The sequence below is a fragment of the Lampris incognitus genome, chromosome 14 (assembly GCF_029633865.1).
Source record: "Lampris incognitus isolate fLamInc1 chromosome 14, fLamInc1.hap2, whole genome shotgun sequence".
NCBI lineage: Eukaryota > Metazoa > Chordata > Actinopteri > Lampriformes > Lampridae > Lampris > Lampris incognitus.
In genome coordinates, this window is record NC_079224.1 from 5,509,950 (window position 1) to 5,798,307 (window position 288,358).

Here is a 288,358-nt window from a genome sequence, read left to right on the forward strand (position 1 = left end):
TTCCTTTATGCTTCCCATCACTTGGGTTTACGGGGGGGGGGGGGGGGGGAGGAGCGGCGTGGCCCCTCCCTCCCGATAAGATCATATTGATAAATGGATATTGGGGAGAGCCTGAGTGTGATAAAGGCGTGGGGGTTAAGAGCTTCTTGGATAGTTTAACCTTGATAAAACAGTTGTTTCAGCGGGGCTGATTTTGCTCCATCCGTCTTCATCCGTCAGGGCCCCACTGAAGTATGCAAATGAGGCGGCGGAGGGGCGCGCCGCGCGTGGTTAAATGGAGCGTTGCGAATGTGCGGTGTACCGCGCCGACGGGGTGATACTACTTACTGTCCAAATTTAGTGCGTCTCTTCTGCACCCCCCCCCTCCACCACCCCCCCCCCACCCCCGCTGCCTTTTTGTCTGCGTTTCCAGAATATTTGCGGCGCTGCGCGGAGCTGCGGCCCGTCGTAAAACGACGCCTGCCGCGGCAGTTTACACTTCCTGCGCGACATGCCGCGCCAGGACGCGTTGTAACGCTTCTCTGCAGAACTCAGATTGAGTGGCTCCGCTGCTGCCGCGTGTGTATGTGCGCGCGTGCACAGTATGTGTGCTTGTGCGTTATTTATATGGGGGGGCATTTATTTGCACGCGCACGTGCATGTTGTGGCGGGTTTTATTGCATGCTTTGGCCGTCCATTGCAGAGCACGACTGTTTATGGAGCTAATTGGTGAATGTGTGGGGGGGGGGTGCCAGCACAACAAGCTTTACGGTAATAACTGTTTACGCCTCAACACAGGTTTAACGCTGGTCCTGGTCGCCCCACGTGCCGGATTAGTTGTCCATGTGCTCAACAGCGTGTTTTTGTCCGTGCGTTCGATTCTCTCGTCTGTCTCGTGTGTCGGCATATTGATTGATCCCCTCGCTTACTGGTTTTAGTTTCTTCTTCGCGGCTCGTTTTGGGAAAGGGAGCCAAGGCTTCAGGCCCGGAGCAGAAAACCACATCTCCTCTCCGCTGTCCGACTTACCGTCACACACATAAAGCTGTCAATCAACAGCCGTGCTGCCTGCCCTTTGTTGTGGAACGCCGGCTCAGTGGGCGGGGCCTGTGGGTGATGGATGGCTCTGAGAGCCTATCGCCATGCAAGGAACATCCATCTCTGTCTGGGGCCTGTTAAACAAGCTTGGGAAAGCAGCCATGTAGTCCTAACCACCGCTGGCCCCCACTAAAAAAGCCCATTAACATTAATGAAGGATAGCTTTAAAAGTTCTCCAGTAATAGGCTGGAATTGAATTTATGAGTCCGATAGTTTGGCAGAGAGTACGTCATGAAAAGTGTCACTGGCGGGTAAATGGAAATGAGCATTTGAAAGGTCTGGCGGCGGTGTTTCAGAAAAGCGGTTTTGATTGTCACTTTGGCTCGGAAATGGACTTTCTTCTCCGCAGCTTGTCTCTCAGACAACGGCCTTCCGTTGCAGCGGAGCCGCGGAGGGAAGTGCGGTGCTTGGCGCGTTTAGGGGCTGCAGCGGTGACGCCGCCTGTCTTGCTGAGGTGCGCGGCTGAGGTGCGCGGCAGATGTGCGCGGCAGAGGTGCGCGGCTGAGGTGCGCGGCAGATGTATGCGGCAGATGTGCGCGGCTGAGGTGCGCGGCTGAGGTGCGCGGCAGATGTGCGCGGCTGAGGTGCGCGGCTGAGGTGCGCGGCTGAGGTGCGCGGCAGATGTGCGCGGCTGAGGTGCGCGGCAGATGTGCGCGGCTGAGGTGCGCGGCAGAGGTGCGCGGCGCTGCTGCTTCTGGAGCGACTCCCCCGGCAGGTGCTGCTCTTATGAAAAAGCATCTGTTCATACTTTCTGCAAAGGCACTTGCTCATGATTGCGGCGGCCATTTCAGGACGTCGCTGCCACTTAACCCGTCTGACAGGTGCTCACAGGTGGGTGACGTGACGCTGCCGCGAGCCTGCCGCCTTCTGGGTCAAAGGTCGCTGCCGGTTATCGGTCGTCAACTTGGTTTCAGGGAGTCTGGCTGCAGCCGTGCAACAGGGAACACGGCAGAACGAGGCTGGGTCATCAGCGTACATCAGCCGTCAGAAGGAGGACAGCCGTCCTCCTGACAGCCTCCTCCTGCACGTGCGGATCGGAGGAGCTGATAGCACGCGCGTTGGCCCAAGCAGCAAAACGAGGCTCTAAAGGTCTTCATCAGTCAAAGCAGCTTTTTATCTCGGGGCGCTTCATTTTAGAGGCTTCTCACTTTGTTACTTTGGACAGTGAGATATTCTGTCTATTCCTCCTTCCATCTACCCTCCTCTCTCTCCTCCCGGTGGATTTCCTCCCTCGTCTCCCCCTCTCTCCCCCTCTCTCTTTTTTACTTTCCTCTCTTCCCCTCCGTCTTAACCTCTGGTGTCATTAGCTTTGAAGGAGAGTGGGGGTTCTACGCTTGATCAAATCCACAGCGTCTTCCCATTCCCCCACCTCGTTAACCCTGCCCCCCCTGCCCCCCCATCTGCCCCCCCCACGCTCAAGGTGTCAAATTAGAGCGGCTGGAGAAGAGCAGCTCCGGGGAAGGTAAAGCTCACCTCACCTCATCCCGCTCGCTTCCGGTCCAACCGGCCTCTGCGGAAGCGTCGGGTAGGCCTTCCTGACGGGGGGGGGTCGCCTTCCTGACGGGGGAGGGGTGTCGCCTTCCTGACGGGGGGGGGTGTCGCTTGATCCCCCGGTGTCGGGACACTAATTGCCTCCTAATGAGTGGTTATGGCACGGCGGCGTGTGTCGGGTTTGGCCAAGCTGAGTTGTTGTTTGTCTCCTTCGATCGAGCCGTGATGGCTGCCGGTCCTGACTCCGCCGGTCCTGACTCCGCCGGTCCTGACTCCGCCGGTCCTGACTCCGCCGGTCCTGACTCCGCCAGCCCGCCGCCGCCGCCGTCGCCGTGCTTACTCACTCCGCAGCCCGGTCTACTTTTCCTTGGCAGACCCAGGCCACAGCTCATTAGACTAAGAGAATGTGCCTGCCTTAATTAATGATATGTAAATATCCTTGAATTGGCCACATTTGCATATTAAGAGAGATTTGTGGAATCTGTGGAGTAATATATTTTAATTAGGGATTAATTAAAAATAATGGGAATTTCATTTCGCCTGGCAGGTTGTGTTTGGTGTGAAGCGCGCGCCTGGCCCCAGTCGGAGCGAACCGAGGCTGCGACCGCCGCGTGCAGGAAGCGCTGCTCCTCCGCTCCCCGAGTCTGCCGTAGCCACGCATGTGCTGCGCGCGCGCACGCACGCACGCACACGCGCGTTAGTAAACGCTGGCGTCACGGGGGGGGGGGAGACGCTTCCGCCCTCCTCCCCGGGGTCTTCACAGCAGCCTTCTGGCTGTATCAGGGGGCTCCGGGGGTTTTGGTGTGACCCCCCCCCCACAGCTTGTTTTTGGGACGATCCCAGTTTGGCGTCATTTCCCGTTCTGTCTTCTCCTCGTGGACGGGGAGCGGCTCCCGGACACGGAACACTAGTTATGTCGGCGGTTCTGTTAACGGGACGCCACCAGGCCGTGATTCGGGATGAGTGGTCGGGGAGAGCGGGCCACACTTCCAGAGAGCCGAGTCAACGCAGACGCTGTGCCCCGCTCTCATCCGCTTCCGGGACAGTATTTGCCTCAGCACTTCCGGCCTGTGCGGAGTGAATCGGGCTATTTATCACCAACTCACCGCGGCCATTCAGCACGAGCGGGACGACCACCAGGCTGGCCGCCGGGTCAGGGGTCACGCCCGCCATACCGGGCGTGACGATGGGCCTGATACACGTCTTTCTGTTGACAGCTCTGAAAACCAGACTGAAGGGAGACCCCATCTGTCATCCCTGTCACTCATTATACTGATGACATGGCCGCTATCGGGGCATCGTCGTCTAGGTGGAAATGATCGCTGTTGCTGAGCACGAGGGCCGCTTCCCGCTTCCTGCTTCCCGCCTCCTGCTTCCCGCTTCCCGCCTCCTGCTTCCCGCTTCATGCTTCCCGCCGCCGCTCGGCTACAGATAGGCAACAGCAAACACACACAAACACACAACAGACGTCACCGCTGGACGGAGCCCGCGGTGACGTGCTGCCCGCCGTGTCGTGTCTGACCACTGCTCTTCCATATGGGCCACGCGTTATGGAGCGTTATGGAGCGTTATGGAGCGTTGTGGAGACCTGCACCACGGCCAGGCTCTGCTGCACTCAGAGCTGCTGTGGCATTTGTGATGTGTCGTGAGCGCACTGATGTTATTGATCCAGGACCTTCCGAATTCATTAGGACATCCAACCCAACGGCACCGCATCTTTATTTATGCTGCTGCCGCCTCTCAGGCCTCTCTCTCTCTCTCTCCCCCCTCTCTCTCTCTCGTTCCCTCGCTCTCTCCCCCCCCTCTCTCTCCCTCCCACCCCTCTCTCTCGCTCCCCCCTCTCTCTCGTTCTCTCTCCCCCCCTCTCTCGTTCTCTCGCTCTCCCCCCTCTCTCTCTCCCCCCCTCTCCCCCCCCCTCTCTCGCTCCCCCCTCTCTCTCGTTCTCTCGCTCCCCCCCCTCTCTCTCTCTCTCGCTCCCTTCCCCCCTCTCTCTCTCTCTCCCTCCCCCCTCTCTCTCGTTCTCTCCCTCCCCCCTCTCTCTCGTTCTCTCTCTCTCCTGCCCTCTCTGTCTCTCTCTCGCTTGCTCTCTCTCTCCCTCCCCCCTCTCTCGTTCTCTCTCTCTCTCTCTTGCCCTCTCCCCCCTCTCTGTCTCTCTCGCTTGCTCTCTCTCTCTCCCTCCCCCCTCTCTCTCGTTCTCTCTCTCTCTTTCCCCCCCCCTCTCTGTCTCTCTGTCTCTCTCTCGCTTGCTCTCTCTCTCTCCCTCCCCCCTCTCTCTCGTTCTCTCTCTCCCTCCCCCTCCCTCTCGTTCTCTCTCTCTCCCTCCCCCCCTCTCTCGTTCTCTCTCTCTCTTGCCCTCTCTCTCCCCCCCTCCCCCCCTCTGTCTCTCTCGGTCTCTGTCTCTCTCTCGCTTGCTCTCTCTCTCCCTCCCCCCCTCGCGTTCTCTCCCTCTCTCCGCGCTCCTCTTTCATCCTCCATGCATTATTCTATTATTATTCTTTTACAGCTGCCTTATCGGCTGCAGTTTGGCATGGATAAGACCTGTCATCTTCGGGTCTTGTCTGGGGAGTTGATGGGAGACTTCAAGAGGCGAGGGGAAGGTGGGAGGGAGGGAGGAGGGAGGGAGGGTGTGTGCACACAACGCCTGCTGCCCCCATGCTCCCTTTTTTTTTATCCGCCTCTGAAATGGACCACTTTTTTCTTTACCTCGCTCTCTCTCTTGCCTCCTCCTCCTCCTCCCCCCCCCGTCTCTCTCTCTTTGTCTCTTCCTCTGTCGCCGTGTAATGAGAATCCTTGTCTAATTGAGGGCGCCGCAGTGAGCTGGCCGAGGGCGGCGGGGTGACGCGGTGGTGCTGGCTACGTGACCGTTATGCTGATGGAGGGGCCAGATCAATAATTTAGGCCGTGACCTTAATGGCGGCGTTAAAACGCTCATTCCTCCGGAGTCTGGAGGCCTTAAAGGTGCAGCGCTGGATAAAGCCGCGCGGCTGTGGAGGTGGAGTGGGGGGGGGGGTGGAGAAACAGATAAGCGGAGAGGAGAGGTAAAGAGAGGGAGAGAGGGGGAGAGAGGGGGAGAACCTGCAGCGCGCATGAATGATGTTTCCCTGCGTGCACCTCCCATTGTCAGCAGCCTTCATCCTCTTAGCGGCTGCAGGGACGCCGTAAGCTCTTCCTTGCCTGTGTGCGATATCTGCTTGTAATCCGTTTTAATGAGAAATCCTCCGCCCATCGCCGCTGATGCACAGAATGCATCATGGGTAGTGGCCCAGACACCAGCGGTGAACAAAGGCCGCGGTAACGAGTGGGTTTAATCTGGTTCTGAGCTTGTTTTCCACTCCTAGCTTAAGGCCATGCGCACTGAGGATTCGGACGGCCATCGATTTGATTCGGAGGGACATTAATGTCAAGGCCTCATGAATCTCCCCGAATCCCGGCGAGCCCGGCTCCCTGATGGCAGGATGCGACCATCTCGGCTCCCTCCCCCTGCCCCTCCCCCCCACACACCCACCCTTAGGGGATGATATATTAGATATAACCAATTCAATTTTATGCAGCCAGGACAGACGCCCTGGGGACATAAACACACACATTTTAATACACTGCTCACCGGAAGCCCGTGGCTCACCGGAAGCCCGTGGTGGCTCCGGGTCTCCTCTCACGCTCCATCATTAATGCAGCGGCCACAGCGGCTTAATTGAATAATAAAGACGAGCTCTCTGCAAAGGAACGGGGCGAGCACTAGCCAGGAGGCGATACGGCTCCGCCCCACGTGTGATTCTGCCGGCTGAGGAGGCCGTGCTGCAGGCGCCTCCTTCCGCGCCGCTTCCTCCATGGCCGAGGGTGCAGTGACGTGACGCGACACCTCCTGCTGAGGTCACCTGCTTCATGCTTTCTGCATGTTTTATGCTCACATGCTTTATGATATTCTATTAGCTAAGAGGTCGCGAGCCTGGAGTGACTTCCTGGATTTGGGGGAGGGGGGGGGACCCGCTGCGTGTGAAACACCCCCCTCTCGAGGAGGTCCTCCAGGAGGTCTTTATGTACAAGGGGTCAGTTAAGGGGACGGCGGTGACTCTTCGGCTGCAGGTCCCGGATCTGCTCATAAATCACACGTCTGGGGAGTCCGGCACACGGGGGGCGGGGGGGGGGTCAGGGAAAGAAGGACTTCCTCGGATTAAGGATCCTGCCACCTCCGGGCCCTGCCAGAGGAGGCGCTGCTCCTCCCGCCGCCTGATGCAGCGCTGCGTGATCTTCCTGTTTCAGCGCATCCGCTGGAGATCGAACACACGCGCCCCAAGCTCGGGACCGTCCCGCGCCCCAAGCGCAGGACCGTCCCGCGCCCCAAGCTCAGGACCGTCCCGCGCCCCAAGCTCAGGACCGTCCCGCGCCCCAAGCTCAGGACCGTCCCGCGCGCTGCGGCGGGGGATCCTCGGGCTCGAGGGCAGATGTGTGTTTGTGCTGCCGTCCCGAGCTCCTTCCTGGAGTTGCTGCGTGTTTTCACGTGGGATTAATTATTCAGATTGGTTTTGGAATTAATTATTCAGATTGGTTTGACACGCGCTGCACGTTCCGAGTGGCTCGTTCAAAGGCGAAAGCAGTTTTGCCGCTAATGGCGCGCGGGCCCGCCATTAGCTTGAAAAATATGGCCGTTGAGCGCGTGGACTTGGTGGCGCGCTGCCTTGAAGGATGGCGGCAAACTGGAGTTTAGACCGCGAGCTGAAAGGAATGGCCTCCCGAGCCGGGCCCGCGCTGCGGGTTTACCCACGCGACGCTGAGCGGACGGGAGGGAACCATGTGGGTTTACACACACGACGCTCAGCGGACTGGACGGAACCATGTGGGTTTATACACACGACGCTGAACGGACAGGACGGAACCATGTGGGTTTATACACACGACGCTCAGCGCACAGGACGGAACCATGTGGGTTTATACACAAGACGCTGAACGGACAGGACGGAACCATGTGGGTTTACACACACGACGCTGAGCGGACTGGACGGAACCATGTGGGTTTACACACACGACGCTGAGCGCACAGGACGGAACCACGTGGGTTCATACACACGACGCTCGGCGCACAGGACGGAACCATGTGGGTTTGGCCAAAGTAAAGCCTCAGATTTTAGGAAGGAGTACAATAAACAACACGTACCGCGAGGAGGTGTGAGAAGTTCTCCGCATGTTTTGTTTTTCCTCTCGAGCGCTAGTCCCGCCTGACGTGTTCATACGGGGCTTTATGGTGTTTTCTTGTTTTGTGTTCTCTTGTTTTTATTGTGTTCTCTTATTTTATTTGTGTTCTCTGGTTTTGTGTTCTCTTGTTTTTATTGTGTTCTCTTATTTTATTTGTGTTCTCTGGTTTTGTGTTCTCTTGTTTTTATTGTGTTCTCTTGTTTTTATGTGTGTTGTGTTCTCTTGTTTTTATTTGTGTTCTCTTGTTTTGTGTTCTCGTTTCATTTGTGTTCTCTTGTTTTATTTGTATTCTCTTGTTTTTATTTGTTTTCTCTTGTTTTGTGTTCTCTTGTTTTTATTGTGTTCTCTTGTTTTTATTTGTGTTCTCTTGTTTTATTTGTATTCTCTTGTTTTTATTTGTTTTCTCTTGTTTTGTGTTCTCTTGTTTTTATTGTGTTCTCTTGTTTTTATTTGTGTTCTCTTGTTTTGTATTCTCTTGTTTGTATTGTGTTCTCTTGTTTTTATTTGTGGTGTGTTCTCTTGTTTTTATTGTGCTCTTTTGTTTTTATTTGTGTTCTCTTGTTTTGTGTTCTCTTGTTTTATTTTTGTTCTCTTGTTTTTATTCGTGTTCTCTTGTTTTGTGTTCTCTTGTTTTATTTGTGTTCTCTTGTTTTTATTTGTGTTCTCTTGTTTTGTCTTCTCTTGTTTTTATTTGTGTTCTCTTGTTTTGTGTTCTCGTTTTATTTGTGTTCTCTTGTTTTTATTGTGTTCTCTTGTTTTTATTGTGTTCTCTTGATTTTTGTGTTCTCTTGTTTTTATCTTGTTCTCTTGTTTTTATTGTGTTCTCTTGTTTTATTTGTGTTATCTTGTTTTTATTTGTCTTCTCTTGTTTTGTCTTTTGTTTTTATTTGTGTTCTCTTGTTTTTATTGTGTTCTCTTTTTTTTATTTGTGTTCTCTTGTTTTTATTGTGTTCTCTTGATTTTTGTGTTCTCTTGTTTTTATTGTGTTCTCTTGTTTTTATTGTGTTCTTGTTTTGTGTTCTCTTGTTTTTATTGTGTTCTCTTGTTTTTATTTGTGCTATCTTGTTTTTATTTGTGTTCTCTTGTTTTTATTTGTGCTATCTTGTTTTATTTGTGTTCTCTTGTTTTTATTGTGTTCTCTTGTTTTATTTGTGTTCTCTTGTTTTGTCTTCTCTTGTTTTTATTTGTGTTCTCTTGTTTTTATTGTGTTCTCTTGTTTTTATTTGTGTTCTCTTGTTTTTATTGTTCTCTTAATTTTTGTGTTGTCTTGTTTTTATTGTGTTCTCTTGTTCTGTGTTCTCTTGTTTTTATTGTGTTCTCTTGTTTTTATTTGTGTTCTTTTTGTGTTCTCTTGTCTTATTTGTGTTCTCTTGTTTTTATTGTGTTCTCTTGTTTTTATTTGTGTTCTCTTGTTTTTATTGTGTTCTCTTGTTTTTATTTGTGTTCTCTTGTTTTATTTGTGTTCTCTTGTTTTATTTGTGCTATCTTTTTTTATTTGTGTTCTCTTGTTTTTATTTGTGTTCTCTTGCTTTTATTGTGTTCCCTTGTTTTATTTGTGCTATCTTGTTTTATTTGTGTTCTCTTGCTTTTATTGTGTTCTCTTGTTTTTATTTGTGCTCTCTTGTTTCATTTGTGTTCTCTTTTATTTGTGTTCTCTTGTTGTTATTGTATTCTCTTGTTTTCTTTGTGTTCTCTTGTTTTTATTTGTGTTCTCTTGTTGTTATTGTATTCTCTTGTTTTCTTTGTGTTCTCTTGTTTTTATTTGTGTTCTCTTGTTTTGTGTTCTCTTGTTTCGTTTGTGTTCTCTTGTTTTGTGTTCTTTTGTTTTATTTGTGTTCTCTTGTTTTTATTGTGTTCTCTTGTTTTTATTTGTGTTTTCTTGTTTTGTGTTCTCTTGTTTTTATTGTGTTCTCTTGATTCATTTGTGTTCTCTTGTTTTGTGATCTTTTGTTTTATTTGTGTTCTCTTGTTTTTATTGTGTTCTCTTGTTTTTATTTGTGTTTTCTTGTTTTGTGTTCTCTTGTTTTTATTGTGTTCTCTTGATTCATTTGTGTTCTCTTGTTTTGTGATCTTTTGTTTTATTTGTGTTCTCTTGTTTTTATTGTGTTCTCTTGTTTTTATTTGTGTTTTCTTGTTTTGTGCTCTCTTGTTTTTATTGTGTTCTCTTGTTTTTATTGTGTCCTCTTGTTTTGTTTCAGCTCTTTTCCCCCCTGAGTTTCAGCGTAGGGTGGTTTCGCGTGTGTCATGCTGCGCTGCATACTTAATGCGCATGCCTGCCGGGACTGCGGCGCTGCAGACACAGCGAGACGCCTGCAGGGGTCAGAAGTCACGTCTGTCTGCTCACATCACGCACGCGGCCTCTTGTTTTTAGTGGTTTAATGCAGGAAGTCTTTCTTCTCTATGGCTGCCAAGTGCTCACGAGGACTGTTGACATGTGTGAAATGTGGCGGTTGTTGCTCACGTGGCGGGGCGGTGCCCGGCGCGAGCGTGAGCTGTCGCTGTCAGTAGAAACCCGATGTTTCTGTTGCTGGAGAGAGTGAGGCCGGCCGGCCCGGGCCGGGTTAAGTGAGGTCGGCCGGCCCGGGCCGGGTTAAGTGAGGCCAGGCGGCCAGGCCGGGTGTAGGAGGAGGCTCTTTCTGCCCCTCTCTTCTTCCGGCAGGATCTACTGCTGGTATTTGTGGTCCTCAGCATGTGCTCTGCTGCCCCAGGCTCGGTGGAGTGGCTCTGTAGAATAGAAACATTATGGACTGTTACTGTGCAAGTGTTAAATGTGATGTATAGAGCCCGGCCTTTCTGAGGGAGGAGGGCGGAGGTGTGTGTGTGTGTGTGGGTGGGGGGGGGGGATAAGGAGGTGAGCACTGCCAGCCATGACTGGAGCAAGGTGCTCATGGGAGAGAGGAGCCATCCACCATGTGAGGGATGGCTGGGTAATGTGGCGGGAGGTAATGGCTTTTCTCGGCCCACCGAAACAGAGGGGAGATCATTATGGGGGCTGCCCGTTCTACCCCGTCCCTGGCTGAGTCTCCTGGCGGGGCGGGGAGGGCGGGGTGGGGGGACACGTTGTGTTTGTGTAGGAGCTGGCATGGCAGCGTGGGCGACAGTGATGCTCTGGGATTTGGGAGCGCTCCAGCAGCGACACGGGAAGACCGCAGATTCCAGACACCAGAACGACCGAATGTCACTCTACCCTAAACGACCGTGGGCGGTCAAAATGACCTCCGGGTTTTAAACTCTATATTGTGTCAAGATAAATATCCAGTTGAGATATTAATGCATTACATATGTTAGTATGTCTGTTAAGAAACTAACTGACACCAAAATTAACATTTTAACAACTTTAATACTATTTTTAAACAATTTAAAATGGCCGCTGTCCAACGCCTGTAAATCCTGCAGCGCCTCGGTGGTGGTCATGGTGCGTCTGTAACCAGACATGTTGGACATCATCACACATCAAGTTCAGACTATTTCTCTCCACTGGGGGGCGCTAGTGTGTTTCTAGGACAGAGCAACGAACTTCATGAAGGAAATGACGCCACCAACACACGTCATCAATACTGACATGACGCGCGCGATCACGCACAAATTACGTGCGGTCATTTTGACCGCTCATGGTCGTTTTAGGTAGATCTCACCGTAACTTTTTTTGTGTGAAATTGATCTAAAACTCATTTTAATGCAAATACATGCGATTTTAGGAGCATTCAGGGAGCGGCGGGTCTGTATCTCTTTTCTTTTACCTTATAAAGTTGTTAAACTTTGAAAATCCACAACCGTCATAATGACCGCCTTGGTCGTTCTCTTACCACTCGTCCGTGGCTTCCTCCACCCGCTCACGGGGCGTCGGTGAAGCTCGGCTGGAGCAGTCTGGACATGCAGATGAGAAAGAAGCGGGAGAAACACAAACTATGCGGTCTGGTCCCGCAGTCTCTGAACCGGATTTCTGCCTTGCTGGATTTGATGGTCTACGTGAATGGTCCAAATTCCCCCAGCGTTGCTGATGACGGTCCGTTTTGTGATTTAAAGAAAAACAATATTTTATGACGACGTTATGATTTTGATGCGAGACGTGAACTTTGTTAGCCCGGCTACGTCACGCAACGGCCTTGATGGTGCACGCGGATGACGTGGCAAGCTGAAGAGAGGCTGGCGGGGCATCGCGCCCCCTGCTGAGGCTGCAGCTGGGGTGAATGTTAAAAATGCCCCCCCCAGTTGTGCCACGTGACAACACAAGACGAACCTGAAACCATCAATGGGGGTGAAGAGCGACGGCGGGCTTTTTGCGACCTACCGTAAAGATAAAGGTGCGCCGTGTGCACCTTGTGCACCGTGCAGGAGTCCTGCAGACCGCTTTGCAGCACTTCGAGCTGTCGGTCGATTTTTGCCCCGGTGAGCCTCCAGCCCCGCGTGACAGAAGATTGGACGTCATTAAGGCCTTTATACTTCCCTCTGCTGTGTGTGTGTGTGTGTGTGTGTGTGTGTGTGTGTGTGTGTGTGTGTGTGTGTGTGTGTGTGTGTGTGTGTGAGTGGGGGGGGGGTTGAAATGGGCTCTGCTGCTGCCAAAAACACTGGCTGTGGTTGTATGTCTCCATTGTTCCCCTGGAGTCTCCACACAAAGCAGCCAGCACCACAGACACACACAGCACCACAGACACACACAGACACACACAGCACCACAGACACACACAGCACCACGTTGTCATATGACCACCAGCCTCACAACACGTCTTTCACCGGTGTTGCATCGTTTAACACGTCAGTCAGCCCACCCACCTGCTACCTGATTCACTCACTCGCCAATTAACATTTACTCTCATGTGTCACTGTACACCTATGTAGATTTGGGGGGTGGGGGTGGGGGTGGGGGGGGGTTCCACCCCTCCAAAAAAATTTGGAGTGAGTTCATCTAAAAATATATGCTGGAGATGTTAAAGTTTCTGGGTTTTTTTATTTTTTATTTTTTTATTTTGTGGCTGTCGTGATGCATGCTCGATAATCCAGGTAAGGTGGATCAGTTCATCTGGACACCACGTTTAGTGGGAGGAGCCATCATCACCTAGGAGACCTCTTCAGTCTCACCTGACTGCAGGTACCCCCACCCTTGTAAACAATACAGTGACTGCAGGTACCCCCACCCTTGTAAACAATACAGTGACTGCAGGTACCCCCACCCTTATAAACAATAGTGACTGCAGGTGTCCCCACCCTTATAAACAACACAGTGACTGCAGGTACCCCCACCCTTATAAACAATACAGTGACTGCAGGTATCCCCACCCTTATAAACAATACAGTGACTGCAGGTACCCCACCCTTATAAACAATACAGTGACTGCAGGTGTCCCCACCCTTATAAACAATACAGTGACTGCAGGTGTCCCCACCCTTATAAACAATACAGTGACTGCAGGTACCCCACCCTTATAAACAATACAGTGACTGCAGGTACCCCCACCCTTATAAACAGTACAGTGGCATAACGACCAAACCAACGACCAGTTTCAGGAATCAGGAACACTTTATTTGTCAAAACGATTGTGCAACACAAAGACAAAAACACATATACAAAAACTAAAAGACCTTAAAGAACACACATACTAACTAACACACACATGGATCCAAACTAAAATAAATAAATAAATAAATCACTGTCCAGGAGAAGGAACGCCAGCCTGGATGACTGCCGGAACTGCCGGTCTGCATGAGCTAGCAGTTAGCTTAGCCTGCCCCGCTTCCGCGTCCTGTCAGACCGCCCGCGGTGTTTCCTTTTCGGGCGCAGCTCCAGGCAGGACCGTGGTCCCTGGGCCCACAGGACGCAGCAGACCAAGCTCTCCCCTCCCAGCCATCAAACGAAGGCAAAACCTAAACGCAGACGTGGACAAAGACACTGCATGGACGGTGCTGGGTGAGGCCGCCGGAAACGTGAATTAGCGCCGCCATGCTCCCACACCGGAAGCGGAAATGAATTAATTACATTTTATATGCAAATTACCGTGACCATTACATATTTAAAACTGGTCGATGGTTTGGGTCGTCACTGCAGTCACTGTATTGTTTATAAGGGTGGGGGTACCTGCAGTCACTGTATTGTTTATAAGGGTGGGGACACCTGCAGTCACTGTATTGTTTATAAGGGTGAAGGTACCTGCAGTCACTGTATGGTTTAAGGGTGGGGTACCTGCAGTCACTGTATGGTTTATAAGGGTGGGGGTGTCGCTAGGGGGAACCAGTGTAGGGAAGTGGGAGTGAACTTTCCAAGACGAGCAGGGAAGGGGAGGGAATGACGGACACACAACAGGCGCCGCTCGTACAGAAGCGAGAAGAGCAACACGGCCTCTTGTTCTGCAGCGGCGGAACCCCGGAGGCTCGGGGCTGCTAGCTAACAAGCTAACGCTAGCTAACAAGCTAACGCTAGCTAGCTTCTTGTGGACAGTGAGCGTGCCGGTCAGGCGCGAGGGGTGACCCGACCTAACGTGTCCTCCGCCCTCGTGGTCTGGGGTGTTAAAGCCGCCAGTGTGACTCGGAAGTCGTCCTCGGAGCCGAACCGTGGAAGTCTCGGCCGCCGCCGAACCACTTGTAGCTCCGGCACGTGGCTTCGAGGGGGGGCTTTTCGGGTCCCCCCCCCCCCGTTAATCAGAAAGTGAACCGGACGGCAGCGGCCATGGAGCCGAGTCCCCCGGAGGCCTGGAGGCATCGGCGGAGGGAGGGGTTTGCCCCCCCCCCAAGATAAGTGCCCGTCCTTGTCTATGGCTGATCTGGCGGGAGAATGGCATGGCTAGCCCGGAACCCTCGGTTGTAGCTGGACCCGGTGGCTGAATTGTGTCTTGTTTCCGTCTTCCTCCGCCCACCGCCTGGATAACGCCGGGGAGACCCGTCCCCGAACCGGGCCCACAGCGTAGCCTACGGCCCAGTCAACAGAGCGCGCCGCGGGGAGTCGGAGGGACCTCGTCGCGCGGGGAACCAAGCGAAACGTTCATTGGAGCTAAGCTGGCGCCCAGTAGCCTGCTGGATAGGGAGCCTCTGCCCGCAGAGCTCGGTGGTGGAGGGGTGGGCGCTGCAGCCGTCCAAGTACCCTAATGCAGTGATTCTCAACCGGGGGTCCGCGGACCCCTAGTGGTCCGTGGTGTAACTGCAAGGGGTCCGTGAAAATAAAATATCTTTAAAAAAAAGATCCTATGACATTTATAGAAATAGGATTATTTTACTCAGATGTGACTGAGACCTTTATCTACCTAAACTATAAAGGGTAACAGGACTTTTTTCTCTAATTACATCTGTTTCACAAGTGTAATTTATTGTATTTTAATAAGAGATCTCGCTCCCGTTTGCATTGTTAAAAGTTACTGCATAAAAATTCTGTTGTTACATATATCTGAAAGTTACTGAATACATATTCTGTTTTGTTACATATATCTGAAAGTTACTGAATACATATTCTGTTTTGTTACATATATCTGAAAGTTACTGAATACATATTCTGTTTTGTTACATATATCTGAAAGTTACTGCATAAGAATTCTGTTTTGTTATATATATCTGAAAGTTACTGAATACATATTCTGTTTTGTTACATATATCTGAAAGTTACTGAATACATATTCTGTTTTGTTACATATATCTGAAAGTTACTGAATACATATTCTGTTTTGTTACATATATCTGAAAGTTACTGAATACATATTCTGTTTTGTTACATATATCTGAAAGTTACTGAATACATATTCTGTTTTGTTACATATATCTGAAAGTTACTGAATACATATTCTGTTTTGTTACATATATCTGAAAGTTACTGAATACATATTCTGTTTTGTTACATATATCTGAAAGTTACTGCATAAGAATTCTGTTTTGTTATATATATCTGAAAGTTACTGAATACATATTCTGTTTTGTTACATATATCTGAAAGTTACTGAATACATATTCTGTTTTGTTACATATATCTGAAAGTTACTGAATACATATTCTGTTTTGTTACATATATCTGAAAGTTACTGAATACATATTCTGTTTTGTTACATATATCTGAAAGTTACTGAATACATATTCTGTTTTGTTACATATATCTGAAAGTTACTGAATACATATTCTGTTTTGTTACATATATCTGAAAGTTACTGAATACATATTCTGTTTTGTTACATATATCTGAAAGTTACTGCATAAGAATTCTGTGTTGTTACATATATCTGAAAGTTACTGAATACATATTCTGTTTTGTTACATATATCTGAAAGTTACTGCATAAGAATTCTGTTTTGTTACATATATCTGAAAGTTACTGAATACATATTCTGTTTTGTTACATATATATCTGAAAGTTACTGAATACATATTCTGTTTTGTTACATATATCTGAAAGTTACTGAATACATATTCTGTTTTGTTACATATATCTGAAAGTTACTGAATACATATTCTGTTTTGTTACATATATCTGAAAGTTACTGCATAAGAATTCTGTGTTGTTAACTATATCTGGAAGTTACTGAATACATATTCTGTTTTGTTACATATATCTGAAAGTTACTGAATAAGAATTCTGTGTTGTTACATATATCTGAAAGTTACTGAATACATATTCTGTTTTGTTACATATATCTGAAAGTTACTGAATACATATTCTGTTTCGTTACATATATCTGAAAGTTACTGAATAAGAATTCTGTGTTGTTACATATATCTGAAAGTTACTGAATACATATTCTGTTTCGTTACATATATCTGAAAGTTACTGAATAAGAATTCTGTTTTGTTACATATATCTGAAAGTTACTGAATACATATTCTGTGTTGTTACATATATCTGAAAGTTACTGCATAAGAAGTCTGTTTTGTTAACTATATCTAAGTTACAACTGAAAGCTCTTATTTTTGCCCCAAAGAGTGAATAAATGCTATAATGCAATTTAAAATGCAGTTTCTACTGTTTCTACCAAATTGCAACCCCCCTCCCCCAAGATCAGGTGGAGGGGTCCTCAGGGTAGATCAGAAAATACGCAGGGGGTCCAGGACCCCAAAAAGGCTGAGAACCACTGCGGCCTAGTGCACTAGGCTTCATTGTGGGCTTATGCGAGTGCTCCCTGCGTCGGAGGTGACTAGAGGGGAGTGTCCCCTGGTTAGAGGGGGAGCTAGTTGACCGGTTGGTTTCCTGACTCGACTTTATACCTGGATGTTCTTGGGGTGTGGGGTCCGGGCAGTGGGTGGGCTCATTAGGGCTGACGAGTAGGCAGCAGGGAGCTAATTAGCTAGGGGTGCGGGAAGGGCTTCCTTACACTGCTGTGTTATACACGTGTCAGATGGAGCCTTCTGAAGTAGTGTTTTATGAATTGTTAAAGGTATGAAAGGAAATATTGTGGCTAAAGTTAGTGCTGTTATACCTACCTGTTCTGTGTGTGTGTGTGTGTGTGTGTGTGTGTGTGTGTGTGTGTGTGTGTGTGTGTGTATTTTGGGGATGCTGTGAACCGTGTCACCGGGTTGATAAATAGGCCGGAACCATCACTAGTGGTGACAGGGGTACCTGCAGTCACTCTATTGTTTATAAGGGTGGGGGTACCTGGAGTCACTCTATTGTTTATAAGGGTGGGGGTACCTGCAGCCACTCTATTGTTTATAAGGGTGGGGGTACCTGCAGTCACTGTATTGTTTATAAGGGTGGGGGTACCTGGAGTCACTCTATTGTTTATAAGGGTGGGGGTACCTGCAGCCACTCTATTGTTTATAAGGGTGGGGGTACCTGGAGTCACTCTATTGTTTATAAGGGTGGGGGTACCTGCAGCCACTCTATTGTTTATAAGGGTGGGGGTACCTGCAGGCACTGTGTTGTTTATAAGGGTGGGGGTACCTGCAGTCACTCTATTGTTTATAAGGGTGGGGGTACCTGCAGCCACTGTATTGTTTATAAGGGTGGGGGTACCTGCAACCACTGTATTGTTTATAAGGGTGGGGGTACCTGCAGCCACTGTATTGTTTATAAGGGTTGGGGTACCTGCAGCCACTGTATTGTTTATAAGGGTGGGGGTACCTGCAGCCACTGTATTGTTTATAAGGGTGGGGGTACCTGCAGCCACTCTGTTGTTTATAAGGGTGGGGGTACCTGCAGCCACTCTATTGTTTATAAGGGTGGGGGTACCTGCAGCCACTGTATTGTTTATAAGGGTGGGGGTACCTGCAGCCACTCTGTTGTTTATAAGGGTGGGGGTACCTGCAGTCACTGTATTGTTTATAAGGGTGGGGTACCTGCAGCCACTCTATTGTTTATAAGGGTGGGGGTACCTGCAGCCACTCTATTGTTTATAAGGGTGGGGGTACCTGCAGCCACTCTATTGTTTATAAGGGTGGGGGTACCTGCAGGCACTGTGTTGTTTATAAGGGTGGGGGTACCTGCAGCCACTGTATCGTTTATAAGGGTGGGGGTACCTGCAGCCACTGTATCGTTTATAAGGGTGGGGGGCGCCTGTGGTCAGGTGAGACTGAAGAGGTCACTTAGATGATGATGAGACGTTTCTTGCCATAAACGTTGTGTCCAGATGAACTGGTTCAAGTTTCTGTGACGTCATCACCCGGATCATTGATTTTTGAACATTGTTACCATTCTCTATTAGTCTCCCTCGCATGCTGTCCCTCGGTGTTATCCATACGGTTTCATCCCGGGTAGGATTTCACAGAAACACCATCGACAGACATACACAAGTCAGATGTCCCCGTCACCTTTAACCTGCTCAAACCAGTCCCTCTTGTCGTGAAAGCTTTGCCTTGTTGGGTTGTCTGTTAGCTAGACTTGCGTTAGCTCCGCTGAGCTGGTGCAAAGGCCTCCGTCTCACAGTGGTGATGTTGAAGCGGCGACCTGAGAAGTTTCCACTCTGTCCTTCGGATCACTGGTTTTCAACCTGGGGGCCGGCACCCCCCCCCCCCCAGGGGGGTCGCCAGATAATGTCCCAGGGTTGCCGGATGGCTGTGGAGAAGAAAATAAGATACCATACTCTACACTGGGAGATAGTGTCTACATGACCCGTACCAGTGGTAGAATTTGCCTTAGAATGGGTTTTATTGTGTTTGTGAGTCAAAGCGTGTGTGTGTGCACGAGGTGCCGTTACGTCAATAAACCTAAAAACATTAATTAAACCCAAAATCAGATGAGTCGTCGCTCAGTCTGTGGGCAAAGCAGCGGTCGTCCTGTGTGAGTTTGGCAGGTTTCCTCTGTTGCATAATCCCCGAGAGGTCTCGGCCAGACGGTTTAGGGGCCCCCTGTGTGTTGGCGTGGGGGTCTTGTGTGTTAAGTGCTTTGGGAGGGTCGCGTACACCACCCTGATTCTTCTGGGGGAGGGGGGGGTCACAACTCCAAAAGTTTAAGAACCCCTGGTTACCATCTCTTGCTAGTCGGCTGTCTTTGATGCGTCTCTTTGGTGGCTCACCAGAGAGGAAGTTCAGCCTTGTCTTCTCTGGTGGACCAACCACGGCTGGCGGAGGTAGAACGCGTCACTTCCTGTCATGGTTCACACGCACAGCTTGACATTTTTTTGCACAGAAAATGCAAATACTATTAGAAACAAAAGCTTTGATGAACTGAGAGTCAGCTGGATCTGCTTCTTCCTCCTCCTCTTTTTACCTTTGTCGGTGATAATAACGAAACGGACATGGTTGGCATGACGAAGTTTGAAATAAGCAGCGTAAGGGTCCAGTCAGGACATGATGTAGATCAGTGGTTCTCCACCTTTTTGGGGTCCTGGACCCCCTGCGTATTTTCTGATCTACCCTGAGGACCCCTCCACCTGATCTTGGGGAAGGGGGGTTGCAATTTGATAGAAACAGTAGAAACTGCATTTTAAATTGCATTATAGCATTTATTCACTCTTTGGGGCAAAAATAAGAGCTTTCAGTTGTAACTTAGATATAGTTAACAAAACAGAATTCTTATGCAGTAACTTTCAGATATATGTAACAACACAGAATATGTATTCAGTAACTTTCAGATATATGTAACAAAACAGAATTCTTATGCAGTAACTTTCAGATATATGTAACAAAACAGAATATGTATTCAGTAACTTTCAGATATATGTAACAAAACAGAATATGTATTCAGTAACTTTCAGATATATGTAACAAAACAGAATATGTATTCAGTAACTTTCTGATATATGTAACAAAACAGAATATGTATTCAGTAACTTTCAGATATATGTAACAACACAGAATATGTATTCAGTAACTTTCAGATATATGTAACAACACAGAATATGTATTCAGTAACTTTCAGATATATGTAACAAAACAGAGTTCTTATGTAGTAACTTTCAGATATATGTAACAAAACAGAATTCTTATGTAGTAACTTTCAGATATATGTAACAACACAGAATATGTATTCAGTAACTTTCAGATATATGTAACAAAACAGAATATGTATTCAGTAACTTTCAGATATATGTAACAAAACAGAATATGTATTCAGTAACTTTCAGATATATGTAACAACACAGAATATGTATTCAGTAACTTTCAGATATATGTAACAACACAGAATATGTATTCAGTAACTTTCAGATATATGTAACAACACAGAATATGTATTCAGTAACTTTCAGATATATGTAACAACACGGAATATGTATTCAGTAACTTTCAGATATATGTAACAAGACAGAATATGTATTCAGTAACTTTCAGATATATGTAACAAAACAGAATATGTATTCAGTAACTTTCAGATATATGTAACAACACGGAATATGTATTCAGTAACTTTCAGATATATGTAACAAAACAGAATATGTATTCAGTAACTTTCAGATATATGTAACAACACAGAATATGTATTCAGTAACTTTCAGATATATGTAACAACACAGAATATGTATTCAGTAACTTTCAGATATATGTAACAACACAGAATATGTATTCAGTAACTTTCAGATATATGTAACAACACAGAATATGTATTCAGTAACTTTCAGATATATGTAACAAAACAGAATATGTATTCAGTAACTTTCAGATATATGTAACAACACAGAATATGTATTCAGTAACTTTCAGATATATGTAACAACACAGAATATGTATTCAGTAACTTTCAGATATATGTAACAACACAGAATATGTATTCAGTAACTTTCAGATATATGTAACAAAACAGAATATGTATTCAGTAACTTTCAGATATATGTAACAACACAGAATATGTATTCAGTAACTTTCAGATATATGTAACAACACAGAATATGTATTCAGTAACTTTCAGATATATGTAACAACACAGAATATGTATTCAGTAACTTTCAGATATATGTAACAAAACAGAATATGTATTCAGTAACTTTCAGATATATGTAACAACACAGAATATGTATTCAGTAACTTTCAGATATATGTAACAAAACAGAATATGTATTCAGTAACTTTCAGATATATGTAACAAAACAGAATATGTATTCAGTAACTTTCAGATATATGTAACAACACAGAATATGTATTCAGTAACTTTCAGATATATGTAACAAAACAGAATATGTATTCAGTAACTTTCAGATATATATGTAACAACACAGAATATGTATTCAGTAACTTTCAGATATATATGTAACAAAACAGAATATGTATTCAGTAACTTTCAGATATATGTAACAAAACAGAATATGTATTCAGTAACTTTCAGATATATGTAACAAAACAGAATATGTATTCAGTAACTTTCAGATATATGTAACAAAACAGAATATGTATTCAGTAACTTTCAGATATATATGTAACAACACAGAATATGTATTCAGTAACTTTCAGATATATATGTAACAAAACAGAATATGTATTCAGTAACTTTCAGATATATGTAACAAAACAGAATATGTATTCAGTAACTTTCAGATATATATGTAACAACACAGAATATGTATTCAGTAACTTTCAGATATATATGTAACAAAACAGAATATGTATTCAGTAACTTTCAGATATATGTAACAAAACAGAATATATATTCAGTAACTTTCAGATATATATGTAACAACACAGAATATGTATTCAGTAACTTTCAGATATATATGTAACAAAACAGAATATGTATTCAGTAACTTTCAGATATATGTAACAAAACAGAATATGTATTCAGTAACTTTCAGATATATATGTAACAACACAGAATATGTATTCAGTAACTTTCAGATATATATGTAACAAAACAGAATATGTATTCAGTAACTTTCAGATATATGTAACAAAACAGAATATGTATTCAGTAACTTTCAGATATATATGTAACAACACAGAATATGTATTCAGTAACTTTCAGATATATATGTAACAAAACAGAATATGTATTCAGTAACTTTCAGATATATGTAACAAAACAGAATATGTATTCAGTAACTTTCAGATATATGTAACAAAACAGAATATGTATTCAGTAACTTTCAGATATATGTAACAAAACAGAATATGTATTCAGTAACTTTCAGATATATGTAACAACACAGAATATGTATTCAGTAACTTTCAGATATATGTAACAAAACAGAATATGTATTCAGTAACTTTCAGATATATATGTAACAACACAGAATATGTATTCAGTAACTTTCAGATATATATGTAACAAAACAGAATATGTATTCAGTAACTTTCAGATATATGTAACAAAACAGAATATGTATTCAGTAACTTTCAGATATATGTAACAAAACAGAATATGTATTCAGTAACTTTCAGATATATGTAACTAAACAGAATATGTATTCAGTAACTTTCAGATATATGTAACAACACAGAATATGTATTCAGTAACTTTCAGATATATGTAACAACAGAATTTTTATGCAGTAACTTTTAACAATGCAAACGGGAGCGAGATCTCTTATTAAAATACAATAAATTACACTTGTGAAACAGATGTAATGAGAGAAAAAAGTCCTGTTACCCTTTATAGTTTAGGTAGATAACGGTCTCAGTCACATTTGAGTAAAATAATCCTATTTCTATAAATGTCATAGGATCTTTTTTTTAAAGATATTTTATTTTCACGGACCTCTTGCAATTACACCACGGACCACTAGGGGTCCGCGGACCCCCGGTTGAGAAACGCTGGTGTGGATGATCTGTTAGCTAATCAGTTTAAAACCTGCAGCCAGTACAAGACCTACTCCCGGTGGCAGACTAAAGACAAGGAGCCGGCGTCGTGCTGCTCTCACCAGTCACACAGCAGTCGTCCCTTGCAGCCGTCCCCCTGCTCCCCCCCTCCCCCCCCCCAACATGGAACGGGTTCCCTTCCGGTTCACACGTGTAACTTTAGGCCGTTCGGACCAGAAAGAACTTGGCACGGAACCTGAAAATGTGGTTCCCCAGCTGGAACCAACAAAATAGTAGGGCCCGAACTGGGAGCCGTGATTTAATTGTGTTGTCCTCTTTCAGTGTTGTGTTGTGTAAGTTGTGTAAACACAACATCATGTGTCGTTGTGCGTCTTGGGAGAGAGACCCTCCTCTGGTGCTCTCCCTGAGGTGTCCTCCCGGTTTTCCTCCCTGTTAAAGGGTTTTTAGGGAGGTGTTCCTGATCCGACGAGAGGGTCTAAGGACGGGATGTTGTGTTGCTGTAAAGACCACTGAGGCTAATTTGTGATATTGGGCGACACAAATAAAATGGACTCGACTTCCGCCACGACGGGGTCCCGAGTCAGCAGCTGGATTCTTCTGTTCGGTAGTTCCCCGGTGGAGTTACCAGGCTCCACCTGGTCCGCCCAGTCCCTCCCCGTCCCTCAGAAGACGCTGGAGACGCCGGTAGGCGCGTCATGTCCCAGGCTGGAAAGAGAGGTGGAGAAGGCAACAATGGAGGAGAAGTCAAGTGAGGAGAAATCATGGGGTGGGGGGGGGTGGGGGTCCTGCAGTTGTCCTCCGACCAAAGCCCCTGTGTGTGTGTGCCGGTGGGGGTCTGCTGTGTTGTCAAAGGGGCGAGTTTGTCGAGGCTCGGCAGAGGAGTCATGTGTTTGGCCGGGGTGAAGAGTCTCCTTGTGTCCCCGTGAGGAAGACGACGCCCCTATAAAGCCCACCAATTATTCCCCGTCGGCAGCCGTCAAATCCCCTTTTATTGGACCGTTCAGCCAAATAAAACTTTATTGTAAGACTGGGTGGGGACGCCGTTATTTTTGCATAGCTTTCCCAGGCCCCGGGTTTATGTGATCCCCGTTATGACACCTCTGCCACATTTTAAACTTTATTGGACCAGACTCCGAAATGTGCAGGCAGTATATAAAGACGGGGGACGCCTTTCTGTCAGGCGGCGGTGCAGGACCAGGCGGTGGTGGGGACTAGGCGGCGGTGCAGGACCAGGCGGTGGTGGGGACTAGGCGGCGGTGCAGGACCAGGCGGTGGTGGGGACTAGGCAGCGGTGCAGGACCAGGCGGGGGTGGGGACTAGGCGGCGGTGCAGGACCAGGCGGTGGTGGGGACTAGGCAACGGTGCAGGACCAGGCGGTGGTGGGGACTAGGCGGCGGTGCAGGACCAGGCGGTGGTGGGGACTAGGCAGCGGTGCAGGACCAGGCGGGGGTGGGGACTAGGCAGCGGTGCAGACCAGGCGGTGGTGGGGACTAGGCAGCGGTGCAGGACCAGGCGGGGGTGGGGACTAGGCAGCGGTGCAGGACCAGGCGGTGGTGGGGACTAGGCAGCGGTGCAGACCAGGCGGCGGTGCAGGACCAGGCGGTGGTGGGGACTAGGCAGCGGTGCAGGACCAGGCGGTGGTGGGGACTAGGCAGCGGTGCAGGACCAGGCGGTGGTGGGGACTAGGCAGCGGTGCAGACCAGGCGGCGGTGCAGGACCAGGCGGTGGTGGGGACTAGGCAGCGGTGCAGGACCAGGCAGTGGTGGGGACTAGGCCGCGGTGCAGGACCAGGCGGGGGTGGGGACTAGGCAGCGGTGCAGACCAGGCCGCGGTGTGGACCAGGCCGCGGTGCAGGACCAGGCAGTGGTGCAGGACCAGGCGGTGGTGGGGACTAGGCAGCGGTGCAGACCAGGCGGTGGTGGGGACTAGGCAGCGGTCCAGGACCAGGCGGTGGTGGGGACTAGGCAGCGGTCCAGGACCAGGCGGTGGTGGGGACTAGGCAGCGGTGCAGGACCAGGCGGTGGTGGGGACCAGGCTGCGGTGCAGGACCAGGCGGTGGTGGGGACTAGGCAGCGGTGCAGACCAGGCTGCGGTGCAGGACCAGGTCGCGGTGCAGGACCAGGTCGCGGTGCGGACCAGGCTGTGGTGCGGACCAGGCCGCGGTGCGGACCAGGCCGTGGTTGCGGACCAGGCTGTGGTGCGGACCAGGCTGTGGTGCGGACCAGGCCGCGGTGCGGACCAGGCTGTGGTGCGGACCAGGCCGCGGTGCGGACCAGGCCGCGGTGCGGACCAGGCCGTGGTGCAGGACCAGGCCGTGGTGCAGACCAGGCCGTGGTGCAGGACCAGGTCGCGGTGCGGACCAGGCCGTGGTGCAGACCAGGCCGTGGTGCAGGACCAGGTCGCGGTGCGGACCAGGCCGCGGTGCGGACCAGGCCGTGGTGCAGACCAGGCCGTGGTGCAGGACCAGGCCGCGGTGCAGGACCAGGCCGTGGTGCAGACCAGGCGGCGGTGCAGGACCAGGCCGTGGTGCGGACCAGGCCGTGGTGCAGGACCAGGTCGCGGTGCGGACCAGGCCGCGGTGCGGACCAGGCCGTGGTGCAGGACCAGGTCGCGGTGCGGACCAGGCCGCGGTGCGGACCAGGCCGTGGTGCAGACCAGGCCGTGGTGCAGGACCAGGCCGCGGTGCAGGACCAGGCCGTGGTGCAGACCAGGCGGCGGTGCAGGACCAGGCCGTGGTGCAGACCAGGCCGTGGTGCAGACCAGGCCGTGGTGCAGGACCAGGCCGTGGTGCAGACCAGGCCGCGGTGCAGGACCAGGCGGCGGTGCGGACCAGGCTGCAGCAGACTGGCGTCGTTTTGCAGGTCTGCCGTGAGAGCGGATCGTTTGTTCTGGAAGGCCTGGTCCTGACCCACCACTCTCTCTTTCATCCCGTCCCTCTCGCGTGTTAAATCCTCACCTGAGGTTTTATCTCCCGGCGTGCAGAATTCCCAGTCCCACCAGGCCACTTGGTGCTATGACGCAATAGCAGTAAACCATATCTGATGTATGGACGAGCTCGCGCCTAAAAACATGAATAGATAAATAAATAATCTCCTTGACGGGGGGGGGGGGGGACGGGGGGGGAGGGAGTAAAAGAAAGAGGGACCGGCGGAGGGAGAGGCAGTGGAGGGGAGATAGAACGAAGAAAAAAGGAGGTCCTGAACCCCTTCCCTGTGTAATTAAACCGGGGTGTGTGTGTGTGTGTGTGTGTGTGTGTGTGTGTGTGTGTGTGTGTGTGTGTGTGTGTGTCGGGGGCAGCTGCTGCTTTGTGGTGCCCCATATGTTCCGGTGCTGATACAGGGGGGATTATTCTGTTTGGGAGGCTGATAACAGCCTGTTTAGAACCCTGGCACAGGCCACCGCCTAATCTGGCAGCAGCACCACCCCCCCCCACCACCACCCCCCCAAAACTCTCCCAGAAAACCACCTTGGCCATGTTGTCACAACTGGGGTAACAGTCAGTACCCCCCCCCCCAACACACACACAGGGGCTGCAGGTCCTCTCTGGTCGGTGAGCTGCATCCTGTCTGCTGGGTCAAATGTTAACCACCCTCGTTTTTGGGGGAAAATGAAACGGGACAACAGGTTTCCCCCGTGAAGGCCGCCATGCTGGTTTCTGTCTCTCGCTTCTCCGGCTCTTGAACCTTGTCTACCTTCGTGGTCTTGCAGACCGCACAGCAGACTCTTTGCTCCCTTCCGGGGTTTTCGTTTTGCTGCTGAACGCCGGGCTGCTTGTGCACGTCCCCTTTCTCTCGCAGTTCTTCGATTCTTCTTCCTTTTTTATGTGTTTTAAATAAATCAGGCTTCTGTCCTCGTGCTGTCAGACCTTCTCTCCCGTGACTGATTGTGCGACGACGCTACTCGCGGCCTGCCCTGTGACTCTAAGTCCTTTGTGTTTTCCCAACTAACAGCTCTAAATCTATTTATTTCCTCTGAATCTCCATTCCTCTCTGCGTCTAATTGATGCATGGCTGATTTTTACAAGTAACTGGACAACGCAGAAGGCCGGTCACGACAGCGGGTCCGCACGGGTCGAGTCACTTTCTGGAGACGAGAGACAGGCCGCTGATAAAAGCTGCAGACGTTGGACATGTCGAGTAGGGCTTTTGTAAAAACAGCTTTGTCCACTGACTTCCGGTTTCTACCGCAGCGGTCAATCCGGCTTCCTGTTTGTTGGCGCACGCTATTGGCAGTGGCATACTTTTGGCGACGCCTGCAGGATTTACCATGGATAAATGTCCCCCACATGCACACACCTGTCCACACACTCTCACCTGCACCTACCAGCAAACTCTCACCTGCACCTACCAGCACACTTTCACCTGCACCTACCAGCAAACTCTCACCTGCACCTGCCAGCACACTCTCACCTGCACCTACCAGCACACTTTCCCCTGCACCTACCAGCACACTCTCACCTGCACCTACCAGCACACTCTCACCTGCACCTACCAGCACACTCTCACCTGCACCTACCAGCAAACTCTCACCTGCACCTACCAGCACACTCTCACCTGCACCTACCAGCACACTCTCACCTGCACCTGCCAGCACACTTTCACCTGCACCTACCAGCACACTCTCACCTGCACCTACCAGCACACTTTCCCCTGCACCTACCAGCAAACTCTCACCTGCACCTACCAGCACACTGTCCCCTGCACCTACCAGCACACTTTCCCCTGCACCTACCAGCAAACTCTCACCTGCACCTACCAGCACACTTTCACCTGCACCTACCAGCACACTGTCCCCTGCACCTACCAGCACACTTTCCCCTGCACCTACCAGCAAACTCTCACCTGCACCTACCAGCACACTGTCCCCTGCACCTACCAGCACACTTTCCCCTGCACCTACCAGCACACTCTCACCTGCACCTACCAGCACACTGTCCCCTGCACCTACCAGCACACTTTCCCCTGCACGTACCAGCAAACTTTCCCCTGCACCTACCAGCACACTTTCACCTGCACCTACCAGCACACTCTCACCCGCACCTACCAGCACACTCTCACCCGCACCTACCAGCACACTTTCACCTGCACCTACCAGCACACTCTCACCTGCACCTACCAGCACACTCTCACCCGCACCTACCAGCACACTTTCGACTGCACCTACCAGCACACTCTCACCTGCACCTACCAGCACACTCTCACCTGCACCTACCAGCAAACTCTCACCTTCACCTACCAGCACACTCTCACCTGCACCTACCAGCACACTTTCACCTGCACCTACCAGCACACTCTCACCTGCACCTACCAGCACACTTTCACCTGCACCTACCAGCACACTCTCACCTGCACCTACCAGCACACTTTCACCTGCACCTACCAGCACACTCTCACCTGCACCTACCAGCACACTCTCACCTGCACCTACCAGCACACTCTCACCTGCACCTACCAGCAAACTCTCACCTGCACCTACCAGCACACTCTCACCTGCACCTACCAGCACACTCTCACCTGCACCTACCAGCACACTTTCACCTGCACCTACCAGCACACTCTCACCTGCACCTACCAGCACACTCTCACCTGCACCTACCAGCACACTCTCACCTGCACCTACCAGCAAACTCTCACCTGCACCTACCAGCACACTTTCACCTGCACCTACCAGCACACTTTCACCTGCACCTACCAGCACACTCTCACCTGCACCTACCAGCACACTCTCACCTGCACCTACCAGCACACTCTCACCTGCACCTACCAGCACACTTTCACCTGCACCTACCAGCACACTCTCACCTGCACCTACCAGCACACTTTCACCTGCACCTACCAGCACACTTTCACCTGCACCTACCAGCACACTCTCACCTGCACCTACCAGCACACTTTCCCCTGCACCTACCAGCACACTGTCCCCTGCACCTACCAGCACACTGTCCCCTGCACCTACCAGCACACTCTCACCTGCACCTACCAGCACACTTTCACCTGCACCTACCAGCACACTCTCACCTGCACCTACCAGCACACGGGTGGAAAGGTTCAAGTCGAACAAATCAAGTTACGTCCACAATTCTTGCCGTCCGTCCGTCCGCTCGTCCTCATAACTGTGGACGTAACTTGATATGTACGACTGGAAACCTTCCACCCGTGTGCTGGCAGGTGCAGGGGAAAGTGTGCTGGTAGGTGCAGGTGAGAGTGTGTGGCCAGTTGTGTGCATGTGGGGGACATTTATCCACGGTAAATCCTGCAGGCGTCGCCAAAAGTATGCCATTGCCAATAGCGCGCGCCAACAAACAGGAAACCGGATTGACCGCTGCGGTAGAAACCGGAAGTCAGGGCACTACAGTCATGCACGAAGCCGATTCTGACGCCGCTGAAAAGTCACCTCGACCCCGGTGTGTTCAGCACATTCAGAGAGGGCCTCTGATCAATAGGTTGAATGGGAAAAATCGTCCCACGTGCTCATCAATACGTCGCCATGAGAGGAGTCTCCTCCTCCTCCTCCTCCTCCTCCTCCTCCTCCTGCTGATGTCGGGTGTAAATCAGCGGGCTGATGGTTTCCGGTGCGTCTGGATAACGACGAGCCTCGGTAAGGCGCGCCGCAGCCTCTAAGCAGCGCGCGGGGAGGAGGGGGAGGGAGCACCCGGAGTGGCAGGAGAAGAGAACTGTCAAGCTGTCACATTTCTCTCCCCCTCTCCCCCTCCCCTCCCCCCTGATAAATTAAAGTTACACAGTGTGCGTGTTGTAGCAGCGGAAGGCTGCAGAGCAGCAAGCCCGGCTCCTCGGGTCTCAGGAGACAGCAGGCAACTAGGTCAGACTGATAATGTAATCCGCTGACTGGATCCTCAACCCACTGCATCCGGAGAGAACAGCATGACAGGGGGGGGAAAGACCCCGAAACCTGGGAGGAAAATGGGAACTTTCATGTTTTGTCGCACGTATTTAACAGCATTAACGCTGCTGGTTGCAGTTATTGGAACGCGCAGTAAGGTGGAGGTTATCCTCTGTTCAGCTAATTATTAGCATGCGGCTAACGCGCTGGTGTGCCCACTAATTATGCCCCCCTTCCGCCACGTGGGACCGGCTCGACTCGACCCCACTCGACTCGACTCGGTGTCGTTTTCCATTACAGTAACAGTACCCTCTCGGTGTAGCTGGTCGTCATAGCGACGCTTGGTTACACTGCTGTGACGTCATCTTCAACGCGACCATCCTAGTGTAAGCGGTTATTTTGTTGCCCGGTGCGGGATTCGATACGGGGTGTTCTGCACCACAAGGCGACGTCACTAACCGCTCGGCTAAAGGGTCAGACCCGTTAGCTAGCTAGGGGCTAACGTGTCTTATTGGTAGTTTACACTAGGAACAAACAAGAACAAGGGGCGTCCGGGTGGCGTAGCGGTCTGTTGCGTTGCCTACCGGCACGGCATCGCCGGGTCGAATCCCCGTGTTACCTCCGGCCTGGGCAGGCGTCCCCACAGACACACCTGGCCGTGTCTGTGTGTGGGAAGCCGGGTGTGGGTAAGAATGGAGGAATTGAACCAAGTAAATTGGGGAGAAAAATAGAGAAAAAGCCAAAAAACAAACAAACAAGAACAATGGCGGACGTCCGTACCTCCTCGACAGGTGTGGATTTTCGGCTCGTCGTCATTTTTTTCCTCACTTTCAAAATGTGCTTTTAAGATAACTCCGCTTCGGCCGCTTCGGTATTAAAAATGCCGGGTGACGTCCCGTGCGCGCATTGATGACGCAGTGACGCAAAATGACGCGGTGACGCGTTTTCCTGACCGTTCGGGGGTTCGCGTTGATGTTGGAACCTCGACAAAGGTGGTAGTACCAGAAAAGCGGTAACACAGTTACCAAAAATGCCGGAACTTTCCAGTAATGGACACCGAGGAAAGGGCGAGCCGAGTGGAGCCGAGTGGAGTCGGGTGGAGCCGAGTGGAGCCGAGTGGAGCCGGGTGGAGCCGGCACCGTGTAGTGGCAAAGGGGGATAAGTGTGTGTTGGCACGCGTGCGATCATTCGAAAACGCATAATCCGCGTCATTCCACCTCACACTCGTCACGGGGAGGGGGAGAGGGGGAGGAGGGGGGTTATTTTCCTCCTTTTATGTCTTATCTCCCCAACCCATGCTGCGGCTCTGCATCCTCGACTAAACAGCATCGGCCCAGTTTGCTGGGAGAGAGTGACGAGAACAAGTTCCTGCATCAGCAAAGTGCGTTTTCCTTCCCGTGCAGGATTCCAGAGTACCGAGGGCCCACTGTGACAACCCGGACCCCCTGCAGGTGTGCAAATCAAACGGGGCCTATAAATAGACCCAGCAGCTGGGAGCATGCACTGTAGAGCAAGGGGGAGGGAGGGGAGGAGGGTGGTGTGTGTGTGTGTGTGTGTGTGTGTGTGTGTGGTTGGGTGAGGGGTCCAGCTGGGGAGGCAGGTGTGAAGAAGCTGACCAATGGAACAGGACTGCTGTCTCTCCCGGAGGGGAGGGCGTGTCTGTGGAGCGAGTGTGAACAGTGTTGAGATGCAGCAGCAGTGCCCCCCCCCTCCCCCCCCCAAACAACTCTTCCAAATGCAAATCCACTACTGATAAATGCTAATAATACATCTGCTGCATAGAGTTTTGGTCCTTTTGCATTTTTTATTCTATTCTATTTCAACAACTAAAGAATTTAGTAGTTTAAAACCGGTCAGAGGACCGTCACTCGCTGGTGCTTCGTCATAGCTAGTTAGCTTAGCGGGGCAGGCTAAGCTAACTGCTAGCCCATGCAGACCGGCAGTTCCGATAAGGCGGCGGCCTCGCCTGGCCTTGACTGTATTTTTGGTGTCGTGGTGCGGGGAGGTGTGTGTCGAAGGTGTCTGGCTGGGAGAGCTGGCGTTGGGTCGGCTGGGGAAGCCTGGTCTGCTATGTCCTGTGGGCCCAGGGGCCACCGCCCTGCCTGGAGCTGCACCTGAAGAGGAAACACCGAGGACGGTCTGACAGGATGTGGAAGCGGGGCAGGCTAAGCTAACTGCTAGCCCATGCAGGCCGGCAGTTCCAACAATCATCCTGGCATTCACTCTCTTGGACAGTGAATGTGTGTGTGTGTGTGTGTGTGTGTGTGTGTTGGACATAGTATGTGTTCTTGTAGTTTGGATGCGTGGCTTCGTGTTGCACTGCTGTGGGCTGGGGGAAACGACATTTTGTTTCGTTTCTCGTACGCAAGTGCATGAAATGAAACGACTAATAAGTGTTGCTGGTTCCTGATCCTGAAGCAGCCTCGTTGAGCCGTGGCTCGACTGATCAGCAGGGAGCAGCCTACAGCAGCCTGCCTCCTGGTGCATCGTGAAAGGAGCGGGAACAGGAACCAGCTCCAGGGAATTAAGAGTCTGTGACCAAACCTGGCTTCAGATCATCCTTTAGCGACCGACAACGAAGGCTGCGTCCTGCAGGACGTGTGCCGGTTCAGATCAGTGATCTGACTCAGCCGTGCGGCGTACTCGCCGCTCGGCGTACCGGAGAACCCGGTTCGAGTTTGCCTCGGTTGGAAGAGTTAGCGCGGGGTCTCTGACACCACATGAAGCCCGGCTGTTGGGTTGAGAGATGACGGGTCCCTCGGGTATCACTGCCGTGTGCTGCCGACGCCCCACGGGCCATCTGCGCCTGCTGGACCGCGGCGCTCCCGCTCACGTCGGGGTTTTCACCTTCCCCTTTGTAAAGACCGCCTCGGATTTGAGTGCAGAAAATGTTGCCTGCGTCCCCGGCGGAGGAGCTGAAAGGCCTTCAATGCAAATGATGTGCAGCACTTACCCTGCTGCCTGCACCAGGAGGAGAGTGCTGTGTGCTCTTTACTGCCACGGGCAGAATGGCATATTCTCATTCGAGACACACACATGCTCCCTTTACACCCATCCCACACACACACACACACACACACACACACACACACACACACACACACACACACACGGTATCACTGCTGATTGACAGCAGGCGCTACCTCTGACCCAGTATTTTGCCACAGTGGGACATCCCCGAGGCCTGTGATTAATGACGGGACTTTATCCGTCGGTCGTGTCGTAGGCTTTCCAGTCAGGCCACTTAGGCTGCCTGTGCCACTTTCTCCACTGTGAAATGTAGTGCCCTCCCCCCTCCATCGCTCTCTCCCTCTCCCTCTCCCTCCCCCCCCCCCCCCCCTCTCTCTCTCTCTCTCTCTCTCTCTCTCTCTCTCTCTCTCTCTCTCCCCCTCCCCCCCTCTCTCATCATATTCATTTCTCTACCTTTATCCTGAGTTGACCTCCCCCCTTTCCCCTCAACACACACACATGCATGCATGCATCGGCGCATGCATGCATGCATGCACACACACACACGCACACATCATGTATGGATCCCTGCAGCTAATTAGTGTCATTAGGGTGATTGCTAATCCACTGGAAGGCAGCGGTCACGCAGATGAAACTGGGGGAACTGTTCAGAGAAGAACCAGCGTGGATCTCCCAGCAGCTGCAGCATCCTTCTAACATGTCTCCCAGCAGCTGCAGCGTCCTTCTAACATGTCTCCCAGCAGCTGCAGCGTCCTTCTAACATGTCTCACAGCAGCTGCAGCATCCTTCTAACATGTCTCCCAGCAGCTGCAGCATCCTTCTAACATGTCTCCCAGCAGCTGCAGCGTCTTTCTAACATGTCTCACAGCGTCCTTCTAACATGTCTCCCAGCAGCTGCAGCATCCTTCTAACATGTCTCCCAGCAGCTGCAGCGTCCTTCTAACATGTCTCACAGCAGCTGCAGCATCCTTCTAACATGTCTCCCAGCAGCTGCAGCATCTTTCTAACATGTCTCACAGCAGCTGCAGCGTCCTTCTAACATGTCTCACAGCAGCTGCAGCATCCTTCTAACATGTCTCCCAGCAGCTGCAGCGTCCTTCTAACATGTCTCCCAGCAGCTGCAGCATCTTTCTAACATGTCTCACAGCAGCTGCAGCATCCTTCTAACATATCTCCCAGCAGCTGCAGCATCCTTCTAACATGTCTCCCAGCAGCTGAGCGTCCTTCTAACATGTCTCCCAGCAGCTGCAGGATCCTTCTAACATGTCTCCCAGCAGCTGCAGCATCCTTCTAACATGTCTCCCAGTAGCTGCAGCATCCTTCTAACATGTCTCCCAGCAGCTGCAGCATCTTTCTAACATGTCTCCCAGCAGCTGCAGGATCCTTCTAACATGTCTCCCAGCAGCTGCAGCATCCTTCTAACATGTCTCCCAGCAGCTGCAGCGTCCTTCTAACATGTCTCCCAGCAGCTGCAGCATCCTTCTAACATGTCTCCCAGCAGCTGCAGCATCCTTCTAACATGTCTCCCAGCAGCTGCAGCGTCTTTCTAACATGTCTCCCAGCAGCTGAGCATCCTTCTAACATATCTCCCAGCAGCTGCAGCATCATTCTAACATCTCTCACAGCAGCTGCAGCATCCTTCTAACATGTCTCCCAGCAGCTGCAGCGTCCTTCTAACATGTCTCCCAGCAGCTGCAGCATCCTTCTAACATGTCTCCCAGCAGCTGCAGCATCATTCTAACATGTCTCCCAGCAGCTGCAGCGTCCTTCTAACATGTCTCCCAGCAGCTGCAGCGTCCTTCTAACATGTCTCCCAGCAGCTGCAGCGTCCTTCTAACATGTCTCCCAGCATCCTTCTAACATGTCTCCCAGCAGCTGCAGCGTCCTTCTAACATGTCTCCCAGCAGCTGAGCATCCTTCTAACATGTCTCCCAGCAGCTGCAGCGTCTTTCTAACATGTCTCCCAGCAGCTGCAGCGTCTTTCTACCATGTCTCCCAGCAGCTGCAGCATCTTTCTAACATGTCTCCCAGCATCCTTCTAACATGTCTCCCAGCAGCTGCAGCGTCCTTCTAACATGTCTCCCAGCAGCTGAGCATCCTTCTAACATGTCTCCCAGCAGCTGCAGCGTCTTTCTAACATGTCTCCCAGCAGCTGCAGCGTCTTTCTACCATGTCTCCCAGCAGCTGCAGCATCCTTCTAACATGTCTCCCAGCAGCTGCAGCGTCCTTCTAACATGTCTCACAGCAGCTGAGCATCCTTCTAACATGTCTCCCAGCAGCTGCAGCGTCTTTCTAACATGTCTCCCAGCAGCTGCAGCATCCTTCTAACATGTCTCCCAGCAGCTGCAGCGTCCTTCTAACATGTCTCCCAGCAGCTGCAGCATCCTTCTAACATGTCTCCCAGCAGCTGCAGCGTCCTTCTAACATGTCTCCCAGCAGCTGCAGCGTCCTTCTAACATGTCTCACAGCAGCTGAGCATCCTTCTAACATGTCTCCCAGCAGCTGCAGCGTCTTTCTAACATGTCCAAAGTGTGGGTTGTTGTCCACCATTTCACATTTTCTTACCGGAAATCTTAAAGATATATGAATGTTGAAGTGAAGATGAAGCCAGAACGGTGCACAGTGAATTGCGCTTTTAGGTGTTTTGAGTTTGCTCTCAGCTGAGCCGCTTCTCTGAGCGCGCCTGCTTCAAACAGACTTCGTGCTGGATCAGCCCGCCGTCACAGGAGCGTCTTATGGGCTGACTTTGTACTGACTTTGTATCGTCTAAACTTGATGGCTGTCATGAGTTTATCCTCTATAAACCTCATGCATCCCATAATACCATATGCACTCCGTAGATCGGCTTCTTGGAGCAGATGAAAATACAAATGTGGTGAATTATTTGCAAGTATTGTTTAACTCCACTGTCTCTGCACATGTGAACCGGAGCTCAGCTGGCCTTTCTGCTCTTTCTGCCGTAGTTCCTCCTACCGGCAGTTCCTCCTCCATTAGTAGTTTTACACCTGGCCTGACAAAAACAATTCTTACAATGATTCTCATGCTTGTGACAGCTGCACAGGCTGCAAAAAGAAGCCTGTTTAGCCTCCACTAAGGACGCGGACCTCTGTCCTGAATGGAGAGCTAAGAAGAATTGTAACCGGGTATTTTCTTGCCCGGTGCGGGATTCGGTACGGTGTGTACTGCACCACAAGGCGACGTCACTAACCGCTCGGCTAAAGGGTCAGACCCGTTAGCTTGGGGCTAACGGGTCTTATTAGTAGTTTACAGTCGTCACCCTCCCCGGAAGCGCGCCCTCGCGCTTTGTTCTTCCCGCGCTCCGAAGAGACTTCTGAGGATCTGCACACTTCCGGATCCCACCGCTGCCACCAATGTAACCGGTTATTTTCTTGCCCGGTGCGGGATTCGATACGAGGTGTACTGCCCCACAAGGCGACATCACTAACCGCTCGACTAAAGGGTCAGAACGGTTAGCTAAGGGCTAACGGGTCTTATTAGTAGTTTACAGTACTGTAAAAACTACTAATAAGACACGTTAGCTAGGGGCTAACGTGTCTTATTAGTAGTTTTATAAGACACGTTAGCTAGGGGGCTAACGTGTCTTATTAGTAGTTTTATAAGACCCGTTAGCTAGGGGGCTAACGTGTCTTATTAGTAGTTTTATAAGACACGTTAGCTAGGGGCTAACGTGTCTTATTAGTAGTTTTATAAGACACGTTAGTCCCTAGCTAACGGGTCTGACCCTTTAGCCGAGCGGTTAGTGACATCGCCTTGTGGTGCAGTACACCCCGTATCGAATCCCGCACCGGGCAAGAAAATACCCGGTTACAGAATCAATGCAAAGAGAGAAAATAGTTCCTGCTGCAGCCACGCTCACCTGTCGCACTATTAATGTCAGCTCGCAGCCATAGAAAACATTTGGACTGCGTCCGTCAACCTGTCAGATACCGCACCGCAGGCCTGGGTTGAGTACGCAGGACATTTGACTATAGCTCGATGACCGGGGGAGGTCTTTTCTTCAGTCACAGACATTACAAAGTCCTGCAGCCTTTGGATTTTCAAAGTTTAACAACTTTGTGGGGAAAGAAAGATACGGACCTCCCTGAATTCTCCTAAAATTGCATATATTTGAATTTAAAATGAGTTTTAGATCAATTGCGCACGAAAAGAGTTACGATAAGATCTACCTAAAACGACCATGAGCGGTCAAAATGACCGTCTCGTACTTTGCAGGTGATCGTGCGCGTCATGTCAGTATTGATGACGCGTGTTGGTGGCGTCATTTCCTTCGTAAAGTCCGTTGCTCTGTCCTAGAAACACACTAGTGCCCTCCAGTGGAGAGAAATAGTCTGAACTTGATGTGTGATTACGTCCAACATGTCTGGTTACAGACGCACCATGACTACCACCGAGGCGCTGCAGGATTTACAGGCGTTGGACAGCGGCCATTTTGAATTGTTTAAAAATAGTATTAAAGTTGTTAAAATGTTAATTTTGGTGTCAGTTAGTTTCATAACAGACATACTGACATATGTAACGCGTTAATATCTCAACTGGGCATTTATCTTGACAGAATATAGAGTTTAAAAACCGTGGCGGTCATTTTGACCGCCCATGGTCATTGTAGTAGTTTTTAAGTTGCGGTCGTTGTTTGGGACTGTTTCAGTATTTATTTTCAGTTCTTGTTTTACATGTCAGGTTTTATAGGCCTTGTTGTGTTTGTTAGATTAGCGATATGTGTTTTCCATTTTTTTTTTCGGGTCACATTTTCACTTTTTCAATTTTGCTATTCAAGTTCGACCATGTCTCTCTGAAGTTTAAGTTGTTTAAAAATAGTATTAAAGTTTTGGTAATTTTGGTGTCAGTAGTTTCCTAACAGACGTACTAACATATGTAATGCATTAATATCTCAGCTGGGTATTTATCTTGACAGAATATGGAGTTTAAAAACCGGCGGTCAATTTGACCGCCCGTGGTCGTTTTAGGTAGGACTTAAATCCCGGTGGTTCTGATCTTGGGATATTTTCCGTTATATTGAGAATATATTGATAGCTTTGTCTTTGTCATGGCAATCTGCCCCAGCAACCAACATGTCTGAAAACACTGTGAATGTGGGGCCTTACTGTGAATGTAGGGTGTTACTGTGGATGTAGGGCCTTACTGTGAATGTAGGGTGTTACTGTGGATGTAGGGCCTTACTGTGAATGTAGGGTCTTACTGTAATGTAGGGTGTTACTGTGGATGTAGGGTGTTACTGTGGATGTAGGGCCTTACTGTGAATGTAGGGTCTTACTGTAATGTAGGGTCTTACTGTGAATGTAGGGTGTTACTGTGGATGTAGGGCCTTACTGTGAATGTAGGGTCTTACTGTAATGTAGGGTCTTATTGTGAATGTAGGGTGTTACTGTGAATGTAGGGTGTTACTGTGGATGTAGGGTGTTACTGTGAATGTGGGGCCTTACTGTGAATGTAGGGTGTTACTCTGAATGTAGGGTGTTACTGTGAATGTAGGGCCTTACTGTGAATGTAGGGCCTTACTGTGGATGTAGGGCCTTACTGTGAATGTAGGGTGTTACTGTGAATGTAGGGTGTTACTGTGAATGTAGGGTGTTACTGTGAATGTAGGGTGTTACTGTGAATGTAGGGTCTTACTGTGAATGTAGGGTGTTACTGTGAATGTAGGGTCTTACTGTGAATGTAGGGTGTTACTGTGGATGTAGGGCCTTACTGTGAATGTAGGGTGTTACTGTGAATGTAGGGCCTTACTGTGAATGTAGGGTCTTATTGTGAATGTAGGGTTTTACTGTGAATGTAGGGTGTTACTGTGGATGTAGGGCCTTACTGTGAATGTAGGGTTTTACTGTGAATGTAGGGTGTTACTGTGAATGTAGGGTGTTACTGTGAATGTAGGGTGTTACTGTGAATGTAGGGTCTTATTGTGAATGTAGGGTGTTACTGTGGATGTAGGGTGTTACTGTGGATGTAGGGTCTTATTGTGAATGTAGGGTGTTACTGTGGATGTAGGGTGTTACTGTGGATGTAGGGTGTTACTGTGGATGTAGGGCTTTACTGTGCAGATAGACATGGTAGGAGGCTTTGGGGCTTCTGCTGTATGACAGCTGAGCATTAGATGGAGCTGGAGAGATTGCGAGTGGAGTGATCCAGCTGGTAAAAGTGTCCAGTTCTCCAAGAAACGTTGTAAATAGAGGACATATAGCCTACAGCAGCACGACTCTGAGAGTCGAACCGCTCAGCCATCAGACTCCTGAGCTTTGGAGGAGAGGATAAGATTGGTACTCCTCACTGCTAACATAGTCTGTCATTTCCTCTGAGTCCCGTATTTGCCCGTACACAGTATCTGTTGGAACTAGCCCCTGTTATTGGATTTCTGCCTTTGGTGGAATTGGCTTTTTTAATACCATTTCAGAGGCACTTTTCGAGCTCCTGTCTAGTTTTAGAGAAGGCATTGGCATATGGATGACATCACCATCACGCCATTCGAAGCTCTGGGTGACCACTTGTGCCTCATGGATAGAAATATTCCCCATTGGGACGGGATTTACCATTAGATGATGGTGCTGCTCACTCAGCAGTGTTGTTCTGTACAAGTGATTATAGTTTCCTCTGTATCTGTTCATCGTTGTAAAGGATCATCATTTGAACTTACATCGAGCTGTTCTTCCAGAGAATAAAACTGTGAGAAAACGTGTCAGTCAAGTGACATCCTGCCACATGCCCTGATGACGTGTTGTGCAGCGAGGCAGAGCACCACGAAGCTGTATTAGTTATGTTGAGGAATGGCCATATGGCGGGTGTCCTTGCCGAGAGACTCCCCCCCCCCCTTTAGATGGTTCAAGTTTTTGTTTTGTGTTTCAGAAACAAACCTCTTTCCTCAGCCTTAGCGTACCTGTTGAGACCGTCCCGTCACCTAAAAGTCCACCTCATTAAGGCGTCACACGGAGTCCAGCAGATGTCCGGTGATGGGGAAACAAGGCGTCCCAGGCAGACCCAACCAGTCCCTGCCAGAGAGGCCCAGTAGCTCAGTCTTGTCAAAAACGCCATACCCACTTTTCTAGCCTTGTTCCCTGCCCCCCAGATGTGGCTTAATTTACTGCGACTCTGCTAATTGCTGTAATTAAGGATTAATTGCTGTTAATTACCTTCGCATAAACTCGTCACCAGTCAGAGAGCGGAGCCTTATGAAATGTGCCATGCACAGGAACACACACCGCGGGGAGCGCAGAAGGAGTGTGTTGTCGAGCCTCCGGTGTCGTGTCTTGGCCTGACACACCGGGGGCGGCTTGTAAGGGCAACAGTCGGGGCAGGTCGCTAACTCTCGTGGACCGTCTCCCCCTGCCTCCAAATGCTCCACACCCAAACCCAACAGCTGCTGCCCGGGACGGAGTTCCCTGCGCTGACGTTTGAGTGAAAGGCTGCAGGAGGAGGACGGGACCTCTGCATGCCCCCGCTGCTCTCGCGGGAGCTTGTCCAACAGTCCGCTGGGATTTCCAGCACCCTTCTCCCCCCAATTAATAGGCCCGTACTTCCAAAGCAGTCCGCCGCGTGCAGACCATGATTGAGGCTTGGTGGAGCCTCTGCTGAAGGGTTACTAACGGCCGCGTCTTACAGGGGCTGTAATGACCCCCACCCCCCTGTTCCCTCTCCCCCGCATCAAATGACTGATTAAGGTGCGAGCAACCCAATTTCTTGGGTCATTCACCATCACAGACCCGTAGAAACGGTCAGCCACGGCGGCGGCGGCGGCGGCGGCATAACAGTTTTGGCAGGGTTCAGTGTGTATGAACATGATGCTCATAGGAATTCGCTTCTAGAACAGCGTACAAGTATGACGCGCGCGCTGTTTCCGTTGGCAACCCGGGCGCCATCCACCAGCAGCTGCTGGCAGTGGCTCCTCTGCGAGGCTGGATGCTCCGCCGACAGCGAGCCTTGGGGTGCTCTCCACAGAGGCCTCTTTGTTCCCGCGCGGGCGCGCTGCCCGCGCCGCTCCCTGCCCCGCCAGCTCGTGACTTCTGCGCAGATAAGCGGCGCTGCGCCGCGCGGCACCGCCCGCAGCCGCCGGGACGGCAGGGGCCGGGCGTGGGTTGCGTTCCATCAAGAAGATCTATGTATATATATGTATATATTTGAAGACACCTTAAGAGAGGCTGGAGTGCCGGGGGCCGGAGGGGGGGGTGGGGGTGTGTGGGGGGGTGGGCGGGACCTGATGTATTGCCTATTTTGAATAATGAATTATTTTAATGAAGGCTTTTAAATGGGGGGGGGGGTGTAGCGGTGCGTTGGTGGCGGGGCCAGTGCTCGGGATGGTCCTGTCCTCTGGCGCTGGCTGCCTCATTATCAGGCCGGCCCCTCGGGCCTCAGCCTGGCCTGCTTAAGCCTCGGATGAGGACGATAATTACCGTTATTAGGAGTAGCTGCAGGGGCGACTTGTTCCGAAAAACACCAAGCTGAGTGCTGCCGCCGCCGCCACCCCTGCCGCCCCTGCCGCATGAGGAACTACCGGCCGCCAGAGGAGGAAGCAAGCGAGAGAGGGGAGCGAGCGAGGGAGAGACGGAGGTGGGGCGTGGGGAAGGGGGGGGGAGTGAAAGGAGCGGCCACCAAATCCGCCTTATGCGACGCCTGTCAGCTCGTCTCCCACCAGCTGTCACCTCCCAAATGCACTGGGGTTCATTTTTTTAATTGACACCTCGCTTTCCTATTCCATTTCTATTTTTCGCCTCTCGTTCTCCCATCCATCGCTCCCTCTCCCTCCCCCTCTCTCGCTCCCTCTCCCTCTCCTCGCTCCCTCTCCCTCTCCCTCTCCTCTGCTCTCTCTCTCCTGCCAGCCACAGCTCCCCGTCCCTCCCTGCCCCTCCAGTCCTCTGGTATTCCTTTAGTCTTCTTCCTTGTCCTTGTTATCCCCACCCCCACCCACTATCAGACGGAGCACTCCAGCGCAGTAACCAGCCCACCCCTGCACCCCCACCCTGCACATGATCCTCGCGACGGCTGATAAAACATAAAGCTGTGTGGAGGTGCTTTATGGCTGTGCCCTTGTGTGCGGAGTCTGTACGGGTGCTCGTGTTCCGCTGCTGGGGCAAACGTGGCGAGGCTGAGAAAGTTCCTCCCAAGCTCCCCACAACATCTCAGATCCAGTGTTTGTTATGGCCCCCTGAGACTTCCTCCACCAAAAAAAGGTCGTTTGCACAACCAGCTTATTACGACCTATAGTTACGTTTTAAATTTAGGCGACCTCTAGCGGTTGTGCTGGCAATAGCAATCCTAGTTACGACACTAAACGGCGAAACAACACAGAAACACACTGACCTCATACTCTGTTGTTCTCAAATCAGTATTTACTGACGACTCACCTTCATCAGCCTGTCTGTGGGGCGTGGTAAAAAGGATGTCAACGAGCAGATAAAAACCCACAACGCACAGAGGCGAAAAGTATCTGTGGCCTATTTCCTGCCGCCGGTAGGGGGCGCTAATTTAGGAAGCGCTCCTGTGGGTCGTATACGAGCTATGTGGTCGTATGGGTTGGAGGACTTGATGCTGGATGAACTGATAATACAAAAAACCCAAATAACTTGCATTGCGTAGATCTTGTACGTATGCTAATGATGGTTTCTCTCGCACTGGTTGTGCTTTCTGTGTCGTTCCGTGGCTTCACCCCATCAAGGCAGCAGGGGGCGCAGAACATGCTTACTAACAACGGTAATGTTGCACTGTTTGGATCTAATTTGTGTGAAAAAGGGACAAAATTCAGAATATTGTGTCTTGTGAGGACTGTGTGATTGTGCTTCTGCCTCATGCAGATGAGCACATAGTCCTGCCAGGGTGTCCTACCAGGAGCACATAGTCCTGCCAGGGTGTCCTACCAGGAACACATAGTCCTGCCAGGGTGTACTACCAGGAACACATAGTCCTGCCAGGGTGTCCTACCAGGAGCACATCGTCCTGCCAGTGTGTCCCACCAGGAGCACATAGTCCTGCAAGGGTGTACTACCAGGAACACATTGCCCTGCCAGGGTGTCCTACCAGGAACACATAGTCCTGCCAGGGTGTCCTACCAGGGGCACATAGTCCTGCCAGGGTGTCCTACCAGGAGCACATAGTCCTGCCAGGGTGTACTACCAGGAGCACATAGTCCTGCCAGGGTGTCCTACCAGGAGCACATCGTCCTACCAGTGTGTCCTACCAGGAGCACATAGTCCTGCAAGGGTGTACTACCAGGAGCACATCGTCCTGCCAGGGTGTCCTACCAGGAACACATAGTCCTGCCAGGGTGTCCTACCAGGGGCACATAGTCCTGCCAGGGTGTCCTACCAGGAGCACATAGTCCTGCCAGGGTGTCCTACCAAGAGCACGTAGTCCTGCCAGGAATGTCCTACCAGGAGCACGTAGTCCTGCCAGGATGTCCTACCAGGAACACATAGTCCTGCAAGGGTGTCCTACCAGGAACACAGAGTCCCGCCAGGATGTCCTACCAGGAACACATAGTCCTGCAAGGGTGTCCTACCAGGAACACATAGTCCTGCCAGGGTGTCCTAGTAGGAGCACATAGTCCTGCCAAGGTGTCCTAGCAGGAGCACATAGTCCTGCCAGGGTGTCCTAGCAGGAGCACATAGTCCCGCCAGGATGTCCTACCAGGAGCACATAGTCCTGCCAGGGTGTCCTACCAGGAACACATAGTCCTGCCAGGGTGTCCTACCAGGAGTTGGGAGGGGAGGGTTTGTATTAGTGGTACTTGTCATGTCTGCTGTAAATCACACGGCCTTTTTTCCAGGTTTCCTGGGTTGTTGTTGTTGTTGTTGTTGTTGTTTTGTCCCAGAATGCCGTGTGGCAGGGATGAATGGTGGTGATGTTACATTATCATGTGGCTGTCGTTTTCACTCCCGCTGACTGGTCTTTGACAAGCCCACACACGCACACACACACACACACGCGCGGAGGCTGTGTGAGTCGGGCGCAGGTCTGATTTATTAACTGCTGAAATCCTAAATGACGCGTGCCCACATAATCAATAGAGAGCACAGCCATTGCCTGGCCCCGTCTGCACCACGTGACGTGGACAAGGGCTTGGGAAGGAAACACAAACGCACACACACACACACACACACACACACACACACACACACACACAGAATGGCAGAGTGTATCGCATTGCTGTATTGACGGGAAATGGATGGAGTCCAGTGTTGGCTGCCAGTCAGGGAGGAGGAGGGTGAACCTTCATCATGGCTGTGAGGGACATCACCGCCGCCTTGTTTGACTGCACATCTTCCTAATTGTGACGGAATCCTTCAAAATCATTCATTAAACATGCTTTCGTTTAAAAAGACAGTCGCCCGGCCAGGCTGGGTGGTCTGGACAGCCAGCCAGTACACACAGTTGTGTATTTTTCCTGTTGTGCATGTGTATAGGCGTGTGTGTGCAGCGTGTTTTTGTTTGCCCATTTTAACGTTCATGTTTGTTTGTTGTCTGCAAACTGGCAGCAGGGCAGTGAGGTTATGAGCCGGCTCTCAGGTGTTGTGAAACAGCAAAGTTCATTGTGTCAACAACAGAAACACAGACTACCGCACTCCTTCGGCGCTGGCTCAGTCCCCCGTACACTTCAACTGGCTGCTGTCACCCCCCACCCTCAAAAAAACCCGGACTCAACCCTGGTATCATGAGGAACTTGTGGCCCATCTCCAGTCTCCCCTTCCTGACATGACTACTGGAACGTGTTGTCACCTCCCCGCTCACAGCTCACCTCATCACCGACAACCTGCTCGAACCGTTTCAGTCCGGTTTCCGCTAACAGCACAGAACAGCCCTCCTTAAAGCCACCAATGACCTTCCCCTCTCCTAAGACTCTGGCCACCTCAGCATTCTCATCCTCCTTGACCTCACTGCAGCTTTCGACATCATCAGCCATACTATTCTTGAATCCTCCCTCAGCATCGCCGGTACTGCCCTCTCCTGGCTAAAGTCATATCTCACAAACACACAACAGTTCATCAGCATCAACAACCGCACCTCCTTCACCGCTCCCACTCCGTCCTTCACCGCTTCCCAAGGCGTCCCCCAGGGTTGTGTGCTTGGTCCTCTCCTGTTTCATCTGCTTCCCCCTTGGTAACGCCATACATCTTCATGGTCTCCACTTGCACTGCTACGCCGATAACATCCAGCTCTACATCTCCACCACAACTTACTCCAGTCTGACCAACTGTCTCACTGAAACTGAATCATGGATGCATGCCAACTTCCTTAAACTAAATTGTGATGAATCTGACGTGATCATCATCGGTCCCAAAGCCCTTACCAAAACCCCTCACAACTTCTGCCTCGCCACTGATAACTCCACTCTATGTCCCTCCCCACGCATCTCGGAATTCTTTTCAACAGCAACCTCTCTTTTGAGCACCATGTCAGTCAACTCACCACAACTGCCTTTCCCCCCCCCTAAAAAACACAGCTCGTCACCTCCCATCACTCTCCTTCTCTTCTAAGGAAGCTTTGAGCCATGTCTTCATCACATCCACAATTGACTACTGCAACAGCATTCTCTACGGCTCATCAAGTCCTAAACAAATTCCAGTACATCCAGAACTCTGCTGCTCACCTGCTCAGCCACCCCTGCTCCTGTGACCACATCACCCCTGTCTTCCAGAACCTCCACTGGCTCCCTGTCCCACAACGGATCCAATTCCAAATCCTTCCCCTCACAAAGCCCTCCATAACCAGGCCCCCTCCTACTTCACCGACCTCCTCCACTACCATACTCCTTCCTGCAGCCTTCGCTCCTCCGATTCCAACCTCCTGTCTCCACCACACAGGGCCAAGCACCGGACCTCCTGTCTCCACCACACAGGGCCAAGCACCGGACCTCCTGTCTCCACCACACAGGACCAATCACCGGACCTCCTGTCTCCACCACACAGGACCAAGCACGGGACCTCTTGTCTCCACCACACAGGACCAAGCACCGGACCTCCTGTCTCCACCACGTAGGACCAAGCACCGGACCTCCTGTCTCCACCACACAGGACCAAGCACCGGACCTCCTGTCTCCACCACACAGGACCAAGCACGGGACCTCTTGTCTCCACCACACAGGACCAAGCACCGGACCTCCTGTCTCCACCACACAGGACCAAGCACGGGACCTGCTGTCTCCACCACACAGGACCAAGCACCAGACCTCCTGTCTCCACCTCCTGTCTCCACCAACATTAATCACATGTGTGATTAATGTTGTGTGTCATATGTTTTTGGTGTGTTGGTTTTATGTTTATTTTATTTTATGTCAATTATCTTTGTGTACCTTGAAAAGCACTACACAAAGAAAATCTCTCTCATCTTCAGCCGCTTTTGCGGGGTCCCATTGCGGTGACAAAGAAAACGTATTATATTATTATTGTTGTTGTTGTTGTTGTTGTTGTTGTAGGTTTCCATTCATTTCTCAAGAAATGGTTTAAATCATATCTTAAGATGTGTGTTTTTCTTTTGTGTTTTTGGGGCTTGGTGCCCCATAATACTTCCGAGGGGTTGTAGTTGAATTGTATACGAGAACATGAACAAAGGGAGAGAGAGAGACGGGAGGGAGGGAGGGAGGGAGGGGGGAGGTAAGGGAGAGGGGAATTGTGTCCTCTCATTGTTCAATTAAGTCTGTCTGTAATGATCAGGATGAGATGGTGGATGAGATGGTGGATGAGGTGGTGGATGAGGTGGTGCAGGGGGATGAATGGTGCGTGTGGTCTCCTCGCTTCTCTTCTGGAGGAGAACAGCCGAGGTGCCTCAGCCCCTCCATCCGGGGTGTTATCATCCCAGCGTCGGTGGTGTTTGCATAATAAGTCGTGATGGGGACCACGGCCAGGTGATTAGGCTAATGCATCGTCCACGGTGGCAAAGTTCACGGAGACGAGGCCGACTGCCGCTGAGGTAGGATCAGTTCCACCGCTCTTCCTGAACAGGGTAAGCACGGCTGACGGCCGTGGTTATGCTAATCACGCTGCCGCGCGCTGGATTGTTTGATTATCCTTATTAATTGTATTTATTTAATCCATTTCATGCTTTTACTGGTGCACGCGGGGACTCGGCGGGATGAATAAATAAATCACTCAGGCTCATTAGACGCTGCTCTGGGTGAGACTCAACACTGTTCACTCACAATCACACGGGCGGCCATCATAATTCATAATCCCACACTGCTGTGACTCACGTGACAATATGTACGTAGCCACCCCGCACGAGCCCTGACAACACACACACACTCACCTATACACACACACACACACACGCACACACATGTGTGCTCTCTATGTGAACCCCTGACCTTTTCCAGCGTCTGATAACATTGACATTTGCCTCCTGAGCTGAGCTGCTCACGTGACACAGCTGATGGCCACTGATGATGTTAGTGCTGGAGGGGAGACGGACACAAAGACAGAGACAGAGACGGGGACGGAGACGGAGACAGAGGGAGGGAGCAGAGGAAGGAGGATGAAGGAGGAACACAGGGAAGGTGGTAGGAAGACTCCACAAAGCCTCTTGGAATCCATCGGATCCTGACTCAGAAAGGTCACGCAGCAACTCAACCAAATATCCTCATGACAAGAAGAGCTGCTCCTGTGAGCAGCATGGCCTCCTGCAGCATGGCCCCCTGGAGAGTGACCTCCTGCATCATGACCTCCTGGAGCATGGCCTCCTGCAGCATGGCCTCCTGCAGCATGGCCTCCTGGAGAATGACCTCCTGCATCATGGCCTCCTGCAGCATGGCCTCCTGGAGAATGACCTCCTGCATCATGGCCTCCTGCAGCATGGCCTCATGCATCATGGCCTCCTGCAGCATGGCCTCATGCATCATGGCCTCCTGCAGCATGACCTCCTGCAGCATGGCCTCCTGCAGCATGGCCTCCTGCAGCATGGCCACCTGGAGAGTGACCTCCTGGAGCATGGCCTCCTGCAGCATGGCCTCCTGCAGCATGGCCTCCTGCATCATGGCCTCCTGCAGCATGGCCTCCTACAGCATGGCCTCCTGCAGCATGGCCTCCTGGAGAATGACCTCCTGCATCATGACCTCCTGCAGCATGGCCTCATGCAGCATGGCCTCTTGGAGCATGGCCTCCTGGAGCATGGCCTCCTGCAGCATGGCCTCCTGCAGCATGGCCACCTGGAGAGTGACCTCCTGGAGAATGACCTCCTGGAGCATGGCCTCCTGCAGCATGGCCTCTTGGAGCATGGCCTCCTGCATCATGGCCTCTTGGAGCATGGCCTCCTGCAGCATGGCCTCCTGGAGAGTGACCTCCTGGAGCATGGCCACCTGGAGAGTGGCCTCCTGCAGCATGGCCTCCTGCAGCATGGCCTCCTGCATCATGGCCTCCTGCAGCATGGTATCCTGCCTTCCTGCACATCAACCCCCCCCCCACACACACACACTCCTGTGCAGCAGTGTGTATGGTGTCGTTGTGTTAACTCCGTCCCTGGTGACACGTGGATGGTGTTAGGTGGAGGCCTGTGGTAAGAGCACGACACACGTGTCATGATGAAGGTCATGATGAAGGCTCTTGCCGGGCATTGTGGGCTGGTCTTTGTCCTTGCTGCTAGTGGGTGTAATGGAGGATTGCGCCTTGTTGGTGCTTCTCAGCACTCCGAGATGAGCAGGCCCATCCGCTTCTTTACCGAGGGCTCCTTCTAGTGGCAGACGAGGGAAGGGCAGCGTGGCCGACACACAAGGCCTCCCACCGTAAATCACAACCTGCAACAAGACGCACTTTCCACGTCAGTTCTGCCACATTCAAGGCTGTGTTCAGGTCTCCGTCTGTTTTCCTGCCTTTGTGTGTGTGTTTGTTCTACGCGTGTGCATTGCTGTGTGTGTCTATGATGATGATGAGGAGGATGAGGTGTGTGTGTGTGTGTGTGTGTGTGTGTGTGTGTGTGTGTGTGTGTTTGTTCTACGCGTGTGCATTGCTGTGTGTGTCTATGATGATGATGAGGATGATGAGGTGTGTGTGTGTGTGTGTGTGTGTGTGTGTGTGTGTGTGTGGTGTTTGTTCTACGCGTGTGCATTGCTGTGTGTGTCTATGATGATGATGATGAGGATGATGAGGTGTGTGTGTGTGTGTGTGTGTGTGTGATACTGTTTGAGGGTCTAAGTTTGGGTGATATGTGTATGTACACACGTCAGCCTGTTATATATATATATATATTTATATATATATAGACACTGTTACATTGTGTGTGTGTGTGTATATGAATAAATATATATACACACAATGTAACAGTATGTATGTGTATACACACACACATATATATATATACGTATGTGTATATATATATATATATATGTATATATATATATACGTATATATATGTTTGTGTACACACGTCAGCCTGTTATATATACATATATATTTATATATATATAGACACTGTTACATTGTGTGTGTGTGTGTGTGTGTATAAATAAATATATATACACACACAATGTAACAGTATGTATGTGTATACACAAACACATATATATATATATATATATATGTAGAAAGAAGAAACACTTTAAACCAGTTTTACCTTCGCGATATTACAATATATGTTGAGAAGTGATGAAGACGGTGGTGCAGTGGAGAGCTGAGTGCCTGTAGTAGTATTGTGATACGTAATATTGTGATATTGTGAGGGGAAAACTGGTTTAGAGTGTTTAGAGACACCTCAGCCGTGTGTGTGTGTGTGTGTGTGTGTGTGTGTGTGTGTGTGTGTGTGTGTGTGTGTGAGTCGGTGTGTGAGTCGGTGTCACAGCCGCCCACACCGTCACATGAGCTACACGTGGGACGACAGCTTGAAACTAGGGGCACTGGCCCTTTAAGACGTGGTAATTCTACACACATCTGGACTGTTCGGTGCTGATGTTGCACGTACCGCTGGTGTGATGTGGGAGTCAGACCTGTGGGATGTGTGCTGGCCACAGCTGTTGAAAAGAAGCGGACGACGACGCTCCCACACGTGTGTTTCGTTAGAAGGGGCGTCAGCACAGGGCCACGTGTGATATTAGTTTCAGCCCTCGTTTCCGAAACGAGGTGTCAGAGTTTTCACTTTGTGTCGACGTCATTTGAAGCTTGTGGATTTGAAGTGAGCGGTTTAACCTCCTCCCGAGTGTGCTGCTGCATTGCCATCGCGGCCATTTCCGCGTGGGTAGGATGACGTCGCCCCCTGCCAGCCGGTGCTGCCGTGTTGTCCTGGAGGGCAGCGCCTGACTGGGCGGTGTTGTCTCGGCTGGAGCGTAAACATCACTCCGGTGCTCCCGGAGAGAGATGAAAAATGGACTCGGGTGGAAGGCTGTGTTAATTACTTACATGAAATGATATTCAGAATCGATGAAATGATAGTTTTATTATCTTGCCCCAGCAGCCAGACTCAGTGAGGCTGCAGGTTTTTATGGCACAGACTTGAGCTATTAAAGAAAGATGGCCATATTTCAGACTGTACACTTAGTAGACTGGATGGGGGGGGCGGTGGTTAAGACTCTTCTTGTAGTACGAAAGCCCCTCTGTTCCGCCTCGGTATTCAGCACCATCTTCAGCCATCATTGTCGTTTCGGCCCGGTGTCACGGCAGTTCGTAAAAGGGTCACGAAATTTAATCTCGATTCGTGTACGCGGGCCCGAATTTTTCTCTTTTTTTCTCGTGTCACTCAGCACGACTTTCGAACTCGCTGAGGATCATGGGTAGGCTAATGTAGCCTTCCGCTATTGAACCCGAGCAAAAACGAGCTTGATTTCTCAGAGCGGAAGGAGAAACGATGAAGACAGGTGGGCGTCACACTAGCCCGTCATACTGCGGAGGTATCAAGGACGCGTTCGTGTTTTCGTGTTGAGAAATGTTAAAGAGGTCTTTAAAATCCGCAGCTCGACCCTCTCCAGCCCTAACCCTACCAGGGTTTCTCAACCCAGTCCTCAAGGACCCCCTATCCTGCAGATTTTCATTGTAACCCTGCATAGGTAGCCCTGCTTGTACTTACTCGACCAATCATCTCGCAGCACTTAATTATGCAAGGTGTGCAACATCTGACAAAATTCATTGCTGATTTGTTGAATAACTACAAACAGGTCCCTATTCAGGGTTGCAAAGAAAATATGCAGGATAGGGGGTCCTTGAGGACTGGGTTGAGAAACACTGCCCTACCCTATGCGGCTGCTGCGCTGACGGAAGAAGAAAAAACGTGGTGCAGACACGAAACAGCCTTCCGGCACAGGTCTATCTCGTGCTGGTCAGCAGTACGTGTCGCACAGCACGAATCCGTAGCGGGACCGTTCGTGACTATGGCGGGAAAAGACGTGGTAGCGGGTTGTTGCGCTACATGGCGAGATGAAACGTGTCTCCTCTGAAAACAGGCGGGAAAGTGTCTTCACTCGGCGCGCTTACATGCGTACGGCTATTGGGCCGTGTAACTGGACCACCGTCCTTGTCCCAGTGTACAAGAACCGGAAGAGAATCCATTTATTGGCGGAAGTCTGTCCGACCCCGGTACGGTAGGTGGCGACACGCCCCCTTTCAGCTGGCTGCTATCGAATGAAAGACCGCCGCGGGAACTATGGCGCATGCGCAGAACGCCTAGGCCAGTTCGGGGCCGAGTGAAGCGTAAACATGCCAGAGTAAATCCATCCCCCAACCGCGTGATCTGGGTGTTGGCCCCACTTGCAGAAATTCGGTTTAGCACGGCTTCAGTCGGGCTGACACGTGTACACGGTTTTAGTCGCACTAGCGCAATAAGCCCGCTCTTTTGTAACACCATGTAAACGTTGTGGCTGTCATGTCCCCGTCTCTCGTCCCCTGCAGTGCTCAGCATCCGCGGCGCCCAGGAGGAGGAGCCCCCAGATGCGCAGCTCATGCGGCTGGACAACATGCTGCTGGCCGAGGGCGTTTCCGGGCCGGAGAAAGGCGGGGGGTCTGCGGCGGCGGCGGCGGCTGCGGCGGCGGCAGGGGGCATGGGCGCCGACAACTCAGCCGAGCACTCCGACTACCGGGCCAAGCTGTCCCAGATCAGACAAATCTACCACACGGAGCTGGAGAAGTACGAGCAGGTGAGGCAAGACCCGGGCGGTTTGTCATCGCCTGCCACTCTTAGTTCGGTCCTCCCCAAAAACGCACGTGGCCCGCTGTCTTGGCGAGGCTGTCCTCCACCCAAAAAAACAAACGACCCCACAGGTCGTTTGTACATGCAGCTTATTACGACCTGTAGTTACGTTTGAGAGCGAGGCGACCTCTAGCGGTCGTCTACATCAGTGTTTATCAACCGGGGGTCCGCGGACCCCTAGTGGTCCGTGGTGTAATTGCAAGGGGTCCGTGAAAATAAAATATCTTTAAAAAAAGATCCTATGACATTTATAGAAATAGGATTATTTTACTCAAATGTGACTGAGACCTTTTTCTACCTAAACTATAAAGGGTAACAGGACTTTTTTCTCTAATTACATCTGTTTCACAAGTGTAATTTATTGTATTGTGGTGACCCACATCTATATAACGAGAGACTTTCACCTAAGAGGACGGTGTACCTTTAAGGGAAGAGGCGAGGGGTCAGATAATGCACTTCCGCTTCCGGTTCACAGTTCAGTGTCGTTGTCGAATGTATGACATGCTAAGTTGGGGCTAGTAAACTACCTCGACTACGTCTACTCTCACGTGTCCTGTCTCGTTGTTCTCTAACTCCACAGCATTTTAATAAGAGATCTCGCTCCCGTTTGCGTTGTTAAAAGTTACTGCATAAGAATTCTGTTTTGTTACATATATCTGAAAGTTACTACATAAGAATTCTGTTTTGTTAACTATATCTAAGTTACAACTGAAAGCTCTTATTTTTGCCCCAAAGAGTGAATAAATGCTATAATGCAATTTAAAATGCAGTTTCTACTGTTTCCATCAAATTGCAACCCCCCTCCCCCAAGATCAGGTGGAGGGGTCCTCAGGGTAGATCCAAAATACGCAGGGGGTCCAGGACCCCAAAAAGGTGGAGAACCACTGGCCTACATAACGTCTAAATAGCGTGTAAACGAGTGTCTGCGGATGGGGGCAACAGGTGCAGGGGAAGCAGAGCGACGTATAGTAAAGTGCAGACATGTGCACGTGTAGCATGTCCTCACACGAGGTCTCGGGTTAAGCTGCTTCCTCGCGGTCCCCCGTAATTATAACACGTGACTTCCCCTGCGACAATAAGCGTCTCCTTCCATAAGCTCTCGCGAGAAGGAATGTTAACAAAGGTAGAGTGTAGTGTCACATAGCGGTTATAACGTCCACGCTAGCTGACTCTCTAAATGTTGGCTAACGTTGAGTTAGCCCTTATGACGTCATTCATAGGTACACCCACTGCCAGTAGGGTCTTACTTCTATACTAAGACGGAGAAACAACACAAAACCCCGCTGCCTCCACAGCCTGTCGTCCCCAGGGTTGTGTTGCAGGTGCATGGGCTGCAGGTATTGTTGGCTTGGCCAGTAGGGGCCGGAACAATCTTAATTTATGTGTAGCCACCTCAAAATGTCTTCTTTTCTTCTTCTGAACCAATTACGTTTCACGCCAACATGCAAGAAGGAATTTCCTAAAACGACCAGCCGGGGTGTTTATTTCCGGGCCAAGTTAGCGAGAGCTACTCATAGCGGAGGGTTAGAAGAGCTCTGTATAAGACGGATTTATCATTATTACTGTTATGGTATCTTGAAAACACCCCCTCACTTCTGCCCAACACCCTCATGCACGCTCAAACTGATGGATAGTAAGGAGGGACCAATGGGGACACCGGCTTTGAGAGCCCTCCCCTGATTGGCTGATCAGGAGCGGGTGCAGAGAGCCTGTTCTGCCTCTGGTTGCAGCAGTTAGGGCGGGGGCGGCAGGGACCGAGACCGGGGGGGTTTTCTCGGAGCATCTGCTGATCTGATAGCTGTCGAGATGTACAATGACCAGATGTTATAACAAGACTTCTACATTAAACCCCCCAGTTAACAACAACAAGGACACTTGGTTTATTATTATTGACACTTGGCCAGATGCCATATTTGTGTGATTTAGACAACAGGAAAAAGAAGAAGGTTCAAGCCCCTCAGTGTATTGGACTGCGCCCCTGGTACACCATGTGGAATCATCAAAAAGCATTTTAAATGAAAATAAACTACGCAAGATAATATGAAACAGTGCAAAATGTAACAAAAATCGTTTTCTGATGGGCAGGTGTCAGTTTTGTGTGATTTAGACAAAGAAAAACAAAAACCAATGTTGAAGCCGGTGTTGACCTGCGCCCCTGGTACACTGAGTGAAATCATGGAGACAAAAAAAACTATACACGATAATAAAAGATAATGTCTTCTTCTTCTTTCAGCTTATTTCCTGTTTCTCACATATATATAAATAAATAAAATAACCTGATAATATATAATATATATAGATAACATGTAATAAAAGAAAGAACAGTGTCTAACTAACAAGCAGCCATCCTAGATAGGAGTCCTAGAGCTGTTGTGTTGCCAGCCAAGGGTTGGTGGGGTCCCAGACAGCATCCGGATGTGGGCCACTTCAGCCAATGCTGCGGCACTGATGGTCTTCTTCTGGCCCTGACAAAACGGATGTAGAAAATATGGCCCAAATATGCCACATCACATGTGGGCCTTTTCTGGCTAAGACGCGGTGCTCTGGGCAACATGTGGTCTGGATGGGACCCTGAAGCGGCCCCGTGTGGTGAATGGTGAATATGGCCCAAATATCACAACACAAATACGGGCCACCTTTGGCAAACATGTGGCACATGCGGCATGGCTTTGGCTTGGTTCTGGCCCAGATCTGGCAAACAGGAGCGGACCGCCCAAGTGCCATCATTCCGCGCGGTATGTGGGCCGGATGGAGCGTCGGGTGTGGGACGGGTCCGGGCCACAGCGGTCTTGCTCTCTGGGCTGGGCCGGTGAAACGTGAGTTTCTGTTTTTCGTGCCTGCTGTGAAACCCAGGTTTCCCCAGACGCAGCCCAGAGCGGAGGAGCAGTCGTCGTATCAGTCACCCGCCGCTTTGTTCCGCACGCTGTAACAGCTTGTCATCCTCGCCGATGTCAAAGCATGGCGGGTTTGTCATCTTCTCCAAGCAAGGCTAGTCATCGCTACCTGTCACGCTGGATACACACCTGAGCAGCTTCTCCCGTCGCCACGCGATGCTCCCCTCGCCAGCGCATGAGTGAGTGTCGCCTGGGATGTGTGTGCACGCAGAACGGCTGTTCCCTGCATCACTTTGACTGATGCAACCCCGCCGCTGACAAGCCACAGACACCTTGACTCTGACTGCAGTCATATCCAGTGACTGATTCCGACAGAGACGGAGTGAGCTACCCTAGACGGGATGAAGAGACAGACAGAGAGCGAGAGAGGGGGAGGGGGAGGGAGAGGGAGCATGAGAGAGAGAGAGGAGCATGAGAGAGAGAGAGGGAGAGGGGGGGAGAGGGAGCATGAGAGAGAGAGAGGAGCATGAGAGAGAGAGGGAAAGGGGGGGGGCATGATAGAGAGAGGGAGCGTGAGAGAGAGAGAGAGAGAGAGAGAGGGAGAGAGAGAGAGGGAGAGGGAGCATGAGAGAGAGGGAAAGGGGGGGCATGATAGAGAGAGGGAGAGGGAGAGAGAGAGAGGGAGAGAGAGAGAGGGAGAGGGAGCATGAGAGAGAGAGAGAGAGAGAGAGAGAGAGGGAGAGGGAGCATGAGAGAGAGGGAAAGGGAGCATGATAGAGAGAGGGAGCGTGAGAGAGAGAGAGGGAGAGAGAGAGAGGGAGAGGGAGCATGAGAGAGAGAGGGAGCGTGAGAGAGAGAGAGGGAGAGAGAGAGAGGGAGAGGGAGCATGAGAGAGAGAGAGAGAGAGAGAGAGAGAGGGAGAGGGAGCATGAGAGAGAGAGAGAGAGAGAGAGAGAGAGAGAGAGAGAGAGAGAGAGAGAGAGAGAGGGAGAGAGGGAGAGGGAGCATGAGAGAGAGAGGGAGCGTGAGAGAGAGAGAGAGAGGAGAGGGGGGGAGTGAGAGAGGGAGAGAGAGGGGGAGGGAGGGAGGGAGAGAGAGAAAGGAGAGAGGGGGAGGGAGGGAGGGAGAGGAGAGAGAGAGAGGAGAGAGAGGGGGAGGGAGGGAGGGAGAGGAGAGAGAGGGAGCGTGAGAGAGAGTGAGGAGAGAGAGAGGGGGAGGGAGGGAGGGAGGGAGAGGAGAGAGAGGGAGCGTGAGAGAGAGTGAGGAGAGAGAGAGGGAGTGAGAGAGGGAGAGAGAGGGGGAGGGAGGGAGGGAGCGGGAGAGAGGGGGGTGGAGGTAGGGAGGGAGGGAGAGATTAAACCTCTTGAACATGAACGGGACTGGAAGCCTCCTGTCGTTTCAGATTTCTCCTCACATTTTCTCCTCCGTTGAAGAGAAAGCCTTTTTAATATTCCCAGCAGCAGCAGCAGCAGCAGGAGCAGGAGTCTGGCCACCTCTGCCGTGAGCCTCCTCCGCCGCCGGTGTGATTCCGTGCGTGGTGTCTGCTGCTTTAACCCAGACCGCTGTTATCACTGCACAGAACGCGTGACTCTCTAACTCTGCCCATCAGCACCACCTCTACCGCCGCCGGCCGGCCGGCCGGCCTGGCGGCCTGCCTGGCGGGACGAGCTCCCTGACAGTCCAGCGCCGCTCCCTGCTGCTCCTCCGGTAGTCGCGAGTCTGATGCCGCGCAGGCCTTTTGATGCTTATTCCTTTCTATCAGCCCTTTCTGTCTGTGCATCCAGGCTTGCAACGAGTTCACCACCCACGTGATGAACCTGCTGCGGGAGCAGTCCCGGACACGGCCCATCTCGCCCAAAGAGATCGAGCGCATGGTGGGCATCATCCACCGCAAGTTCAGCTCCATCCAGATGCAGCTCAAGCAGAGCACCTGCGAGGCCGTCATGATCCTGCGCTCCCGCTTCCTCGACGCCAGGTCTGTGCTCCTTATGCGTGTGTGTGTGTGTGTGTGTGTGCGTGTGTGCGTGTGCATGCGTGTGTGTGACTGTAAACATGCTGCAGCAGCGCTAAACCCATAGCTGCATTTTAAATAAGAAACTATGTTTTTGGGGCGTCTGGGTAGCGTAGCATCTGTTCTATTGCCTACCAACACGGGGATCACCGGTTCGAATCCCCGTGTTACCTCCGGCTTGGTCGGGCGTCCCTACAGATACAATTGGCCGTGTCTGCGGGTGGGAGGCTGGATGTGGGTATGTGTCCTGGTCGCTGCACTAGCGCCTCCTCTGGTCAGTCACGGCACCTGTTCAGGGGGGGGGGGGCTGATCTTCCCACGTGCTGCGTCCCCCTGGTGAAACTCCTCACTGTCAGGTGAAGAGAAGCGGCTGGCGACTCCACATGTATGGGAGGAGGCATGTGGTAGTCTGCAGCCCTCCCCGGATCAGCAGAGGGGGTGGAGCAGCGACCGGGACGGCTCGGAAGAGTGGGGTAATTGGCCAAGTACCATTGGGGAGAAAAAGGAGGGGGGGTCCAAAAAATAAAGAGATGACTGTTTTTATTGATATTGGATGAAGGAGCCGGTGAGGCAGACTCCTCCAGTGGAGGTAGTGGTCAAGACCACAGCAGTGCTGAAATAAAGACGTGCTCCCTCTCACTCGCTGTAAAGTTGGCCATGTTAGAAGCACGCAAGTCGAGAGCGTTTGCATATTTCATCACTTGACAGCAAATCAGAACTGGTCTTGTTGCAAGTGGTCTTTGTCAAGTTGTGATTCAATTTCCTCTTTTACTTCTTTGCCTTCTTTTATCCTGTGGCTCTTTTCACACCGTCCTCTTCCATCTTGTGCACAGTGGCCATGTACGTTCTGGATTCTGGCCTACGAGGCGGTTGTCTTTTTTCACCCGTCGTGGATTTTTCCCTTCTTTACATAGGATGAGATATTTCATAAACCTCTCCGGTGTCTTTTTAGTCTCACGAGCACAACAAGGTCATTTGCCTCTTGTCTGGTTTTGTTTTGTTGTATGGTTTTGTGGTTCTCTTTGGTTTTAGCACCGTGCAGATACCCTCTGCAAGGCTGCGTCTCGCCACGGGAGAGAGAGAAGCATTCAGAATGACTCATTTCTTAGTTCATGATTTGTTGCCTATCCTCTGTCTCCTGATCTCTCCATCCAGACGAAAGAGGAGGAACTTCAACAAGCAGGCGACGGAGATTCTGAACGAGTACTTCTACTCCCACCTCAGTAACCCGTATCCCAGCGAGGAGGCCAAAGAGGAGCTGGCCAAGAAGTGCAGCATCACGGTGTCGCAGGTAGCCGCAACACAAAGGCGCACGACTTCCACGCCACACGGTGAACCAACGTGGGTTGTGCGGTCCTTAGAGAGACAAGATCATTTGTGACCAGGAGGCTGCAGCAGCCTGTCTGCAACCAAGCTGAGCAGTTTAGTAGACCCTGCCAAGACCTGAGGGACCCTGCAGAAGGCTGACCTTCACTGTGACCCTTGTGGCTAGGCGGCCTCACATATGGCTTGCCTGTCTAAAGGACAAATGAGGAGAAAAATAATTCTGTTGTTTGACATGACAACGTGGTCTCAGGCCTTGGCATCCCTTGCAGTTTGTGTTTATTTGATGTCCCTCATTTGATCAGATGGGAGGATATCTGGTTTCAGTGACAAGCTCACTCACACCCGGATAACTTGGTTATCATGTCGCTTCCGTTACCACAGGTTTCAAACTGGTTCGGGAACAAGAGAATCCGATACAAGAAAAACATCGGAAAGTTCCAAGAAGAGGCCAACATGTATGCAGCGAAGACCGCAGTCAATGCGACCAACGTGTCCGCTCACGGAAGCCAGGCCAACTCTCCATCCACTCCCAACTCAGCAGGTGAGGCCAAAGAGGCGTCGGTACACGTTAAGTAGTCTAGGTATCTAAAGACCCCGCAGTCCACGTGCGGCGAATTCAGATTCGCCACCCGAAGGAGGGGGGTAGTGTAATGAACACGAATGAGTAGACTCACTAGCCCGTTGGCTAACGGGTCGGGCCCTTTAGCTGACTGGGTAACGTAGTCACCCGTGGTGCGGGTGACCTAGGTTCGAGTCCCGGCTGCGGCTGCATATTTGGTGTCAGAAGTGGGATGGTGAGACCATGAGGCCATCGGAAGCACATGCGCCCAGCAGCAGAAGGGAGCTGATATGCTGAATCGTGGGGGACGCGCTTCCTGAAGGAGGGGGGTAGGGTAACGAGCATGAATGAGTAGACTCGCTAGCCCGTTGGCTAACGGGTCAGACCCTCTAGTTGACTGGTTAACGTACTCGCCCTTGGTGCAGGCGATCCAGGAACCGCTGCAGCTGGGATGTGAACCTGGGTTGCCTGCACCACGGGCGACTGCACTAGCCAGTCAGCTAAAGGGTCCGACCCGTTAGCCAACGGGCTAGCGAGTCCACTCATTCGCTATCGTTAAACTAGGATGAAGTGCTCTTGATTTCTAATACAAGACATAGAGTGCAACATAGAGCTCAGCTGTCTTTTTATACCTGAGCCCCGACTCGAGAATCTGTCTCTGGTGATCTTTCACTGGACTAACACAGAACACCGCAGCCCGCCTGCACTAACCCAATAACAAGACATGGCTTTCCCTTTTTCCTCCCTCTTCGTCTTTTTTCACATCCCGCTCCGCCTGTTTGCCTCTCTCTATGTCTCTTACTCATTCTCTCTCTCTCTCTCTCTCTCTCTCTCTCTCTGTCTGTCTCTCTCTCTCTCTCTGTTATTGACCTCTTGGTCTTGTGGACGTTAATAGATCCTGTTGTCTTGTCCGGTTGACCTTGTGCATGCCATTAAGCTGTTCAGAGGGCAAGCCAAGCCTTTTGTCATATAGAGACTTGGCGACTGTATTGGATTAGGACCGGGTGTTGAAATCAAGTTACGCCGTGGTCTCTTTACATCTGGGGAGTTGGTCTCCATTAAAGGACAAAGAGGATTCTTTGGGTCTTCCTGTCGATCAATTAGTACTTCCTTAATTAACCGCCGGTAGCGTGGAACTTTAACAACAAGATGACCCGCATGTCTATTGTCACTGGACTTCGATAATTTCATGATAATTAGCCGTTACATTGTTGTTTTTTTCAGCCACGTCTTCGTAAGACGGCCATTAATACACGCCGTCGCTGCAGCTCTCGGTGCTGCAGGGCTCGGATGGTCGCCGCTGTGCTCTTAAATACGTCGCCTCCCGCAGTTTATTGCACTAACCTGCTCATTGCACTTTGGCTTTTGCATGACCATTTTAACGTCCCCCTCCCCCCCCCTTCCCCTTTCTCCACTTTGCTCTCCCTTTCCACTATTACGCCCATCTCCTCCCCCTCCATGTCCACGTTATTTTCCCTCTGTCTGTCTGTCTCTCCTCCTCTGTGTATTCTCAGGTTCCGCCGGCTCTTTTAACATGTCAAACTCCGGAGACTTGTTCATGAGTGTGCAGTCCCTCAATGGGGACTCGTACCAAGGGGGCCAGGTTGGGGCCAACATACAATCCCAGGTAGGCGCCTCGCCGAGCTCAGTTTCTGACCCGGCCGAAAGACCACAAGCTCTCACGAGACCCCGCGTTGTGATTTTGTTGACCGCAGAGTCTCTTGGCCCGCACAGGCAGAGGTCACGCTCGGCCTGGAGCGGCTGCGCTAATGTAGGGGCTATTGCCAGCTCGCTAATGAGTCAACAACTGTGGACAGTTTTGGAAACGGTGCAACACCTATCAGCAGTGCTGACAAGTGTTTCTCGTAGCCACCGGTGCTCTCCACCACCCTGACCTTGCCCCGGTGGACAGGGATGACCGGCACCGTTTCCTCACTGCTGCAGCTCTCGGCCGCAGATTGGGAATTCGTCACCTGTGGTCATGTCCTCATTTGATGTCAGCACTTTTGGCGTCGTCATCTCCCGCTTTCTATTCAAATCAGCTCTCCGAATGCTTTAGGATATTCATGAATATGCAAAGCTGTCAAGCTGACACCATTTCGGGGGGGGGGGGGGTCTCCCAGGTCGGTCTCTTAATTGAAACACGTGTTTGCTGGTCGTCTAGCGGGCTGAGTCACATGGGCCTAGGGAACGTACAGCTGAAGGAAAATAACAATAAAGGGAATCCCAGGTTTTGACTCAACGCGCCTCATGAAATATTGTGCTGCTGTTTGGGGACCCCCCCCCACACACACACACACACACAGTACTATGTACGAGTTTCTAAAGCACTCGTACATAGAACAACATCCCAGGGAAGAGGTCCAACTACTATAGTTTTTGATTAATGTCAACAGATTCTACAGACTCTATAGTACTTTAAAGAACGTGTCTTTCACATGCACACACAAGAAACAGACATATTGATTACACATACAAACATGATATCGCACACAACTCAATATTGCCAAGTCTGTGCTGCCGCTGTGTAATGAGGACCAGCGGCGTGCTGCAGAGCCTCTGCCTCTGTCTCCGGGTTTGTCGTCATTTTGTTGTACCAACAAAAATCATCCCCGGCATCCGTGGGCCTTTGTCCTTTTGCGATGCTCGTTATCACGCTTGTAATTGCCGCTAAATCATCTCACCTGGCGGTTTGTAGCCGTTCTCTGCCCGCGGTACCCTTTCCCCTATCAGCCTGACCTTTCCCTCCGCACGGCGGTCTTTGTTCTGCGGGGGCTTTTGTCTGACCGGCCTTTTGTCTCTGTGTTTGCCTCCTCGCCGTTCCAGGTGGATACCCTTCGCCATGTTATCAGCCAGACCGGAGGATACAGTGACAGCCTCGCCGCCAGCCAGATGTACAGTCCACAGGGCATCAACGTAAGACCTGTAAACACCCCCCTCCCCTCCCCTCCCCCCCGACCCCCCGTCCGCCCCACAGTTTCCTCGCCATTATTTCCCTGTTACCGGGTGCACAAAGGCGGGAGGTGGATGCCACTTAGCAGGGTTTGCTGGGGTTGGGCTGTTGTCCAGACACCCCCCTCCCCCCCCCCCCCCACACACACACACAGACACACACACAGACACACACAGACACACACCATGCTCCTGTCGTGCCCTAGGTGGCAGTCAGCAAGGCAGCGGCCAGGCTGAGTGGCTGGACACGCTCCTAGTCTGTCGGAGGACATTAGTGTTAGCAAGGCACCTGCAGCCGTCGGGACCAGGGGGGACACAGGTGTCCTCCCTGCTCCGGCGCCCCACTGCAAGACACCAAATTGCCATCATGTAAAAGTTCAGCCGCTTGTGCTTTTTCTTTTTCTTTTTTTAAAGAAAAAGCTCCAGCCAGCCTGGTTTGGAAGAGCGGGGTGATTTTGTGGGTCGTGCGTTGGTCAGGGCAGGGCAGGGCAGGGCAGGGCAGGGCAGGGCAGGGCAGGGCAGGGCAGGACGGGGCAACACCGGAGGCAGCGTGTTAGCATGTAGATCCACTGCGACAGGCGGCGCGGGGACTGAGCAGAATCGATACGACAGTCACATAGACGGGATGAGTGGGCTCTGGGCTAGCAGTCCAAGCACATTGGTCAGATCATTCATCCACGGCCACACTGACCCTGACAGTCAGGCCCGAGACGCCCGCCCCTCCTGCTAAAATGAGAACGCCGACGCCTCCCCGCCGTCCAGGCCCTCGGCCCTCTCGCACGGCACGCCGCCCTCACCGAACTCAGCGGGCTGGGATGTGACTGGGTTTCATCCCAGTTGTTACTCCCGGTGTGGGTGGGATTGAACGGGGAGTCCACGATCCACATCCCAATCGGATGTTGTTGAGAGGCGTCCCAGTATGGACTGAAAGAAACCCAATCCCAGCTGTAGGCCGTGTGATCCCCAGAAACACAACCTACACTGTTTTATTGTCTATTTATGTTTTTTTTTCTTAACCCTCTTTTTCTCCAAATTATACTTGGCCAATTACCCCACTCGTCTGAGCCGTCCCGGTCGCTGCTCCACCCCCTCTGCTGATCCGGGGGGGGGGGGGCTGTAGACTACCACATGCCTCCTCCCATACATGTGGAGTCACCAGCCGCTTCTTTTCACCTGACAGTGAGGAGTTTCACCAGGGGGATGTAGCGCGTGGCAGGATCACGCTACCCCCCTCACCCCCGCCCAGTTCCCCCTCCCCCCTGAACAGGCGCCCCACCCGACTACAGGAGGCGTTAGTGCAGCTAGCGGGACACATACCCACATCCGGCCTCCCACCCGCAGACACGGCCAACTGTGTCTGTAGGGACGCCCGACCAAGTCGGAGGTAACACGGGGATTCGAACCGGCGATCCCGTGTTGGTAGCCTACAGAATAGACCGCTACACCACCCGGACGCCCTGCTGATAATGGTTGTAATATGTCATCTGAAGTCGAATCGAAGCGTCCGTGATTTTAGCGGCGGTCACAGTGACTCCAGCGAGTGGAGGCTGAGGTGACTGCTGGAGCAGAGGTAAGACAGCATTACAGGGAGACTTGGTTAGCTGAAGGGTTGACTTTCTTCCAGCACATCTCAGCACATCTCAGCACATCTCAGCTCGAGTCTGAATGCAGTGTGGGTGCTTTGTTATTTAGCCACATAATGCCGTCTGGCTGCAGCCCAGCTCCGAGTCGGAGGACACGCCGCGCTCCTCGCCGTCCTCCAGCCGTAATTACAGCCCTCAGATTGCCGATGGGCGTTGCCTCCTCCTAAGATTTGAAATGATTTTTCCCCTCTTCTTTCTTCTCGTGTGCTGTTCTTCTTTTCAATGGGATGACAGATAGTCTTTATGTGAAATAACAGGGTTAGAAAATAAGAGGCTGCCAAAGCCCATTTTCAGCATTCACTAATGGGACGGAAATTGCTATTAATGTTCTTAATGGTTTTTAGTCGACCTTCCTCCATGCTTGGAGATGGCTTTTCATTTTACAAAACCATATTTATTTCCCTGTAGCCAGTGTGATAAATTGCTATAATTGATTCTTTTATCAATCGTCTGAGGGGTATGGTTTTGAGAGATCTGTGTGGACCATGGAACTTCTCTACTTATCGTGCACAATATGATATAATATAGTATAATATATAATATAATATATAATATAATCTATTTCAGACAAGAGATGGGAGTGTTATAGAATATTTTGATATATAGATTTTTTCCTCTTCTCAACCCCCAGTCAAACACAGCATTTGTCAGTTTATAAGGTGGTTTGGCACAGTTTATAAGGTGGTTTGGCACAGTTTATAAGGTGGTTTGGCACAGTTTATAAGGTGGTTTGGCACAGTTTATAAGGTGGTTTGGCACAGTTTATAAGGTGGTTTGGCACAGTTTATAAGGTGGTTTGGCACAGTTTATAAGGTGGTTTGGCACAGTTTATAAGGTGGTTTGGCACAGTTTATAAGGTGGTTTAGCACAGTTTATAAGGTGGTTTGGCACAGTTTATAAGGTAGTTTGGCACAGTTTATAAGGTGGTTTGGCACAGTTTATAAGGTGGTTTGGCACAGTTTATAAGGTGGTTTAGCACAGTTTATAAGGTGGTTTGGCACAGTTTATAAGGTAGTTTGGCACAGTTTATAAGGTGGTTTGGCACAGTTTATAAGGTAGTTTGGCACAGTTTATAAGGTGGTTTGGCACAGTTTATAAGGTAGTTTGGCACAGTTTATAAGGTGGTTTAGCACAGTTTATAAGGTGGTTTGGCACAGTTTATAAGGTGGTTTGGCACAGTTTATAAGGTAGTTTGGCACAGTTTATAAGGTGGTTTAGCACAGTTTATAAGGTGGTTTGGCACAGTTTATAAGGTGGTTTGGCACAGTTTATAAGGTGGTTTAGCACAGTTTATAAGGTGGTTTGGCACAGTTTATAAGGTGGTTTGGCACAGTTTATAAGGTGGTTTGGCACAGTTTATAAGGTGGTTTGGCACAGTTTATAAGGTGGTTTGGCACAGTTTATAAGGTAGTTTGGCACAGTTTATAAGGTGGTTTAGCACAGTTTATAAGGTGGTTTGGCACAGTTTATAAGGTGGTTTGGTACAGTTTATAAGGTGGTTTAGCACAGTTTATAGGTGGTTTGGCACAAATCCTGGCCACTGTGGTTCTAGAACTGGTAACACCAGGTTTGGTGATGTTCATAATTCATGATAAAATCATAGCTCTCCTGACCTTAGGGTGCCAATCTGACAACAGGACTGTTCCGCTTCCGGTGTGGGAAGATGGCGGCGCAAAGTCACGTTTGCGGCGGCCTCACCCAGTACCGTCCATGTAGTGTCTTTGTCCACGTCTGTGTCTAAGTTTGTCTTCGTTTGATGGCTGGGAGAGCTTGGTCCTGCGTCCTGTGGGCCCAGGGACCACGGCCCTGCCTGAAACTGTGGCCGAAGAGGAAACGCCAAGGGTGGTCTGAGAGGACGCGGAAGCGGGGCAGGCTAAGCTAACTGCTAGCCCATGAGGACCGGCAGTTCTGACAGTCATGCTGGCTGGCGTTCTCCTGGACACTGATTATTTATTTTTTTTAGTTTATATATATGTGTTAATTTAGATATGTGTGTTAGTTTAGCTATGTGTGTTAGTTTAGATATGTGTGTTAGTTTAGCTATGTGTGTTAGTTTAGATATATGTGTTAGTTTAGATATATGTTAGTTTAGCTATGTGTGTTAGTTTAGCTATGTGTGTTAGTTTAGTTATGTGTGTTAGTTTAGATATATGTGTTAGTTTAGCTATGTGTGTTAGTTTAGCTATGTGTGTTAGTTTAGTTATGTGTGTTAGTTTAGATATGTGTGTTAGTTTAGCTATGTGTGTTAGTTTAGCTATGTGTGTTAGTTTAGATATGTGTGTTAGTTTAGCTATGTGTGTTAGTTTAGTTATGTGTGTTAGTTTAGATATATGTGTTAGTTTAGCTATGTGTGTTAGTTTAGCTATGTGTGTTAGTTTAGTTATGTGTGTTAGTTTAGCTATGTGTGTTAGTTTAGCTATGTGTGTTAGTTTAGCTATGTGTGTTAGTTTAGTTATGTGTGTTAGTTTAGATATGTGTGTTAGTTTAGCTATGTGTGTTAGTTTAGCTATGTGTGTTAGTTTAGATATGTGTGTTAGTTTAGCTATGTGTGTTAGTTTAGCTATGTGTGTTAGTTTAGATATGTGTGTTAGTTTAGCTATGTGTGTTAGTTTAGATATGTGTGTTAGTTTAGCTATGTGTGTTAGTTTAGATATGTGTGTTAGTTTAGATATATGTGTTAGTTTAGATATATGTGTTAGTTTAGATATGTGTTAGTTTAGCTATGTGTGTTAGTTTAGCTATGTGTGTTAGTTTAGATATGTGTGTTAGTTTAGCTATGTGTGTTAGTTTAGATATGTGTGTTAGTTTAGATATGTGTGTTAGTTTAGCTATGTGTGTTAGTTTAGATATATGTGTTAGTTGGGATATATGTGTTAGTTTAGCTATGTGTGTTAGTTTAGATATATGTGTTAGTTTAGCTATGTGTGTTAGTTTAGCTATATGTGTTGGTTTAGATATATGTGTTAGTTTAGCTATGTGTGTTAGTTTAGCTATGTGTGTTAGTTTAGATATGTGTGTTAGTTTAGATATGTGTGTTAGTTTAGCTATGTGTGTTAGTTTAGATATATGTGTTAGTTGGGATATATGTGTTAGTTTAGCTATGTGTGTTAGTTTAGATATGTGTGTTAGTTTAGCTATGTGTGTTAGTTTAGCTATATGTGTTGGTTTAGATATATGTGTTAGTTTAGCTATGTGTGTTAGTTTAGCTATATACTACGTGTTAGTCTGGGTATGTGTGTTCTTGTGGTTTTTGGACGTGTCTTTGTGTTGCACTGCTGTGGGCCGGGGGAACCATGTTCCATTTCATTTCATGTGCGCAGGCGCATGAAATGAAAGGACGCACTGTCTCTGATTTTCTGCTTCTGACTCTTGTCCTGAAGGTCCACGTGTTTTCCAGCGTGGTCAGTCAGCATGTAAGACGGAGCGGTGGTCCCGGCTGCCTCGCTGCTTGGCGGCTGTCTGTGTGTCCCTGCAGGACGGTGGTGTGATGAAGCTCATTCTCTCTCTTCTTGCCTCCCCAGACAAACGGTGGCTGGCAAGACGCTCCGACCCCTTCGTCGGTGACATCACCCACAGAAGGACCCGGCAGTGTTCATTCGGACACCTCCAACTGAATATTCCAATCTGACCCCGTCGTCCACAGGAAGTGAACTGACTTTGCTATTCACAGTATTAAAGATGTTGGAATTCATCATTCCCCGGAGTCTGGAGAGGGTGCTGTGAAGTCCTAACTAGAAAAAAAAAAAGAAACTTTCCTCTGCCGTCATGTTGGACATTTGGTTTACAAAACTAAAAATCTCCCAGTGCGAATTGGAGCAGTGCTGTGGTGGGCGGAGGTGTTTGTACAGATCACGCGTTATGTTCTGAGGGCTGGGTACTCTTCACTTGTGGTGTGTTCACTCATAACGATGAGATGATGTGATAAGATAGGTAAATCAACCCATTGGTTTTGACTTAAAATACTTCATTCTACCTCTCAGCCAATAACAAAAAAAGAAGAGAAAAATGTCAGTGACCATTATTTGTTTTGTAGAAATGACGGTTTTGTCTTTGCAAGCAAGAGGCACATCTCCCTCCCTACGTTTTGCTGTCTCGCGTGTTCGATGGTACGCCATGTAGACCTAAATATTGCTCCGTTGTTTACAAAGTGTGCTTGGTGAATAAAGTATGTCCGTCTCCCCTCCGTCTGCACAGAGTCAGGGGGTCTGTGTGTGGAGGCAGTCAGTCTCTCCTGTGAAGTACTGTATCATCTGCAAAACATGAATAAACTTCCACTCCGACAAGCTGGACTGACACCGTTCATTAAGACGAGGAGAGCCACCCGCCCACCTTCTGTAACTCTTCATTATGTTCTTGCTGCATCACAAAGGTGGAGAACATATCCATCGTGGACCTCGCGAGGAAAACAGGAATCTGCTCCTGTGTACTATTGTGTTTTTGTTCTGAACCCAGAAAGTCCCCAGCGACTTTTTTATTGACCGGCCTCTCTGATGATTGGATATGTTTTTGATAATGTTAACACGCTGCTGTCGACCAAAACTATTGTTTAACGTGTTGCCATCAAAACGGTGTAGTTATTAGTAATATATACTTACAACAGACTAGGAGTCTATACATCCACCCTCGGTGTGTGGCATAATGTGTTTTCCAGCAGTTGATTTGCATATGTATTCATTTCCACCTGTCCAACATTGGTGCTATAATCAAACCTGATGAAAAACTAGAATTCCCTCTCGGGTATAAGAGATAATGATGCGGTCATGTAACAACACGATGCGGTCATGTAACAACACGATGCGGTCATGTAACAACATGATGCGGTCATGTAACAACACGATCTGGTCATGTAACAACACGATCTGATCATGTAACAACACGATCTGGTCATGATCCAGTCATGTAACAACATGATGCGGTCATGTAACAACATGATGCGGTCATGTAACAACACGATCTGGTCATGTAACAACACGATGCGGTCATGTAACAACATGATGCGGTCATGTAACAACACGATGCGGTCATGTAACAACACGATCCGGTCATGTAACAACATGATGCAGTCATGTAACAACACGATCCGGTCATGTAACAACACGATCCAGTCATGTAACAACACGATCCGGTCATGTAACAACATGATGCGGTCATGTAACAACATGATGCGGTCATGCAACAACACGATCTGATCATGTAACAACACGATCTGGTCATGATCCTGTCATGTAACAACACGATCTGATCATGTAACAACACGATCTGGTCATGTAACAACATGATCCGGTCATGTAACAACATGATCCGGTCATGTAACAACACGATCTGGTCATGTAACAACATGATGCGGTCATGTAACAACACGACCTGGTCATGTAACAACACGATCTGGTCATGTAACAACATGATCCGGTCATGTAACAACACGATATGATCATGTAACAACACGATGCGGGCATGTAACAACACGATCCGGTCATGTTGTTACATGATCTGATCATATAAAAACACGATCTGGTCATGTAACAACATGATCCGGTCATGTAACAACACGATATGATCATGTAACAACACGATGCGGGCATGTAACAACACGATCCGGTCATGTTGTTACATGATCTGATCATATAACAACACGATCTGATCATGTAACAACACGATGCGGGCATGTAACAACATGATCCAGTCATGTAACAACACGATCTGATCATGTAACAACACGATCTGATCATGTAACAACACGATCTGATCATGTAACAACATGATCCAGTCATGTAACAACATGATCCAGTCATGTAACAACATGATCCCGTCATGTAACAACACGATCCGGTCATGTAACAACACGATCCGGTCATGTAACAACACGATCCGGTCATGTAACAACACGATCTGATCATGTAACAACACGATCCGGTCATGTAACAACATTATGCGGTCATGTAACAACACGATCTGATCATGTAACAACACGATCTGATCATGTAACAACACGATCCGGTCATGTAACAACATTATGCGGTCATGTAACAACATTATGCGGTCATGTAACAACACGATCTGGTCATGTAACAACATTATGCGGTCATGTAACAACATTATGCGGTCATGTAACAACATTATGCAGTCATGTAACAACACGATGCGGTCATGTAACAACACGATCCGGTCATGTAACAACATTATGCGGTCATGTAACAACACGATACGGCCATGTAACAATGACGACACGTGCAAAAAGAAGCTGACCGAGTTTGTTTCCGAGCTGAACCAGAAGCCACTTAAATCCGGACTTCGGTGGAGTCCACATGCTGACAGAGGTTCCACGCTGTGTCCTCACAGCAGCTCTGCAGCTCTGCAGCCTCCCACCGGCTGACTCCCACCTTACTCCACCATACTGCACCTTAGTCCACCTTACTCCACCACACTCCACCTTTCTCCTGTCCACACAGCTCTTACGGCCCTGTACCATCACTACTTCCCACGCCGCCTCCTCCCCCACATACTCCATTAAGATACCAACCATTTCTAAACGCCGTCCACATGTTTCTCAGCTGGTACCGTGTCAGTGACTTTTAGAGTCGGTACCAGAACACATGTTGGCATTCAAATCTGTGCTTGTCGGTGATATTAAATTGATTTGTTGACGTATTAACGGCTCATGAACATTGTAAATGTTTGCCATAAAGACCTTCAGAAGAGAAAAGTCATCGTGTCGGATCGCGTGTTCCTCATCCTTCTGCTCATGTCTCTAAGCTTCTTTAGGTTGTGTGCACTATATGTTTGCTCTTCCGTATTTTGTTATCTTTTTATGGTATGCTTAATGTAGACTATTATTACTTTTTTGTTTTCCTACTCTTGTGAATTAGCTCATGGACTCTCCACATGTGTTTATGTGCGCCATTGTGCTTGACTTGCTTTGTTGGAGAGGGTTTTCAACACATTAAAATGCTCTGTAATGCAGCAACATCGCTAAGTGCATCGTTATTATGGTGAAGACATGATTTCTGCCTCCGCCGTTGGCGCCGCGGTAACCGCAGCCGCAAGGACCGAAAGTCAGCCAAGGTCAGAGATGATCAGAAGACGTTTTTCTCTGTTACGGCCTCCAATCTCCCCGCCGGAACAGCTCCTAATGTGTCAGGGTGCACATCATCACACACACGCACACACACACACACACACACACACACACACACACACACACACACACACACACACACACACACACACACACACTCGCACTGAGCCAATCTGGGTAACCAGGGAGACCAATTTGTTTTCCTCCACCATCATGGTGTTTGTTTTCCCTCTCTGGAGGTGGATGTGGCCTCCTCTGCTAACGGTGTTGATGGTGTGGTGTGGACGGGCAGACAGACCCGTCACCAGTCATATCTCATGAAACACGCCAACCTGACACGCTGCATGCAGCGGGCATGATGGAAGGGCAACACACACACTGTAAGAGTGGATGTGCTGGGTGTTGGGCAGAGAGAGAGAGAGAGGGAGGGAGAGAGAGAGAGAGGGAGAGGGAGGGGGAGAGGAAGGAAAGGCAATGAAAAAGAAAGAAAGTTGGCATGTTATTTATTATTAAGGTCAGGCAGAGGAAGGCCAGTCATTGCTTTTCATTGTCACACATACCAGAATGAGATGGGAAGGGAGAGGAGTGGCCACGTCCTTCTGAGACTTTTCAGCTCTACCGCTGCAAACCACAACAGTGACTTTATCTGGCTGGACAGCGGCACGTCCGCCACTATAACTTTCACAAGAACTGAATATTCATAATTGGCCAAATGTAGGGCCGAGGGTAATGAAACAGTGAGCAGTAAAGACCGGAAGGTCACATGCTTTGACTGCTGAGTTAGTGTGAAATGCCAGAGCCAGACGTCTCCCTGGTCCTGCAGCCAGAGGGCTCCCTGGTCCTGCAGGCTGACGTCTCACTGGTCCTGCAGGCTGACGTCTCACTGGTTCTGCAGCCAGATGTCTCCCTGGTCCTGCAGCCAGATGTCTCCCTGGTTCTGCAGCCAGATGTCTCCCAGGTCCTGCAGCCAGAGGGCTCCCTGGTCCTGCAGCCAGACATCTCCCTGGTTCTGCAGCCAGATGTCTCTCTGGTCCTGCAGCCAGATGTCTCCCTGGTTCTGCAGCCAGACGTCTCCCTGGTCCTGCAGCCAGACATCTCCCTGGTTCTGCAGCCAGATGTCTCTCTGGTCCTGCAGCCAGATGTCTCCCTGGTTCTGCAGCCAGACGTCGCCATGGTCCTGCAGCCAGATGTCTCCCTGGTCCTGCAGCCAGAGGGCTCCCTGGTCCTGCAGCCAGACGTCTCCCTGGTCCTGCAGCCAGACGTCTCCCTGGTTCTGCAGCCAGATGTCTCTCTGGTCCTGCAGGCTGACGTCTCCCTGGTCCTGCAGCCAGATGTCTCCCTGGTTCTGCAGCCAGATGTCTCCCTGGTCCTGCAGCCAGATGTCTCCCTGGTCCTGCAGGCTGACATCTCCCTGGTCCTGCAGGCTGATGTCTCCCTGGTCCTCCAAGCTGACGTCTCCCTGGTTCTGCAACCAGATGTCTCCCTGGTGCTGCAGCCAGAGGGCTCCCTGGTCCAGCAGCCAGAGGGCTCCCTGGTCCTGCAGCCAGACGTCTCCCTGGTCCTGCAGGCTGACGTCTCCCTGGTCCTGCAGGCTGACGTCTCCCTGGTTCTGCAGCCAGACGTCTCCCTTGTCCTGCAGCCAGAGGGCTCCCTGGTCCAGCAGCCAGAGGGCTCCCTGGTCCTGCAGCCAGACGTCTCCCTGGTCCTGCAGCCAGATGTCTCCCTGGCCCTGCAACCAGATGTCTCCCTGGTCCTGCAGCCAGCCATCTCCCTGGTCCTGCAGCCAGAGGGCTCCCTTGTCCTGCAGGCTGACGTCTCCCTGGTCCTGCAGGCTGACGTCTCCCTGGTCCTGCAGGCTGACGTCTCCCTGGTCCTCCAAGCTGACGTCTCCCTGGTTCTGCAACCAGATGTCTCCCTGGTGCTGCAGCCAGAGGGCTCCCTGGTCCTGCAGGCTGACGTCTCCCTGGTTCTGCAACCAGATGTCTCCCTGGTTCTGCAGCCAGATATCTCCCTGGTCCTGCAGCCAGAGGGCTCCCTGGTCCTGCAGCCAGATGTCTCCCTGGCCCTGCAGCCAGAGGGCTCCCTGGTCCTGCAGGCTGACATCTCCCTGGTCCTGCAGGCTGAGATCCCCCCCATGTCCTGCAGGCTGACATCTCCCTGGTCCTGCAGGCTGACGTCTCCCTGGTTCTGCAACCAGATGTCTCCCTGGTCCTGCAGCCAGAGGGCTCCCTGGTCCTGCAGCCAGAGGGCTCCCTGGTCCTGCAGCCAGACGTCTCCCTGGTCCTGCAGCCAGATGTCTCTCTGGCCCTGCAGGCTGATACAAAACCTGCTCCTTCTACACAGCATGGGTATCAACGCAATCTGATGAAACTAGATACATGCTCTTACTTGCATGTTTGCACATTATTGACAACGTCACACAAAGCTAGCTGTTCATGTGCATAAATCCCGTGCTGTTTGTGATAGTTTATTCATCTGCCAGTGTCCCAGCATCAAGCTTGACGGTAATGCTCACATTTACCTTGACTGCAGTTTAGAAAAGCGTGTTATTTTCATATGAAATAAACATCGCAGTGAAGTGGGCTGAGCTGAGAGCATCCCCTGTGTTAATTCTTGCAGAAGAAAGCCTTCCGGTGATATTCTGAAATCCTGTCATGTAATGCGTCGTCACAGCTACACCTCTCCAGTGACTGACTGATATCTGATGTGTTCTGGTGACATGTGGCTCTCCAGCTGTCACTGCATCACTGTTCACATACAGATGCTATGAAGGAGCATGGGTGAGGTGGCCTAGACACCTTGTCCAACCCCCAACAGCCAGCACGACTAACTGACAACAAACCCAGATAGCATCCAGATGTGGGCCACTTCAGGCAATGATGTGGCCCTGATGGTCTTCTTCTGACCCTGACAAAATGGATGTGAGCCTGAAGTGGCCCACATGTATAATAGCAAATATGGCCCAAATATGCCAAATCAGATGTGGGCCTTTTTTGGTAAAGGTGCGGTGCTCTGGGCAACATGTAATCTGGATGTGACCCTGAAGTGCCCCGTGTGGTAAATGGTGAATATGGCTCAAATATCACAAAACAAATATGGGCCGGCAAATATGTGGCACATGTAGCATTGCGATGGCTTGGTTCTGGCCCAGATCTGGCAAACAGGAGCGGACCGCCCATGTACCATCATTCCACGTGGGCCGGATGAAAGTGTCGGGTGTGGGACGGGTCCGGGCCACAGAGATTTTGCTTATCTGGGAAGTAGTCCAGTCTCATATGGCCAATAACCTGCACCTAAACTGACTGGCCAACATAATCCTACTTGAACAGGATCTTGCAGAAACTCAGAAACTAGGTGCACTGACTGCTACATCTGCAGCTGAGACAACATTTATATTGTGCTCAACAGGTGGCGCCACACCTGGCTCCTTACCCTTCTGAGTTGTAAAACATGTGATTTCCCGAGATGGCGAATCCATGTCCAGAAAGTAAAAGTCCTAACCATGCATTTGATCCACCCATGCACTAGAGCAGCTGATTTCCTTAACTAGTTTCCCCTACCTGACTGACGGGTGGTGTTGACCAGAATCAACTGGTGTAGCGCATGGGTGGAGCAAATACATGGTTGGGATTTTTACTTTCTGGGCATGGATTTGCCACGTACCGTTTCTGTCCGTTAATCGATTACATGCATGTAATGAGGCACAATTTGGAGTATTTACAGTTTATTTTTCTCAAGCCAACAACGACTCCCCCACCAATACTGCGGGCCCTCTTCTGCAGGGTACCAGTCTGATCAGGCTGTTTTGGTCCTGGCGCAAAAAGTGAGCGCAATGATCTTTTTATCGAAACAGCACCATAGCAGTACTCTGAATTCAGGGCACCAGAGTTGAGGAGCACCCCCCCTTCCCCCCCCCACCCCCTGCCCCTCAGTGTAACCATTACCCTAACATGAACCCGCCTCATACTCCAAACAGGAGGAGGGGATAAGCTCCGCCCAGCGTGTAGCCCCGCCCCAATCTCCAGCCCGCACCCCGGGGGTAGGGGATTTCTTTGCTCGCCTTCTGGTGAATTTTGCATCCTTCCACAAGATGGCAGTGTTGAGCAAAAAAAGAGAAAAGTCTAAGCAGGCGTTCAACTCGTTCACTCCTGTGACAAGAACGTCCATCTTATTGATCACGTTGATCCACATCCGCTCTTTGCTGCACCGGCAGGGCGACCCTTCCCATGTCCGTTGCCCCGGCAGGGCGACCCTTCTTCCCACGCTACTTCCAGCATTAACTGGCACCGGCGCGACGTGGTTCTGCAAAAGCAGTTTTGCAGCCGAGGGTCCAAATCCAAAGTAGAGCCTCCAGCAGTCCGGGGTGTGCTGGAGTTTGAGGTCGACGGTGAACTCGGAGCAGTTCTTCACACTTCTTTGCTCCTCCTCCTCCTCCTCCTGCCTGGTTGGCTGGCTGCCTGGCTGGCTGGCTGGCTGGCTGCGGGGCAGCGGGGCCGGGGTGGGGAAACAACATGGCAGACGACGCTGCTCACACAGAGGCGCGAGGCGGCGGCGGCGGCGGCATCGTGGTAATTTCCTAAAACTAAAGCGAGCGCGGGCGTGAGCGCGAGACTACCGCGTGCACAGCCGGACCGGGTCCCCGGCTCCGTCCGTGGCCCGCTGGACAGAAAGTTGACGAGGCTTTTTTGTTGTTGTGGTGGTTGTGCGTGCGGGAGTTGCAGCGGGACGTTGAGAGAGGCCAACTTAGTTAACGGCGACATGTTCCGCTCTAGCTGGGTCAGCAGAACCCGTCCTGCTCTAACGCTGCTGCTGTGTTCTGCTCCCAGATCCAGGACAGCTGGCCCGGCTACAGCCTGGACCTGTTCAGCTACCCGGCTCACTACTCCGGAGACCTGGACTGCGTCTACATCCCGCATGGAGTCATCATGGACAGGTACAGCGCCGGGGGGGGGGGCAGATACAGCACCGGGGGGGGGCAGGTACAGCACCGGGGGGGGGGCAGGCACAGCACCAGGGGGCGGGGGGGCAGGTACGGCACCGGGGGGCGGGGGGGGGGTCTGAACACTAGACTGAGGCGGAACTTACCGGTGATGGAGACCTGCAGGCTGGTGAAGTTGGAGAAGCTGGTGGCCAAGACGGAGCCAAGAGCTGTGGGCTGCTTTAAGGGGCCACCAGTGGCTCGTGATTTTGAACGTGGTGGGTGATTTTGAACATCGAATGACGCTCCCACAAACAGGGGGTGGGGGTGGGGGTGGGGGGGCATCAAGACCCGCTATTGTGGCCCAGGCGATGTTGCGCTAGTTGATCGGTCTGGTGACGCTGACTCCGCTCTAGCGAGTCGGTCTGTTCACATGAACGTGCGTGATGACACACTACTGTGCGTGTGTGTGCGTGTGTGTGCGTGTGTGCGTGGTCACAGGACGGAGCGGCTGGCCCGGAACATCATGGGGGACTTGGGGGACCACGACATAGTGGTGCTGTGCGTGCTGAAAGGAGGCTACCAGTTCTGCGCCGACCTGGTGGAGAGAATCAAGGCCCTGAGTCGCAACTCCAGCCAAACGATCCCCATGAGGGTTCACTTCATCCGCCTGAAGAGCTACCTGGTAAGACTGAGCGGTCTGCGGGGGGGGGGGGGAAGGGGGGGGGCTGACAGACCCGTCCCGTTTACCTGCTCAAAACGTCCGGGCCAGTCAACCCTCAACCTGCACATGTGTGATAAGACGCTCCAGTGAACACATGCGGGAACGCCCGGGCCAAAGCAGAAGGCTCTCCTGGTATTCCAGGTGATGGTTAAGATCATCAGCCATTACTGGAAAAGGCCCGCTCGGTCATTTGCCCCGGGGCAGTGGCGGGGACACTGTGCTGTAGGAGACGCCGTCCTGCAGGTGAGACGCTAAACCGAGGTCCTGACTCACTGTGGTCGTTAAAGATCCCATGGTGCTTATCACAAAGAGTAGGGGGTCCCCGTTGTCCCGGCAACACTCCCAACCTGGCTCTCTCCCTCTGGCCTCCCCATCACCCCCCATGTAGCTTAAACTGCACCTCAAGCTGATGTGTGGTGAGCCTTCTGGTGCAACATGGCTGCCGTGCACCACCCAGGTGCTGCTGCACATTTGGTGGTGGTGACAAACCGGGGGATGTATACAAAACAGTAGCATCCATCCCCCGATTCGTCACCCTGTTACTCCACCGGTTGGTTTGCACCAGATGGATGTAGATCTCTGGCTAATTTGGCGTGGCAAATTCGAGGACCACCTCCGAATGACGTGTTTATCAGGGATCCTCGCCTCCGTTATTTTCCGGGGAGAGTTTCACAGTGCCGCTCAAAGTCTTTCAAATATTGCAACTTGCACAAATGGAGGCAAAGACAACAAGATGAAAAACACAAAATATTTGCCACGAGGGGATATAGAAATAAAGAGATGAAGTTAAAAAAATACAGAGACCAGAGCAGAGGCAGAAGTCCTTGTTTCAAGACGTATATGTACACACAGGCACTGAACTAATTAAAAGCAAGACGACGTTCGAAATCCAAATTTGCATGTCAGAAATGTGCCTGACTTCCAGTTATTTCATGAACATTTCGCATATTCTCTCCCAAGTGGGAGACAGGTGAGAGTGGCTCTAGCCATGATTCCCGTTATAGGAGGAAGGGCTCTGCCTGTGGCTGTGTGTGAGTGACACCTAAGCTAGAAAGACATCTCACTGGATGATACTGGTATTTTCCCCCTGGGGAGTCCAGTTGTTGTTAGCCCATGCTGTTGCACCTTTTTTAATTGTTCCCCCTTTTTCTCCCTAATTGTACTTGGCCAATTACCCCACTCTTCTGAGCCAGGCTATAACAGATGTCTGTTAATGGAAAAACGCAACCCTGTTTAGCAGCCTTTAAGATATAGAGGCCATATATATATATGCTATAGAGGCCTTAATCAGTAGAGGCCCTCTATGTGAAGAGGGAACGGCCATCCACGGTTCAGGGAGGGTCGTTCCCTCTTCACATAGAGGGCCTCTTTGACTCCCCATTCAAACCAGCATTCCTCCCTATCAAGGAGGTGCACATCCTCATCCTTGGGAGAGTGGCCACTGGCCTGTAGCTGGTGTAGACTGTGTAGATGGTGTAGACTGTGTAGATGGTGTAGACTGTAGCGGGTGTAGACTAGCTGGTGTAGACTGTGTAGCTGGTGTAGACTCTGTAGATTGTGTAGATGGTGTAGACTGTAGCTGGTGTAGACTGTGTAGATGGTGTAGACTGTGTAGATGGTGTAGACTGTAGCTGGTGTAGACTAAATGGTGTAGACTGTGTAGCTGGTGTAGACTCTGTAGCTTGTGTAGCTGGTGTAGACTCTGTAGCTGGTGTAGACTGTAGCTGGTGTAGACTCTGTAGCTTGTGTAGATGGTGTAGACTGTGTAGATGGTGTAGACTGTGTAGCTTGTGTAGCTGGTGTAGACTCTGTAGCTTGTGTAGCTGGTGTAGACTCTGTAGCTTGTGTAGATGGTGTAGACTGTGTAGATGGTGTAGACTGTAGCTGGTGTAGACTAGCTGGTGTAGACTGTAGCTGGTGTAGACTCTGTAGCTTGTGTAGCTGGTGTAGACTCTGTAGCTTGTGTAGATGGTGTAGACTGTAGCTGGTGTAGACTCTGTAGATGGTATAGACTGTGTAGATGGTGTAGACTGTGTAGATGGTGTAGACTGTAGCTGGTGTAGACTCTGTAGATGGTGTAGACTGTAGATGGTGTAGACTGTAGCTGGTGTAGACTGTGTAGATGGTGTAGACTGTGTAGCTGGTGTAGACTCTGTAGCTTGTGTAGCTGGTGTAGACTGTGTAGATGGTGTAGACTGTGTAGCTGGTGTAGACTGTGTAGATGGTGTAGACTGTGTAGCTGGTGTAGACTCTGTAGACTGTGTAGCTGGTGTAGACTCTGTAGCTTGTGTAGATGGTGTAGACTGTGTAGCTGGTGTAGACTGTGTAGATGGTGTAGACTGTGTAGATGGTGTAGACTGTGGAGTCCTGGCCTGACGTGTTAGCTCTCCTGTGTTGTGTCATCCTCTTGGCCAGCATGTGTTTGGTTCCCCCGATGTACAAGTCAGGGCAACCCTCCCGGCACTTAACAGCTACACTATATTGCTCTGTTTGTGCCGGGGGACCTGATCCTTGGGGTGCACCAATTTCTGGTGCAGCGTGTTTTGGGGTGTGAAAGCAACTGAGATGCGGTGTGTGGAAAATACGCGTCTCAACTGTTCAACACTCCCACCACATACAGACTCACCACTGGTTTAAGCTTAGACAGTTGTGTCCTTCTCCTCTCTTCGATGGGCTGGAGCACTGTTTGGGGTCTTCCTGGCTTTGACAAACTCCCAGTTAGGATCACCACACTTAACCAGGGCCTGTTTCATGTGGGGGTTTCTCCCCTTTCCCCGGCCGCTGTGTCGGTGGGGACGTTGTCAGCTCGGTGGTCCAGCGTCCTGATGACTCCTAGTTTGTGCTCCAGTGGATGACGAGAGTCAAACCTTAAGTACTGAACAGTATGTGTTGGCTCACAGTACACATCACCCATCACATGTCCCCCATCACCAACTGCAATTTCACAGTCTAGGATAATTATGGCCACTCTTTCAAGGATGAGAATGTGCCCATTCTTGATAGGGAGGAACAATGGTGAAGAGGGAACGACCATCCCTGAACCGGGGGGTGGGGAGGGGAGGAGCTAAGTGTACATCTTTCACCGTCTTACAATGCTGTGAGTGCAACTAATCCCCAACCCTCTGTGAATGGTACACATGGCCACTGTAACTCTAGTTAAAGCCATGCATGTTAGGGTTAATACTCCTGTCGGTGCCCCTGAGCAAGGCAATGGAAAGGAGAACTGGAGCTGGTCCCCGGGCGCTGCAGCTGCCCGCTGCTCCTGTACAATAGGAGGAGTTAAATGCAGAACCCAAGTTCGGTGTAACCTGTACAATGATAAAAAAGTAAAGTGGCCAATGGTCACAGCAGTTTGCATATTAAACCGGTGTTAGATCGTTGGTTTGGTCGTTATGCCACTGTATTGTTTATAAGGGAGTATTGTTTATAAACTGTATTGTTTATAAGGGAGTATTGTTTATAAACTGTATTGTTTATAAGGGAGTATTGTTTATAAACTGTACTGTTTATAAGGAAGTATTGTTTATAAACTGTACTATTTATAAGGGAGTATTGTTTATCAACTGTACTGTTTATAAGGGAATATTGTTTATAAACTGTACTGTTTATAAGGGTGTATTGTTTATAATCTGTACTATTTATAAGGGAGTATTGTTTATAAACTGTACTGTTTATAATGGAGTATTGTTTATAAACTGTACTGTTTATAAGGGAGTATTGTTTATAAACTGTACTGTTTGTAAGGGAGTATTGTTTATAAACTGTACTGTTTATAAGGGAGTATTGTTTATAAACTGTACTGTTTATAAGGGAGTATTGTTTATAAACTGTATTGTTTATAAGGGTGTATTGTTTATAAGGGAGTATTGTTTATAAACTGTACTGTTTGTAAGGGAGTATTGTTTATAAACTGTACTGTTTATAAGGGAGTATTGTTTATAAACTGTACTGTTTATAAGGGAGTATTGTTTATAATCTGTACTGTTTATAAGGGAGTATTGTTTATAATCTGTACTGTTTATAAGGGAGTATTGTTTATAAACTGTACTGTTTATAAGGGAGTATTGTTTATAAACTGTATTGTTTATAAGGGTGTATTGTTTATAAGGGAGTATTGTTTATAAACTGTACTGTTTGTAAGGGAGTATTGTTTATAAACTATACTGTTTGTAAGGGAGTATTGTTTATAAACTGTACTGTTTATAAGGGAGTATTGTTTATAAACTGTACTGTTTATAAGGGGGTATTGTTTATAAACTGTACTGTTTATAAGGGTGTATTGTTTATAAGGGAGTATTGTTTATAAACTGTACTGTTTATTAGGGAGTATTGTTTATAAACTGTACTGTTCATAAGGGAGTACTGTTTATAAACTGTACTGTTTATTAGGGTGTATTGTTTATAGACTATATAAACGGTACTCCCTTATAAACACTAAACTGTATCGTTTATAAGGGTGTACTGTTTATAAACTGTATTGTTTATAACGGTGTACTGTTTATAAACTGTATTGTTAATAAGGGTCAGGTGAGACTGAAGAGGTCACCTAGATGAGTGATGTAACGTTTCTCTGTATAAACGTTGTGTCCAGGTGAACTGACTCAACCTTCTGTGATTTTCTTACCTGGATAATTAAGCATTCATAAAAACACTAGAACGACCAAGGCCTTGATTTGGACAGTTTTGGATTTTCAGAGTTCAGTGACTTTGCTGAGAAAAAAAAAAGATACAGACCCGCCGCTCCCTGAATGCTCATGAAATTGCATATATTTGCATTAAAATGAGTTTTAGATCAATTGCACAAAAGTTATGATATGATCTACCGAAAACGACCACGAGCGGTCAAAATGACGACACGTAATTTGTGCGTCATCTTGCGCGTCATGTCTCTATAGATGACGGGTGTTGGTGGCGTCATTTCCTTCATGAAGTTCGTTGCTCTGTCCTAGAAACACACTAGCGCCCTCCAGTGGAGAGAAATAGTCTGAACTTGATGTGTGATGGTGTCCAACAGGTCTGGCTACAGAAGCACCATGACTACCACCGAGGTGCTGCAGCATTTACAGGCGTTGGACAGCGGCCATCTTAAATTGTTTGAAAAATAGTATTAAAGTTGTTAAAATGTTAATTTTGGTGTCAGTTTCATAACAGACACACTGACAGATGTAATGCATTAATATCTCAGCTGGGGATTTATCTTGACACAATATAGAGTTTAAAACCCGTGGCGGTCAAAATGACCGCCCACAGTCGTTCTAGTAGTTTTTAAGATCCGGTTCTTGTTTGGGTTCAATGTTTGTTTTGTTTTCTTTTCTTTGTCTCCTTTTTTTACATGTCACGCTTTATAGGCCTTGTTGCATTTTGTTAGATTAGCAACATGTGTTTTCTGTTTTGTTTTTCAGGTAATATTTTCACTTTTTCAATTTTGCTTTTCAAGTTCAACCATGTCTCTCTGAAGTTGAAATTGTTTTAAAATAGTATTATAGCTGTTAAGACGTTAATTTTGTATTCATACTAACATTTGCGATGCGTTAATATCTCAACTGGGTATTCATCTTGACAGAATATAGAGTTTAGAAACCGGCCGTCATTTTGACCGCCCATGGTTTTAGTTAAGAGTGAAATCCCGGTCGTTCTTAAGAAAGCCCATAATGTGCTTTGGTCAGACTAGTGGTTGATTTTTCTCTAGGTGGTGAATAGGTCTGTATTTGCCTGGTAGACTGAATAATTTCTGCTGATGTCACTGAAGCAGATTTTAACCCCCCCCCCCCCCTCTCTCTCTCTGCTCCATTATTGTAGAATGACCAGTCAACAGAAGATCTCCACATCATTGGAGCCGAAGACCTCTCTTTTTTGAGTGGGAAGGTAACTATTATTAACATCACACAAGGAACGACAGAATAAAAATCTTTAATAGAGAAGAGGATATATGACTATTGTGTAACGGGTTTCAATAAGCGTGCTTATAGTGAAGTGAACAACGATGTTTGGAATTGTGATCGCTGGTAATCAAAGGAGGTTGAATCAGTTGATTTGGATACAGTGTTTATTGACAGATACATTTCATCACTCGAGTGATGACATGTATGAAACATCTGGATACAACGTTTCATCACTCAAACGTATCTGTCAATAAACGTTGTATCCAGATGAACTGATTCAACCTTCTTTGATTTTCTTACCTGGATTATTGAGCATGCGTCAAGACAGATAGCCGGTAATGTTTAGCAGTAACCACAAGAGAGCACCCTCTCCTATAATGTAGGCCTCTCATAACGTGAAAATAAAAAGCTGCTGTTATTGACCAGCCGGCTGGTCAATAACAATGCTTAAGACAATCAGAGACAAAACTGTGTGTGTGTGACAGGAGTAGCATCACTATGATTCAAATGAGTGACAATGCAGCCAAGTAGTTACCTAGATTTGTTGTGTGTGTGTGTGTGGGGGGGGGGGGTCATATACATAGACTAGAAAAGAAGGGCCTTCAGATGATGATGGATCTGAAATTGCAACAACAGCTAAGGTTACAAATCACAGATCCGACTCGGTTATTGAGGCTAGCAGACTGTATTACCACTAAATGTAATTATGATTTAAACTAAAATCAGTTTTACAGTTTTATCTTTTTTATAATTATAACTTTCATTTTGAAACTGCAACACTACTCAACACGAATTCAAAACTGTTGAGTCTCATCAGCACCATGTTATAAACATGAGGCTGCACAGTTCAGGTGTTTCATTCAGACCCATTGCCACAAGTGTATAAAATCCAGCAGCTAGCCATGCAGTCTGCATTTGCAAACATTTGTGAAAGAATGGGTCGTTCTGAAGAGCTCAGTGAATTCAAGCGTGGTACTGTCATAGGATGCCGCCTTTGCAATAAGTCGGTTGGTGAAATTTCTTCCCTGCTGGCTATTCCACGGTCAACTGTAAGTTGTATTATTGAAAAGTGGAAGCGCTTAGGAACAACAGCAACTCAGCCACAAAGTGACAGACCATGTAAAGTCACACAGCGGGTCAACGAGTGCTGAGGTGCATAGTGCGTAAAAGTCACCAACACTCTGTTGACTCAATAACTGCAGAGTTCCAAACTTCCTCTGGCATTAACATCAGCACAAAAACTGTGTGCCAGGAGCTTCATGGGATGGGCTTCCATGGCCGAGCAGCTGCATGCAAGCCTTACATCACCAAGCACAATGCCAGGCGTCAGATGGAGTGGTGTAAAGCACACCGCCACTGGACTCTAGAGCAGTGGAAACGTGTTCTGTGGAGTGACGAATCACACTTCTCTGTCTGGCAGCCTGATGGACGAGTCTGTGTTTGGCGGATACCAGGAGAACGTTACCTGCCTGACTGCACTGTGCCAACTGTAACGTTTGGTGGAGGAGCGATAATGGTATGGGGTTGTTTTTCAGGGGTTGGGCTAGGCCCCTTAGTTCCAGTGAAGGGAAATCTTAATGCTTCAGCATAACCAAGACATTTTGGACAATTCTATGCTTCCAACTTTGTGGGAACAGTTTGGGGAGGGCCCTTTTCTGTTCCAGCATGACTGTGCCCCAGCGCACAAAGCAAGGTCCATTAAGACATGGTTGGATGAGTTTGGTGTGGAAGAACTTGACTGGCCCACACAGAGCCCTGACCTCAACCCCATCGAACACCTTTGGGATGAACTAGAACGGAGATTGTGAGCCAGGTCTTCTCGTCCAACATCAGTGCCTGACCTGACAAATGCTCTTCTGGATGAACGAGCAAAAGTTCCCACAGACACACTCCAAAATCTTGTGGAAAGCCTTCCCAGAAGAGTGGAAGCTGTTATAGCTGCAAAGAGGGGACTAACTCCATATTAATGCCTATGGATTTAGAATGGGATGTCATAAAAGCTTCTTTAGGTGTAATGGCCAGGTGTCCCAATACGTTTAGACATAGAGTGTATATAAGTATATGAATGAATTATATATTTATTATATTATCTATTATATTTATATATTATATATATTTCATTTATATATTATTATTTATGACATCGTGAAGCACTTTGAGTGGCTGTTGCAGCTAGAAAAGCGCTATATAAAAGATATAATATATAAAATGCAGCTTGACTGATTGATTGAAGGTAACAGTGACAAAGCAGTGAGCGTCACGAATGTAAGGTTTACCGATACTCTTGTTAGAAAAGCAACATTCAGACGGCATTGTTTGTTGTAGCCATGAATTGCAATTTTATTTTTTCCTCTATTTGTGTATGTGTGTGTGTGTGTGTGTGTGTGTGTGTGTGTGTGTGTGTGTTTCGGCCATTTTCTCCACTACAAATAGACTCATTGGTCAACCAGAGGGACTCTTGGGAAATGTGAATCAGCTGATATGAACACTCACTGTCACACACACACTCTTCAGCTCTGCACGCACACACTGTGTAGTCACACTGTGCAGTTGGGCGGGGCATGAATGCCTGAATCGTTTATAAACTATGAGGTCGTGAGCTTGACTCATTGGCTGTTGCTTTGCTCACTCCATATTTTAAGGCTTCCTGAGTTTCCCATGATTCTCAACTTGGTGTAGTCACCTATTATGCTGGAAGCAAGCTAGTTCTTGTGTGAAATGGAAAACATTACAGCTCGCATTACAGCTGCACCCATGCAACGCTTCACACTGCTTTACTCTGTGGGGAGGGAAAACATAGGCAGTGCAACACGCTTTAATTGGTTTTCTGTCCCTGAAGGTTAACGAGGTGGATGGAAAGCATACCGTTATCCTTAGACATGTCCTTTGTTTGACAAAAGTGACCCTTTATTGCTATGTTTACCATGCAGTTGAAAGGTTTGTAGGCGTAGCGTTTGTCTTGACAAAGGTGAATGTGTCGAATTCAGACTGCAGCTAGATTTACATGCTTCCCAGTTGTCTCCAACTGATTAGACAAACACTTGCAGAAATGATGTTCTGTGACTAGAAAAAAAATACAGATTTCCTATTTGGATGAGAACGATTACATTTTTGAGATTTCTTTTTGTAAACTCACTTATATGATATAATGACATCATATTGCTATCTTTTTATAAACTGAGGTTGAACAACAAATTCATATGAGCCCATCGATGAGCCTTACCTAACACCTCCCTTTTGCCATGACTAAGATCGCTTCTTAAGGGTAGAATTTTCATGTCAGTGTTTCTCATCTCATCTCATCTCATCATCAGCCGCTTCTCCGGGGTCGGGTCGCGGTGGCAGCAAGCTAAGTAGGGCACTCCAGACCTCCCTCTCCCCAGCAACACCCTCCAGCTCCTCCTGGGGGATCCCAAGGCGTTCCCAGGCCAGATTGGACATGTAGTCCCTCCAGCGATTTCTGGGTCTACTCCGGGGTCTCCTCCCACTTGGACGTCCCCGGTAAACCTCCAAAGGAAGGCGCCCAGGAGGCGTCCTGATCAGATGCCCGAACCACCTCAACTGGCTCTTTTCGATTCGAAGGAGCAGCGGCTCTACTCCGAGCTCCTCACCCTATCTCTAAGGCTGAGCCCAGACACCCTACAGAGGCAACTCATTTGAGCCGCTTGTATCCACGATCTCACCCTTTTGGTCACTACCCAAAGCTCATGACTATAGGTGAGGGTTGGAACGAAGATTGCCTGGTAAATTGAGAGCTTTGCCTTCCGGCTCAGCTCCCTCTTCACCACAATGGTCCAGTACAACGTCCACACTACTGCTGATGCTGCACCAATCCACCTGTCAATCTCCCGCTCCACCCTACCCTCACTCGTGAACAAGACCCCGAGATACTTGAACTCCTTCACTTGAGACAACAACTCATCCCCACCCGGAGGTAGCAATCCACCATTTTCCGGTAGAGAACCATGGCCTCAGACTTGGAGGTGCTGACTCTCATCCCGGCCATTTCACACTCAGCTGCAAACCGCCCCAGTGTGCGCTGGAGGTCGCGTTCTGATGAAGCCAACAAAACCACATCATCTGCGAAGAGCAGAGATGCTATTCTGAGGTTCCCAAAACGGACACACTCCTCACCTTGGCTGCTCCTTGAGATCCTGTCCATGAATATCACAAACAGAATCGGAGACAAGGGACAAGCTTGGAGGAGTCCAACACCCACCGAAAACGTGTTTGACTTTGTGCCAAGAATGTGGACACAGCTCTCACTTTGGTTATACAAGGACCGGATGGCTTGTAGAAACTGCCCCGGTACTCCCGCAGTACCCTCCACAGAGTGCCCCGGGGGACACGGTCGTAAGCCTTCTCCAAGTCCACAAAACACATGTAGACTGGCTGGTCAAACTCCCATGCCCCCCTCAGCACTTCCGCAAGGGTAAAGAGTTGGTCCGTTGTTCCACAGCTAGGACGGAATCCACATTGTTCCTCCTGGATCCGAGGGTCGACATTCGGTCGGAGCCTCCTTTCCAGCACCCTAGAGTAGACTTTCCCAGGGAGGCTGAGCAATGTGAGGCCCCGATAGTTGGAGCACACCCTCCGGTTTGTCATTAAAGACACATGTCAGTGTGTCTTTAACGACATTTCTTCAGGTGTGTATTTTCTTGTTCTCTGTAGCCGCATATGACAAATGTCAGACCGAGGGTGGAATGGCTCTGAACAACTGGACAGGTCCCGACAATTCATTTGCCAAATGGGATTTTATAGCCTTAGTTTTCTGCTTAAGAGAGAAAAAACAGTGTATTTTCTCTCGTTCTCCATGCACATGATTATTTGGTGATTAGGATGTGTAACTGGATATGGATGTGGACGCTCTGTGGTCCTCTGTGACGCTCATCCGGGATGTTTTGTGTGGTTGGTCAGAGATCGCTCATTATGCATCTAACTCTACCTTATTGTTTGCTTCCCTCCCTTCTCTTCCCTTTCCAACATGCTCTGAAAAGAACACGCTGATTGTGGAGGTGAGTCGGTTTGTTTTTTTGGTTCTCCTTTTTTTATTTCTTTTCCCCCTCCAGCCTCACGAAGCGGGCCAGTCGCATTTACCGCCACACGCCTCCATTAAGGTCGGTCAAGGACATCTGAAGTTTCTTTTCTTTTTGTTCTACAGAATCTAAGTCAAACGTTAGCTAACTATTTTAATTAGCCTTTTTTTTTTGGTCAGGGAAGTTGGAGCGCTCGTTCTTCAGGATGACTCCAGAAACTTTCTTGTTAGCAGTATAATTGTCTCCTGCAGTGGGAACCGGTGCACTGGGAAGGAGCCCAATTTGCAGGAAAGAAATCAATACTGTCATACAGTTGGCAATTATTTAAGCAGATCCAGCTCAGCAGAGCACGTGGATATAGCAATCATTTGTCAGTGCCCAAACATCCGTTAATAGGCTGCTGCCCGTAGCTCTCTGTCAATAATGGTTGTCTTAGAAGGACGTAATGCTGCCTAATTGGAATGTCTCTAGTGCAGTCTTCTGGAATAAGCCCTGTTTGAATCTAGTTTACTTTCAACGATTCTTTATCGAGGTTTGCTTTTTGTACAGGAACACACACACACACACAGTGTTGGTTAGTAGTCTGCATACAAAGTGACACAGTTAGCATGTTCTCCAGAGGCTGACCACACTGCTCAGTGTTTGGGAATATGTCGACGTGTTTCTGAGTTTGACACCACAAGTCTGTCCAGCCTCCTCTTTTGGAGTGGAATGTCAGTAATGTCAATGACAAAGCACACACAAACAGTGTAGGATGATAAAACAGCGTGACCAAGTTCTCCCTTTCGCTTTTGTTATGACGGGGGAAAGCCCAGCGCCCCCAGGCCAGCTTGCTTTACACACCACTTCTTGCTGCCTATGGAGTGGACGCTTATGAGAGTACTGTTAATGATCGTAGAGCGATCCATTAATTGGCATTTCATTGGACAATAGAAATGGCTCAGATGGACTCAGCAATCTAGAAATTAATTTCCTTTGTAAAAATGATCAACAAACTTATTGTCAAATTCCACTGTTTTAAGTATTTATTCAGCTGGTTTTCGAATAATCTATCTGTTGATTATTTTATTCAGAATCCCTTTGTTATTTGATCGTTTTAATGACTGATGATTTATCCATCTGTAAATGATCTTATCAGTCCCTTATCAGCACTAACGTGCAGTGAGGTGCATGGCTGGTAGGCAGTGAACTATATGTATTTGTGCCGAAGAGAGGCACAAGCAGACTGCCTCAGCTGCCTGCATTCATGAATGCTGGCTTAGGGAGCAAGCCATCCTGAACAGGGCATGCCTTTCATTGATAAAACAACAAGTTTTACATGATTTTTGATTTTTGATTTTACAACAATCTTAACTAATTAAAGTTAAAAAATTAAATAAATATATTTTTTAACTATCATGATATTTCATTTTTTTTCTTCTTCTTAGCCTGGGTGAGGCACTGCCTCCCCTGACTGCACATCACTGCGTATCAGTATTTCCCAGTTAAACACTAATGAATTAATTGCTCCATAACCATTAACAAGACTGTCTGGGACCTCCATAGCGGAAATGTGCCCGCTGAATTATTATGTTTTGGTCCTTGCAGGCCATTGTAGACACAGGGAAGACAATGAGGACCCTCCTGAAACACGTGCAGTCCTTTGGGCCAAAAATGATCAAAGTAGCAGGGTAAGTCTTTGTCTGGAAACCTTATAAAAAAAGCCAGACTCTGAGCTGCTGCCTTTAGTCACCCTGTCTAGACAGTGGGAGAGAATAGAAGACATTACATGAGAGTGTGATATGATATAGCATGAGACTATGATATGATATAATATGATATAATATAAGACTATGATATATGGTATGATATAACATGAGGCTATGATATGATATAATATGAGACTAAGGTATGATATAAGACTATTATATAATATGAGACTATGATATAACATGAGACCGATATGATATATGAGACTATGATATAATATGAGACTGAGATATAAAATGACATGAGACTGATATAATATAAGACTATGATATAATATGAGACTATGATATAACATGAGACCAATATGATATATTTAGACTATGAATGATATAATATGAGACTGATGATATGATATGAGACTATGATATGATATAATATGAGACTGACATGATATAATGAGACTATGATATGATATGAGACTATGTTTAAGATATAATATGAAACATATGATATAATAGGAGACTATGATATGATATGAGACTATGTAAAGATATAATATGAAACAGATATGATATAATAGGAGACTGATATGATATGAGACTATGTTAAGATATAATATGAAACAGATATATAATAGGAGACTATGATATGAGACTATGTTTAAGATATAATATGAAACAGATATGATATAATAGGAGACTATGATATGATATGAGACTATGTAAAGATATAATATGAAACAGATATGATATAATAGGAGACTGATATGATATGAGACTGTTAAGATATATTATGAAACAGATATATAATAGGAGACTATGATATGAGACTATGTTTAAGATATAATATGAAACAGATATGATATAATAGGAGACTATGATATGATATGAGACTGACATGATATAACATGGGACTGAGCTATGATATAACGTGAGACTGTGATGTGATATAATATGAGACTATGATATGATAAAATATGAGACTGATAGTACTACAATAATACTATGTATGCCCTTGAAGTCATTTGGCACAGGTGCAGATGTTATGATAAAGGACCTGGGTTTCTCTGTCTCAGGTTGCTGGTGAAGAGAGTGACACATAACACAGTGTGTCTCCCTGACTGTACGTATCTGAGCAACCCATTTTTAAAAAGTTTTTATGACTTATGTTTCCACCCATTAAAACAATGCCTACAGCTTGTCAGTCAGCAGAATGGCTGTAGAATGGCTTCAATTGTTCCTTCCTCTGTCCCGTCTCTCATTTCAGACGTTGGTTTTGAGATACCCAATCGTTTCGTGGTTGGATATGCCTTAGACTACAACGAGTACTTTAGAGACCTCAATGTAAGCAACATTCCTTTCTTTTTTTTATTTATTTGTGCAGCAACAGCCCTGACATTTTCCACTAAGGTCCCATGTCATTGTGTCATCAGAAAGATATACAGAAATTGGCATAATGAATTTCACCTGTAAACTTATATTTCTTCCCTGTTCTGTCATTTCCCCCCATTCAGCATATCTGTGTGATCAGTGAAAGGGGGAAGATGAAATATAAGCTTTAGAGTTGCTGCAGAGGGGACTTCTACACATGTCTACCAGCAAGCGCGGATGTTTTCCACGAGCACATTCACTCACACACGTTTCCATGTTTCATCTAAAGACCTGGGCGCCTTCCTGCTGCTCCGTCACATTCCTCTGCATTACTTCCAACATATTTGCATCCACATTAGCCAGAGACCTAGACTTTTAACTAGCTGGTTTAACAAAAATATATGCATTTAATATACGCATATGTTCATACCAGATTGTTGTTATTTAAACAATTGCATTCTTAATGTTTACAAATTGGAACGGGTGAACTGCGGTCGATGCTAGGATGTGTGTGCGTGGTGAGGTTGATGATGAGATTGATGATGAGGTGGATATTGAGGATGATAATGAGGTTGATAATGAGGATGATAATGAGGTTGATAATGGTGGTCTGTATGAATGAGGTAGAATTTACCAGATAAGTGACTAATATAGAAACTGTTACACTACTGAGGGTAAACTCAACATCAGCTACTTCTGTGGTGGAAGCAGGTTGCATTGTTTCCATAAGCAAGTGACCGTGTCTCTTCAGTAGGAATCAAGTCACGTCAACTTTATTTGTATCACAAATGACAAATTTGCCTCCAGGGGCTTTACAGCAAGTAGCCATCTTCATCTCTCTGAAGTCTTCTCATGTTTCATGGGTGATTTGTCTTTCTGTTGCCAACTTGTTGTCTGGAACATCAAACGCGTTTCATACATACTTAGCACACCACCTACCTCCTCTTCTTGTCGGTTCTGAGCACGTGAGACTTATCGGGGTACTTTCTGTTCATTTCTGTTGAGTGTTCTTTTTTGTGGACATTAAAGGAGGCATTGAGTTTTGTTACCGTCTGCGTGTTATGTGTCACTTCTTTATTTTGGTGACGCCACCTGACGTATTTGTATTTAACCCGGTACCTTTGGTGGAGGTTGAAAGATGGAAAATGCCAAATATATTGTATATTAATGTATATATATAATATATTAATGGATTAATTGATATATATATATATATATATATATGTTATTATATAAATATAAATGTATAAATATTTAATATAATATATAATATACATATATATTTATAATGTATTATATATTAATATATATTTATAATGTAATACAATATGATATTAAAGATTATTTGAGTTTAGTAGAGAGTGAAGAAAATCAAGGGATGAGTAGGTAGCTAAGGTAAAGAGTAAAATGTACAAATTCCAATGAAAAGAAATGATCTGCAGGTTGTGGGTCTGGACCGTGTTGGTGCCGGGTCCTGGTAAGAAACAACAGGAATAAAAAAGACTGCAGATATGAAGACGGTGGTGTGGAGCAGATCTTTTTACATAGAGTATTATACCGCTAAACACTGTTGTATAATTAATGACAGTTGACTGTAAACAGAAATAGATGTAGGTGCCTGATACCAGCTATGGGGAGTTAATGTCCATTAAAGACTGAGTTGTCTTACTTATTTGAAAGTTATGTTTTGTGTTTTGTTCCATTAACTTGGCATAACACAATTTTTACATATTTAATTCTTTTAAGCCTTTGAGACGGAGTCCATGATCGCAGTAACAAATGAAAGACCCGACTCCACGATCTCTTGCGTTTTGCTGCATTTAGCTTCTTTTGACTGGGCAGGGAGCTCGGCCCCGCCAGTGTGCTGTCACAAGCCCAATACCCCCAAAAACAACAGTGAATGAACCAAAATGGGGCCTGCTGATTTATTTGGGATCTCTGTACACTTGACTATGTGAGCAGGAGTTATGAGGACTCACCTGGTGGTGAGCTCTTCCAGGTGTTGCAGTGAGTGGGCCCTGTGACTCCTCCTTAGTACTGTGGTTAATTCTGTTTAAACAGACCATGCATGTACTGATGGAAATGGGCTCGGAGCTGAGCGGGTACTTTTAAGGCCTCCTCCATCCCATAGGCCCAGCAGAGCCCTAGGCAGTGGAGCCGGCTAGGGGGGGCCACAGCTTTGTGAAAGTCTCCTTCCTGCGTTGACCTTTGTAACAAAAGCTGCCAGTCCCACGAACAGGTGGTCCCTTATGGTGGGATGAAATAAAAGAGACATTTGTCCAGACTGAAGCCCAGAGCACTTGTCTCCTTAGCCAGCCGCTCTCACAGGCGTGTGCGCGCGCGGGGTAGGGGTGGGGTTCAGGGTGTGTGTGTGCGCGCGCGCGCGCGTGTGGGGTAGGGGTGGGGTTCAGATTCAAGAACTTTATTGTCATTGCGCAAGCACAATGACATTGCATACAGAGAACAAGTGGAGTTTATGATAATCAATTTAAACTGTCTGCGCATGCTCAATAATCCAGGTAACGAAATGACAGAAAATTCAATTTAAACTGCCTTTGCGCATGCTCAATAATCCAGGTAACGAAATGACAGAAAATTCAATTTAAACTGCCTTTGCGCATGCTCAATAATCCAGGTAAAGAAATGACAGATAGTTCAATTTAAACTGCCTTTGCGCATGCTCAATAATCCAGGTAAAGAAATGACAGAAAATTCAATTTAAACTGTTTTTGCGCATGCTCAATAATCCAGGTAAAGAAACGACAGAAAGTTGAATCTGTTCATCTGGACACAACGTTGTGTTGTGTTGTGTTGTGTTGTGTGTTCAACTTTCTGTGTCTTTCTCCTAGACGTGGGGAATCCGTAGGGCGTGTTACCTGACGCGGTGGGTGGGGAATTAAACATGCCACATCCATCGGCGTCCACATGCCAAGCTTCCACGACCCCGCTCTGAAGCAGGACATGTGACTCCTGCGCCTTAAGCTCCGCGGTCGCGGGAAGGGAACCAAATCGGACGTGATCGTAGGAAAACCCAACCCGGTGCGTTGTCGAACTTACCGCTGTAACAGCACAGCACCTCCCATCAACAGCACGACACCTCCCATCTTACTACGCATTTTGGGACGCGTCTCCGAGCGATTCGGAACCGATCGGAATAGGAAGAAACATAGCAGGAGCAGGACAAGAGTTGAGGTGTTGTTAAGCCGCGCCTGATTGGCTGAGTTAAATACAACCCGCGCTGTGATTGGATGCGAGTGGACCGAGAGGGCAGCGGCGAAACGCTGGGAGCGAATTCCAGCCCAGCTACAAGAGGGAGCAGCGTGCGTCCACCCGGAGCGGGTCTGGGACGGAACTACCGAGCCGCACTTGGGTCCTCAACAGAAACCCACATTATGACAAAACCCGACTTCGGGAAAAGTTCGGTACTCGGAGCCCGTTTCGCCTGCTCGGTTTTTACGGAGCGATTCGGCCCTGCCCTTCTCGACACTTCTGAGCGACACAGGTAACTTTTGTGAACTAGCCGCTAGCGTTGCATGCTAACGCCAGCCAGCCCGTTCCCGTCCGTTCTCGGCCGTCGCTCCCGACCGCAACACGCCAGCTTTAAGCCCCACTTTTAAGTTAGGGAAATGGCGCCGTGGGCAGCGCCAAGAGCTGCTCTTGTCGAGGCTCTCGTCGTCGTTTTGTGTTTTTACTGGACCACTTCTCCCGTGTAATTACTAACAAAGGAAAAGTATTCAATCAGCGCCGTCCTACTTGGACCGCGGTCGGCGGCTTGAGCCGAGCCGAGCCGAGCCGGTCAGTTGACCCGTGGCACCAGCGAGGTCCGGCTCAGCCTTGCGGGTCTTGACCCGACACCGTTTGTCAGAATAACAGCAATAAATACGCGCGTGTTTGCCACCGGAGTCCCGTCACGAGGGTGGCTCGTTCTGGAGTCCGAGCGGCGGCGCTCGCGCTCCTCAGCCCTTCCCCAGCGGGCCGTTCGGCGATGGGACCAACTGTTGACGGCCAGGACCCCGTGCCGGGGTGTTTTGGTAGCCTTACGTGGCCCATCTCACGGCACCGGTTTGGGCTTTTGTTTACCCCGTCAGGTGGCGCAAACGTAGACGTTTTTTTTTTTTAAAGCGCACAATTTTTTTGAACGACTTTGTGACGCTATTCTCTGTACGTGTGCACGAGTCAACTTCCCCTTATCCATAAGTTCAACTTGGCCGCTACAATGTAACAATGTAACGTGCAGCTCAGTGTTCCGTGTTTACTGGCGCTCATTGTCATGTGTTTCGCTCTCTATGTTCTGCTGAAATATACATACATATATATATGAGAAATATATATGATATATATATGTATATATATATGAAATATATACGATACATACGATATATATGTGTATATATGAAATATATATTATATATGATATATATGATATATATTTTTTCTTTTTTTTCTTTCTCCAAATTTAGTCGAGTTCTGTATTGAGGCGTCGCCTCCTGTAAACGACACAGGTAGTTTAAAGTGTGAAGCAGTCCACCCTGAGGAGTGCGACTCGAACTCAGACGAGGAGGGGGATCGTGCACGGGAGCTGAGCTGAACACATGTGCTACTTCTTGTCCCCAGCTGGAGCGATCGTTTTCGATGAGGCCGCTCACGGATCGGCACGTTTTCAGTGAAGTTGAATGATGGCGTCACATTGGGCTCATTCTCACGGCGAAGATGAGGGGAGGCAACCTGCGAGACCTTATTTCTGCGAGGTAAACGCCACTCAACCTTCCAAGCCTGTGTCCCAGATTGTACTATTGACGATATGAGGAAGACTCACTCACAAGTAGTGATTTTGGGTTTTCTAGCCAGAGCCCTGGTTTCACTTGTCTAACCTCTGTTTGGTGGGGGTATAAGTCACAGGGCTGTTCTTGGTTGTCATAATGCCTTTGGTTGGCTTTGTTTCCATCACTGTTTGGGTGAATTTGTTTTTGCAGTAATTACATATTTATTCTCTTTAAATTTATTTTGGTGCTGGGTAGATTGTTGTTGACAGAAATTGTTCCCGAAGGGCTTGAATTGCTCTGTAGTGTTGGGCTACAACTGAAAATATAAATCAAAACCTCATTGTGATATAAGATGCTTGAGACTTATCAATGGAAGCTCTATATTCAAACGCCCTCTCTTAAGCTGCAGCCCCTTTAATACCAGAGAGCAGCACACCATCTGCTCCTCTGTAGACTGGTCTGAATGAGAATTTATTGTAGTAAACTAAGTAGCCAATATGCTGTTGATTGGAAGGTCGCCTATTTATAGAATCTGCAGTGTTCTGTAATTACCTCCACCCACTTTAATTCAATATTCAGCTCTTCAGTCACCAGGCCTCTGTGTGAATAGAACTTGAACGAGCGATGTGCAGCCCCTCGCGGTAGCATCATATACATTCTACTTGGTTTGTCTCTGTGATGTTTAATTGTATTATGGATCCTTGGGCTGCATGTCAGGGGTAGGATGAGATCTCGCCAGTTAACAAGAAATTAGATATATAAGCCAGCGATGCATGACCCTATTCATCCTATGAGTCAACCGCTTTATAGTCAGGACTTTGTGTTTGAATTTGTAGGCATGGTCTTTCTTCAGAGGCTTGTGAGTACTAGCCTGTCTTGTGAAGACTACTTGAGAACATAAAACACCCTTTAGGAAAACAGCATAGTCATATCTGAACATGTCACTTAATCACAGGATTAACCGAGTTAAATTAGGCTCTAGTATGGTTAGGTTTAGGCTCTAGTAGTGTGTGTTATTTGTATAGACAAATAACACACACTGCTAGAGCCTAACACTATGCTCACACCAAAAGCATAATAAATGCTAGTGGTTGCCAGCCCATTAGCAATTGTTGTCCCAGGCTGTGCTGCAGACATCGCATTCGGTTGTGCCCAGTGGCATATCAGTTTTGTCACAGAGAAATTACACTGGGAAGCAATCTGTCTCAGATTGCTTGCTGTATCATTGCTAATTTGCATAAAGTCAACCTCAGCTCAATTTCAGATCTGCACTTTGGGTGCTGGGATTGGACTGGCTGCTGCTGCCACGGCGCTGGCTGCTCCTGACACCAGCTCCAACTGAACATGAGTTACTGCTGGCTGCTCATGATGCTTCTGGTGGGAGTACAGGGTTACACAAGAAAGCAAACGCTAGAGGAAGCACTGATCAGCATTGTCCTCTATGAAGACTATGAGGCTACGCCTTTAAACTTTACAGAATATGTCAAACCCCCACCCCTCCCTCCAGGTGGATGTTGTTTTTGGTCTGGTTGGTTTCTGTGTCAACAACATTACAGAGAAACTATTGGAAGATGGCACAGTATGGGATACCTTCCATGGTGCGGATTATGTCTGGTGTGAAAACAGTTTCAGTCATGTCTATCACAGGGTGATGGTTTGAATTTTGATTTTGGCCTTTGCCAATTTTGTGAGCAACTAGCGCAAACCATTGCTCCATCATGTTTTCGTTTCGGGTGTTCTCTCATTACCCTGATGCTCCTGTGTCATGCAAGATGGGTTTCACATAGTTTGCGGCTACCACACGAGTTCGAGTTTATTGTGTAGCGCTCCCTGTAGATGATTTAGGTTCAACAGTTTTCTCCGCCTCGGCCATATTTCAGATGTTGTTGTTTTTTTCTCTTGAAGTGACGTAGCCAACTTCGACACGGCTTGCACCAACACAGACCCAACGAATCGGTAATGAAATTCACTGCCAACTATTTTTATAAATGAATTTGATCAATTTCATCAGTTCGTTGTTGCAGCCCTAATGTGAAGGTAGTGTGTAACGTAAGGTGTCTCATCACTCATATCAGCTTACTTGTAAGTGTAACACCAAAGAAAAAAAAAATGGGGAAAGACGGGGTTGTGAAGAGACCAAAGACGCTCCATCTCCATGTTGTTGATGTAATTTTTGCGATGAGATGACATCACTTTATCTTGTCCTTTGTTACTTCGGGAGCTCTGACTGGTTAAAGGCTGAACTGATTTGCCAGCAAAGTAAATTTGGTCGGTGCCCATTGAAAACGGACCCTACACAAACAAATGCCTATTTGGCCTTGCCAAGCAAAATTTATATGCTGGCTTTGCGAGGCTATTGAACTCCCAACTTGTTGCTGAGGAATAGGAGGAAACGATACTGGGAAATATGAAAAGAACCAGAGCCATGCAAAATAAACAGCTGGCAAACTGGTTCAAATTTAAAATGACTTTTTATATGTGAAAAGACCCTTAAGTTCTTGAGCCTGAACATGTTTCCATGTACGTGCTGGAAATGTAAATGTAAGTGTGTTCCTGGATGACATTATGAAATTGTTTTCTTGTTCTGCTCTTGGAAATCCCAGAAATAACCATGGTTGTCAAAACGTGCGGTGTGCAGAATTTGGAGGTGCAGGGGAAGAGTGTTGTCGGCTTTGTGATCATATTAGGAATTTGAAGTGATTTGTCCTCAGACGATCCACTGCTCTCCCTCGTGGAAGTCGTGCTGAGCGGGTGTGTTGGTGCATGTGGCTGTGATGCACAGCCACATGCACGTCAGTGAACGCACGTGAGTTGGTTGTATGGGATGGAGAATAAAAATGCCGAAGCAAACGGCGTCACAGAGGAACACGGTCAAGAGGGCTCGACCCTTTTGTGTTGTTATTTCAGTTGGTTACACATTTCTTTCTTTCTTTACACTTTCTTACTCTAAAAACTGCGTGTGAAGACAACAATTGGAATGAAAAAAATGAAAGTGGAGAAAACCAAAAATGGGGGGGAAATGATAGTTAGAAAAATAAAGAAAAACTGGGTTTCACTGGACCCTACAACATGTGTTGTATGATGGATTAGGGTTTTAACGTCGGTATGGTGTGAGAGCAGCAGCTCAGCTTATTCCTTCTGTAGGAGTTTACATCCTTCTAGTCTGACTGCCAAACACACTAGTTCATGTGCTGATTTTGAGCTGGAAACCCCCCTGGTACCTCTTGCCCTGGGTCTTGTGGAAATGATGACACATAGGATTTACTGGTTTAAGGGGATTTAGTGAGGATATGTTTTTTTAACCTCTTCAGATCTGTCCAGGGTCAGTCCTCGTCCCAGAAGATAGACGCCTCAGAGATGACACATTACTCATTGGAAGGAGGCCAATCACTGACATGGTCACCACTTTTATTTTCATCAGAAAAGTTGATCCTAGGGCGTCCGGGTAGCGGGGCGGTCTATTTCGTTGTCTACTAACATGGGAATCACCGGATCAAATCCCCGTGTTGCCTCCGGCTTGGTCGAGTGTCCCTACAGAAACAATTGGCCGTGTCTGCGGGTGGGAAGCCGGATGTGGGTATGTGTCCTGGTTGCTGCACTAGCGCCTCCTCTGTTCGGGGGGGGAGGGGGAACTGGGGGGGAATAGCGTGATCCTCTCTCACGCTACATCCCCCTGGTGAAACTCCTCACCGTCAGGTGAAAAGAAGCAGCTGGCGACTCCACATATATCGGAGGAGGCATGTGGTAGTCTGCAGCCCTCCCGGGATTGGCAGAGGGGGTGGAGCAGCTACCGGGATGGCTCAAAGAGCAGGGTGATATGCCAGGTACAATTGGGGAGAAAAGCCCCCCCCCCTCCCCCAAAAAAAGTTTCTCCTAATTCAGTTGCAAGAAAATTGTCTTTAGTCGTTATTCATAATAACTGATAGTTCTTATCCATATTACCAGTTGGTTAGATGATGTTTCACTTGACCAACACATCAGTATTGAGTGTTGTGAGTTGGTGTTTTGCCTCCTCTTTTACATTGGAATGTTTGCCTACCGACATCAGCTGAATATTACACGCAACCCAAACACTGAAGCCTCTGTTGGGTTTATAAGATCCCAGTGGCAGATGATTAGGGAGTGATGGCTTCGTGTCTGCTCACTTTGGTTGCTTCTCTGAGAGAGGATTTCAAGTTTCAGAAACTCCGATTATATTTATTATATTTACTGCTTTAGCTGCTCCTGTCTGCAGTTTTTGAAATAGATTTTTACAGCAGCCTGAGTTAGGGCTGGGCAATATGGACAAAATCAAATATCACTATTATATATATATATATACTACCCGTTTTTCTCCCCAGTTGTACCCTACTCTTCTGAGCCGTCCCGGTCTCTGCTCCACCCCCTCTGCTAATCCGGGAAGGGCTGCAGACTACCACATGCCTCCTCTGATACATGTGGAGTCACCAGCCACTTCTTTTCATCTGATAGTGAGGAGTTTCACAAGGGGGACGTAGTGCGTGGGAGGATCACCCAGTTCCCCTCCCCCCCGAACAGGCGCCTCAACCGACCAGAGGAGGCACTAGTGCAACGACCAGGACACATACCCGCATCCGGCTTCCCAACCGCAGACACGGCCAATTGTGTCTGTAGGGATGCCCGACCAAGCTTGATGTAACACGGGGATTCGAACCGGTGATCCCCAGGTTGGTAGGCAACGGAATAGTCCGCCATGTCACCCGAAAGCCCCCATCTCATAATATTTTTGACCAAATACTTAAATATTGATTTTTTGGCGATATTATAGAGATGACTATTGGTGCTCTCACAAATTTACACAGTGACATTTTGATAAACACTCATTAGTAATGTGGATATGATGTCCGAACAGCTAGAGACACATAACATAACAGCCAGAACAGTCTAATAAGTTCAGAACAGCTAGAGACACATAGTATAACAGCCAGAACAGTCTAATAAGTTCAGAACAGCTAGAGACACATAACATAACAGCCAGAACAGTCTAATAAGTTCAGAACAGCTAGAGACACATAACAGCCAGAACAGTCCGAGTTCAGAACAGCTAGAGACACATAGCAGCCAGAACAGTCTAATAAGTTCAGAACAGCTAGAGACACATAACAGCCAGAACAGTCTAATGATTTCAGAATAGCTAGAGACACATAACATAACAGCCAGAACAGTATAATGATTTCAGAACAGCTAGAGACACATAACATAACAGCCAGAACAGTCTAATGATTTCAGAATAGCTAGAGACACATAACATAACAGCCAGAACAGTCTAATAAGTTCAGAACAGCTAGAGACACATAACAGCCAGAACAGTCTGAGTTAAGAACAGCTAGAGACACATAACAGCCAGAACAGTCTGAGTTAAGAACAGCTAGAGACACATAACAGCCAGAACAGTCTAATGAGTTCAGAACAGCTAGAGACACATAATAGCCAGAACAGTCTAATGAGTTCAGAACAGCTAGAGACACATAACATAACAGCCAGAACATTCTAATGAGTTCAGAACAGCTAGAGACACATAACATAACAGCCAGAACAGTCTAATGAGTTCAGAACAGCTAGAGACACATCACAGCCAGAACAGTCTAATGGGTTCAGAACAGCTAGAGACACATAACATAACAGCCAGAACAGTCTAATAAGTTCAGAACAGCTAGAGACACATAGTATAACAGCCAGAACAGTCTAATAAGTTCAGAACAGCTAGAGACACATAACATAACAGCCAGAACAGTCTAATGAGTTCAGAATAGCTAGAGACACATAACATAACAGCCAGAACAGTCTAATAAGTTCAGAACAGCTAGAGACACATAACAGCCAGAACAGTCCGAGTTCAGAACAGCTAGAGACACATAGCAGCCAGAACAGTCTAATAAGTTCAGAACAGCTAGAGACGCATAATATAACAGCCAGAACAGTCTAATGATTTCAGAACAGCTAGAGACACATAACATAACAACCAGAACAGTCTAATGATTTCAGAATAGCTAGAGACACATAACATGAACAGCCAGAACAGTCTAATGAGTTAAGAACAGCTAGAGACACATAACAGCCAGAACAGTCTAATAAGTTCAGAACAGCTAGAGACGCATAATATAACAGCCAGAACAGTCTAATGAGTTCAGAACAGCTAGAGACACATAATAGCCAGAACAGTCTAATGAGTTCAGAACAGCTAGAGACACATAACATAACAGCCAGAACAGTCTAATGAGTTCAGAACAGCTAGAGACACATAACATAACAGCCAGAACAGTCTAATGAGTTCAGAACAGCTAGAGACACATAACAGCCAGAACAGTCTAATGGGTTCAGAACAGCTAGAGACACATAACATAACAGCCAGAACAGTCTAATAAGTTCAGAACAGCTAGAGACACATAGTATAACAGCCAGAACAGTCTAATAAGTTCAGAACAGCTAGAGACACATAACATAACAGCCAGAACAGTCTAATGAGTTCAGAACAGCTAGAGACACATAACATAACAGCCAGAACAGTCTAATAAGTTCAGAACAGCTAGAGACACATAACAGCCAGAACAGTCCGAGTTCAGAACAGCTAGAGACACATAACAGCCAGAACAGTCTAATAAGTTCAGAACAGCTAGAGACGCATAATATAACAGCCAGAACAGCCTAATAAGTTCAGAACAGCTAGAGACACATAACAGCCAGAACCGTCTAATGATTTCAGAATAGCTAGAGACACATAACATAACAGCCAGAACAGTGTAATGATTTCAGAACAGCTAGAGACACATAACATAACAACCAGAACAGTCTAATGATTTCAGAATAGCTAGAGACACATAACATGAACAGCCAGAACAGTCTAATGAGTTCAGAACAGCTAGAGACACATAACATAACAGCCAGAACAGTCTAATGAGTTCAGAACAGCTAGAGACACATAACATAACAGCCAGAACAGTCTAATGAGTTCAGAACAGCTAGAGACACATAACATAACAGCCAGAACAGTCTAATGGGTTCAGAACAGCTAGAGACACATAACATAACAGCCAGAACAGTCTAATGAGTTCAGAACAGCTAGAGACGCATAACATAACAGTCAGAACAGTCTGAGTTCAGAACAGCTAGAGACACATAACATAACAGCCAGAACAGTTTAATGAGTTCAGAACAGCTAGAGACACATAACATAACAGCCAGAACAGTCTAATAAGTTCAGAAAATTGCATCTACTGTAATGCAGCCTTTAAAACCAGGAAAAGACAACACTTGTGTCCTATTAACAACATCCATGATCCCAGGTGATATCTAGTCTTGTATCACTATATCGATATATCGCCTAGACTGAGTTCTTCTTTACATGCCAGGAAACCCTGTCATGTGAGTTATGCAGTGATTAATTTGACAAAAAGACTTGAGCCTTACAGCCTGTTCAAGCATGATAACAGACATGAGGGGAGTTGGAAATGTGCTGTTTTTAGGTTATAAAGCATGGTCCATACTTGGTTTTATAGAGAAGAAGACAAACAGAATCCTCTTTTCTTGTGGTAGTACTCTATTACAGCCTGGTGTGTAACTCATTTACACAACCCTCTGCACAGCCATCATATGGTCCACTGATGTGTATCGGAAGGGAAAATGGATCTACAATTGAATAGAAGACAGCTGTCATTTCCTGTTGCCTTTATGGTTATCTGTGCAATGGGTGAACATGGAGAGAGGTCATGTTTTGGTTCTTTGTGTCTTTATCATGTAATTCACATGCTGCCTTTGCCTGTGTGCTTGCAGCAACACAACTGTGGTGTGTCCCATCTCACTGGTTAAACAGCTCATATGTACGTCAGTGTTATTTGTGTAATCCTAAATCGCAGTTGTGGTCTCTGTGGGATTTAGAGTCATACAGTGGAAAACAGGTAGACACAGAAATGACTATCAGGGTGTCGGGTGGCGTGGCAGTCTATCCCGTTGCCTACCAACACAGGGCTCGGCAGTTCGAATCCCCAGTGTTACCTCCGGCTTGGTGGGGCGTCCCTACAGACACAATTGGCCGTGTCTGCAGGTGGGAAGCCGGATGTGGGTATGTGTCCTGGTCGCTGTACTAGCGCCTCCTCAGGTCGGCCGGGGCGCCTGTTCAGGGGTGAGGGGGAACTTGGGGGGAATAGCATGATCCTCCCAGACGCTACGTCCCCCTGGCGAAACTCCTCACTGTCAGGTGAAAAGAAGCAGCTGGTGACTCCACATGTATCGAAGGAGGCATGTGGTAGTCTGCAGCCCTCCCCGGACCAGCAGAGGGTGTGGTGTAGAGACTGGGACGGCTCAGAAGAGTGGGGTAATTGGCTGGATACAATTGGGGTGGAAAAGGGGGGAAATGACTGTCTATAGACCCTCGGTTTGGCTAAATAAATAAATAAATCGAATCAAATTGCAGGGGGGAAAAAAAAACGTATGAGGAGAGGTTGGTTGAGAAACCTCAGGTAGAGCATCAGAACAGGAATCCCTCCTCCAGGACTGATATAGGCAGCTTTACAGCATAAATTCTGAATATTTGTACCCGTGAAATAAAGACATTCTAGTGAGTTGACTGCTTGATGAGGTTGGATTAGCCACATGTTACTTGCTAAGTAAGGGTGTAACGGTTTTGATAGAAAAATGAAAATAAAAAAATTCATTTGATGCATTTTATCAAATGTTGAAGCTTTGTTGAGCATGCATCAGGATGTTAAACGTGTATCATTGTCGTTATCTACCCTCTGCATCTTATTCTGCCGCCCTCTCCCCTCTAAAGTAAGGCGTCTGTGCAGCTGTAAGTCAGTCGGCCTGTCTGGGTGGGAGGTCCTGGAGAATGGACTCATGAACACACAAGGAGAGGTGGATGAATAGGGAGTGGAGCTCTGAGTGACTGCGGGAAAGCATTGAACAAATGGGATGGCAGCTGCAGAAGAGAGCAAAATGTAGTTTAAGGCAATATTTTGCTCTCCCCATTTCCTCTGAGACTCAGGTTCATGTTGTAAACAAAACGATGCGTGCCCTCTGTGGCACATGTGGTTGTCATATGCTGCAGCCAGTTACACTACAACCATGGCAGCACACATGAGGCGCTTTCGGACCAGAGGAACTTCTTCATAGTTCCGAGAACTTTTGGAAAAACTAAGACCTTTTTATTGTGTCTGCACGACAGGAACTGGGACTGATCGTAGTTCTTAGAATGCCTTTTTGAGGGACTTTTTAGCTCCTACTTCAGGGTTGGTACTCTTCCAGCACAAGAGGAACCTTGAGTGACATAAGTGTACAGAAATTGGCCCAGACGTGTGTACGTTGTACGTTGATCGGTCGAACACATGAGCCAGTACAGCACCGGCAACTGCCATTTCTAAAAACCAGTGTAAAACATTAGCTGTGTACACAGCAGCTCTTAATGTTAGCCTTTAGAAATGGAACAAAACATGTACAGATGGACCGACTGTGTAGTCGACGCTTTACTGAGCCTATATGCGATGGAGGAAATACATTATGATTTTGAGTCGTCAAAGCAAAATATAAAAATCTTGGCTAGTTAGTTACCGGTCACTGTGTTCTTCTCTTTTGATTTGTTTTTATATCCCTCCCCCCTTTTTTTCTCCCCAATTGTACCTGGCCAATCACCCCGCTCTCCGAGCCGTCCTGGTCATTGCTCCACCCCCTCTGCTGAGCCAGGGAGGGCTGCAGACTACCACATGCCTTCTCCAATATGTGTGGAGTCGCCAGCCACTTCTTTTCACCTGACTGTGAGGAGTTTGACCAGGGGGACGTAGTGCGTGGGAGGATCACGCTATTCCCCCCCAGTTCCCCCTCCCCCCTGAACAGGTGCCCCCACTGACTAGAGGAGGTGCTAGTGCAGTGACCAGGACACATACCCACATCCGGGCCCGCAGACACGGCCAACTGTGTCTGTAGGGACGCCCGACCAAGCCGGAGGTAAAACGGGGACTCGAACAGGCGATCCCCGTGTTGGTAGGCAACAGAATAGACCACAACACTACCCAGACGCCCGCTGTGTTCTTCTCTCAGCCTCGATGATATGAAGTACTGCCAGTTGCTGCAAAAGTTTTTACCTCCTTGCTCTTTCAACTGTCTAAATTGTCTAAATGTGGACGTCTCCTTTCCAGCTACGTTATTATCATGAAACTCATGACACACACCAAACACAGCTGTGACCATGCCGTCCCCCGTGGTGGTGGTGGTGGTGGTGTTGTATCACATGCGGAAATGATATTGGTATACTAACAGCCGGCTTACGTCACGTCGGCATTCCTTTCGGTGTGATTGTAAACAGAAAAAAGCCCTTGAAGGTTGGTAGTTCTCTGGGACCCTCCCCAGTGGATAGTTCCTCTTAAAAAAGTCCTCAGAACCATTTGGTCCGAAATTGCCTATACACAGACATCAAAAGGGCCCAATCTCAGTGTGTGCACTCGGAGACTCAGACTTTGGCATGCAGTCTCAATAAATCCCGTTAGGCTGTCTGACGGTAAAACCAAGCGGGTGTGTGAGGGCTCGCTCACTGACACTTGAGCTTTTAATTGAGACTTTATTTGAGTCATTGCATTGTGACGTCCTGATGCATGCTCAATAATCCAGGTGAGGACATCACAGAAGGGTGAATCAGTTCATCTGGACATGGGGTTTATTGAGAGAACCGTCTCATCACCATCTAAGTGGCCTCTGAAGTGGTGATGAAACGTGTCTCTCAGTAAACGGTGTGTCCAGATGAACTGATTCAACTTCCTGTGATTGCGTTGTGACGTTTAAAAGGGGGGTGAACGTTAAAGGAGCCAGCAAGAAGAAGGTTGCGTCTCAGTGTCCTAAATCACATAGTGGGCGTTTCCGATGATGGCGTGATGACGATTTCCAAACATGTTTTCATTTCTCATTCAAATGGTACAATTAGGCGTTCTTATGCTTCTCAGTCGTGACGATAAAACGTAAAATAAATACTCCTAAAGCTGCCTTTGTTAGCAACATTGTATATCCCGGTAGCAACAACCGATGTCATCGAGGTTACGTGCGATGTAACTAAAAAGCTGTCCCCTCTGTGGTGACGTCATTTAAAGTCTTTGAGGGTTCGCTGCATGAGGTGGGGCCAAAGAAATTGCCTCGGTGTTTCATTGCCTTGGTGGGGCTGGCTGCGCTGCTAAGGTAACCTGCACCCTGCTAACAGACATGAAGGAAACAAAGTCAATAAAGCATAAGGCCTGGGCCTGTGGCCTGGCTGTCTGGGTAGCATAGCGCTCTATTCCATTGCCTACCAACACGGGGATCGCCGGTTCGAATCCCCATGTTACCTCCAGCTTGGTTGGGTGTCCCTACAGACACAATTGGCCGTGTCTGCAGGTGGGAAGCTGGATGTGGGTATGTGTCCTGGTCGCTGCACTAGCGCCTCCTCTGGTCTGTCAGGGCGCCTGTTCAGGGGGGAGGGGGAACTGGGGGGAATAGCGTGATCCTCCCACGCGCTACGACCCCCTGGTGAAACTCCTCACTGTCAGGTGAAAAGAAGCGGCTGGTGACACCACATGTATGGGAGGAGACATGTGGTAGTCTGCAGCCCTCCCTGGATTGGCAGAGTGGGGGGAGCAGAGACCGGGAAGCCGTCCCGGTCTCTGCGGGGTGCTTGGCCAGGAAAAAAGGGGGAAAAGATCCAAAATAAACAAAAAAAAGATGGACAGTGATGAGGTAACGTGTCTCTGGTTTTGGCTCTGTATCTTGTCTGCGTTCTATAAGTCGTTTAGTCAGATGTCACAGGGATTCTGACTGGAGGCACGTGGAGTCTTTCTAGCAATATCTAAACCTCTCAGTGGTCTCATTTGCTCGTCATATAGAGGCAGCAACATTACGTGAGGACTGATGAGTTGTGTGGTGACGGGGGGCAGGGCTCCATCACTCACCCTCATTTTCTGAAGAGGGGGCTTCTTTTCAGAAATTGAGGCTGTTGTTGAGGCATCAGTATTGATAGATACCCCACCCTACACGGGCCACACTGCTACACTTGCATCCCGTCTGCACAGACTCACATTCACATTTTCATCCATATGCGCAACTGCAAGAACGTTGGCAGTGAGCATAATGGCGATATTTTGGCATCAAACCGCATTATGAGAGTGAATGGTGTTGCATTGTCCTCGTATAGTCACTGGTCTGAAGCCATTTGTGGTTTTTGTTTTTTTTAATTCCACAAGCAAGAGCGGGATGCATAAAAGCATTATCTCCTTAACAAATACTATTGTGGATGTTTGCCTTGTCATTACATTATTGTTATTCTTTGGCCTCTGTTTTTCTTTTCATTTCTTTTTCTTTACTCCCCCCCCCCCCCTTTTCCTCCCCAGTTGTATCTGGCCCATTCCCCCACTCTTCTGAGCCGTCCCGGTCGCTGCTCCACCCCATCTGCCAATCCAGGGAGGGCTGCAGACTACCACATGCCTCCTCCGATACATGTGGAGTCGCCAGCTGCTTCTTTTCACCTGACTGAGGAGTTTCCCCCGGGGGACGTAGTGCGTGGGAGGATCGCACTATTCCCCCCAGTCCCCCCCCCCCCAAACAGGCGCCCCGACCGACCAGAGGAGGCGCTAGTGCAGCGACCAGGAGACATACCCATATCTGGCTTCCCACCCACAGACACGGCCAGTTGAGTCTGTAGGGTGCCCAACCAAGCCGGAGGTAACACGGGGATTCGATCCGGCGATCCCCTTGTTGGTAGGCAACAGAGTAGACCGCTACGCTACCCGGACGCCCGACTTTCTTTTCATTTCAGTATACCCTCGGGCATCCAATCATGCCAGGCTGCATTAATTAACAAATGTAGAGATTAATAAGTCGTGCTGAGCTCGCAATATGATCGGATCAGTCGGGCAGCTTAACAAAGTAGAGCTCACCTTGTGTTGGGCTCCTGAAAATAAATAAATGTGTTCTGTTCCTCCGGGGACGGGAGTGTAGGACATTCAGTGATCATTATCCTGGTTGATGAGTTGTGCAGTCCAAACAAATGGGCAGATGGCATGATGTGGTGGCAGACCAGACTTGGACGCAGAGGAGGGTGAAGCCATTCACAAGTGTTATCGAAGTTTTCCTTTGATATTTGAAAGTAAGGCACCCAGTCTGCATTTGTGAAGGTTTTGCAGGACGGTATACTCCCACCAGTGCTAGCCACTTAGTTGGACCCAGACCCTCCTCTCCAGACACTGCAGTGGTATGGAGGACAGTATATAGTAGCACATTGCGTACTGCCGCTGTTGACTCAGGTGGCCTGATGTACGTTTTGTGCAGGCCCTGTGACATCAGCAAATAATTTCATAAACAAGGAAAATGAGCCGATTCACCGGACCTACATGTCTTTGGACTGTGGGAGGAAACCGGAGCCCCCAGAGGAAACCCACGCAGACATGGGGAGAACATGCAAACACCACACAGAGGACGACCCGGGATGACCCCCAAGGTTGGGGGTCAAAATTGTCCCTAGGGGTCTGTGTGTGTGTGTGTGTGTGTGTATGTGTGTGTTGGCCCTGTGATGGTCTGGCGGCCTGTCCAGGGTGTGTCCTCGCTTGCCACCCAGTGACTGCTGGGATAGGCTCCAGCATCCCTGTGACCCTGAGAGTAGGATAAGCGTTGTGGATAATGGATGGATGGATGGAAAAGGAGCATAATCTCCCATTGCCGACTGCCGTTTTGCGGGTTATTTATCATACAGATCTGATGAAAGAAGTTGCCTTACACAGTGAAGTGTAGATGCATCACGTTGTGTTACAATTAGTGCATTTGGATGACACCGACAGCACTGAAATGACAAGTGTAACCAAGGCCTTAGGGAAGGCCTGTTGGCCTCTGTTGACTTCTAGCCATGAATTTCTTGTATTCTGTGAAGTTCTGATTTCACAGGAGTTTCAGTAAATTGCTAGTGTTCACCTAGTCTCACTAGACAGACCCTTGCTGAACCCAGTACTGAGGTCGGATAAGAGAAGTGGTCAGGTTTCTTTTTTTTTTTGGGGGGAGGGGTGTTCTGTTTTGAAGAATGCAGTTGCTATTGGGTTCTGGTGGGGGGGGGGGTGTAAGATGACTGCTCATTGAGTTTTCCGCATCTTTTGGCAAGACTATTGTTCACCCCCCAAGTTGAAAAGAGGTTTTGGTGGTGCTTACATGGAGTGTGTTGCAGCTTGCTGGTCACTTCCCCCCAATTAACTATTCAGCAGGGTACAGCCGAGTTGACACCGCAGCCTTTTGCAGTACTCCACTCCACCAAAACGCAACAGCAAAACTCAGTGTTTTGAGTTGATAAGGTCAGATTTCCACCCCTGTGCTGGCTTACCTGGTATCTTCCTGAGCATGTGGTGGGATTAGAGGACAGGGTTCCATATTTACTTTTTCCTCTCTGTCCTCTTGTTGAGATGGACTGTTGTTCAGAGAAGCTCCTCAAGTGACCCACATTGAAGAACATCCCACTCCACTTTATAATTCACATTTTGTACAAAACCGAGCACATGTCTACAAGGCATAAGTAATACTTTTACCCTCTCTAGTACTACAAGATAGGAACGCCCAAGCCCGACAAGAGGTCTTCTGTATCATTATCTTAGGCGTTTCACAGATAAGTGTGTGGTTTGGTTAGGATGTGGTGTTGAATTTGCCAGCTCTCAGAGAGCTGTTTTTTTTTTCCCCCTTCCCCTCGGTTCAAGATGGCAACACACTTGTCTGATACTTTTAGGACTGATGTCATATGGTCGGCGTGATGTTCTATTTATTGGTGTGAGGAGAGCCTTACAAACATCAGGGCAATACGTCAGTGTTTAAAGTACGTTGTAATAGTGGAAAATGGCAAACATTCTTTCACTTCCCTGTGCTTTCCTTTGGCCAGGCTAGATAGATGCCAACATTTTCATGTGTGTATATTTGAGCAGCTGTTTATGTGAGTGTGGAAAATATAGCATGGACCCATCGTTAGCATGTTATCCGATACACTGACCCAAACTAAAGCCTCCTACAGACTGTGAGATGTTAGAAGTCCTATAAGTTTAGTGCCAGCCACACTGTGTGATATAGATCTAATAAACTTGGGTACCACATCAAGTGTGATGTGTGTAGACTGTACCATGATAACACTACTGAATTGCAGGCTACGTCACATCCATAAAAACGTCATCAGTGTGCGTGCCGCATCAGCATGTCATCAGTCTATGCCGCTGGTAGAGCAACATGACGCCAAGCAGGAATCAAGTCCTTCCAATAGTCACCGCAGCTCGTCTTGTTGAATCCATGGCATTTGGGTCACAGATGCTAACAGTCTGTTTGTTTGTGTTTAGCGCCAACAAAGATTCTGCGCCGCATTGATCAGTGCATCATGGCGTGCTGCATTTCTATTGGTTGGTCAGTAGACGTACTAGGTCGTAGCAGCAGTCACATTGTGAGATGGTCATCCTACATTTCTGACACTGTCAGATTTTTGTCCCAGGTTGTCTTAAGTCTCAAGACCGTAATAACGGCCGTCTTTGAACCCGTCTCACAGTGTGACGTAGGACCACCGTTTTGGAGCCACGACCAAAGATATCGCCGCGTTTAGTCATCTTTCGTCTGAGACGGCCCACATCACACAGTCTGTAGGAGGCTTAAGTAATGTTTGTTAACGCGGCAGTAGACAACGTTTCTTCTTCTTTTTTTTTTTTTGCTTTAATTTATTATGAAATAAATGTTGATTGCACAGTGTAATTGCTCTAGAATAATGACACCATTGGCGTTTAGTTTGCTTCCCTATAAGCCCCGCTTTCAGGCTTATAGGGAAGCAAATTACAGCACAAAAGAAGTACACCAACCATTGCTCAACCAAAATAGGAAGAGGATAGCACTTTCATTTTCCCTGATAGCTATCCCCAGTAGCGGAAATGGCGGGCAGTGGAACAACCAAAGTGACAGTGAAAAACTCTACCTGGCAAGAGAAAAAGAACCCCGTTGACAGAGGAGGCGAAGAAGGCGAAGAGAGAGACTTATAGAGACAGGTCAAACAAGACTGAATGTCAGATGAACATTAATTTGATGATGTGAGCTCCAGTTTTGTATCGAACTGTGTTTCCCCATCGAGATATGTTTCCCCTTAGCCAGCGTTCACATGGAAACAGGTTAGCTATAGGTTACGGTTAGGTTGAGCTTAGGGTTAGGGTGAGGTTAGGGTGAGGTTAGGGTTAGGGTGAGGTTAGGTTTACGGTTAGGTTAATCAAGCATCCCAGTGTTGTATTGAACTCTGGCTAGGGGGGAACAGATCTCGATGGGGAAACAGAGTTCGAGACAACACCAGGGACTTGAGAGGGTGTCATTCAGTTGGCATTCTTTCTACTGGATCAGTAACACAACCTGCCCACTTATTAATACTACTGGATGTTTTACTCTGCCTTTATCATAGCACTGAGGTTGGGGTTTCTAGTTCACACCATGGTTCTTAGGGTGGCTTCTTGCTTTGGACAGTAGCCAGGCTGCTAAAAAATGGAAAGTGATCCGGTTGTCTTTGCGACAGCGGCGCAAACATTAAAAATGCTTGGAAACACTAGAGGGGGAAAGTTGAAAAGTTGTCTACAGCCGCTGTAAGCTGCCTGAACATGTTTTGAAGAACGCAGTGATCTTATGCATGTTAACTTGTATAACTGGAAATTGTTTCAGCCTAACGAAGCTTATGCAGTAAGTGAAATTCAGGCCGGAAGTCCATGAAGGGTTCCAGTCTGGGACAGTTATGAATTTTATAGCAACGGGTGTGATTCAGGGTTAGTTTGCCATTCGGGTAAAGCTGAAATCTGTGATTTTTGACCATGGATTCAGGTTATTTTTTGATCAGGTCGCATGAACACTGGTCAAGCAGCAAACATGTATGTGTTAGAAATAACTGCTGCAGGAAAGACTGAGACATGATGCTGACACAGCAATGCTTTGTTAGAAAGAATCAGTATTACTGCAGAAGTGTTGTGACTTAGTCTGAAGTTTGTACCACATTTGACTGTTTGCATTAGCATTGGTCCAAGGATCCCTTTTTTTTTTTTTTTTTAAATTGGGGGCAGGATTTTCCCCCCTTTTTCTCCCCAATTGTACTTGGCCAATCACTCCGTTCTCTGAGCCGCCCCAGTCACTACTCCACCCCCTCTGCCGATCCAGGGAGGGCTGCAGACTACCCCATGCCTCCTCCGATACATGTGGAGTCACCAGCCACCTCCTTTCACCTGACAGTGAGGAGTTTCACCAGGGGGACGTAGCACGTGGGAGGATCACACCCTCTCCCCCGAACAGGTGCCCCGACCGACCAGAGGAGGCGCTAGTGCAACTACCGGGACACATACCCATATCCGGCTTCCCACCCACCCACGGACACAACCAATTCTGTGTGTAGGGACACCCGACCAAGTCGGAGGTAACACGGGAATTCGAACCGGCAATCCCTGTGTTGGTTGCTGCGGACGCCCAAGGATCCCATTTTTACAAGGGGCGGAGCTGTTTACTGCTGAGCTGACGGGACAGGAGCAGTAACGGCTGCTATGCCTTGTTTGTAGTCTGAGAAAATCAGTCCCAGTAGGTCTACTTGTTGCTGCGGCCAACATCTAACTATGGAAAACTGTTTCATTGTAATATCGATCGCTTGTCCAACCGAATTACCACATAGTCATCATGTTTCAAAATTATAAATTATTCATGGAGAAAAGTTGTGGATTTCAGCGTTGACAAATGAAATGAGCCTGTGAACTTATTGTATAGTCCATCTGCTTTGGGAAACCGCAGCCCTGGTCCCTGCTCCATCTATAATGATATCTCCCAGAGCAAATACATTATGTGAAACAGATCCCTCGCTGCCTCGCCCAGTGCAAATATCAGTCTGGAATTCGAATGATTCATAAATTACCTTTAGGTATTTATTACATAAATGCATTTATGTACATAGGTGTGAGTTTTGTAGTGTGGATGTTCGTTTTTGTGTGCTTTGCCTTACAAACTGGGTATTTTTTGGGGTATTTTGGGTATTTTTTTTTTGGAGAACAAACTTTGTCCACTGTTCTGTTCTCTGGTAGGTTATGTCGTCACCTTCTCCTGTTTTCTAGTTCATCCCATGCCATAGTGAATAGAAAATTGGTGCCGTTGACCTACCCTATCGGGTTTATGTGGGAGTCTGGCTCTGTCACCCCTCTCTCTCTTATAGTCCATGTTTTACTTCAGTAGCTGCATGCATGCAACTGGCGTAGCTCCATCTGGGTTGTGTAAAGGAGAGGGCAGTCAGGGGATTGCGGGTCTGGAATTTATTGGCCCAGTATGTCAGTAATTTTAACTATGCAAGTGGCAACGACAATCCTGCCAGGCATGCATTGGTCAAGAGTGGCTCACACCCCCTTTCTGTCACTGCCATGTAAAGATTTTAGTATTGCAAACGGCACCGTGGCCTGGCAGCTAAATCAGATTTACTAGCCTGGGAATGGCATGCCCTCGGCACCTGAGGGGAATCAGGTAGGTATTTAAAAAATGCAAGAGGTCTGTGGTCATCTCACCGCCAAAGCGTCTCTAGTTGTGGAATCTGATGTTTTGGAGTAGTGCACCTGGCTCTTAGACGGATTTAAACGCGGAAGTGTTGGTGCCGCGTAGCAGACTGAGCTGGGCTGGACGGAAGGAAACCTGTTTTGCTAGTTCCCATGGAACACATGGGTGTCAGCTGCACCTGTAGCTGCTTCCCAGCTAACCGTTGCTGTTTATACAGCTAACTATAACCACCCTGGAAATGTGGATTCCTTAGTTATTGTTAATAGCTCTGGTTTCCACCGTGAAATGCTTTTTACCACTGTCTTGTTCTGTATCCCATTTCACACTAGTTGTTTATTCAGAAGCCATAAATCTGTCCACAGACATGGTGGTGTAACAGGGTTTATCTGGGTTCAAACCCCCGAGCACTTCATGCATTTCTTATGGACCGTTGAAGGTGAAGCTGTTGAAGTCCATTGAGCGTTCCTCCCCGCAGCAGGCTGAGGTTACCAGAGCAGAAACCACAGGTGTTGGCCGGGGTTTCGAGTTAGTGTGAACAAACTGCTGTTTGTTTGTGAAATGTGGCTTGGCTGCTCCCTGTAGGAGCAGGACTCCGAGGAAAGTCAATCCAGTGGGCTCTCTTGTCTTCTGACCAGAGCCAACCGTGGCTTGGACAACGCACCTTGTGAAAATCACATCAGTCATATCTTCACAAACATATTAGCTATTTTCTGTTTTCCTGCCTTTGTCCTGCCGTGAGTTTGATGCTGGCGGTCGTACATCTATCTTGATTTCTTACTTTCACTCGGTTAACAAGCAGGTAACTCGACCCAGTTTTCTGACATTTTGCTCATCATGTTTCCCCAGCCAGGGTTAGTGTGAATGCAAGCTCATCACATTCCTCTCATTGTGGGTGAAGCTCTGGGCCAGCGGGAGAGAAGGGGAGGACTATTTGGTGGAGAGGGGGCGAGGGAAGCTTTTTTAGTACTTGTGTGAGAGCACAAGACTATTTGAACAGAGACTTTCCTAAAATTGGTACTGGAGTGGGGAACGTGAGATGAGGATAATAAGTTTGTGTGTGTGTGTGGGGGGGGGGGCAGAGTTTCACAAAGGTGTGAGGCTATAAATAGCCAGTAAACAGAGCAGTCGGTGTCAGAACCCCTTGGGCCTGCTGTCCTCTATAACTGAACTGTGGCAGTGGGGCACCATGGCTTGACTGTTGACCCTGGAGGCCCTAATGTTTGATAAGCTGTTACCCTTCAGAGCAGCCTTGACGTTCATGAGCTGCTGACAGTCAGCGTTGACATAACCGTTCTCAACTGGTATTTTTTGAAAATATTAATCAGCGATGAGGTTAGGGTTTTGCCATGTTTTATAATATTCAGAGCATTGTTTTTGGATTCAGGCAGTGAAGATGTTTGTTTCCTTATTTTGTGCAATTAGCACATGGGAAGGACCATGTGTTGGCCCTGTGATGGACTGGTGGCCTGTCCAGGGTGTCTCCCCGCCTGCCGCCCAATGATTGCTGGGATAGGCTCCAGCGTCCCCGCGACCCTGAGAGCAGGATAAGCGGTTTGGATGATGGGTGGATGGAAGATTTCAATACTCCCCTTGAGAGCCTCTCTTTTTGTTGCCAAATCACGCTTCCATTTTTCAGCAGGGATTAATTGCGTCACCCCATGAGTGTAAATGTAAAAGTGAAGCTATAAGATGTGATTATTATTCATGGTTCTCTCTTTTTTTAACTGTTCTTCTATTTGTAGAATGAGTCATCGGAGTGGGGTGACCTGGCTGATCCTCCGGCAGGGCTGTACTCTGCAGAGGAGGAGCCTTTCTCATGGCCGGGGCCTAAAACTGTGCGTCTACGCCGTACCTCCCAGGGCTTTGGCTTCACGCTGCGCCACTTCATTGTTTATCCACCAGAGTCGGCTGTATACGGCGCTTTACCGGTAAAAGCTCACTACCATTCATTTTGCATGAGTAAACTCAAAAAATATAATGCCATGTCCACACTGACAGGTACATTTGAAAAGGAGTTTTTTTTTTTTTTCATTTGGCCTTCCAACCATACTGAGCTGGCGAGTTTGATGTAAATAATTTTGAAAACGCTCTCCAAACTGGATGAATTTCAAAATGTCAGTCGGGCATTGTAGTGTGGATGACGTTAACGCAGCTCTTTGGAAAAGCTGACCTATATTTGTTATGTGCTCTTGGGTGAAACTGCTGGCTGAAGTGGCCTGAACATGCCCAGTAGAATAGATGTAAAACACCATACCAGTGTTTTTGCATGTTTGCTGTGGTTTTAGCCCATGTACTACAAAGCATACCATACTTGGATGGTTTTTAATACGATTTTCCTACCTTACAGGCAGCCATTGCTTTCCATTCATTTCCGTACGGCATGAAAATCAACTTGCAGAGATCAGAAACTTGCTCGAGATGGATAATTCATCACAGTGAAATTTTATTTGCCTTTATTTTTTTGTCAGTTACGTTATCATTACAGGACGATGCAATTGAAAAATTGATTAATTTGAAGTTTTCTTGGGTTTTCAGCTGCATTATCCTTCAATTATGACATCTTTATGCATGCTCAATGAAGCAGGTAAGAAAATCACAGAAAGGTGAATCAGTTCATCTGGACACAAGGTTTATTGAGAGACATGTTTCATCACTCATCCAAGTGATCTCTTGGGTTTCAACTGACTGCAGGTATCCCCACCCTTATAAACAATACAGTGGCATAACGACTCAAACCGACGACCAAATTGCAAATTGCCGTGACCATTAACTAGAGTTTCAGTGGCCATGTGTACTATGCACAGAGGATTTAGAAATGGTTGCAATCCCAGCATTGTAAGATGGTGACAGATGTACTCTTAGCCCCCCCCCCCCCCCCAGTTCAGTGATGGTCATTCCCTCTTCACATAGATGGCCTCTTGGACTTCCCATTCAAACCAGCGTTCCTCCTATCAAGGATGGTCACATCCTCATCCTTGGAAGAGTGGCCACTGGCCTGTAGACGGTGTAGACTGTGGAGTCCTGGTCTGTAGATGGTGTAGACTGTGGAGTCCTGGCCTGATGTGTTAGCTCTCCTGTGTTGGGCCATCCTCTTGGCCAGCGTCTGTTTGGTTTCCCCGATGTACAAGTCACGGCAACCCTCCTGGCACTAAACAGCTGCACTATATTGCTCTGTTTGTGCCGGGGGACCGGACCTTGGGGTGGACCAACTTCTGGTGCAGCGTGTTTTGGGGTTTGAAAGCAGCTGAGACGCGGTGTGTGGAAAATACACAGCTCAACTTTTCCGACACTCCTGCCACATATGGATAAACGTTGTGTCCATATGAACTGATTCAACTTTCTGTGACATAAATTATGACATAACGTTAACAAAAGAATAAAGGCAAGTAAATGTTCCCTGTGATGGATTACTGTTTAGGAAAGCTTTAACACTACAGTATGTTTTGGAAAATGACATGCTAATGCTGAGCTAAAACATGTTAAAAATGGGTATGACATTTAATTTGGATGGCAAACTTTTCTAACATGATCTGAAAATGCTAGCGTTGACGAAAAACTTTTGACCTTTTTCCAACATGAAAAGCAGCATTTTCCACCCTTTTGGAATCAGTATGGACATACTCTGTCACTCACCTGAATATTGTTTGTCTACCACTCAAGAGATAACACTTGAGTCAACAAGAAAAGCATGACACTCGAGCACTAAGTTCTATGACTCTGGGCCATGAAGTCACTTGAGTTTCTCTTCTTTTTGTTTTGTTTTTCTTTACAGGAGGAGGATCGTGGGCGCAGAGGTAAGCAGAATCACCTAGGATCACCTCTTCTCATCTGTCCCTCCCTCGGCAGTGCTGAGTCAGTGCAGTGCCTCCGACTTATAATGACTCTTAATCCATCTGCTCTTTGGCTCTTTTTGCTTCCTTATGTGCATAGAACAATGTCGCTACTGTGTGTCGCTGACCTTTGCAGAGGCATGAAAGGGTTTGGTCAGCGCCACCTGTTTCTGTCCTGCACCAGCCTTCCTCTATTGTGCCATTCTGCTCTGCTGCTGCTTCTCTACCTTACCGCAGAAAAGCTGTGATAAAGTGGGAGTTTCAGTCTTTACTGCCATTGCGTTGTTTGTATGTGCCTGTTTGAGCCTGGACCATCTGCTGTAAATGTACAGTTTTTATCAGATTTGTGTCCGCTACAAGGCATATATCTGATCCACCAAGCAGCAGAATTTACATATTCTAAAAATAAGTTTGTCTGCAAATTCTTCATCATCTTGCATTGAAATGGCTGTAGAGCTCAGAAGGTTGTAGTGGAAAGAAGTTTTTTTATTTCCCCCCTTTTTCCCCCCAATTGTACTTGGCCAATTACCCCACTCTTCCGAGCCGTCCCGGTCACTGCTCCACCACCTCTGCCGATCCGGTGAGGGCTGCAGACTACCACATGTCTCCTCCGATACATGTGGAGTCACCAGCCGCTCCTTTTCACCTGATAGTGAGGAGTTTCACCAGGGGGACAGAGCGCGTGGGAGGATCATGCTGTTCCCCCCAGCTCCCCCTCCCCCCTGAACAGGCGTCCCGACCGAGGAGGCACTAGTGCAACGACTAGGACACATACCCACATCCGGCTTCCCACCCGCAGACACGGCCAATTGCCCTTTCGCAAAGTCCCGCCCCCCTTAGTTACTGTTGCTATAACCGTCAAGCATTTCAGAACTATCCAAGGAAGTAGCCGGAAAACACCAAAACATGAAGGAAGAAATCAGCGCATTGTGTGGGTAAAAGTAACAGTAATAATACGTTAGCTGTAGCTAGCTTAGCTTGGAGCAGACAGGTATTTGTGTTGATTTTGGATGGATTAAGCTGGCTATGGGGTCTGCTATATTGCCAAATCTATTGCCCACATTGCGCTTCTTGCGTTCTGGGTTTTGGGAAGGGAAAGAAAATTACACCCCCTCCAAACTTTTCACATATCTAGTATCCGATTTGCAGATCCCATAGGCACACCGTTTCAGCATTTTGTTGTGTGTTTGAAAGCTTGACAGACCGTTGCTAAGGTAGGATTGGACCAGCACCGTTCTGGGGCGGTACTTTGCGAAAGGTCAGTTGTGTCTGTGGGGACTCCCGACCAAGCCGGAGGTAACACGGGGATTTGAACCGCCAAGCCACATGTTGGTAGGCAACGGCATAGACTGCCACGCTACCCGGACGCCCCGAATTCTAGTTTACACACATACTCTGCCCACACATCACCATAATTTCACATACATCTTTCATGACAAAAGTTTAAAAGCAGCTTGGGTTTATTCCATTTTTAAAGTTAGATTCCACTTTTCCGTACTTAATTTTTGTGTGAAGGAACACCTACTTAGTCCAAACTTAAATTTCATGAAATTTTATGTAAGAGCCTTTTCCCACATTGACAGTGATCTATGGTTTGGCTTACAAGTGAAATGATGCAGAAGACAGGTTTTTTTTGGCCTGGAGCTCCTGTCCACCTGTGCCTGCATAGCTGGGAATATTAAAAAATCCTGCCCGTTGCATAATGCTAGAAAGAGGAATTTATTGGCAGCGAGCCAGAGATGAAGGGAGAAAAAACTAAAAAGAACGACCTGAGATGATCCCAGCCCAAACTGCCTAAGCCCGGCTCCTGCACAGGGTCGCCATCAATTATGTGATTGCATTAGTCTGCAGCTTCCTGAGACAAGGCTCCTCTGTCAGAACCCATGGCTGAAGGATGGGTATGCTTGTGTTCGAGACTGCTGTTGTGCACCAGTTGTCATTTCGAGAGTTTTCTCTTTGCGCAGATTCGACTCGAAACTAAATCTGTGTATGTTTGAGCACAGCAGCTGTCGTTTAACCCGCTGTCTACATCCTTTGGTTGTTGGGGTACTCCTTCAGGCAGTAGTAGAGCCATACATTTATAGTGAGTTTGCTGTAGGGCTGACCCAAATGCTTTGAAGCCTTCCGTCGTTGCCGTGGTAATCAACGGCAAAATCAACTGTTAATTATTTAAGATTTCATGTAAAGGTCTACACTGACAAAAAGCTTTTTTTTTTTTTTTTCACGAGCAACCGATTGCATTTGGCCGTTTAAGTAAAATGGGTCCGTCTGTCTGTCTGTTCCTTGCTTTTCTTGACACGTGTTCGTCCGATCCACTTCACGCTCCCCGGGTGTATTGCTGAGGACCCAAGAGTCGAATGTGACGTTGTTTGGATGGGCGGTTGTTGAGAAAATCGAAGGGCATATATTCTCTCTCTCTCTTTCTGTGGCGAGCGACCGGACGAACAGTGCCGCTGTGCTATTGCAACTCGCGTTGTGGTTGGAGAGGGGAGTACACCCGTAATTACTGTATGTTCACCCCGCCCCCCCCCACCCACCCGCCGTAGTGAAGCATTCGATTACCTGTGAATACTTGATGTCGAATATTCGAATCCCCCCCCCCCCCAAATAAATAAATAAATAATGTATTTGGGATAGCTCAAGTGTGCTGACTGAAGGGGAAACCTATCAATGGAAAAACCCTTTGTCGATCATGGAGGGTTTTTTTTTTTACACCTTTATTTGCTAGTGACAGTGGAGACAGACGGGTAACGGGGGAGGGAAGGTTGCTGGCTGATACAAACCGGTGACGTTGCGACCATGTGGTTGGTATGCACTGGAACCATTTGGCTACGGAGGCCCGAGCCTGGAGTTTGTTGTGGTCTGTAACACCAAAGCCATGACAACTGGGCTGACACAGTCTTTCAGTTTTTACTCATCGCTTCTCCTTTTAGTTTTTGCTCATCACTCACTCTGTATAAGAATGTAAATGAAGCAGCAATTACATGTCGTTCAGTGGATGAGGCTAAACAGGAGGCAGTGCAAGCCTTTCTCCCTCTAGTGGCTGCTGCAAAGTTAGTGAAATGGAAAGGCTGCACATAGCCTGCTTGTGTTCTAATGTACACTGTTTTCATGTTTCCTTGCATAAATGTCGAAAATCGTCTACTTTTTGTTGTTAGAGATGGTTTGAATGCCATCAATACTAATGGGAGGGGATATGAGAATGGGAAAATACCAAAACTGAATAGATGTGAAAACGCGAAGAACAGCCTTTCAGCAAAAAAACCCCCAACAGAACATTCAAGTCGACGTAGTCGGTTTGAATTATGAGAGTAATGTCCTATTCGCATGGGACTAGTGTTACCTGGGGACTAGTCCCGTGCAAATAGTCAGAATCTGATTGATTCTCTTCAGTCAGAATCTTAATGAATGGGATCAATACAGAAGGTGTGGCTGCATGTATATATTTGCTGTGCTCATTTTTTCCCCTGACGGTGGGAAGAAATGTATTTGTGTTGCTTAAATGTTAAAGAGGAAGTTAAGTGATCGTGGGTCATGTAATGAGTAGGAAAACTGCAGTATTTTACTGATGCAGTTCCACAGTATGCCACTAGAGGTGACGTAGCACAATGTTGTGGTTGTATTCACATTGAAGAGGCCGGGACTCCTGTTGCAATATTACATAATGTCCCTCCCTCAGATGTAATGTGTAATGCTGTGTGTGTCAAGGAGTAAAGATAGGGACATGCTGGTGTGTGTGTGTGGAGGGGGGAGGGGGGTTGCTCATCGTTGCTTACCTGTACGGAGGCCGCTTGCATAGCCTCATAGATTCTGACAGGAAAAAGGCCGATAGGGCTCTTTCACTTGTCCAGTGTACTTCCTCATGCACCCACTCGTTTCCTTATTTTATCCATCACATTTCTGTTATGTAGGAACATCACATTTGTTTTTTTATTTGTGTTTATTTTAAATTTTTTTAAATTTATTTTTATTTTTTAATTTTTGTATGTTTTTTGTTTTGTATGTACTTTTTATCTGTTTTTTAATTTATGTGATGTAAATAGAGCTGGTTACAGTTGTCTTAAGATCATTTTCAACAGGTGAATTAGAAATGCAGGATGGAAACACCAAATTTCCACCAAAATATTTAGATATTGCAAAAAAAAAGTTGTCATGCTCGCATGAGGTGGAAAGGACAGTGTGTCCGTAAAGGGAATATATGAGTTAGGTGATAAAGCAGAGTTTATGATTGATTGATTAGATTATGAGGATGATAAAGTCAGTAGTCATTGCTTCAGCCGTCGTAATACTGCCTTTTTGTATTTCCTCGTCTTTGTTTTTGGACAGCCTTGAATACAGCCAGGTACAGCTGACAAACTTACAATGATAACTCCTCCATTGGCAAATAAGTCTTGAATAATCAATTTCTTCTGTGATGGACTGGCAGTCTGTCCAGGGTGTCTCCCCGCCTGCCACCCAATGACTGCTGGGTTGGGCTCCAGCATCCCTCAACCCTGTGTAGGATAAGCGGTTTGGATAATGGATGGATGGATGATTCATTTCTCTCCCCTGGGAGTTAGCATTTTTTATCTGTTGTGCTAGTTGTTGTTGTTGACCAACCATGATCGACGCTCTTACAATGGTGTCGTCGAGTCGCGTCCTGTGTACAGGGAGGCAGTTGTCTCACAAATTGTCACTAGATGGAAACAAACAGCAATTTCATTTTGTTTTGTCATCGTTTCAAAAAATGTGCTTACAATTTGCACAACATGAGGATGGAAACATGGTTGTAAAATGTGTTTGATTGTCCAGTGTTAGTCTTGCCCAGATTATCAGTTTTTCAGTAGTAATAGAAATGATATTTATCATGCCTGTTATTGTTGTGGTCCCCAAATGTCATTTGCACTCCTATCATTCACTAACTCACAACTCTGTTTCTGTGATTTGCTTACCTGGATTACTGAGCATGCATAAAGACATTTTGACTCATTGCAGTGAGGATTGCCTTAATCTTGTATGTGGGTATGAGTGAATGGAGCATAAGATGGCAGACTACAGAAACCACCTGAAATTCAGCTTGAGGTGCAGACAGAGTGGGATTACACCCAAGAGCCTGCAAATGAAGTCTTCTGTCAAGGGCCACTGAGCAAACAAGATCCTCCAGAAGGCACAGAGCCAGCTGTTGAACAAACAGGTGATACAAATTAATTTTACCGTCGACGCTTTGAAAGCCAAAGAGAAGCGGATCCAACAAAGACTCAAGTCACGTCTAGATGAGGCCACTTTCCAACATGTGATGGAGTTTATGGAGAAGGCTCATCTAGAACAACATGGAAAGTCGAAAATCAGGCAGCAGAAGAAGTTCAACCTACTTGCTGCAAGCAACAGACATCAACAGACAATGGACGGCACCCTCAACGGCAGACAGAGAGATGAATGCCAGACACATGCTGGTGATGTGGACAAGTGAGTGAAGAAACTGTCCGACAGACAACTCACCTAGGTGGAGGAAGACATCCTTGCTAAGGGGCTGAACTTTGCTGTCATGTTGAGCCAAATCCCGCGAGTGGAACTGATCACAGCCGCAGAATCGGCGATCCGTAACAACGAAATCGCAGACCTGGAAGCGGAGCAACTGTGGACGAAAGTTTCAGCCTGCCTCAGCAATGCGAAGATGCCGCCATCCAACATCAGCAGAGAAGAGAGGAATGCTCTCAGGGCTCTCAGTAAGGACAATAACATCATCCTTCTGGCAGACAAGGCAGATGCACTGTTGTATTAAACCAGACAGACCATCATGAGAAAGTTATGACGTTACTTAGTGACATGAATACTTATGAGCCTCTAAAATGAGATCCAGGCAGTGGTTCCAAGAAAAAGGTGATGGATTGTCTGAAGCTGTTAGAACAGGACAATGCTATTGACAGAATTTTGTACCACAGATTATACCCAGGGGAAACTACACCTAGTCTGTATGGGTTACCTAAGATACATAAATAGTATGTGCCATTACAGCCTACTGTTAGTATGATTAACTCAATGACCTATAACATCTCTACGTTTCTGGCATCTATTTGTAACCCGTTGGTAGACAGTAGTAAACATCACATTCAGAACACTGTGGATTTTGTGGATAAGGTGAGGGACATCATTATGGAGGTGGATGAAACAGTGGTCTCTTATGATGTTAAGTCTCTCTCCAAGTGTGTTCCTGTTGATGAAGCAGTGGAGGTGGTCCATATGAAATTACAAGATGACCCTACCCTTAGCAATAGGACCACCCTTAACACTGACCAAGTGTGTCTGCTCCTGAAGCTGTGTCTTCAGTCCACGTACTTCACATACAGGGGGCAGTACTATAGGCAGAGGCATGGGTGTGCTATGGGTTCCCCAGTCTCACCTGTAGTGGCCAACTTGTATATGGAGGAAGTGGAAAAGAGGCTCTGATGTCCTATCCAGGGACACCACCTAGCCATTGGTTCAGATTTGTGGACGACACCTGGGTTAAAGTTAAATCTCAGGATGTAGCACATTTCACCACCACATTAACTCTGTGGACACCACATCAAGTTCACCAGGGAGGATGTGGAACATGACAGGGTAGCCTTCTTACACGGTGACATTACAGTTGGTGATGGGGGACATGTGATGGGTGATGTGTACTGTAAACCAACACGTACTGATCAGTACTTAAGGTTTGACTCTCATCTTCCACTGGAGCACAAACTAGGAGTCATCAGGACGCTGGACCACCGAGCTGACAACGTCCTCACCGACACAGCGGCCGGGGAAGAGGAGAAATCCCATATTTAACAGGCCCTGGTTAAGTGTGGTTATCCTAACTGGGAGTTTGTCAAAGCCAGGAAGATGCCTAAACAGTGCACCAGCCGATCGAAGAGAGGAGAAGGACACAACTGTCTAAGCATAAACCAGTGGTGACTCCATATGTGCTGGGAGTGTCAGAAAAGTTGAGACGCGTATTTTCCAAACACCGCATCCCAGTTGCTTTCAAACCCCAAAACACGCTGCGCTAGAAATTGGTCCACCCCAAGGATTGGGTACCCCAGCACAAACAGAGCAAATATAGTGTAGCTGTTAAGTGCCAGGAGGATTGCCCTGACTTGTACATCGGGGAAACTAAACAGACGCTGGCCAAGAGGATGACACAACACAGGAGAGCTAACACGTCAGACCAGGACTCCACAGTCTACACCATTTACAGGCCAGTGGCCACTCTTTCAAGGATGAGGATGTGCACATCCTTGATAGGGAGGAACGCTGGTTTGAACAGGGAGTCAAAGAGACCATCTATGTGAAGAGGGAGTAACCATCCCTGAACCGGGGTAAGAGTGTATCTGTCACCATCTTATAATGCTGTGATTGCAACCATTCCCAAATCCTCTGAGAGTAGTACACGTGGCCATTGAAACTTTAGTTAATGGTCACGGCAATTTGCATAATATGAAACTGGTCGTTGGTTTTGGTCGTGATGCCACTGTATTGTTTATAAGGGTGGGGGTACCTGCAGTCACTGTGTTGTTTATAATTGTGGGGACACCTACAGTCACTGTATTGTTTATAAGGGTGGGGGTACCTGCAGCCACTGTATTGTTTATAAGGGTGGGGGTACCTGCAGCCACTGTATTGTTTATAAGGGTGGTGACACCTGCAGTCACTGTATTGTTTATAAGGGTGGGGGTACCTACAGTCACTGTATTGTTTATAAGGGTGGGGTACCTACAGCCACTGTATTGTTTATAAGGGTGGGGGTACCTGTAGCCACTGTATTGTTTATAAGGGTGGGGGTACCTGTAGCCACTGTATTGTTTATAAGGGTGGTGACACCTGCAGTCACTGTGTTGTTTATAAGGGTGGGGGTACCTGCAGCCACTGTATTGTTTATAAGGGTGGGGGTACCTGCAGCCACTGTATTGTTTATACGGGTGGGGGTACCTGCAGCCACTGTATTGTTTATAAGGGTGGGGGTACCTACAGTCACTGTATTGTTTATAAGGGTGGGGTACCTACAGCCACTGTATTGTTTATAAGGGTGGGGGTACCTGTAGCCACTGTATTGTTTATAAGGGTGGGGGTACCTGCAGCCACTGTATTGTTTATAAGGGTGGGGACACCTGCAGTCACTGTATTGTTTATAAGGGTGGGGACAGTTGAGAGTGAGGAGGCCACTTGGATGAAACCCTTCTCTCAGTAAACCTTGTGTCCAGATGAACTGACTCGACCTTCTGTGATCACAGCTGTGAATATTAACTTTATGAGGATTTTAGCCTTTCGGTTGCCTTGTGCCTCAAGCTGTGTTCCGGTTTATAAGGAGAGAATGGGAGTTGTGCGTCTGAGTACATTGTCACTCCACCTCCCCTTGTGTGCTCTTGCTCACTTTCTTACTTTTTTTGCAGCCGTGCAGCTGCTAGGAGACAGAAGCAGCATTGGCAAGCAGGTTTCTTTTTCTTTAGTTGTATTCACCCTCTTCCCTAAATCTCCCCCTATTGGCAGTGTTTTCCTGGCCCTTTGATTATCATGTAATTCAAATCTGGTGTTAAATAGGTAGGCAGGGACCAAACAAGTCTGTTTTGCTGCCATGGCTCTTGTTCGCATTCCTCCAGATCGTGTGACAAATCCTTCTGTTTGTACGGGTTACTTTTGCACACAGACTCGTTTTCTGTTCCCTCCCAGATGTCACGAAACAGTTTACTACCCAGCCTGGCAGGCATCTGTATTGTAGGCTTTCTTTTTGTTGTTTTTTTCCCTTCGTTTGGACAGCTTCAGGTTTAAACTCTGTGTGGCTGAGGCATTTGGAGCCTAAATGGTTGCAGCCGGAAAGTAAAATAACCTGTCTCCCAAGGGCTTCATGTGCAGACCTGGCTTTAGTCTTCATTATAAACTTCCCAAAGATCTGTTGTGTGGAACAAAAGATCTTATTGGAAAGCAAATGAAATGCTGAGTGTGTTTTGTAAGTTGTGGCTAATGAACACTGAATGTATTTGTGTAGCCAAAATTACATCAACAAGAAAAACGCTTGATGCAAGCTGATAATAATCAACACCTCGTGCAAGAGCATGTTCCTCTCCCACTGAAGCACTTTTATTCGGATGACCTTTTCTCTTTCTTTTCCCATCCACAGCTGTCAGATATGCTGCCTATAATTTACAATGAGATGACAATCATAATAATCATAATAATAATAATAATGACTTTGTTTATATAGCACTTTTTAAAAACAATGTTACTAAGTGCTTTACAAAAAAAACAAAACAGACAAGGCAAAAATAAAAGTAAGACCAAATAAGAGTAAAAATAAAAGACATCAAACATTTGTACAAGCTCTCACAAAAAGAAAAGTTTTAAGATGAGATTTAAAAGAAGCTAGAGACTTGGTTCGTCTTAGTTCGACAGGAAGAGAGGTCCATAGTGTGGGGCTCGAACAGCAAAAATCCAACCACCCTTTGTGACAAACTGAGACCTGGGATAACCAGCAGGGCTCCACCTGCAGGTCTTAATGGTGGAGGGGGCATATACCAGGTCAATAAATCACACATGTATGTAGGAGCAAGAACCTTTAAAGCCTTAAAAGTGAGCAGTGACATTTTAAAACCCATTCATTATATAACAGGGAGCCAGTGTAGGGAGGGAGGCAACACAGGGGTGATATGGTGATGCCTCTTTGCCCCGGTATTGAGCCGAGCAGCAATGGTTTGTACCAACTGTAGACGGTGGAGGGAGGCCTTGCTGATACCAGAGTAAAGTGCATTACAGTAGTCAAGCATAGAATGGATAAAAGCATGTACAACTTTTTGGAGATCGGCAGTTGATAAAAATGACCTAATTTTGGAGATCAGCTTGGGCTGGAGAAAGCACGACTGAACAACATGTTAGATTTGATTATCAAAACCAGGTTACCGTCATCTATTACCCCAAGATTCCTAGCAGTAAGACTACCTGACGGACCACCAAGATTAGAAACAAAAGGGCTGATGGAGTTTTGGGGCTGGAACAGAATGACCTCAGACTCATCGTCATTACATTTGAGAACATTTTCAGACATCCAGGATTTAATGTCAGAGAGGCAAGTTGTGAGATTTGCTAGGGCGCTAGGAACTGTGGGTTTTAGTGGTATGTACGTATAACTGAGTGTCATCAGCATAGAAATGGTGACCAAAGGGCGTCCGGGTGGCGTAGCGGTCTATTCCGTTGCCTACCAACACGTGGATCGCCGGTTAAAATCCCCGTGTTACCTCCGGCTTGGTGGGTTGTCCCTACAGACACAATTGGCCGTGTCTGTGGGAGGGAAGTCGGATGTGGGTATGTGTCCTGGTCGCTGCACTAGTGCCTCCTCTGGTCGATCGGGTGCCTGTTTGGGGGGGCGGCGGCGGGGGGGGGATAGCATGATCCTCCCACGCACTACATCCCCCTGGTGAAACTCCTCACTGTCAGGTGAAAAGAAGCGGCTGGTGACTCCACATGTATGGGAGGAGGCATGTGGTAGTCTGCAGCCCTCCCCGGATCAGCAGAAGGGGTGGAGCAGCGACCAGGACGGCTCAGAAGAGTGGGGTAATTGGCCGGATACAATTGGGGAGAAAAATGGGGGGGGGGTCTTCTTTTCTTTTTTATGTCAGTAAAGTGATACTGACATCAATCTGAAAAGTGCTATTGATAGGCTATGTTCCTATTGATAGGCTGTGTTCCTATTGATAGGCTGTGTTCCTATTGATAGGCTGTGTTCCTATTGATAGGCTGTGTTCCTATTGATAGGCTGTGTTCCTATTGATAGGCTGTGTTCCTATTGATAGGCTGTGTTCCTATTGATAGGCTGTGTTCCTATTGATAGGCTGTGTTCCTATTGATAGGCTGTGTTCCTATTGATAGGCTGTGTTCCTATTGATAGGCTGTGTTCCTATTGATAGGCTGTGTTCCGAGTTGGGATGTGACCACGGAGCAATTCAGTGGCCAAAACAGCGCGTCTGTGGCCACTCGAGAGAGATCTGTGATTGACTGTAGATGGTGTCCAATGACAAACTGTGGCCGGTGGATACGCAGACACCAGTCAGTCTGCATATAGGGTGTGTCCCTAGCGAGATGCTATAAAACCACGAAGAAGCCCTCCTTTCACCCCCTCCTGCTAGCTACCTGGCTCCAGTTTGTGTTGTTTTGTTGAGACTTTATTATCGATCTTGCTACGACGTATTGCTCTCTATCTATCTATCTATCTGTCTGTCTGTCTGTCTGTCTGTCTGTCTGTCTGTCTGTCTGTCTGTCTGTCTGTCTGTCTGTCTAGCTATCTATCTATCTATCTGTCTATCTATCTATCATCTATCTATCTATCTATCTATCTATCTATCTATCTATCTATCTATCTATCTATCTATCTATCTATCTATCTATCTGTCTATCTGTCTGTCTGTCTATCATCTATCTATCTATCATCTATCTATCTATCTATCTATCTATCTGTCTATCTATGTATCTGTCTATCTGTCTATCTATCTATCTATCTATCTATCTATCTATCTATCTATCTATCTATCTATCTATCTATCTATCTATCTATCTATCTATCTATCTATCTATCTATCTATCTATCTGTCTGTCTGTCTGTCTGTCTGTCTGTCTGTCTGTCTGTCTGTCTGTCTGTCTGTCTGTCTGTCTGTCTGTCTGTCTGTCTGTCTGTCTGTCTGTCTGTCTGTCTGTCTGTCTGTCTGTCTGTCTGTCTGTCTGTCTGTCTGTCTGTCTGTCTGTCTGTCTGTCTGTCTGTCTGTCTGTCTGTCTGTCTGTCTGTCTGTCTGTCTGTCTGTCTGTCTGTCTGTCTGTCTGTCTGTCTGTCTATGTATCTATCTATCTGTCTATCTATCTATCTTATCTTTCTATCTAACAGTTATGTGTATCACTGAATCCTCCTCCTCGAAACTATAATCCTCGCAGAGGATCTTCCTCTTGCTGTCGCTATCTGACATTTTTTGTAAATAACCTATGACGAGCGGTACCAAGCCCCACCCACCCAGGAAGATAGCAGTCAACAGCTTTGAATTCTTAAAACCACACCTATTTTTGGTTGTGATTCAAACTGCCAATGTTAAACAATGTGTTCAGAAAGGGCATGTCAGTCTCTCTTTAAGAGATTCTACATCTACACCAGCTGATGCTTGTTGGAGAGGCATTTCTTCCCTTTAAATTGTTGATAGTAGGAAGGTGCAAGCTGACATATAGCCTCTGTGTGTGTGTGTGTGTGTGTGTGTGTGTGTGTGTGTGTGTGTGTGTGTGTCCATAACTAGCACCTCCTAACTGCTATGTTTTGTTGTCAGGGAGACCACGGAATAGGCTTGAACCAATGGACACGATCTTTGTGAAGCAAGTGAAGGAAGGTGGTCCTGCTCACGGAGCTGGACTCTGCACAGGTAATGGACTCCATTAATCTCCAAACAAAGCTCACTGGAGCACAGCAGGATCACATACTGGGAGTGCGGTGTCATCACGATATCCCTATAGATGGTGTCATGTTAAGAATGAATGATGTCATCCCATCACAGCTATTGCCTTAGTCCCAATTTGTTAGGCATTTTGCTGATGCTTCCCTTCATTTGTGTGTAACATTAGTGCAGCTGTAGAAAAGGCTTCAGTTGCGTGATTTACCTACTTTACAGCAAGCCAATCCTCAGGAGCAGAGACGTGGACTCGTCAACTTGCACTGGAGTCACACTGAAGTCGTACATACAGACTTGAGAATCAACTTTCTACTAAAATCACTTCAGACTCCACTCGGACTCATCAATAATGACTGGTGAACAATAACAGTCTGAATAAATGATCACCAAATGCAATTGTGAAAATTGCTGATGAAAAATATCCCTCCCCCATCACTTTACACATCACAATGTGCACCAGTGTAATAACAACACCATTTCAACATTTGCCTACTGCAGCATGGCTTTAACCTCAGTTTCACATGTCGTTGCTTTTGGCTTTAAAGACTTCAAGCTCATTGGGCCTAACAAAAGGATCGCTACATGTTGATAATGCACTGAAATTAATAAGGCCCTCAAATTAAAGATGCTAAAACATCCAAGCCGCTTACCCTGCTCTCAGGGTTGTGGGGATGCTGGAGCCTACCCCAGCAGTCATTGGGCGGCAGGTGGGGAGACACCCTGGACAGGCCGCCAGACCATCACACAGGGCGGACATACAAACACACACACACACACACACACACACACACATTCACACTGAGGGGTAATTTAGTACGGCCAGTTCACCTGACCTACATGTCTTTGGACTGTGGGAGGAAACCGGAGCACCTGGAGGAAACCCACGCAGACACGGGGAGAACATGCAAACTCCACACAGAGGACGACCTGGGACGACCCCCAAGGTTGGACTACCCTGGGGCTCAAACCCAGGACCTTCTTGCTCTGAGGCGAATTCACTAAGCACTGTGCCACCATGCCGCCCAATGCTGAAACAAAGACATAAAATGTTATCTGACCCCTCAAATCTCATCCAGACAAGTTGGTCACTTAGCTTAGCTAATTTAGCCATCACTGTTCACTTTGGTAACCTAATAGCTCTTCATTCTCGTAACATTAGCATTTCAAAATGATAGTCATGTCATGTCACCACTGAATCAGAGTCATGGTGCAAAATTGTGTCTTTGATTGTTTGTCAAGTTGTGGTGAGGTTAGTTTTTTTTTTTGGGAGGGGGGGTTATGAGCAGAAAAACCAGTAATGAGATAATAGAACTGTGCTGAATACGAGGTCTATTATTAGTGCCATGCAGTGAATCACAGCAGTAATCAGTTTCCAAAAACTGTCTCTCACACACTCACACACACACACACAGCATTCATTCCTGCTGTAGTGTAGTCACATTACAATGCAAAATAGGTGCAAATACTATGAAAATTTGCAGTTTACTTAATTCCTGCCATGAACATTTAAAGAGTGTAGACTGTTGGCAGAATTCCCACACACTCCCTAGTGTGTATGTCTCTCTAAACATCAATGCATTGTCATACAGCAAACACACAACCTAAGTAAACACATTACAGAAAAAAATTGTAAGCACGGACTTGCCCCTTGATAAATACATATGCCAAAAGTATGTGAACATCCCTTATGATGATTGGATTTGGCTGTTTCTGCCACATCCATTGCTGGTCAATGCATGAAGTCAAGCATACAGCCATGTGACATCCATAGACAAACCCTGGTAGTACTGGGTGGTGCTGAAGAGCTTGGTGAGAATGCTACCTGGGTGAATGCGTGGTGCCAATGACATTCTACACAACTGTGTGGCAACAGTGTGGGGAAGGCCCTTTTTTCAGCATGACAGTGCCCTTGTCCACAAAGGTCCATAAAGACATGGTTTGCCAAGATTGGTGTGGAAGACCTTGACTGGCCTGCACAGTGCCCTGACCTCAACCTCATCCAACATCCTAGGCTTGAATTGGAACGCCGACTGTGAGCCAGACCTTCTCCCCAACATCAGTGCCCGACATCACTAATTCTCTTGTGGCTGAATGGGAGCGAATCCCTGCAGCCATGTTCCAAACTCCAGTGGAAAGCCTTCCCAGAAGACTGAAGGCCGTTGTAGCAGCAAACCTGGGACACACCCCATATTAACACCCATGTTTTGGAATGAGACGTTCAGCAAGCGCACATGGGTGTAATGTTCGGATGTCCACATATTTTTGCCCGCGTAGTGTTATGTATGTGTATGCATTTTGCATTGTAACATTTCCCTGCCAGAGCAGGACCGAGTGGTGTATGTGAGTGAGTGAGTTTGTTCTGATTGGTGTATGTCTGAGTTGATGCTGTTTACCAGGCAGTGCTTCACTTTGTGGCACTAATTATGGGTATCATATTTAGCAGTTTTATGAATTTATGGCACACACACACGCACACACACACACACACACACATCAGAAAAAAAGAAGAAATCCCAACACAGCTCAACCTGACTCAAGGTGTTAGGGCCCAAACACACCAAACCGACTTCGCTAGCTTAGCATTGATTCGCTAAGCTGAACGCAGAGAATCAGAGTGATCTCTCTCACCGACGGGCTCCGCCGATTCAACATGCTGAATTGGCCGAAAAGCTGCCGACGGGGGTCCGACTAGTGCCGACGGTGCGGGAAACACTGCAAAAACTAGGGTCACAGACGCTCACTGACGGCCGACCGTCAGCCTGGTGTGTCAGGGTCCTCAGGTTTGGCAGACTCAGACCTGATGGCTTGTGTTACTACAGGGCAATGTTAACATTATGTTACATGAGTCATTCATACCAGATGAGTTCTAATCAAGATGCCAGATTTTGTAACAGAAAGTACAACTTTTAACTCAGAAAGTCATTAATGTAATGCCTTCGTTTTTCAATATAGTATTATGCTTCAACATTATCAGAACATTTCTTATTCCTATGTTATGAAAAAAATTAGTTTCCTTTATTAATCCCCTTGGGGAAATTCATTTACTGCAAAGTAACCCATCCCAGCTGTGATCTGTGTAGCTAGGAGCAGTGGGCTGCCGCCTTCATGCTGCGCTCAGGGGCACAGACAGGAGTGTTACCCCTAACATGCACCCGCAGAAACCCCGCTGCAGACATGGGGAGAACGTGCAAACTCCACACAGGACGACCTGGGATGAACCCCCAAGGTTGGACAACCCCGGGGTTCAAACCCAGGTCCTTTTTGCTGTGAGGCGACCCCTGGGCCATCGTGCCGCCCCAATCCTCCGCCCTATATTCTTAACTAGCAGTGCTGTTGAATTTCTAGAAATTGTCGTACTGTTAAGTTTAACCAGTCTGGAGACTTGACTCAGCCTCTTGGCTCAAAGACTTAGTACGTAACTCAGACTTGTATTTGAAGAATTGTGATCGTCTCTGCTCAGAAGCGCAAGGGTTAGAGCCATAGTGTCCCAACAGTATATCATAAAACCAGTCTTCAGCCAATCCTTTTAGGGTACAGATGTATGAGGTGCTCTTTTAAGTTGACCTAAGTTAGGTAGGTTATTTACGTGTTGCTGAATGTAGAGAGCTCCTTAGGAGGACAGTTACTGCAGACACACATCAGGTGACTTACCCTATTTGCTTCCCGCCATCTCAACCCATGACTGTTGAGGCCACACATTCTCTTTACCAGTGTGCCCCACTTTGCAGGCACACACACAAAGGAATCACACTCCATTATTGCCATTCTCTTCACTGATGCCTTTGCCACTACTTTTTACTACCTACAGGAGACCGAATAGTAAAGGTGAATGGAGAAAGTATCATTGAGAAAACCTACTCTGAGGTTATTGCCTTGATCCAAGAGAGGTAAGAGTGTTTTGTGAATCCCATTTTGAGACTTCGTCAGTTGTTGTATCCTAGTCTTTTTAACACACTGAGCCTTTTTTGTTCCCTGACAGTGATGGCTTTCTTGAACTCTGTGTGATGCCAAAAGATGAGGACATACTGCAGCTGGTAAGTTTCTCATAACAGCCCTGTAATCGGATGGGTTTTCACTTCCTGTTTCGCTCTCCTTTCTAAAAACAAGTGAAGCTCTGTGTTTCTCCAGTTCCAGGACGATTGCCTCAGTGCATGTGATTGGGTGTAGGAGTGTTGCTCTAGTTTCTGGGGTGCTGCTGGGACAGCACTCATGAAAGGCAGACTGCAGTCCCATCCCATCAGAGCCCTCTATCTGGGCTCATCCTCTATCTGGGCCTCCTAACCAGGCCATAACGGCATGCCCTCCATAGCCGCTGCTGATACTTCTGTACAAGTGGCCTCATTGGAGGGGTTGAGCAGGCACTTTCTGAAGTACATGTAAACTTGTGCAGCAAAGCATATGCACAACCCAACATACAAGTTAAGTTTGATTTCCAAAAGTGGCTCAGCAGTGATATTAATGAGGGGGAAATGTCCCCAATTATGATAAAACTTAAGCCTATAATATAACAGGCATACATTAAAGCATGTAAGTCAAATGCAGTCATTTTTCTTCACTAATCATGACATATGCACACACACCCCTTAAATCCCATGCCCCTTCATAGCAACTGAGTCCTGAGGCAGTATGGGTCAGTGTCAGACATGGTTCAGGGCATATCAAAACCCCACAGGTTTGTGACTTGACGCAGTCACCCACATTCATAACAACCAACAGACTTAAAAGGGGTCAAATTATTTTGAGTCGCCTCCGGGTAGCATAGCGGTCTATTCCGTTCCCTACCAACATGGGGATCGCGCATCGAATCCCTGTGTTAGCTCCAGCTTGGTCTGGTGTCCCTACAGACACAATTGGCCGTGTCTGCGGGTGGGAAGCCAGATGTTGGTATGTGTCCTGGTCGCTGCACTAGTGCCTCATCTGGTCTATCAGGGTGCCTGTTCAGGGGGGAGGGGGAACTGGGGGGAATAGCGTGATCCTCCCACGCGCTACGTCCCCCTGGTGAAACTCCTCACTGTCAGGTGAAAAAAAGCGGCTGGCGACTCCACATGTATGGGAGGAGGCATGTGGTAGTCTCCAGTGCTTCCCGGATTGACAGAGGAGGTGGAGCAGAGACCGGCGTGGCTCGGAAGAGTGGGCTAATTGGCCGGATACAAGTCGGGAGAAAAGGGAGAAAAAATCCACAAAAAAAAAGATTTATATATATATATATAAAGAGAGAGAGAGTTAGTGTCTTTAAGAAACATGGTGACAGCGAAGTTTAATGGGCAGAAAACAATGTAGTTTTCTCAAGTTCTTCACGCACACAACCATGTTTTTATGTTAATGTTGTTTAAAGCTGTGGCGCACATGATGAAACCACTTGGTCAGCGAGGGATCGTATTCAGCAAAGCCAAGATAATGCCACTTTTTAAAACAAAGCACCAAAATAAGTCCACCGCTAATACACTGCTGACTTGTCATTACAATAAGCTGTGCGTTTAGCAAGTTGCTGTTTTGTTGATAGTTGGGGTGTCTGTGATTGCCTGCCACAGTCTTCTGTCAGTACTGGCCCTCGTGGCAGATGGGAACAGAGAGGTTATGGAATAGCAGCCATGATGCTAAGAATCTATGTCAGTTATAAATAGCTTGAACATGGTTTGCTTGCATGGCTGAAGTCTGAGAGTTTTATCTTGTGCCTGAATTTTGAATCAGCTGAGAGGACGTACAGATGGAAGCAGGCAGTCATGGGCCTGCGACACAGGCCTGAGACATGAGCCTGAGACACGGGCCTGAGGTGTGGGCCTGAGGCGTGGGCCAGAGGCGTGGGCCTGAGGCGTGGGCCTGAGACGTGGGCCTGAGGTGTGGGCCTGAGGCTTGGGCCTGAGGCGTGGGCCTGAGACGTGGGCCTGAGACGTGGGCCTGAGGCCTGGGCCTGAGACGTGGGCCTGAGGTGTGGGTCTGAGACTTGGGCCTGAGGCGTGGGCCTGAGGCTTGGGCCTGAGGCGTGGGCCTGAGGCTTGGGCCTGAGACGTGGGTCTGAGGCGTGGGCCTGAGACGTGGGCCTGAGACGTGGGTCTGAGGCGTGGGCCTGAGACGTGGGTCTGAGACGTGGGCCTGAGGCGTGGGTCTGAGGCGTGGGCCTGAGGCTTGGGTCTGAGACGTGGGTCTGAGACGTGGGCCTGAGACGTGGGCCTGAGACGTGGGCCTGAGACATGGGTCTGAGACGTGGGCCTGAAGGTTTCGTGTCAGGAAACGCACTATAAATCAGTATTTGAGATACAAACTAGTTTGATATTATAAGCTACAAAATGATCCTCAACTCCAAAGTGGTCTGCAGTCCAGTGAGGCTTCTTAGACGGTGTGTTATTGTTGTTAGACGGTGTGTTATTGTTGTTATGTTAAACACTCTTTGTTATGTTTATTTCCCTCCTGGCAACTCCTTCTACATAATACTGGCTGTACTTTACTGCTAGAGCAAGTTTACATGTCTCCCGTGACTGTTTTAAAGTGGTTTAATAAAACCTCTGATTCGGGACGTCCGGGTAGCGTAGCAGTCTGTTCCGTTGCCTACAAACACGGGGATCGCCGGTTCGAATCCCTGTGGTACCCCCAGTTTGGTCGGGCATCCCTACAGACACAATTGGCCATGTCTGCGGTGGGAAGCCGGATGTGGGTATGTGTCCTGGTTGCTGCACTAGCGCCTCCTCTGGTTGGTCAGGGTGCCTGTTGGGGGGGGGGGACTGGGGGGAATAGCTTGATCCTCCCACGTGCTACGTCCCCCTAGTAAAACTCCTCCCTGTCAGGTGAAAAGAAGCGGCTGGTGACTCCACATGTATCGGAGGAGACGTGGTAGTCTGCAGCCCTCCCCGGATCGGCAGAGGGGGTGAAGCAGAGACTGGGACCGCTCGGAAGACTGGGGTAATTGGCTGTATACAATTAGGGAGAAAATGGGAAAAAAATCCAACAACAAAAAAACCCTCTGTTTGCTGATTGCCCTTCATATGTCAGTTTTCTTTTTCTTTCCCCCCTTTTTTCCCCCCATTTGTATCCGACCAATTACGCCACTCTTCCAAGCCATTCCAGTCGCTGCTCCACGCTCCCTGCCGATCCAGGGAGGGCTGCAGACTACCACATGTCTCCTCCGATACATGTGGGTTCACCAGCCGCTTCTTTTCACCTGACAGTGAGGAGTTTCACCAGGGGAACGTAGCGCATGAGAGGATCACATTATTCCCCCCATTTCCCCCTCCCCCCTGGACAGGCACCCCGACCGACCAGAGGAGGTGCTAGTGCAGCAACCAGGACACATACCCACATCTGGATTCCCACTCGCAGACAAGGCCAATTGTGTCTGTAGGGACGCCCGACCTAGCCGGAGGTAACACTGGGATTCGAACCGGCGATCCCCGTGTTGGTAGGCAACGGAATAGACCGCTATGCTACCCGGACGCCCCTGCATATGTCACGTTGAGTTTTCATGTGGACTCCTGGCAGCTTTGGCGGCTGGTAAGCATTCTGCAGATTCAGTGCTTTCAGCCGTTCCATATGTGAAACAGACCACGCTGAGTGCTCTGTCAGTGTGCTCAGGGGTCCTCTCCAAAGTGTTGCCTGAAAGCTTATTTATAATGAATAACATTATGATAGACGTAGCCTGCCTGTTCTGTTAGCCTGAAATCTTCCTTTGTGGATCTTTAGTGGTCATAGCAAATCCTCATAATTGACTCGGTAGGTAATTGAGTTATTCATTTAAGAGCATGAAATGGATGCAGTTTACTTGAATGATTGTTGCCCAGAGTGGGGAATCAATATGCCACATAATTATAATCAGTCTCGTCTCCCCTAAGTCTCGTTCCCCCAATATGTTAGCCACCAGTCACAATAAAGCATTTAATAAAGTGAAAAGGCTACAAATAAAACATTTTAGTTATAACTACAGGTACCTTTGAGGCAGTTAATATTACACTTGTAATTTTAGAGAAAGTCAAAACATGTTAACACCCGCATCTCTCTACTTCCTCTAACCAGCCACCCCCCCCCGCCCCGTTTTCTCTTCCGAAATCCTATTGGCTGGTATTCCACCACCCCCTATCATTTTGGTTTCTCCTTCACTTTTCCATCTCCCTCCCCAAACTGCTGAAGCTCACTGTGAGTTGTACATCTGTTGCTCGAGCAGCTACAGACTACAGTACCGGGGAGGGGGAGCTGATTAATGGTCCAAGCATCACAAAAATGGCGTCACTATTGGGGATGCACACGTAGTTGCAGCACAAAGGGGCTGGGCGTCAGAAGAGCAGGATTATCAGGGATGCTAGCAGGGTGACATTCCACTGTACGAGGCAGTACACACATATAAACGCATCAGTTGCCGAGAGACGGGCAGCGGTTGCTTAGCAAAAAAAGACAAGAGAACCCTCTTGGGGAGAAAAGCAGGGTGCACGTGCTGTGGGAGCAGTGAAAATACTGAATCGGTGGTGGGAGGAGGGTGCAGAGGGAAGGGCATGAATGCATGGATAAAAACCGGCTTTGGTCAGCTGACTGCCCTGTGTTTCGAACAGGTTGATGCTGACAGAGAGAGAGGCGTGGGAGGGGGGAGCTGTACCATCTGAGCTGAATGTATAATCAGCAGCTGCTGCCTCTGTCATGTGAGCAATAGCGGAGGGAGAGCAAGAGAGAGAGACTGGAGGCAGCTTGCTCAGTGAGCGTAGTATTCTAGCTGCAGATTGAGAGAACTGAGATGGAGACTTAAAAACAGTAAGGGGAGGCAGGCTTCTGCTCCTGCCACCTAACCCAGGGCAGACTGGCACGAGCAGGTGGTACCTCTAACGTGGCAACCACTGTCACATCTCCCCTTCCTTCTGGATGCTCTTCCGTACCACTGCTGCAGCTTCGGTGTATTTTTAGCGTGTCGAGCCCAGGCATTGCCGTGCGTGCTTCACACTTTCTCTCCACTGTCAATCAGTAATTTCTTTTTTACAATGTGTGTGTTTTGCTCTGCCAGCCTCTTCCCTCTCCTCTGCCTTCTCCCCACTGGTCTCTTACTGCTCTTGTTTTCACCTGCTGTAACAGCAACCCTTTTCTCGGAAAACCACTGATCTGGTAAGCAAGCAGCAGTCTTGATAGCCAATTGATGTTGACATGTTATGCTTGCTGTATCATTTCCCATCTGTTCTATATGTTGCCATTGTCTTACATTCAAATCAATGTACTGCTTTTAAATGCTGCTAATGGTCTCACTTGCTAGCTTATGGCTTCAAACCAGTGTTGATTCGTCTATCCTGCTCTGTGCTATGACTTCTGATATGGATGTAACCTGTGGTGATGGCTGATGCACTATGCCTGCAGTACCTGTTTGATCAGTAGAGCTGGTAGCCAGCTGGCATCTCTGTGGAGCCTCGCCCCTGTCTCATCCTCCATGCCAGATCTCATTTGTGTGATTAGGCCAGTGACCTCTGAACTCCCACAGGCATATTCATGTTTGCTAAGGGAGAGAAGGAGGCTGGCACCAATTGCAATGGCATGCACTGCTTTATGCAAGATTGTAATTTGACACTAGGTAGCAGTCAAAGTCCACTTACCTTGACGTGTTTCTTTTTATATTTATTAGTCAAAGGCAAGACAAAAAAATTGAATGGCAATATTTGGAGCCATACCAGATATTTGGATGCCAAATGAACAAGAGGCTACCCAATTTCTATTTCTTCCAAGGGTTTATATTACTATCTCTATCTGTAGTGAAATAGTACAGATTGCTAAACCTTGGAGGATGATCACAGAGGTTAAATTTAGCACAGTGGCTGTGAGGAGTGGGCGTCCTCCTCTGTCTGTCTGTCTGAGGTCACAGTCTGTCAATCCGAAGGTGGGTAAACAGACATTTGCTCTCTGGTGTACACATTTATGTTGAGTCTCGCATGCCATGTATTCACGCCATTTGTGTGTTCAATTGTTCAATAAATCATATGATGGGCTTACTTACTTGATTTAGGCTAATGCATTTGTTTCTTGAAACATGCCTAGTATCTAAAAACACTGTAAATGGACAACACGCCAATTCTTGTACTCTGGACCTTGCAGTATTCTTAGATGTACAGCTATTTTAAATCCCAGTTGTGGGATAACACTAATATTTGTTGTTGCTAACAACAAGGACATTTTGTACAAAGATTTGCACTCTTTAGAGGAGCATCCCTGTGCCATGACAACCTTGTATGTATTCAACATCAACTAGCAGGGACAATATTTCCGTCTGACACGGTCATATGACAGTGCTACAGTGATCTGTTGTGGCACAGTGAGCATTGCAATGAAAACTCATAAATAAGAACAGATGAAGGCCACTGACACTACCAAACTGTTAAACGCCTCCACACACTCGGGCTGCAACATGCACTGCCCACACATGCACACAGTAACATTAGTAAGCTTACGCTTTACTTCTCTCCGAGAATAGTGCACTGTTGAATATAATGCACACTTGAAAATACAGCTCGTACCTTTCTGACTCTTCTTTTGCTTTCTGTCTCCAGGCCTACTCCGAGGATGCATACCTCCGTGGTCACTGTGCCTATAGTGGAAATGCCCGTCACATCCCTGAGCCACCTCCTGTATGCTACCCTAGAGTAGACTGTAAGCCTCCGGGCATGGCCCAGGCAGCAGACACATCTTCCCCAGCAGAGCAGGGGTGCCGGGGGCCAGCGGCAATTCCTGATCTCGGTTACCGCAAGGAGATAACCGTACCTCCATCCCCGCCTCCCCAGTCATACCAAAAAAGCCAGATGGCGGTGTGCATGCGCAACGAGAGCGTGAGGACTGTGGTGGTTCCTCATGACACAGCTCATATGGGTCGTGTGGGTCCAGCACACAGAATGGATTACATGGACCCTGTCTTCATCAGGGGCAGACCTGGTTCAGTCTCTCAGTACCCTCTTCCACGGAAGATCGATGTCTACCCTGCTGGGGCAGGAATGGTTTCTTATGGAGCTCCACACCTTCACTATCCAGCCAACAACCAAAACATTGACTGGCGCACCTACCAAACTTACAGGGAGTACATTGACAACAAAGGAATCCATTCCCATGGTAGCCGGACTATTCAGGAGAGGCTGGATAGCTTACGTGCTGCCAGTCAAAATACCTTCAGCACCACCCACCACATTCCCCGGGGAGGCTGGGGCTCAAAAGCGGTCCGGCGTAGGAGCACCTCCCATGACCGCTCCTACCATGGACCTCCACCCCACTTCCAAATCCCTCCTCGCAGCGCCTCACAGGACCGCATGAGTGGGTCAGATAGGATGGGCCAGGCTAGGAACTGGCCCCCTCGTAGTGCGTCTCAAGATGGTCTTACACACAAAACCAGGGCACGCTCCATGGACTATGTTGACCCTGCAGAGCTGGTACGGCCAATGGACAAGAGAGGAGGGTACAGTAGGGCAGACCAAGGTACAAGGCCCAGTCGACAGCCTATACCCAGACAGAATATCCTCTACAGACCTCCTGCTTCATATGGCAGCAGCATGAGGAAGCCCCCGGCTGCTCTCTACACTAAAGGACCAGACTGTCTAAAGACCCGCTCATCACCCTTGCTCTCAGACAGACCCTCTCAGTTAGGGAAGAGTACTAGTACTGAACCTTCCCCTGTTGACCAAAGAGCTGTAGTCAAAGATAATCGTGCAGGTCATTCTGCTCAGCAAGGCCGGAGCAGAGAACGTGCTGAGACCATGCAAGCTGCCGAAACAGGAAGGGAAGCAGCGACAGGAGGACACAGGTCTTCTTCCTGCTCTGCCCACCAACAGAGACCACAGAGGCCTGGCATTCTAAAAACCCCCCCGTCAGACCCTCAGAGTGCGATGAATGGACGAAGCCCTACAGATGGGAGCGTAGTTCTGAGGGAGAAGCCGCCCTTGGCAAAGAACCCCAGTCCTCTTCGCCACCCTTCCTACATCCTGGCTGTGAACGATGACAGAGCAGATTCTGCGACGGATGTTGCGGCATGCTGGCTTCCCAATGATACACGTCGAGAGATGCACATGCGTCGTCTCGGGGAGCAACACCAGACCTCCTGCTCCAGCAATTTGGATGAGTCTCTGGACTCCATTCCATTCATTGGTAAGAGACTAGTCAGTTGTGAGCGCTGCTGTGCTTCGTTGTCATAACAACGACAGCCAGCAGTAGTAACACAAGGCAGACGGGCTGTGCTGACAGCCAGCTAAAGGGCAGCTGCTGTAGATGGCAATAAAATCTGTAAAGACCTGGCTGGGTGCAGAAAATCATAAATGAGACTCTGGATTAACATACCACTATAGTTTATATGTTTAATCTGAAAATCGTTGGTTTTACCATGTGATTTAGTATAAATACAGAGCGAGGAAGATGTTTCAATCAATCTTCCTGGGTAGATGTCACTAAGCAGCTTTGGTGGTGGCAAAGAGTTTCTGGGATGTTACACTATTTTTCAACTTTAAAACATTCCTCTGAGTGTGATGGAATATTATCATCTTTCCATATTTATGCCCCTTTTCCACTACATGGTACCAGCTCAACTCAACTCACAGGGTGTTGTTTTCCACCACCGTAACAGTACCCCCTCAGTGGAGCTGGTCTGCAATGATTTTGGTACCCACTCCAGTTTTTTTGGTGCCTTGACAAAGGTGGTACCAGAAAAGTGGTAACAGTTACCAAAATGCCGGTACTTTCCAGTAATGAAAAACGAAAAGGTCTAGCAGGTGCATGTAGTGGAGAAGGGGCATTAGACATTTATTTTATAGGTAGCTCTATGATGCATCTGCTGGTGATGAAATGTTTGCCCCGTAAGAACTGTAATATTTGAGTTCTACAATGCTTTACAAACCTCTCTTCTACTTTCGGCTTTGTTCCCTGTTTCCCAGGGGTCGCCACAGTGGATTTGATAGTTTCCATCGGTACCCTGTGAGGGCACAGCACCGATAGTGATCTTGTCAATTCTAATTTTTTTTTCTCCCCACTTGCACTTGGCCAATTCCCCACTCTTTCGAGCTGTCCCGGTCGCTGCTCCACCCCCTCTGCCAATCCGGGGAGGGCTGCAGACTACCACATGCCTCCTCCCATACATGTAGAGTTGCCAGCTACTTCTTTTCACCTTAGTGCCTGGGAGGATCACGCTACCCCCCCCCCCCCCCGAACAGGCGCCCCGATCAACCAGAGGAGGCGCCAGTGCAGCGACCAGGACACATACCCACATCCAGCTTCCTGCCCACAGAAACGAACATTTGTGTCTGTAGGGACGCCCAGCCAAGCCGAAGGTAACACGGGTACTCGATCCAGCAATCCCCGTGTTGGTAGGCAATGGAATAGACCGCCATACCACCCAGATGCCCAATCCACATAATGATTTGGCAAAATTTTACGTCGGATGCCCTTCCTGACACAACCACTAACGCTACGGACCCTAACCCTTTACAAACCTCTCTACATTTCTAAAATTGAATAATTCAATATTCTTGATAGATTGCAATTTTGGGGATTTTTTTTCTTTCTTATTTTTTAGCCTAAACTGGTTTTGGAATTGGCTAAAAAAAACAAACATTGGAGTCATTTTTGCTGCAAATAGTTGCCAACACATTAACCGCTCCATGTTCTCTCCTGTCGTAGGTTTACACTCACTCCCTGTCAGTAATTCTAAATATGCTTCCAAGAGAATTAGCAAGCCTTTTGGAAGTCAGATTATATTGCAAAGGTTTTCAAATCAGTGTGTGTGTAAGGCATATTTCTTCCAGTTTAGTGAGCAACAAGTTTACCCAATTCATATTTGGGTTTGTTTGTGTCAAATCAACTTTATTTGTATAGCCCAGTATCACAAATTACAAATTTGCCTCAGGGGGCTTTACGGCAACACAACATCCTGTCCTTAGATCCATGCATCAGATAAGGAACTCCCTAAAAAAAAACTTTTAACAGGGAGAAAAAATAGGAAGACACCTCAGGGAGAGCAACAGAGGAGGGATCTCTCTCCCAAGACGGACAGATGTGCAGTGGATGTTGTGTGTACAGAATAAAACACAATTTACAGAATACAACTTTGAAAGAGGATAACAGAATTATTATTGAATTATTATAAGATATATGAAGAATATGATGAGGATGATGCCAAGCAGTACCCAGATGCCACTGGAACAGCCCAGGACCTGAGCCACATGACCACCATCACCATGTAGACTTACAGGAGGACAAACTACACATGCACACATGGGAGACTCGCATCACACCATTCACATACACAGGAGAAGAGACCAGAAAAAATATTAGTCACACATCGGACTGAGAGAAGGATATAATTATTGAAGCAGGATAACAAAATTATATGGCTTTATAAGATACCTAAAAAAAATGCGATGAGAAGGATGCCAAACAGTGTCCAGGTGGCGACCCCTATCACCATGGAAACCTGGGAGGAGGACATATTGCACATGCACACGGGGGAGTCTTACATGACACCATTCACATACACAGGGGAAGAGAAAGGAGAAGACGTCATTCAGAGAGAGAAAAGACGTGTGAGAGAAGAGAACGGTTTGCAGTAATCAGTAATCTATACTCTATAATCTCGTCGGCAGAAGAGTGCTAAATTCATTGAAACAGAAACCGATCAGCCATGCAGTACAGGTCGTGAAGTACTCAACTTAAAGGCAACTAATTGTAAGTTAAGGCAAAAAGTTGAGTTTTAAGTTTGGGTTTAAAGGACTCAACAGACTGATTGTCTGATGGCAGCAGGCAGGTTATTCTGCAAGAGTGGTGACCAGTTGGAAAAGGCCCTGCCACCAGCTGACTTCTTTTTAACTTTGGGTACACACAGGAATGCTGTATTTTAAGAGCAGAGAGCTCGAGATGGAATGTACGGTTTAGGAGATCAGACAGGTATGATGGGGCAAGTCCATTTAGGATTTTATAAGTTAGTAGAAGCACTTTAATGTCTGATCTAACATGGATAGGAAGCAAATGAAGGGAGGCAAGAATTGGTGTAATATGGTCAGTTTTTCTAGTTTTAGTTAGGATTCTAGCTACAGAATTTTGTACCATCTGAAGACTTAGTACTAGCATGTGGCAGATCTGAAAACGGAACATTACAGAAATCAAGTCTGGATGAAACTAACACATGTATTAGAGTCTCTGCATCAGCCATGGACAGGAAAGGCTGAATTTTAGCTATGTTAAATGAAAAAAGGCAGTCTTGGTAATTTATTTAATGTTCTTATCAAAGGAAAGGCTGGGATCAAATGTAACACCAAGATTTTTGGCTACCAGGTGTCTGGGTGGTGTGTCAGTCTGTTCCGTTGCCTACCAACACGGGGATCGCCGGTTCAAATCCCCATGTTACCTCCGGCTTGGTCAGGCGTCCCTACAGAAACAATTGGCCGTGTTTGTGGGTGGGAACCAAGATGTGGGTATGTGTCCTGGTCGCTGCACTAGGGCCTCCTCTGATCGGTCAAGATGCCTGTTCGGGGGGGAGGGGGAACTGGGGGGAATAGCGTGATCCTCCCATGTGCTACGTCCCCCTCACGAAATTCCTCACTGTCAGGTGAAAAAAAGCAGCTGGCAACTCCACATGTATTGAAGGAAGCACGAGGTAGTCTGCATGCAGCCCTCCACGGATTGGCAGAGGGGGTGGAGCAATGACCGGGAAGCCTCGGAAGAGTAAGGTAATTGGCCGGATACAATTGGGGAGACAAAGGGGTATGTGTGTGTGGGGCGGGGGTTAGGGGTTTAGCTGCCACACTTTGTGAAATCAGAGTTGTCAGTTTTTACACTTACTTGATCAAGTTGGTGTCTATGTTTAGCAGGGCCAACGACCAGCTTCTCAGTTTTATTCAAATTTAAAAGTAGGAAGTTTAGAGACATCCAGTTTTTCCACAACAGCCAAGCAGGCCTCTAAATTACTCATTTGAGTATGATCATCAGCCCTTATAGACACTTTAACAGTTGAGTGTCATCTGCATAGCGATAGAAATTTATTCCCTAACAGTGTATAATGTGGCCAAAAGGTGAAATATAAAGATAGAAAAGTAGAGGGCCAAGAACTGAGCCCTGTGGTGTGCTATTTTTAATGTCTAAGAATTTCGATGTAATATTATTATAGCAGACACGGTATGTTCTTCCAGATAAGTAGGACTTAAGCCAAGAGAGAGCTAAACCAGAGACACCACAATTACAATTTACTCTGTCTAATAGTATACAGTGGTCAGTGGTGTCAAAGGCTGCACTGAGGTCCAGTAGTAGAAGCACAGAGGTGGAGTCAGAGTCCATAGCAAGTAGAAGCTCGTGCACCACTCTGATCAGAGCAGTTTCCGTGGAGTGACAGGCCCTGAACCCCATTGAAAAAAAGGTTCATGTAGATATCACAGAAAGTTGTATCAGTTCTTTTGGACAAGTTTATTGAGAGAAACGTTTCTTCACTAATCTAAATGACCTCATCATTCTCAACTGACTGCAGGTATCCCCACCCTTATAAACAACACAGTGGCATAACGAATGAAAACAATGATCTGTTTCATGTGCAAATTGCCGTGACCATTAACTAGTTACAATGGCAATGTGTACTATTCATAGAGGATTGGGGAATAGTTGGAATCACAGCATTGTAAAATGGCGAGAGATGTACTGTTAGGCCCACCCTCGGTTCAGAGAGGGTCGTTCGCTCTTCACATAGATGGCCTCTTTGACTCTCCGTTCAAACCAGCATTCCTCCCTATCAAGGAAATGCATACTTGGCCACTGGCCTGTAGATGGTGTAGACTGTGGAGTCCTAGCCTAACGTGTTATCTCTTCTGTGTTGTGCCATCCTCTTGGCCAGTGTCTGTTTGGTTTCCCCGATGTACAAGTCATGGCAAGCCTCCTGGCACTCAACATATATTGCTCTGTTTGTGCTGGGGGACCCGATCCTTCGGGTGGACCAATTTCTGATGCAGCCTGTTTTGGGGTTTGAAAGCAAATGAGACGTGGTGTTTGCATAATATGCATCTCAAGTGTTGTGAGACTCCCGCCACATACAGAATCCTCACTGGTTTATGCTTAGGCAGCTGTTGTTCTCCTCCCTTCGATCAGCTGGTGCACTTCTTGGGTGTCTTCTTGGCTTTGACAAACACCCAGTTTGGATAACCACACTTTACCAGGGCGTGTTTAATGTGGGATTTATCCCCTTCCTCAGCCGCTGTGTCGGTGGGGACATTGTCAGCTTGGTGGTACAGCATGCTGGTGACTCCTAGTTTGTGCTCCAGTGGATGATCAACCCTTAAGTCAAACCTTAAGTACTGATCAGTATGTGTTGGTTTACGTTAAACATCGACAATGTCCCACATCAACACTTGCAATTTCACAGTGTAAGAAGGCTAATCTGTCATTTTTCACATCCTTCCTGGTGAACTTGATGTGGTGACAACAGAGTTAATGTGGTCGGTGAAATGTGGTACATCCTGAGATTTAATTTTAACCCAGGTGTCATCCACAAATCTGAACCAATGGCTAGGTGCTGTCCCTGGATAGGACATCAGAGCCCTTTATTCCGCTTCCTCCATACACGAGTTGGCCACTATAGGTGAGACTGGGTAACTTATAGCCCACCATGCTTCGGCCTATAGTGCTGCCCCCTGTATGTGAAGTATGTAGACTGAAGACACAGTTTCAGGAGCAGACACACTTGGTCAGTGTTAAGGGTGGTCCTGTTGCTAAGGGTGAGGTAATTTTGTGTCTGTCGCCATCTTACAATCCTGTGATTTTTAACTGTTCCCCAGACCTCTGTGAATAGTACACATTGCCATTGTAACTAGTTAATGGTCACGGAAATTTGCACGGTGTTGTTGTTTATAAGGGTGGGGATACCTTAGGTCACTTAGATGAGTGATGATTCGTTTCTCTCAATAAATGTTTCCTGGTGAATTGATTAAACTTTGTGTGATTTCCTTACTTGGATTATTGACCAGGCATAAAGACATTCATACAGTTTTCTTATATATGGGTTGAAAGTTGTTAATACACAACTCTCTCTAGTACTTAAGAAAAGAATGGAAGATTAGAGACTGGTCGATGGTTATTAAGAGACCCTGGATTGCGGTGCGGTTTTTTAAATAGAGGTTTAACCACAGCTGTCTTAAAACTGCTGGGAACAGTGCCAGTAATAAGTGATAAATTAGCAATGTCTAGCATTGTAGGTCCCAGGAAAGGCCAGAGGTCTTTAAAAAGTTTTGCTGGTAAGGGGTCAAATAGGCAAGTAGTTGGTTTAGAAGCTGACATGAGCTTAGTCAAAATATTAAGAGAGATAGTCTCAAAAGCTGTAATAACAGACTATCAGTGACTCGCTGTATAGATATGAATTTTGTAAGACAGGATCTGCAGGAGTAGCTGGAGTTGAACTAATTTTGTTTATGATCTCATCAACCTTATTGCGGAAAAAGTCTAGGAATTCATGGGCCATGAATGGTGAGCAGCTAATAGATGGCTGGTTTTTGGAAAATTTAGCTACAGTGTCAAAGAGAAATCTGGGATTATATTTATTAATATTGATTAAGCAAGAGAGATATACTGCATTTGCGGCAGATAAAGCATGCTTGTATATCAATAAACTCATGCCAAGATGGGTAAAAAACTTCCCATTTTGAATTTCGCCATTTACAGTGCATCCAGAAAGTATTCACACCCCTTCACTTTCCCCACATTTTGTTATGTTACAGCCTTATTCCAAAATGGATTAAATTCCTTTTTTTCCCCTCATCAATCTACATACAATACCCCATAATGACAAAGCGAAAAAGGTTTTGTAGAAATGTTTGCAAATTTATTAAGAATAAAAAACCGAAATATTGCATTACGTAAGTATTCACACCCTTTACTCAGTACTTGGTTGAGGCCCCCTTGGCAGCAATTACAGCCTCAAGTCTTCTTGGGTATGAAGCTACAAGCTTGGCACACCTATATTTGGGGTATTTCTCCCATTCTTCTCTGCAGGATCCTCTCGAGCTCTGTAAGGTTAGATGGGGAGCGTCGCTGCACAGCTATTTTCAGGTCTTTCCAGAGATGTTCAATGGGGTTCAAGTCTGGGCTCTGGCTGGGCCACCCAAGGACTTGCCCCGAAGCCACTCCTTCGTTGTCTTGACTGTGTGCTTAGGGTCGTTGTCGTGTTGAAAGGTAAACCTTCGCCCCAGTCTGAGGTCCTGAGCGCTCTGGAGCAGGTTTTCATCAAGGATCTCTCTGTACTTTGCTCCATTCATCTTTCCCTCGATCCTGACTAGTCTCCCAGTTCCTGCCGCTGAAAAACATCCCCATAGCATGATGCTGCCACCACCATGCTTAACTGTAGGGATGGTATTGGCAAGGTGATGAGAAGTGCCTGGTTTCCTCCAGGCGTGACGTTTGGCATTCAGGCCAAAGAGTTCAATCTTGGTTTCATCAGACCAGAGAATCTTGTTTCTCATGGTCTGAGAGTCCTTTAGGTGCTTTCTGGAAAACTCCAAGCGGGCTGTCATGTGCCTTTTACTGAGCAGAGGCTTCCGTCTGGCCACTCTACCATAAAGGCCTGATTGGTGGAGTGCTGCAGAGATGGTTGTCCTTCTGGAAGGTTCTCCCATCTCCACAGAGGAATGCTGGAGCTCTGTCAGAGTGACCATCGCGTTCTTGGTCACCTCCCTGACCAAGGCCCTTCCCCCCCAATTGCTCACTTTGACTGGGCCACCAGCTCTAGGAAGAGTCCTGGTGGATCCAAACTTCTTCCATTTATGAATGATGGAGACCACTGTGCTCTTCAGGTCCTTCAAAGCTGTAGACATTTTTTTGTACCCTTCCCCAGATCTGTGCCTCGATACAATCCTGTCTCGGAGGTCCACAGACAATTCCTTTGACTTCATGGCTTGGTTTCTTTTCTGACATGCACTGTCAACAGTGGGACCTTATATAGACAGGTGTATGCCTTTCCAAATCATGTCCAATCAATTGAATTTACTGCGGGTGGACTCCAATCAAGATGTAGAAACATTTCAAGGATGATCAGTGGAAACAGGATGAACCTGAGCTCAATTTTGAGTGTCATAGCAAAGGATGTGAATACTTATGTACATGCAATATTTCAGTTTTTTATTTTTGATAAATTTGCAAAAATTTCTACAAAACCTTTTCACTTCGTCATTATGGGGTATTGTGTGTAGATTGATGAGAAAAAAAGGAATTTAATCCATGTTCGAATAAGGCTGTAACATAACAAAATGTGGGGAAAGTGAAGGGATGTGAATACTTTCCGGATGCACTGTATGTGCCAGTCTCCTGCAGGCCCACTTAAGAGCATGTTTCTCATCGTTAAACCAGGGTGTAGGTCTCTTTAGTTACCTAGCTCTGGTAGTGAGAGGTGCAGCTGAATCGAGGAGACTAGAGAGAAACACATTTAAGTCACTAGTGAGATTTTCAGCAGAGTCAGTCACTACAGTGAAAGGAGCCAAGACTTCAGACAGCTCCTGGCCAAATGTAGCTACAGTGGAGGGACCAATGTGCCAAGTGGCAGTTACATCTGTGCTGACATTAACTGGACAGACCAATAATGCTTCAAATTTGCTGAGAAAATGATCTGGCACAGCAGATGTGGTTGGCAAGACAGTTCAGAAACAGCTATCCCTTCAGATAAAACCACATTAAGGGTGTTAGCACTGCAATGAGTCAACTCTTGAACAAACTGAACGAAACCAAAAGTATCAACATGAGCCAGAAAGGCTTTACTAGAGGACCAGCAGCCTTATTCAGATGAATACTGAAATCAATTAGAATCTCATCAGAATGAGTAACAAAACCTGAGACAAATTCTCAATTCTTCAAGAAATAGTGAGTACGAACCAGGAGGTCGATAGAATATCACAATCTGGACTTAGTCAAGTCAAGTTTATTTGTATAGCCTGTAGCTTTGTAGAGCTGAACAGAGTCTGTTCATGGTTCAGAGAGGAGGACTTATAACAAGAGCCTCAAAAGATTTGAATTTAGATTCCCATTTAGAAATTACATTGAAAATAGACTTAAATGTTAAGGCAATACCCCCACCTGGTTTATTTGCCCGAGCTACATGGGTGTAAGTATAGTCAGGTGGGGAAGCTTCATTTAAGAGAAGGAAAACATTTGGTTTCAGCCATGTTTCACATAACCCAATCATATCAAAACTATGTTCAACAACCAGACATGTATTAGTAAGGCTTTGGTAGACAGTGATCTGATATTTATGAAACCAAACTGAAGCATCTTGTGATCAGTAGTAGGGAGAACTTCAGAGCTACCAATAGATGAAATATGAAATGGAATTAGACACCTTGTATTATTAGTTGACCATTCTGAAGACCTATGCTTTGAATGATGTTGTGGTCACACTTTTGATAACATTAGAGGTTTGATTCTGTCGTTTATTAGATACTTCGTTGCACATTTCACCACCCCCACCAGTGGTAGGAATGATTATTAGATTATTGTGATTCACACATTTAGGAGAGGAGAGTTTGGGAGCAATACATCAGAATAGGGAGATACTCTCTTGGTTATAAGACCAAGCTGTCAGTCTGATGATAATCTACACTATGATAAATTACCTGACTAAACATATTAACTAAACTAGTTGACTCCACATTGGCACTAGGTTTAAACCTAGCAGGCTCTAATCACCTGCAATCTGCTGAACGATAAGTCCCTAGTGTCAAACTAAATGTAGACAGCCATCTATATTGCTAGACAAAAGAATGGCGCCAGCCCCAGTAGGGTGAATGTCATCCGCTTTCGGCAGGTAAGGATGGCCCCGCAAAGAAGGCCAGTTATCAACAAAACCAAATCCCTGCTTATTACAGCAATGAGCCAGTGTGGCTAGTTGAAAACATGGCGATTGTTGCATTGTGACAGGTCATGCTGAAAATGAGATGTAAGTAATGCTGTGGTTGTGGACCCTGCAGAATGTTTTGTTGTGGGCAGTATTGCAGAAGTTATTACTGCAAAATCTGAACCACTTTAAAGACCACGTTTTTGTATGAAGCATCAGTTTCACTTGTAAGCTTATTGAAACAAAGAATCTATGATAACTGGGCGTCCAGGTAGCATAGCAGTCTATTCCGTTGACTACCAACGGATTGCCGGATCTAATCCCCATGTTACCTCCGGCTTGGTCAGGCGTCCGTACAGACGCAATTGGCCGTGTCTGCGGGTGGGAAGCTGGATGTGGGTATGTGTCGCTGCACTAGGGCCTCCTCTATTCAGTCAAGGCACCTGTTCGGGGGGGGCCACCAGGTCATGATGAAGTGCAACTGCATTGGAGGGATTTGCTTTTGCCTTTCTGAGTTTGAGTTTGTGTCTACACAATTTGCAATTCTTTTTCCTGAGCAACACATGAGGGGCAGTCCTCTGGCTCTGCTGCTGTCCAGCCATCACATCAAGGGTGGTTTGAACCGGTACAGGTAGAAGTGAAGACCGATATGCTAGTCTGGGAGCTCTGCAGACTGCCATCATTGCACTAAAGTCTTGGCTTCCCAAGCTGTTTGACATCATTGGGCTTTGCTTTGCATTAAGGCAACACAGATATCTATGACAAATATCAATCATTCAAATGGATTAAATGAGCAGCCTATTTGTTATATGACTAATAACCTGCTGGGGCGCTGTGATGTCATAACCTCTGTGTGCATCATTTACGTCAACAAGTGGGTAAACGACTGAATGGTTTGAAACAATTTCGATTTATTTCTTAATTGTGCGGAAGAAACTATTTTATTAACAATGGAATGCTTTGGGGACAGCTAAGCCAGGTAATGTGCTGAGAGCGCTAGAAGAAGAAAAATGACATCCTCACTCAAGCATAGAACACTGATTTTTTTGTGGAATGTAGGGAAATTGCTCAAATGTCTACTACTACTGCTACTACAACTTTCGGCTGCTCCCGTTAGGGGGCGCCACAGCGGATCATCCATTTCCATCTCTTTCTGTCCTCTGCATCTTCCTCTGTCACACCAGCCACCTGCATGTCCTCCCTCACCACACCCATAAACCTCCTCTTTGGCCTTCCTCTTTTCCTCTTCCCTGGCAGCTCCATATTCGGCATCCTTCTCCCAATATACCCAGCATCTCTCCTCCACACATGTCCAAACCATCTCCATCTTGTCTCTCTTGCTTTGTCTCCAAACCGTCCAACCTGAGCTGTCCCTCTAATATACTCGTTCCTAATCCTGTCGTTCTTCATCACTCCCAGTGAAAATCTTATCATCTTCACCTCTGCCACCTCCAGCTCCTCCTCCTGTCTTTTCATCAGTGCCACTGTCTCCAAACCATACAACATAGCTGGTCTCACTACCATCTTGTAAACCTTCCCTTTAACTCTTGCTGGTACCCTTCTGTTACAAATCACTCCTGACACTCTTCTCCACCCACTCCACCCTGCCTGCACTCTCTTCACCTCTCTTAACTCCCTGTTACTTTGGACAGTTGACCTCAAGTATTTAAACTCATATGCCTTCGTCACCTCTACTCCTTGCATCCTGACCATTCCACTGTCCTCCCTCTCATTCACACATAGGTATTCCGTCTTGCTCCTACTACTTTCATTCCTCTTCTCTCCAGTCCATACCTCCACCTCTCCAGGCTCTCCTCCACCTGCAACCTATTCTCACTACAGATCACAGAGTCATCCGCAGACATCATAGTTGACCCGAGGAGTTTACATTTTAAAGTTTACTCTTCAGTATACCAGGTTTTTCCTGGCTCAAATCAAACCAAACTGGTAACTCTGCTTAACCATCATTTGTGCGTAAATGTTCACACCCTTTTCTGGCCCACATCACCCAAATGTTTAAATCAGTTATTAAGATAGAATAATAATATATAAATGTTACTTAATATAATGAAATGTTATAAAATGTTGTAGCCTACCCATTAACAGTATCTTCATTTTGAAGCAAGTCTGAGAACAAATATATAGATTAAAAAATTATGGCATATGAAATTACAACATTAGGAGTTTGAGTTTTCAGCCCTCTTTCAAGTCGCCAAAACATGTGCACCATCCTCCCTAACCTTTTCTCCTTTTCAGCATCTTTCCCCAGCCGTACCTCTCCTGAGCTGTCCCAGTCTCTCTCACACTCTGTCCTGACACACTGACTATCTTCTTACTTGCCTTTGAGCAATGGGGACTTTGACCAGCTACAGACATTACTAGCTTAATACAGGTTGCCAGTTCTTCTCCGTGGACTATGATGTTTGCGGATGACATTGTGATCTGTAGCGAGAGTAGGGTGCAGGTGGAGGAGAGCCTGGAGAGGTGGAGGTATGCACTGGAGAGAAGAGGAATGCAAGTCAGTAGGAGCAAGATGGAATACCTATGCATGAATGAGAGGGAGGACAGTGGAATGGTGAGGATGCAAGGAGTAGAGGTGACAAAGGTGGATGAGTTTAAATACTTGGGGTCAACTGCCCAAAGTAACGGGGAGTGCAGAAGAGAGGTGAAGAAGAGAGTGCCGGCAGGGTGGAGCGGGTGGAGAAGAGTGTCAGGAGTGATTTGTGACAGAAGGGTACCAGCAAGAGTTAAAGGGAAGGTTTACAAGATGGTTGTGAGACCAGCTATGTTATATGGTTTGGAGACAGTGGCACTGATGACAAGACAGGAGGTGGAGCTGGAGGTGGCAGAGATGAAGATGATAAGATTTTCACTGGGAGTGATGAAGGAGGACAGGATTAGGAACGAGTATATTAGAGGGACCGCTCAGGTTGGATGGTTTGGAGACAAAGCAAGAGAGGCAAGATGGAGAAGGTTTGGACATGTGTGGAGGAGAGATGCTGGGTATATTGGGAGAAGGATGCTGAAGATGGAGCTGCCAGGGAAGAGGAGAAGAGGAAGGCCAAAGAGGAGGTTTATGGATGTGGTGAGGGAGGACATGCAGGTGACTGGTGTGACAGAGGAAGGTGCAGAGGACAGAAAGAGATGGAAACGGATGATCCGCTGTGGCGCCCCCTAACGGGAGCAGCCCAAAGTGGGAGTAGTAGTAGTAGACAGGATGTCAGTGCTTGTCAAGCTGCAAATATTCACCTAAGTTTATAAACCTGACATTAACCCTGAACTTTGATAGACAGCTAACACCTAGCCAACCTAAAAGGGAGATGATGAAATGTTTTGTGGTAATAATGTTTCATGGTGATTTTATAGTGATATTGAAAATAATAGAAGTACATTACACTTGTTGATGTGAAGACTGGACCATTAGTTTCAAACTTAAAACACAGCATCAGGTTTCCTCAGGCATGGCTGTGAAACGCTCTGTCCTGTGTTCTTTCCAGCCAGCAGCAACTTTTGCTCCCTCTCGTTGGTCGGATCAAGCACGCCCGCTGCCTAGCAACCATAACAACTCACATGGACGCAGAAACCGTTCTTGTTTGTTTGCCCCGTGAAGCAGTCGGATGAAGCTGCAGCGCCCCTCTGGACGACTACCGCCGGTGCATGTTAGAATGGATGAAAAAATGGATAATGTCTATTGGCCGCACACAAGACAGACATTATAATGAAAGTAGTTGTTATTTTGCCAGCACTGGCCTTTTTTATTGAGTAGATCTGGGAAACAACCTGAGTGGCTGCCTTTTAATATTCTGTGCAGGAAAAACCTTGATATGGTGTTTCTTTATGAATACTTTATACTACCCTGGAAGACCAAACAAAGATGGTACCGACTTATTCCGTTATGAATTAGTGTTAAATTTAAAAGTCAGTGACCTGTAAACTGGCTAGTTTCTGGGTGATTTTTCAAAATAACCCAAAGGAAAATGCCAAACTCTGCAGCTAGTGAGGTACAGCGGAAGCAGGTCAGGGACGGTGATAGTAAAGGAGGTTTTTAGTTCAGCCTATGGGAGAGAACTTAGTTCTAGAGTTGGGATCGCTCAAAGAAGTCATTGTTGTAATGTATAAGATGCAAACTCCCTAATGTAATTTATTCACTGCATCAAAACATTTTATTTGTCCAATTCATGCGGATCAGTGTGAACTGGTAAGAGGCATGGTTGCCTTTTATTAAAGATGTACTCTTTATCCATTACTTATTAATTAGTAAGCAAGTCAGATATGTTGGCAGGAAGTATAATACACTGTTTAAGATGCTGTCCCTGAATGAAATGTAAATGTGATCAGCTGTATTCTTCTTTCTGGCCCGTGTGTTTGTTCTCTGAGGTTTCTTGTATTTGTCATGAGGCTGGATGTGTGCACTGTGTTTTGGGCTAGTGCGGGATTGTGCTGAATTGTGGATGGTGTGAAATGTAATTTGTCAGACCTTTCTTTCCACAGCAGAGAAAAAATTAGATTGGTCACAAAACATTTCTAGGTTTTGCTCAGTATGGAACTTTTCATTTGGAATTTTGCTCATCTTCAAACAGTGATTTATTCACAATTTATTCAGCCTAGGTTTTGAACTTTGGAGACAAGGGAGAATTTCCAGTTTAAAAAAAAAAAGAAAGTCACATGCAGTTTAAAAGTACTGATGATTCTCGTGTCCTTATGTGTTAGGTGGACTTACTGTCTCCCATGCCTTTCGTGGTCCATGTTAATGCTGTCCATTATAGGGCCCGGGCCAGGTGCAGACAAAACAGGCAGTGATTGTAGTGATGTTGCAAACACCACCACGCTGGGCCTGGTGCCTAGGCCCAGGAGAACAGAGCCGTGATTGATCAGGCCTCTCATTCCCCATCAATGACCCATTTGAAAGGCCAGTGGTCTTGGCCCTCATCATGAGGTCAGCCCCTCATTCCCATGGCCTGAATGGCAGTGTAAAATCACCAGTGCTTTTTTTAAGGCTAGGCTGCACTCCGGCCACATTCACTTTTTCTCTACCGAAAGCTGATAAATTACAAATTATTTTACAGTGTAACTGGAATATTGCCACTACCTGCTGTATGGGGTGAATCTCTTCGAGCTCAAAAGAAGAACTGATGTCATGGCTAAACCACCTCACTTCAACTAGTGTGGAAGGCTTTTTAATGGACGGGCTTCGGTGAAGACGTTGTTATGTAATGTATACTTGCGAGTAACGTCAGTGGGAAGAATACTAGAAGTTGTGACCGTCCACCTTCAGACAGAACAAACGTGAGTGACCATGCCCGGTTCTGTTGAACCAGGAATAAGAGAATGAGCCTGTGGTGGCCTCTTCAATATGCTGTAGATGACATATTGGGCCTAGGGCAGAATTCCTGGGTCTGGCTAGACCAGGTGGCCTGGTGTAGGGCATGTGAGGAGTGTGAACGTCAGTACCTGCAGCTAGAGGAACCCGGTATGTCCTTCTTCTTTGTTGTGTTTGTGCCTGGTATGCAGAAGTGCGTTGATTGCATTACGTCAGTACACTTTAATGTGTTCAGCTTAGATGGGATGGACTGATCATTTGGGACTCTGGAAAGTGTAAATAAAGATGAGGGGATTGAAGTAGTTTCCATTGAATAGTGCTGGCGATGGGTTGAACCTGAATAGTGAAGTCTTGAGTGCCTTCATTGGGTGATGCTCTCACCCTTTTAGCTTTGCCCTGTTTGAGAGCTGGGCGCAAGCTGGAAGTAGGGCAGTTGCTTTTAAATTTAGCTCCAAAAGCCCCTCGGCTGCAGAGAGCAGCTTTATACTCTGAGCTGTTTCAGGCTCGCAGTGCCAAGAGTGGGCGGTTCTCAGTAGTTAAGAACTTTCTCCTCTCCTGCGCACAAAAAAACTTGTCAAAAGATCGTCTCTTCGGGGGCATTCGGGTAGCGTAGCGGTCTATTCTGCTGCCTACCAACACGGGGATCGCCTGTTCAAATCCCCGTGTTACCTCTGGTTTGGTCGGGCGTCCCTACAGACACGATTGGCCGTGACTGCGGTTGGGAAGCCGGGTGTGGGTATGTGTCCTGGTCGCTGCACTAGCGCCTCCTCTGGTTGGCCGGGGTTCCTGTTCAGGGGGCAGGGGGAACTGGGGGGAATAGCGTGATCCTCCCACGTGCTACGTCCCCCTGGTGAAACTCCTCACTGTCAGGTGAAAAGAAGTGGCTGGCGACTCCACATGTATGGGAGGAGACATGTGGTAGTCTGCAGCCCTCCCCGGATTGGCAGAGGGGGTGGAGCAGCGACTGGGGCGGCTCGGAAGAGTGGGCTAATTGGCCAGATACAATTAGGGGTGGGGGATCAGGATAAGCAGTTTGGATAATGGATGGATGGATCATCTCTTCTATCTCTCAGCTGTGTTGATGGTGTAGAGCCATGGGAGTCCTGCTAGCTTTTGTTCCTAAAGGCTACAGCTGACAGTAACCCAATTTGTTGATGATATGCTACTCAAGCTGCTAGTGTTCATTTTAAAGTGTTGCAGAGCAGACTTACATCGAAGGTTGTGCTCAAGTAAAATTGTCCCAGTGTCTCTGACAAAAACGACCTTATATTTCTTGTGCCTGCACTAAATGTGTTGTGTGATTGTAGATGAGCCAGCCAGCCCCAGTGTTGACCGCGAGGCAGCTCGCATTCCAGCTTCCGCTGTGATTTCTGTTGCTCCATCCACCACTACTGCCAACGCAAGCCCAACCTCTCCGTGCCCTCCCATTCGCCGCCAGCTGTCACATGACCAAGGTAAGCGTGATCTGTGTGCTGAGTGTGAGGTGGGGAGGCTGAGGAGATGGCACTCCTTTGTTTGCATGCAGTTTCTATGACAATGTAATCGGGCCTGTAAAATTATCCGGGTTTTATTGTGATATTTGGATTTGATAAAACACAAGCTTATTAAGGTCCACTAACCATATCCACTATTTACACACTTGATGGCACTCCTGTAATTTGCAATTTTATATACGATACCTTTTTATAGTATTGGTTAATGGTGAGCAGTCCACTACATCACATTCCTGGTATTTGAAAAATTACTAAGCAAAGAAGATTCTTGTTCTGATTTCAAATACAACAATATGTTTATGCAGGCCGTTTTAGCTGAACTAGTCCAAATTACACGCACGCGTGAGAAGACTTATTCTCATTTGGCAGACCACCAGTTCCAAGATCTTAGGGTGTAATTAACAAGGTTCTCCTGCAGCAGTTTTCAAAGAGGGGTCTTAGGAGTCTTACAAGTCCTGTATGGGACTCTAGAGGGCGAGATTGTGTAATTTCACCTTTAATGGATTTGAAAGGAAGCAATCAAGACTTACAGGAATGACGGCTCTGAACAGAGGTAATTTTGGAGTCCCTATCCAACAAAAAAAACTGTATTGCTTTTGATACTGCTGCAAGATGAGTAACGGGGCTTCCAGGCGAGATATGAGCATGACCTAGATTTTTATTTATTTATTTATTTATTTAATGCAGACAAGAAGTAAATTCAGACCATATGCTCAGTTATGACATCTGAATTATTTTTAACAAAATTATGAGATTGTCCCCACTTTTCTTGGTCCATTTTATTGTTATTTAGCTTAGGGTATAAGACTGAATATAACTCACGGGCGCTCAGTCTCTGATCCACGTTAGCACTCAGGTCCATGACTCGGTTTGGGATATACAAAGCGCTTATATGGGGTCTGTCTTTGACTTCTAAGAGTCCCTCAGAAATGCCCTTCTTGAGTCTGAGTCAGCAACCAAAACGGAACGGTCCAAATCCTATGATGAAGGTCTTGACAACTACCGTGAGGAGGGGCGAGGGTGAGTACATATCAGGATCTGGTGATTTTGTTGATCTGGCCACACAAATCCAACTGTCCTTACCGTCTGTCTCAATACATTCTCAGTTACCTTTTTTTCCTTCATCCTCTTTATCCTTTTCTCCAGGCGGTCTTCCAGTAGGCATATGCACAGCCTGTGGGGCCTCAAGAAGGTGAGATACTTCAATGGACATACAGCATGCAGGGTGTTCTGAGAGGAAAGACTGTCTAAATTCATATTTTTTCTCACATTTTAACAATTTATTAATGCACACACACATACATACATATACAAACAAACATACATACACAGAAACTCAAAACAAAGCAAAACCAGTAAGACATCAAGACAGAAGGTTAATACAGTTACATATATATAGCCTGGGTAACCAGGTGTGATGATGGGATAATGGCATATCACAGTAGGACCTATATGGAGGTGTAATGCGAGATCTCAGTCTATGCTAGACCATAAAGACCACTTCGGAGGGCCTGGGCCCGATCCTCTCCAATATAGTCCAGAAAGGGATCCCGGAAGTGAAAAGCCAGAAGCTGATAGCTTCTAGAGGGATAAGTTCCATAACACACTGACTCCAATGTGAAACGGTAGGGACGGAGTCCGAAATCCGCTGAAGAAGCTCCTTAAGCAGCTTCAGTGAGGAAGGGCTGAGATTTAGTGCAGCTGAATGTATTCCTCTGTACTGGGGCAGTTGGGAGGTTGTTCCTTAATCAAGTTGTTTTCTTTGAATTACTCTACACCTCTTCAGTTGACGCTGTGTCTTATATGATCTCCATGTTTTCCTTGACTCATATTGAACTGTCTTGTCCACAACATTGAACAGGCAGGATTTGATGCTTCTCTGGCACAGGTTCAATAGCTTCTTTTGGTTATGTTTTATGCCAAGGGAATTATAAGTTCTGACATCTGTAGTTTTTGTGTGTGTGTGTGTGTGTGTGTGTGTGTGTGTTCACCCTGGCATGTTGTGGTTTACAGGCTCTGGATGGACACAAATCTTCTGAAGACTCTGGATCTAGAAGGGATTCCTCCTCTGATATCTTTGCGGATTCCTCCAAAGAAGGCTGGCTCAACTTTCGACAGCTTAGCACAGATAAAAATAAGGTATACCCATGCACCTCTCACCCAAACTGTCGTCAAATGCCCAGATATGTTTTGAGTGTTTAATGGAAACCTGTCTTCCATCCTCTTGCCTCTCTTAGCGTGTTGGTAGTGGAATGAGGTCTTGGAAGCAAATGTACGCAGTGTTACGAGGCCCCTCCTTCACACTCTACAAAGACAAGAAAGACGGGCTGTCCCATGCCTCCTCGCAATCTGACGAGGACCCCCAGCCAATCAGCATCAAGGCCTGCCTGATTGACATCTCCTACAGTGACACAAAACGCAAGAATGTGCTCCGGCTAACTACATCAGACTGCGAATACTTGTTCCAAGCGGAGAACAGGGATGACATGCTGGCCTGGATCAGAGTCATTCAGGAGAACAGCAATTTGGATGAGGAGGTGGGTTCTAGCAACACTATTGTACTGTAGGATATTGACCACAAGCCAGTGCATCCTTCTCACTATTTATCACCACTACCAGAGACGAGTATTTTGGCGTAGGACTCAGCCATCCCACAAATATAGAATTTTTTCTGCTGCTGAGTTTACCCGCTAAACTTGCAGCTTACCACTAAACTGCAGTGTCTCTCTGTGTTGCCTTGTGAAGAGACTACGGGCTCTCTGACATCAACCCTTTCAGCAGTCGATATGCGTTCAGCCATGCTCTGATGTTGTTAGCCACACAAGGTGAAGGCTTATCTTCTCTGAGCACAAGGCTGAAGTTAGTGTTGTTTCATATACACCCTGTGGATTCAATGTCAGAGGACTGCTGGCCAAGGAAATAATTCAACAGTGCCATCATTTGTTCAGCTGATTGCTTGTTGTCAGGTCGCTTTTAGGTTTCCGTGCCATGTTTCCCAAAACGAGAGTCAGCTCAGTTCAGACAAACCAGACTGTGTTAATGCCGCGTTCTAGCTATCCGGGGATAAGCTGTGCCTTATTTACCTCACCGACTGATAACCCTTGTGAGAAAATAGCTGGTTTGATGAAGTATATCACATTTTAATAGTCTGTCATACCACAGACAAAATCTTGTCGGCGTTATCGAACATTCAGCACTACCCCCCCCTTTTTTTTTTCCTCCCTGATTGTACCTGTCCAATTACCCCACTCTTCTGAGCCGTCCCGGTCTCTGCTCCATCCTCTGTGCCGATCCGGGGAGGGTTGCAGACTACCAAATGCCTCCTTCCATACATGTGGAGTCACCAGCCGGTTCTTTTCACCTGACAGTGAGGAGTTTCACCAGGGGGATGTAGCGCATGAGAGGATCACGCTATTCCCCAAGTCCCCCCTCCCCCCCAAACAGGCGCCCCGACCAACCAGAGGAGGCGCTAGTGCAGCAACCAGGACACACACCCACATCCGGCTTCCCACCCGCAGACACGGCCAACTGTGTCTGTAGGGACGCCTCACCAAGCCGGAGGTAATACGGGGATTCGAACTGGTGATCCCCATGTTGGTAGGCAACGGAATAGACCACCAGGCTACCTGGACGCCTTAGCAGCACCTTCCTAATGCTGCGCTCACACTGGCAGTGACTTTGTCGCTGTGTGCCGCCAACACCCTGTGGCGCTGTCACTTGCAGCCAGCTTGTGGGCATTGCGAGCGTGGTTTTGAGGAAGTGTGCTATAAATGTATTAACAAGAGATGCATCAATTTTCTACAAACCCCAATTCCAATACAGTTGGGACGTCGTGTAAAACGTAAATAAAAACAGAATACAATGATTTGCAAATCCTTTTCCACCTATATTCAGCTGAATACACTACAATGACAATATATTTAATGTTCAAACTGATAAACTTTATTGTTTTTTTGCAAATATTCACTCATTTTGAATGTGATGCCTGCAACACGTTCCAAAAAGCTGGGACAGGGGCATGTTCACCACTGTGTTACACCACCTTTCCTTTTAACAATGCTCAATAAGCGTTTGGGAACTGAGGACACTACTTGTTGAAGCTTTGTAGGTGGAATTCTTTTCCATTCTTGCTGATGTACGACTTCAGTTGCTCAACAGTCCGGGGTCTCCGTTGTCGTATGTTGCGCTTCATAATGTGCCACACATTTTCAATGGGAGACCGGTCTGGACTGCAGGCAGGACAGTCCAGTACCCGCACTCTTTTACTACGAAGCCCCGCTGGTGTAACACGTGCAGAATGTGGCTTGGCATTGTCTTGCTGACATAAGCAGGGACGTCCCTGAAAAAGACGTCGCTTGGATGGCAGCATATGTTGCTCCAAAACCTGTATGTACCTTTCAGCATTAATGGTGCCTTCACAGATGTGCAAGTTACCCATGATGCCATGGGCACTAACACACCCCCCCATACCATCACAGATGCTGGCTTTTGAACTTTGCGCTGATAACAATCTGGATGGTCCTTTTCCTCACTAGCCCGGAGGACACGACGTCCATGATTTCCAAAAACTATCTGAAATGTGGACTCGTCAGACCACAGCACATTTTTCCACTTTGCGTCAGTCCATCTCAGAGGAGCTCGGGTCCAGAGAAGCCGGCGGTGTTTCTGGGTGGTGTTGATATCTGGCTTTGGCTTTGCATGGTAGAGTTTTAACTTGCACTTGTAGATGTAGCGACCAACTGTGTTAACTGCCGATGGTTTTCCCAAGTGCTCCTAAGCCCACGTGGTCATATCCTTTACAGAATAATGTCAGTTTTTAATGCGGTGCCGCCTGAGGGGTCGAAGGTCACGGGCATTCAATGTTGGTTTTTGTCCTTGCCACTTACGTGCAGAGATTTCTCCGGATTCTCTGAATCTTGTGATGATATTATGGACTGGAGATGAGGAAATTCCTAAATTCCTTGCAGTTGTACGTTGAGAAACGTTGTTCTTAAACTGTTGGACTATTCGCTCACGCAGTTGTTCACAAAGTGGTGAACCTCGCCCCATCCTTGCTTGTGAACGACTGAGCCTTTCGGGGATGCTCCTTTTATACCCAATCATGACACTCACCTGTTTCCAGTTAACCTGTTCACCTGTGGAATGTTCCAAACAGGTGTTTTCTGAGCATTCCTCAACTTTCCCAGTCTTTTGTTGCCCCTGTCCCAGCTTCTTTGGAACGTGTGGCAGGCATCAAATTCAAAATGAGTGAATATTTGCAAAAAACAACAAAGTTTATCAGTTTGAACATTAAATATCTTGTCTTTGTAGTGTATTCAATTGAAAATAGGTCGAAAAGGATTTGCAAATCATTGTATTCTGTTTTTATTCACGTTTTACACAACGTCCCAACTTCATTGGAATTGGGGTTTGTAAATCAAATGTAGAAACTAATAAATATTATTAATATATATTAGTCACTGCAGTACTCATCAATGCAGCTCAGGTTCACATTCACAGTCGTGTGCAGACGTGTTGTGTTGTGTTGTGTTGTGTTGTGTTGTGTTGTGTTGTGTTGTGAGCTGCCTGGTGTTTTTGCCTTATCAGGGCAAAATGAACGACAACACCCATTGGAGAGAGGGATAAATGGACACATCTCGGCAACATATGCTGTCCTGTAGAAACCCGTTGTATAAGTCTGACCCGTCTGACAGGTTTCAGTCCCGGTGGAAACGATCTAACTATAAAAACAAAAAAACAACCACATGCATGCATGTTCATGCAGTTGTGATTGGTAGCCTATGCTCTGCACCTCCGAATATAACTTTCATCTTACTTTTTTTTTAATCAAAAATCAAGTCACGGTACTCCCAATTAAAACATTTCAGGCGATCCAACTTACTGTGGAAGAGGTTCAACATATCGTGACAGGAAATCGCCAGAAACAGTTTCTGCTCCGTGTCAGCTATGGGAACGGAAATGCTAATGTAGGAACTCAAGTTTCAAAGAACGTTTTACAACGAAAGAATATGAGGAACATCTGCCCTCTGATTGGCTGTCGCTCAACTCTGTCACTGCTCATTTGCATAAAGTTTAACATTGCTCAATGTTTGTTTTTTTTTTGTCGCCAAGTCATGGAGATGATGTCACTCGCCGTGCCATGTCTCTCAGTGTTGGCCAGAAACCACTGGAAAGGAATGACTCCCGGCGGCTCGGTCTCGTGTTGTCGTGTCGCCGGTGTGATCACAGCAGAATAAGACAACATGGTCCACAAGAATAATTACAGAAGCATTCTGAGTCTCTGCTTTATTTCTGCTGGCGTTGTGTGTATATGTACATGACAGGGCAGCATGGTGGCCCAGTGGTTAGCACTGTTGCCTCACAGCAAGAAGGCAGAGGGTTCGAACCCCTGGCCACCCCAGGTCCTTTCTGTGTGGAGTTGCATGTTCCCCCCATGTCTGCGTGGGTTTCCTCCCACCATCAGAAGACATGCATGTTAGGGTTGATAACTCCCGTCTGTGTCCCTGACGGCAAGAAGAACTGGAGTTGGTCCCTGGGCGCTGCACGGCGGCTGCCCACGGCTCCTAGCTACATGGCTGCCCACTGCTTCCAGTGGTGTGTTGGGATGGGTTAAATGCAGAGGCTGACTTTCCCCACGGGGAATAATAAAAAGTAAATATACACCTCTCTATATGAGTAAAATCTACAAATCTGCATACAAGCTGAGGAAATGTACCCCCCTTGTGTAATTTCAGAATTCAGCTGTAACGAGCCAGGATCTCATCAGTAGAAAGATCAAAGAATACAACATGATGAGGTAATCGTCAGTCAACACCGCCCCCTAGGGCTCAAACATTATACCGCGTCTTACATTACCTTTTTCAATGGCATCTGTGTGATCGTGTATCTCTTCTTTTGTGTTTATCTCTCCATCTGAAACTTTATCCAGTACACCCAGCAGTAGGTCAGAGCCTTCGCCCAAAACGTCCCGTCAGTCCCTCAGCATCAAGCAAGCCTTCCTCGGAGGTAAAGGAGAAGGCAAGAGTCATAGCCCTCATTCACCTAAAGCTGGGGAGGAGCGAAGGACTCTGAAAGGTAGAGCTTTTGGTAAAAAGACATAGCTTTCTATCTTTGTATGTGCTGAGAGTTTGTCCAAGCTTAGATGGCTGCTTTGTGTGTATGGACTTCCCCTCAGATGACTCCAGCCCACCACGGGACAGAGCTGCGTGGAAAAGAGGGATTCCAGGAATCATGAGGAAGCCCTTTGAGAAGAAGCATCCCGCTGGGGTCACATTTGGGGTGCGGCTGGATGACTGTCCACCTGCTCAGAACAACAGGGTAAGACTGTGAACATATCTACATTTCTAGCACCGCAGCATGCAGGGTATGTGATCAGCATGGGTTAACATCCACCAAGGCAGCATGCAGGGTATGTGATCAGCATGGGTTAACATCCACCAAGGCAGCATGCAGGGTATGTGATCAGCATGGGTTAACATCCACCAAGGCAGCATGTAGGGTATGTGATCAGCATGGGTTAACATCCACCAAGGCAGCATGCAGGGTAATGTGATCAGCATGGGTTAACATCCACCAAGGCAGCATGTAGGGTATGTGATCAGCGTGGGTTAACATCCACCAAGGCAGCATGCAGGGTATGTGATCAGCGTGGGTTAACACCACCAAGGCAGCATGCAGGGTATGTGATCAGCGTGGGTTAACATCCACCAAGGCAGCATGCAGGGTATGTGATCAGCGTGGGTTAACACCACCAAGGCAGCATGCAGGGTATGTGATCAGTATGGGTTAACACCACCAGTGCTCATACAAGCTGGAAAAAAATAAACTTGAGGGTATGCAGAGTTTTCATCTCTCATACGATTAATTGCCACCCATTTAAGAGGATGTGTTTTTTTTCCTGATATGTGTTGTGCAGTTTGTTCCTCTGATTGTGGAGATCTGCTGTAAAGTGGTGGAGGAGAGGGGCCTGGAGTACACTGGAATTTACAGAGTCCCTGGAAACAATGCTGCCATCTCCAGCATGCAGGAGGAGCTCAACAGCAAAGGCATGACGGACATAGACGTCCAAGAAGATGTGAGTGAGAGAAAAACACACACTTAAGGGCCCCAACACACCACAACTTCAGCCCGTTGGTGAGCATCTGTGACCCTAGCTTTTGAGGCGTGTCCCACACCGTTGGCACTAGTCGGACCCCTGTCGGCAGCTTTTCGGCCGATTCAGCATGTTGAATCGGTGGAACCTGTCGGTGAGAGAGATCACTCTGATTGGCTGTTCAGCTTAGCGAATCAGTGCAGAACATACATGGTAGGTGGCTGTCGGCTGTAGTCTTTGCAGTTTGTTCAAGTGCTACTTTCTGGCCCAGATGGCAGGCGACGTGAGGCGATGCAACAGTTGGCCTTGGTCGTCGCTAGCCGGTTTGGTGTGTCTGGGTCCTAACACGTCCATATGTTGGCTGCACACCCAGCAGAGCCACATTCCATCAGAAATATTTTAATAGTAATTGTTCCTTGGAACAGTTAATGAATGATGCTGTTTTTGATCTTTCTTTTTCCCCACAGAAATGGCGGGACCTCAATGTCATCAGTAGTTTATTGAAATCCTTTTTCCGCAAACTTCCAGAACCCCTTTTTACAAATGGTGAGACCTTCTGAATGTGGTAACAATCATTACAAAAAACCCAATCTTCTCAAGTAATCTAAGGTGTTCGGTGTGCTGTTTACCATTTATCTTGCACTCTTTTCAATAGTCATGTGACTCCCTTTTGATTAACAGAGAAGTATGCAGAGTTCATTGAAGCCAACAGAGCAGAGGACTCGGTGGAAAGGCTAAAAGAATTGAAGAGGCTGGTGAGTAAGAACTGATGAGGGAGTGTATAATGTCTCTGAGCCTGAAGATATTTTTAATGGCTTTAAATAAGGTACATTGGGCATTTGGGTAGCATGACGGTCTATTCTATTGCCTACCAACACAGGGATCGCCAGTTCGAATCCCCATGTTAACTCCAGCTTGGTCGGGCGTCTCTACAGACACAGTTTGCTGTGTCTGTGGGTAGGAAGCTGGATGTGGGTGTGTGTCCTGGTTGCTGCACTAGCACCTCCTCTAGTCAGTCAGGGCACCTGTTTAGGGGGGAGGGGGAATGGGGGGGAATAGTGTGATCCTCCCATGTGCTACGTCCCCCTGGTGAAACTCCTCACTGTCCGGTGAAAAGAAGCTGCTGGTGACTCCACATGTGTCGGAGGAGGCATGTGGTAGTCTGCAGCCCTCCCTGGATCGGCAGAGGGGGTGGAGCAGTGACTGGGATGGCTCAGAAGAGCGGGGTAATTGGCCAAGTACAATTGGGGAGAAAAACGGGGGGAAATAAAAAAAAAAAACATTATTAACATTATTAACCCTAAAAATGTGTTTGTTGGTGTTTTTGTAGATCCTCGAGTTGCCTGATCATCACTACGAAACTCTCAAGTTCCTCTCTGCCCACCTCAAGAGAGTTTCTGAGAACTGTGAAATGAACAAGGTATGGGGATTGTGTAAGGTTGGACAAGAGCTGTTGGCATTTTGTGCCCTGGAACAACCTCACCACTGCTGTCAGCCCCTCAGTGGTAAAATGGGTTTGTTCTCATCTCCCACGCTTAATGTGCGAGTCGCGCAAATCCATTTAAGTGAGGGTGCCTTCATACCTGAGCTGTTTGGTCCGTTTTAATCGAATCCTGGAGCATTTGTCCCCTTGGTGTGGTTCATTTGGGTAGGTTTGAACGCCGCCATCGCACTCGGGTGCGTACCAAAACAACTGGACCAAGACCTTGTTGAAGAGGTGGTCTTGGTCCAGTTACAGAAGAACTCTGGTACGGTTCATTTGTTGTACGAACGTGATCCGACCCAAGTGCAGGAAGCATTGCACATTATTTGGATTAAGCCATTTTCCATCGCCAGCCGTGCTGTGCATTATGGGCCGAGGACAAGCTTCGTCAACACAGAACTGCAGACTGAAGGCGGCATGTCTTCTTCATGTAAGGTGACGCAACATGTTGTCTCTAGGTGTTCGTTGACTTGAAGTGCGTTCAAATGTGCCATTCTGCTCACATGTGTTGGCTTGGTATAGGGCCCGAATGATGACTGCAGTTATGAACAAATGCCAGTTCTGCTGATGGTCCATTTGGGATCGCTATCTCGGAAGAAAAATAAATTCTGCTTTCTCTGCCCGCCGACCACGAGGTTTCTGACCAGTGAACGGCATAACAGCCCCCACATGCTTGGTTGAAACGTTTTGGTTCGCTTGACATGTTGCTGTGTGAAACCAGACCAACGGGGAAATGCAACAGAGTAGAAGCTCATACGTGTTAGAACATTCTAAAACTAATAAGAGCCTGAACCCATCTCTTCAGATGGAGCCTCGGAACCTAGCCATCGTGTTCGGACCCACCCTGGTCAGAACCTCCGAGGACAACATGACCAACATGGTTAACCATATGCCAGACCAGTGCAAGATCGTGGAGAATCTCATCCAGCAGTACGAGTGGTTCTTCACCGAGGAGGGCGATGACGACCCTGTCGTATGTAGCAACTCCTTGTGCATGTTACTCCCAGGCGTACTCAAACCTGCGCTATGCTGGTTACATAAGACAAGCTGATGTAGTACAGCTGAACCAGAGGTGTAGTTTCATCTCCCAGTTACTCGCTGGGTTTCCATGCTGTCTGCTCTGTTGTTCTGACTGTCGTTCTCTTCGCCTCTTGCTGCAGACCACAGCTGAGCAGGAGAGCACAGTGCAGTCCCAGCCTGTGCCCAACATCGATCACCTGCTCTCCAACATCGGACGGACCGCCGGCTCCCCCAGCGAAGTCTCGGGTAACTCGCCAGCAGTTTCCCCACAGGGGGAAAACTTCTGCCTTGTCATAGCAGACATATTATCTTACCGGGCAATAAAGGCACTTGGATGAGAGGTTTATTCTGTTTGTGTCAGGAATGTGCTGATGCTAATGCTAATGCTAACAGTCATCATTTTTGTCATTCCATGGTCGGATTTTGCAGCGCTTAACAGCTAAGCAAGCCAAGTATTCTTCATGCTTCTCTTTAGAGCTTCTGCAAATTCTCAGTGAATGTATTTTAGTGTTTTCTTATCAGAAAATTCCTGTAAAATACTTTGCATAGATTTTTGTTGAGGCAAATGTTTTTTTTTGTTTGTTTTTTTTATGTGTTTTTTTTTGTTTACTTTGTTTTGGTCCTTCATTTGCCCAAGGGCATGAGGTTGTCTTGGTTATTTCTGTGTTCATTCTTTGCTTTGGAGTCTTTATTCTCCTCATCTCATGTTTCTCCCCGTGCTTCTTACCTTTGTTTAGACGGTGACTCCTTTTCTTTCAGTTCTTTTCTTCCCCCTTTTCCTCCTCCTTGCATAAACCCGGCATGTTCTTTCCCAGAGAAAACTAACGAGCAAAAGAAAGCAGTTGGAAGTTTTAACCCCTCTGACCTTTGCCCTTCTGTGTGTAGTATGTTGTTTCTCTCCCCTGTCCCTGTGCAGTACTCACACATTACCCAATCTTGACACAGGCCAAGTGGGCGGCGTCTATCACTCGGTGATGTCACTGATGGACTCTGTTATGTCAGTGGTGGAAAGCTGGGACTGTAGGAAGAAGGAAGAGTGTTGTGCCCAGTGTAGCTGCCTAGTCTGCAGAAATCCACATCTCTTGTAAATTTGGGTGAAAGGAGGAAAAAAAGACCAAAAAAAAAAAAGAAAGAAGTCGATGTTTGTCGTTTTTCCTGTGGTGTGCACGTTTCATATTTAAACGAATACCTGAACTGAAGGCATACAGAGCGACGCTGCTGCACTCTCTGAAAGTCCCTCTGCTGTCTCTCGTTGTCTCTTAAGCTGATCGCAAGGACAAGTAGCATGGTATGGTCAACCTCAGGCTCTCTCCCGATCATGTGGCATAACCCGTCATGGTACCTGGGGGGGCTGGGGGGGGGGTAGGGGCGGGACTGAGCTGGCTGTCTCCCAGTACACATGGATTTTGCTCACACACACACACACACACACCCATGTTTCAGACTGTTTAGCACTCAGGTGAACTGTGAAGCAGACGCACATGTGCAGACATGGGGCCACACAGCAGCGAGGGCTGTAATCACAAGACGCACACAGGGTTTTTGTTGTCATCGCCCACCAAAGGTAGCCTGTTTGTTTCTCTTTGTTTCCTCCGTTTCTGTTCATGCTTTTGATTTTTGTCTTTGTTGCGTTCTAACAACCCGGGACCTTCTTGCTGTGAGGCAACTGCACTACCCACTACGTCACTGTGCCGCGGGCCCCGGGTTGGTCCAACCTTGGGGGTCATCTCAGGTCGTCCTCTGTATGGAGTTTGCATGTTCTCCCCATAGGGCAGCACGGTGGCATAGTGGTCAGCGTGCTCGCCTCACAGCAAGAAGGTCCTGGGTTCGAGTCCCGGGGTAGTCCAACCTTGGGGGTCGTCCTCTGTGTGGAGTTTGCATGTTCTCCCCGTGTCTGCGTGGGTTTCCTCCGGGGGCTCCGGTTTCCTCCCACAGTCCCAAGACCTGTAGGTCAGGTGAATCGGCCGTACTAAATTGCCCCTAGGTGTGTGTATGTGTGTGTGCATGTTTGTGTGTGTGTGCATGTGGGCCCTGTGATGGCCTGGCGGTCTGTCTAGGGTGTCTCCCCGCCTGCAACCCAGTGACTGCTGGGAGCAGGATAAGCGGTTTGGATAATGGATGGATGGATGGATGGATGAATGGGTGGTTGGATGGATAGATGGATGGGTGGTTGGATGGATGGATGAATGGGTGGTTGGATGGATAGATGGATGGGTGGTTGGATGGATGGTTGGATGCGTTCTGCCCTGTCCTCATTCTGGGTAATGACCTACCGCTTGAGCATTGCTTATAACACCATCATCTACCTAACACCTCCCCTCCTCTTGTCAAGTACTCCACAACACCTCACACCCATCATTCCCATCAGTCCCTCTGCCTCCCCATCACGACCTGCACGTGGAGCCTCGGGATAAAACAGTTGTGTGTATCGGTATAAGTTATTCGTTTTGTGAACACTTTGCTTTTTTCATTTTCAACATACTTGGTTATCTATCTTTTTGCATTTGTTTCTTCTTCACTCCGAGGGAAGAGCTAGTAGCAAGGCTCACCACAGGAATCTGACCGTAGCGCTGATTTCAGGGTATCCGTCCAGTACACAATAGGCTGTCTGCAACAGTGGCACTGATCACCAAACACATGTCCAGCTAATATGTGTTCAGCTCAGGCCCCCTACGTGTGTTAGCTAGAAAATACTGGGCACCCTCTTATTTACGTGATGTGTGAGTTTGGGAAGAACGCCCTCTGCTGGTTGGTGGCTCACGTGTGATGCTCTGTGACTGGAGTGTTTGTCCGTGATGTGCCGTCGTTTCATGGGTACATGAGCATGAGCAGCTTTTAGTCTGTCTTCTGCCGGGTTACACGTCCTCTCCTCTCATCCGTCATCTCTGGCCTCTCCCTCCGCCTCCGCTTCCCCCATGTTGCCTCGTGTTCTCTCTCTCTCTCTCTCTCTCTCTCTCTCTCTCTCTCTCTCTCTCTCTCTCTCTCTCTGCTGAACATTAATGTGTGGACTGCGTTCATCCAGCTGCTCTCATTATACTAGTTATGTCTGTTTTGTGCTCAACAATCCTGCTGTTTCTCTGCCCTTTCCTCCCTCTTACTGATGACTGACTCCAGCAGGTCTACGGGCTCGAACACTTACTACTGACTCTTCTCTCTCCTATACAGATTCAGCATGTAGTGACTCCTCCAAATCCAAGGTAATGTTCCTCCCTTTGGCTCGTTGTGTTCTTGCTGCGCTGCTTGTGTGCAGCCGTTGTGTAACCGTGTCTTGCCTCTGTATCAGCAGGGCTTGTGGGGGTCCGGGAAGGATCAGTGTAGTAAAGAGATGCTGCGCTCCTCCTTCTTTGTCAGCCGTAAGCGTAAGAAGCCCAAAGACAAGGCTCATCCCAGCAGCTCGGACGATGACTTGGATGCGATCTTCCCAAAGAAGGAGCTCCCAGAGGAGGGCCAGCAGCAGCCTCCCTGGTCCCCAGGCAGCCAGACTGAGGAAGAGGAGCGGGAGACGGATGAAACCAGTGAGAAAGAACAGCGCAGGAACAGCTCAGAGGACCAGCTTGGCAAAACAAGTGGAAAGGAGTCTCGCTCCAGCAGCCTGATGTCTCAGCCGTCTCCCTCCCCGTCCCCCAAGTGCACCTCCCCCAGCCTCCACGACACATCCCCCTACGCCTCGCACTCACACTCCCCCAGCCTCGGTTACCGCACGCCTGTGGTTCACCAGTCCTCTTTGTCGGACCCGCCCTCCAACTACGACGACACGGTGTCTGACCTGGGCACCATGAACAGCACCAGTTCTCAGGCCTCAGTGGCCAGAGTCCGGCAGGGCTGGAGGCCGGCTCAAGGACTGGAGGTGGGCCCCAGTGGGGTGGCGGCGGAGATTTGCTCCATCACCTCTGACTACTCCACCACATCCTCCATGACGTTCCTGACCGGGGCCGAGCTGAGCACCATCAGTCCCGAGGTACGTTCGGTGACAGAGAGCAGGGGCGGGGACGACGCAGATGATGAGCGCAGCGAGCTTGTTAGCGAGGGGCGGCCGATGGAGACGGACAGCGAGAGCGACCTGTCGGTGTTTGTCAGTGGGAAAGATGCAGGTCTGACAGAGGAGCGATGCCAGCCAGACTTGCAGGAGGTCCTCCGGCCTCTCCCCTCCCACAGACTTATAGAATGCGACACCCTCTCCAGGAAGAAGGCTGCAGCCGCGCGGCAGAAAACGGACAGTGAGTCCTCGCTGGACGGAGCGCGGGGTGACAAGGACTCCACTCGCCTGACCCGGGCGCCGGGGACGGGCAAGGGCCGCTCCACGGGGAGCCTGAGCTCATCGTCCCGCAGTGAGTCGGAGAAAACGGAGCCTGCGTGGAAGCTGAAGATCACAGACCGGCTGAAGTGCCGCCTGCGAACTTCGGTGGATGACATGTTTGGCGTGGGCACCCAGAGGAGCCGGTCCCCCGAGGGCCGTAGTAAGAAAAAGAACATTCGGCGGAGACACACGATGGGCGGCCAGCGGGACTTTGCCGAGCTGTCCGTGTTGGGAGACTGGCAGCAAGGGGGCTCGGGCTTGCGGTCCGAGCTTTCCGCTATGGATCGGCTGAAGCCCAAGTGCAGCTCTCAGGACTTCTCCATTGGAGACTGGATTGCTCGCGAGCGCCATCGCAGCAGCAACCCTGAGGTCCGCCTGGACTTCTGTGAGCACCAGGGGGCGTCGTGCAACGCGGACCCCAAGACCCCAAGGGGCGCCTCGCGCTCCTCGGAGCTCCTCCCATTTCGTCCCGCCGAGCTGTCCAACGGGGACGTGGCCCAGAGTAAGAGCCTCAGCCTGTCGGCCACCTCCCACCCTCACAAACTCTCTGGTGCCCAGGTGGTCCACTCCCGCTTTTACCAGTACCTGTAAGACGCAGCAGCGCGAGTGTGCGGGCGGGGCCGTGTCGTGAGGTCCGTCGGACGCGCTCGTATCTGGGTGTCCGTGAGGAAGATGTCTCGTGAGAGTGAGCGTGTTCATGCAGAAAGTGTCAGTCCTGCAGCGTCATGTTGGGTGTCTGTGAGAGTTGTGAATGTGTGAAAGGAAGATGGCTGCACGCCGGGCTCGTTCATCTCATTCATGTCCAGCGCATGGACCACACGGTTAGCTTCTACCCTTCTTTCTGTAAGACAAGGGACTCTGGGCTTGCTTCACACGAGGACAACTTCTGTCCTAATTCAGATCCCAGTTACGCTGAAGATGTGGACGCCCTAGCGGTCGTGGAACAGGGGGCCTTTTTCAGTACGTGTAAAAAGGAAGAAGAAGTCTGCAACCAGGCTGAACTGCAGATTGTTCTAGAGGCCAGTTCAGCTGGATTTAAGGGTAGAACTTGTAGAACAAGTAGGAAATAGTGTTAAACCATATTTTTAGCATTGCAGAGGAACTATTTTTGTTTAAAGGAGAGTTACCATGTTTTTGCTCGGGGGGGGGGAACCAAATGAAGAATGTACAGACGTGCTGGCTGTAACAGACTAAAAGCTTTAGCTTCCTGTGTCTCGTGCTATAGTGTACATACCCTCCTCTGTTTCCTGTCTGTACTTGAAGCGTGTTTATCGGTACAGCCTGTGTTTGGACCGCCATACAAGCATTGTGCTGTCACAAGGGGCCAAGGTACATGGGGACGAGAGACGCTGGACTTATGCAGACGATGCTGTTGGTACTCGCCCCTTTTAGTAAAGCGGCGAGGAGCCGCGAGCCACATCCCTTCCATGCAGCGTGTTACGTGGTGCGTATGTTGATGTGCTTATGTGTCACACATCTGTCAGTTCTGGCATGAGACTGCAGAACAAAAACAAAAAAACGGAAGGTTAAGGAAAAAAAAAAAATATGAATAATCGAATCAAAATCGTGTTTCCTCGCAACAGGAAGTGCCTCACAGCGAAAGGTTAAGGGTGCCATACGGTCTTTACATGAAGATGTTACTGTGAATGACATTTTAATCGTTGACTCACACGGTTTATCCAGCAGGTCATCTAACCAACGCCGAGCTTCCATTCCACGGGCATTCCACTCCGGTCTTAACGTGTTTTGTCATTTCTTTCCCCCACTTTTACTTTCCTGGATTTTAACAGAACTTGAATTTTGAATATTTTCTGTAAAAAATAAATAAATGAATAAATAAGTAACTTAAATGTGTTTATAAATGCCATGTTTTAGCTGCTTCTCTCTTCATTGGCATCATGTGGCGGGTTAATGTTAAGTTCAGTGTCGCTCAGCAGGCCGGCTGGGAGCAGACAGGAGGTACTGGTTCTGTGTGGGAGACGTACTGGTTCTGTGTGGGAGATGTACTGGTTCTCGTACTGGTTGTGTGTGGGAGACGTCCCTGCATGTGAAGACACCTCGCTGAGCTGGGTCTCCTCAGTCAAAGGGGGGGCCGCACTCAGAAAACACTGGAAATAAATCTTGTTGATGGCAGATGTTTTTGTTTTGCTTGTGTTTCTTTTTTAACCCTTGTGTTCTGTTTGGGTCCAAATGACCCGTTTGAAGTTGCACCTACTAACCATAACCGGTGTTAATATCAGTTCATAGTAGTAATAAGTGAGATAAGGATAAGACATGGGGTATTTTTAGATAAATCTTACGGTTCTATGGCTATAAAATCCTAAGGTGTCTTGGGTCAGTATGACTGGTGAACAACACGTCCATCGCTGCTGAGTGACCAGAACCGGAGGATTAAACAGGGTTGCACAGCATCGTTCAAGAGGAAAGACCAGGTCGTAAAGGTGAAGACAAACTTGTAGTGAGGCTACCACTTCCTACCGGATAAAAGCAAAATTAACAGTGTTGAAATGTTAAAGGACTATTCTCCAGATATAGAAAACTATTGTTTTTTTTTAGCCTTGAAATTTATTTAGTTGGATTCCTTGACCCCAAAAATGTACACTTGGACACCAGTTTTGTCATTATAGCTACAACGGAAGCAAAGATGTGGGCTCTGGTGTGGTGCCGGCGGCCATTTTAAAAAAAACGCGTGTAGGTATTTCCGATACAAAATGTGATCACACGTGTGTCTTCGGATAAATGTATTTCTATGGCCCTAAGGTACTTCCATACCAAAGGTACTTGCATACCTAAAGTACTTCCATACCAAAGATACTTGCATACCTAAAGTACTTCCATACCTAAGGTACTTCCATACCAAAGGTACTTCCATACCTAAAGTACTTCCATACTAAAGGTACTTCCATACCTAAAGTACTTCCATACTAAAGGTACTTCCATACCTAAAGTACTTCCATACCAAAGGTACTTACATGCCTAAAGTACTTCCATACTAAAGGTACTTCCATACCTAAAGTACTTCCATACCAAAGGGGACCTTAGCATCATGACTTGAAGTCAAAAGCCACTTAACCTCCCTGCTAGTAGCGTAGCGGCCTATTCCGTTGCCTACCAACACGGGAATCGCCGGTTCGAATCCCCGTGGTACCTCCGGCATGGTCGGGCGTCCCTACAGCCACAATTGGCCGTGTCTGCGGGTGGGAAGCCGGATGTGGGTATGTGTCCTGGTCGCTGCACTAGCGCCTCCTTTGGTCGGTCGGGGCGTATGTTCGGGGAGGAGGGGGGGATAGCGTGATCCTCCCCGGATCAGCAGAGGGGGCGGAGCAGCGGTACTTGATCTACTCGCCCTACCGGATGTGCTCGGGGTCCTGCGACTACAGATGACATCAGAACGTCACGCATTATGATTGGGTAGAGGCTAGTTCAGTTTTTTTTTGGGGGGGGGGGGGGGCTAGTTCAATTTTATAATAGCGTAACGCGCGTTGATAAGCAGAAACGTTGGCCGCTGGCTGACGGGTCGGAGCGGTTAGTCGGGCGGTCAGCGACGCGTCCCGCCGTGCTAGTTCAGTTTAGGAACAGCGGGAAACGGTGATTGACGTTAGACGCAGCTCGCACCTTTACTAACCAACTCTGTGCCAACGTGAACTGTAAAACACAGCTAACTATAAAGCTAACAACGCTAGCTAGCGACATAATCCGTGACGTCATATGTAGTCGAAGGACCCCCGAGTCGATACTTTACCCGAGCAGAAATGGAGCCCACACCGGGAGTGGTAATTGGCCGGATACAATTGGGGGAGAAAAAGGGGTAAAAACTTTTTCTTTTCTTTTTTTAACATCCTGGGTCTTTTGCCATCGCGCATATTGGTGATAATGTTTTTTCCCTCACCGGCTTCATTTTGTAGATTTTGGACTCGGCTTGAATAGAAAACAGGACCCAGGTTGTAGAAACACTGAAATGATGCAGAGTCTTGTTCCTCTGCCCCGCTCACGAGGAGATGGGCCGCCCCTCGGTATCGACGTGGACTGATGAGATGAGACTGGTGAAGAGCTGGATGAGATGTGAGACTGGTGAAGAGCCGGACGAGATGTGAGACTGGTGAAGAGCTGGACGAGATGCGAGACTGGTGAAGAGCCAGGCGAGATGTGAGACTGGTGAAGAGCTGGATGAGATGTGAGACTGGTGAAGAGCCGGGCGAGATGTGAGACTGGTGAAGAGCCGGACGAGATGTGAGACTGGTGAACAGCCGGACGAGATGTGGGACTGGTGAAGAGCCGGACGAGATGTGAGACTGGTGAAGGGCCGGACGAGATGTGAGACTGGTGAAGAGCCGGATGAGATGTGAGACTGGTGAAGAGCCGGACGAGATGTGAGACTGGTGAAGAGCCGGACGAGATGTGAGACTGGTGAACAGCCGGACGAGATGTGAGACTGGTGAAGAGCCGGACGAGATGTGAGACTGGTGAACAGCCGGACGAGATGTGAGACTGGTGAACAGCCGGACGAGATGCGAGACTGGTGAACAGCCGGACGAGATGTGAGACTGGTGAAGAGCTGGACGAGATGTGAGACTGGTGAAGAGCTGGACGAGATGCGAGACCGGTGAAGAGCCGAACGAGATGTGAGACAGCAAACAAACCATCCGGACATACAGCTCAAATACTTTATGTACAAGCTGTGCACACACCATAAAGACTTAAACAATGGTAGGATTTATTTAGAAACTCACTGACCATACTAACGTAACATGGAGGAACAACCAGGCTATCGAACATACAGCTGGAATAAACTCGTAAATAATGCTCTTAACTCACCAACATGTCAGGTTGTAAAATAAACTCTGGAATCTTAACAACATGTGTAAGCTTTTCTCCCTTTCCCAGAACAACGCTGCTCTTCTTTTGAATAGGCACCGAGCGCCTATTCAAAACGTTCCTTCCGGGTGGGGATCAAATGTGCTACTCGGTTTTACAACCCCCCCCCTCACACAACTGCCCCGCATAGCCGCTGGAAATGAGAGGGAAACAAAATCACGATTCTGCCTTTGACTCATCAGCGATTAAATCAACATTTCAAGAGAAGGCCTGTCCATGGATGCACATTTTCAGTGAAGTGTGGGTCACTACATCTACATTTCACCCACGGTAAGGCACAGTGACTAGAAGAACACCAGAGCTCAATTTCAAAATGCTGGGAGAGAAAAATTCTTTTTTCCACAAGAGGTCTTGTTTTCTGACAACACAAGTTAACATCACGCCCACGTTTAGGAGGGCGACTACGGACTGATGTAGCCATAGATCCATGTACAGCCACAGCACTACTGTAAGACATACTAAACTTTACAGAAAAGAAATCCAGAGAAACGAGTACCAGTATTCACAATCATGGACATAAGAAGAGGGATGTTTGGTACGCTACTGGAAACTGGCACTCCAGAGTTCAGTCTGATGGTGATGAAGCTGACGAGAACCTCCGTGGGTGGGGGGATTTTGTGCGGCAAAGCTTTCCTACTGTAATGAGATGTGTTCCTGAATGAACGTAGAGTTGATCCTCCGAGCGTCCGCCAAGGAGACTCATGGAGGTGTCTCCTGCAAGCCCCGAGTTCCTTCATGACAGATGGATTTGTTCACGTCAGATGTACTTAGAGTCCACCACGTGACAGAAGAGCCACTGCGACTGGTTCCCTTGTCGGCCAGCAGAAGGTGAGGTGGAGGGATGGAGGGTGAGGCCCTTAGTATGCACATGCAGGTAGGACGGCGCTCCCAGAGCAAAGGGCACAGATCCTGTTGGGCGGCAGCGGGGTGGGTGTGAGGAGTCGACAGATCTGTTGCATATTGTGCTGCAGTAGCTTCGCTGGAGTGTTTGGATGGAGAGCTTTTTCGTTTGTTTTAACCGTCGTCCTCGTCCTCCTGCTGCTCCTCGGCCATTACGTCCGGCAGCCGGAAACACTCCTCAAAGAAGTTGACCAGTGACTGGCTCAGATGCTGCTGTGTCCCGTCGCTGTGTAGGAAGTGGCCTTCGTCTGGGTAAATCTGCAGGAAGAGTACCCCCCAAAACAGATGCATGAGATGCTATGAAACGATGACAGCCACATAGATGATGGTACCGATGTGCAGCAGCTAATAGGAGGTCAAAATGACATCATCATTGTTTAGTATGACCACCATGGTTGTTCTGAGACTCACCTGTAAAGAATAATTGGCTTTCTCGCCGATTAGGTGGTTGATGAATTTGGCTGTGTGCTGGAAGTGGACCTTTTCTGTGGTGGGAGACAATAGAATACAAGAGATTTGTCAAAGCACAGTTGAGATATTTTCTAATTTAACATTTTTCTCACTGCAGTTTTGCAAACAAATTCATAAATCACTTATTCTGAACGTTACCGTCAGCGGTCGGATGGATTATCAAGTACTGCTTATCTTGCAACTGACCGGGTCTGTGGGCTAAATTTGCCATCTGAAAGAAAAGGGAAAAGTCATTCTTCACAAGTGTGTCTTTTTCCTCGAATTCAACTGGTATCTTATCTTACTTTTCCACTAAATCTACGCCTTAACACACCGAGCCCGGGCGTCTGGGTGGTGTGACGGTCTATTCCATTGCCTACCAACCCAGGGATCGCCGGTTCGAATCCCCGTGTTACCTTCAGCTTGGTTGGGCGTCCCTACAGACACAATTGGCTGTGTCTGTGGGTGAGAAGCCGGATGTGGGTATGTGTCCTGGTCGCTGCACTGGTGCCTCCTCTGGTCGGTTGGGGCGCCTGTTCAGGGGGGAGGGGGAACTGGGGGAATAGCGTGATCCTCCCATGCGATCATGTGCTACGTCCCCCTGTTGAAACTCCTCACTGTCAGGTGAAAAGAAGTGGCTGGTGACTCCACATGTATGGGAGGAGACATGTGGTATCAGCAGAGGGGGTGGAGCAGCGACTGGGATGGCTCGGAACAGTGGGGGAATTCGCCAAGTACAATTGGGGAGAAAAAAGGTGGGAACCCCCCCAAAAAAACCCAAACACATTGAGGTCATTGTCCTGCTGTTGGACCACATGAAGTGGTTAAGACCAGGAAAGTGTACGGTGAGGTAGGTGTACCTGATATACCCGAGAGTCTGTCTTTGGGGAGCCCAGGTACCGCTCAGAGAAGGCCGAGGCTGAGGATGAAGAGAAAGAGAAAGAGAGGGTAACTTGATCAGCCGTCCACAGAGGAGGGCTATCGTTGGGAGGATGGTGCAGCATTACCATATAACTCGAAGTCTGTGATGAGGGAGACGGCCGCGCCACACTGAAGCTGGGTGAACTCCTCAGAGGTCAGAAGTATGGTGGCCAAATATCCTCCATAGACCTAAAGCAAGACAACACAGATGTCAATATGACAACAAAGAACTGCAGTTCCACTGTCGTTTCCGTTAAAAATAGTTTCTACTGAATATAATATTACTTTTGATGTGTTCCTGAAACACAGGCTAATCAGTCTCAGCTCTCCTTACCTTTCCATACACGCCCATCCGATTTTTATCAATGTAAGGTTCTTTTGATATGAGTCTGAAAGGAAAGAAGCACAGTGGAAACTTCAGCCTGCCAAGAAAACAAGCAAACCCATCGTTCTCTCACACCTCTCCCATGACGAGGCTCGGCAGTTAAGGCTGCCATCCTGAAGATCGCTGATGTCGCTTGAATTGCTGACATCTACGAACACCACGGTCACTTCAGTGGGGTTTGAGCTCTCCTAATCCCTAAAACTCATTTGAAATGAAACAGGTCAGTGCCAAACTAACCAAACCAGGTTGGTTGTAGTATCAGATGCTGAAGGTCCTCGTGTTTATTCTGCCAGATTTGTTCGCTCAGCTCAATAACGTTGCTTCCTTTTCAAAACTGCAACCCTCAGCATTTGTCTCCTTCTGTCTGGCCAGAAGGAGCAGTCTCTGAACTCCAGGACTGTTTTGACTACACAGACTGGAGTATATTTGCACATTCGGCTACCCATGGCTCCCATACAGACATTAATGAACAGACATTTGCCATACTAGCCTACATTAACTTTTGCACTGAGAGTGTCACAACAAAAAAATCAATCTGCGCCTTTCCAAACCAGAAACCCTGGATGACCAGTGAGGTCCGGCAGCTGCTGAAAGTCCGGGATGCAGCGTTCAAGTCAGGTAACTGTGAGGCCTACAGCACAGCCAGATCAAACCTCAAAAAGGGCATCAGAACAGCCAAACATAAATATTCCCTACGAATAGAGGACCACTTTCACAATAACTCTGATCCTCGGCGAATGTGGCAAGGCATTCAGTCCATCACAGACTACAAAAGCTCCAATAGCAGTCCCACTGTCCGTGATGCCTCCCTGCCAGACAAGCTAAATCATTTCTATGCCCGCTTCGACAAGGACAATACTGACCCAGCCACAAAAATCCCCAGCCACCCAGAAAACCAGGTGCTCACTCTATCAGTCGCAGAGGTCAGAGAATCACTGAGCAGAGTGAACACACGGAAGGCCGATGGACTGGACGGCACACCGGGTCGGGTCCTCCGGGAATGTGCCGACCAGCTGGCTGAGGTCTTCACAACTATATTTAACACTCACTGTCCCAATCCATAGTCCCGGCATGCTTTAAGACCACCTCTATCATTCCTGTCTCCAAGAAACCAACATCCACATGTCTGAATGACTACTGACCCATAGCACTCACCCCCATTGTCATGAAGTGCTTTGAGAGACTGGTTCTGGCTCACATCAAAAACATTATCCCCCCCACATTCGACCCACATCAGTTCGCCTACCGTCCCAAAAGGTCGACTGAGGATGCCATTGCCACTGCCCTGCACTTTGCTCTGACCCACCTTGAACTTAACAACACATACATCCGAATGCTGTTTATAAACTTAGCACAAAAAGTAAGGAAATGTGTGTTTGGTAGATTATTACTTTGTTGTAACAATGCTTCTTGGCAATAAATCTTATATCAGGCAGCTGAGTGTCAGCAACTGGGGTATCAGAAGCTCAAAACAAGAGTCATTAGCAACAGCAAGATAAGCTGTTTGGCATTGGCAGAGAAGATTTGGCAAATTTTTCATGGGCGCAACCCACATACTCAGCTCTGCTGCTCATCCCACAAGTGCATGTTCCTTACAAATGTGGCGCCATTTAAAAGGCAAATAAACAGGCTTTCCAACGATATAAGATTTATTGCCAAGAAGCATTGTTACAACAAAGTAATAATCTACCAAACACACATTTCCTTACTTTTTGTGCTAAGTATAGATTACAGCTCTGCCTTCAACACTATCATCCCCACCAAACTAACCACCAAACTCCTCTCCCTTGGCCTCAACCCCTCCCTCTGTAACTGGATCCTGGACTTCCTGACCAACAGACCTCAGTCTGTTAGTTTAGGTGACCACACCTCCTCCACCCTGACCCTCAGCACAGGTCCCCCTCAAGGCTGTGTTCTGAGCCCCCTCCTTTTCTCTCTCTTTACCCACGACTGCCTGCCAACTCACCCCTCAAATGTCATAGTTAAGTTTGCAGATGACACCACATTCATTGGCCGTATCACCAACAATGACAAGACGGCCTACAGGGCCGAGATTCAGCACCTCACATCATGGTGTACTACCAACTATCTTGTCCTCAATGTGCAGCAGACGAAGGAGCTGATTGTGGACTTCAGGAAGTCTAGAAGCTGCAGCCACTCCCCCATACACATCAATGGGGTGGAAGTGGAGCGTGTTTCCAGCTTTAGATTCCTTGGAGTCCACATCAGCGAGGACCTTTCGTGGACATCAAACACCCAGGCCCTTCTGAAAAAGGCCCAACAACGCCTGCATTTCCTGAGGATGCTGAGGAGCACCTGTCTACCCCCAAAATTCTCACCAACTTCTACCACTGCACCATAGAGAACATCCGGACCATCTGCATCTCAATGTGGTACGGCAACTGCACCTCAGTAGACCAGAAAGCTCTGCAGCGGGTCGTCAAGGCGGCCCAGCATATCACTGGTACCCAGCTGCCAGCCATAAAAGACATTTATCACAAACGCTGCCTTCGAAGGGGTCTGAGCATCAGCAGAGATCCCACCCACCCCAACCATGGACTGTTCTCCCCCCTGCGCTCTGGGAGGCGCTACAGGAGCCTCAGAGCCGACACTACCAGGCTCAAAAACAGCTTCTATCCACAAGCTGTTGCCCACCTGAACCTGGATACCCACTGGATGTCTGTAGATATTTTTAAATATTTTGTACTCCAGCTCTCTTCTAACTTATTTTTAGCTTTTGGTCTTCATGTGTGTATATCTTATGCTGTGTTTGGTCTTCATGTGTGTATATCTTATACTGTGTTTGGTCTTCATGTGTGTATATCTTATACTGTGTTTGTCTGTGTCTGTCTTGCACTGTTTGGTGAAGCCACAGCCCTCATTTCATTTTTAACACGTGCCTGCACATTGTTTGTAATGACAGTAAATTGAACTGAATTGTCTGCCATGGTGGAGATGTATGATGTCCTACAGTGGTACGTTTGTCCCCAGCATCGTCCTGTCCAACAGTATGTATTCATTTGGATACTTGTGGATTTGCTGTTGCCTTAAATATGCCCCTTCCCTGAGTAGAAAGCATCAGAAAAGGATGTGTGTTTGTCCATCTTCAGGACCGTAGCTTTAGCGAGCCGGGTTACCCGGTGCAGAGCAGTGACCTGAGAGCTTCCAGGTGGTCTCGCTCCTCCAGCTTGCCCAGCTTCCTCCTCACTCTGTGCAGCAGGTTGGTGCCCTGGAAGCCGCTGCCGTGACCGTCAAAGCGAATGACAATGGTGCTGAAGCTGCTGACCAGAACCGTGGCCCAGTCCACCCAGAACTGTTCTGTTACCATCTGGCCACCGGGGGTGCCGTCCCTGTGAAAGTTAGGACCCGAGACAGAACATGTTACACCAATGTCCGTTTTAAAGAATGGCCTCAGTTATCGAGGCATGTGTCCGTGTTAGATTTACATGTGTAAACGTGCCGGAGCTTCAAAAACCCTGTTCCAGACTGCCAAGCAAACTGCTTCAGGGTGCTCCGTACTCACCGAATTTACATTTCATTACAAAATGCACAGTTTAACACACTATACCTTTGTTTTGATGACTGAAGTGTTTTATGAAGAAATAAGATATCCACCATATGACAATAACAACATTTATGGAAAGACTGGTGTCATGTGAAGCACACAATGGCCCGAACCCAGGATGAGGCTCCCGTCACTTGGCCACGAACTAACCTTTGCATGTGACAGATCAGGACTCAGGAACATTTATTTGGCAGGTCATGAACTTGTGTACATGAAATGAAACGAAATGTAGTTTCCCCAGCCCACCGCAGTGCAACACAAAGACAACAACACATATCCAAGCTACAAGAACACACATATCCAAACTCCCAAAAACTACAAGAACACACATATCCAAGCTACAAAAAACTACAAGAACACACATATCCAAACTACAAGAACACACATATCCAAGCTACAAGAACACACATATCCAAACTACAAAAAACAACAAGAACACACATATCCAAACTACAAAAAACTACAAGAACACACATATCCAAGCTACAAAAAACTACAAGAACACACATATCCAAGCTACAAGAACTACAAGAACACACATCCAAACTACAAAAAACTACAAGAACACACATATCCAAGCTACAAAAAACTACAAGAACACACATATCCAAGCTACAAAAAACTACAAGAACTACAAGAACACACATCCAAACTACAAAAAACTACAAGAACACACATATCCAAGCTACAAAAAACTACAAGAACACACATCCAAACTACAAAAAACTACAAGAACACACATATCCAAGCTACAAAAAACTACAAGAACACACATATCCAAACTACAAGAACTACAAGAACACACATCCAAACTACAAAAAACTACAAGAACACACATATCCAAACTACAAAAAACTACAAGAACACACATATCCGAACTACAAAAAACTACAAGAACACACATATCCAAGCTACAAAAAACTACAAGAACACACATATCCAAACTACAAAAAACTACAAGAACACACATCCAAACTACAAAAAACTACAAGAACACACATATCCAAGCTACAAAAAACTACAAGAACACACATATCCAAACTTCAAGAACTACAAGAACACACATCCAAACTACAAAAAACTACAAGAACACACATATCCAAACTACAAAAAACTACAAGAACACACATATCCGAACTGCAAAAAACTACAAGAACACATATATCCGAACTATAAAAAACTACAAGAACACACATATCCAAGCTACAAAAAACTGCAAGAACACACATATCCAAGCTACAAAAAACTACAAGAACACACATACATCCAACATACTAAAAAAAAGAATCACTGTCCAAGAGAGTGAAGGCGAGTACGATTGTTGGAGCCGCAGGTCTGCATGGGCTAGCAGTTAGCTTAACCTGCCCCGCTTCCACGTCCTTTCAGTCCACCCTCGAGCTCCAGGCAGGGCCGTGGTCCCTGGGCCCACAGGAGGACGCAGAACACCAAGCTCTCCCAGCTGATCCAGCGCCACCTCTCCCAGCCATCAAACCAAGACACAAACCTAGACGCAGACGTGGACAAAGACGCCGCATGGACGGTGCTGGGTGAGGCCGCCGCAAACATAAATTCCCACCACCATCTTCCCACAGCGGCGGATGTGAAGCTGAGATGACAGGAGATGACAAGAAGCATCGCTTAAAGGAACGAACACCAGCGCAGCTTAAACTTATAGAAAACTATCAGCATCACCTTCACCTTTCAGTAGGGGTGTCATGATTTCGATTCTAAACCGAAGATCGATCGAAAGGAGCTTTCGATTTCGAACTTGGAAATGAAAACCAGGATCGGCTAGTCTCCCAGTGTTTCCTGCCCTGCCTCCCTGCACAAGCAGAAGAAGAGAACTCATGACTCCAAGATGACGGAGAAAACAGAACTGGAAAACCCTCCTGCTTCCATGAAGTCACCAGCGTGCTGACATGTCGCCTCCCTGTGTCATGTCAACAACATACATGTTGCTGACCAGAGAGACTCCTTAACGCTACTTTAGAACCTGGAGCTGCGGACGTTCTGGAGCCCGCCTAAACAATCCTTGTCCTGTGTGTCACGCTGCATCACCAAGCTTGTTAACATGCTCCCACATCCCGCCTCATAAACAAGCCCAGGTCTATTCATCACTTCCGTCTAAATTTTCTGTCTTCGTTTGATGGCTGGGAGAGCTTGGTCTGCTGCGTCCTGTGGGCCCAGGGACCACGGCCCTGCCTGGAGCTGCACCCGAAAAGGAAACACCGAGGGCGGTAAGACAGGATGCGGAAGCGGGGCAGGCTAAGCTAACTGCTAGCTCATGCAGACCGGCAGTTCCGACAGTCATCCAGGCGGGCGTTCCTTCTCCTGGACAGTGATGGGGTTTTTTGTTGGTTTTTTTTAGGTATGTGTGTTAGTGTGGCTATGTGTGTCAGTGTGGCTATGTGTGTCAGTGTGGATATGTGTGTTATTTTGGATATGTGTGTTAGTGTGGATATGTGTGTTAGTTTGGATTTGTGTGTTAGTGTGGATTTGTGTGTTAGTGTGGATATGTGTGTTAGTGTGGATATGTGTGTTAGTGTGGCTATGTGTGTTAGTGTGGATATGTGTGTTAGTGTGGATATGTGTGTTAGTGTGGATATGTGTGTTAGTGTGGATATGTGGGTTAGTGTGGGTATGTGTGTTAGTGTGGATATGTGTGTTAGTGTGGCTATGTGTGTTAGTGTGGCTATGTGTGTTAGTGTGGATATGTGTGTTAGTGTGGCTATGTGTGTTAGTGTGGATATGTGTGTTAGTGTGGATATGTGTGTTAGTGTGGATATGTGTGTTAGTGTGGCTATGTGTGTTAGTGTGGATATGTGTGTTAGTTTGGATATGTGTGTTAGTGTGGATATGTGTGTTAGTGTGGATATGTGTGTTAGTGTGGATTTGTGTGTTAGTTTGTATATGTGTGTTCTTGTAGTTCTTGTAGTGTTTGGATGTGTTGTTGTCTTTGTGTTGCGCTGATGTGGGCTGGGGCAAACGATGTGTCGTTTCATTTCATGTGCGCAACTGCATGAAATGAAACGACACAAAGTGTTTGTGATTGTGATTCTGATGAATGTTTATGCATGAAACTGAGTCAACTTGTAACCATCCCGTTCCTATTCACTTTCTCAACACAAGATGCATCACTAACCAGGGACCCAGGTAACCAGGTAACCAGGTAACCAGGTAACCAGGGAACTGCCCCCACATCCGCCTTGGAAACCAACACGGGTTGAGTCATTTTTACACGTAAAAGCGCGTCACCGGGCAGATTAAGATACTCCGACGAGCCTCCTGGGAAATCCCGTGTCGTGAGGCCGCTGGTCCTCGGTCGGGCATCAAGGCGCTCATGGTGATAAACTACAGACAGGCACCATCCGCCACCTTGGACACACAACTAATACGTCGACTGGCGAAACAAGTTATTGTCATTACCTCTTCAACCGCTGATCTGAATTTGACCACATGGTGTCAGTGTGGTGCACCTCAAAACACATGGCGGTCATATCACACGTGATGCCGCGCACGCAGCTTCTTTTTAAGAAGGTGAAAACGTAGGTAAATAACAGCTGTCACGGCATTGAACCACCGGTGTGGTGGTCTTTACCAACCAGCACTGACAGTCTAACACCGCCGCCGTCCAAGCTGGAAACATGTCTGCAGTGAAAATTAAATCATTGTGGATTAGGAGACTCATGACGCCCCTACCTCTCATGACACCCCTACCTCTCATGATAACCCTAGCTCTCATGATGCCCCTACCTCTCATGATAACCCTACCTATCATGATAACTCTAGCTCTCATGATGCCCCTACCTCTCATGATAACCCTACCTCTCATGATAACCCTACCTATCATGATGCTCCTACCTCTCATGATGCCCCTACCTCTCATGATAACTCTAGCTCTCATGATAACCCTACCTCTCATGATAACCCTACCTCTCATGATGCTCCTACCTCTCATGATGCCCCTACCTCTCATGATAACTCTAGCTCTCATGATGCCCCTACCTCTCATGATAACCCTACCTCTCATGATAACCCTACCTCTCATGACACCCCTACCTCTCATGATGCCCCTACCTCTCATGACACCCCTACCTCTCATGACACCCCTACCTCTCATGACGCCCCTACCTCTCATGATAACCCTACCTCTCATGATAACCCTACCTCTCATGATGCTCCTACCTCTCATGATGCCCCTACCTCTCATGATAACTCTAGCTCTCATGATGCCCCTAGCTCTCATGATAACCCTACCTCTCATGATAACCCTACCTCTCATGACACCCCTACCTCTCATGATGCCCCTACCTCTCATGATAACCCTACCTCTCATGATAACTCTAGCTCTCATGATGCCCCTACTTCTCATGACACCCCTACCTCTCATGATGCCCCTTCTTCTCATGACACTCCTACTTTTCATGACGCCCTACCTCTCATGATGCCCCTACCTCTCATGATGCCCCTACTTCTCATGACACCCTACCTCTCATGACACCCCTACCTCTCATGATGCCCCTACCTCTCATGATGCCCCTACCTCTCATGATGCCCCTACTTCTCATGACACCCTACCTCTCATGACGCCACTACCTCTCATGATGCCCCTACCTCTCATGACACCCCTACCTCTGACACCCCTACCTCTCATGATGCCCAACCTCTCATGACACCCCTACCTCTCATGACACCCCTACCTCTCATGACGCCCAACCTCTCATGACACCCCTACCTCTCATGACGTCCCTACCTCTCATGACATCCCTACCTCTCATGATGCCCCTATCTCTCATGACGTCCCTAGCTACCTCTCATGATGCCTCTACCTCTCATGACGCCAAACCTCCCATGACACCCATACCTCTCATGACGCCCATCCTCTCATGACACCCCTACCTCTCATGATGCCCCTACCTCTCATGACACCCCTAGCTACCTCTCATGACACCCCTACCTCTCATGACGCCCCTACTTCTCATGACACCCCTACCTCTCATGAAGCCCCTACCTCTCATAATGCCAATACCTCTCATGACGCCCCTACCTCTCATGATACCCCTACCTCTCATGACAACCCTACCTCTCATGATGCCCCTACCTCTCATGATGCCCCTACCTCTCATGACACCCCTACCTCTGACACCCCTACCTCTCATGATGCCCAACCTCTCATGATGCCCCTACCTGTCATGACACCCCTACCTCTGACACCCCTACCTCTCATGACGCCCAACCTCTCATGACACTCCTACCTCTCATGATGCCCCTACTTCTCATGAAACCCCTACCTCTCATGATGCCCATACCTCTCCTGACACCCCTAGCTCTCATGACCCCCCTACCTCTCATGATGCCACTACCTCTCCTGACACCCCTAGCTCTCATGACCCCCCTACCTCTCATGACACCCCTACCTCTCATGATGCCCCTACCTCTCATGATGCCCCTACCTCTCATGACACCCCTACCTCTCATGATGCCCCTACCTCTCATGACACCCCTACCTCTCATGATACCCCTACCTCTCATGATGCCCCTAACCCTCATGACACCCCTACCTCTCATGACGCCCCTAGCTCCCTCTCATGATGCCCCTAACTCTCATGACGCCCCTACCTCTCAGGCTATTAACATGTGTTCTGGAACTAATTACTCCGGGAAGAAATTTCTAAAATGAGCAATAACTGATTACCCATCATGCTTTTCTCCAACAAGCTTCCCTTCATTAAAGCCATGTATATTTTATGGGTAATGTGAAAAAACGGTTAATGTGCAAACTACCCGGTTAATGTGCACATTACCCACCAGAACGGGTTATCTGCACATTAACCGGGTAGCTTGCACACTACCCGCTTGGGCGGTTAATGTGGCTGGAACGAACCTGCAACTCATCTTTTTATGATATTTTGATATGTAAATCAGCAGCAGGCCTTTAGCCTAATGACTCATGAAGTGAGGCCATCTGAGGAATCACAAGTTGTGGTAAATGAAAGAACAAACGTTGGCGATATCATTCTGTCTTTAGATCAACGTTTCCCCCACTTGTATAACGAGGCTATTAGCGTCAAAGAACACACACATGAGCCTCCTCTTCCTCCTCCTCCTCCTCTCTATCTGATCCCTGATATGAATGAGTAGCCTACACATTTGACAATGGTGAAATATCAGTCTGAAATATCATGCGTCATTCAACCAGTCCCAAATGACGCCACTCCGTGGACAGACTGGTAAATAACACTTTATGGAAGAGGGGTACTGGCGGGGGAAATACTAAGACTAGATGATATGAAAACAGAACCAAATCTGTTTTATAAGCCCAGTATGTAGAAGCAGAAGCAGCGACAACATATGTCCAAATGCACTTCCTGTCTGCCAACCAGGCGAGACACATGAATGAACAGGCGAGACCTTTCACATGCACTTTTACACAACCACCAAAAAAGACCAAAATGTGCCCGATCCCCTCCCTCACCTGGCTAATATAGCCTAGTAGCCTACATATTTCATCCATCATATCCTCATCTAACCGAGAATATGGGAGGGAGCAAAGAGATTGTCGATGTAGACTAGACTCGCTGCTGTGCAAGTAAAGCACCCACGTGCACGAGCATCCGCATACAAGTGGGGGGGACGTTGGTCTAAAGACAGAATATGATATCGCCAACGTCTGTCTTTCGGTAACACTTTAGTATGGGGAACGTAGTCACCATTAATTAGGTGCTTATTAGCATGCAAATTAGCAACATATTGGCTCTTAATTGGTCATTATTAAGTACTCATTAATGCCTTATTCTGCATGGCCTTATTATACAACCAGTAAGCCATTAACTATGAGTTTCCCCTCTATAACCTCAGAAGTATTGCTTATTAGTAGTACCATCTCAATATGCTTTGCTTAGTATGGCCTTTATAAGGTGGTAGTACCACAAGAAGAGTTATTCTCCCTTACTAACACTTAATGAATATGGTCTGTTCTTACATAACAACACACAAAACTACAAGTGTTCATAGTGTTAAATTACTGTAAATTAAGTTTTTGTTACTTAGAATATGTTCCCCATACTAAAGTGACATCTTGATCATTACTAATTCACTAGTAATTAAGTTTTTGTTACTTAGAATATGTTCCCCATACTAAAGTGACATCTTGATCATTACTAATTCACTAGTAATTAAGTTTTTGTTACTTAGAATATGTTCCCCATACTAAAGTGACATCTTGATCATTACTAATTCACTAGTAATTAAGTTTTTTTTATCTTCCCCATACTAAAGTGTTACCGTTCTTTCATTTACCACAACTTGTGATTCCTCACATGGCCTCACTTCATGAGCCATTAGGCTAAAGGCCTATTGGTGATTTAAATAACAAAATATTGTAAAAAGATGAGTTGCAGGTTCGTTCTATCCACATTAACTGCCCAAGCGGGTAGTGTGCAGACTACCTGGTTAATGTGCAGATAACCTGTTCTGGCGGGTAATCTGCACATTAACCGCCCCGTTGGGTAATCTGCACATTAACAGGGTAGTCTGCACATTAACCGTTTTTTCACATTACCCGTAACATATACATGTAATGACAACTACCCTACCCCAGTACTGTTACTACAATACAACCCCAGTACTGTTCCTAAAATATTACCCCAGCACCTTTCCTAAAATACTACCCCAGTACTGTTCCTAAAATATTACCCCAGTACTGTTCCCAAAATACTGTCCCAATACTCTTCCTACAATACTACCCCAGTACTGTTCCTAAAATACTACCCCAGTGCTGTTCCTAAAATTACCCAACACACACACACTTTCCATATCTTTCAACGTAGTATGAGTTCACCTCTTATGAAATCCTGTTGAAACATCCCAACAACCTCATTTAGCAAACAGGTGTGTTTTTAAACTAAGAACAGATCAAACTGATACGTTGCAGTCTTTTGGAGCAAGCCCCCTGCTGTTCCATACTTACACTATCAGCAGTAAAGGGTAGTGGGCCGAGTCCACGAATCCAGCTGGCTTCAGAATCTGCATGGTCAGAGCTGCAAGACATGGTGTTACATGTTAAACAGACAGACCGACAGACAGTTAGCTAGCTAGCTAGCTAGCTAGATAGATAGATAGACAGGACATACTGTAGTCGTCTATGGTGATAGTCTCATATTCCACTTTGGGCATCTGCATGCTGTGGTAGGTGTTGTTCAGCCTCTCGTTGGTCTCCAGGTCAAACAGCTCTGCAGTGAAGACACAACACAGTCTTTGTTAAACTTCTCCATGACACCACCTGCCTGTGGTCCAGTCCGTCTTTCCACCGTTGTGCTGATGGTCTTTTTATCAGAGGGAAGTCATTACTAAGCAGTAAGAACGAAGGACAACTGAGTTTACTTGACATGGTTTCCTTGAGTCACGGCACTTACTCTGCTTGTCCTCGGTGCTGTAGACGGCCACGCTGGGTACATCTGGGCCTACACAAAGACATCAGGTGGAGAAAGGATGGACACTGTAGGGCAGTCATATTACCACTGTTCAACGTACATTGTAATGAGGGGCTTATTAAAGGCTTCATGTTGGGTGGTGCACCAGACTGCATGACTGTGACGTCAGGATGCTGCAGCAGATGAACCACCGACACACATGTGTCTCCCTGTCTCCTCTCAGACAGCCCTGTCAGCCAGCTCTGTGGCTAATAACCTGCTTCCTGTCCTCTGGGAGACAGATGAATAGCTTTTACTCCAGTGTAGAGCTGCTCTCCTAAAATCTAATTAATAAAGAGAGCCGTGACCCTTTTCCCTCTCTGGCGTGAGTCCTCTGCACACCTCCATCCGGTGGCAGCAGTCTCTGAGCCCCACTATTAAGGCCACAGGGGAAAGATAACCAGGATGAGCTGAACACGGCTTGTAAAACAAGAGCACAATGTCTTCTCTCCTTTCAGAGGCCTGTTTGATGAACTCCAGAAGCAGAGGAGCTTCCAAAACCTACCGAGGGATCTTGGTCGGGCGTCCCTACAGACACAACTGGCTGTGTCTGCGGGTGGGAAGCCGGATGCGGGTGTGTGTCCTGGTCGCTGCACTAGCGCCTCCTCTGGTCGGTCGGGGGCGCTTGTTTGGGAGGGAGGGAATGTGCCACATCCCCCTGATGAAACTCCTCACTGTCAGGTGAAAAGAAGCGGCTGGTGACGCCACATGTACCAGAGGAGACGTGGTAGTCTGCAGCCCTCCCCGGATCGGCAAAGAGGGGTGGAGCAGCAACCGGGACGGCTCGGAGAGTGGGGTAGTTGGCCAAGTACAATTGGGGACAAAAAAGGGGGACAAAAAAAAACTAGCAAGGGATCCCACGGCCGCCGCTCACCGCAGCAGTTAGGGGCGGGTTGTTGGTGTGCGGTCTGACGATGCACTTATTGCGGAGGCTGATGACAGGGCGCCAACAGGGGTTCGAGGTTATCTCCTACTATTCAGGTCAACTGAAAGGCCCAGTGAGGAGTAGGAGTTCAGTGACCCCTTCCTGAGTGAACACGGCTCATTCTTAAAAAGGAAAGCTGACACTTCAGAACCGGGACTACCTGAGGGTTCGCTGCCAACAGACGCTCAACGTAAGAGACAGTGACCCGGGAGAAATCCAGAGGATACAGAGTATTTCTTCTTCTTCTTCTTCTTCTTCTTCTTCTTCTTCTTCTTCTTCTTCTTCTTCTTCTTCTTCTTCTTCTTCTTCTTCTTCTTCTTCTTCTACAGAGGGTTTATTTCACAGAATTCACAGTTTAGGACACTCACCTTTGCAGTTGAGTAAGAAGTACTTCATGTCATGGCTGAAGGACCCGTCCACATAGCCACATCTGAACTCACATGACAGGCAGCGCCGGTTGAAGGGGGGGATCGTATCAGCACTGAAAGGTGACGTGGACAGAGCTACCGTTAAGGTCTACTTAACGTCATAGCAAGGGCTGTACCGTCACACTAACAGAACCTCGGGGAAAGACTTCACCAAGGAGTCCTACCTGTACAAGTGTCTTCGTTTTGGGTCGTCCTCGGTGCTCAGAAAGTATCTGGAAATCACACCAACACCCATTAATCAAACATCCACGACGGCTCAGCTCTGGTAGCCCAGACTGGCTTTGAGACGTGCACACTCTCATCTTTTAACGTGTCCACAGATCTGCATCTGCGGTGCTGCCGAGACTTACATGAGGTTTCTGTCATGGTCGTAGGCCAGTATGTTGGTGACGTCCCAGTCCCCAGAAGTCAGGGACTGCAGGATGTCTACGCTGGTGTTGGGCTGCAGGACATCAAACACAACGCTTACTACCGCGAGGCCGTGAAGCGCTCTGTCCCCAACCGCACATGGATATCACGCGACATGATGATCAGGCAAGCACTTCAAACCAACCCCACTCGGAACCAGGTCTCACATGTGCTAACCCACACGCCAGATCACAGTCTGCACCAACCAGCATTTATTATAGTTATTCCTACGTTATTGTGCTTTATACATTTGGGGTTCACAGAAAGGTGAATCAGTTCATCTGGACACAACATTTATGGAGAGGAACGTTTCATCAATCATCCGAGGGCCCGGACACTGCAAACCGACGAGCGGCAACGAAGGCCGACTGTTGCGTCACCTGCGCCAAAAAGTGGCACTTAACACACCACAAAGACTACAGCCGCCAGCCAGCTAGCATGTACGTCCTGCACCGATCCACTAAGCTGAACAGCCAATCAGAGGGATCTCTCTCACCAACGGGCTCCGCCCATTCAACATGCTGAATCAGAGAAAAGCTGCCAACAGTGCGGGACACACCACAAAAAGTAGGGTCACAGACGCTCAACGATGGCCCGGCATTGGCCGATCGTCGGCCTGGTGTGTCAGGACCTTAAGTGACCTCTTCAGTCTCAACTGACTGCAGGTGTCCCCCCCCTTATAAACAATACAGTGACTGCAGGTACCCCCACCCTTATAAACAATACAGTGGTATAACGACCCAAACCAACGACCAGTTTCATATGCAAATTGCCGTGACCATTAACTAGAGTTATAGTGGTCATGTGTACTATTCGCAGAGGATTTGGGGAATGTTTGCAGTCACAGCATTGTAAGATGGTGACAGATGGACTCTTAGCCTCCCCCCCCCCCTCAGTTCAGGGATGGTCTCATAGATGGCCTCTTTGATGCCTCGTTCAAACCAGCGTTCCTCCCTATCAAGGATGTGCACATCCTCATCCTTGAAAGAGTGGCCACTGGTCTGTTGATGGTGTAGACTGTGGAGTCCTGGCCGGTAGATGGTGTAGACTGTGGAGTCCTGGTCTGTAAATGGTGTACACTGTGGAGTCCTGGTCTGTTGATGGGGTAGACTGTGGAGTCCTGGTCGGTAGATGGTGTAGACTGTGGAGTCCTGGCCGGTAGATGGTGTAGACTGTGGAGTCCTGGTCGGTAGATGGTGTAGACTGTGGAGTCCTGGTCGGTAGATGGTGTAGACTGTGGAGTCCTGGCCGGTAGATGGTGTAGACTGTGGAGTCCTGGCCTGACGTGTAAGGTCCTGACACACCAGGCCAACAGCGAATGTCGGGCCGTCGGTGAGCGTCTGTGACCCTAGTTTTTGCGGTGTGTCCCGCACCATCGGCACTAGTCGGACCCCTGTCGGCAGCTTTTCTCTGATTCAGCATGCTGAATGGGTGGAGCCCGTCGGTGAGAGAGATCACTCTGATTGGCTGTTCAGCTTAGCGGATCAGTGCAGAACGTACATGCTAGTTGGCTGTCGGCTGTAGTCTTTGCGGTGTGTTCAAGTGCTCCTTTTGGCCCAGACGGCAGGCGACGTGAGGCGACGCAGCAGTCAGGCTTTGTCGCCGCTGGTCGGTTTGGTGTGTCTGGGCCCTTAGCTCTTCTAGTCCTGATCTGGCACGTTAACACAGAAGAGCTCACACGTCAGTACACATGCTAACTCTAGTTAATGCTCGTGTCTGTTTGCATATGAAACCGGTCGTTGGTTTGGGTCGTTATACCACTGTACTGTTTATAAGGGTGGGGGTACCTGCAGTCACTGTATTGTTTATAAGGGTGGGGGTACCAGCAGTCACTGTATTGTTTATAAGGGTGGGGGTACCTGCAGTCACTGTATTGTTTATAAGGGTGGGGGTACCTGCAGTCACTGTATTGTTTATAAGGGTGGGGGTACCTGCAGTCACTGTATTGTTTATAAGGGTGGGGGTACCTGCAGTCACTGTATTGTTTATAAGGGTGGGGACACCTGCAGTCACCGTATTGTTTATAAGGGTGGGGACACCTGCAGTCACTGTATTGTTTATAAGGGTGGGGGTACCTGCAGTCACTGTATTGTTTATAAGGGTGGGGACACCTGCAGTCACTGTATTGGTTATAAGGGTGGGGTACCTGCAGTCACTGTATTGTTTATAAGGGTGGGGTACCTGCAGTCACTGTATTGTTTATAAGGGTGGGGGTACCAGCAGTCAGGTGAAACTGAAGAGGTCACTTAGATGTTGATGGAACGTTTCACTCAGTAAACCTTGTGTCCAGATGAACTGATTCAACCTTCTGTGACTTCCTTACCTGGATTATTGATTATTGATTATTGAGCATTAAGACATCTGGGGTTGTTTGCTGGCTGGCTAGTCCAACAAGCCTGTGTACGATTCTCTACTTGTGTCATCACGGCTGTGCCATGTGGCCAGCACGGTCTCTCCCTACCTTAGAAGTGGACATGGAGATGTGAAAGAACTTCCCTCTCCCCCCCTGAGGGATGGCTCTGGTGAGGAAGAATTTCAATCCATCCTGGGAGAAGAGTGGCGCTTCATTCTGCATGCAGGAGATAGCACACACCTGAGTGAGTGTGTGTGTGTGTGTGCACTAAATATACCAATTATATGTGTGTGTGTGTGTTTGTGTGTTCCTTTGTGGGCTTGCACGTGTGTCTTTCTGTTTGCCTCTAAGCTTTCCATTTACCCCCTGCTACTTCCTCTTTCATGCCTGTACAGACACAGCCCGTGTGCTCCACATCTGTACTCTACAGACCTGCCATGTGCTGCAAACACCACCTGTTTTATCACCTACCTGTCTGTGCAGCCAGCTCTCACTCTCGTCCTCGTGTTTCTGAAAATAAAGAGTTGTTCTGGTCACTGCCAACCAACAACCCCGCGAGACATTCTGTGACTACAGCAAACCAAACCAACGTTACGGCACACAAGCGTTCACCCCTCCGTCATGTTGATAACAATAATATTCATCACATTTACACAGCACTTTATCTAGACACCCACAGCACTTCACAGTGAAGGGGGAAACTCGTTTCAACCACCATCAATGTGTAGCACCACCTGGGTGATGCGCAGCAGCCATTTTGCACCAGAACGCTCACCGCACGTCAGCTTGAGGTGTAGAGGGAGGAATCACTGAGCCAGTTACATGGGGGTGATGAGGTGGCCAGATAGAGAGAGCCAGGTTGGACGTTTTGCCAGGACACCGGGAACCCCCCTACTCCTTGTGATAAGTCACGGAATCTTTAACGACCACAGTGAGTCAGGGCCTCGACTTAATGTCTCATCTGAGGGACAGGGCATCTCCTAGTCACCCCGTCACTGCACTGGGATTTGTTTTTTATTTATTTTAATTTAGGACCAGATTAAGACTGCCCCCTACTGGCCCACTAACACCACTTCCAGCAGCAAGTCAGTTTTTCTGGGAGGTCTCCCATCCAGCTACTAGCCAAGGCCACACCTGCTTAGCTGCCATCCTTTTATTTTTTTTACCTTAATGCAGACTCCAGTCATTGCTTCACATAACGTCAGGATGGAGTTGTTCTGGGCCCTGTTCAGCCAGTTGACAGCCAGCTTGGTGCTGGTGGCCCACTTCACCATGGTTATATAATACTCACTCCTGGAATCCAGAGTGTGGACTACATCACAAACACTGATGGCAGGTGTGGGAAAACTGTGGTACTTGTTAATTCATGCAGAGTTCGGCGGCCTTTGGGCCTTTGCTCACCCTATCCTGGGGTCATCTGGTTTCTTCATCACCACAGTGTGCAGGGGGCCGTTCAGACTCACCACTGACAGGTGCACTACAGGGTTCTCCTCGCCAGCCTGCAAGGGTCAACAGCAAACACAGGCACACAAATCAGATCTGCAGACACGTTGTGCGGCACAGGCTGCAGGGCATGAGGCTTCTGTTGTCGCCGTTAAGGTGCGACGTGTAACTCTACTTTACTAGTGGTCCTGTCTGTGGCGAGGGGGACGCAGTGGGGTCGATAGTCAGCGTTAGAGGTTCGAGACAGGTTATAAAGCAGCTGGAGCCCCCACCATGGCAGACCTGCATAGCTTTCTCCCCGACATAGGACTTTTAATGGACACAGGACTTTTAATGGACGTCTGTTTTTAATCTTCTAAGTGGTTTTAACTTAGATGTTTTTAAATCACCATCCTAATGTTTTTAAAAAATGTGCTGTTGCAGCCTCATCCACCACCTGTTTCCATGTCTCTGGGCTGGGGAGACCCGGCTGTGGCTGACTCAGTAACGTCAATAACAACAACAACTACAACAACAAATAAAATCAATACAAACTAGTTGAAACAGAAGAGAAGCAGACATGCAACATGTTTACGACCAGATGCCGCTTCTGGACGCACGCAGTGGACGCCATCATCCATCATCTGCTGCGATCGCTGCAACGGACGAGACTGCAAGTGCGAGCCAAAGCTTGGGAGGGGCTGTTGTTATAATGGTATGTGTGTGTGTGTGTGTGTGTGTCTGTGTGTGTGTTTACTTTGTTCCAATCAAGTGTTACTTGTTCCAACTATTCGACAACCCCTGCCTATATCCATTAGTCATGTTGTGCTTCAGGAAAGCCAAAATCTTACACACAGCACCTTTAACCTTGTCTAAGTTTGATGGCTGGGAGAGCTGGTGCTGGATCGGCTGGGAGAGCTTGGTCTGCTGCATCCTGTGGTCCCAGCGACCACGGCCCTTCCTGGAGCTGCGACCGAGCAGGAAACAGCAAGGGCGGTCTGACAGGATGCAGAAGCGGGGCAGGCTAAGCTAACTGCTAGCACATGCAGACTAGCAGCTCTGATAACACCGAGGGCAGTCTGGCGACAGTCTCACCTCGCCTTGACCGTGTTTTTAGTGTCATCGTGTGGAGTGAGGGGAGGTGTGTCGAAGGTGTCTGGCTGGGAGAGCTGGTGTTGGATCAGCTGGGAGAGCTTGGTCTGCTGCGTCCTGTGGGCCCAGGGACCACGGTCCTGACCAGAGCTGTGCCCGAAGAGGAAACACCGAGGGCGGTCTGACAGGACGCGGAAGCGGGGCAGGCTAAGCTAACTGCTAGCCCATGCAGACCAGCAGTTCCAACAGTCATCCTGGCTGGTGTTCGTTCTCCTGGACAGTGATTTTTTATTTTTTATTTTTAGTTTGGATATGTGTGTTCTTGTAGTTCTTGTACTTTGGATATGTGTGTTCTTGTAGTTTTTGTACTTTGGATATGTGTGTTCTTGTAATTTTTGTGCTTTGGATATGTGTGTTCTTGTAGTTTTTGTAGTTGGGATATGTGTGTTCTTATAGTTTTTGTAGTTGGGATATGTGTGTTCTTGTAGTTTTTGTAGTTGGGATATGTGTGTTCTTATAGTTTTTGTAGTTGGGATATGTGTGTTCTTGTAGTTCTTGTAGTTGGGATATGTGTGTTCTTGTAGTTCTTGTAGTTGGGATATGTGTGTTCTTGTGGTTCTTGTAGTTTGGATATGTGTGTTCTTGTAGTTCTTGTAGTTTGGATGTGTGTGTTCTTGTATTTCTTGTAGTTTGGATGTGTGTTTTGTCTTTGTGTTGCACTGCTGTGGGCTGCGGGAAACAATATTTCATTTCATTTCATGTGCGCAAGTGCATGAAATGAAACGACAAATAAAGTGTTCCTGATTCTGATTCTTAAATAAACAGCATCATGGTTCTGAGTGCAGCAGGACTCAGAAGAGCAGTATTTCCTGCACCCCTGGAACAAGCCAGAGCCTCCCGGATTCTGGAAAGCATAGCGCTGAAACGAAATGAATGTCATCGACAGTCTGCCCGCTCGGCATGCTGGACCTGGGAGGGAACCGGCTCCACTATCACTCTTTTACTCCAACACCCATCAAGTGTTGACAACAGCGGTGCAGGAGACCCGCTGAGTCTGCAGACTGCTTGTAATGTAAATGCAGAGAGATTGCCCCAAAACAAGTTCAGCAGCCACATGGAGACAGACTGTGTGTTTGGTTTTTGCCTCGTGTTCTTCCAGGCCAGACAAAGGAACAGGGCAATAATGGTTATTACTCCCATCCGGTCCAGTGTGCCCCCCTGAAATGTCCCAGTAATCTCCCTGAAGTCCCTTCTGCCGACTTGGGCTCAGTGTACAGTGTGTGACACCACACAGGTAATTATATATATCCATCCATCCATCCATCCATCTATCCATCCATCTATCCATCCATCCATCTATCCATCCATCCATCTATCCATCCATCCATCCATCCATCCATCTATCCATCCATCCATCTATCTATCTATCCATCCATTCATTATCCAAACTGTCTATCCTGCTCTCAGGGTCACGGGGATGCTGGAGCCTATCCCAGCAGTCATTGGGCAACAGGTGGGGAGACACCCTGGACAGGCCGCCAGTCCATCACAAGGCCCACACACACACACACACACACACATTCATACCTAGGGGCAATTTAGTCCGGGTGATTCAGCTGACCTACATGTCTTTGAGTCACCTGACCTCCATGTCTTTGGACTGTGGGGGGAAACCGGAGCCCCCGGAGGAAACCCACACAGACAGGGGGAAAATATGCAAACTCCACACAGAGGACGACCCCCAAGGTTGGACAACGCCGAGGCTCGAACCCAGGACCTTCTTGCTGTGAGGCGACGGCGCTAACCACTGCGCCACCGTGCTGCCTCACTCTGCTGCTTCATTACACGGCATGCTGCTGCAGGTATAGAAAGTAAAAGTGATACCAAGAAACACCACCTCACTTAAATACACGCACCCCCCGTGGACAGACCTGAGCTGGGCCAGTGTCGGATACTGATGTGTACGGGTGACCACAACTCCCACGCCTGACATTTCTGTAACGAGACACCCAGTTATTCAGTGAGGGGTCAAGGTGCTTCCTGCTACTGGACTCAACAGACAGGACCACGTGGTCTCTGGTGCTTCTGTTCCACTGTCATGTAAATAGAAGAGGCGTTGCGTCCAGTTAAAAGCAGATTATAATAAAGGGGGGAAATGTAATCTGCTGTCAGTGTTGACAGATCACATCTGGGAACTGAAGACCTACTCTGACAAATGGCTGACTTCCTGGTGCGGTTCCTGTAATGAGCCGACCGGCTGCCAGCAGCCTTCACATCTCCGTCACCTGCCAGCTCCCGGCTGACTGAACCACCGTGTTGATCCCTGTGGTCCCTCCCGGCCCAGTTCTCCTCACTACACTGGCTCAACAGGGGAAAGATGTAGGTCCCAACACAGTGCAGACTTTACTGGCTGTTTGTCGGAAGAGTTGACCGACATGTCTTTTGAGTCACCTGACCTACATGTCTTTGGACTGTGGGAGGAAACCGGAGCACCCGGAGGAAACCCACACAGACAAGGGGAGAACATGCAAACTCCACACAGAGGACGACCCGGGACGACCCCCAAGGTTGGACTACCTGGGGCTCGAACCCAGAACCTTCTTGCTGTGAGGCGACCGCGCTAACCACTGTGAGTATGTCAGATGTATTCAGTTGCACAGTACGGGTCGTGTGGCTGTTGTGGATTTGTTTACCTTGGGGTAGTGATACTCTACGCCACTCGGATAGGCGGCGCCTGTGAACATGGGAATTTCCATCTTGGGCACCAGGGTGTCATTGATGGTGGTGTAGGCCAGCCACAGCCCATCTGGAGACCACCAGTGGGCGATGTGGGTCTGCAGGATTTCCTCTGTAACACAGAAACAACTTCATTACCTACACGGCACAGAATGCAGCTTCAACCCAGACTTTTAGAGAGAGATGTGTTTCATCAGGATGACGTTAGGGGGGTTATTGAGTGGAAAACATGTTGTGTTAAATTTACACACTGTTGCTGACTTGATTTGGACCCAAACCAAGTTTACCTGGCTACAACCCCCAACCTCCAAAATCATGTCATCTAAACCATCTGATTGTTTCTGACTAAAAGTAACATTTCTATATTAAGTCCTTGTTATTAAAAACATTCATTCATTCATTCATCTTCAGCCACTTCTCCGGGGTCAGGTCGTGGTGGCAGCAAGCTAAGTAGGGCACTCCAGACGTTTCTCTCCCCAGCAACACCCTCCAGCTCCTCCTGGGGGATCCCAAGGCGTTCCCAGGCCAGATTGGACATGTAGTCCCTCCAGCGAGTTCTGGGTCTACCCCGGGGTCTCCTCCCAGTTGGACGTGCCCGGTAAACCTCCAAAGGAAGGCGCCCAGGAGGCCTCCTGATCAGATGCCTGAACCACCTCAACTGGAGCAGCAGCTCTACTCCGAGCTCCCTCCAGATGTCCGAGCTCCTCCCCCTATCTCTAAGGCTGAGCCCAGACACCCTACGGAGGAAACTCCTTTCAGCCGCTGGTATCCGCCATCTCACCCTTTCAGTCATGACCCAAAGCTCATGACCATAGGTGAGGGTTGGAACGAATTACACGTTATATGGACCGTTACTAAAGACAGGTGGGGGTGGGGGGAGTCCTGGGTCTAGCACCTTTACAGTCCAATCATCAGGTCATACCTGTTGGATAAAGTGCTAACAACTTTGGTCCAAGGAACAAAAAGTCCCGTGAACCTGTTTGGTCACGCCACACATGAAAAAGGTTTGAAAGCCTCGAGTGTGCTTATCTACAGCTTCCCTCGACAGCCTGTGTTCATGTTCACACCAAAATTAAAAAAGAGAGAGAGAGAGAAAGGGGGACGGTACAGTGGCACAGGGGTTAGCACTGTCAGCTCACAGCAAGAAGGTCCTGGGTTCGAACCCCGGGGTTGTCCAACCTTGGGGGTCGTCCTCTGTGTGGGTTTTGCATGTTCTCCTCGTGTCTGCGGTGGGGTTTCTCCGGGTGCTCCGGTTTGCCCCACCATCAGAGTGACATGCATGTTAGGGTTAATACTCCTGTCTGTGCCCCTGAGCAAGGCATGGCAAGACGAACTGGAGTCGGTCCCCGGGTGCGGCACGGTGGCTGCCCACTGCTGCTAGCTACACAGCTAGGACGGGGTAAATGCAGAGGGTAATTTCCCTAAGGGATCATTAAAGTATCTCGAAATCAAAACCAAGTCAGAATCAACGTTGACGGTGCACGAACACAGATGAAGACGTCCAGACCTGACACGAGTCCAGCAGGTACCGCACGTCTGATTTATGGCTCCCATTTGCAGCACTGTCAGGGACCATAGAGGGCTCCATTAGTCATTTTGAACGTTGACAGTCTGAAATATGCCGGCAGTTTGAGGAGGCATGTAAAACACTCATACTCCTCTGTCTTCCTCAGCATCACATCTCATCACTCATCAGTCACACAACACAAACCGCTGGCACACACTTTACAAGACCACATAAACTGCTGGCTTGCTTGGTGGTCAATTGTCTGTGTTGGAGGAACAAATTGAGGCGGGGAGGAGTACGACAATAATAAAATATGAGGCAATGTAAAAATATGGTGATGATATGGGATTATAATTACTAGTGCCCTCTGTGGCCGTCAAGCATCTATTTTCATTCGTTCATTCGTTCGTTCACTGCTCATCAGCCGCTTCTCCGGGTTGGGTCGTGGTGGCAGCAAGCTAAGTAGGGCACTCCAGCTCCTCCTGGGGGATCCCAAGGCGTTCCCAGGCCAGATTGGACATGTAGACCCTCCAGCGAGTTCTGGGTCTACCCCGGGGTCTCGTCCCAGTTGGACGTACCCTGAAAACCTCCAAAGGAAGGCGCCCAGGGAGCGTCCTAATCAGATGCCCGAACCAGCTCAACTGGCTCCTTTCGACGCGAAGGAGCAGCGGCTCTACTCCGAGCTCCCTCTGGACGTCTGAGCCCAGACACCCTATCTCTAAGGCTGAGCCCAGACACCCTACGGAGGAAACTCATTTCAGCCGCTTGTATCCGCGATCTCACCCTTTCATCACCACCCAAAGCTCCTGACCATAGGTGAGGGTTGGAACCAAGACTGACTGGTACATTGAGAGCTTTGTCTTCCGGCTCAGCTCCCTCTTCACCACAACGGTCCGGTACAACGTCCGCATTACTGCTGATGCTGCACCAATCCACCTGTCAATCTCCCGCTCCATCCTACCCTCACTCGTGAACAAGACCCCGAGATACTTGACCTCCTCCACTTGGGGCAACAACTCATCCCCAACCCTCATCTTTTTCCCAGCATCTTTTTACATGCCACGATTTGTCACACAATGAACTACTATATATATATATATGTGTGTGTGTGTGTGTGTGGTTTATGTAATAAATGTCCTTATAACATCTTCAGTGTCTGGCAGTCACCTGAAGCCTGACACTGCTCTTCAATGGGAAATTCCATTTTAAAATTCCTTCCTGCCTGCGCCACATGTGGGAATGCTGCTCTGGTTTTCATATTTGTCAAACGAGTCAGTGATGAATCACTGACTCTAATTAAGGGAGCTGGATTTCTAAAAACAAAGAGCTTTTGCCATCAAGGTGTAAATGTCTACATACCCTACCACAGCGTGATGTGTGTACTTGAAGTGGATTTGGGCCCACACGAGGGGGGAAAGTCTCACATCTGCGTGGAATTCGTGTTTCTCTTACACTTCCTTGGCCTATTTCTCGTGAGTTTTTAGTTTCAGCCCTCTGTATCTGGTGATGTACAACTTTTGACCAGCAGGGGGCAGAGGAGAACTATGGAAAGTCGCTATTATCACCCGACTGTGTCCATGGTACGAGCACAGACTCACTGGAGAGCCTGCACACTAGGCCAGCAGAGTCCAGTGTGGTCTTTAAAGCACACTAAACCCAGCAGAGTCCAGTGTGGTCTTCATGAAGCGGTTTTCATCATCCCTGAGGAAGAAATAACGGCAATATTTATCTGTTCACATTCAAGGCGCGGGGGGGGGGGTAACAGGGCAGTAGAGACTGCTGGATTACTGCTCCTCAGCATCTGAGGGACACGCTGTTCTTTCTCCAGAGAGACGTGGAGCTCCATGCACCTCAGACAGCATCAGTCTACACAAACATCACACAAAAAACAGGACAACCTTCAGCTTAAAGCCATTGTGTGTGTGTGTGTGTGTGTGTGTGTGTGTGTGTGTGTGTGTGTGTGTGTGTGTGTGTTTTATATTGGTTAGGGTAAATTAGATTATAATTAGATTATAATGGAGTTCAGCTGGCCACGGAGTGAATCACTGGCTCTCTAACTGGCTGTTGAATGAGAAAATGAGGGTGTTCTGGACCCCCCCCCCCCCCAGAAAGATAGGTCACCTCATTTCTTGCCTTCACACATCCACTATGATAAATCAATCAAGAGGTGTCACGGAGCAGCTGGCACCCTGCACAGTGGCTTCTGCAGGACCGCCACTGATGAAGCTGTCTAACAGCCACCGGTGTCACCCACCCCCAGTCACCACACCCACCCCCAGTCACCACACCCACCCCCAATCACAACACCCACCCCCAGTCACCACACCCACCCCCAGTCACAAGACCCACCCCCAGTCACCACACCCACCCCACGTCACAAGACCCACCCCCAGTCACCACACCCACCCCCAGTCACAAGACCCACCCCACGTCGCAAGACCCACCCCACGTCACAAGACCCACCCCCAGTCACCACACCCACCCCCAGTCACAAGACCCACCCCCTCATCACAACACCCACCCCACGTCACAAGACCCACCCCCAGTCACAAGACCCACCCCCAGTCACAAGACCCACCCCAGTCACAACACCCATCCCCTCATCACAACACCAGCCCCCTCATCACAACACCCACCCCCTCATCACAACATCCACCCCCTCATCACAACACCAGCCCCCTCATCACCACACCCACCCCACGTCACAACACCAGCCCCCTCATCACAACACCCACCCCACGTCACAACATCCACCCCACGTCACAACACCAGCCCCCTACATCACAACACCCACCCCCTCATCACAACACCCACCCCCTCGTCACAACACAAGCCCCCACATCACAACGCCCACCCCTACATCACAACACCCACCCCCTCATCACAACACCCACCCCACGTCACAACACCAGCCCCCTCATCACAACACCAGCCCCCTCATCACAACACCCACCCCTTGTCACAACACCCACCGCTGCACTCGGGGGTACCGACACAGACCAGCGGTCCTCTGGTCTTCGCTCATCTCTTTGTGGATGTAATGATGACTCGGCTGGTTTTGATTTGCTGCAACGAGCACTCGAGTTTGGGTTAACTTCATTTTGTCAATTAAGGAATAATAGCGGAGGAAGTGACCACCATGAAGGCCTTACGGATGACTCAGATTAACTTCACAGATCGCCCGTGAAAGAAATCACAATACTTTATTCCTCCCCCGGGGGAATGAGTCACTGCAGCAGTAAGTAATATATATAAATATAGAAACACAGTCAACTGAGATGCTGGCGCCGCGGGGCATCTGGGTGGCGCTACCACACGCTCACGTGGGCTTCTGAGTCTGAAGACCTGTTGTCCATCCTGATGCTCCCAGTGTAACGATGCAAACAAGCTGTGTGGAGAAACACGGAGTGTGAAGCATCATTGTTTTCAGTGGGTTCGTGGGTGCGTACCTGTTGTGCACCAAAAGTTAGTTGTCACACACACACACACACACACACACATTAATACCTAGGGACAATGTAGTACGGCCGAGTCACCTGACCTACATGTGTTTGGACTGTGGGAGGAAACCGGAGCCCCCGGAGGAAACCCACTCAGACACAGGGAGAATATCCAAACTCCACACAGAGGACGACCCGGGATGACCCCCAAGGGTGGACTACGCCGGGGCTCGAACCCAGGACCTTCTTGCTGTGAGGCGACTGTGCTAACCACTGCACCACTGTGCCATGGGGTGCATACCTGTTGTGCATCAAAAGTTAGCTGTGATTTTTTTTCTTTTTAACCTCTTGAGGGACAACTCTTCCATTTAAGCATAACGCTGGCACCTTCCGTTTGTGTGTATAATTCCCACCAAAAGAAGAAGAAGAAGAAAATCCTCTCAGGAGAGGATTACTTTGCTTGATTGTGCAGCTGTAAATACCTGCAAGAGACCAGCAAACCGCACCTTGAACCGCACACCTCAAATGCAGCCAGCACTCATTCACCCCCACAATGCACTAGACACTCATTCACCCCCACAATGCACTAGACACTCATTCACCCCCACAATGCGCTAGACATACATCAGGAATTACATCTGCGGCTTTGCAAAACCTGCCTGCTGAAGAATCAGAGAGCAGTAAAACATGGAGGGAGGAGAGCAAGGCACATTTCTGCATTAATATGCGACTGAATGATTCCTTTCATCCCGAATCCTCTGTCTGCCACAAAGAGACAAACCTTTCATAAAAAGAGGTTTGGCTTGAAGAGGAGTCCACATCATAGCGTTCTCTGTTAGTAATGACAATGGAAACTTGTAATTGAATTACAAACTGACGTTATAATTACAAACCAAACCACCCTTTTGAGGAAATTCACAATTACTATTAATGCCAATCATTAAACGAGAGCTCTATGAACCTGGGTTGTGTTGTTTATAATAATAATAATCGCTTCTCGGCCTTTAAAATAGACCCAGAACCCAAAAAATTACAGACCCATCACCTGCCTACCAACAATGTACAAGATCATCACCTCCATCATCACAGAGAGGACCTATAGCGTCCTCAAGAAAAACAACTTGTTATCAGCGGAACAGAAGGGATGTAAGAAAGGTAGCTATGGATGCAAGGACCAGCTACTCATCAATAAAGCCATATTGCAAGAGGTCAAATCGGGGAAAAAAAGAGCATGTCAACAGCATGGATTGACTACAGGAAGGCATTTGACAGCAAGCCACACTCCTGGATAGAGAAGAGCCTCAAGATCTACACAGTCTGCCCAACAACTGTCAAACTCATCACGGAGAGCATGAAGACCTGAAAGACCACCCTGAATCTCCATCATGCAGAGGGGTCGTTAACATCGAGACCGACCAACATCAGAAGTGGAATCTTCCAAGGGGACTCACTATCACCACCGCTCTTCTGCCTTGCACTAGCGCCACTGAGCAACAGCAGCTATGGGTAAGAATCATAGAATGGCAAACTGACCCACCTGTTCTACATTGATGACGGCAAGACGTTTACCAAAGATGACAATCAGCAGAAGGGTCTACTCATCATCGTCAAGACCTTCAGGGACGACATCAAGATGGAATTCGGAATCAACAAGTGTGTCAAAGCCAGTTTCAAGAAAGGAAGACTTACCAAGACTGCAGACTTAGACCTTGACACCGTAATCAAAGGGCTAGACCAAGATAGCACATACAAGTACCTAGGAGTGAACGAAGGAGACGGCATACAACACTCATCCAAGAAGATGAAGATCCGGAAAGAGTACCACAGGAGAGTGCGTATGGTACTGAAGAGCGAACTCAATGCGGCTAACAGAATTGAAGCTATCAACACCCTAGCGATACCTGTAGTGACGTACAGCTTCAACGTCATCAACTGGAAACTGAATCATCAAGAGACTAGACACCAAGGCAAGAAAGATGCTGACCATGGAGAAGATGCACCACCCGAAAGCAGATGTCGACAGGCTGTACCTACCAAGAGCTTCAGGAGAACGAGGCCTAGTCCATCTCGAACTGACCTTCAAGACTACCACTATCGGGCTGGATGCATACCTGACAAAAACCGATGACCCAACCCACTCCTCCGAATAGTAAAACATCAGATCTACTCCATCAATAAAGAAGCTGCACAGTTCAAGAAAGAGCTTGATGTCCCAGAAACCCCACCAACAGAACATGAGGCAACTACCATCTACGCCAAATGAGTGAAGCAGAAGGTAAAACACCATGGCCAGCGGCAACTGCAAAAAACCTGGGAGGACAAAGCAATGCACGGGAAGTACCCAAAAAGCATGAAAGACGCAGACGTGGACCAACAAAAGACACACCAGTGGCTGAGGAGCACCGGGCTGAAAGCAGAGACGGAGGGCCTGATAATCGGTGCACAAGACCAGAGCCTGGCAACCAGATCCTATCACCATCGCATCATCAAAGATGGAACAGACCCAAAATGCAGAATCTGTGGAATGTAGGAAGAAACCATCGACCACATTGTCTCAGGCTGCCCGGACCTGGCAAAGACCGAGTACATGTACAGGCACAGCAAGGCTGCAGCATACCTGCACTGGAAGATCTGCAGGAGTTACAAGATCAAGACGACTGAGAAGTGGTACAAACATCAGCCAAAAATGGTCACTGAGAACCATGATGTCACATCCTCTGGGACACGTCCATCCACACTGACGGAGAGATAAAAGCCAACAAGCCCGACATCGTTATCAAGGACAGGAAGGAAAGAGGTGCATGCTCATCGACATGGCAACACCATCCAGAAAATACACCTCAGTGAAAGTCACAGAGAAGCTGACCAAGTACAAAGACCTGGAGACTGAAGTCAACAGGATGTGGGGAATGAAGACCGAAACAACACCAGTGGTCATCAGAGCTCTAGGACTCATGAAGAAGGGAATGGAAAAGTTCACCAACCGTATCCCAGGAAACATCAACATCAGTGCAGTCCAGAAGATCACCCTACTTGGAACAGCCCACATATTACGATGAGTACTGTCAATCAAGTGACATCTGCCCTATAGTGCCTCAGGTCCGTAGTTTGGACCGGGCTCTACAGGATGTAAAACAGGAAACATGAAAGAAATAATAATAATAATAATAAGAAGAAGAAGAAGAAGAAGAAGAAGAAGAAGCAGAAGCAGAAGCAGAAGAGGAATGTTTAGTATATTATTGTACAGCAGCGTAGAACAACATGAGCGTGACACAGTGCATGCAGACTCATTAACAAAGCTGTTGTGTGCGGAGTAATTGGGATGTGTGTTGTGTGCGGAGTAATTGGGATGTGTGTCTCACGTGCAGTATCAGGAAGTGTTTCATATCACATTACAGCTACGCTGGCTGCAGAGCAGCTGCTGAGCAACTCGCAGCGCTGCAGACATGACTTAATTAGCACGGCCTTAAAGACGAGCTATGCAGATGCTGAGGAGGATCCTGAGTCACAGCCAGCTGTGTTCTCTCAGACCTCATCATGCACAGTAAAACCTCCACCACGCCCCAGGGCTTCCTGGGAATGGGATCTGCTCAGCCATCAAACTAAGTTATTGGACGATATTCAGACTTTTATCACCACTGGTGCCATCATGAAAAAGAAATGGAGTCCATCCCATTTCTCCTTATTCTTTTAAATCGACTCTGTGCATAAATGTAGTCCACTGGTTCCGGTTTCTGCTGCAGCGGTCATACCGGTTTCCTGCTTGTTGCCGTGTGCTGTTGACAATGGCATATTTTTCACGGTGCCTGCAAGATTTACCATGGATAAAGGTCAACAACATGCACAGAATTGTCGACAAACTCCCACCTGCACCTACCAGCAAATGGGTGAAAAGTTTCAAGACGTACATATCAAGTTACGTCCACAACGCCGTCCGACTGTCCATCAGCTCATCCGCTCATCGTAAATGTGGACGTAACTTGATACTTTTCACCCGTTTGCAGGTGGAAGTTTGTCGACAGTTGTGTGCGTGTAGTTGACGTTTATCCATGGTAAATCCTGCAGGCATCGTGAAAAATATGCCACTGTCAATCACACACGCCAACAAACAGGAAACTGGTATGACCGCTGCAGTAGAAACCAGAAGTCCGTGGACTACAGTTATGCACAGAGCCGGTTGGGTTGATGCTGACTTGGTCTGGGTCTTGGGTCTGTGGGTTTGTCATGTTGAGCAGCGTGTGAGGTAGAGACACCATGTCAAACACCAGTCAGGGTGTTGGTGTGAGAGGCCGGTATCATCATAATCATATTCCTCTCTGTCGGGCTGTGATGCGTTTGCTCAGTGTGTGTGCTGAGGTGTCTTACCTTCGTACAGCCAGTCTGCGAGGCCGTTGAAGACCACCCCCTCTATGCCGGTGGACACCAGGCGAATTGTGCGGCTCTCGACCGTGGCCCTGTAGTAGATGTTGTTTTCAAATATGAAGATCTGGGCGGGGAAACAGCAGAGCAGTAATTACTTCCTGTCCCACTGGAAGTGGCTGACCATGTTTCTATATTGCAGTCATTATGCTATTTGTGAGTGGTCCCGCACTGTACACTTGATTTCCTGCAGCGCCACACATACACACACACACACACACACACACACACACACACACACACACACACACACACACACACACACACACACACACACACACACACACACACACACACACAGAGTTTTTCATCCATGCTAACAGCCATGAATCAGGAATCAGGAGCACTAGCAGTGCAACACAAAGACAAAGGCACATCCAAAAACTACAAGAACTAAAAGAACACATGTACTAACCAACACATATATCCAAGCTAAATAAATATATATATAAAAAAACACTGTCCAGGAGAACGAATGCCAGCCAGGAGGACTGTCTGAGTTGCCGGTCTGCATGGGCTAGCAGTTAGCTTAGCCTGCCCCGCTTCCGCGTCCTGTCAGACCACCCTCGGCGTTTCGTCCTCAGGCACAGCTCCAGGCAGGGCCGTGGTCTTTGGGCCCACAAGACGCAGTAGACCAGGCTCCCCCAGCCGATCCAGCTCTCCCAGCCAGACACCTTCAACACACCTCCCCGCACTCCACACCACGACCCTAAAAACACCACTGTCAATGCCAGGCGAGGCCGCCACCAGACCGCTCTCGGTGTTATCGGAACTGCCGGTCTGCATGGGCTAGCAGTTAGCTTAACCTGCCCTGCTTCCGCATCCTGTCAGACCGCCCTCGGTGTTTCCTCCTTGGTTGTAGATCCAGGCAGGGCCGTCATCCCTGGGCCCACAGGACGCAGCAGACCAAGCTCTCCCAGCCATCAAATGAAGACAACACGACGGCACTACATGGACTGTTCTGGGTGAGGCCGCCGCAAACGTGAATTCTCGCCGCCATGAAAGACTTGCAGCCAGTTCTGATAATGTTGTTCTCTCATTATCAACATGAGTCCACACATTGATGTATGGACTCTGATACGAGGCTACATTACTTTGACAAGATGGACTATTCCAGAGGCTTTGGCTACTTCTTGACTTGTGGCTCAGTCAGACAGCAGGCACATAACGGTTTCTGAGGAATCCAATTAGCGAAAAACGGGGGAGGGGGAGGGGGGAGACATTTGGACGGGGAGGAGAGATGAAAGCTAGACGTGGCAACGTCAGCGCTACCTGTGGATCTTACACGGGATGCCTATGTGTGTGCATGTTAGCATGCACGTGTTGGTGTGAGGGTGCAGAGAGCTCATTTAGCAGCACTTCCCTCTCGGACTCACCCGTCTCTAGCTTGTCCTGTCCTGCCTCATGTCTCCATCGCCATCAGTAGAACTCATATCAATATCTCATTCACACGTGTAGCTGTTTTGTGCATATATGTTTATTTGTGTGTGTGTGCATGGGAGCTTGCTTGTGTGTGTGTGTGTGTGTATGTGTGTGTGTGTGTTCTGACCCAGTCTCCTTGATTGCTCTGTCATGGCAGAGTATTTGCTTGTGGTTTAGTGAAATGTGCACAGCCCCCTCTCATGTACCTGCTGCTGCATGGCACCCAGCCTGACCGGTGACCTGCGTCCCCCATGCTCACACATAGCCACCATCGTTACGCTCTCATGGAACAGTTAACGATACAGTTCTGTGGTCCTGATGAAGTGAATGGGAACACATTAGATCCAAGAAGTGGGAGAGAGAGCGACACATGCGGGAGCTCGTCTGGTCTGTCTCACATGGCAAGTCATCATCAGTGCAAATTATGCATATTTACAATGATGGCAAAGGTCAGAAAAAATGGACGACATCATAACCGTTTGCCTATCAGACTGCTTCCTCCTTGGCAGGCAGGCAAACCGAACATGCTCCAAAAACATATTTTCCTACTTTAAATATGCAAATTCAAGTGGGAGCACTGATGACACCTGAACAGTTTTGCTTGGAGCAGGTGACTGTTGTGTAAGGAGAACAGTTTGACAATAAGCTTCATGAAGTCAGCAGTGAGGAAGAACATGGTGACTGGCTGTACAGGAAGGCCCATCAGCTCCCAGACAGCATCCGGATGTGGGCCACTTCAGGCAATGATGCGGCACTGGCGGCCTTCTTCTGGCCCTGACAAAACGGATGTGAGCCTGAAGTGGCCCACATGTATAATAGCAAATGTGGGCCAAATATGCCACATCACATGTGGGCCTTTTCTGGCAAAGACGCGGTGCTCTGGGCAACATGTGGTCTGGATGTGACCCTCAAGTGGCCCGTGTGGTAAATGGTGAATATGGCCCAAATATCACAACACAAATATGGCCACCTTTGGCAAATATGTGGCACATGCGGCATTGCTAAGGCTTGGTTCTGGCCCAGATCTGGCAAACAGGAGCGGACCACCCAAGTGCCATCATTCCACGTGGTATGTGGGCCGGATGAAAGTGTCAGGTGTGGGACGGGTCCGGGCCACAGCAAGTTTGCTATCTGGGCTGCTGTACCTGCCGAGGAAGCTCAGCTTCGCTGTCAGCAGTCATTTTAACTGAGTCTGTAAGTCACCCACCTGCAGCACCTCCTGCTGGCACAACGCCCTCAACACCAAACACAACACCAGACTCTCAGACCAGCTGCCAGGCCGGTAAGATGACACAGTTGTGCACCCGTCAGTCACTAAGAAAGCCCCGCCTGACACCGGACCCCGATCCTTCTGTCTGTCACCCCATCACCAAAACCCACGGCCAACAACACGCCTGCAAAAAGTCCTCCATTCCCTCAGCCGTAAGCACCTTCAATAAAGTAAAATAATCACTTTGTCCATCCCACAAAGTGCTAAATAACTTGTTGGGTTTTGGTTTTTTTAGGATTACCGCCCCCTTTTTCCTCCCCAGTTATATCTGGCCAATCACCCCAGTCTTCCGAGCCGCCCCGGTTGCTGCTCTCTCGGTCCCAGGGACCACGGCCCTGCCCGGAGCTGCGGTCTGACAGGACGCGGAAGCGGGGCAGGCTAAGCTAACTGCTAGCTCATGCAGACCGGAATTTCCCACAGTCGTCCTGGCTGGCGTTCCTTCTCCTGGACAGTGATTTTTTGTTTTGTTTTTTTAGCTTAGACATATGTGTTAGCTTAGACATATGTGTTAGTTTAGACATATGTGTTAGCTTAGACATATGTGTTAGCTTAGACATATGTGTTAGTTTAGACATATGTGTTAGCTTAGACATATGTGTTAGCTTAGACATATGTGTTAGCTTAGACATATGTGTTAGTTTAGACATATGTGTTAGCTTAGACATATGTGTTAGTTTAGACATATGTGTTAGCTTAGACATATGTGTTAGCTTAGACATATGTGTTAGCTTAGACATATGTGTTAGTTTAGACATATGTGTTAGCTTAGACATATGTGTTAGCTTGGATATTTGCGTTAGTTTGTATATATGTGTGTTCGTGTAGTTTTTGGATATGTGTTTTTGTCTTTGTGTTGCACTGCTGTGGGCCCAGCAGGAACAGACAGAGGGAAAATGAAAGGACAAATAAAGTGTTTCTGATTCTGCACAAGAGGTCCTCCATCTTGTACTTCTGTGACACATGCATGTCATGCACACACACGTTTGTTCACATCTGCACACACACACACACACACAAACACACACACACACACACACACACACACGTGTGCTTCAGTCAGCGCCACGTGGTGGTTCCTGCAGCAGCCCTGCTCTGCCAGGTCCACGACTTGCTCCATCGAGGCACCGTGAGTCTTGATGGCCAGCGTGTCCCTCCTCCAGACTCCACAAGGTGAAACTGCATCTCGTTTGTATGACTGCATCCCCCGCAGGAGGTCCCAGGTGACACCTTCAAATAACGCGCCTGGCCACTGCATTTACACTCATGCCCAAAACATGGCAAAATAACACGTGACTCATGTTTGGCTGAACAACGACACACCAAGCGGTAACAAGCACGCCGACTGTGAGGAGCCAGGGTGATTGTGGGTAATGAACGTCATCGACACTGACGGGGCTCCTTACCAGCTGCTGGCCTTGAGGTCCCCATCCAGCGTACTGCAGGACAGCGTTACGCACCTCTGGAGGGTTCAGACTCCACGTCTCCCTGTGGAGGTCACATGACATCCGGATCAGTTTCACTCTGTGTGTGTGTGTGTGTGTGTATTATATTACACATTATGTATTTTCTACTGAAGAACAGGAGCACAGTTAGACCAGGAACCCGAGGAGCTCTTGTGTTCAGCTTAATCAATCATCCCCAGCGTTTTATTTATTTATGTATTTGTCTGTTTTTTGGCAGCGACTGACTTTGCTCAGCTCAGCCCAGATATGGAAGAGCGGGGAATGAGCTGACGTCATGGATGAAGAGCGTCAGACCAGCCACGCTGACTTCACCACGTGAACACCATGCCACTAGATGGCAGCACAAGCAGCTAGATGGAGCTGACACAGGCCAGTGCACGCTACTTACTAGTTATGAAGCACACACACACACACACACACACACACACACACACACACACACACACACACACACACACACACACACACACACACACACACACACACACGCCATTAGATATGCATATGGTTTGGAGACAGTGGCGCTGATGAAAAGACAGGAGGTGGAGCTGGAGGTGGCAGAGATGAAGATGATAAGATTTTCACTGGGAGTGATGAAGAAGGACAGGATTAGGAACGAGTATGTTAGAGGGACAGCTCAGGTTGGACGGTTTGGAGACAAAGCAAGAGAGACAAGATGGAGATGGTTTGGACATGTGTGGAGGAGAGATGCTGGGTATACTGGGAGAAGGATGCTGAATATGGAGCTGCCAGGGAAGAGGAGAAGAGGAAGGCCAAAGAGGAGGTTTATGGATGTGGTGAGGGAGGACATGCAGGTGGCTGCTGTGACAGAGGAAGATGCAGAGGACAGGAAGAGATGGAGACGGATGATCCGCTGTGGCGCCCCCTAACGGGAGCAGCCGAAAGTAGTGGTAGTAGTAGTTTTTTTGTTTTTTTTTTTTTATTTATTTTTACCAACATGATGGATTTTACAGTGGAATGAGTTATTGAGGCTACTGAATTGGGAAAGTAGAGAGCTCAGACAGAAAGTAGAGATGAGACAGAAAGTAGAGATGAGACAGAAAGTGGAGAGGTCAGACAGAAAGTAGAGAGGTCAGACAGAAAGTAGAGAGGTCAGACAGAAAGCCATCAGCACCACGGACAGCACTCTGACACACGGTGACGTCAACAGTCGGCCAATCAAACCAACAAGTCAGCTAATAAACCATCTATAGCAGGAAGTGTACATGTGTACATGTGTTATTGGGAGGGTATGTAGGTAAAAACACACACCAGCGGATGAGCTGCTAGATAACTAGCCTATAAACTACATCCACCCATCCATCCATTATCCAAGCCACTTATCCCAGTCGGGGTCATGGGAGGCTGGAGCCTATCCCAGCAGTCACTGGGCGGCAGGCGGGGAGACTCCCTGGACAGGCCGCCAGTCCACAAAGTATAAAGCAGTGTAGATGCAGTATATGTACATATACTATATGTACTAGGGGCCCGGAGATAACGTTAGGTGCATAGCTGACATGGATGAGGTGGCCCTGCAGCCAGTTTAACCCGCTGCCCCTTGCGGTTCGGCGTCAGAACGGACACGTGTTCGTCCGCCGACCTCCACGGCGGAAGAGTCTGGAGACGCCGCGTCGCTGTGACGTAACAGGGACGATCAGAACGTGAGCCGGTGCGTCGCCACCGCAGCTCAAAATCCTCTACTGCGCACGTGCCGCGTCGTGCTGTCAATCATGTGCATGCAGCGTTTCAAGTAGAGTAACGAAAGTAATTTGCTCAAGGCTGCTTTCGTCACCACGCAGGGGAATGGACCGTCTCGTCACGGGATCAGATAGAGCCTCGACACTGGACAACAATACACACATTACCCAGCAATCACCGCTGCATATCTGCACATGACAAAAAATACCAAACAAAATAATTAATTAATTAATCGACTAGTTTTGTGGTTACGATTTTATAGTTTATGCAGCATTACAAGCACATAGTTTCACGACTGACTGCTGCAGACTATTTTACCGACATTACAGGAGAACCACGATGGAGGTGGGTTTGTGTTTTCAGGGACATACCTTTTACCTGACAGTCAGGAGTTTCACCAGGAGGACGTAGCGCGTGGGAGGATCACGCTATTCCCTCCCCCCCCCCAACAGGCGGCCCTACCGAGCAGAGGAGGCGCTAGTGCAGCGACCAGGACACACGCCCACATCCGGCTTCCCACCTGCAGACACGGCCAATTGTGTCTGTAGGGACGCCCGACCGAGCCGGAGGTAACGCGGGGATTCGAACCGGCGACCTCCGTGTTGGTAGGCAACGGAATAGACCGCTCTGCCACCCGGACGCCCAACGTGAGTTCGTCTTTAAACGGTGGCGTGTTTACGAGGCGGCAACCGAGTCACTTGCAAAAGCTCCGCCCAACACACAGGTGGAGGGCCCGCTCTCCCTACGCCCCCCCACCCCGCCCCCCCCACCAAACGGGCCCCGGTGCAACCGCGCTGCCTGTATTTCTGCCACTGCTGCGTGCATTTACCAACCACGTCATTCAAAGCCCCCCCCCCAAAACAAAGCCAACACAGACACGTGGCAGGGGCCCTTACGGTGTGACAAGGCTGCAGATGATGTAGCTGGCCACGTGGGAGCGCTGGTACACCTGCAGAAAGGGGGCAGAATAGTCAAACCGTCAGCCAGGGGAGGCCTCCACACCACAGCTGATGCAGGGCGGCGCCGGCACGTCACTCACCGGCCGGATGCTGAACGCCAGCAGCACGTGCTGCATGTCCGCAGAGATCTGGTACTTGGTGGCCTTGTAGGTTTCCTGCACGAGCCCGAGAGTGTCGTGAAAAACCAGTTAACCCCTAAAAGGCTCAAAAAGGGAACATTTGGATTCGCTTTAAAATGCCGGCTGGTTCCACGCAGGAGTGTTGAGCGGACTCTGGTCCCCCTGAGCAGGTGGCCACACCCCTGCTGAGCAGGTGGCCACACCCCTGCTGAGCAGGTGGGCAACACGGCTGTGTGGAGCCAGAGGGCAGCGCCTCCAACTAAAGCCAACATGTTGTCTTCTGCTGTGTAAAATACTGGCAGTAACACTGAGGATACTCACAAACATCTTGTTCTCCACCAGCACAACCTTCTCCAGGGTGTCAACGTTGAGCTGGACGACGTCACCCTCCCGTGTACGGTACAGCAGCTCATTGCCTGAAAATGGTTAAACAACAGACAACCAAGAAGGGGTCTGCACGTTGGAACAGGGGAAGTGGGAGACATTTTACTGACAGAAAGTTCTTGTGTGGGGACCGTCCAATAACACGTCCAGTTTAGCTGTGCCCTCCCCTCGCTTGCACCCCGTCGCCACCTGACTTGCACCAGTCTGGAGCTGTGCAGCATCACTGAATGCACATCAGTAGTGAACCAGAACCAGAACCAGCCCCTGGATCAGGAGTCAGGAGCACGTTCCCACAGCAGTGCAACACAAAGACAGAAACACATCCAACAAATACAAGAACACACAGAATATCCGGCAGTCAGCCGGAAGTGCCGGGTCCGCATGGGCTAGCAGTTAGCTTAGCCCGCCCCGCCTCCGCGTCCTGTCTGACCGCCCTGGGCGTCTCCTCCTCGGGCGCAACTCCAGGCAGGCGCCAGTAAAGCTGATAAATCTACATTTCCGGGGTTTTCTTCTTCTCTCTTTCAACGCACAACCAATTACAACAACATGAACCGAGAGCGCCCCTCGGTGAATAAAACGGAACAACATCAAAGTACAACACAAGAGGCGCCGTTTTAAACCACAAACATTACAGGGCCGTGGACCCCGGGCCCGCCGAACCAAGCAGACCAAGCTCTCCCAGCCGATCCAGCGCCAGCTCTCCCAGCCGATCCAGCGCCAGCTCTCCCAGCCGATCCAGCTCCAGCTGTCCCAGCCGATCCAGCTCCAGCTCTCCCAGCCGACCCAGCTCCAGCTCTCCCAGCCGATCCAGCTCCAGCTTTCTCAGCCGATCCAGCGCCAGCTCTCCCAGCCGATCCAACAAAACGGAACTTATCGGAACTGCCGGTCTGCATGGGCTAGCAGGTAGCTTGACCCCGCTCTCCCAGCCGTCAAACGAAGACAAAACTTGGACACAGACGTGGACAAAGACACTGCATGGACGGTACTGGGGCGGCCGCCACAAATGTGAATTCGCACAGCCATCTTCCCACACCGGAAGCGGAAGGTGAGAGAGGAAGTGAGACATTTTACTGATATAAAGTTCTTGTGTGGACCGTCCAATAATATGCCCCGTTTAGCTGTGCCTTTCCCCTCGCTTGCACCCCTGCATCACCCAACTTGCACCAGTCTAAAGCTGATCAGTGCGATGCTGCACACTGCACATCACTGAATGCATATCAGCAGTGAACCAGAACCAGCCACTGGACCGCCTCAGCAATTAAGCAGCAGTTCAGTTAGTGCAGTGCCACCAGATAAAGTGTCCGGATGGGAGAGATGGCCGGGTTGGCGCTCTGGTGGGTGTCAGTGTTACTCTGGACCGCTGCCATTGTGCCACTGTCCCTGTTGTCACACAGCCGGCTCCCTCATGGGAGGCTCCACCGTGGAAAGCCCTCCTCTGGTTACTATGGCAACCAGAGCCATACGGTAAAGCTCAAGACGCAGGATCTAATACTTCTGGCTGGGCCAAGCTTTCGTTTGACATTTCCGTGTTAAAGGCAGATAAGCAAACCCTCTTTTCTATCTTTCTAGAATGTACCATCCAGACATTTCTTCAACAATATCCAGGAGAACAAGAAATATAGTTTACAATTCTTGCAGGGAGAAAACTCCTGCACCCAACCAGGACGGCCTGATATGATAAATGAATTGAAAGAACAAAGAAAGGGAGATGGGGAATATGTCTGGCTCAGGAAACGCTTCCTTCGCCAAATGAGTTTAGGGACAACTGGTAGAGACAATGAAATAGTCCTGCCCTCGGACCGGCACACCGTTCCACCGTCCCTGCCGGGTCTGAGGGACGAGGGAGCTCAACGGGACATGACGTTGGTGGTGCAGGCGTGGGCCAGCGTGCTGGATCAAGCCACACGAGTTTGATAAGAAGAAGAGAAGAAGAAGAGCAGCAGGGCTGTCCTCTGTCATCAGCAGCAGCAGTAAAGCGGGCGGGTCACCTGGCCAGCCTGGTCCACATGAGCTGCTGGAAAGCCGAGGGAAACGTTTAGAAGCAGGCTTTACAAAATGCCTTACATTCACCTAGTGTGTGTGTGTGTGTGTGTGTGTGTGTGTGTGTGTGTGTGTGTGTGTGTATATATATATATATATATATATATATAATCCAGTGAGTCAACTAAATTCTCTATGAGGCAGTACCAGCCTGTTTCATGTCATAGGCAATCATCAGCTGTCAATCAATTTGTCAATTTGACAGCTGATGGTTGTTTATGACACGAAACAGGCTTGTAAATAGTGATCACTTCCGGTGTGGGAAGATGGCGGCGTGAATTCACACACAGCACCGTCCATGCAGCGTCTTTGTCCACGTCTGCGTCTAGGTGTGTCTTGGTTTGCTGGCTGGGAGAGCTGGTTCTGGATCAGCTGGGAGGGCTGGTGCTGGATCAGCTGGGAGGGCTGGTGCTGGATGGGCTGGGAGGGCTGGTGCTGGATGGGCTGGGAGGGCTGGTGCTGGATGGGCTGGGAGGGCTGGTGCTGGATGGGCTGGGAGGGCTGGCGCTGGATGGGCTGGGAGGGCTGGTGCTGGATCAGCTGGGAGGGCCTGGTCTGCTGCGTCCTGTGGGCCCAGGGACCACGGCCCTGCCCGGGAGCTGCGCCCGGAGACGAAGCGCCGAGGGACGGGCTAAGCTAACCGCTAGCCCATGCAGACCGGCAGGTCCGACAGTCATCCTGGCTGGTGTTTGTTCTCCTGGACAGTGATTTTTATTTTATTTTGTATTTGTTATTTCAGATAGTACATGTGTTCTTGTAGTTCTTGTAGCTTCTGGACGTGTGTCGTTGTCTTTGTGTTGCGCTGCTGTGGGCTGGGGGGAAACGTGTCGTTTCATTTCCTGTGCACAAGTGCACGAAATGAAAGGACAAATAAAGAGTTTCTGGTTCTGGTTCTGATATGTTGTTTTCCCAACTGAAACGACATTACAGACTCTAACATATACACAACGGTCCATGTGTCCCAAGGTCAGTTGTAATGCTGGGGCTCCTTGTGAAGGTCCCATGTCTTGGGCTGGTGTGAGCGTGTGTGAGACACGCCACAGACTGCCGAGTCAAGCTGTGATCAAAGAGCAACAAGGGTCAATTATGCGTCGCAGCCAACGAGGCCCAGGAAATATTGACGAGGCCTCCTGAAACACGAGGTTGTCCCATCGGATTCCTTATCAGAGGTCATTACCGCCAAGGGCCAGTTCCCTGCTTTAAGTTGGCTCTGACGATCAGCAGTGTCAGTCCACTGAGAGCCCGAGAGCCTCACCAAGGCCTGAGGAGGACAACCCCACCACGGCTGTGGGACGTGGCTGAAGGACACGTGAACACGAACCCGGAACTAATTAGGCGTTAACAAGCTGCTAATGTGAATCACCCAGAGAATCACGTGGTCAACCAAGCAAATCGGAGCGAAAGAGCAGGTCCAGACTGGTGAACCAGACTCCAGCGGGGAACGTGGTCCTCATGACTACACGGCAGCAGCGACGCGCCGCACAGGGACACGTGTGCAGGTGTGTAATGTACACGTGTGTGTGTTCTGCTGCTTCTGTGTGTGTGTTTGTCAAGCTGTGGAGGAATAAGGTAAATAACAGCTTATTTCAAATAAATAATGTTGTGTAATGAATGCAGAGCACTCATGATCTCCATTGCTGTGACCGTCACATAGACTAGCCTCACCGCCTGCAAACCTCCACAGGCTGTCTCAGGTCAGACCGGCCCCCATAGGAAGGACAGACGATATCAATACACCATAGTGCAGAGAGGATATTGCCAGGACGGAGGTCACAGCCATATATTCAGAGGTAAAGAACTGACAGGTCAGATGAGCCACAGGCCTCAAGTCCACAGCACAGAAGCCCTTCTGCTGCTGAGGATGTATGGACACAGCCAGACAGAGGATGTATGGACACGGCCAGATAGAGGATGTATGGACACGGCCAGATAGAGGATGTATGGACACGGCCAGATAGAGGATGTATGGACACGGCCAGATAGAGGATGTATGGACACAGCCAGATAGAGGATGTATGGACACGGCCAGATAGAGGATGTATGGACAAGGCCAGATAGAGGATGTATGGACACAGCCAGACAGAGGATGTATGGACACAGCCAGACAGAGGGTGTATGGACACAGCCAGATAGAGGATTTATGGACACGGCCAGATAGAGGATGTATGGACACAGCCACATAGAGGATGTATGGACACGGCCACATAGAGGATGTATGGACACGGCCAGATAGAGGATGTATGGACACGGCCAGACAGAGGATGTATGGACACAGCCACATAGAGGATGTATGGACACAGCCACATAGAGGATGTATGGACACGGCCACATAGAGGACGTATGGACACAGCCAGACAGAGGATGTATGGACACAGCCAGATAGAGGATGTATGGACACGGCCACATAGAGGACGTATGGACACAGCCAGACAGAGGATGTATGGACACAGCCAGATAGAGGATGTATGGACACAGCCAGACAGAGGATGTATGGACACAGCCAGACTGGAGATGTATGGACACGGCCAGATAGAGAATGTATGGACACGGCCAGATAGAGGATGTATGGACACAGCCAGACAGAGGATGTATGGACACGGCCAGATAGAGGATGTATGGACACGGCCAGATAGAGGATGTATGGACACAGCCAGACAGAGGATGTATGGACACGGCCAGATAGAGGATGTATGGACACGGCCAGATAGAGGATGTATGGACACAGCCACATAGAGGATGTATGGACACGGCCACATAGAGGATGTATGGACACGGCCACATAGAGGATGTATGGACACAGCCACATAGAGGATGTATGGACACGGCCACATAGAGGATGTATGGACACGGCCAGATAGAGGATGTATGGACACGGCCAGACATTCAGCAAGGACTCTGGGGAGACTTTGTTTGGACTGGCGTTAAACCAACAAAGTCTCTGTATTCTTTCATTACGATGCCTAGGTGGCTCCGTTTACCTCCAGTGTGCAGAAGAACTGCTGCTCAGCTCTCAAGGTGACAGCGGCTCCTGGGCCAGTCCCTCGCTGCTGCTGTCTGAGGACACTTGTTAAATGGGGGACAAACCAAGGGAAGCTCTCCCGCCTTTCAGCTTGTCTTTATTAGCAGCTCGCACCATCTACACTCAGTGATGCCTTCTGAGCTTCCGGCTGCTTCTGCAATCATATCTGTCAATGTCTTAGCTGTAGTGAACTCATGGTGCAGCCGGGAACCGCCGCAGCCGGGACGCGAACCCGGGTCGCCTGCACCATGGGCAACTGCGTTACTGGTTAGCGCAGTCGCCCGTTGTGCGGGAGACCCGGGTTCGCGTCCCGGCTGCCCCCTGAATTCACGACATAGTATAAAAACTAAAACCAGAGCAATGTCATTGCAGAGTTTCTCAGTTGAGGGGTTCGGGTAAACAAAACAAACTCAGGAATCGAAGTTTTTCTGGACCCCTTTCAGGAGATCCAGACCAGAGTAAGACCATAAGTTGCACTGTTGCCAAAGCTGTTCAGTTTCTTTTATGAGCTGAACCGATGGGCAGAACGGGACCATCCCTCTCTTGTCGCCATGAGGGAGATTAAGGAGTTTTAAAAATCCAACTTCTAACTTTTTTCTCAAACTACCCGGTGTGACCAGTACGCAGCCAGGTACCACCAGCACGGCACGAGAAGAGACCCCATCCTCACACGTCCTCACATCCCACCTCCCGTGTGATCTGTCCTGAGTATTATCTAACATGGGATACGTCAGCACCTATACGTACACACCTGCAGCACAAAGAAAACGATAATGTACCCCTGGTTGTGTTATTCACGCAGCGTCTACTTTATCATCTGGGCGTTCTGCTCTCTAACAGCCCCCTGCTGGCTGCTTACCCGAGCTACCTCCCACAGCCCCCTGCTGGCTGCTTACCCGAGCTACCTCCCACAGCCCCCTGCTGGCTGCTTACCTGAGCTAACTCCCACAGCCCCCTGCTGGCTGCTTACCTGAGCTACCTCCCACTGCCCCCTGCTGGCTGCTTACCTGAGCTACCTCCCACAGCCCCCTGCTGGCTGCTTACCTGAGCTACCTCCCACAGCCCCCTGCTGGCTGCTTACCTGAGCTAACCCCCACAGCCCCCTGCTGGCTGCTTACCTGAGCTAACCCCCACAGCCCCCTGCTGGCCGCTTACCTGAGCTACCTCCCACAGCCCCCTGCTGGCCGCTTACCTGAGCTACCTCCCACAGCCCCCTGCTGGCTGCTTACCTGAGCTACCTCCCACAGCCCCCTGCTGGCTGCTTACCTGAGCTACCTCCCACAGCCCCCTGCTGGCTGCTTACCTGAGCTACCTCCCACTGCCCCCTGCTGGCTGCTTACCTGAGCTACCTCCCACTGCCCCCTGCTGGCTGCTTACCCGAGCTACCTCCCACTGCCCCCTGCTGGCTGCTTACCTGAGCTACATCCCACAGCCCCCTGCTGGCTGCTTACCTGAGCTAACCCCCACAGCCCCCTGCTGGCTGCTTACCTGAGCTAACCCCCACAGCCCCCTGCTGGCCGCTTACCTGAGCTACCTCCCACAGCCCCCTGCTGGCCGCTTACCTGAGCTACCTCCCACAGCCCCCTGCTGGCTGCTTACCTGAGCTACCTCCCACAGCCCCCTGCTGGCTGCTTACCTGAGCTACCTCCCACAGCCCCCTGCTGGCTGCTTACCTGAGCTAACCCCCACAGCCCCCTGCTGGCTGCTTACCTGAGATAACCCCCACAGCCCCCTGCTGGCTGCTTACCTGAGCTACCTCCCACAGCCCCCTGCTGGCTGCTTACCTGAGCTACCTCCCACAGCCCCCTGCTGGCTGCTTACTTGAGCTACCTCCCACAGCCCCCTGCTGGCTGCTTACCTGAGCTAACCCCCACAGCCCCCTGCTGGCTGCTTACCCGAGCTACCTCCCACAGCCCCCTGCTGGCTGCTTACCCGAGCTACCTCCCACAGCCCCCTGCTGGCTGCTTACCTGAGCTACCTCCCACAGCCCCCTGCTGGCTGCTTACCTGAGCTACCTCCCACAGCCCCCTGCTGGCTGCTTACCTGAGCTAACCCCCACAGCCCCCTGCTGGCTGCTTACCTGAGCTACCTCCCACAGCCCCCTGCTGGCTGCTTACCTGAGCTGCCTCCCACAGCCCCCTGCTGGCTGCTTACCATGTGTCAGCTTGTAAGGGTTGTGAAAGGCACCGGGTGTACATCTCTCTAATCTAAACCTCTCCACAAGCTCCACATACAACACACTGCAGGTACACAGGTACACAGGTATATACTGCAGGTATGCAGGTACACACTGCAGGTACACAGGTACATACTGCAGGTATACAGGTATACACTGCAGGTACACAGGTACATACTGCAGGTATACAGGTACACACTGCAGGTACACAGGTATACACTGCAGGTATACAGGTACACACTGCAAGTACACAGGTACACACTGCAGGTACACAAGTACATACTGCAGGTACACAGGTACACACTGCAGGTATACAGGTACACATTGCAGGTACACAGGTACATACTGCAGGTATACAGGTACACAAGTACACACTGCAGGTACACAGGTACACACTGCAGGTACACAGGTACACACTGCAGGTATACAGGTACACATTGCAGGTACACAGGTACATACTGCAGGTATACAGGTACACAAGTACACACTGCAGGTACATCAGGTACACACTGCAGGTATACAGGTACACACTGCAGGTATACAGGTACACACTGCAGGTACACAAGTACACACTGCAGGTACACAGGTACACACTGCAGGTATACAGGTACACACTGCAGGTACACAAGTACACACTGCAGGTATACAGGTACACACTGCAGGTACACAAGTACACACTGCAGGTACACAGGTACACACTGCAGGTATACAGGTACACACTGCAGGTACACAAGTACACACTGCAGGTACACAAGTACACACTGCAGGTATACAGGTACACACTGCAGGTACACAAGTACACACTGCAGGTACACAGGTACACACTGCAGGTATACAGGTACACACTGCAGGTACACAAGTACACACTGCAGGTACACAATGAGCTGCCATGCACACTACACACAAACTGTATGTCATTTTACTTTTCTCCCCCCCCCCTTTTTCTCCCCAATTATACTTGGCCAATTACCCCACTCTCCCCCCCAGTTCCCCCTCCCCCTCCCCCCTGAACAGGTGCCCCGACCGACCCAAGGAGGCGCCAGTGCAGCGACCAGGACACATCCCCACATCCGGCTTCCCACCCGCAGACACGGCCAACTGTGTCTGCAGGGACGCCCGACCAAGCCGGAGGTACCACGGGGGTTTTACTTCTTATGCTGCTGACACCTACCTGGGATTCTGGGGGGGAGCGTGTGACCAATAGAGGGGTTACATTTACCTCAGATCCAAAACCCACTAAGCCTGCCTTGAAAACCCTGCTCCGCCCTGTTCAGATATCTGGACCACGGCGGTCTGTGTCAGGCGTCCGGGTGACTGAACATGGAAGACAGATGATACAGGCCAACGCCAGACGGGTCACTCACTGCTGAGCCATTTGGCATCTGGGTCATGGATGCGAAGGTCTGGACCAAAGACGTCCTCCACGGTGACCTTCCTCTTGAGGGCTAGACTGTCATCCTCCCCTGTCAGGTGAGTCAACACAGCAAGTGAAAGACAAATCAAACCAAGATGGCACACAAGCAGTTAAAGCACAGTCAGCGATGAGGTCAGTGTGATGAGCAGGGTCAGAGGTCGTCAGTGTGACAGCTCTGCACCCTAACTTCCCACCCGAGCAGCTGTCCGGTTCTGGTTCCACACTTTAAAGCCCCCAAAGTTGTTTTCTTTTCCCTTCTGATTTTTCCTTCCCTTTTCTCCCCGGTTGTACCCGGCCAATTACCCCACCCTTCCGAGCCGTCCCGGTCTCTGCTCCGCCCCCTCTGCTGATCTGGTGGGGGGGGGGCTGCAGACTACCACATGTCTCCTCCCATACATGTGGAGTCACCAGCCGCTTCTTTTCACCTGACGGTGAGGAGTTTCACCAGGGGGACGTAGCGCGTAGGAGGACCACGCTATTCCCCCCTCCCCCCCAAACAGGCGCCCCGACCGACCAGAGGAGGCGCTAGTGCAGCAACCAGGACACATACCCACATCCGGCTTCCCGCCCACAGACACGGCCAATTGTGTCTGTAGGGACGCCCAACCAAGCCGGAGGTAACACGGGGATTCGAACCGGCGATCCCCGTGTTGGTGCTGGTAGGGACTAGTAGCTCTGCTGATCTCCTACCTTAAATGATGCACTTATTGTGAGTCGCTTTGGATGAAGCGTCGGCTCAGTGGCTGGAATGTCGTGTAATGAAACGGGATAGACCGCCGGGCTACCCGGACGCCCCCCAAACTTAGTTAGTCTTGCAGGAGGCGTCAGGACAAGGGGAGGACGGTAAGTCCAACACCAGTGAGGTGGCAACACTGGCGATGCCCCGCGCCAATCTGACAAACAGCCGGTGCCCAAGGCCCCGAGGTGTCGCAAGTTAACGGGCCTGTTGCCGGGACGACCGCGTCCCCGCGAACAACCGAAACCAGTTTCCACCCTCCAGCGCTCCTGGATCTGCAGACCCGTGTGCCCTGTGAGAGGTGTGACCACATAACCACACCCGCCTGCAGGCGGAGACAACGGGCGTCCCGCTGCAGACTGCACACAAGGTGTCACGTGTGCAGGCTACAAGGTCTGCTCCGTCACGCTTCGCAGCACCGCAACGAGAAGGGCGTGTAAACAAACACGCTGTATTGCGCGTGCGCGAACGTGCATGCACATGTGTGCACGTGTGTGTGTTGTGTACATACATATATGTGCACACGTGTGCGTACGTACGAGGGGTCAGCAAGATGACTGAGGTGACGATCAGGGAGCAGATGATGAGGATGACCAGCAGGGCAATGGCGATCCCCTTCCAGTTCCTCTGAGGCGGAGCGCTGCCCACCAGGTCCTGCAAGCAAATACACACAGTCGTGTTAGACACACACACACACACCCCGGACAGCATCCGGATGTGGGCCGCTTCAGGCGGTGATGCAGCACTGACGGCCTTCCTCCGGCCCGGACCAAACGGAGGTGACCCTCAACTGGCCCGTGTGGTAAATGGTGAATATGGCCCAAATATCACAAAACAAATATGGCCGCCTTTGGCAAATATGTGGCACATGCGGCGTCGCTATGGCTCGGTTCTGGCCCAGATCTGGCACACAGGAGCGGACCGCCCAAGTCCATCATTCCACGCGGTATGTGGGCTGGATTAAGTGTTGGGTACGGGACGGGTCTGGGCCACAACAATTATGCTATCTGGGTACACACACACACACACACACACACACACACACACACACACACACACAGCTGCTCACAGACGCATGAGTTTTGTGTAGACATTCAAGTTCAGAATGGGATATGAAACAGACATTTCTTTATTTTAGGGATTTGTTTCCCCCCATTTTCCTCCCTGATTGTACCTGTCCCATTACCCCTCTCTTCTGAGCCGTCCCGGTCTCTGCTGCTCCGCCCCCTCTGCTGATCCGGGGAGGGCTGCAGACTACCACATACCTCCTCCCATACATGTGGAGTCACCAGCCGCTTCTTTTCACCTGACAGTGAAGAGTTTCACCAGGGGGACGTAGCGCGTGGGAGGATCATGCTATTCCCCCCAGTCCCCCTCCGCCCCCTGACCAGAGGAGGCGCTAGTGCAGCGACCAGGACACATACCCACATCCGGCTTCCCACCCACAGACACGGCCAACTGTGTCTGTAGGGACGCCTGACCAAGTTAGAGGCAACACAGGGATTTGAACCGGCGATCCCTGTGTTGGTCGGGAACGGACTAGACCGCTACACCACCCGGATGCCCCCCCCCGCAAAAAATACATTTCTGTTAAAAAAATCAAACAAACCTCTTCCACTACGTAAAGTAAACTACAGCACTCCTGCCAGAATGACTGCGTTGCTGGTGACCTGCCTTCAGACCAGATCCTCTGACCTCTACCAACAGTTACTGGTGACCTGCCTTCAGACCAGATCCTCTGACCTCTACCAACAGTTACTGGTGACCTGCCTTCAGACCACATCCTCTGACTTCCACCAACAGTTACTGGTGACCTGCCTTCAGACCACATCCTCTGACCTCTACCAACAGTTATTGGTGACCTGCCCTCAGACCACATCCTCTGACCTCTACCAACAGTTACTGGTGACCTGCCCTCAGACCACATCCTCTGACTTCTACCAACAGTTACTGGTGACCTGCCTTCAGACCACATCCTCTGACTTCTACCAACAGTTACTGGTGACCTGCCCTCAGACCACATCCTCTGTCCTCTACCAACAGTTACTGGTGACCTGCCCTCAGACCAGATCCTCTGACTTCTACCAACAGTTACTGGTGACCTGCCCTCAGACCACATCCTCTGACTTCTACCAACAGTTACTGGTGACCTGCCCTCAGACCACATCCTCTGACTTCTACCAACAGTTACTGGTGACCTGCCTTCAGACCACATCCTCTGACTTCTACCAACAGTTACTGGTGACCTGCCTTCAGACCACATCCTCTGACCTCTACCAACAGTTACTGGTGACCTGCCTTCAGACCAGATCCTCTGACTTCTACCAACAGTTACTGGTGACCTGCCCTCAGACCACATCCTCTGACTTCTACCAACAGTTACTGGTGACCTGCCTTCAGACCACATCCTCTGACTTCTACCAACAGTTACTGGTGACCTGCCTTCAGACCACATCCTCTGACCTCTACCAACAGTTACTGGTGACCTGCCTTCAGACCAGATCCTCTGACTTCTACCAACAGTTACTGGTGACCTGCCCTCAGACCAGATCCTCTGTCTTCTACCAACAGTTACTGGTGACCTGCCTTCAGACCACATCCTCTGACCTCTACCAACAGTTACTGGTGACCTGCCTTCAGACCAGATCCTCTGACTTCTACCAACATTTACTGGTGACCTGCCTTCAGACCAGATCCTCTGTCTTCTACCAACAGTTACTGGTGACCTGCCTTCACCCCACATCCTCTGACCTCTACCAACAGTTACTGGTGACCTGCCTTCACCCCACATCCTCTGACTTCTACCAACAGTTACTGGTGACCTGCCTTCAGACCACATCCTCTGACTTCTACCAACAGTTACTGGTGACCTGCCTTCAGACCACATCCTCTGACCTCTACCAACAGTTACTGGTGACCTGCCTTCAGACCACATCCTCTGACCTCTACCAACAGTTACTGGTGACCTGCCCTCAGACCACATCCTCTGACTTCTACCAACAGTTACTGGTGACCTGCCCTCAGACCACATCCTCTGACTTCTACCAACAGTTACTGGTGACCTGCCTTCAGACCACATCCTCTGACTTCTACCAACAGTTACTGGTGACCTGCCTTCAGACCACATCCTCTGACCTCTACCAACAGTTACTGGTGACCTGCCTTCAGACCAGATCCTCTGACTTCTACCAACAGTTACTGGTGACCTGCCCTCAGACCACATCCTCTGACTTCTACCAACAGTTACTGGTGACCTGCCTTCAGACCACATCCTCTGACTTCTACCAACAGTTACTGGTGACCTGCCTTCAGACCACATCCTCTGACCTCTACCAACAGTTACTGGTGACCTGCCTTCAGACCAGATCCTCTGACTTCTACCAACAGTTACTGGTGACCTGCCCTCAGACCAGATCCTCTGTCTTCTACCAACAGTTACTGGTGACCTGCCTTCAGACCACATCCTCTGACCTCTACCAACAGTTACTGGTGACCTGCCTTCAGACCAGATCCTCTGACTTCTACCAACATTTACTGGTGACCTGCCTTCAGACCAGATCCTCTGTCTTCTACCAACAGTTACTGGTGACCTGCCTTCACCCCACATCCTCTGACCTCTACCAACAGTTACTGGTGACCTGCCTTCACCCCACATCCTCTGACTTCTACCAACAGTTACTGGTGACCTGCCCTCAGACCACATCCTCTGACCTCTACCAACAGTTACTGGTGACCTGCCCTCAGACCAGATCCTCTGACCTCTACCAACAGTTACTGGTGACCTGCCCTCAGACCACACCCTCTGACTTCTACCAACAGTTACTGGTGACCTGCCCTCAGACCACATCCTCTGACCTCTACCAACAGTTACTGGTGACCTGCCCTCAGACCACATCCTCTGACCTCTACCAACAGTTACTGGTGACCTGCCCTCAGACCACATCCTCTGACCTCTACCAACAGTTACTGGTGACCTGCCTTCAGACCACATCCTCTGACCTCTACCAACAGTTACTGGTGACCTGCCTTCAGACCACATCCTCTGACCTCTACCAACAGTTACTGGTGACCTGCCTTCAGACCACATCCTCTGACCTCCACCAACAGTTACTGGTGATCCTCAAACAGTCAAGGTTTAAATTCTCAAATGGACGACATGTGAACACCTGGGACTCTACAGATATGTGTGTTATCTGCACAGGCTAAGGGGGGGGGGAAGGTTGTGACCCTTAGATACCTGCTGAAGATGCAGAAGGATTCAGAGCAACGCGAATGCTCCGGCCCCCCTTCCACCAAGCAACACCATCCACAGGAGCAGCTGGCAGCATCCTAAGTAGCTCCTGCAGTCTCTGCTTGTAGCAAAGCATCACTGATGCTTATTTCACCCACACCCGTATTATTTCCCCATCTCCACAATCTACTGAGATACACACTGGTGTGCTTTGTATGGAGGCACTGGCAGCAGTGCAGGAAACGCAGCCAGCAAACAGACATCCTCCATCAGACAGATGCAGCCCCACGCCCAGCACCACCACATCCTCCATCAGACAGATGCAGCCCCATGCCCAGCACCACCACATCCCCCATCAGACAGATGCAGCCCCACGCCCAGCAACACCACATCCTCCAAGTGCTCTCCACTGTTGACGAGAGGCCCTGCAGCTCCTCCTGATAGCTGGAGTGGCGGGACGGGAGCCCCGCAGAGCCGACGGGCAGAAAGTGAACACAATAACGAGTTTCTCCTCAAGCACAGCCGAGCAGATGGGAGATGGCTCATCACCGCTATTGAAAGCTCATACGCTGCAAAAGCTGCAGGACTGGGAAAACATCCGCCTATTGAAGTACAGTAAGGGGGCACTTTGGGAACCAGCAAGGACATCAAGGCTCTCACAGCGGAGGCGATTATCACACTATTCTGCTCGAGTATCTTATAAAGCCGTTGTGTGTGTGTGTGTGTGTGTTTGTCTGTGATGACTGGTGCACTAGAAATTCACTCAGCGATCAGGAGAGTGGAAACCCTGTCCTCGCCATCTGGGTATGTGTCACGGCGTACACGGGTGGCTGCGACAGCAGCTCCATGTACCACACTCGCTCTGTACTATAAACGGACTACCGTGAACGTTCCCGAAGCGTGGCCTAGTAGACTTTGAAAAGCCGCGGTCGGATCACGGGTGCCAGGGGGGTTGGAGCATGGCCGAGGCTGCACAGCAGAGTCGCTGGGCTTTGTGAAGGCGGCAGTTTCGACGGTTTCCAGGGAATGGACCAGAACATGAGACGCTTCGTCACGCCGTCGCTCTGTGGGAGGCAACGCACGGTAGATGACCAGGGGGGACATCGGGTGGCTCAGGCCACAACAAGCCATCGCCGGTCCACTTGTACGACGGTAAACATCAGATTACGGTCGTGGCAGCGGTCTATTCCGTTGCCTACCGACACGGGGATCGCTGGTTCGAATCCCCATGCTACCTCCGGCTTGGTCGGGCATCCCTACAGACACAACTGGCCGTGTCTGCGGGTGGAAAGCCGGAAGTGTATCGAAGGAAGTGTGTGGTAGTCTACAGCCCTCCCCGGATCATCAGGACGACTCGGAAGAGTGGGGTAATTGGCCGAGTACAGTTGGGGTGAAAAAGGGGGGGAGGTTACAGTTGTGGGGGTGCAACAATCAATTTTGGAACAAACAATCTGGTGTGCTGTGTCCTGTGGGCCCAGGGACCACGGTCCTGCCTGGAGCCGCCCCCGAGGAGGAGACACCGAGGGCGGTCTGACAGGACGCGGAAGCGGGGCAGGCTAAGCTAACTGCTAGCCCATGCAGACCGGAAGTCATCCTGGCCTTCACTCTCTTGGACAGTACCTCTTTTAATATGTTGGATATATGTGTTTTTGTAGTTTTGTTTAGTTTGAATACATGTGTTGTTGTAGTTTGGATGTGTTTCTGTCTGTGCTGCACTGCTGTGTGCTGGAGGAAACGATAACTCATTTCATTTCTTGTGTGAATGGAAGGACAAATAAATGATTCCTGATCTTCACGACGCGTGGCGCTCTTGCCTGCATGGGGTCTAACAGCAGATGACCATGCAGGGCACCACCACCCCCGCCCCCCCCCCACCCCCGTCCATAGACAGCTGCCAAAGGAGTTGGCAGTGGGAATGTTAAGGATGAATTTCTTCAGAATCATGATTGTGAAGAAACATCACCACTGTACTACTGATGCCCAGGTGAAGGTTGTGTGGTGTGAGGAATTCCTACTGACGCCCAGGTGAAGGTTGTGTGGTGTGAAGAATTCCTACTGAGGCCCAGATGAAGGTTGTGTGGTGTGAGGAATTCCTACTGACGCCCAGATGAAAGTTGTGTGGTGTGAGGAATTCCTACTGACGCCCAGATGAAGGTTGTGTGGTGTGAGGAATTCCTACTGAGGCCCAGATGAAGGTTGTGTGGTGTGAGGAATTCCTACTGAGGCCCATGTGAAGGTTGTGTGGTGTGAGGAATTCCTACTGACGCCCAGGTGAAGGTTGTGTGGTGTGAGGAATTCCTACTGAGGCCCAGGTGAAGGTTGTGTGGTGTGAGGAATTCCTACTGACGCCCAGGTGAAGGTTGTGTGGTGTGAGGAATTCCTACTGAGGCCCAGATGAAGGTTGTGTGGTGTGAGGAATTCCTACTGACGCCCAGATGAAGGTTGTGTGGTGTGAGGAATTCCTACTGAGGCCCATGTGAAGGTTGTGTGGTGTGAGGAATTCCTACTGACGCCCAGGTGAAGGTTGTGTGGTGTGAGGAATTCCTACTGAGGCCCAGATGAAGGTTGTGTGGTGTGAGGAATTCCTACTGAGGCCCAGATGAAGGTTGTGTGGTGTGAGGAATTCCTACTGAGGCCCAGATGAAGGTTGTGTGGTGTGAGGAATTCCTACTGAGGCCCAGATGAAGGTTGTGTGGTGTGAGGAATTCCTACTGAGGCCCAGATGAAGGTTGTGTGGTGTGAGGAATTCCTACTGAGGCCCAGATGAAGGTTGTGTGGTGTGAGGAATTCCTACTGAGGCCCAGATGAAAGTTGTGTGGTGTGAGGAATTCCTACTGAGGCCCAGATGAAAGTTGTGCGGTGTGAGGAATTCCTACTGAGGCCCAGATGAAGGTTGTGCGGTGTGAGGAATTCCTACTGAGGCCCAGATGAAGGTTGTGTGGTGTGAGGAATTCCTACTGAGGCCCAGATGAAGGTTGTGTGGTGTGAGGAATTCCTACTGAGGCCCAGATGAAGGTTGTGTGGTGTGAGGAATTCCTACTGAGGCCCAGATGAAGGTTGTGTGGTGTGAGGAATTCCTACTGAGGCCCAGATGAAGGTTGTGTGGTGTGAGGAATTCCTACTGAGGCCCAGATGAAAGTTGTGTGGTGTGAGGAATTCCTACTGAGGCCCAGATGAAAGTTGTGCGGTGTGAGGAATTCCTACTGAGGCCCAGATGAAGGTTGTGTGGTGTGAGGAATTCCTACTGAGGCCCAGATGAAGGTTGTGTGGTGTGAGGAATTCCTACTGATGCCCAGATGAAAGTTGTGTGGTGTGAGGAATTCCTACTGAGGCCCAGATGAAAGTTGTGCGGTGTGAGGAATTCCTACTGAGGCCCAGGTGAAGGTTGTGTGGTGTGAGGAATTCCTACTGACGCCCAGATGAAAGTTGTGTGGTGTGAGGAATTCCTACTGACGCCCAGATGAAGGTTGTGTGGTGTGAGGAATTCCTACTGACGCCCAGATGAAGGTTGTGTGGTGTGAGGAATTCCTACTGAGGCCCAGATGTAGGTTGTGTGGTGTGAGGAATTCCTACTGACGCCCAGATGAAGGTTGTGTGGTCTGAGGAATTCCTATTGACGCCCAGGTGAAGGTTGTGTGGTGTGAGGAATTCCTACTGAGGCCCAGATGAAGGTTGTGTGGTGTGAGGAATTCCTACTGGGGGCCCAGATGAAGGTTGTGTTGTGTGAGGAATTCCTACTGAGGCCCAGATGAAAGTTGTGTGGTGTGAGGAATTCCTACTGAGGCCCAGATGAAGGTTGTGTGGTGTGAGGAATTCCTACTGAGGCCCAGATGAAGGTTGTGTGGTGTGAGGAATTCCTACTGAGGCCCAGGTGAAGGTTGTGTGGTGTGAGGAATTCCTACTGACGCCCAGATGAAGGTTGTGTGGTCTGAGGAATTCCTACTGAGGCCCAGGTGAAGGTTGTGTGGTGTGAGGAATTCCTACTGACGCCCAGGTGAAGGTTGTGTGGTGTGAGGAATTCCTACTGACGCCCAGGTGAAGGTTGTGTGGTGTGAGGAATTCCTACTGAGGCCCAGATGAAGGTTGTGTGGTGTGAGGAATTCCTACTGACGCCCAGATGAAGGTTGTGTGGTGTGAGGAATTCCTACTGAGGCCCAGATGAAGGTTGTGTGGTATGAGGAATTCCTACTGAGGCCCAGGTGAAGGTTGTGTGGTGTGAGGAATTCCTACTGAGGCCCAGATGAAGGTTGTGTGGTGTGAGGAATTCCTACTGAGGCCCAGATGAAGGTTGTGTGGTATGAGGAATTCCTACTGAGGCCCAGGTGAAGGTTGTGTGGTGTGAGGAATTCCTACTGAGGCCCAGATGAAAGTTGTGTGGTGTGAGGAATTCCAACTGATGCCCAGATGAAGGTTGTGTGGTGTGAGGAATTCCTACTGATGCCCAGATGAAAGTTGTGTGGTGTGAGGAATTCCTACTGATGCCCAGATGAAGGTTGTGTGGTGTGAGGAATTCCGGTTCAAACTGCATCAACGCACGCAGCGATGGAGCTATTATGCAAGGTTATAACTACATGTTGCTGAGATGGAGGGGTGTGTGTGTGTGTGTGTGTGTGTGTGTGTGTGTGTGTGTGTGTGTGTGTGTGTGTGTGTGTGTGTGTGTGTGTGTGTGTGTGTTTGTGTGTGTGTGTGTGTGTGTGTATGCATGAACACTGTGTGTGCTCAGACCATCTCTGCACAGATTGTCTCACAGCTAAGCAAATCGATAGTGGAGGCGCTGAGTGTACACAGAAAAACAGCAACCGCATCAATAAAGTGATGTACTGCTGCAGAGGCACCTCCTTCATAAACACCTCCTTCATAGACACCTCCTTTATATAAAAAAGGGACTTTGAGTATTAGAAAAACGCTACATAAGTTTAATCTATTATTATTATCATTATTATTATTATTGTTATTATATACACCTCCTTCATAGACATCTCCTTTAAATAAGCCTCCTTCATAGACACCTCCTTTATATAAGCCTCCTTCATAGACACCGTCTTCATATACAGAAAGCGACTTTGAGTATTAGAAAAACGCTATATAAGTTTAATTTATTATTATTATTATTATTATTATTATTATATACACCTCCTTCATAGACACCTCCTTTATATAAGCCTCCTTCATAGACACCTCCTTTATATACAAAAGCGACTTTGAGTATTAGAAAAGTGCTATATAAGTTTAATTTATTATTATTATTATTATTATTACCTCCTTCATAGACACCTCCTTTATATAAGCCTCCTTCATTGACACCTCCTTTATATAAAAAAGCGACTTTGAGTATTAGAAAAACGCTATATAAGTTTAATTTATTATTATTATTATTATTATTATTATTATTATTATATACACCTCCTTCATAGACACCTCCTTTACATAAGCCTCCTTCATAGACACCTTCTTCATATACAGAAAGCGACTTTGAGTATTAGAAAAGCGCTATATAAGTTTAATTTATTATTATTATTATTATTATTATATACACCTCCTTCATAGACACCTCCTTTATATAAAAAAAGCGACTTTGAGTATTAGAAAAACGCTATGTAAGTTTAATTTATTATCATTATTATTGTTATTATTATTGTTATTATATACACCTTCTTCATATACAAAAAGCGACTTTGAGTATTAGAAAAACGCTATATAAGTTTAATTTATTATTATTATTATTATTATTATTATTATTACATACACCTCCTACATAGACACCTCCTTTATATAAGCCTCCTTCATAGATACCTCCTTTATATAAAAAAGCGACTTTGAGTATTAGAAAAACGCTATATAAGTTTAATTTATTATTATTATTATTATTATTATTATTATTATTGTTATTATATACACCCCCTTCATAGACACCTCCTTTATATAAGCCTCCTTCATAGACACCTTCTTCATATACAGAAAGCGACTTTGAGTATTAGAAAAGCGCTATATAAGTTTAATGTATTATTATGATTATGATTATTATGATGATATACACCTCCTTGATGGACACAGGATTGTCTGTGGGGGGGGGGGGCTGATTCACGCAGGGCGTTAATTTCCCGCGTTATCATTCTAATAGTGACAAACACTCAAGGCGTGTCCGCAACACTGACGTCACTGCAGACCTGCCAACGGAAGTACCCACAGAACACCCGGGCAGTGTGCCGTCAGTGTTGGAGGAAGACTCAAATCTTCCTCTTTTCTTCCGTGTTCTGCCCCCAAACATCCCGGCTGACAAGCTGCCCGGGCTGTTTCCACCCTGTAAAGCCCCCAAAGTTGGGTTTTTTCCTTCTGATTTTTCCTCCCTTTCTCCCCAATTGTATCCGGCCAATTACCCCACCCGTCCGAGCCGCCCCGGTCGCTGCTCCACCCCCTCTGCTGATCCGGGGAGGGTTGCAGACTACCACATGCCTCCTCCGCCAGTCGCTTCTTTTCACCTGACAGTGAGGAGTTTCACCAGGGGGACGTAGCGCGTGGGAAGATCACGCTATCCCCCCCCCCCCCGAACAGGCGCCCCTACCGGCCAGAGGAGGCGCTAGTGCAGCGACCAGGACACATACCCACATCCGGCTTCCCACCCGCAGACACGGCCAATTGTGTCTGTAGGGACGCCCGACCAAGCCGGAGGTAACACGGGGATTCGAACCGGCGACCCCCGTGTCGATACGCAACGGAATAGACCGCTATGCTACCCGGACGGACGGCCATCGCCTCATCCTCTGGACTGCTGAACCACGACATCCCTAAACACTCCGCTCTATTTAATCAGGGCGGTTAACCTCAAACTGCGGTGCAAGCGCCACCTCCGCCCGCAGCACGTGGTGGGATGGTGTAGGACGTCACGCGGGTGAGGAAATGTAGCCTCGTCCAATAGAAGTCGAGTTCTGCTTGAACCTTTCTGATAGGCGTGACAGCCAACCACGTGCCACACGTCTTCGTCAGAACGCCGCTTACGTCATGACGCCAGGCCAAGCAGGATGTGGGTGATGATTCCTGTTCCGTTTCCTGTCCATCCTGACACCTTCCTCTCTGCTGTGTGTTACTGTGTGTTACCGTGTGTTACCGTGTGTTACCGTGTGTTACCGTGTGTTACTGTGTGTTACCGTGTGTTACTGTGTGTTACTGTGTGTTACCGTGTGTTACTGTGTGTTACCGTGTGTTACCGTGTGTTACTGTGTGTTACTGTGTGTTACTGTGTGTTACCGTGTGTTACTGTGTGTTACTGTGTGTTACCGTGTGTTACTGTGTTCCCCGCCCTCATTCATTCATTCATTAGCCCAACTGCTTACCCTGCTCTCACCCACACAGCATCCGGGTGTGGGCCACCTCAGGCAATGATGCGGCCCTGACGGCCTTCCTCTGGCCCTGACGGCCTTCCTCTGGCCCTGATGGCCTTCCTCTGGCCCTGATGGCCTTCCTCTGGCCCTGACGGCCTTCCTCTGGCCCTGATGGCCTTCCTCTGGCCGTGACGGCCTTCCTCTGGCCCTGATGGTCTTCCTCTGGCCCTCACGGCCTTCCTCTGGCCCTGATGGTCTTCCTCTGGCCCTCACGGCCTTCCTCTGGCCCTGACGGCCTTCCTCTGGCCCTGATGGTCTTCCTCTGGCCCTCACGGCCTTCCTCTGGCCCTGATGGCCTTCCTCTGGCCCTGACGGTCTTCCTCTGGCCCTGACGGTCTTCCTCTGGCCCTGATGGCCTTCCTCTGGCACTGATGGTCTTCCTCTGGCCCTGATGGCCTTCCTCCGGCCCTGATGGTCTTCCTCTGGCCCGGATGAAATGGATGTGAGCCCACACGTATAATAGCAAATATGGCCCAAATGTGCCAACTCAAATGTGGGCCATCTTTGGCAAATATGTGGCACATGCGACATTGCCATGGCTTGGTTCTGGCCCACATCTGGCAAACAGGAGTGGACCGCCCAAGTGCCATCATTCCACGCGGTATGTGGGCCGCAGTGGCGGCTGGTGCGAAACCTTTTTTTGGGGGGGGGGCGCAATTTACCTTGGTGCAGCACACCTGACAGCTGCTTTAATGTCCACACAGTCCCAGAGTTATTCAGAAGGACCATGTAGCCTGTAGAGTTTATCAGGGTTGGTAGACGGTGGATGATTGACAGTCGAGACAAGGCATGGTGGTGGGTGTGAACACGATTGACAGCCAAGAGAATTGTCCAATCACATTAGAGCAAAAAACATTAAAACAATACCAATTCACTGCCAACAAAGTGGGCGTGTCTGGGGCGGCACAGAACAGCGCCCCCTGGAAAACCTGAAGAAACCAATCAGACAGCAGCCTCAGGTCACCTGCTCGCCACAAGTCTGAGGGCTTACATAAGGTATGGTTTGGCCGGCGCCCCTCACCCAGGAAGTATATGTATTCAGACAGGAAGTATATGTACTCAGACAGGAAGTATATGTATTCAGACAGGAACCAACCAAACACCATTTGAACCAATATTTAATGCTGCTGACAGGCGCTCACAGACTGACAACACTTTTGTTTCATCATTATTTGCATTAGACAACTACATTATATTTAACATGTCTAAGTAGATTTTCATTTCTTGATATTTGAAGGGGGCGGTGCCCCAGCGCCCTCTACTGGCCAGCCGCCAGTGAGCACACTGCTTACGACATCGACGCCACTGTAAGAAGGATGTGTGTGAAAATTCATGTTCCGTTGCCTGTCCATCCTGGCAACTTCCTGTCTGTGTACTGTGTGTACCCTGTCCTCATCCACCCAGCCATCATCCAAACCGTCTATCCTGCTGTCAGGGTCACGGGGATGCTGGAGCCTATCTCAGCAGTCATAGGGCGGCAGGCAGGGAGACACCCTGGACAGGCCCGCCCACACACACACACACACACACACACACACACACACACACACACACCTAGGGACAATTTAGTGATTCACCTGACCTACATGTCTTTGAGTCACCTGACCTACATGTCTTTGGGTCACCTGACCTACATGTCTTTGGGTCACCTGACCTACATGTCTTTGATTCACCTGACCTACATGTCTTTGAGTCACCTGACCTACATGTCTTTGATTCACCTGACCTACATGTCTTTGATTCACCTGACCTACATGTCTTTGATTCACCTGACCTACATGTCTTTGATTCACCTGACCTACATGTCTTTGAGTCACCTGACCTACATGTCTTTGAGTCACCTGACGTACATGTCTTTGATTCACCTGACCTACATGTCTTTGATTCACCTGACCTACATGTCTTTGAGTCACCTGACCTACATGTCTTTGATTCACCTGACCTACATGTCTTTGAGTCACCTGACCTACATGTCTTTGATTCACCTGACCTACATGTCTTTGAGTCACCTGACCTACATGTCTTTGGACTGTGGGAGGAAACCGGAGCCCGCAGGAAACCCACACAGACATGGGGAGAACATGCAAACTCCACACAGAGGACGACCCGGGACGACTCCCAAGGTTGGACTACCCTGGGGCTCGAACCCACGACCTTCTTGCTGTGAGGCGACGGCGCTAACCACTGCGCCACCGTGCCGCCTCGCTCCGCTGCTTCATTACACAGCATGCTGCTGCAGGTATAGAAAGTAAAAGTGATACCAAGAAACACCACCTCACTTCCTGTATTCTAAATACACGCCCCCCCCGTAGGCCCCCCCCGTGGACAGACCTGAGCTGGGCCAGTGTCGGATACTGATGTGTACGGGTAACCACAACTCCCACGCCTGACATTTCTGTAACGAGACACCCAGTTATTCAGTGAGGGGTCAAGGTGTTTCCTGCTACTGGACTCAACAGACAGGACCACGTGGTCTCTGGTGCTTCTGTTCCACTGTCATTTAAATAGAAGAGGCGTTGCGTCCAGTTAAAAGCAGATTATAATAAAGGGGGGAAATGTAATCTGCTGTCAGTGTTGACAGATCACATCTGGGAACTGAAGACCTACTCTGACAAATGGCTGACTTCCTGGTGCGGTTCCTGTAATGAGTCGACCGGCTGCCAGCATCTTTCACATCTCCGTCACCTGCCAGCTCCCGGCTGACTGAACCACCCTGTTGATCCCTGTGGTCGCTCCCGGCCCAGTTCTCCTCACTCCTCACTCCTTTCCCCTGTCTCCTCGACAGGGGAAAGATGTAGGCCCCAACACAGTGCAGACTTTACTGGCTGTTTGTAGGAAGAGTTGCGTTGACAAATGAAGCATGAAAGATGGTGTGCTGATGTCCTGTGGAAGGACGACACGTTCAGAGTTGTCCGATCCACATCAGTCAACACTCTCATCAGCAGCACCGGAGCTGGATGAGCTGAAACCTGCACACCACGAACAGCTACCTAAACAACACAGTACTCCTTACTACTGCTTTCCTACGTACATATAAATGAAATTTACCCTCTGCATTTTCAGCAAATAGCATTTCAAAAAATTGTCAAATTGGCGCCACCCACTGTGCTGGCACCACTCTCTGTGCTGGCACCACCCTCTGTGCTGGCTTGCTGGAGGCCACTTGACTCGACTCTGCCGAACCACTCGGCTGGGAGCCAGACAGCTTAGCACATGGAGGTTCGGGGCTGTGGGGTTTCCCCGGGCCGGGCTCCACGCAGATGTAACCCATGCTAGGATGGGTTACATCCTAGCTGTGTAGCTAGTAGCAGTGGGCAGCACCCGGGGACCAACTCCAGCTATTTCTTCCTATTGCCTTGCTCAGGGGCACAGGCAGGAGTATTAACCCTAACAAGCATGTCTTTTTTTTATGGTGGGAGGAAACCGGAGGAAACCCACACAGACACGGGGAGAACATGCAAACTCCACACAGGAAGGACCTGGGATGGCCTGGGGTTCGAACCCAGAACCTTCTTGCTGTGAGGCAACAGTGCTAACCACTGGGGCACCATACCTGAGTTTGAATAAGCACTCCTTTCAGCATTTATATAGGATAGTTGAGTAGAAGTTTCTTCATATTTTTCTTTTTTTTTGTGGATTTTCTCCCAAATTGTACTTGGCCAATTACCCCACCCTTCTGAGCCGTCCCGGTCGCTGCTCCACCACCTCTGCTGATCCCGGGAGGGCCGCAGACTACTACATGTCTCCCCCCAAACATGTGGAGTCACCAGCCGCTTCTTTTCACCTGACAGTGAGGAGTTTCGCCAGGGGGACGTAGCGCATGGGAGGGTCATGTTATTCCCCCCAGTTCCCCCTCCCCTCGAACAGGTGCCCCGACCAACCAGAGGAGGCGCTAGTGCAGCGAACAGGACACATACCCCAGCAGACACAGGCAATTGTGTCTGTAGGGACGTGTTGCGTCCGACCAAGCTGCAGGCAACACGGGGATTCGAACCGGTGATCCCCGTGTTAGTAAGCAATGGAATAGACCGCTATGCTACCCAGACGCACATATTTTTCACATTTTCTATCTTTCTTTTTTTTTGTCCTGTATTGACTTGGTAAAAGATTCAGTGTATGGAGAAATTACTAGTTGTACCCAAGGCCTGAGAGAAATGTCCAGGAACACAAATATAAGAATGAAACGTTTTGTCTCCGTTCCAGATTCCTCTTGCTGTTCTTCTGGTGGCTGCATTCCAGATTCCTCTTCTGTTCTTCTGTTGGCTGCATTCCAGATTCCTCTGCTGTTCTTCTGGTGGTTGCATTCCAGATTCCTCTCCTGTTCTTCTGGTGGCTGCATTCCAGATTCCTCTCCTGTTCTTCTGGTGGTTGCATTCCAGATTCCCCTGCTGTTCTTCTGGTGGTTGCATTCCAGATTCCTCTGCTGTTCTTCTGGTGGTTGCATTCCAGATTCCTCTGCTGTTCTTCTGGTGGCTGCATTCCAGATTCCTCTGCTGTTCTTCTGGTGGTTGCATTCCAGATTCCTCTGCTGTTCTTCTGTTGGTTGCATTCCAGATTCCTCTGCTGTTCTTCTGGTGGTTGCATTCCAGATTCCTTTCCTGTTCTTCTGGTGGTTGCATTCCAGATTCCTCTGCTGTTCTTCTGTTGGTTGCATTCCAGATTCCTCTGCTGTTCTTCTGGTGGTTGCATTCCAGATTCCTCTGCTGTTCTTCTGTTGGTTGCATTCCAGATTCCTTTCCTGTTCTTCTGGTGGCTGCATTCCAGATTCCTCTGCTGTTCTTCTGGTGGTTGCATTCCAGATTCCTCTGCTGTTCTTCTGGTGGTTGCATTAGCCATGTCTTCACGGCCCTGCGTGAAATGCTGCTGTGTTCACCAGCCACTTGGCTTGTGAACAGAGAGCTTCACACTGACATCATATTAGCTCACATGACAAAAATAACAACACGCTTTTAAATGAATGCCTCAACTATACAATGAACCCTAAAAGAGCCAGAAAAAGGCCTGCTCAGTCAACCTCCCCAATGTTTTTGTCATCAGACCTCACAACAAACTCAACACAAATTTCAACATGGGTATTCACAGGGAGTTGAATCATTAAATGAGCTTCCAAAGTGGCGAAATGCATTTAAATGCAAAAGAAAGTCTAAATGTTTTAAGGGTACTTCTTCACGGGAGCAAAATAATCTAGGCTTTCTGCAGCAAATCTCCATGTGTTGGTCCGCGTGCAGAGCAGGCATGCATGTGCAGAGCAGGCGTGCATGTGCAGAGCAGGCGTGCATGGGATGATGACAATGAGAGCTGAATCAATAAATGAGGACCGGAGCCATTTTCACCCTCAGTTGTCAAGCCAGTGTATCTCCCTATGGCTTCATGTGTGTCTGCTGACAGCAGTAAAGAGTAGGTAACCCCACGGGGGAACAACACATTCTTTCAATCCATTTGTTGCTATTTTCATTCTGCTTCCAGACAGAGAGGCTCTAGGACCGAGGCACCTTTTAAGGTCAAGCCTCCTTTATTCTTCTGCTCCTCTGTCTGCCTCTCTCTTGGTCTAACCATCTTTTCATCTCTGCTCACTGTCCAAGTGTGAAATGGATCTTTCCTGATCTCTGAGCACCTGGTTACCAGGGAACAGAGAGAGTCACGGGAGTCAGATGTGCAGTGAGGATGGGGTGAGGGCTAATATTACTGCTGACGGCTGCAAGGCCAAAGAAACACTATGCCCGGGGGTTACACAGCTTGTTCAGGGCGGAGCAAACAACACACTCTCACATATGACACTGATTGAGAAGGAAAAAGATTGGATCAAAAGGCAAACTTAAGCCTGGGCAAGGCAGTGTGCAGACATCAGACACGACTCAGAATCTAGTCAGAATCCAGAATCTAGTAAGAATCCAGAATCTAACCAGAATCCAGAATCTAGTAAGAATCCAGAATCTAATCAGAATCCAGAATCTAGTAAGAATCCAAAATCTAGTCAGAATCTAGTCAGGGTGGGTGGCAGAGCAGAAGGAACGGACAGCCAACCCACTTTGACAGGAGAGCATTTTGTTCACCTCACCTAGCTTTCATTAAGTGTATAATTAACATCATCATGTTTCATGAAAGAAATAACCCGACACCCCACGTTGCCCTCAAATCCTCCCTATTGGGAGCAAACACACACGTTATGTACGCTACGTCGAAGAATGCTTACTGAGACTGTCTGGGGTTGGTTTTGTGGTATTTCCTTCCATTAATTGTGGGATGGTTGTTAGAATGACTGCATTAGGTTTGAATCTATGCGTAATGCTTCTCCAGAAAGAACCGGCAGGACGCAAAGGCCTGAGCCGTTTCCATACACCCGTCTCTGTCTTGTCCTGTGCCCAACTGACTGTGCGTATTCGGTGTACCTTGCTTAAGCTTAAAGTTAACTCAAACTTGAGCTTAAACTTAAGTTAAACTTGAGCTTAAATTTGACTTAAACTTAACTTAAGCTTAACTTGAATTCAAATTTAAGCTTAAACTTAACTTAAACTTAAGCTTAAACATAAGCTTAAACTTAAGCTAAACAAACATAAACTTAAACTTCACTTAAACTTAAGCTTGAACTTAATCTTAATTTAAATGTAAACTTAAACTTAATTTAAACTTAAGCTGAAACTTGCCATTGTGTGTAAGAAGTAGGCTAAGCTAAAGAATGGCAGCCATGGCAGGTTGTCAAGACATGTGAATGTTGAGGAATGCTGAATACAGTATTTGGCGCTGGCCTTTATGTATTTGCTGCCGTTTCATACTGTCTAACTCTGCAGCAGGCCTGGCTTTAGAAAGGCCCTGTATTTTGTTCCGTCTACTGGAATTGATTTTTATTGCCTCATATACTAGGCTATAGGCCCTGTGATGGACTGCTGGCCTGTCCAGGGTGTCTCCCCACCTGCCGCCCAGTGACTGCTGGGATAGGCTCCAGCATCCCCACCACCCTGAGAGCAGGAGGAACGGTTTGGATAATGGGTGGATGGATGGATGAAATAAACTTTGACAAAGAGGCATACATACACACATACACACACACACACACACACACACACACACACACACACACACACACACACACACACACACACACACATACATACTGTCACTCGGGCACAGGCGAGCATGCACTATGTCCACAAAACCAGAGGTTGTAAAGTGAGAGGCACAGGGGATCTGATAAACATGTTGCACTCAATACAGTACTGCAAGAGACAACTCTGCATAGCAATAAGCCCATGCACCGGGCCACCACCTCCACAAGTTACCCAACAACGTGAAGGATAAGCAACATCAAGAACTGGTATGCTTCATTATACAACAATATGCTCGCTCATCCAGAAACCTAGCCACAAGTACAGAAGTGCAACACAGCCCCACTCTCACATAGCACAGGGTACGATGCAGGAGAGACACTTTCCCAAGGTGCAGAAGATTTATGCCACCCACCTAACGTCTCCTCGTAAGTACACCTTGTAACATAATGGACTGGCTGGGCATACCACGGGGACAGGGTAGTTGTTTTAGCTGGCTGGGCAGAGGGTTGTTATTTTGAGTAAGAAATGGTTTCCTAAATGCAAGCTATCCCTGCTCTGTGTCACATTGCAGTGTTAATCAGGAATCAGGAACAATTTATTGTCAATTCTTTCGTGCACTTGCATACACAAAAGAAACGAAATTCCGTTTCCGCCAGCCCACAGCAATGCGACACAAAAGACGAACGCACACATCCTAAATTTCCCCAAAACGACACCACCACGAGCGTGCAAAAACAGAGAGCAAAGCAAAACACAACACAAAACCAAAACCCAAAAGAGTTAACAACACAGTCCACTCAGTGCAACACAGTCCAAAAACTCCACTGTCCAGAGAAGGAACGCCAGCCAGGACGACTGTGGGAACTGCCGGTCTGCATGGGCTAGCAGTTAGCTTAGCCTGCCCCGCTTCCGCGTCCTGTCAGACCGCCCTCTCGGTGTTTCCTCCTCGGGCACAGCTCCGGCAGGGCCGTGGACCCTGGGCCCACCGGACGCCCCAGACCAGGCTCCCCCAGCTGATCCAACACCAGCAGCTCTCCCAGCCAGACTCCCTGACACACCTCCCCACGCTCCACACGACCACACTAAAACACAGTGAAGGCCAGGCGAGGCCCAGGGCTGACTTCTATTAAGTCTTCCACCAATCAGTACACTTGGGAGAATTAACCAGTCATATTGTTCAGATTAATACTCGTCCCACATCTTCTGTTACTAGGAAATCAAGCAGTTATGAAAGATGCGGGTGTTAGATGTCATGTCAGGCCAGCGGTAATGCTGATGGTAGCAGGCGCTGGTTGACGACACTGCTGCAGTGGCGGCCCCCTAGTCAGCAGCGTCGTCCATTCGCCAGTCTGTTGGACTTGTTGAGGGACAACCGATTGTTATGCACGTGGCTAGCCTGGCATGCTCTGAAATGATGAAATCTATTGGAACAGTTACCATGGAAACCCATCCGGCCGTGTGGATGTGCAAAGCCTGTGTGTGTTCAGAGGCCCTGATTCCTCCCCACGTGGTAATGATGGAGATGAGACGGTCGTGTGAGGTGCAGCAACATAACTTTGTAGTTTCTGGTGACCATTCCACCGCTGTCCACAGTCCATCATCTGCTCACCCACTAAGGTCTGTCGCTGGTCTGCTTCCTGTCAGGAGTCTCACACGGCCCATGTCACATCTTTTAGTAACACACGTGTGAAGAAGTGAATCGTTGTAAATCACATTTCTGTGGCCTTCTGCATGCCAGATAGGGAGCCACAGTACAGGAAACGGCTTGTGTTCTGCTATAGCAGGTGTCTGACATTCACATCTGACCAGCAATGTAAAGCGCTTTGAGTGGCTGCTGCAGCCAGAAAAGCCCTGTATAAAATGCAACTTGATTGATTGATTTTATTTTTTTGTCGGCGACAGAATTCAGCTGAAGTGGCACAGTGGCCTTATGGGATGGGCCTGGATCCCCAAGACCGCCCCCCCTAACCCCCCCACTGAATCCAGTGTCTGTGAGGTACCAGTCGTGTCTGAGGACAGGCCAGACAGACATGAGAGGGAAGCAGTGCACTTCGTACACAGTGGTAACTTTTCCCCTGGAGCAGCATCAATAAATCATGTGCCTTCACAAGTGAGATTAAGAATTCATGTCAGCTGGGTATTGGATCAGGGACAGTAAAGCAGCTGTCGGGCTCTTTCTGTCCAGGCTGTCTTTGTCCACGTTGGAAACCCAGGCTATTCATGCTGTACAGTCAGCCGAGGGCTCAGTGAAATGCGTGCTGATAAGAAGTCAGCTTTGAGAGAAACTTATGAATGAGCGAAAAGAAATTGAAAATGAAACAGAATGATCCCGCCACCCCTCACTTCAAGTCAGGGAACAACACAGGTCAGATCAAATCTCAGTCACATCTCGGCTGATTATGAGGACCTTGCCTCTTCTGATCCGTGTCCTCCTTTCCCTCAACTGATGGTCACTGATGATTCACAACAGGCTCATATCAAATATTGACAGCAGTCTCTGGAGTAAGTGACTGGTCAGCTAATTAAAGCCTATCCCTACTATCCTGAAGATGTACATTTAATCACGTGTCCAACGTACTAGTCTCTATTACTGGAGTATACAAGATGATATCGCTCTGTTTTGGCCACTAGCTGATCAGGACGGTGCTGTGAATATTTTACTGACCCACACAGATTATATCCCAAAGCAGGTTATGCAATTTCTCTAAGCTGAAACAAGACAAATCACACGTCTAAAGACTGAACATCAGATAGCCAAATGGTCCACAGACACCAAGTCACAGCTGGTCCACAGACAGCAAGTCACAGCTGGTCCTCCAACTTTCTACCAACACTCTCTTGCTTGTTTCTTGATTTATTTATTTATTTATTTTAATGGAGATTAGAGGTGGAGGTGACGGACAAATATCTGCAGTAAACGTATCTATTGTAACGAGCACGGATAAATAGACTCGCTAGCCCTTGGCTAACGGGTTGGACCTGTTAGTTGACTGATTAGCGCAGTCTCCCGTGATGCGGGAGACCCGGGTTCGTATCCCGGCTGCGGCGTTTCCCGGCTGCCCCCTGAATTCCTTCCAATATAGTGTGACGTGCATGGACACGTTGGCTAACGGGTCGGACCCTTTAGTCGAGCGGTTAGCGATGTCTGCCGCGGTGCGGGAGATACGGGTTCGCGTCCCGGCTGCGGCAGTTCCTGTGGTTGCCCCCCGAATTCGCTACTATACTGTAGGCAGTGCATGCCTTGATGGCGTAAGTGTGGCAAACTCTTCTGTCAGGGAAGTAGCTACTGGCTGCCCCAAACACTGCAAGAATTTGCAACGTGATGCCATCAACTGCACTGGCAAGGAGAAAGTGAATGACAAAATAGCCCATCGACTTTGTTGGTATGCCACACATGCGTGACAACCCCAAAACCATCATGCAACACCAGCCACTCACGAGCCAGAGCGGACTACCGAAATATTTACGGGAAATTCCTTCATCTTCAGACACAAACAGCCACAGAAAGAGTCGTCAGTGATGCATGCATGCATGCATGCATGCATGAATGGCCATCATGACACCTGCATCAGTTTCACCTGCTGCACATCAACTTTGCCACTTAGCTCACAGACGTGTGTGATTATGCAACGAATGCCACAGACCGATAAGATCTTTATTAACTTCTCTAGCTAACAAGTAAGCAGTTCATACATTTGAATTATGCTACATATTTTGTTGTATGAACCGTAACCCGCATGTGGGCTACAACAGCTTATGTATGGCATTACCATCGATTACGTCATGTGAGTTACGTCGTAGTTCTACACAAAACAAGCAGGCTATAATGTCAAGTTACAGTAAACCGTAAAGTTTCCGTCACGCCTCTGATGAGCTGTAATAGAAAATGGCAGAATGTTGGAGGCGTTCGGGTAGCGTGGCGGTCTATTCCGTTGCCTACCAACACGGGGATCGCCAGTTCGAATCCCCGTGTTACCTTCGGCTTGGTCGGGCGTCCCTACCGACAGAATTGGCCGCGTCTGCGGGTGGGAAGCCGGATGTGGGTATGTGTCCTGGTCGTTCTACTAGCGCCTCCTCTGGTCTGTTCAGGGGGGAGGAGGAACTGGGGGGGGGATAGCGTGATCCTCCCGCGCGCTACGTCCCCCTGGTGAAACTCCTCACTGTCAGGTGAAAAGAAGCGGCTGGTGACTCCACATGTATGGGAGGAGGCGTGTGGTAGTCTGCAGCCCTCCCCGGATCGGCAGAGGGGGTGGAGGCCGTGGAGCAGAGACCGCGACGGCTCGGAAGAGTGGGGTAATTGGCCAAGCCGTTACCAAATATCTGCTGTTGTAATCCTCTTTCGTCATTGTCGTGGAGCACTTGGCAGTACCCGAAACCCACTTCTCATGTAACCCTGCCAGCCCAGAACTGGCTTCCTCACCTGCAGGATCATCAACAACAGCTGACAAAACTGCTGCTGTTCACAACTGGGACATTTCTGAACAGATTCTCTGAATTCTCACAGGAGAGTCTTTTTGCTCGTCGTCCGCATCGTAATCCGACTGCAGTTAGGTGCCGTAACAAACGTATGGGGGCTTTGATGGCCCCTTGCGTATTGTAGAAGCTTTCTCCTTTTTCAGCTGTGCTGCGCTGCGGTTTACATTACACAAGCCACAACCAGCAACCTGATCAACATTAAGATTACATTTTACTGCATTTCCTGCTTAATTCTAACAGTGACAGGAGAGAGAGACAGGAAAGGCAAGGAGAGACAAGGGATGACATGCAGCAAAGAGACCGGGCCGGATCTGAACCCAGGCCGCTGCGGTAAGGACTCAGCCTTATGTGGCACGCGCTCCACCGGGTGAGCCACCGGGGCGCCCCCTGGTCAACATAACAACCAACCAACCAACCAACCAACCAATCAATCAATCAATCAATCAATCAATCAATCAATCAACCAACCAATCGATCGATCGATCGATCGATCGATCAATCAAGTTTAATTTTATATAGCGCTTTTCTAGTTGCAACAGCCGCTCAAAGCGCTTTCCAATTAATTCACCAATGACGCCACAGCTTATCCCATTAAGATCAACAGACATCCGTTTAGGATGTACGAACTGTGTACCTGACAACGGAGCACCCTGGCTATGGGCGTTGTTAAAACTTATTTTCTTGATTAAAATCATGAATCGAGAAAAAAGAAGATTATAGTGATGATCTTGCACACCACAAAGGACGTTTTAACATCCGCCTGTCTTACTCGTTGTGCTAGTGTATGTCAAACATAGGAGGGTGGGGGCCTAAATATGTCCCAAATGAAGAGACAAAAATGCGTACAATCAGCTCATTAATTACGTTTCAATTCTATATCAAACATGCAAATATCAAATATGCAAATAATGCATTTTTGAACTGAGTCATATACATGTCCATGTGTTTGTCACCACTGGCTCTAAAAGTTTCTGTAGGCTCTACACCTCATGCACAAAACAAAACTACCAAAAGACATGAGACCACCAGAGTTCACCATGTAAAGGCATTTTTAACTCGACCATAAAAAGGATTTTTAGAAGGTATGACCACATCTGAAGTGGTGCTGACGGAGGTGGTCGCAGCAGTCGCACTGTATTATTGTGTAACTTGTCTTGCAGTGATACACCGATGCGCTCCGTGAAAGGAGGACAAGGGCACTGCGCTGTTTCTCCTCCGCAGCAAGTCATAACAGTGGTAAATGATTTAGAACGCTGTCTTTTTCCATTCTCTCATTTCAATTCGTAATGAATTATTTACCGTCTATTGTTTTCTCCCACGGCCCAGACGCATTAACGGCTTTACTTTACTTTCCGGGTCAGCGCAGTTGAAGGCCCCGGCGCCATTTCACGGCCAACTCATGTAAGGTGTGGCCAATACCTTTTCTATTTTTTGAAATTTCGGGACATGCTGCGCGAGTCATCATCCCGGAACTTCCATGCCATGTGGTTACCGCCCCTTTTTGGGTGAAAATTAAATCTTTGAATTTGAATGCCGGCTAATGGAGTTCGACATAGTGTAACGCGCATGGATAAGTAGACACGTTGGTCCTTGACTAACGAGTATGACCGTTTAGTCGACTGGTTAACGTTGTCGCTTGCGGAGTGGGACACACGGGTTCGCGTCCCGACTGTGGCGGTACCCGGGCTGCCCCCCTAATTCGCTACAACACATTAAAAAACGGTAAAAGTCCATCTGCAATGACATCAGAAGAGTTACTGGCTGGCGTTCGTTCTCGTGGAGAGGGATTTTTATTTTTTCTTTAGTGTAGATGTATGTGTTAATTTGAGATTTTGAGATACTTTATTGATCCCTGTGGGGAAATACATATGTCCCGTCACTCAGTGACGCCGCTGTGCCAGCTGATCCCCCCAAACTGGCCCCGACGACCATGTCAGCCTTGTCCTCTGACCTTGTCGCTCTGGACCCAGATAACATCATGCCTGCTGACACCAGAGATGAGTTCCACGCCCTGCATAGAGAGTTTGATGTAGTGTTTGATCCCCACTTTGAAGGATATAACGACGCAAAGAATGTCAATATGAACCCAGTGGCGGAGAAGGCTGTTCAAGAGGTTCAGGGGAAGATTCTTCGTCTCGAGCCTAACTATAGGGCTGTTACTCCCCTGTTACCCTCTGTCACTACGGCCAACCTGAACAGTCGTGTTAGGTCGCGTGGATTGTCTGCCCGTGGAATGCTGCTTCAGCGTGACCAGTTCTCCCATAGGCAGTTGCCTGTGGTCGACCAGGACCTCATCTTGAAACAACACTCGGAGCGTGTCACCAACCATCCGTACAGCATGAAGTCAAAGGTGCCCTCTGGTCGTGTGGCCGTACCTCCCGCCATTCGACCTGGTGAACTGGTGTACCGGTATGGTGACCGGAATAAGTCAAAGGCCCGTGACAGGTACCTCGTCACGAGCGTGGATGGTTCATGGTGCAATATCCAGACGTTCACGGGGTCTCAACTCCGTCGCACCTCCTACAGGGTCAGGCTGGGTGACTGCTACAAAGTGGAAGGTCCCTCTACAGCCTCTGAACCCCTCGCGGACGATTTCGCGTCTGATGAGGACTGGGACAACCCTGCTCCGCACTGCCCTGGCATACCGCCAGCCATTGCCGAGCCCCCACCTGCACCTTGCCTGCCTTGTGATAACGATATGAGACTGGGGGATGAGGCTGTGCCTCCCGTCGAGGTCGAGCCTGGGGGGAGCTCCCCTGGCGAGTGTGTGCCTGCTCTTGCACCTGATGCTGCACCTCGACGCTCGGAGTGTCGCCGGCGCTTGCCGCGGCATTTAGAGGACTTTGAACTTTAGGCCAGTTGTTTGTGTGTACTGGTGATTATGTTTTGTCTTACCTTACAAGTCTAGTTATATAGCCTGAGCTGTGATGTTGCCTGGTGTTCTGTGGTGGTATTGTTGTACTGTGTGAAGGGGGGGTCTTTCTTTTGGAAAAAAAAGGGGTGACGCCAGTAGTGGTTGTGGTTGCTATAGTTACCAAGCCTCCCTTCCGGTCTGCCTGCATGGCAGTCTCTTCTTCCTGTTTCAACTAAATGGCCGCTGCCGCACGTTACCATCTGCGTTGTGTGATTCATTGATATCGTCTCTCATTACTGGCGTAATGCTTTAGTCTCTATCGACCACCCCTCTGCCTGGGCTAAACGTTCAAATTGGGCATAGAATGCCCCCCAGTCTGACCTACCGGAGTACTTGGGCGTTTTCACTGCTGTGACAGCTACTGGGTGACGGGCGCCGCCATGTTTGTTTACATCCTGTGCCTCGACCCGTGTCCCATATCCGGTCGAAGAAGAAACGGCGCGAAACGCCGATGAGGGAGACAGGCCCGCGTCGGCAGCCATCCTCCCCGCAGACTCCGTCAGGCGGTCCTTCGCCTCACGTGAAGCTCTCCTAGCCATGTCTTCCGACCACCCGCATGCTCCTTCCTCCTCTGTCACTCCTCTTCTCCTTCTTTACTCTTGTCCCGCCGTAGCGATCCATGACAAGCAGCTAAGCTAACCGGCTAACTCACCGACACTAGGATTGTTGTCCCTCTTCAAACGAGGTCAACTTCTGACAACTCGGTTTATCAAACCTCTCTTACCGCGCCGAGAAAACACATGCAGCAATGTCTGCTCAAGAGCAAACAGCAAAGACACACAACACAGCCAACAGGCACCTTGCGGGCCACCCCCTCCTGCTCCACCAACCGCCTGCACGTTTTGTCTCGCGTTGCGTTTGAAGAATCCACTCTGTGCATAACTGTAGTCCACCGACTTCCGGTGTCTACTACAGCGGTCATACCAGTTTCCTGTTTGTTGGCGCGTGCTTTTGACAATGGCATATTTTTGGCGATGCCTGCCAGATTTACCATGGATAAATGTCAATGACACGCACATAACTGCCCGCAAACTTTCACCTGCACCTACCAGCAAACGGGTGACAAGTTTCAAGTTGTACATATCAAACGTAAAAGTTTGGTATGTACAACTAATTTATCTTATCTCGTAATTGTGACTTACAGTGAGCTTGCGGAAATGGGCTTCCATAGCTCCTATTTGCGGCAGTCATTTTACCGCTTTTTCACCCAAAAAGGAGCGTGTCCGCCGAACCTACTTCAAGCTGACGTCACGTTGCTCTGGTCTATTGGACACAACGCAGGCGCAGTTAGGGCGTCCAGGTAGCGTAGCGATCAGTCTATTTTGTTGCTTACCAATACCGGGATCGCCGGTTCGAATCCCCGTGTTACCTCCGGCTTGGTCGGGCGTCCCTACAGACACAATTGGCCGTGTCTGCGGGTGGGAAGCCGGATGTGGGTGTGTCCTGGTCGCTACACTAGCGCCTCCTCTGGTCGGTCGGGGCGCCTGTTTAGGGGAGAGAGAAGGAACTGTGGGGAATGGCGTGATCCTCCCACGCGCTACGTCCTCCCAGCGAAACTCCTCACTGTCAGGTGAAAAGAAGTGGCTGGCGACTCCACATGTATCGGAGGAGGCATGTGGTAGTCTGCAGCCCTCCCCGGATCAGAAGAGGGGGTGGAGCAGCGACCGGCCAATTACAATTGGGGAGAAAAAGGGGGAAAACAAAACAAACAAACAAAACAAAAACGCAGGAGCAGTTGCAAAAGTGTTGGGTTAGAAGGGATCGGTAGGAGTGGTGGGCTGTCTGCAATTATGGCCAATCAAATCAGCTCATCTTATCCCCTTTAAAACTGGCAGCGGGGTGTAGGCACAGAAGTAGACGTGATTGGTTGTTGGTTAGGGTTAGGGTTAGGGTTTAAACTCTTTTTGAATTTCCATTGTTAGCAAACGTTATAGTACGATCTGGCAATGTTAAGGTCAGTTGTAAGCTAGCTAGCTAAATATTTCAGTATGCATCATTTGTTTCAAGTCAGTGCACTTCGAGGTTCCGCGCTGTCTATTGGCCGACGCAACAGCCAATCACGGCTACTTCCGTGCCTACACCCCGTTGGATCTGGCATCAACCCTTCGGTAATGGATGGCGGAAGTCCAGACCGGCTAAGGCAGAAAAGCTTCTCCCAGGAGGAAACTGATGTCCTTGTTCGGGAGGCGCAGAGTCGCCAAGTGCACACACAACAACATTAACACCAATTCCAATGTGATATGAGACAACATGGCTATTTCACAGGCTAACATTTAACATGTCTTCGTTCTCACCAGCATTTTCCTCTCTTTCCTGCTTATTCTAAACTTAGCAAAAAAAGTAAGGAAATGTGTGTTTGGTAGATTTCTTTGTTGTAACAATGCTTCTTGGCAATAAATCTTATATCAGGCACCTGATTGTCAGCACCTGGGGTACCAGAAGCTCAAAACAAGAGTCAATAGCAACATCACAATAAGCTGTTTGGCATTGGCAGAGAAGATTTGGCAAATTTTTCATGGGCGCAACCCACAAACTCATCTCTGCTGCTCATCCCACAAATGCATGTTCCTTGCAAATGTGGCCCCATTTAAAAGGGAAATAAACAGGCTTTCCAACGGTATAAGATTTATTGCCAAGAAGCATTGTTACAACAAAGAAATCATCTACCAAACACAGATTTCATTACTTTTTGTGCTAAGTATATGAACACAGCACGAGACCTTAGATACACTATATGGACAAAAGTATTGGGACAGACCTTTTAATCATTGAATATTAGGTGTTTCATTCAGACCCATTGCCACAAGTGTATAAAATCCAGCAGCTAGCCATGCAGTCTGCATTTACAAACATTTGTGAAAGAATGGGTCGTTCTGAAGAGCTCAGTGAGTTCAAGCGTGGTGCTGTCATAGGATGCCACCTTCGCAATAAGTCAGTTCGTGAAATTTCTTTTCTTCCCTGCTAGATATTCCACGGTCACCTGTAAGTGGTATTACTGAAAAGTGGAAGCGTTTAGGGAACAACAGCAACTCAGCCACGAAGTGACAGACCACGTAAAGTCACACAGCGGGGACAACAAGTGCTTAGGCACAGTGTGTAACAGTCGCCAGCGCTCTGTTGACTCAATAACTGCAGAGTTCCAAACTTCCTCTGGCATTAACATCAGCACAAAAACAGTGTGCCAGGAGCTTCATGGGATGGGTTTTCATGGCCGAGCAGCTGCATGCAAGCCTTACATCACCAAGCACAATACCAAGCGTCAGATGGAGTGGTGTAAAGCACACTGCCTCTGGACTCTAGAGCAGTGGAAACGTGTTCTGTGGAGTGACAGATCATGCTTCTCTGTCGGGCAGTCTGATGGACGAGTCTGGGTTTGGTGCATGCCAGGAGAACGTTGCCTGCCTGACTGCATTGTGCCAACTATAATGTTTGGTGGAGGAGGGATAATGGTATGGGGTTGTGTAATGTCCGTAGACGCCTTGTCTTACTGACATAAGAATAATTCAAGAACGAGCCGACTTCGTAGGTTCTTAACTGTGTAGCTTTTACTAGCGTTCATCCGACATACAACCTTCATAACATGCGCTTCTCACTTCCTGTATACGTCACACGCACTGCACGTACACCCGTGAGTAGGTCAAGTTAAACACGTGACCTTTCATTCATTACATCTCCCCCTCTAAGATGATTTTCTAACCTGTATATCACCCCCCCTTTTCACAAAAAAAATAAAAAATCCCCCACAGTACACAAGTCCATACGCCTCACAAATCCAGCCGGATTGCAGGCTTGCTCACCCTGCCAGAGCGAGTAACATATGGTGTGGAAGTTGGCATTTCTGCTGCTCGGGACTCATCCATGTTTCCACTCTCCCCTGGAGTGACATGGTCAGGATCCCTGCTGACAAAGGTGAGTGTTTTGGGTGTGGCCAACAGGTGGCGCCTGTTCCTTCTGTAATGTTCACCTTGAGCTGTCTCCACTATGTAGGATCTGGGAGTGGAGCTCTGACTGTGAACAACTGCTGGCATTGTCCATGTTTTCTGTCCATCAAGTTTGGTGAGTACTGCGTCACCCGAGTTCAGTGGGCGCAGTGTCCGCACGCCGTTCCTGCGGTTGTAGTAGAAAGCCTGCCTCGATTTGGCTGCGGCGTCAGCGGTTTTGATCAGTTCCTCTTTAGGCCAGGCCGGTTTCACGTTATGCTGCAATGAGGGTAAGGTGGTTCTGAGTCTCCTACCCATGAGCAATTCCGCTGGACTGGCTCCAGTGGAAGAAGAGGGTGTAGCTCTGTATGTCACTCTAAAGCGGTGAGAGAAGTCACTGAAGAGGTTAAACAGCTGTACTTTCTGGGAGAAGTTGGCAAAGAGAGCAGTCAGGAAGATTGGACTGTTAATTTAACAATAAGTGATGTATCAATAACCTTTAAAATTGACACGGGGGCTGACGCTACTGTTATCAACCAAGGGACATTTAAAAAGCTGAAGCCAAACATAAAACTGGGACCTCCTGACACATGCTTCATAAGCCCAGGTGGAAACATCAGCTGCATAGGACAGTTTCAAGCCACAACCAACTACAAGGAGAAACAATACTCCTTTCCAGTGTATGTGATCAAGGGGAGAGGCAGCTGTCTGCTGAGTCGTCCAGAGGCAGTGGAGATGGGTCTAGTGAAGCGGATGAATGAGGTCAGTGGAGTTTTCGGTTCAAGTGGACTGCTGAAAACAGACCCAGTGAAAATAGCTCTGGTGGAGGGTGCCCAGCCATACGCGGTGCATACAGCCAGACGGATACCACTGCCACTTGTACCACTGGTTAAGAAAGAACTGCAGCGCATGGAAAATGAGGGCATTATTGAAAAAGTGACTCAGCCCACAGAATGGTGCGCCGCTATGGTGCCGGTGCTGAAACCGAACAAGAAAGAGGTTCGCTGCTGCGCTGACCTCAGGAGGCTGAATCGAGCGGTGAAACGTGAGAAATACGTGCTGCCCACTATGGAGGAAATAATGCCAAGGCTCGCAGGGTCAAAGTTCTTCACAACGTTGGATGCAGCAAGTGGGTTTTACCAGATCCCCTTGCATGAAGACAGCAGGGGGCTCACCACTTTCATCACCCCATTTGGGAGGTATGCTTTCTGCCGCCTTCCATTTGGTATAACGAGTGCTCCAGAGATTTTCCAGAGAAAGATGGCGGAAACTCTGACCGGGCTAGAGGGCACAGAGGTGTACATGGATGACATCCTTATACATGGAGAGACTGAGGAAATCCATGACCGGCGCCTAGCAGAGGCGCTGGGGGTCATTGAAACAGCAGGTCTCAAACTGAACCAAGCGAAATGCAAGTTCAAACAGAAACAAGTCCGCTTCCTTGGTCATATCATCAACGAGGCAGGCATCAGACCTGACCCGGACAAAGTGGCCGGAATAGAGAACTTTCCTCAGCCCCAGAACGTGACGGAACTCAAGAGGTTCCTCGGGATGGTGAACTATTTGGCAAAATACGTCCCAGAGCTGTCCACTGTAGGTCAGCCGCTTTATGGACTGCTTAAAGCAACGACAGAGTGGCTGTGGGGACCTGCAAAGAACACAGCATTCCAAGACCTTAAAGCAGCACTCGCCACCGCCCCGGTACTCACCTTTTATGACGTCACTAAGGCTACGGTGGTGTCAGCAGATGCCAGCAGCTACGGGCTGGGAGGCGTTCTCCTCCAGCAGCACAGGGAACACTGGAAGCCCGTGGCCTACTGCTCCCGACGGCTGAGTGACGCAGAGACAAGGTACGCACAGATCGAGAAAGAGTGCTTAGCCAGCGTCTGGGCATGTGAAAGGTTCGAGAAGTACTTGTTTGGGCTTGACAATTTCAGACTTGTCACCGATCATAAACCACTAGTGCCTCTCATGAACAGCAAAGACTTGGATAATGTGCCCATTAGGTGCCAGAGACTGTTAATGAGGCTGATGCGTTTCAATGCAGTGGCTGAATACGCACCAGGCAAAACTTTAGCTGTGGCTGATGCACTCTCCAGAGGCCCAGAGCAGTGCTACGGAGATGGTGCTTCTCATGATGATGTTGCAGCGCACATTGATGCCATCGTGTGCCAGGTGCCTGCCACACCTCAAAGGATGCAGGAGATAAAACAGAGCACGGATGGGGATCTGCAGCTCCAGACAGTGTTGGGCTTCATCAGACACGGCTGGCCTGAGTATGTCGATAAAGTGCCGGAGACAGTCAGAGACTTGTATCAGGTGAGAGGGGAGTTATCTGAGGTAGATGGTTTAGTCATCAGAGGCAGTCGTATCGTCATTCCCACAGAGATGAGGGAGGTGATCTTAGACAGAATACACGACGGGCACCAGGGGATAGCTAAGTGCAGAGAGAGAGCTAGCCAGTCAGTGTGGTGGCCCAAAATGACAGAGCACATTACAACAAAGATACAGCAATGTCAATTCTGCAGAGAACACAAGAACACACAGAGAAAAGAGCCTTTAATGTCAAGTGAGCTCCCATCCAGACCATGGCAGAAAGTTGGCATAGACCTGTGTGAGTACAAAAAGCAAAACTACTTGATAGTGTCTGACTATTATTCCAGGTTTTTGGAGATTCTAAATCTACCAACAACTACTAGCAGTCAGGTTGTAGCTAGGCTGAAGGCTACATTTGCACGTTTTGGTATCCCTGAAATTGTAGTTAGTGATAATGGGCCACAGCTAGTTTCAGAAGAGATGAGGAGGTTCAGTGAGGATTATGATTTCATCCATGTGACTTCAAGCCCACACTACCCCCAGAGTAATGGACAGGCAGAGAGGGCTGTTCAGATAGCCAAAAGCATATTAAGGCAGGAAGACCTGTAATGTCCGTAGACGCCTTGTCTTACTGACATAAGAATAATTCAAGAACGAGCCGACTTCGTAGGTTCTTAACTGTGTAGCTTTTACTAGCGTTCATCCGACATACAACCTTCATAACATGCGCTTCTAACTTCCTGTATACGTCACACGCACTGCACGTACACCCGTGAGTAGGTCAAGTTAAACACGTGACCTTTCATTCATTACAGGTTGTTTTTCAGGGGTTGGGCTAGGCCCCTTAGTTCCAGTGAAGGGAAATCTTAATGCTTCAGCATATCAAGACATTTTGGACAATTCTATGCTTCCTACTACGTGGGAACAGTTTGGGGAGGGCCCTTTTCTGTTCCAGCATGACTGTGCCCCAGCGCAAAAAGCAAGGTCCATTAAGACATGGTTGGGTGAGTTTGGTGTGGAAGAACTTGACTGTCCCGCACAGAGCCCTGACCTCAGCCCCATCGAACACCTTTGGGATGAAGTAGAACGGAGATTGTGAGCCAGGTCTTCTCGTCCAACATCAGTGCCTGATCTGACAAATGCTCTTCTGGATGAATGGGCAAAGATTCCCACAAACACACTCCAAACTCTTGTGGAAAGCCTTCCCAGAAGAGTGGAAGCTGCTATAGCTGCAAAGAAGGGACCAACTCCATATTAATGCCTATGGATTTAGAATGGGATGTAATAAAAGCTCCTGTAGGTGTAATGGCCAGGTGTCCCAATACTTTTGTTCACATAGTGTAGTTGTGATCACGGGTCAATTAGCCCAGGCATCAGTTCGTTCTTTTGGGCTGAATGAGGTTAATTGTAATACCGTCACGATGTTGTTTTCCATGCGTAATGACTCACATTGACTGTTTTATGTTGGACCACAATGATACACGTGCAAATGTTTTGTTTTGTGATTAAAAGGGTTTAGGACCGTAGTCATTAGTTAAACTATTCCTGAAACAGGCCAACATAACATTCACAAAAGTGGTGTGTGTGGTTTTGGATAAGTATGTTTAGTACACCTTCGCCTAAAGCCAAAAACTACCACACATGGTCTGCGTCTGCGCTTAGACGTGGTCTGAGCAGACGTTGACGCAGGCACAACATTTGGTTTTATTTGACACCAAACTAGCGCTGCGCCATCTGATTTTGACTGACACGCCCTCTACCGCGCCCCCACGCCCATTTCGGCACCAGCGACGTCATGGCGAGCCCAGAAATCAGCAAACGCACCCAGGCGAGAGGAGAACCACCTTGCGCCCACCGAAATGGTCACTACGTCAGCGTTAGCGCCACCGCCGGTGTGGGTTTCCATTTCATATGACGTCACAGATTATGTTGCTAGCTAGCGTTGTTTAGTGCTAGCTTTATAGTTATTTAGCTGTGTTTTTTTTACAATCCACGTTGACATAGACTTGGTTAGTAAAGGTGCGTGGGCCGAAGGTCCGAGCTGCATCTAAGGAGCGAGGCCGCAGGCTCAGGACGGGGGGGGGGGGTCCTGGATGAGCGAACGCGCGCGAGGGCCGAAGGCCGGAGCTGCGTCTAACGTCAATCTACTGTTTCCCGCTGTTCCTAAACTGAACTAGCCCCTACCCAAGCCCCTACCCAATCATAATGCGTGAAGTAGTGATGTCATCTGTAGTCTCAGGACCCCGAGCACATCTGGTAGGGCGAGTAGATCAAGTACCGACACCGGCAGTGCGCCACCCGGAAACTGTTTATGTGACGTGTGTGTGTGTGTGTGTGTGTGTGTGACTTGTCATTTATTTTACTTAGTGAGAGAAGGCATCTTTGTCTTTGCCATGCTTGCCTCATTTCGTCCTTTAATATGAATTAATAAGGACGAGCACTTGATTACTTGCTAAATAAAATAACACAATAGCCCAAACAGACACGTCCAGACTTATTCATGCAACACAATGTGCATTTCTCTCTGATCAAATACACCGTTGTCTTTATCATTGGAAAGACAGGAAATTTTGAAGATTTCCATTTTCGTCCAACCCTCCATCCATTATCCAAACCGCCTATCCTGCTCTCGGGTGGACACACACACACACACACACACACACACACACACACACACACACACACACACACACACACACACACACACCTAGGGGCAATTTAGTACGGTCGATTCACCTGACCTACATGTCTTTGAGTCACCTGACCTACATGTCTTTGGACTGTGGGAGGAAACCGGAGCCCCCGGAGGAAACCCACACAGACACGGGGAGAACATGCAAACTCCACACAGAGAACGACCCGGGACGACCCACCAAGGTTGGATGACCCCGGGGCTCGAACCCAGGACCTTCTTACTGTGAGACGACCGCGGTAACCACTGCGCCACCGTGCCCCCATTTTCTTTTCCATCCATTGTTTAATTTATATTTTGCAGATTGTGATTCGGAGCGCTATGAGAGGGTCCCGAGTGAAAAGGGAGGGTTTGGCGTGTTTGGCGAAGATGCCGTAGGGATAAGGCGAGGGTTTGACCACAAGTAAAATTCTGTTGATTCCCTGGTTGGCCATTTAGAAGCTAATTTGAGGGGAGAGACAGAAAACAGAGGAGGAATAAATCCAGCGTAGTTTGTGTAGAACATATGAATGTAAACTACTAATAACACACGTTAGCCCCTAGCCAACGGGTCTGACCCTTTAGCCGAGCGGTTAGCGATGTCGCCTTGTGGTGCAGTACACCTCGTATCGAATCCCGCACCGGGCAAGAAAATAACCGGTTACATTGGTGGCAGCGGTGGGATCCGGAAGTGTGAAGATCCTCAGAAGTCTCTTCGGAGCGCGGGAATAACTGAGGGCGCGCTTCCGGGAGAGGATGACGACTGTAAACTACTAATAAGACACGTTAGCCTCTAGCTAACGGGTCTGACCCTGTAGCCGAGCGGTTAGTGATGTCGCCTTGTGGTGCAGTACACCCCGTATCGAATCCCGCACCGGGCAAGAAAATAACCGGCTACATGAATAACTGAATATTTAAAAAAAGGGGGAGAAGCTTCAAAAGGAAGAACAAAATTGGGACTATAAACCACATTGATAGATGGTATAAAGCTTCCAGATTGCTGAGCTGTGAATAGAAATATTCTGTGCTTTCCGTGGCTATAGCTGGGAATTAACAGAATTGTGAGCGCAGAAGGCAAGAAAATCGGAAGTTAGAATCTAGAAGTGGTGATTTCCTGCCAGCTCAAGCATCAAAAAGGGGAGGAAAAAGAAGTGTGCAGCATACAAGCCGTGTCTTCTGAGTGGATGTGAGCTGCAGCTCGCCTCTGGACTGAACTGACATGGTGTCTTTTAATCATCTGAGGAACAGCAGTCTACAAAGACACCAGCGACGGACCAGCGCCTCTAAACTTTAACGTGCAGTCGAGCGTGGGGATGCCGCCATTAGAGGCCAAAATGAACCGACTAGCAGAACTCTGCTCTTTTTTTTTCATCTGTCATTTAATCAGTCTGATGAAAGCTTGAAGAAGCAGCCATATTTTCTGTTCAAAAAACATTCCAGCCATAAAAAATTCAAAGTGACATTGAGTTAGAATGCTGTTAACAAAAAATATCAGAAATTTGTATCAAAGATCATTTAGAAGTAAAAAGATGCATCCGTTTAGAAGAATGATGTCCATTTTCACTCATCACCTTTTGTTGCACATGGCACCCGTCAGTCTGGAGGGGAACCACGTATCAAAAAGCGCAAACCTTCATACCCATCTCCTCAAAACTGGATTTGCTGACTGATTTGACGCAGCGCTGGAGTCAGGCTGTCCCTGCAGCTGGAGAGGGGTGGCGCGAGCGTAAGATGCTGCTTGGAGCGACACATGTTAGGCCATTGAGGACAAGGCAAACAGAAATGATGCAGAACAGCACCACATAAGAGCTCTCACAGAGTTCTTGAAGTGATTCACGGTGTTGGGGGTGGGGGGTAGACTTGACAAGAACTTTCAGTCTACTTGTATCGCCAGTGGAAGCTCATCACGGAGCCCGGTGGAATAGGTTTCCCACCTGCATTAGCACGGTGACTGTCGGCAAGACTATATAGTAGCGAATTTGGGTGGGTAGCTCGGGACGCTGCATCCGGGACGCGAACCCGTGGCTCCCACACCGCAAGCGACAACGTTAACCAGTCGACAAAAGGACCCGATCGGTTTACCAAGGGCTGCCGAGCCTATTCATCCGAATGTGGCGATTTCAGGGACAACCGCAGGAACCGCCGCAGCCGGGACGCGAACCCATATCTCCCGCACCGCGGGCGACATCGCTAACCACTCAACTAAAGGGTCCGACCCGTTAGCTAACGTCTCTACTTATCCACGCACGTTACACTACCCCCCTCCTTCGGGAAGCACGTCCGCGTGCATACCACGTCTGACGCCAATGTAGCGAATTCGGGGGGGGGGGGGGGATAGCTTGGGACGCCGCATCCGGGACGCGAACCCGTGGTTCCCACACCGCAAACGACAACGTTAACCAGTCGACTAAAGGGTCTGACCCGTTAGCCAAGGGCTACCGAGCCTATTCATCCGTGATCGTTACAATATGTTCCGGTCTGCAGGTCCGGGGCTCAGCTCACATGATGTGAACAACCTCTGCTAGAACAAAAAGTAAATATGCCATGTTAGGAGCCCAGCCAAGGTCACCATTTGAAACAGGTGTGTAAACAGTCAGTACGTTTACATGATGTCAGAAAAAGTGGATTTATTGTGTTAGTCCGACTAAAACTGGACTTTTAAAATACATGTGAACGTACTAAATCGAATTTCTGGAAGTGGGACTAACACACCCAGATAATGCGGTTGGGGATGGATTTACTCTGGCATGTATAAGCTTCAATCTGCCCCAAACTGGCCTAGGCGTTCTGCGCATGTTCCATAGTTCCCGCGGCGGTCTTTAACCCGGAAGTCGAACCGCGTAGTATCAACAGTGTCAATATGGCAAGTGCCGGAGCGAGAACCACACATTCCTGGACAGAAGAGGAGACAAACTTTCTGTTGTGTCAGCTGAAGGAGTGGCTTGCTAACTTGTCTGTCGCTTGTTTGGTATGTGACGCAATAGGTAAACCGGAAGAAGGTCCAATAGCAATCAGCTGAAAGGGGACATATCGCCACCTACCGTACCAGGGTCAGACATACTTCCGTCAATAAATCGATTCTCGTTACATGACCTGATCGAGCTATAACCGCAGCTCGACTTAACCGTGCATGTAAAGGCAGCGACTGGGACCATACACCGTCTTTCAAAGCTTGCTCTTCATTATTGGTGTCTGTTTTTCTCTTTTAGAAAGGAAAAAGGGCACGCAGAGTGAAGGTGGGCTGTGATTGGAAGATGGTCTTCCTGCCCAGTCTGTCCTTCCTCCAAGACAAGGTGCTGGCTCTGCTGGTGTACCCTGCGGTACTGTATTGGTAGACCTGGCTGGGTGCATGGTTTCATCACTGTTTGAACTGGTAAAATCCGCTTTCCTCTCAACTGCCAACGAGTTCATGTCCTCTCTTGATTAGACTGTTGCAAAGCAGAAGAGTCATCAAGCTGGAAATTAAAATTCATGAAAAGAAAGTGTGCATCTGAAGCATAGAAAGTCGATAAGACAACGACACTGGCCAAACTGAGTTGTGTCTACATCCACCGACTCGGGTTTTACCCCACCCCACCACCTCTCTCCTTCTTTTAAGATTCTTCCAGCGATCATAAATGTATAAATAGAACAGAGAAATAAACACTTTACACTTAAAATATTTAAAATGTGCCGACACGCAGGCGAGAGCCGAAGAGGAGACCTGGACGCAGCCGAGAGAGAGAGAAGCAAACCAAAGACAAAAGCCAACCAGAAGATACTAAGCGCGAAAAATCAGCTGTAACCCTTCTGAGATGATGGTCGAGTTTCAGTAGATCCTGTTCAGACGGATATCTGATGGGAGGGAGCGAGCAGCCTAGCAGGGACGCACCATCCTCAGCATCTGAAGAGCCCAGGCCTCCCTCCAACCACCCCATCCCGTGCAGATGAGCCGACTTTTACCGCCATGTTCTGCCCCCGTCTGCATATCTGCGGGAAAACATTACTTTTTCTTAAATAAAAAGAACTCACATGTTGGAATATCACACCGTCAAACCAGAATGGCAGAACTGTCTGTCAGTATGCCGGCTGCAGAACACTGACCAGCCAGGGTCACATGGTGTTTTGAATGGTGTTAATCAAGGTTATTTGAATGAAGATTTGAGATGTATTATTATTATTATGTATTTTTGTATTATTATATGTATGTATGTTCACTTAGCTTACTGAATGTATTGTAGCGAATTCGGGGGACAACACAACCACAGGAACTGCCGAGGCCGGGAAGCGAACTCGTATCGCCCGCACCGCAGGAGGCATCGCTAACCGCTAGACTAAAGGGTCAGACCCGCCAACCAGCGGCCAGCGTGTCTACTTATCCATGCACGTTACACTATGAATACAAACATTATTGGCATGTAAATGATCCAGCACAGGTAGAGGAAAAGCCTGGTAGAGGCTGACACCAGCCCTACTGCACCTTTACTGGAGGCCCAGGCAGACTTAGACTGCCTGGGTCCGGACGGGTCCATTCCTTGGGCCTCGGGTTAGAATGAGGTAGAAGTCTATTTGATGTATAGTGCCTTTCTTAGGATATGAGATGTTCCAAGTAGTGCGATCTTCTGGAGTTCTTGTATTCTTGGTAAACATCTGATCACAAAGAGCCACGCATATCAATAGCTCTGACAACGACTCCTAGAGGATAAATGCTGAGTCTCATCAGCAGCCAGTCAGACTAGCATGGTCTAGTCAGAAACGCACGAACTGAGGAAGCCTCTTGGATGAGAGGCGAAACGTCTTCACGGATATATACCAAGTCCAGCTGCACTTGATTCAACTCCTTTGGATGTATTCTGATGTTACCCGGGATCCGTTGGGTACATTTCTCCATCCCTTTTTTACAAGTCCCAGGGCTCCTATCACTACTGGTACTGTTGTGGTTCTTACAAGTCCCAGGGCTCCTATCACTACTGGTACTGTTGTGGTTTTTACAAGTCCCAGGGCTCCTATCACTACTGGTATTGTTGTGGTTTTTACAAGTCCCATGGCTCCTATCACTACTGGTATTGTTGTGGTTTTTACAAGTCCCAGGGCTCCTATCACTACTGGTATTGTTGTGGTTTTTACAAGTCCCATGGCTCCTATCACTACTGGTATTGTTGTGGTTTTTACAAGTCCCATGGCTCCTATCACTACTGGTACTGTTGTGGTTTTTACAAGTCCCAGGGCTCCTATCACTACTGGTATTGTTGTGGTTTTTACAAGTCCCAGGACTCCTATCACTACTGGCATTGTTGTGGTTTTCACAAGTCCCAGGGCTCCTATCACTACTGGTCTTGTTGTGGTTTTTACAAGTCCCAGGGCTCCTGTCACTACTGGTATTGTTGTGGTTTTTACAAGTCCCAGGGCTCCTATCACTACTGGTATTTTTGTGGTTTTTACAAGTCCCAGGGCTCCTATCACTACTGGTCTTGTTGTGGTTTTTACAAGTCCCAGGGCTCCTGTCACTACTGGTATTGTTGTGGTTTTTACAAGTCCCAGGGCTCCTATCACTACTGGTATTGTGGTTTTTACAAGTCTCAGGGCTCCTATCACTACTGGTATTGCTGTAGTTTTTACAAGTACCAGGGCTCCTATCACTACTGGTATTGTTGTGGTTTTTACAAGTCCCAGGGCTCCTATCACTACTGGTATTGTTGTGGTTTTTACAAGTCCCAGGGCTCCTATCACTACTGGTATTGTTGTGGTTTTTACAAGTCCCGGGGCTCCTATCACTACTGGTATTGTTGTGGTTTTTACAAGTCCCAGGGCTCTTATCACTACTGGTCTTGTTGCGGTTTTTACAAGTCCCAGGGCTCCTATCACTACTGCTATTGTTATGGTTTTTACAAGTCCCAGGGCTCTTATCACTACTGGTCTTGTTGCGGTTTTTACAAGTCCCAGGGCTCCTATCAGTACTGGTATTGTTATGGTTTTTACAAGTCCCAGGGCTCTTATCACTACTGGTCTTGTTGCGGTTTTTACAAGTCCCAGGGCTCCTATCACTACTGGTATTGTTGTGGTTTTTACAAGTCCCAGGGCTCCTATCACTACTGGTATTGTTGTGATTTTTACAAGTCCCAGGGCTCCTATCACTACTGGTATTGTTGTGGCTTTCATTCCCCACATTCGTTCAGTCTGGATTTCAAGGTCTTTATATTTGGACAGTTTGTCAGTTACTTTTACTGAGGTGTTCCTTTCAGTCGGGATGGACATGTCGATGAGTAGGCAGCTTTTTTTTTATTCTTGATGATGATGATTTCTGATCTGTTGGCCTGGATCTCACGATCTGTCTGTATCGTTATTGTAATATCGTGTTATTTGTACCTCATTGTTATTATTATTACTATTATTATTATTGTTATTATTAATTGTATTATTTATAATAATAAAAATAATAATTATTATTATTATTAATTATTAGGACCGTTCCTGAAACCAGCTCTCCAGCCTTTAACGTTGAAATGTGGTTGAAATAATGTCAGCTGTTCGAAAAAACGTTATAACGTGGTTATAAAGTGGTTATAACGTGGTTATAAAGTGGTTACAGAAACAACGTCGTGATATCAATGTTGATTCGCTTTGCAAAACGGAAACAAAATTCAGCAGTGATTAAAGCCTGATCCAGCCATGGATGGCGGCTGACATCCTGGCTCTGCAGAATCCGGGCTCATCTGAGACCCCAGCCTAGTCCTCGTGGACCTGTTCCGTTTCGTTTTTTTTGTTTGTTTTTTTTTTTAGCATTAGTGCAAAAGTTCCCAAGTGCCATGTTTTCATCTCACTCATTCAAACCAATAGCAGAAGTCAGCGCTAAGTGAACGTATTGTTCCTTCAGGTATATGTATGTATGCGTGAATAAGAGGGGCAACATCAGCTCTAACACTGTTCTAATACCAAGTTATGCGCATTTATTTGCGCATAACTGTGTCGACCCGCACCACATTTTGATCATTCATGTTTATCCGCCGCCTATACCGCGCGTGCCAAACAAGACAATAAGTACAGCGTGCTGTCAGTGCAGATTAACTGCCTCCGGCTCGGGAGACCCAAATAACCAGCAGTACTGACATGAGGCATGGGGAAGTCCTACCTGGTCCGGCTGCTGAGCCGCCTTGGCCGGTCCGTTTTGCTCCTTTGCAGAAGTCATGACGAGCAGAGTGGAGCGGAGGAAACACTGCTGCCCGACAGGTACTGAACACGATGCGGGGGGGGGGAGGGGGAGAGAGAGAGAGAGAGAGAGGGGGGGGGGACTCGCCGTATCTCCAGAAATAAATCGTGCAATTACTTTTTTCCGGAAGCGCGTGATGGACAGCAGTGGCGGCTGGTGCTAAAAATGTTTTGGGGGGGGGGGGCAATTTAGCCTGGCGCAGCACACCTGACAGCTGCTTTAATGTCCACAGTCAGTTATTCAGAAGGACAATGCAGCCTATAGATTGTATCAGGGTTGATAGACGGAGGATGATTGACAGTCGAGACGAGGCGTCATGGTGGGTGTGAACATGACTGACAGCCACGGGAATTGTCCAATAACATTAGATCAAAAAACATGAAAACAATACCAATTCACTGCCAATAAAAGTGGGCGTGTCTGGGGCGGCACAGAACTGCGCCCCCTGGAAAATCTGAAGAAACCAATCAGACAGCAGCCTCAGGTCACTTGCTCGCCACAAGTCTGAGGGCTTACATAAGGTATGGTTTGGCCGGCGCCCCTCACCCAGGAAGTATATGTATTCAGACAGCAAGTGTATGTATTCAGACAGCAAGTGTATGTATTCAGACAGGAAGTATATGTATTCAGACAGGAAGTATATGTATTCAGACAGGAAGTATATGTATTCAGACAGGAACCAACCAAACACCATTTGGACCAATATTTAATGCTGCTGACAGGCGCTCACAGACTGACAGCACTTTTATTTCATCATTATTTACATTAGACAACTAAATTATATTTAACATGTTTAAGTAGATTTTAATCTCGATGTTTGAAGGGGCGGCGCCCTAGCGCCCTCTACTGGCCAGCCGCCACTCTTACCACATGTGGCAATGTTGGTTCATGTTCAGGTCACCATTTACCTTCATTTTTTTATTGTCATCCTCAGATTAAACCTCAGAATTTCCCAGAAAGCATAAGTGATATGAAGCCTCAACCAATGTAATTTCTTGGGTCACATTATATTTTACTATTAAATTATTGAGCACTAGCTATGCTTTTCCCGCCAAGTTCTGGACTCCGTGGACTGGACTAACTCGACCCCCCCCCCCCCCAGCTCAACACTGTTTAAGTGGAGCTGTCATAATCCCAGTGTCAACTGCTTATGCTCTGTATAATGAGACAAGCTGAATACTTCTAACCAGCAACAGGAACAAGCTGATTAATCTAATATCATCCAGATAGAATAACAACGCACTACCCTATTGATGCTATGTTAGGCTGCTACTACTACTTTCTGCTGCTCCCGTTAGGGGGCGCCACAGCGGATCATCCGTCTCCATCTCTTTCTGTCCTCTACATCTTCCTCTGTCACACCAGCCACCTGCATGTCCTCCCTCACCACATCCATAAACCTCTCTAGCCTTCCTCTTCTCCTCTTCCCTGGCAGCTCCATATTCAGCATCCTTCTCCCAATATAATAATAATAATAACAATCATAATAATAATCATAATAACAATAAATCATATACAGCGCTTTTCTAACACTCAAAGTCAACACAAAGGCCGACATACAGCCATCCATTATCCGAACCGCTTAACCTGCTCTCAGGGTCGCGGGGATGCTGGAGCCTATCCCAGCAGCCACTGCGCGGCAAGCGGGGAGACACCCTGGAAAGGCCGCTAGGCCATCACACACACACACACACCTAGGGACAGTTTAGTACGGCCGATTCACCTGACCTACATGTCTTTGGGTCACCTGACCTCCATGTCTCTGATTCACCTGACCTACATGTCTTTGGGTCACCTGACCTACACGTCTTTGGGTTGGGTCACCTGACCTACACGTCTTTGGGTTGGGTCACCTGACCTACATGTCTCTGAGTCACCTGACCTACATGTCTTTGGGTCACCTGACCTACAGGTCTTTGGACTGTGGGAGGAAACCGGAGCCCCCGGAGGAAACCCACACAGACACGGGGAGAACATGCAAACTCCACACAGAGGACGACCCGGGACCCCCAAGGTTGGACTACCCCGGGACTCGAACCCAGCACCTTCTTGCTGTGAGGCGACCGCGCTAACCACTGCGCCACCGTGCCCCCCCGCGCGTATTTATACAACAACAACAACAACAACATGATGATCCGCTGTGGCGCCCCCTAACGGTAGCAGCCGGAAGTAGTAGTAGTAGTAGTTGTAGCTTGATAAAAAGTGGATGTGTTGATTATCTGAAAGTAGTTTTATTTACAGTTCCTATAGCTCTTATTTGGCGGTTGAAGGTTGGCTGTGTGGGGGGCGTCCGGTAGCGTAGTGGTGTATTCCGTTGCCTAACAACACGGGGATCGCTGGTTCGAATCCCCGTGGGAAGCCAAATGTGGGTATGTGTCCTGGTCGCTGCACTAGCGCCTCCTCTGGTCGTTCGGGGCGCCTGTTCAGGGGGGAGGGGGAACTGGGGGAAATAGCGTGATCCTCCCACGTGCTACGTCCCCCTGGTGAAACTCCTCACTGTCAGGTGAAAAGAAGCGGCTGGTGACTCCACATGTATGGGAGGAGGCATGTGGTAGTCTGCAGCCCTCCCCGGATCGGCAGAGGGGGTGGAGCAGAGACTGGGACGGCTCGGAAGAGTGGGGTAATTGGACGGGTACAATTGGGGAGAAAAAAGAGGGGGGGGAGATCGGATCTGTGTCTGTTTTGTATGTGTTCCCCCCCACTTCCACACAGTAGGTGATGTGTGAGAGAATGAAGGAACAGTACAATCTATATAGGGAAGATTGATTTATTAGATACTTAACTTTGTTCAATATGGCAATTGATTTGGATATTTTAGCTTAAATATAATTTTTTTGTGGCTTCCAACTTAATTTGCTGTCTATTAATACTCCGACAAATTTAATATTTCAGATGCTTTTTTTGATTTCTGCAATATTTCTACAATATGAACAACAATGGTCCCAACACTGGGCCCTGGGGCACTCCACAGCTAACCTGTGATTTTACGTTTTTATTTCGACAGGGCGCCTGTTCTGTAGGTAACTAGTTAACCGGGATAGGGCTATCCCTCTGATACCATATCTTTGTAATTTCTTTTAATTGATAATTCATGATCTACAGTGTCAAATGCTTTTTTAAGTCCAGAAATACCCCTACTGCATATTCTTTGTTTTCTATCGCCTTTGTAATTTCTTCTACGAAGTCTTTCAGTTCAGATGAGGTTGTCCTGTTAGCGCTAATACCAGATTGTGTTCCAGCAGCACGTTATGTTTTGTGATAAACTCATCCAGTCTTGTATAAGATATTTGTCCCAGTACTTTAGAGAACTGTGGGCCAGGGAGAGAGTTCCGTAGATTGAGAGTACACGTTGGTCTCCGGCTTTGTATATTGGTATGAGTTAAGCCGTTTTCGTTTTTCCTGGAAATACACAAGTTTGTAGAGACTGGTTACAGATATGTGTAGGGGTTTTGCTATACATTTGCTAACATTGTTATCTGTAGACATGTCAACACCCCTCCAGTCTGTGGCCTTACTGCGCTTGAGTTTTTTTTTACAGTGTCAATAATTTCTTTTTCGCCAGTCCCTCTTACAAATATTGTTTCTTTAACATATAAATCTTTATTTTCTACACCATCACTACTGCCGGTCTTTGCAATCTCCCCGGCCTAACCAGGATTGTTGACACTGGCAAAAAAAAAATTTTAATTAAAAAACAAAAAGAGAGAGAGAGCGAGAGAGAGAGAGCGAGAGAGAGATCATCCACAGCTGATGCCGTGTCAGTAGTGGTTGTGCTGTTTTTGTCAGGGAATGGTTGTGGTATCCTACATTCCCAGTTAATGCCATTCAGTATTCCCCAGTGTTTTTGGTGTTGTGCTTGTTTTCCTCCAGTAATTTACTGCAGTGTTGCTTCTGATGAGTCGTGTTAGTTTGTTTTTATGCATTGTATGAGTGTGCCCAGGCTCTGCTGTTCTCTCCTTTAAGAGTTCTTTATACAACAGCTTTATTTCTCTTGCATGTGTGGAATATTCCCTTATTTAGCCATGGCGTCTTCGCATGTTTTTGTTCATGTTTTATGTAGCAGTGCTCAAGGTTTGTCCTTCCACCTACACCTATATTTAGCTGTTCCAGTCTCTCCCTTCCCACCTCTCAGCTCCATCCAGCTCAGAGGAGCTGAACGTGTGGAGGAGACCTGTCTCTCTGAAGGAGGAGACCCGTCTCTCTGAATCACAGCACCGCGGGCATTCCTGTCGTCAATACCCGCAATTGTGTGTACACACCAAACAGACAGAAGAACCGAGGTAGGGTTGAAACGCTGGTGAATCCTTGCAGGTTGGGCCTGTGTTGTGTTCCCTTTTACTGGAATCACAACTGCCTGGGAGTTTAGGTAGCGCGCACCCACTACCTATAAAAATATATATATATATATATATATATATATATATATATATATATATATATATATATATATATATATATATATATATATATATACAACAGGTCTCTGGAGCAGAGAAGGATTCTAGATATATGGAAGGAGTCCATTGTTAGCCCGTTGGCTAAGAGCAGAAGCCCTACGTGACCACAGACCAGTGGCACCGACATCACTGGTGATGAAGTCATTTGAAAGGCTGGTCAAAGGGAACTGCTGGAAGTGGTGGGGGAGGCTCTGGACCCAATGCAGTTTACATAAAAGGCCTTGGTGGGGAGTAGAGGATGCCTCAATCACATTACTCAACTTCCTGTAGAAACACCTAGAAGTATATTTTCAGATTTCTCATCTGTCTTTAATAGGATCCAGCCACGTACTCCAGCTAGGATACTATGGGTTTTAATCTTGATGTGCATTTTGTGGGCTGGACTGGAGGCTGTCTAAGATGCAGGACTCAGAGGGTGAGAGTGAAGGGCTTCCTGTCAGCTCAGCGCTCCTCTTCCACTGGCTCCCCACAGGGCTGTGTCCTGTCTCCTCTGCTGTCCTGTCCTGTCCTGTCCTGTCCTGTCCTGTCCTGTCCCCTCTGCTGTACTGTACTGTCCTGTCCTGTCCTGTCCTGTCTCCTCTGCTGTCCTGTCCTGTCCTGTCCTGTCCTGTCCTGTCCTGTCCTGTCCTGTCCCCTCTGCTGTACTGTACTGTCCTGTCCTGTCCTGTCCTGTCCTGTCCCCTCTGCTGTACTGTCCTGTCCTGTCCTGTCCTGTCCTGTCCTGTCCTGTCCTGTCCTGTCCTGTCCTGTCCTGTCCTGTCCTGTCCTGTCCTGTCCTGTCCTGTCCTGTCCTGTCCTGTCCTGTCCTGTCATGTCCTGTCCTGTCCTGTCCCCTCTGCTGTACTGTACTGTCCTGTACTGTACTGCCCTGTCCTGTCCTGCCCTGTCCTGTCCTGTCCTGTCCTGTCCTGTCCTGTACTGTAGGAGCCAGCATGGGGACAGGAATATCCTGAAATTTGCTGATGATACCCTTATCATCAGCCTGCTGTGTAAAGGTGAACCTGAGGTGGGCCAGTGGTAGATGAGTTTGTCACATGGTGTGACGAGGCCTTCCTCCAATCAAATGCCACAAAGACCAATGAATGGTGAGGTCATTGATTGTAGAAGGAACCCACCCCACCCACCATCTCAGACCTCCATCAAAGGAACTGCCATTGGGTTTGCAGAACATTATAAACATCTTGGAAGTTATTGACAATAACCTGGAATTTGATGCAAATTCTGATGCGATCTGTGAGAAAGGAAAATGCTTTTAATAGATTAAATAAATCATTTCTGCCAGGCGAGAACCTGGACAGGATTGTGTGTGTGTGTGTGTGTGTCTGTCTGTGGCTAATCTCGCAAACTACTGGAGACCTATCAGACCTAAATATTTTGTGCACACTTGTGAGTGCATGACGAGGACCCTCTCGTGGTTGCAGATATTCAGAACCTTTCCCCCCATATTCCCCCTTCAATCGACTTGGGCACTACGCAAAAGTCTTGTAATGGCGGGAAAACGTTGGTTTTTCTACCCGTGTGTGCGTCTATTTCCCTTCTCCTGCTGCTCCATGACAAGAGGAGTCAAGTTCAAACACCGGAGAAGGGGAGATAGGTACGCCTAGTGGAGAGCTGCACTGTATGATTGCTTGGTATGGTAACCTGAACATCCATCCATCCATCCATCCATCCATCCATCCATCCATCCATCCATCCATCCATCCATCCATCCTTCCATCCATCCATCCATTATCCGAACCGCTTATCCTGGTCTCAGGGTCGCAGGGATGCTGGAGCCTATCCCAGCAGTCATTGGGCGGCAGGTGGGGGGGACACCCTGGACAGGCCGCCAGTCCATCACAGGGCCGACACACACACACACACACACACACACACACACACACACACACACACACACACACACACACACACACACACACACACACACACACCTAGGGACAATGTAGTACGGCCGAGTCACCTGACCTACAGGTCTTTGGACTGTGGGAGGAAACCCACGCAGTCACGGGAAGAACATGCAAACTCCACACAGAGGACGACCCGGGACGACCCCCAAGGTTGGACTACCCCGCACCCAGCACCTTCTTGCTGTGAGGGGACCACTGCGCCACCATGCTGCCCGTAACCGGAACACCAGAGACAAAACCCCCCTGAGCTAGACCGTAAAGGTGGCTGGTCAGGTGATACGTGTCCAACAGACCCCCCCCCCCCCCCATGAATATCTTTGACCAGCAGGTTCTCCGCAAGGCCGGGTCTATTTTTGACTGCGCAGACCACCCCCTTCACGTTGAGTCTGACCCCCCCCCCGCCCCCAGGCTGCAGATTCGGTGTACCCCAGTTCAAGTGCAACAGGAGCAGAACGTCACGTGTTCCCTGTGCGATAACCCCGCCCCGTCTGCGCGCGTGCTTAACGCTTCAGGGATTGGTTCGCGGTACTGTTGTCTTCTGTATCTTGTATGTACAGGACACATTTGTCGAACTTGTGTTGCTTTTATCTCGTGCACCTGATTGCAAGTCAAGTTTCCCATCCGGGAGAATAAAGCTCCTGAAAGTGAAACTTTATCTACACAGCATTCACAGGAGACGGGTTTATTCCGGCGAGTCTTCCTCTGCTCCTGCTGCACTGCATCAAAAGCAAAGGGCTGCTGCTGCTGCTAGCAAAGCTCGGGAGAAGCAGGGTACTGATCCTCCCACGCAGGGCAGAACACTTCCACTTCCTAACAAAACCCTGTTTTTGCACAGTATCTGCCTGAAACTCTCTCGCTGCTTGTCACATCTTTGTACGAGCCACACTGCTGTCAGCACAGCCTGTCTGCCTGATTGTGGTGCTCGGCTCCTCTTATGAGGAGGAGGAGGAGGAGGAGGAGGAGGTGGTGGTGGTGGGCACAGTCGTCTGAAGAGCTCCTGCCCTTTTGAACCGCTCGTGTGTGGGAGGGGGAAGGGGGCGCAGTCCTCTGGGGAGTTACTTGATGGCATTATCCCGGTCTGAGGGGTGGACATGTTTGGGTGTGAGCTGGGGGCCATGTCAGGAGAGGTGGGGGTTCGTCCTCAGTGTTACTGCAGCCAAATAGCCGCCACGCGCACACACGTGCAGCTCATCGACGTCTGCAGCGTTTCCTTAATAATAATTAATAACAGCTGCTGCTTCTGACACGGAAGGAGAGACGGGAAGACATGGTTTTGTTTGGCTCTCCCCACCCCCCTTTTTTCTCCCCAGTTGTACTTAGCCAATCACCCCACTCTTCCGAGCCGTCCCGGTCTCTGCTCCACCCCCTCTGCCGACCCGGGGAGGGCTGCAGACTACCACATGCCTCCCCCCCATACATGCGGAGTCACCAGCCGCTTCTTTTCACCTGACAGTGAGGAGTTTCACCAGGGGGACGTAGCGCGTGGGAGGATCATGCTATTCCCCCCGAACAGGTGCCCAGACACAACCAGAGGAGGCGCTAGTGCAGCGACCAGGACACATACCCCCATCCGGCTTCCCACCCACAGACACGGCCAATTGTGTCTGTAGGGACGCCCGACCAAGGCGGAGGCAACACGGGGGTTCGAACCAGGATCCCCGTGTTGGTAGGCAACGGGATAGACCGCTACGCCACCCGGACGCCGACATTGCTTCTTTTTTTTCTTTCTTTTTTTAATTGTAGATTTCTAAGAATCAATGCCATTTGCAAGATTTAAGAGATTCAACACCCGGTAAATTGGGGGGAGGGGGGGCAGAGTGTAAAGGTTCTGCAGTTTAATTCTGGGATTTAAGAGGACAATAGATGGGATTTTATAAAAACTAGTTGACCTTTTGTGGTCTCCTGCAGCACCAGTTTATTCGGCACAGGTGTGGGTACAGTTTAGAAACCACAGTACACAACTCAGTCTGAAATAGCTGTCAGGTCGCTTGTCAGCATGCTCAAGAGCCTAACAGTTTGTACGAAATCCCTGTACAGCTGTCGTCTTGTTGCGCTCCAGGGGGGTTTGACCTTGAAGCCCCTCAGAACAATGCTGCTATTAGAAAAATCACAACTGTTTTAATCAACGTGAGCACATCAATTAGAAATAATGTGCAATGTTATCCTATTTGTGAAATAGTGCTTCGTTATACATATCGCCCTCACACTTGTTTATTAATGCTATCCATGTATACTCTGGATCGATATCATCACCATCATAACTGTATGGACTATGGGTGGTGAGTTATTAATGCTATCCATGTATACTCTGGATCGATATCATCACCATCATAACTGTGTGGACTATGGGTAGTGAGTTATTAATGCTATCCATGTATACTCTGGATCGATATCATCACCATCATAACTGTATGGACTATGGGTAGTGAGTTATTAATGCTATCCATGTATACTCTGGATCGATATCATCACCATCATAACTGTGTGGACTATGGGTAGTGAGTTATTAATGCTATCCATGTATACTCTGGATCGATATCATCACCATCATAACTGTGTGGACTATGGGTAGTGAGTTATTAATGCTATCCATGTATACTCTGGATCGATATCATCACCATCATAACTGTATGGACTATGGTGAGTTATTAATGCTATCCGTGTATACTCTGGATCGATATCATCACCATCATAACTGTATGGACTATGGGTAGTGAGTTATTAATGCTATCCGTGTATACTCTGGATCGATATCATCACCATCATAACTGTATGGACTATGGGTAGTGAGTTATTAATGCTATCCGTGTATACCCTGGATTGATGTCATCACCATCATAACTGTATGGACTATGGGTAGTGAGTTATTAATGCTATCCATGTATACTCTGGATCGATATCATCACCATCATAACTGTATGGACTATGGGTGGTGAGTTATTAATGCTATCCATGTATACTCTGGATCGATATCATCACCATCATAACTGTATGGACTATGGTGAGTTATTAATGCTATCCGTGTATACTCTGGATCGATATCATCACCATCATAACTGTATGGACTATGGGTAGTGAGTTATTAATGCTATCCGTGTATACTCTGGATCGATATCATCACCATCATAACTGTATGGACTATGGGTAGTGAGTTATTAATGCTATCCGTGTATACCCTGGATTGATGTCATCACCATCATAACTGTATGGACTATGGGTAGTGAGTTATTAATGCTATCCATGTATACTCTGGATCGATATCATCACCATCATAACTGTATGGACTATGGGTAGTGAGTTATTAAGGCTATCCGTGTATACCCTGGATCGATGTCATCACCATCATAACTGTATGGACTATGGGTAGTGAGTTATTAATGCTATCCGTGTATACTCTGGATCGATATCATCACCATCATAACTGTATGGACTATGGGTAGTGAGTTATTAATGCTATCCGTGTATACTCTGGATCGATATCATCACCATCATAACTGTATGGACTATGGGTAGTGAGTTATTAATGCTATCCGTGTATACTCTGGATCGATATCATCACCATCATAACTGTATGGACTATGGGTAGTGAGTGCACGGTGTTGTTTTTTATCAACACATTTGTTGACCTGTGCACTGTTGTGTACGTCTGCTGCTGCGTACTGCAATCTGGGCATAATTCAAGTTTTTTTTACTGTCAATTCAATATGGTTATCATCTTCATCCTCATCTTCACCATCAGTGTACATTTGCTCTCTAAACACCTCCCGTCAGGCTTGCACCGGTCTCTTGGCCAAAGAAACCAGAGACTCGGCGGAGCTTGCAGCGGTCACCGGAAGGATGGCCGCGCCACGCGCCGCCGTGTTCAGCTGGTTGTCATCACCCGTTGTCCCTCCTGTTTGTCTCGCTTCTGTTTGTGGGTGTTGTGCAAGCCACTATTGTCTACGATCTATGGAAGGTACCAGCCTTTTGGCCTCTGCGGTCCACTGGCCGTCAGCCAAGATGGAGAACGGCTGTCTCAGAGAGAGGGGGGCGTCTCCTGGGAGTTCTGGGGAGCTTCCAAATCGTCCCTTGAAGGTTTCTGCCAGGCTCCGCACGAAATCCTTCACTGCTGGATCCTCCCGCTTTTCCTCCTCCTCGCCATGCTCCCGCGGACACGGAGAGTGCAACTTTCCCCTTTGAACGCCTCTCTCCAAAAGGCTCAGCGTTGACCGGAAGGCGTCAGCCACCCCGTACAACTCCACAACAGGCTGGTTCTTGCTTTGTACTTGCAGATTAAGGTGATTTAGATGAGACACGAGGTCACCAAAAAAACAAACAAACACCATCCCCTTATTGTCACTTAAAAACCTCTGATATTCTTTGGATTTTTGGCTCCACAGTCCGGATAAATATGACACAAGTCCCTCGCGCAGGTGCACCCTCTCCAACACACGGCCTCCCCTCAGCCAGGCGCGTCCTTAACGTTGTTATGTGCAAAAAAGAAACACCCAACATCTATGATGCGCAATAGTGTATAGTGTAGGTGCGCAAAAGGCTTTTTTTGGGGGGGGTGATTTCCCCCCATTTTTCTCCCCAATTTTATCTGGCCAATTACCCCACTCTTCCGAGCCATCCCGATCTCTTGCTCTGCCTCCTCTGCAATCCGGGGAGGTCTGCAGACTACCGCATGCCTCCTCCCATACATGTGGAGTCACCTGGCAGTGAGGAGTTTCATCAGGGGTACGTAGCGCGTGGGAGGCTCACGCTATTCCCCTCAGTTCCCCCCCGAACAGGCGCCTCGACCGACCAGAGGAGGCGCTAGTTGTTGCAGGTGTAGGTGCATATAAATAACAGACAGAGTCGGGCTGTGTCGCTTAGTAACATGTATTCACCGGCTGTGCCCATAACGCAACTGAGGCATGTTACACAGGGCAAGTATACATCAATCAGTGCCCCCAGGGGGAGCTGTTGGCTGCATAACATTACCCTACAACACTAGTGCAGCGACCAGGACACATACCCACATCCGGCTTCCCACCCACAGACACGGCCAATTCTGTCTGTACGGACGCCCGACCAAGCCGGAGGTAATACGGGGATTCGAACCACCAATCCCCGTGTTGGTAGGCAACGGAATAGACCGCCACGCCACCCATATGGAGTAGACTGGGTCTGTTTCAACCATACATTAGATAAGACGGGGTTTAATGTATAGACTGGGTCAAAGTGTTATAGCTAAAGCCAAGACAAGCGTGAGGTAAACGGATGTTACTCTGCTTTCCAGTTTAAAATGGGGAGTCAGGCAGGGAAGCTGTCTGAGTCCCTTGTTCTTCGATATTGCCGAAGCCATGAGGCAAGAGGATCATATGAAGTGTATAAAGGACGATAGAGGGTAGAACACAAGATGTCCCGTGTTGTACGTGAGCGATCCTTTCTCCTCAGTGCCTCGCATGATACACGTTTTGAATGACTATGAACTAATACCTGGTTATGAAATTAATGACTCAACATCGGACGCAGTGATGCTGTTACGTACATGGCCACCACAACTAGACAACCAGGTCAGGTGTCACTGGTCCAGCGAGGGCGTCAGATCCCTAGGCGTAGTCACCACCCCTTCCTCCTCAAAACTGTATGAGGCCAACTATGGACAGTTACTGAAGGGTAGAGGCTAGTTCCCATCGATGCAGAGAACGGTCAACTGAGCATGCGCAAGTACTCGTCGCCTCCGTTGTTTGGGTAGGTTAAGGTTATGGTTAGGGCGGGGTTAGGGTTCAAGTTAGCTAATCAGACGCAGAGTGGGGGCGGGTCTTCCTAGAATCCTAGCGCCTGGATGCTACGCGGGGCGTGTGGAGGCGTGGTAGAGGCATTTCGCGCATGCTCAGTTGACCGTTCTCTACTCCATTTCCGTTCTCAGCATCGATGGGAACTAGCCTCTACCGTTACTGAAGGACACGAAGGCGGGTCTGCTCAGACGGCAGATCCTCCCCTTACCACGAACTGGTAGAACTGGAGGTGTCCGAATGCGTGCTTTGCCCGGACGGCTTTTTTAGTTCAGGTTTTGCCGGTAGGAGTCCCCGTGGCAGCATTCCAAGCTCTTGACAAACCGATATCAAGATGTGTGCGGTAACACAAAAATCCTATAGTTAGACTCCAGGCTCTGTAACTACCAAAGAGAAAAGGGGGCCTTAATTTGCCTAACTTTAAACACTACTACTGGGCAGCACCGCCGAGGACCCTGATAGCATGGATAACGAATGCCATGGAAACGGGGTGGGTGAGCATAGAGCAATACGCATGCGCCATTATTTCCCCGGAGGGGCGACCATGCGGGGACGGTTATTAGAAACAAAAAACTAAACCGTTTGCATTCCATATCCAGAGCACTACAAATAGCAGCTACTCCAGAATTCCTACCCAGCAAGAGAGATAACGGCCTCGGAAAATGGGCAGATAAAGACTTAACTGTTGTGGATCAGATCTTTTGTGGGGAAACTGTGAAATCATATCAACATCTGCAGAGAGGATGAGTCTGTCAGGGACGGATTTTATTAGATATCTTCTCATGCGACACTGCCTACAGACAGATGCAGATATGGGTATCTACTCCTGTATTTTCACAGTGTGTTAGTGTGTGTGTGTGTTAGTGTAGATAGCGGGACCGAAAACTAAAGCATATATGATCCTAATTCTTTTTGGAGGTGGTAGGTATTGTCTCAGAGTAAGGGAAAAATCCCAGAAAATTAAAATTATGCATAATTATGCATAAATATGCAAAATATGCATTTTTCTAAAAATGGCTAAAAACGACTTTTCTCGGCATTTCAGATGATTCTGAGCATCTTTGATTTTTTCACCTATATAAAAAAAATTTCTGGGACAAATGTTTTGGCCTTATGCAAAATATATGCATTTTTGCAAAAATGCACTTATGATCCTAATTTTTTTGGAGGTGGTAGGTATTGTTCCAGAGGACCAGAAAAATAGCAGAAAATTAAAATAATTATAATAATTATGCATAATTATGCAAAATATGCATTTTCTAAAAATAGCTTAAAACCATTTTTCTCGGCATTTCAGATGATTCTGAGCATTTGGGGCGAGGGAGTTGGAGTGGGGGGGTTTAGGGGCAGGGGGAAGGCGGTTAGTTGGCAGGATGAAGAGGAGGGAGATTAAGACGGGTGGAGAACCAAACCGCTACATTGTAGCGGGGTTCTTCTAGTACATACATATATATATAGGGAGGGAGGGAGGGAGGGAGGGATAAAAGAAGCTGATAGCCCACTTATACACAAGGCTTCAAGACAACGTAGCAGGGAACACTCTGGAAACGGAACAGAAATGGGAACCAGAAATGAATATTAACGTCACCGATGAAATGTGGGGAAATTCAGGCCTTGGTGGGTTCCGGTTAACAGCAGTCCTGCCTGGAGGGAGCTTGAATGGAAAACTAGAATGAGAGTATTTAAGACCCCCTTTTTGTTAGCGAGCTACAGCAACACCCCAGAAGTACCCTGGAGAGAACGCGGGAAGATTGGAGACCATACCCTCATTTTTTTTCAAAAAACATTTTTTTTGGGTGGGGGGGGGCCGCTGCAGCTCCAGTTCTTCTTTCCACTGCCTTGCTCAGGGACACAGGCAGGAGTATCAAAACCACCAACCCGTGTCTACGGGTGGGAAGCCGGTTGTGGGTGTGTGTCCTGGTCGCTACATTAACACCTCCACTGGTCGGTGGGGGCGCCTGTTCAGGGGGGAGGGGGGAACAGCGTGATCCTTCCACGCGCTACGTCCCCCTGGTGAAACTCCTCACTGTCAGGTGAAAAGAAGCGGCTGGCGACTCCACGTGCAGCGGAGGAGGCATGTGGTCGTCTGCGGAGTGGGGTAACTGACCAAGTAGGGTTGGGGTAAAATAAAAAAGGGGGGAAACGGGGATAGAGGGACGACAAGATCAAGAGAGAACAAAAGGCATGACAGTTTTGGTGGAGAGCTGATCACTATCAGCTGCTTGTCTTTCCACTAAACCGACTGCACACCAGCAGACCTCACACAGCTCGTGATGTGTGGCTTTAGATACACCAGCGGCGGCTGGTGCTACACTTTTTTTGGGGGGGGCGCAATGTACCTTACGCAGCACACCTGACAGCTGCTTTAATGTCCACACAGTCACAGAGTTATTCAGAAGGACCATGTAGCCTGTAGATGTTATCAGGGTTGGTAGACGGTGGATGATTGACAGTCGAGACGAGGCGTGGTGGTGGGTGTGAACATGATTGACAGCCAAGAGAATTGCCCAATCACATTAGAGCAAAAAACATTAAAACAATACCAATTCACTGCCAATAAGAGTGGGCGTGTCTGGGGCGGCACAGAACAGCGCCCCCTGGAAAATCTGAAGAAACCAATCAGACAGCAGCCTCAGGTCACCTGCTCGCCACAAGTTAGAGAGCTTACATAAGGTATGGTTTGACCGGCGCCCCTCACCCAGGAAGTATATGTATTCAGACAGGAAGTATATGTATTCAGACAGGAAGTATATGTATTCAGACAGGAAGTATATGTATTCAGACAGGAACCAACCAGCTACCATTTGAACCAATATTTAATGCTGCTGACAGGCGCTCACAGACCGACACCACTTTTATTTTATCATTATTTGCATTAGACAACTACATTATATTTAAGTAGATTTCCGTCTCTTGATATCTGAAGGGGGCGGCGCCCCAGCGCCCTCTACTGGCCAGCCGCCACTGACCGAAACAGAAACAGAGCGCAGTAGGCCGCTCTACGTTTGGCATGTTCCTCTGATCAGTCATGACACGCTCGTGAGCAGGGTGCTTCCGGGTCGTTCTCAAGCACCGTACCAGTGGACCCTATGGATCCACCAGGCTGTTGGTTCAGCAACAACCTGTTCCCATTTAACATGGCGCCAGCTGGCGGGCCGGGCAGTTCAATCGTCCGTCACGTCCCCTTTCAACCTCTGGCGTGTGTCCAGGTGGCAAGCACGACCGCCTGTGACCTTCCGTCCTGCTGGCGCAACACCTGCCGTCCCCGTTTACACTGCGCCTCCTGGTTTTCTCTCCGTCAACACGGCTTGTCTGCCAAGCCGGGGTTGTTGCCGAGAGGCGAGGACAGACGTAATGCATCACACATCACCTGCACCCGGAGCTCTGAAGACAACACGCCCCTCCGTCCCTGCTGCAGAGCCATGAGAGGACAGGAGGGGTTTCTGTCCTTGGGCGGAGAGTGTGTGTGTTTTAATTGTCCGGACGTTACAGAAGGGCGATTAACTCTTCCGGAAGTGTTTAATCACGCTCATTATTCAGCTTCTGTCAAGGCAGACTTTGAAGGAGAAATAATAGACGTGCCATTTATTTTCCACTCTGACACACGCACACGCACACGCATATCTATTGCTTTGCCCATCAGTGTAAAGCAAACCTTCACCACTACACCACTAACTTTAAAACACTAGATGTTCAAAGTTTAATCACTTTGTGGGGAAAAAAAGACACAGACCTGCCGCCCGCTGGATGCTCCGAACGTTGGACATGTTCGCACTAAAATGAGTTTCAGATCAACTGCAAAACAAAAAAGTCATGATACCTAAAACGACCATGGGCGGTCAACATGACGGTCTCGTAATTTGCGCGTCACCGTGCGCGTCATGTCAGTGTTGATGACGCGTGTTGGTGGCGTCATTTCCTTGGTGAAGTTCGTTGCTCTGTCCTAGAAACACACTAGCGCCCTCCAGTGGAGAGAAATAGCTGAACTTGATGTGTGATGACGTCCAACATGTCTGGCTACAGACGCACCATGACCACCACCGAGGCGCTGCAGTATCTACAGACGTTGGACAGCGGCCATTTTAAACTGTTTAAAATAGTATTAAAGTTGTTAAAATGTTAATTTTGGTGTCAGTTAGTTTCATAACAGACACACTAACATATGTAATGCATTAATATCTCAACGGGGTATTTATCTTGACACAATATAGAGTTTAAAAACCCGTGGTGGTCTAAATGACCGCCCACGGTCGTTCTAGTGGTTTTTAAGTTGCGGTCGTTGTTTGGGACTGTTTCAATATTTATTTTCAGTTCTTGTTTTTACATGTCACGCTTTATAGGCCTTGTTATGTTTGTTAGAGTAGCAATATGTGTTTTCCGTTTTGTTTTTCAGGTCATATTTTTCACTTTGTCTATTTTGCTATTCAACTCCTCTGAAGTTTAAATTGTTTAAAAATAGTATTGCAGTTGTTAAAATGTTAATTTTGGTGTCAGTTAGTTTCATAACAGACATACTGACACATGTAATGCATTAATATGTAAGTTGGGTATTTCTCTTGACAGGATATGGAGTTTAAACACCGGCCGTCCAGCCCGGTGAGAGGACGCCTCTGTCCTCTGGCAACTCTCCAAACACATCTTGTCCTAATGCTCATGCCAACACGTAGTATGCACATTCACACACATTGCCCTGGCAATAACATGCAAGGCTGACTTGTGTAAACACACACACACACAATGCATCACAATTATAATTTGATCGGAACTGCCAGCAGACCACCAGAACTATTCTGACTCGTGTTGTGAGCGGGTCTCCGCTAGAGTCTAGCCTGGTGTAAATGCGGTCTTGACAGCATGTTGTCATTGTTGACATAATAACCTCCAGAGTCAGGAAACGGGGAGGCAGCATCAATGCAGACCCATCACTTCCAGCACATCCTCTCACCACATCAGACTTCCGCTTCCGGTGTGGGAAGATGGCGGCGCCCAGCACCGTCCATGCAGCGTCTTTGTCCACGTCTGCGTCTAACTGTGTCTTGGTTTGATGGCTGGGAGAGCTTGTGCTGGATCAGCTGGGAGAGCCGGCGCTGGATCGGCTGGGAGAGCTGGTGCTGGATCGGCTGGGAGAGCTTGTGCTGGATCAGCTGGGAGAGCCGGCGCTGGATCAGCTGGGAGAGCCGGCGCTGGATCAGGTGGGAGAGCTTGTGCTGGATCAGCTGGGAGAGCCGGCGCTGGATCAGCTGGGAGAGCCGGCGCTGGATCGGCTGGGAGAGCTGGTGCTGGATCGGCTGGGAGAGCTTGTGCTGGATCAGCTGGGAGAGCTTGGTCTGCTGCGCCCTGTGGGCCCAGGGACCACGGCCCTGCCCGGACCTGCGCCTGAAGTAACTGCTAGCCCATGCAGACCGGCAGTTCCCACAGTCATCGTGGTTGGTGTTCGTTCTCCTGGACACTGATTTTTTTTTAGCTTAGATACGTGTGTGACATGGTGATCTGTAGTGAGAGTAGGGTGCAGGTGGAGGAGAGCCTGGACAGGTGGAGGTATGCACCGGAGAGAAGAGGAATGAAAGTCAGTAGGAGCAAGACGGAATACCTATGCATAAACCAGAGGGAGGACAGTGGAATGGTGAGGATGCAAGGAGTGGAGGTGACGAAGGTGGATGAGTTTAAATACTTGGGGTCAACTGTCCAAAGTAACGGGGAGTGCAGGACAGAGGTGAAGAAGAGAGTGCAGGCAGGGTGGAGCGGGTGGAGAAGAGTGTCAGGAGTGATTTGTGACAGAAGGGTACCAGCAAGAGTTAAAGGGAAGGTTTACAAGATGGTAGTGAGACCAGCTATGTTATATGGTGTGGAGACAGTGGCACTGACTAAAAGACAGGAGGTGGAGCTGGAGGTGGCAGAGATGAAGATGATAAGATTTTCACTGGGAGTGATGAAGAAGGACAGGATTAGGAACGAGTATATTAGAGGGACAGCTCAGGTTGGACGGTTTGGAGACAAAGCAAGAGAGACAAGATGGAGATGGTTTGGACATGTGTGGAGGAGAGATGCTGGGTATACTGGGAGAAGGATGCTGAATATGGAGCTGCCAGGGAAGAGGAGAAGAGGAAGGCCAAAGAGGAGGTTTATGGATGTGGTGAGGGAGGACATGCAGGTGGCTGGTGTGACAGAGGAAGATGCAGAGGACAGGAAGAGATGGAAACGGATGATCCGCTGTGGCGCCCCCTAACGGGAGCAGCCGAAAGTAGTAGTAGTAGTAGTAGTTTAGATATGTGTGTTAGTGTGGATATGTGTGTTAGTGTGGATATGTGT

At 48.4% G+C, this 288,358-nt stretch overlaps 4 protein-coding genes across 5 annotated transcripts; 3 read left to right on the top strand and 1 right to left on the bottom strand.

Annotated features, from left to right (window-relative positions):
• The first annotated feature begins 50,434 nt into the window (after nucleotides 1-50,434).
• On the top strand, nucleotides 50,435-68,561 carry LOC130123886 (pre-B-cell leukemia transcription factor 1-like). Its single transcript, XM_056293209.1, has 8 exons — nucleotides 50,435-50,444; nucleotides 51,472-51,716; nucleotides 56,388-56,578; nucleotides 57,770-57,905; nucleotides 58,322-58,481; nucleotides 60,014-60,126; nucleotides 61,326-61,415; nucleotides 66,616-68,561. Exons 1-8 carry the CDS (start codon nucleotides 50,435-50,437, stop codon nucleotides 66,706-66,708), a joined length of 1,038 nt encoding a protein of 345 aa, XP_056149184.1. The 3' UTR covers nucleotides 66,709-68,561.
• Nucleotides 68,562-74,377: 5,816 nt separating this feature from the next.
• Nucleotides 74,378-90,827, top strand: prtfdc1b (phosphoribosyl transferase domain containing 1b). Of its 2 annotated transcripts, XM_056293695.1 has the most exons (9): nucleotides 74,378-74,737; nucleotides 74,996-75,102; nucleotides 75,589-75,772; nucleotides 81,611-81,676; nucleotides 86,691-86,708; nucleotides 88,317-88,399; nucleotides 89,494-89,540; nucleotides 89,685-89,761; nucleotides 89,932-90,827. In XM_056293695.1, exons 1-9 carry the CDS (start codon nucleotides 74,681-74,683, stop codon nucleotides 89,977-89,979), a joined length of 687 nt encoding a protein of 228 aa, XP_056149670.1. In that variant the 5' UTR covers nucleotides 74,378-74,680; the 3' UTR covers nucleotides 89,980-90,827. The 2 variants fall into 2 exon arrangements, with proteins under 2 accessions (XP_056149670.1, XP_056149671.1); XM_056293696.1 differs by lacking the exon at nucleotides 86,691-86,708.
• Nucleotides 90,828-93,147: 2,320 nt separating this feature from the next.
• On the top strand, nucleotides 93,148-174,915 carry arhgap21b (Rho GTPase activating protein 21b). The gene is made up of 24 exons (XM_056293697.1): nucleotides 93,148-93,290; nucleotides 94,403-94,536; nucleotides 114,810-114,995; nucleotides 116,840-116,861; nucleotides 129,191-129,283; nucleotides 133,119-133,197; nucleotides 133,290-133,344; nucleotides 139,813-141,391; nucleotides 157,710-157,856; nucleotides 158,813-158,915; nucleotides 159,042-159,087; nucleotides 159,909-160,034; nucleotides 160,133-160,432; nucleotides 164,630-164,691; nucleotides 164,824-164,969; nucleotides 165,070-165,212; nucleotides 165,811-165,969; nucleotides 166,455-166,533; nucleotides 166,669-166,742; nucleotides 167,318-167,407; nucleotides 168,276-168,443; nucleotides 168,631-168,736; nucleotides 171,656-171,687; nucleotides 171,774-174,915. Exons 2-24 carry the CDS (start codon nucleotides 94,462-94,464, stop codon nucleotides 173,376-173,378), a joined length of 5,475 nt encoding a protein of 1,824 aa, XP_056149672.1. The 5' UTR covers nucleotides 93,148-93,290; nucleotides 94,403-94,461; the 3' UTR covers nucleotides 173,379-174,915.
• Nucleotides 174,916-178,481: 3,566 nt separating this feature from the next.
• On the bottom strand, nucleotides 178,482-228,967 carry LOC130123887 (dipeptidyl aminopeptidase-like protein 6). Its single transcript, XM_056293210.1, has 26 exons — nucleotides 228,959-228,967; nucleotides 228,324-228,438; nucleotides 226,999-227,097; nucleotides 218,337-218,431; nucleotides 217,977-218,051; nucleotides 217,834-217,886; nucleotides 215,180-215,261; nucleotides 211,031-211,151; nucleotides 201,676-201,830; nucleotides 197,870-197,967; nucleotides 197,635-197,761; nucleotides 196,940-196,978; nucleotides 196,577-196,684; nucleotides 194,058-194,149; nucleotides 193,872-193,919; nucleotides 193,648-193,760; nucleotides 192,298-192,345; nucleotides 192,016-192,114; nucleotides 191,853-191,922; nucleotides 183,474-183,668; nucleotides 180,268-180,322; nucleotides 180,020-180,122; nucleotides 179,873-179,931; nucleotides 179,172-179,244; nucleotides 178,974-179,047; nucleotides 178,482-178,820 (listed from the first exon to the last, which is right to left on the bottom strand). The coding sequence occupies exons 1-26, from the start codon at nucleotides 228,965-228,967 to the stop codon at nucleotides 178,677-178,679; spliced, it is 2,349 nt and encodes a 782-aa protein (XP_056149185.1). The 3' UTR covers nucleotides 178,482-178,676.
• Nucleotides 228,968-288,358: the final 59,391 nt, after the last annotated feature.

Bases quoted from the DNA above. Each gene is read 5' to 3' on its own strand.
- LOC130123886 (XM_056293209.1), top strand. The intron at 56,579-57,769 runs GTCTGTGCTCCT...CTCTCCATCCAG, and splicing joins TCCCGCTTCCTCGACGCCAG to ACGAAAGAGGAGGAACTTCA. The intron at 61,416-66,615 runs GTAAGACCTGTA...TTGCCTCCCCAG, and splicing joins ACAGTCCACAGGGCATCAAC to ACAAACGGTGGCTGGCAAGA.
- prtfdc1b (XM_056293695.1), top strand. From the start codon at position 74,681: ATGGCAGACGACGCTGCTCACACAGAGGCGCGAGGCGGCGGCGGCGGC. The intron at 75,103-75,588 runs GTACAGCGCCGG...GCGTGGTCACAG, and splicing joins CATGGAGTCATCATGGACAG to GACGGAGCGGCTGGCCCGGA. The intron at 89,541-89,684 runs GTACGTATCTGA...CTCTCATTTCAG, and splicing joins CACAGTGTGTCTCCCTGACT to ACGTTGGTTTTGAGATACCC.
- arhgap21b (XM_056293697.1), top strand. From the start codon at position 94,462: ATGATGGCGTCACATTGGGCTCATTCTCACGGCGAAGATGAGGGGAGG. The intron at 94,537-114,809 runs GTAAACGCCACT...TTCTATTTGTAG, and splicing joins CGAGACCTTATTTCTGCGAG to AATGAGTCATCGGAGTGGGG. The intron at 157,857-158,812 runs GTAAGCGTGATC...TTGACTTCTAAG, and splicing joins CCAGCTGTCACATGACCAAG to AGTCCCTCAGAAATGCCCTT.
- LOC130123887 (XM_056293210.1), bottom strand. The intron at 192,115-192,297 runs GTAAGTGCCGTG...TCTTCACTGCAG, and splicing joins CAGCACCGAGGACAAGCAGA to AGCTGTTTGACCTGGAGACC. The intron at 180,123-180,267 runs GTAAGGAGAGCT...GTCTTGCTTTAG, and splicing joins GGATGGGCGTGTATGGAAAG to GTCTATGGAGGATATTTGGC.